The sequence below is a fragment of the Barbus barbus genome (genome assembly GCF_936440315.1).
Source record: "Barbus barbus genome assembly, chromosome: 2".
Classification (NCBI taxonomy): Eukaryota; Metazoa; Chordata; class Actinopteri; order Cypriniformes; family Cyprinidae; genus Barbus; species Barbus barbus.
The window spans coordinates 31,222,444-31,466,442 of record NC_136730.1 but is presented as its reverse complement, the minus strand read 5'-3'; the positions used below and the strand labels follow the sequence as shown (position 1 = coordinate 31,466,442).

Sequence of the window (243,999 nt, the reverse complement as noted above, 5' to 3'; positions counted from 1 at the left end):
CAAATGTTCAAAAAATATTAAGAATTTTACATTTTTACGTATAATGAGGAATCAACATGTCTTACATTTCTGAATTATTATTAATACGCCACAGCCATATCACCCTGCAGCCCAAGACCGGTTGCTCACTGAAGCTAAGCAGAGTTGAGCCTGGTCAGTACCTGGATGGGAGACCTCCTGGGAAAACTAGGTTGCTGTTGGGAGAGGTGTTAGTGAGGCCAGCAGGGGGTGCTCACCCTGTGGTCTGTGTGGGTCCTAACGCCCCGGTATAGTGACGGGGACACTATACTGTCAAAAAGCACCGTCTTTCGGATGAGACGTTAAACCGAGGTCCTGACTCTATGTGGTCATTAAAAATCCCATGGCACTTCTCGTAAAGAGTAGGGGTGTTACCCCGGTGTCCTGGCCAAATTCCCTCTACTGGCCCTTGTCTATCATGGCCTCCTAATAATCCCCATCCACTTGATTGGCTCAGTGACTCTCTCTCCTCTCCACCTGTAGCTGGTGTGTGGTGAGCGCACTGGCGCCATTGTACTGTGGCTGCCGTCGCATCATACAAGTGGATGCTGCTCACTGGTGGTGGTTGAGGAGAGACCCCCCACATGATTGTAAAGCGCTTTGGGTGTACAGCAATACACAATAAAGCGCTATATAAATGCATCATTCATTCATTCATTCATATTGATATTTTTGATGAGGCTTATTAAACAGTCTGCTGTACTGCTCAGTAGTATAGGGTCAGGAGATTTTTTTATTTTTAAGAGATTAATACTTCTTTCAGCAAGGACACAATAAATTAATGCAAACTTTAAATTCTAAGAATACTGAAATTTTGTTTTTTTTTAAATATTATGCAGCACAACCGTTTTTAACACTGATAATAATAATAAATGTTTTTTGAGCAACAAATATATTGCATACTAGAATAATTCTATAAATTAAGGATCATGTGACGCTGAAGACTAGAGTAATTAATGCTAAAAATAAAAGTCTTGACATTTTAAAATAGTATAAATGAAATATGTATTTTAAAATATTAAAATAGAAAACTGTTTAAATTGAAATATTTTACAATATTGCTGTTTTACTGTATTTTTTTATTAAATAAATCCAGCCTTGGAGAGCAGAAGAGACTTCTTCCAAAAACTATGTAATTATTATTTATCTCTAAAACAAGACGTGATAGTTTTGTCAGATTTTTGTTTCTCTTATTTTCACCAAAGCTATTTGATCAAAAGTACAGTGAAACACACATACTGTGAAATATTATTAGAATTTAAAATAACAGTTTTATATATTAAAATGTAATTTATTCCTGTGATAGCAAAGCTGAATTTTCAGAAGAAAAAGAAGGGTGAAGGATACTGTTCCTCCAGCAGTATTCTCTCAATGGCCTGTCTGTTCACGTCGCCTGTTAAGAGAGGAGACAAATAATAAAGACGTTAATTCTATGATAATGTGTTTATGGAAATTAATTTACATAAGACATTTATAGAGTACATGATTACAGAATATTTTATTTACACAAAAATGTGTGTTATTTAAATTGTCCTTTATGTGAGGGACTGCTCCTCTAGGATGAACTTCTGATAATGTAACGTGTATCTATATTTGTAGTTACTGTAGTGGATTTTTTGGTCACACTTTACTTTTCAGTGTCCTTGTTACAAGTGTAACTGTACATTAAAGTACTGAGTAATATTAATTAACGTGTACTTACTATAGGATTAGAGCTAGTTATTAGATTATAGTTGCAAGCAGTTATGCATTATTTACTGTTATTATACTCTAGTAAGTACACGTAACATGTAAAAAGGACAGTTTTCTCTGTAAAGAAACAGTCCGTTTCTAGTATCCACACGTGCCATGTGAAAATTACCGGATTTACATCGTCATCTCAGCAGTTAAAAATTAATATAACGTTACTCATACGGTTAGTAACCATTTGATCATAGTTTTATGTTAACACGTATAATGTATATGTTTTATGGTTATACTTTTCAAAATGTGAATTTTAACTTTTTTTTTTTCAATGCAAAGGCTTGCCCCACACAGACTTCCATTGTAAATTAGACTGCCTACTAAGGATCCTTGACTGAGACATCCTTTGACGGAGCTTGATGATGTGGCCTCACCTCGACTCCATCCAGGGCTCACCTGACATGACCCTCAATGTGTCACGTTTATGAATCCATTGTGTTCTTCATGTCACGTGTACTTGTGTAGGTCTGTGTGTTACATGTCTCCTTGTGTTTCTGGTATTTGTCATTGTTCTGATTTGGTTTCTCCCATTGTCTCCCCCCATCGATCTGTCTGATTTGGGTTAGCCCTCATTATTTTGTATCCCCGTCACCTGTTCTCATTACCCTCTCCAGCTGCTGCTCATCTTCTCTTGGCTACTTAAACTCACTGCAATCTCTCCTGTTTGTCAGATCGTTGTTTGATGTCAGTGGATTGTTTCATCGTGTGTTCGTCCTTGGAAACTCTGGTTTGTCTTGTCTTGGTTATCGTGTCTTTGGATGTTCTACGTTGGATCACTCTTCACCATTCATCACCACGCTGACCATCTAAGTCCCTGCGCCACCTACCCATCCGAGAGACTTCACTCATCCTTTCTGTTCATTTCTGCCATTTCACCGTCTGTCAATAAACTGGTTACTTGCATCTTTGTTTCCATCATCCTTGTGTTTCATAACACAATGTCCCAGGTTACAGCCCCCACCACATGGCCTGAGGGCAAGATGTCATCAGGAGGGAGCGCAATATTTGGGACAGAGAACTGCCATGCCATCTCACCTTTGAGGTTCTCGGCGAGCTCATCCAGAAGTGTGCCACCAGTGCCACCGGATTCCAGCCGAGGGTCAGGCCAGAGAGTAAAACAAGTGACAGATGATAATCAGAGGGCCAGAACTGGAAGACCTTAATAAGAGTCAGGGTGGGCAGTTCATTGACGGTGTGTTCTGGTGAGAAAGAAAAGCACAACAATAACTGGCCAAAGGAGAGGAGTGTGAGCAAAATAACTTGACTGACAGATGAGACTGGAAAACTAGACAAGATTGAGAAACCAGATAGACTGAGATAAGGGCTTGTGTGAGCTCTAAATGAGATGTTTTTTATTAGGTGTCAAGATCAAAGGCACCCTGTGTAATTATATTTATGAACTTTTAATTTTTTAATTATAACATTACATCCATTCTGAATAATAAAACACAATCAGAAAGCATAATTTGCCAATGAAATGAAAACAATATCAACAAAATTCATGTTTGCACTACAGAAGATCTGTTTGCAAAAACCTGCTTAGTCGCAAGGAAGTTCTTTTTTTTTTTGCTTTCTTTTTTGCTTCACTTAATAACAGTAAGCGCATCCCGCGATGATGTTTTAATATGCATGTTTCTTTATCGCTTTAACTTGTCAAAAACTAAGCAATATACACGACACAGACTATTATTATTGTTAATATGAAATATCATTAGATAGGAATTCTATCATTCAAAAAAATTGTCCTTTTTTTGCATTATTAAATTTTCATTCTTGTCAGCAGCTCTTTGCGAGTTTTTATGACGTAATTCATTATGGCAATTAGCAGTATATAAAAGCCTAAAAATCACTTGCTCATTTTGTTGGTTGAAGTTTCGGAGTATCTAATAGTAAAGTCACAAACGGTTTTATCGTGAGACAGCTAAATTTATTACTAAAAGAGCTTGATATGGAGTCTGTACACGAACCCTGTGTACATCTAAAATACGGCAGAGAACCATCCTCATCAGCTTTGATGAGATGCCTGTTGGTCCTGGTGAGACTGATGCTGGGAGAAAAGAGAAAAAAGTGCACAAAGTGCTTCTGGAGGTGGCCTTTTGGGCCTGGTGAGGCTGATGGACAGAGGAGAAAAAGAAGAAAAATAGCTTCTGGTGGTGGCCTGTTGAGCCTGGTGAGAATGATGGACAGAGAAAGGAGGCAAAGATAGAGGAGAAAAAGAAGAATGTCTGGAAGTGGCCCACTCTTCGCTTTCCTCGCCACAGAACTGCAAAACATGACCTGGTTAAGGCCGAGAAAGAGTCCAAGTGTGTGGCGGGAACATATCAGAGACAGAACAACGGTACATTATATAAATGTGTCATGATGATACAAGTGGAAATGAAAATGGCTGATTTCTCAATTGTCGAAACCTGTGTTCTTCTCATTTTTATAAGAAAGAATCACTATCCCAAGTACTGCTGTTATCATCACATCAAGTATTTTAGAGTGACAGTTTAGAGATCAGAAATGTAATTACTTTAAATCACAGCATGATTGGAGAATAGTTTTATTAGGTGTCATTACCAGTATGTGAGAATTCAATTTGAGAAACAAATCTGTTGATTTCCATTGTTTAAAGAGGTTTAATTCAGAAATCAAGCCCAGAGTGGCCAATAAAGAACGGCTCCAATTTGAAGATGCAGTATGTTTTATTGATATTATTTATTTTGAATTGATTCATATTATAGCTCCAACTTCAGAAGTCCCTCCTGCTGAGGAACAGCCAGAGCAGGACGTCCTGGACAAGGGTGAGAATAATAAATTATAAATTATAGAAATAAAATTTGAAATCTAAAACTGTATTTCATACTAACTACAATTGTTTACCTTTTAATAGGCCACATTTTGAGGCATTATAAAATCGGTCCCAAGCTGGTTGTAGGTGGATTTGGCTTGGTGTATGCAGGAACTCACCAGGTGAGATCTTCATTAAACAACAAAGGAGGACCATTTGAGTGCTGTATCTGCTTCAAACAGAGCAGGTGTGAAGTATTAGCTAATAATGAGAAATCGAGCTGATTTGTGATTGTCTGCAGCCTAAGCCAAAGAAGAGGCTCACTCTGGAAAAGATGCATCTCCATGACTGGTTTAAGGTATGGAGACCTTATAAGCTAAATGTTGTTTCAGGTTTAGTTTGGTCATCAGTCACATAGTAATCATAATCTAGGTGCCAAAATGTGCTGTAAATGAAATGTATTTAGACGATATATGTAATGTGTTTTTGTTTCAGGTCATGGTTTAAGACAGGGAGAACATCAGAAAACGACTCCTGTCACAGCCACCCTTGCTTTCTGTTCTCAGTCTGCTTTGCGTCTGCTGGACCGACATGAGTGGCCTTTCCATCCCTTCACTCAGGCCTTAATGTATTGCAGGGCCACCTCGTTCTTGACTTAAAGCAGCAATATTTGCATCTGGAAGTATTGCTTGCTTAGAGATCTATACTTAATAGTTATTTGTATATCATTATTCTATTTATATACTTGTAAGAAACTGTATAAGTATATAAACTGTTTATAATTATTTTGCACTGTTTCCTTGTAGAGTTTCATAGTACTGTACATTGCCTTGAGGCTCCTGGAACAGTCATTTCAGTCATTTCTGAAACTGTTATGACCCCACAGCTTCCTGGCATGAGCTACTGTTATCTGACATCTCTCACACTTTAAAATGAATATAATTAACAAAACAGAGATATTTAAAAACTATACATTTCACACTGTTAAATTAATTTGTTCACCTTTAGATTTGGCATGTTTTCTCGGACTGTCCTGTTGCTCATGTGTACCAAGTTTTGTGATTGGACATTGTATTCACAAGATATAGACAAATTAGTGATTACTGTCAGTTTGATAGTATGTACACACCTGTCAAAGGCATCTCATTAATAAAAGCTGAATAGTTAAAACTGGGAATATTTCCATGAATGTAATTTACTAAATGTAAATGTAAATAAAAAAAATGAATGGATCTCCAGCTGCAACCAGTAATGTATGGTACTGTATGGTTGTGATTGGATTAGAAGCCTGTTTTTGCTCATTCCAGACAGACTGTCTAGTCTGTTAGTGGTAGGGAGTTTCAGTGACTCTTTCAGCAGGTTACATTGATACACCAGTAAGTGGCAACTAGTCTTTATGAACGAGTCACTGAATCATTCACCGAGCATTCATTCAAAAACACTGATTCATTCAGGAATTCCGATTCAGAGTTTCAAAAAAAAAAAAAAAACATCAGTCCCTCCCATTCCATCACTACTGATATAAACCCAAAATTGAGTGCCAAAGCTATCGGTTTATCTTTTAAGTGATTTCGCCAGTCATGTGGTAATAAAGATGAAAAAGATTTACATCACAACAGTAATGCAATCAAAGACAACATTTAAAAGTTTGAATACTTTTATTTGAGAGGTTTCATACATCACTACTCACTGTGAGCATTCAGATCAAACATGTACATCACTATATGAAATACTGGAAAATGTCATCCTCTCATTAAACATATGTTTAATGCTCAGTTATTAACATTTATCGGGTTCTGAAATTATACATCTCTTTTTTTTTGTCTCACAGTAGTAAAAACGTAAAAAAATAGCCCACTTGTGACAGCCAATCTTCACAAATGTACATTGTTTTATTTTAGAAAATAACCAAAAGCAACATAAAGGGGGAAATATTATTATTAAATCTTTCGCTATTATTAAATGTACAATGAATTGAATGTACATCTTTCAACTAAGGGATGAAATGAATACACCATAACCTAACCATTTACAGACACATGATGAAATGTAACACGAACAGAAGTAAATGTATACTCAAGGCTACCAATGAGAGACTGAAAGGCTTAGTGGTCATATAGTGGTTAGATATCAACCAGTCTCTCTAAGAGACTGGCTAACTCAAAATCTGCAAAGCACACAGTAAATTAGACATTTTATAAAAAAGGAAATTAAATTTTGAATATAAAAACATTATACACATTTTTTGTCATGTAATGAATTACTGAGGCTGAAAACCTATACCTTAAAAGACCAAGAGATGATCTGTAAGGTATTATCCATCCTCATGTTTGATGGATGTTTAAATGTTCTCATCAATAAAGAAAATGATATATCATTATGTGAACTGGATGAATTTAGATCAACTGCATGTGGAAGAACTTAAAACATTTTTTTAAGTTCAGTGCAATTCATATAGAATATGTATGGGGTTAGAATAATCATTTCAAGTGACAACCATGAGGACAATCTTATTCATGTAGATTGCAAAGTGCTGGTTTGTCCAAGATTAATGAATGGTATACATGAATGTGAAGAAAGCACCAAAACAGGCTACTGAAGCCAAAACATAAACATGAAATGCAGTAATGATTTCATCGCTGCATGGATTCTTTTGAAAAATCAAGGTGTGATATTTTCTGTGCCACCCACTGGGAGTCTGGGATGCTCTCTCTGAGGTAGCCGTGAATATGACCAACAACTTAAAGAAAAAGCTTTAACACAAAAACACAACGTATTATTTTCAACATAGCACCACTGTTGATAAACAGATAAAGAGTAGAATCTCTTACTCCACTTCTTTTCATTCCAACCCCGATATTTACCATGGGCTCACCTTAGCCCTTTGTATTACCACTGTTGGGCATCAAGGGCATGACATCGATTCATTCAGTTCATGTTTGTTTCCTTTATCTTCCTCTACTCATCTCACCACTCTTCTTCCAATCGTTTCGTTAAAGTCTCCTGCAGAGCATCTACCAGCTACAAGATCTTCATGCAGACTTGACAGCGACTGATGCGTGACCGGTACTCATCTCCCTTCAGTGTCTCCTGGGCAGGACCCTGGACGAACTGTTCGTTCTGCTCTACCGTGGTCAACCAGAAACTGTACTTGTTGGCGAAGTAGTGGCAGGTGCCGCGGGCTCCGTTGCACTCGATGAAGGGGGTGGCGCGGAAATCCTCCAGACAAGAACCAGGAGAAACCAATGACTGACCGCCTCCTTCGGCACCAGCGGCTGTGTGCTGAAGGACAAACATAAACGCCAGTGAGGAGACCTTCCAAATGGATCCAAATCATGAACATTTAAAAGTAAAGTAGCTTGTGTGAATATATTACACAATGTATAAACTGTCAACAAGTGTTTTATTGTATTAACTGTCAAGTGTTTGAACATTATTTTCTACACACGCGTGAGCATGTTCTACACTGTAAGCTCAGTTGATATGAATCTGCGGTTATAGAATGTGCATTGAGGTAGAAGTTAATTTTACCATAAGGAAGGAGTAACCAATCCACAGACTTCTCCAGCCCCGAGGGCAGGTCGGTATGCTGAGGTCTTGGCTATGGACAGCGATCGCATGAGATGGAGCTTCACACACTGAGCAGCGGCTAATGTACTGAGCTATCTGCTGATCTGCCACAGGCATCATGGGAATGGGTGCCGTGGTGGACAGCCAATAGGATTTGTCATTTCGACTAGCGTAGTAGCAGATCTCATCGACTGTGCAGTACAGGAAGGGGATGGTGCTGAAATGCGGGAGGCAGGAGCCGGGCAATCCTGAGAGGAAGAGAACATTTGAATTCAATTATCTTGAGGCAAGTCAACTTATTAGTACATACAAGTAAAATTGTACATTGTACAAACAGAACTATCAAAATGGTATGAAAACTGACAACGCTTATGATAACCATGCTAGTGTCTCACCCAGGTCCTGGTTGTGTGCTTTTTCCTGCCCCTCCACATAGAGCAAACTGTAGCCCTCCCACAGCATGGCCATGCCTTGAGGACACATGGGCACCTGGCTGGACTGACTGTGTTTCACCAAAGTGTAACCGATACCAGTCCTGCGTGCCGGTGGACCAGGAAGACCTTGCATTCCTGTTGGGCCACGGGCTCCTGTAGAAGATATGTGAAAGTGGAAGAATTTGAAAGGCAGTTACAGCAGGGACAAGAGGAAATGGGTGAAAGATGTAACCCGGAAAACCAAAGGGAAATCTTGTGCTACCTTGCACACTTGAAAATATGCTGTTGTTAACAAAATTTCTGCCTTACAAATATAAAGTTAATGAAATGCTTACCTAATTTGATGCTAAAATTCTACCAGTGTATCCTACCTAGTCACAGTAACTGGCTCATATTAAATAATATGATTTGATAGGAAATAATCACATGAATTTAGATGTTACCATATAAAGCACATGAATGTAACACTAGATTAACAGTTCTCATCTGGTTTTGCTTCAGAATCCAAATTTTACACAGGAAAGCAAGTGACGTAAGACAAGGTCAAAAATGTCTATAGGACAATGTATGTTTATGCGTGTTAAATGTTTATTACAAAAGTGTATTACAAAAAATGTATATACATATTTACAGTAGTCAAACATTTGGGGAATGATTTTCTCAAAGTCTCTAATGCTCACCAAGGCTGCATTTATTTGATCAAAAACACAATAAAAATGGTCATATTATGACATTATTACAATTTAAAATAGTTATTTTCTATTTTAATATATTGAGATTTTTTAATTTATTCCTGTCCATTTCCAGAAGCCGTAACTCCAGTCTTCAGCATCACATGGCTAGAAATCATATTAATATGTTGATTTGTTGCTCAAGAAACATTGTTCATTGTTATGCTGAAAACAGTTGCGGCTTAATATTTTTGTGGAAACCATGATGCAGTTTTATTCTGATGAATAGAAAGTTTAAAAGAACAGCATTTATTTGAAATATAAATCCTCTGTATTATTATAAAAGTCTTTACTGTCACTTCTGAGTAATTTAATGCATCCTTGCTGAATAAAAGTTTATTTCTAATAATTTCTTAATAAATAATCAAAATGAAGTTTGATGGCTCATTCAAATGGTTTTTTCTGTGATCCACCATTTGAGAACCAATGCTCCAAAACATTTCTATAAAAGATGTAAAAGGTAGAAGAACACTCTTTGTACCTTGGGTTCCTGTGGGTCCTTGGATTCCTAGAGGTCCGGGGTCACCAAAAGTTCCAGGAGATCCAAATGCACCAACAGGACCAAGTCTACCCACTGGCCCTCTGAGTCCTTTGGGACCTAGAGAATTTTCAAGGGAAATGAAATTGGAGTTAAAAGGTTAAATAATTGATCAGACTTTCAGTTTCATATTTCTTACTTTTTTCTTATCTTCTGCAAAGACCATAAAAAAAAACACCTCACCTGGGAATCCTGGACTACCTGGCATGCCTGGCATTCCTGCCTGACCAAGAAACCCATCAAGACCTGGTGGGCCCCGTTCCCCCAATGGCATACTATCGGTTATGTTCCGTGGGACCAAAGGTCCTGGACGTCCCTTAGAACCGGCAGGACCTGAGCGGACATTACAAGAGCTGATGTTTCAAGAATGCTCATGATTTATTAATGTTAGCAAACTTTTTTTATTTATTTAGTCATTTAGCAGACGCTTTTATCCAAAGCGACTTACAAATGAGGACATAAGAAGCAATGAAATCCAACAAAAGAGCAACAACATGCAAGTGCTATTACAAGTCTTGGTTAGCCTACACTCTTAAAAATAAAGGTGCTTAAAAGGTTCTTCACAGCGATGCCATAGAAAACCATTTTTGGTTCCACAAAGAACCATTCAGTCAAAGGTTCTTTAAAGAACCATCTCTTTCTTAGCTTTTTATAATCTGAAGAACCTTCTTTCACCACAAAGAACCTTTTGTGAAACAGAAAGGTTCTTCAGATGTTAAAGGTTCTTTATGGAACCATTTAGACAAAAAGGTTCTTCTATGGCATCGTGACGCACCTTTATTTTTAAGAGTGTAACGCAGTACAGATAATTATTATAATTTTTTTTAAATAAAAAAACATATAGATAAAATAAAATTATAATAGAGAGTGCTAGAGTTAGAGGGTCAAGTAAAGATGGAACAGATGAGTTTTTAGCCGTTTCTTGAAGATGGGTAAGGATTCGGCTGCTCGGATTGAATTGGGCAGGGCATTCCACCAGATGGGACAGTTAATGAAAAAGTCTGTGAAAGTGTTTTTGTGCGTCTTTGAGATGGCACAATAATGTGTCATTCACTTGAAGAATGCAAGCTTCTAGAGGGCACATAAGTCTGAATTAATGAATTTAGGTAAAGGGGTGCAGAGCCAGTGGTGGTTCTGCAGGAAAACATTAATGCCTTGAATTTAATGCGAGCAGCTATTGGTAGCCAGTGCAAATAGATGAACAGAGGCATGACGTGCGTTCTTTTCGGCTCATTAAAGATTAATCTTGCAGTGGCATTTTGGATTAATTGTAGAGGTTTAATAGAATTGGCTGGAAGACCTGCCATTAGACAAGACAAGACAAGACATTTTTTAAGATTTAAAATGCCTACTGACCCTTTAATCCTTTGGGTCCATTCCTGCCATAATCTCCTGGTTCTCCAGGGAACCCTGGTGGTCCACGTACACCACTAAAGCCAGGGTCACCTCTTTGTCCTTGTAAATACAGACAGCACAAAAATGAATAAATTCCAATTAATAAAATATGGGAGCATGGTTAAAGAGATAGAAAAATATTAAAACAGTAGCAAAAAAATACCTTTAAAACCAGGACTGCCTTGTAATCCAGGCGCTCCAAAACCACCGGGGTCTCCACGTGGTCCTGGTATTCCTGGTCGCCCAGGAAGTCCGGCATCTCCCCTGTCTCCTTGGACTGTTCCAGGGCCTGGTGGACCAGGTAGGCCAGGAGGGCCAAAGGGACCTACAAATGATTCAGTTCAACTGATTTCAGTGCATCACAAGAACTATGGGCAACTGCAAAAGGTTACAAGTTCACGCTCAAAGAGAAACAGACCTAAGAGAACATATAATTGCTAGTCCTCTAGATCAAACACCTTTTTTTTTAGATATATATATATATATATATATATATATATCCCAAGAAAGCATCAGTTCTCAAAATTAATGAGAACAGAGAGTACAGAGATGTCCTGTACCTTCTCGCCCATCTAATCCCGGAAGTCCAGGGTCTCCGGGAGGACCTGGGACATTAGAAGGACTAGGTGGGCCAGGGGGGCCTGGATTACCAGGGAAGCCTGTCAAACCAGAGGCACCTGAAAAAAATATTTCATAATCATTAAATACATACATGCAAATTGAAGGGGAAACTAAGCTGGTCAAACTAAGCAATAGCCCCATGGCTGCTTGGTATTTTTCCCTTTTTTTTTTGGGGGGGGGGGGGGGGGGGGGGGGGGAGGGGGGAGGGGGGAGTTTTGGCAAATTCCCATTTTTTTTCTTTAAAAAATTAGCTAGATGGCTCAGTCTCTTATCCAAGTATATTTACTGCCATGTAAGCTATATATATATATACATATATACATGTATTTAAAAAAAAAAAATTTTTGAAAATGATATTTTCCCTTTATTTTAAGAGTTTCAGATATAGCCAAAGGTCTGGTGAGGTTAACTGCACGTTCAGTGGTCCATCCACATGATTCTCCTCACCAGTGTCTCCTCTGGATCCTTTTTCTCCAGGGCGCCCAGGTGCCCCGGGCTGTGATGAACCTCTCTCCCCCTTCAGGCCATACACACCAGGAGCTCCAGTCCGACCACCTTCAGTCACACCTGAGGACATATGTTAAATAAGTGAGCAGTCACTAGTTTGTTTATTTTTAAAGTATAATGTAGAACCTTCAGAGGTTCATCTGATAATGTACCTGGAACTCCAGACAACCCCTTGGATCCTGGAAGACCATTGAGTCCATCTAAACCAGGTGATCCTGGAAAACCTGAAGTAAGGTTTGAAATAGGATATTTCAGAAATGGCAACATGCTGGGTTCAACTAGTTTGTAGAAAGATGAATGACTACAGCTGAAAAAAAACATGTTTTTAGCAATATTGTACAAGTTCTTGTTTAACCTTTCTCTCCTGGTGAACCTGGAGCTCCAGGACGGCCTGAATCTCCATCACGCCCCTTCTGTCCTGGATAACCAGGGAGACCCCTAATGCCTTGGAGGCCTGGTGAGCCTATAAATAAATACAACAATAAAAATAAAATTAGGGAAGCTGCTGATGAAAAAGCTGAAATCATTTCAACAGCATCAAAAGTATGGATCCAAACTTCCACGTACCACCAAAGCCAGGTGCTCCTGGCTCTCCAGGAAAACCTTTCTGGCCTTGAAATCCCAATATTCCTGGGAAACCAGGATCACCTGGTTCACCAGGAAGTCCAGGACCACCTAGTTATGAAAGGTAAAGGACAAAAATATATTTTAAGAAATCAGACTGGAATTTACATTATTAAAATAAAATATAGTACAAAAAAATAGAAGAGAAAATGTCTTTCTAACCTGGGAATCCAGGATTTCCAATCACACCCTTTGGTCCAGGGGGTCCAGATAATTCATATGAATCACCTTTCTCACCTTAAAGACAATGTTTACAGGCATCAGACTACTATTCAACGACTTGCATTCACCATACGTATTGTAGGTCAGAAATAAGATACATTATTGGGTCATTCTGTGTAAACTCAATCAGAGGTCCCCATCTCAAATTTTTGATTTTGCTAATATTTTTTCTGAAGAAATATAGACATGTATAGTAACGAAAGCCAAAATATTAAATGGTATGGATAAATATTTACTGAGTAGTCCACTATTTTGTAGAGGGGGGTCAAAATGTCAATTTTCACCTGAGATACAGAATCAAATTAAAAAAGGTGTAAAAATGACTTCAGAAAGTTGGCAGCATGCTAATTTAACAGATATTGGTAGGTCTGTTAGTAAAATCTGTTGACTTTAGCAATCATTGTTGCATTATATGCCAATGGTGACCATTAAAAAATGGGGGAAACAGCACTTTTCAAGTTTATTCTCCAAAGTTTGCATGCCTGTAACTCAAGAAGTATTAAAGATATCCGAATGCCCTTTTAGATATTGGGTCTTAAACTTTCCTTTTGCCATCTTTATTTTAAGGCCCTATATGGTTAGAGTCCAGAGATATTGGAATTTTAATATGGCTCAGTCGTGTCCTAATGGATAGAGAGTCGGAGTTGTAACCCGAAGGTTGTGGGTTCGAGTCTCAGGTCTGGCAGGGATTGTAGGTGGGGGGAGTGAATAACCAGCACTCTTTCCACCCTCAATACCACGACTGAGGTGAGACCCTTGAGCAAGGCACCGAACCCCCAACTACTCCCCGGAGCGCCGCAGCATTGGCTGCCCACTGCTCCGGGTGTATATTCATTACCGTGTGTACACTTGGATGGGTTAAATTCCGAGTATGGGTCACCATACTTGGCCACACACCACTTCCCTTTCCCTTCCCTTAAATAAATAAAATGTATACATTTTCAGGGGTCAAAAACCAAATGTGGGTCAATTTGCAAAGATATGATACTTATTTTCTTTTAAAGAGGAATGTCTGAAGAACAAATAATGTTGAAACTAGAGATGTCTCTTTTTTTCCTTTTGTCAGGACAACTGCATTTAACATACCTGTCTGAGTGCCATAAATATTCTCTTTCCAAAGTTTGAGTGCCTATAACTCAAGAAGTATTAAAGATATTACAATATGATTTTAGATTCTAGTTGTTAATAAACTTTTCTTTTGGAATCTTAATTTTCAAGGCGGTATATCATTCAGACCTAGAGATATGAGGACCTCAATGAGGCTCCATGTCCAGATTGTTGAATATTACCCATTTTCAGTGGTTTAAACCCAAATGTTAGTCACTTTGTAATCAGCTTAAATAAAACAAATACTTGTTTTATTTAAAGAACAATGTATAAAGAAGAAATAATGTTTAAATTAGGATTGTATCTTGTTTCCCTGTCAAAGAGTTTCATAGAAAAACCTGTCCTAAAAGTGCACTGATATGGTCAAGTTGAGGCACATTACCTTGGTCTCTGTAGTCTACTTATAAGATTTTATATTTTAATCAGTTATCATTGATATTTGGAAGATTTTGTTCATTTTAACAGCTTCTGCAGCTACCAAGAGTTTAAATATACAGTATTGTTACATGTTTGAAACAAATCCCACGCCTCATAGGGAAGTGTGGTTACTTTCTCCACACATTGTATTTACATCAATAAACCAAGATTTACCTCACCTGGATTATTAGAATTTATTTTTCTTGTTGTCTGGTAATAAAGTATGAATCATAGTCATAGATCTACTGCTAAAGGGCATATTTGGCAGAATCACTGATAATACCTCAAACATTTGAGGTCTCTCACATTTGAAATAATTAACACTGGGTAATTCTGAACCTCAGGTAAATGGGATCCTGGGTAATCTTATTTTACATTTCATATTGTTCATACTATACCTAGAGTTAACAGTTAATCCTGGTCATTCATAATCTGTCGTGTCACACTGTAAAATCCTAATCCTGGGTTAATGTTATTATTTGCATTTTTGCATTGTCAACAGTAATTACTAGATAAACACAAAACCACATTTGGTTTTTGACCTTTGAAAATGGGTAGGATACGTCTCGGGTTACTTGACTGTAACCCTGTTCCCTGAAAAAGCGGGGAACGAGATGCTGCGTATCAAACGCTAATGAGAACATTCTTTGTTCGACCGGTTGTGAAGCACGTGTGTCAAACACGCGAATAATTGGCTGAAATAACCTGTGAGTGACGTAACTGATTGCGTGCACCTGCAGGTTATAAATAGACGTGAAACGGACATACCTTCAGGTTACACTTTGTCTGAAGAGACGCCCTGGCACGTCTACAGTGCGGCATTGAGGCGCAGCATCTCGTTCCCGCTTTTTCAGGGAACAGGGTTACAGTCAAGTAACCCGAGACGTTCCCTATCAAAAGCTACACTCGATGCTGCGTATCAAACTCTAATGGGAACGAGAATACCAATGCCACCGCACTGGAAGTGTCTGGACCCGTCAAGGTTGTGTAGTGTGTGCGCACAAACATTGAAAAAGGTCTCAGACATGCCTATGGGATGTTGACTCAAGGACATGCGAGCCCGGAGTTGCATGGACATCCAAACTATAGAATCTGACAAATGTATGCGGAGAGGACCAGCCTGCCGCATCGCACACTTGCTGCAAGTGGACACCTCTTGCCAAAGCCATAGAAGAAGCAACCCCCCCTGGTTGAATGGACCCTAACTCCTAGAGGCGAAGCTTGACCACGCGCCTCATAGGCTAGGGCAATAGCATCCCTCACCCAATGTATGCTTCGTGGCAGCCGCCCCCCGGTTGCGGCCCCCATAGCATATGAAAAGCTGCTCCGACTTACGCCACTGGCTCGAGAGGTGGACGTAGAGCTGAAGAGCACGTACTGGACACAGTAAGTGAAGTCTTTCTTGCTCCCGTGTCGTGAACGGCGGAGGGCAGAAAGCTTCAAGAACGACTGGATTCATGGTCGAGAATGGAACTTTCGGAAGATAATTTTGGTGAGGATGCAAAATAACTTTGACCAGGCTAGGGGTAAAGTCTAGGCAGGATGGCGAGAAGACAGAGCCTGCAAATCCCCAATTCTTTCTTGCTCCCGTGTCGTGAACGGCGGAGGGCAGAAAGCTTCAAGAACGACCGGATTCATGGTCGAGAATGTAACTTTCGGAAGATAATTTGGGTGAGGATGCAAAATAACTTTGACCAGGCTAGGGGTAAAGTCTAGGCAGGATGGCGAGAACGACAGAGCCTGCAAATCCCCAATTCTCTTAAGAGAAGTTATGGCCATTAAAAAAAACATCTTTAGAGTCAGAAACCTGACAGGCGCTGACTCCAGTCAGTCCCACAAAGGGACTGTCGCTCTAGTGGGCGGCCTTTACCTCTTAGCTCCCCGAATGAAGCGGGCAACAAGAGGGTGTTTTCCCACAGAAACACCATCAATCAGAACATGGCAAGACGAAATAGCGGCCACATAGACTCTGAGAGTACCAGGACATGTGCCTGAGGACAATTACTCTTGCAGGAACTCCAGCACTGAAACAACTTGGCAGTGAACTGGGTCTACATGGTGTGCCATACACCAATTTTCGAAAATGTGCCATTTGAAAGCATAACTCCTTCTAGTGGAGGGAGCCCTAGTGCTTAGAATAGTCTCTACTACATCGGCTGGAAGCCCAGCATCTCTCAATTGGTCCCCCTCAGGGGCCAGACATGTAGGTTCCAGAGCTCGAGCCGGGGATGAAATGCTGTCCCCTGCGCCTGAGATAGGAGATCTCCCCTGACCAGAATCGCCCATGGCGAGCCGTCGAGGAGGGGTATTAGATCTGAGAACCATACTCTGGTCGGCCATCGGGGCGTTATCAGTAAGAGGCGAGACCCCTGTTGACGGACCTTGGCCAGGACTCCCAGGAGCAGAATGCTCCCACATTCATATCCCCGGGGATGTAAATCGCCCTGAGGGACAGGAACTTGTCCTGTGCCCAAAGCAGAACCTGCTGCGCTAGCCTGTTCAGGCGGCGTGAACGCAGTCCACCCTGGTGATTTATGCAAGACAGTACAGCCGTGTTATCCACCCGCGCTAGGACATGGTAGCCTCTCAACTGCTGGAGGAAGTATTTCAGGGCCTAAAATAGAGCCATCATTTCGAGGCGATTTATGTGCCAATCGAAAAGATGGCCTCTCAAGATCCCTTGGGCTGGACGGCCATCCAAGACCGCACCCCAGCCCGTGAGGGAAGCGTCTGTTGTTAGCATCTTGCAACGACAAAACAGACCTAGAGTGGGACCCAAAGTCAGAAACCGGGGTCTGAACCACATAGAAAGGTCTCTGAGCAGTAGAGAGAACGCTTTTCTTGGCCTTGAGTCTCAACCCCAGAGATTCGAGATGAGTTAGGATGACATCCCGATGTCGAAGTGCTAGCTCTTGGGACTGTGCCAGAATCAGCCAGTCGTCTATGTAATTTAAAATGCGGATGCCCACGGTCCTGGGCACTTGACCCTCAGGACGTTTTCCTGAAATAATTCTTGCTTGGCTGCTGAGATCGGGAGCTGCTCCCCAGTCCCTACGAGGGGGCACACGGCTCGCCACACTCTGTGCTTCTGTGACTCTCACCACAGAGAAACCGGATTGGGTTGGGGCTGGGTGGCCGACAGCCCAGACGCCTGAGCACGGCGGGGAAGAAACTTATCGAAAGCCTCCACGTGTCTCTGGGCCTCCCGGAACCTAGTGATGACTGTGTTCATGGAGTCGCTGAATAGACCGGAAGGTGACACTGGGGCATCAAGGAGGAACACATTGTCCCTATCCTTGATGCCCATGAGGTTGAGCCACAGGTGTCTTGACGCTAATGAGGTAAATGGGATCCAACCAACGCACCCATAAAACGTCCAATGGCATGGGCCGTCTGCTTGGTCGCACAAAGAGACAAATCTGTGGCTCGGCGCAGCTCTGAAAACGCCTCCTCACTAATACTCCTGCTCATGCTCAGGTCTTTCAGCAGGTCAGCCTGGTATGCCTGCAGAACTGCCATGGTGTGCAGGGCAGCACCAGCCTGACCCGCTGCTTGAAATGCCTTCCCCACCAGTGAGGATGTTACTCTGCAAGGCTTAGTGGGAAGGGCTGGCTTTTTGTGTGACGACAAACTCCCAGGGGAGAGATAGCCCACGAGCGTCTCTTCCACTTGAGGCATCGTCACACACCCCTGCGCCTTAGCACCCACGATAGTCGAATAAATTGACGTTGTGGATACAAAGATGTGCGAGGAATAAGGCTTAAGGCTCTCGGTCTCCATATTGCTGGAGGCAAGAGAACCCGCGTCCTCGTCTCGCTCTGAAGAAGCGCCGGGGCGCGCTTCATCAGCGGGGGCGGGGACTCCGCGATCTGCGCGAGAGAGAGAGGAGGCCCCACAATCTTAATGAGAATGCAGAGGCTCGCGCCTCTCGAAAGAAAGCAAGCCTCGAGCAGAGCACTCCGATAGGGAATGACTCACAGTGCTCACACTCAGCGTCCTCAAGAGCAGCCATAGCATGCTCTTTCCCGAGGCACTCCAAACAGTAATCATGTGGATCATCGTCAGGGATAACTTGTGCACACGGTGGCAAGCATCTCCTAACTGATGCACTAGACATGATCTACCTTTTTATATATATCTTTCTTTCTCTTTTTTTTCTCAAGACAGAGGAGACAACACACACACAAAGTAGTCTTGAAGACAAAGAAACCTGAAGGTATGTCTGTTTCACGTCTATTTTTAACCTGCAGGTGCACATAATCAGTTTCGTCACTCACCGAGGTTATTTAAGCTAATTCTTGGCGTGTTTGACACATGTGCTTCACAACCGGTCGAACAAAGAATGTTCTCATTAGCGTTTGATACGCAGCATCGAGAGTAGCTTTTGATAGGGAACTAATTCTGACATGGAGCTGCACTGAGATCTTGATATCTCTGGGATTAAACCATTCCAAAAGAAAAGTTTCTTAGGAACCAGGATCTAAAAGCGTATTAGGATAACTTGATACTTCTTGAGTTACAGGCACACAAATTTTGGAAAAAGATTATGACACTCTAACAGCTATGTTCTACGTAATTGTTTTGATAGAGGGAAACAAGATAGATTTCTAATTTTAACATTATTTCTGCTTCAGACATTGTACTTTAAAGAAAATAAGTATCACCTGCACACAAAGCGACCAAATCTGGTTTTCGACCACTGAAAATGGGTAATATTAAACAATCTGGACATGGAGCCTCATTGAGATCTTCATATCTCTGGGTCTGAATGATGTAGGGCCTTGAAAATTAAGATTCCAAAAGAAAAGTTTATTAACAATTAGAATCTAAATTCATATTGCAATATCTTTAATACTTCTTGAGTTATAGGCACGCAAACTTTGGAAAGAGAATATTTATGGCACTCAGACAGGTATGTTAAATGCAGCTGTCCTGACAAAAGGAAAAAAGATACATCTCTAGTTTCAACATTATTTGTTCTTCAGACATTCCTCTTTAAAAGAAAATAAATATCATATCTTTGCAAACTGACCCACATTTGGTTTTTGACCCCTGAAAATTTTAACGATTTACTCCTGGAGCCATATTAAAATTCTAATATCTCTGGAACCGAACCATATAGGGCCTTAAAAATAAAGATGGCAAAAAGAAAGTTTGTTAAGACCCAATATCTAAAGGGGTTTTAATATATCTTTAATACTTATTGAGTTACAGGCATGCAAACTTTGGAGAAAAAACTGCTGAGAAAAGTGCTGTTTCCCCATTTTTGAATGGTCACCATTGGCATTAATGCAACAAAGATTGCTAAAGTCAACGGAATTTACTAACAGACCTACAAATGTCTGTGTAAAAAGTAGCATTATGATGATGCCATCTTTCTGAAGTCATTTTTACCCCCCTGTAATTTGGCTCTGAATCTCAGGTGAAAATTCCCATTTTGACCCCCCTCTACAAAGTGAATTACTCAGTAAATATTCATCCATGCCATGTAATATTTTGGCTCTCATCACTATCTTTCTTGAGAAAAAATATTAGCAAAATCAAAAATTTGAGCCAGGTAAGTTTTTGAAATTTGATTTGACACGGAATGACCCTATTATTATTATTATTATTATAATACTTGGCATTGACAGAATCACAGAGATCTCACCTTTGCCACCAGATTGTCCTGGAGTGCCTGGGAACCCTGGAACCCCAGGTACACCATCATCACCCTGCAATAGAGAACAACACGAAAAGTAAGAGACAATGTATATTTCTGTGCATAACACATTTTGACAAGTGCAAGTATGAGACCACATTAGACCCTTTGCTGATAACTGTATTAGTACTGCTGCATCCATAATGAATTTTATACATACTTATACTGTACTTGTGGCCTGAAAACAGGATACTTACACTCAGGCCTCGTGAGCCAGGGAAGCCCATAACTCCAGGTGAACCTTTGGGACCAGGGAAGCCAAAGGAGCCAGGAATACCTGGGAGTCCAGGCTGGCCAGGAAGACCTTTTGCTTGGTCTGCAACACCAGGTAATCCAGGAAAGCCTTGACGTCCAGGTGACCCTGGAAATCCCTTATCACCTGTCAAAAAAAAAAAAAAACATTTAGATTTTACTGAGATTCTAATGACTGAATGATTGGTTCTTTTATCACAAGCTTAAATGAAAATTATATTAATAACTCCACTGAACTCTACTCTTTACAGAACAGCTCAACATCACAAGTCCATGAACACCTTTATGCCACTAAACAGCATGGATTCATCATTAGAATCTAAGGAACTGAGGTCTAATTGGATGGTCTGTCCACTTTTTGTACCTCTTGGTCCTGGGAAACCAGGCAGTCCACCACCTCCTGGGTCACCTTTTTGACCCTTTTCCAGCTGCTCTACTGGAAGCACTGCAGGGGATCCTGGAAGACCAGGAGCACCACGTTCCCCTTTAAAACACAAACATATATTCATTAATTTAGTACATTAATTTGTGACGAGTCGGCTGCCTCCCCCCTGTCTATCATCACCACCCCGTCCCGTATTCGCCGCCCTTCACCAGGCTCCCGACAGGAGTGGGTGTGTGAGAGAGGAGGGGCGCTGAAACAGCCAGGGCTGGCGGTGTGTGATGAGGCGCACCTGACGTGAATAGAGCCTCATCACCGCCGCCGTTAAATGCCGAACGCGCCTCTCCTCGGGAGACCGGTCTCTCCCCCGTGCATGCACGCTGGTGTCCTCGTGGGTCCAGGAAGGGAGCGTCGAGGAGGACTGCCGCACCCGTTAGGCGGCTGACGGGCCAGGATGCCGGGCCGCCGAATCCCCCAGAAGCGCCGGGATGCCCGAAGATGGACGAAGCCGCGCAAGAGACGCCGCCGCCACTCGCTCCCGGCCCCGAGAGGGGAGCGCGTGCGGCCACCGGACTCCGCCCCTTCCCTGGACCCTTCCCTTCTGAACACTGCCCTCCTGCACAGCCCCGCAGCACGACGAGGACACCAGATCCCCGTTTATTTTGGACACTTTTCCCCCTTTGGACACTTTATTTGGATATATTGTTTAATAAAAACCTCTCCGAGGCTTGACGCCACGCCCACTGTGTCTGTCGTTGGCTCCTCCCGCCACAGTGGTGGAGAATGCGGGCAGGCGGAGCCTAGACAGCGCAGTTGGGCAACATCTGATGACGTCATCCCCTCTCGCTCGCAAAAAGCCGTGGAACCCGCATGGGGACAGAGGAACGACGGGGACAGCCTCCCAGCCACCGAAGGGGTAAGTGACGTTCTTTCTGTTGGTCATTTACCCTGTGGCTGGTTGAGGCTGACAACTAATACCCGGTTTCTCTGTCCCGGTTCCGGCGCGGTGCGAGAGGGAGCGTTGCCCGGAGAGGAATCCCTGCCCCGCCCACTCCGACCGCTGGAGCCTGGTTGAGGAAGGTAGCACTCCTGCGTGGGCGGCGACCCTAGGACGGGGATGTCGCTTGGGGGGGGGGAATGTGACGAGTCGGCTGCCTCCCCCCTGTCTATCATCACCACCCCGTCCCGTATTCGCCGCCCTTCACCAGGCTCCCGACAGGAGTGGGTGTGTGAGAGAGGAGGGGCGCTGAAACAGCCAGGGCTGGCGGTGTGTGATGAGGCGCACCTGACGTGAATAGAGCCTCATCACCGCCGCCGTTAAATGCCGAACGCGCCTCTCCTCGGGAGACCGGTCTCTCCCCCGTGCATGCACGCTGGTGTCCTCGTGGGTCCAGGAAGGGAGCGTCGAGGAGGACTGCCGCACCCGTTAGGCGGCTGACGGGCCAGGATGCCGGGCCGCCGAATCCCCCAGAAGCGCCGGGATGCCCGAAGATGGACGAAGCCGCGCAAGAGACGCCGCCGCCACTCGCTCCCGGCCCCGAGAGGGGAGCGCGTGCGGCCACCGGACTCCGCCCCTTCCCTGGACCCTTCCCTTCTGAACACTGCCCTCCTGCACAGCCCCGCAGCACGACGAGGACACCAGATCCCCGTTTATTTTGGACACTTTTCCCCCTTTGGACACTTTATTTGGATATATTGTTTAATAAAAACCTCTCCGAGGCTTGACGCCACGCCCACTGTGTCTGTCGTTGGCTCCTCCCGCCACAAATTGTATTACTGCATTATATTAAAATATAATTACAATAAACTATTTTATGTCTTGGTTCTTTCTGAAGTTCTGAATTATTGGTTGAGTGCCTTCTATGGTTTCACTTAACTAAAAATCCACAATCAAATGTCCTGCAAGTGCCATCAATATACCTTTGGTTCCTCTTGATCCAGTTCCTCCAGGTAAGCCATCCTGCCCAGAAAAACCAGGTAAACCTTTAACACCTGGGCCACCTGGGACTCCAGGAGAACCAGGTAAACCTGGGAAACCCAACAATCCAAGAGACCCCTTCTCCCCTTGAACACAGACAACACAATATCTACGTTATAATAATTAAAAGTAAAATGCTACTATTTTATGCTATTTCAAAATCTCTGAGATGCTTGTTTCATGTCTTTGTAATAATGCACAGCATAACAAATTTCAATAGTGTGGTTTTAGAGATAGTATAAGCATGTTAAGATGACTGCAGAAGTGAATCTAGTATAGCTTCTATCAGCAATATAACTCAAGAAAGTCAAATCAATTTAATTAATAAGCTCATTCTGCAATATCATACCCTTTATTCCTGGTCTTCCAGGTATGCCTGGACGTGTTCCAATGCCAGGGGGTCCAGGAGGTCCCCTAAATCCCTGTGACCCTGGGGAGCCAGGAAATCCTGGCGTACCCTTTATTCCACCAGGCCCTGGTGGCCCTGGATCTCCTCTCACACCCTTCAGCCCTGGGAAACCTGTGGAGGAAAAAAAAATGTTAAAATATAATATAGGCATTAGCTCTGAAAGTGCATAGAAATTACTTGGATTTCACTGAAATAAATTCCATTATTTTATTTTTTTTAATGAGATGTAAATAAACTCACAATACTGTACAGGTGAACAGACTTACCCACTAAAGAAATACTTTAAAGACAGCATGCAGTGATTTAAATAACAGGTAATTAAAGAAAAAAACAAGCAAATTCTAAATAATTTATATTACTAAAAGATTCAATAAATGTTGACAAAAAAACAAATAAAAAAGTAAAAAACATTTACTGATATTTGCTGTACTGGGTGAACACAACATATTTCACAATTTGTGAAGTCTAATTATAGACTGGATGTACAAGAAGCTGGAACATACTTTCATGACTAACTAAAGTTGACATGACTAACTAAAGATGCTGCTGTTTACCAGTAGGTGGGTTTGTGGTTAAAGGCACACAAGCACATCGGGTTAAAGCAAGTCCTGAGGCTAGATTGTTAGATTAGAGGCTATATTTCTCAAATTCATTGAACCTGAGGATTAGTACTTAAGCACACAAGTTTTAGGCCATCTTTTACATGTGAGTGCACTATGTGCTTCCTGCTTCATGGTACACAAACACACAAAAAGATGGAGGAATACAACCCTTTGGAATACCAATATTTTTTAATAGATGGTCAATCCAAGAAATTTCAAATTAACATTTTGCAGATCCAAATAAACAAATGAATTCTGCATTGTCACTATGAACAAACTACTCTATTGGTTTGAAATAGATGCCTAAAAGGGAGAGTTCACCCAAAAATGAATATTCTGTCATCATTTTGAGTGAAAAATTAATTAGGTGGACTGGAAACACAAGGAAAGACAAGTGCGTTAAAGGATTAGTTCACCCAAAAATGACAATTAGCCTGTGATTTACTCACCCTCAAGGCATCCTAGGTGTATATAACTTTCTTTAAAATGAATCCAATCGGAGTTATATTAAAAATTGTCCTGGCTATTCCAAGTGTTATTATTGCAGTGGGCGGGTGTTTCTGTTTAACAGTCCAAAACATGTCAAAATAAAGCGCGTGCATCCATAATAAAACATTCCTCACACAGCTCCGGGGCACATCTGAGATATGCTAGTCTCGCGAGTTTGTTTACAGGAGCAAAGGAAGCAAAGTTTCCTTACTTTATCAAAGGAAAACCAGTCTCCTCTTGGGTTATATCGAAATCCTCTGACATTTTTCTTTACAAATCCTCTGTTTGTACTTCTAATTCATGACCGACATTTTGTTTTGTTTTGTTCTTTCTTCGCATTTGACACTAAGATTCAAGATTCAAGATTTTTATTTGTCACATACACAATTATACAGAGTATAACCAGCAGTGAAATGTAAGTCAGGTCCGCTCCAAGGACAGTGCAATTATATAGAATACAAATATTAAGAAAAAGAAAAGTAGAAAAAATAAAAGAATAAAATAAAAGATAAAAAATATAGATATAAATATAAATGTGCAGGTCAGTATGTTGTTGACTTAAATAGTAATAAAGAGGAATGTGCAAAAAAGTTGTACAGGGTATGTAAATAGCAGCAATATGAGGTAGAGAAAAATTATGAATAGCTTATTGATATGGTGATATTTACATGGAGTCAAGTGATGTTATGACACAGAGTTAGAGTTTAGGAGCCTGATGGCCTGGGGGAAGAAGCTCCTCCTAAGTCTCTCAGATTTTCCATCAGGCTACGGAAGCGCTTACCAGATGGAAGCAAAGTGAATAGACGGTTACCAGGGTGATTTGAGTCCTTGAAGATTTTAACAGCTCTATTTTTGCAGCGTTTGATGTAGATGTCCTGCATAGAGGGGAGAGCAGACCCTGAGATGCGCTCAGCTAAGCGCACAACTCTCTGTAGTGCTTTGCAGTCCTGATTGGAGCTGTTTCCATACCACACTGAGACGCACTGAATCAATACACTTTCTATGGTCCCTGAATAGAAAGTTTTCAGGATTGCTGGTGAGACCCTGAATTTCCTCAGCTGTCGCAGATGGTATAGTCTTTGCCTGGCTTTCTTAACCTCTGTTTGGATGTGTGTAGTCCAAGTCAGGTTCTCAGAGATGTTTACGCCGAGGTACTTGAAGCTACTCACCCTCTCCACAGGGGTCCCACTGATCATAAGAGGAGTGTAGGGCTGCTGCTGTCTCTTCCTAAAGTCCACGATCAGCTCTTTAGTTTTGCTCACATTCAGAGAGAGACAGTTGTCCTGGCACCATGATGTGAGTCTGTCTACCTCGTCCAAGTATGCGGTCTCATCATTGTTGGAGAAGAGGCCCAGAACCACAGTATCATCAGCGAATTTGATGATAGATGTGGAGCTGTGAGAGGACACGCAGTCATGCGTGTAGAGAGAGAGGACACAGCCCAGTGGGGCTCCTACGTTCAGGTCTGCCGGTGAGGAAGTCTTGAATCCAGTCACAGAGTGAGGAGTTTAGGCCGAGGTCTGTGAGTTTAGAAGCCAGCTTGATGGGGACTATAGTGTTGAAAGCTGAGCTATAGTCAATGAATAGCAGCCTTACATAATTCCCATTGTTGCTGTCTAAGTGTGTGAGGGAAGAGTGCAGGACGTGAGAGATGGAGTGGAGGACGTGAGAGACTAATCACGCAATGCCGACGTCCTACATCATCCACCAGATTGGCTTACGCATACCAAAGTTAAATGAAGTGAGAGAGAAGTGTTTATTACATTTGAAATACGGATATTTTTCTTACAAAAACGCATGGATTCGCTACAGGAGGCCTTTATTCACCCCCCAGAGCCATGTAAGGCGCGTTTTATTATGGATGCGGATGCTTTATTTGACTACTTTTGGACTGTTGTACAACAACACCCACCTACTCCCATTCTAACGCTTGGAAGAGCCAGGATCATTTTTAATATAACTCCGATTGGATTCGTCTGAAAGAAGGAAGTCATATACACCTAGGATGCCTTGAGGTTGTGTAAAACACAGGCTAATTTTAATTTTTGGGTGAACTAACACTTTAATAGGAAGCATTGCAAGAGTGTGAATTGTGTGTTAGAGGAACATCAACACCAAATGGAGGGCATCAGGGAGGACAATATTTCTCACCTTGGCAGCCTAGTGAAGTGACCCAACACCAAAAATAGAAGAGGGTGACACCACAAATGGAAGGATGGGAGGGTGGAAATGATGGTGATGAAAAAAGAGAAGGAGGGGAGGATGACCATAGAGAATAGAATAATGAAAACATATTTTTGTGAGGAAGGTCAGTAAACACAGGCTGACGAAGACTGATGAGAAGAGAAAGAGCCAGTAAAACATTTTACCGCAACTCAAATCTACAGTAGTGAGCAATACTCACATGAAAATTTAAATCAAACCATAACAACCCCGGTTATTAAGATAGATTGAAAAAATTATGCCTCATAAAGTCTTAGAAGTCGAATAGATCTGCCAAAAATGTAAATGTGAAAGGTCTTATTGAAAAAATTGCTTACTGTAGAGCTCAAGGCAGAGTTTACCCTAGTATATTTATCTGAGCAGTTCTTGTTGAACAAATCCTCATATTATTACATAAAATGACAAAATTGATTTGATTTGGTTACCTGGAGGTCCATCAAATCCCTTAGCTCCAGGTGGCCCTCTGGGACCAGAAACACCCCCGGTAGGGATTTCTCCTGGTGGACCTATGGGACCTACAAGACCAGGAATTCCATCCACACCTCGTTCTCCCTTTATGCCAGGAAAACCATTGCGTCCATCATTACCTAAGGAGGAATGCATTAGCTTGATATCCAGCATGACTTATAAATGTCTGACAGGATTGGTGCTAATGATGTTGGTAGTGGCTGTGTGAAAACATCTCATCAAACTTACCAGGCCTCCCTAGTAAACCAGGCACACCAGGTTGACCCTTGTCTCCTGGCTCTCCTGGTCTCCCTGGAGGACCTGGACCTCCAGGACTGGCCCCAAGCACCACACCGGGTTCTCCCTTAGCTCCTGGCAAACCTGGAAAACCATCTCTTCCTGGTGGCCCTGGTAAGCCAGCATTTGTTAGTCCTGGTAAACCTGGATCTCCTCTGGGTCCGGGGAACCCTAATCATAAGATTTCAAATTTAAAAAGGTGCAGTCACATTCATGAAATTGCTCCATTGTCTCTTCTCAACAGTGTAGAGAAGTAAGAAGCACTGCTCACACAGAAGACAATTTCAAACCGAAAGCAGCAAAGGATTTTGTTGCTCAATGAGGTGATTTCATGTTACCAACTTGAAAATGAGTGAAATTTGCCTGGGGAAATTTTTCACGCTTCTGCGAAAATCCCAATCACACAGATTCCTATTGGAATGACTGGATTTTGAATGTAAAATTTCAACAGTAAATGTTACTGTACCTTAATACAATTTATTGCTTAATGCAATTTATTGCAATTTATGCTATTATACTTTTAATTATATGGCTAGCCCAAACAAGCTGACCAATTATATGTAAAATCTGTGGTTAGATGGCAAACCCATTCACATCCGAGGCTATAATCTTACCCTGAGGTCCTGGCTGACCTCCAGAGCCTGGTTCTCCTCTCTCACCCTTTGGCCCATCAAACCCTGGGCGCCCACTTGCTCCTGAGGAACCAGGCTGACCCTTTGGCCCTAATATATTTATATACACACACACATGCAAAACGTTTTAGCATTTTAAATGTTGAATCACTCTTTACAGCCAAATTACTACAATTATCAACTTAATTATACTTTTAGAAATTAAATTACCTGGCACCCCAGGATTTCCGAAGTATCCTGGATCTCCAAGCTCACCAGGAATCCTACAGGGCAGTGGTGTTCCTGTTGACACCCATACTATTGTCAGTAACATATAAAACTGTCTATGATGGTCCATTCCACACACATTCCCTACAACTAACCATAACAAACCAAGTATTAAAAGATGGGTGTTTGTGTAAATTGTTAGTTAAAATGTATCTGAACATCAAAGATAAGTAAATGTTGGCTGATAAGAAAATGGACAGGAGGGAATATATTGTATGCAATTACACTGCAGTCCAGCATTATGGACATTTCATGAACTGTCCTGAAAACCACATTTTAAGATCTGCTGTCAATCTCATCTGCTGTCAATTACCACAGAAAAAAATAAATGTACTATATTTCTATAACACTTTAATTCATGTTTTGAAGCAGCTTAACAGAAAACCTGTACATTATAAAGTCAACAGTAATGTATGCAGTAATGCACATACAATGAAAATGCTTTTCAGAGGGTTTAAAAAATGTGCAGCTTGTATTTTTCTTTTAGAACTTATAATAATTAATGTGCTTATATTAATTATTATATTAATACTTCTGTTGTTGGATTTGTCCATCCATGGGTGTATATTGCAAAAGTGTTTATTGGCTTTACATGGTAATAACATGACATTTTGGAAATAAAATAATGTTAGTAAGTGCCAGAGCTTTATGCATAATTTTATCCATAGGCTCATAATAACATGTAACAGTGTGTATGTTAGTGTTGCAATACATGGCTGCATAGACTTCCATTGTAAGTGCATGCAGCAGAGGCAATTTTTGCTTGTGAAGGATAAGGGTCTCTGCACAGTCCAAAATTTTCGTATGCGTTTTTTCATATTCATTATCCCAAAAATTTGTCACGCACAGAAACCTTGCACACTGAGTCCGATGTGTATGAATTAATCCGTTGCAAAAAAATTCACAAAACAGTAGCTTACTAAATGGAGTCTTCAAGCACTGAGGATGATTTTGTTGATCTCCTCCTTAAAAAAAAGAAAAAGAAAGGAAATACTGGGTCCACCCAATCCTGAGATATAGCCTAGAGAGGACGGAGAGTTCCCCCTCCTTTTATTAAGGAGCAGCGGGATTATCACAGGGGATTCAAAGTTTATTTCAGGATGTCAGTTGCTCAGTTTGATGCTTTGCTAGCGATACTAGAGCCACATATTAAAAAGAAGACCATCAATTTCTGTGAACTCAGTGTGCAAGGATCTAAATATAGTGCTTTGTGCTGCGAGATGAAGTGGATGAACTTGACAATCACCATTCTGGATTTTGGCGTTCGCTTATACAGTGGCTCTGAACTGTCAAAACACCTCTCAAAATGCTTGCTACGAATGCGAAAAACAGAAAAATCGAACCGGATCCTAATTTTTTTATGACGGACTAAAATTTTGGAGGCAGTGTGTAAAAGTGATGGACATAACGTGAGGTCATATTTATTTTTTAACGTGCGAAAATTTCGGACAATAATTTTGGACTCTGTGTGCAGTCAAAATCTTCAGTCAAAATATCTTCTGTGGTAATTGATGGCATGTCATGGGTGTTTGTGACCAAGGTGTACAAGTGTTGGAACTAATACTGTGTCGCTACAAAGGGTATGCAAAGCAAATTTGAGTAATGGGCCTTTGATGGTGTAGCAGAGTTTTCAAAATGTAATAAAAGATTCTTCAAAATGTGATTTATTTTCATACTTCAAAAAAAAGAAAATAACCCATCCTTCCCCAGTAAAGTCAGTATAGAAGGGCTAATAACATGCACAAAGATTGTTAAATGACTGGCAAAAGAGGTCTGTAATATGGCAACTACCACTTTTCCAGAATGGCAAGAGACTAACTGTATTAGACATCTCAAGCTAAAGGGAAGTCATAATGAAGGTAAGGTATGGTCGGGTTTGATGGACACTACAGTTAAGCTGTCTGATACAGTCAGGCCACTGGAAAATGTTGATTTATTTTTTACTGGCTACAGCTCTGGGCTTCACATCTCACCTCCCTCTTCCAAAGAGGCATCATTAAGCCCCGCCTGCCCACAGCTGTCACCTAGTCAGACAACATGCAAGGGCAAGAGAGATTGCAAGAGAAGCTGTCAATCAATCGGTTGAAGTATCAGTTCATTCAGGCAGCATCAATAAGAAATCAAATGCATAAGCATGAAAATGATTGTACCTTTAGTAGAGTATTAAAAAGCTCATTCAAATATTCCAGCACATTCGGTTAAAGCAGTGCAAATAAAGAAATCAAAAGAGGAACATGTGCATGGCTGTGTCAAATCCATTCCATTAATAAGAGAGAGAGACGGAAAGCACGCAGAGAAGTGAAAGGATTTGGTGATTCAGACATGGATGTTAAGACTTGTTATGGATTTAATTGCATCTGCTCAATTTCTCTCTGAATGGAATGGCTTGCAAAGAGGTCAAAAGTTCTGTTAGCACAGGCAAAATGTAAAGATTTATTTGCACACCCATTCACTCTCAGACACGTCCAAAGCTGGACCAAATGAATGTTTGTCGAGATTAGGCATATCAACCTCTAAACTGAAGCTCTTTCAACCAAACTCATCTTATACTGTTTAATCTTAAACTAACAAAACAACTTAATATGCTAAGTGGGCCTCTTGAGGAGATTGAGAAGGATTGTATTGACAAAATACCACCTTCATTTGTGTACATCCAATTAATTCACTGTATATGAATATATAAGTTCATTTAAAAAGTAGGCTAATCACATACATTACATGCCAGCTAATTAATCGGTAATAATAACTTGTAACAATATCACAAAATCTGTATAATTAGTTTTTTTATATAGGCTAATAAAATATTTTAGACTATGTATTTATTATTAAAGTGTTACTGAATTGTTTCTTCTACTTACCTGGAGATCCTTTGGGTCCAGGTGTTCCAGGAAGACCATTGAATCCAGGATCACCTTGTGACCCTTTGAACCCAGCTACACCAGGATAGCCAATACCAGGTTCACCCCTGTCCCCAGGACGACCTTTGAATCCTGGAATACCAGGAAACCCTTTATCTCCAGACACACCAAAACCAGGCTCCCCCTGTAGAGAAAGAACTTGAGAAATTTAGAGCTCTCACTAGTTGAAAGTCAGAATCAGAATTACTACAAGCAATAAGGACCACATGTCTTCTTTAGCAATAATTACAGAGCTGATGAAATGAAATGATAGAACGGAAAAAGAAAATTAGGAAAAGGAAAATCTACTCACAGGCAGACCTGGTCCTCCAGGGAAGCCAGGAGATCCATCCTTTCCGGGGTTGCCGCTTGCTCCAAGTGGTCCAGGAAGACCCTGTTGACCCATATCACCTTTTTGTCCTCTGCCTTCTGGGAAGAAATAATTACCTTTCTCTCCTTTACGCCCTTTAAAGCCTCGGTCACCTGCACGACCCTAAAAAAAAGCAAAGCAAGACCTTTCATTTTAAGCAATTTTGAAAGTTACCTGATGATCCCAATTTTTCTTGATGATCAATAAGACAATATGGTATTAAATGCATTACACCAGACTCCTAAATAAACAACAAAACCTGTAACCTTGGCAGTGAACTTTTGTGATTTATATTGCACCACTCTCACCACCAAGTTACCACCATCATTCAGCACCACCCAAAAAACATCAAGGTATTAGCCCAATTGATCCAAGCTAATGTTTTGATAACTAATATCTTACATCAAGGCCCTGTGGACCACGGGGTCCTGGGAAGCCTAGGTCACCAATTCCTCCCTTCACGCCATTGAGTCCTACAAAACCCGTGGGCCCTGGAGGCCCTTGAAGTCCCTGTGCGCCAATTGTTCCTCCACCCAAACAGTCGCAGTCACCATTTTCTCCTGCAAGAGTCAAGCAGGGAAGAAGGCCAAGTAAATCATTCAACATAATTGCATAAATGACACCTAATACTTGTCATTTCAGTTCCACAACAAAGTGTCTCACCTTTAAACCCTTTAAAGCCTCTGTCTCCAGGAGGTCCTCTTGGACCAGGCTGCCCTGGAAAACCAGGTAGTCCAGAGGAGAACAGGTTTGCTAGATAGAAAGATAAAACAAGAAAAGTGGTAATGCACAACTGCTACCGCAAGGATCTACTTCTATTTGATTTGACCTACAAAAATGTATTTCTTGGTGTGATCTAATTTGTCAAATTCTTAAGTTTCGTGAAATTAAGATGCTATCATCGTCTGCAAAGGCTTACATGTACTGCCCGGTGGTCCAGGGAGACCTGGAGGTCCAGGAAAGCCCTGACTTCCAGGAAGACCTTCAGGACCATAATAATCCCGACCTTGGTTTCCTTTCTGTCCTTTGGGTCCACGGCCACCAGGGAACCCAGAGGTGCCTGGACGACCTGAATAGAAAAACAAAACTCACAGTTATCATCATATTGACAATAGATTCTTGACATTAGGATGTTGTGGATGGCAATGGAGTGGTTATTCACATGCTGCTATGCGGTTGTTTCAATGAATCAAAAATATACAGTGTGACCAAAGTAGTCCAACCAATTCCTGAACCAAAAGCCATTAAAAAGTCTGTGCAAACACCTTGTGCAATTTAGTTTTAAACTTATTATTGAGTTTGTCTTTATTTGACAACGTAACTGCACTTCTTTTTCCCTAAATATTTCTTTCTTAAAAATACTAAAAAGATTATTACATTTCTTTTGATTCATATCCCCATTTGTTTACACAGGTTTTCTGATAACCTGGTCTTTAAATGTTGTATATCCTGTTGCTTTGCACTGTCGTGTGGCGTTGGCGATAGTATCCTGAAACCCATGTTACGTGATTTGTCAAGGTGCCCATTTCTTTGGGGTTATTCTCTTGGTTGTGAGCTCTCCTGTTCCTTTTGGTGTCTGGGCCCTGACAATTCTGTCTAGTTCGGTGTCAGTTCTGGTGTCATGACCCAGATGCTCCATGTTGTGTCTTTCATAGTGGGGATGTGGCTTGGGGTGTTAATTTCCTTTCCGTGTGCTCTTTGGTTAGTTTGGTGTGCTGTAATTTTATCTTTTGAGCACATGTCTTGTGGTATTTCATTTGCTCTTGTTTTGTCATTTTTGGTGGGATTCTGTCATGTTTGTTTCTATGTACCATGTGCTCTCCAGTCTAACGTCTTGATCATGCCCTTGTTACTTTTTCAACAACCATGGTTGGACAAAAACATCCTCAACAAGCTGCATGATCTGAGCCATAAAGCCTTAAAATCCAAAAGTATGTCACTAGTACCTGTGAGAAAAGCAGGTTGTCCCGGAGGACCAGGCTGACCAGGAAACCCTGGAAAACCTGTATCTCCAGTTATCCCTGGATAACCAGGAAAGCCAGGATCACCTGGAGGACCTAGGTACAAGTAAATTTAATAATCACTGAAGACTGTACATCAGCATACATATGAGTATGTACATGAGAGATTAGAAAAATCAATTACCATATATAAGATCACAAAATTGTATAAAAGTTAATAATATTTTATTAAGATAGACGCAACCTCAATGACTACAATAAAGGTGATTCCTGATACCTTTAATTCCATCTACTGGATCCACAATCGGTCCAGGTGGACCTGGGTCTCCTCTTTCACCCTAAAAATATATTTACAATATGATACTATGTAACATATTTCTGTTTATGAAATATATATATATATTTGTGTTTTTCTTTTTCCATGTTCTTACCTTTGTGCCGGTAAAACCTTGTTGTCCTGAAAAACCAGGAGTCCCAGGGAAGCCCTACAGAGGTGAAAGAAAAGATGGTTGGTATCTAATGAAGATATAAGAGGAAGACAGTTTAGAGTAAAGCGTTTCATATCTACCTTAATCCCAGGAAGCCCAGGAGGACCGTTCAGACCAGGTGGACCCTGCCATGTTGAACAATACATAAAAGGAAGTTCAGGTTAATTTGAAACAAACAAAATATCACCCTATTGTAAATCACAAATGTAGCAGTAACATTACCTACCCTTGAGCCTGGCAAGCCCAGGATTCCCTTTTCTCCAGTCTCACCTCTGTACCCAAATGGGCCCTATATATGCACAACAATGTGTGTGTGAGTTTCAAACAGCAGCATATCAAACATGAATTGGGAGAACAATATGGCGTTATTTTACTGCAAAATGTCGAGAGCGCATTTTTGTAGCGCGAAAGTAGATTAATATAATGCGCGAGCACAAATCTCCCCGCTCGCATGCGGATTTCCTTTGCTCTCACACAAAACCGGACACAACAAACAAACAAAAAAAGTATATGATTCTTAAAGTTCATGTGGCAATACATTTATTGTGTACTTGGGATGAATATATATATATATATATATATATATATATATAAAGATTAATTATTTTCGCAATTGAATTAAACGTTGTCAAAAGTTCTTCATTAGGGCCTTTCCTTGATTTTTTTTAATTGTTGCATTTTCGTTTTAACACACTGGTTATTGTAGGCTACTTTGTTTTACTTTATATCTTTTATGTTTGTATTTTGTTCTGTTCTGTGAAATATTTTGACAATCAAAGAAGGATCTTTCATTTCTTTCCAGTTTAATAATATTTAGCAATGTTAATCAAATGTATATTTGAAATGGCTAGAAATTAGGTGCTTGGATGATTTGTACATATAAATAACCTCTGTCCAACTACGGTTGGTCAAACCCTTCATATAAAAGGTCAATGTTATGTCATATTATGTCAGATATCTCATACATTTGATATGACTAAATATTATTAAATTGTAGAGAAATTCCAGGATCAGTTCCCTCTTCACGTAGGCCTAGTATTTTCATTGGGTCAGTGGTAGACAAATCTGATTGGTTGATAACTTTTGACGTTTAATCCAGGTGTGAAAATAATTAATATCTAGCGCAAGAGCATGGAGAGATGTGCGAGTGCACAGGACAAAGTTTGAGCGTGCACACGCACACTTGAGTGAGAGGAGAGACAAGTTTTAAGTGCACGCACTCTCTCTGTGCGAGAGCAGCGTATATCCGAGAGCGCACGTCCGGTTTTGTGCGAGAGCAAAGGAAATCCGCGTGCAAGCGAGGAGATTTGCGCTCGTGCATTATATTAATCTACTTTTGCTCTACAAAAACCATTTGGCAGTAAAATAACGTCATAAACAAGCTCTCTTTGATTACTCACTGGTGGTCCTGGTCTCCCTGGAAAACCAGAAACACCGTCATAGCCTTTATCGCCCTAAAGAAGAGAGAGAGAGAGAGAGAGAGAGAGAGAGAGAAGACTGAGAATTCATTATGTCACTTTGTGTTTTTTAAAAACAATTGACTGGGCTGGGGATTAAAAAGCTTTTTTACACCTGAAAATCAATACATGAGTTCATTTTTAAACTTTATCTCTCCAGATTTGAGTATTTTAGTGTAAAAATGGCATAAAAGGTTTTGCCAATATGAGAACGTGTACTGTGAATGCAGAAAATTTAGCAAGAGAAAACTCTGTGAAAGAAGCTTCAATGATACTGATATTTCTATGGTCAAGAAATATTACATAATATTTAAAATATTATGCAGCAATTTATTGTTGTACACATCTATGCTTGAAATCCACAAATTTCAATTCAGTTGAATGTGGTCTCAGGTTATGTATGTAACCCTGGTTCCCTGAAGGGAACGAGATGCTGCGTCGATGACGCTACGGGAACGCCTTCAGCGTGATCGTGCTTTGAACTAGAGTTTAATCTGTCCAATGAAAGGGCGAGACGCCATAGGCGGGTGACGTCACCGACCGCGAAGCATAAAAGCACGTGCGGCGGAGCCAGCGTTTGCTTCCAGGAATGAAGCAAGCGCCCACAGGGATGCAGGAAGTATGGCCTCGAGACGCAGCGTCTCGTTCCCTTCAGGGAACCAGGGTTACATACGTAGCCTGAGACGTTCCCTTCCAGGAACTCGAGCTGCGTCGACGACGCTACAGGAATGAGATGCCCACGCCACAAGACTTCCAAGTCCCTGCCCTGTGTGTATCCCTCAGGAGCACTATACAAGGGCAAAAGAACAGAAGAGCCTGGAGTGGCCTGCAGATCAAGGCCATAGAAGCGGACGAAAGTAAGGGGAGTGGACCACCCCGCAGCATTGCAGATGTCCTGCACAGGAACACCTGCCAGAAAGGCCTTAGAGGCCGCCATACCCCGGGTGGAGTGAGCCTTAACCCCCATAGGCGAGGGGAGACCGGAGGACTCATAAGCAAGAGAAATAGCATCCACAATCCACCTGCTAAGGGTCTGCTTAGAAGCAGGCAGACCCCGCTTAGGAGGACCGAAGCATACCAGCAATTGGTCAGTTTTTCTCCACAGGGCAGCTCTGTGGACATATGCGTCCAGTACTAGAACTGGACACATACAATTAAGCTTCCGCTGGTCGGGCTCCCGGAAGGGAGGAGGATTGAATGACTGTAGCACGACAGGCCGTGGTATAGAAGAAGGGACTTTAGGGACATAGCTCGCTCGAGGGTAGAGGAACGCTTTGGCCAGACCGGGCGCAAAGTCGAGAAATGACGGGGCCACTGAAAGGGCCTGTAAATCCTCCACTCTCTTAAGAGAAGAAATCGCCAAGAGAAAGGTAGTCTTTAAGGTGAGAAGGCGATCAGAGATCTCTTCTATGGGCTTCTAAAACCACAGCCAGGTCCCAGGTAGGGACACGGGGTCGTACTGGAGGCCTCAGCCTCAGCGCACCGCGGAGGAAACGTGTAACCAGGGGGTGCTTACCCACTGTCTGGCCCCCGAGAGGGGCGTGGTAGGCCGAAAAAGCTGCCACGTAAACCTTCAAGGTGGAGTGGGTTACCCCTGCGGAGAAACGGGCCTGCAGGAACTCCAGCACTGTACCAATCGGGCAGTTAATGGGTCAAAGTGGCGGTCTCCGCACCAGGAAGTGAAAAATTTCCACTTCAAGGCATACAGTTTCCTCGTAGAGGGAGCTCTGGACTGGAGGATGGTCTCAGCAACCTCGGTTGAGAGACCGGAAGCTATGAGCTGCACCCCCTCAGAGGCCACACCTACAGCTTCCACAACTCCGGGAGGGGGTGAAAGATAGTGCCGGGAATCTACCACGGAGAGCCGTCGAGGAGAGAAATCAGGTCCGAGAACCATACTCGGCCTGGCCAGAACGGTGCTACTAGCAGTAGGCTGACCTCGTCCTGGCGCACTCTCGCCAGAACTCCCGGGAGCAGAGCGATCGGGGGAAAAGCGTACAGACGAAGCCTCGGCCAAGCCTGTACCATAGCGTCCAGTCCCAGAGGAGCTGGAGGAACTAGAGAGAACCAGAGGGGACATTGCGCTGTATCCTGAGTCGCAAAAAGGTCCACCTGAGCCTGGCCAAACACTCTCCATATCTGCTTCACAACCTCGGGGTGAAGCATCCATTCCCTGGGCCTCGGCCCCTGCCTCGACAGGATGTCTGCTCCCACATTGAGATACCCAGGGATATAGATGGCTCTCAGCGAGCGAAATTTGCCCTGGGACCACACAAGCATCTGGTGCGCCAGCTTGTATAAGCGGCGCGAACGCAGACCTCCCTGGTGGTTGATGTAAGAGACCACCGCTGTGCTGTCGGTGCGCACCAACACATGGTGATCTCTCAGGTCTGGGAGAAAGTGCTTGAGTGCACGAAACACGGCCAACATTTCCAAACAGTTGATATGCCACGTTAGATGGCGACCGCTCCACAGACCGCGGGCAGGGTGGCCACTCATGACCGCTCCCCAACCGGTGAGGGATGTGTCCGTCGCTAGCATTACGCAGCTACAAGGAGCTCCCAACACCGGGCCCTGAGACAAGAACCAAGCTTGGCTCCACATGTCTAAGGCACGTAGGCATAGCCGCGTGACCTTGATCATGCGAAGCGGGTTTCCCCTCGGGGAGAACCGCTTGCTCTTGAGCCACCACTGTAGGGGTCTCATGTACAGCAGGCCAAAAGGTATCACGTTGGACGCAGCTGCCATGAGCCCCAGCAGTCTCTGAAACTGCTTCACAGTGAGTGTCTGGCCCTCTTTCACTCTCTTGACTGAGGTGAGGATCGACTCGATCCGAGCAGGAGACATACGTGCCTGCATCGTGGTCGAATCCCACACCACGCCTAGATAAGAGGTTCTCTGAACTGGAGAAAGCCCACTTTTCTTGGCGTTCAGCCTCAACCCCAGCGCTTTCATGTGCGCGAGAACGACATCTCGATACCGAACCGCCAGTTGCTCCGATTGAGCTAGGATCAACCAATCGTCTATATAATTGAGTATGCGGATGCCCTGGAGTCGCAAAGGAGCCAGAGCAGCATCCACACACTTTGTGAAAGTGTGGAGTGAGAGTTCCAGGCCGAAAGGAAGGACCCGATATTGGTAAGCTTTGCCCCCAAAAGCAAACATCAGGAACTTCCTGTGAGTGGGAAGGATGGAGACGTGGAAGTATGCGTCTTTTAGATCTATCGTGACAAACCAGTCCTCGGACTTGATCTGAGACACGACCTGTTTGAGTGTAAGCATCCTGAACTTCAGTCGCATGACTGAGTGGTTCAACTGACGCAGATCTAAAATGGGACGGAGCCCTCCATCCTTCTTTGGAATAGTGAAGTACTGGCTGTAGAACCCGGACCACCTCGATGGCCTCCTTCCTCAAGAGAGTGTCTACTTTCTGTTCCATGATCAGAGCCTGCTCGGGAACCACCCGGTTGAAAGGCGGCGGCAGAGCGCCGAACTGAATACGATAGTCTTTCTCTACAGTACGCAGGACCCACTGAGATACATCTGGCAGTAGTTTCCACGCTGCCAGATGGTCTACTAAGGGAACCAGTCTCTCGAGACTGGCCTCTGATGCACTCAGAGCTGCTGGCATGAGGAGCTCTAGAGACACCCGCAGGGGAGGCGAGCTTCTCAGCTCCGCTACACTTCGGGGCGGAAGAGACTGAGAACATTGCTCCCTGGAGCCAGCTGCGCCCTGAAACCCTGGCAGGGTTGGCAGACTGGTCTCCCGAGGGCACTGGGGGGAGACGGACACCCGCTCTGCCCCTGAGGGGTGATGGCACGGGCGGTCTCTTTGGTGGCACGGAGAGACAGATCAACGGTTTTACGGAGCTCAGTGATATCTTCAGGTCTGAGCTCCTCTCCCTCATCTAGCTCTTTGAGCAGGTCAGCTTGGTACGCCTGTAACACCGCCATAGTGTGCAGACACGCACCAGCCTGACCCGCAGCCGCGTACCCCTTGCCCACCAGCGCTGAAGTTGTACGCAGTGGCTTAGTAGGCAAGGACGGAGCCTTTAGAGACGACGACGCGCGAGGGGACAGATAGCTCGCGAGCGTCTGTTCCACTCGGGGCATCGCTCTATAGCCGTGCTCACTCAACCCCGGCACATTACCATAATTACCAGAGGCGGGGATGAAGAGACGTGCCGAGAGAGGATTATACCACGACCTCGACACCTCGGTGTGGAGATCGGGAAAGAACGGCAGGCTCCGAAGTGGAGGTGACGGCCTGACACACAGAAATCTCTCATCTAATTTACTTCTCTGCGGTTCGACCGAGATCTCGGCGGGCCAACTAATATTTAATTTGGCTGCCGCGCGAGTTATCACCTACACTAGCTCCTCATACTGGGGCGACTGAGGGTGCGAAACCTCATCGACGCTCTCCATCTCAACCTCCTCGGAGGAAGAGAGGAGAAGCGTCGAGCCGCGTCCCGGGGGGGAAGAAACCGCGGAGCGGGCTTCTGATGCCGGGAAGCGGCCGCTGGGTCTAATAGGCAGGGAAGGAGATAGGGAGATGCAGGGAGATCCCAAGCAGACCACACACAGATCGTGAGTATCCCCCGCAGTGATGTAACGCCTGCAAGGGGGAACACACGGTCTGAAATGCGATCCGCTGTCGCCCAAGTGCTTTACTTTCTGAGCACTTTTTGCCATAATGAAGTGGAGCTTATAATGTGTTCTTTTGAGACAGACAACACTAAATAAGACTCACAACAGGCAAGGACAATACACATAGACAGAGAGGCACGTGCTTTTATGCTTCCCGGTCAGTGTTGTCACCCGCCTATGACGTCTCGCCCTTTCATTGGACAGATTACCCTCTAGTTCAGAGCGCGATCACGCTAAAGGCGTTCCCGTAGCGTCGTCGACGCAGCTAGAGTTCCTGGAAGGGAACCTTTGTTATGATTTGGGCTCCAAATGAAACAAACAAGAATCTTAAATTGAACACCTATTGATTTGACCAAAAATGCAATAAAAACAGTACTGTTACATATACCAAATAACTGTTTTCTATTTGATTTGGTGCTTAAGAAAGATTTTGCATCGTTAAGAATGCAGAAATCATTTGTGCTGTTTAATATACTGTACTGCTTTGTGGAAACTGATACATTTTTTCAGGATTATTTGATGATTATTTGTCCTAATAATTCCCCCCCCCCCCCGTCATCCAATATGTTCATGTCTTTCTTTCTTCAGATGACAAGAAATTAAGTTTTTTGAGGAAAACATTCCAGAATTTTCCTCAATATAATGGACTTCAATGGTGGCCAATAGGTTCAAAGGGCTCTACATGATCCCAGACGAGGAATACGGGTCTTATCTAGTTAAACGATCAGTCATTTTCTAAAAAAAAAGAAAAGAAAAATTTCTAAACTTGTTAACTACAAATGCTCATCTTGCACTAGCTTGACCTCACACATTACGTAATCACGTCGGAAAGGTCACTTATGATTTTTATCATAAAAAGGTTTACAAAAAAAAAAGCTAAAACGATGTTGGATGATTTTGAAGTTGGATATAATGAGATGGAGTTTTTCACCCTACCCTACCTTTTTGAACCGAAGTACACAGATGAAGAACTAACCACATGTGACATTTCCAACATGACTATGTAATGTGTGAGGTTGAGCTAGTGCAAGATGAGAATTTGTGGTTAAAAAATATATGATTTTAAAATGTTTTTCTTTAGAAAATCGTTTCACTAGATAAGACTCTTATTTCTTGGCTGGGATTGTGTAGAGCCCTTTGAAGCTGCATTAAAACTGCAATTTGGACCCTCAACCTGTTGGCTGCAATTGAAGTCTGCTATACAGAGACAATCCTGGAATGTTTTCCTGAAAAACTTAATTTCTTTGCAACTGAACATCTTGGATGTAAATTATCAGGAATTATACTTTAAATAGAAGCATACAGTTTCATAAAGCTAATTTAACACACTAAAAATGAATTCCATTGTATTAGAACAAAATATTATCTAACATTATCCACATTAGAGAGTGATATTTATACATTTGTAAGTGTGGCTGAAGTGTCCTCTTTAGGGCCGCTGTATATATGGACACATAATTTAAGCATTTCACATCACCACCAAATATGAAGACTTTATGGACACCACCCTCAATATTCACCACAGGGTGAACCACAAAGTGGACGTCACCCTCCTGGATACCAGGTCTGAGGTACAAGGGGACAAAGACACTGTAGAAAAGATTTTGAGGAGGACGGTGTCGATTGACTTCATCCTAGGTCTAGATCCTCACAGCTGCGTTTTCCTCACGAACCTTAGTTCCTTTGTCTCCTTTCGGAAAGCCAACAAGCTCCACCACTCCATTGACCAGTGGGCGGCCTGGGTCACCGGGCGGGCCCACATCTCCCTGGATACGGTAACCAAGGAAGAGAGATTTTTTTTATATGGGACAAGATGACGGTTGATGGGGAGGCTGTTTGGAGACGGTAGCGGCGGAACATGTTGAAGAGGTGGCATGTGATGAGAAATTTGGGGGGTTTTGAAGAAGGACGTTAAGAGGACTGTGACCACTGACAGAGCAGTGGGGAGATCAGGGTGCGGAGGAGATGAATGGACACAGGAAGAATAAAGGAGCTTTGGCAATGACCCACATATTTAACACAATAGATGTGTTTGTATCTCTCCCCATTGTTTCTTTCCCCATTCAATCAGTATGCAACTAACCACCCTCCCTTTATTTACTGTCAATGTCTCAATGATGTGTTTTCAGAAAACATTCCCATAATCAAGATATTGGCAAATGTCAGTCCCAATTGATAAATGATCAGAACGTTCCAGCCCATTTTCCCTGGAGCGATGATGTGGTTCAATGCCCTCTAACGCTCCTCTCTCCCCCACCATCCACACCCTCTCACCCTGGCAGTGCCCCTCCCTGGGTTGGCATCACCGCTCCCCTGTGTGTTACCTTCTCTCCTTTGTTGATAGTGCTTATTGCTGGTGCGTTAAACTGAACGGCTGGACTGCCCCTGAGTCCTGGTAGGCCAACATCCCCCTGAGATCCACAACACAGACATTTGACACATTAGAGCCCAGGATTTTATCAGAGAGAGAAAGAGAGAGAAAACAGGAGAAAGAGTCTTGGTCAGTTAAGAAAAAGATAATGGAAAAAGGGAAAGAGCTAGTGTAAGAAGAAAGAGAGTGTGTGTGTGTGTGTGTGTGAGAGAGAAACAGTAAAACTGCAAATCTTTAGATAAAAGAAGAGGGACAGATGTGAAAGCAAATAGTAGTGAAAGCGTGAGAACAACAGGCAGAAGAAACACTGCAGAAATAAGATTCTTGATCAGGATGTTTGTCTTATTTTCCAGTAAAAATGTCCCAGCATTCTTAAACAATCTATATCCTGTTTATACTCTCAACCCATTAGCAAGTTGTGTTTTGTGTCCTGAGTTTTGTGTAATGAACTTAGTTCAAGACAACTTCTCTTAAGTCTTCATTTTGCTGCAAGTTTGCTAGTAGATTTAGCTTATGAAAAAACACCCCTTTTCTTTGCTTGATGAACATCGTTCTCTGTATTTTCCCATGTTGCAGTTGTTTTTTAATTATTATTATCATTAGTGCAGTGTTTGAAAAAAAGGCTGCAGGTATGTCAGGACCAGCATAATTTGATATTTGCTGGTCCTAAGTCAGTTTTAAAATTTCATTCCAGAAATTATTTTAATTTGATAAAAATTTTGTAGTGTAAAATGAGTCGTCAGCATTTTTTGGTAATTTTTCTCCAAAAGAGAAAGACTGTATATACATACCGTATATCTGATGACCTTTAACTTTACTGTCAATTTTTAGAGTACACTAGTGTATACAGTAGATTGTACCAAAGCTCACACACATGGACTAAAAGCCACAAAACTCTCATTTTGATTTGATGGGGTCTATATTTACTTTTTTATTTACATTTTTACTGGAAAACAAGATAAACAACGTGATTTTTACAGAGAATAAACAGGAAAGAAGTGATAGAGAATGAAAGGTGAAATGAAAAGTGAGAGCAACAGGACTAGGGGCTCCTTTTGAAATATTTACTGCTACAAATGCATGCGTATTATGGCTGCCACAGCTTTATTTTGAATTTACTTCATAGATTTAACTGGAAAGCTCAATAAATTTAATATAGAACTTGCTGGTCCTTGTTTTCTCGAGTTCAGTGGGTTTAGTGTCCCAACCAAAGGAAACAAAGGCACACAGAAGATTGGAGCAGGTGATTCCAGCACCAGCACAAACCACTCAAAAACAGCAAATTGAATAGCAGCTCAGAAACTTCACACTCTCTATGAGTGACTTTACAAGTTCTACAGAACCTTCAAGTACTGTTCTGAAACTTCTGAAATCTGTGAACTGCCATCCAAAAGAAGAGGAAAATTCATTCCAAATGTTGTAGTGTTACCATGCTTATTAGTAAGATACTATAGGTATACATTATTTTACAGGAAAAGGCTTTTATTATGTGTAGTGTGTGTGTTTGAGATGAGTGGAAACATACAGCAGTTGGTTGGGTTAAAACAACATGCTGGGAGTACAAAACTATTTCAGAAGAAAGGGAAGACAAGAGGAAAAATCTAGAGTGAGACGATATAGGGTAAAATGATAAGAATGAAAGAGTGATGTAGTGTTATTGTGCAAGACAAAAGCAGTATTATCTTTTAATATCCAGTCCTTAGCTAGCTTGTTATTAATCAGACCCCTAGCAGACTAAAATACTATTCGAACTGAATGTTACACTATAAACATTCTCTGAGTGTGCCAGTCTCTTTAAAGAGAGTGGAGTCTTGTTTTGTTCAGGTATATTGAAAAAACATTCAGTACTTGAACATATAAATTGTAGGACCCCATGAAATTAAAATGAGAGTTTTGGGGCTTTTAGTCCATGTCTGTTTAGCACAAATAAGCATTTAGATTTACTTCCTCTTCCAGGTAAGAAAGCAAAGATATTGATGATCTGGCACTACACAGACATTTGTCCAATCAAATGCTCTTTGGAATGAGAATGTCTCTTTCCTGCAACCAACCAGCAAGTACAAAATAACAGTTATTGGCTGTGACATAATTAAAGTGAAATTTATGGTGGCCGAGAGAGCTCAACGCGCTGCAACTTCAGAAAACACATGCAAAAAAGCACCAGCAAATCAAGAAAACATCTTCATCAGTTTGACAGCAGGTGCTGCAAATGCTCACAACGCAAACAAGTAAAGAAACGCAAAATTTTATTAGCAGCGTGTTTCTTTGTTCGGTTGTGCTGTGAGAATTTGCAGTGCGTTTTTTTATTTGTTTGTGTTGTCATTTGTAGAGCGTGTGTTGTCAAATTTCTGAAGTTGTTTTCTTAATTTGCAGGGGTTTTTTCTATTTGGAGTGCGTTTCTTTATTTGTTCGTGTTGTGAGCATTTGCAGCACATGTGTTGTCAAATTGATAAAGTTGTTTTCTTAATTTGTAGGTGTTTTTTCTATTTGCAGCGCACTGAGCTCTCTCAGCCACCGTAGAAATGAATGTTTGAAATACAAAGGGACAAGCCATGATATGCCTGCCCAGACTTTCTGTTTCAATAGGAAATATGTCACCATAAGACAGAAAACTTTGGTCATCAAGCCATTTCGTGGGGTTTTTATTGTCAGAGGCACTCAGAGAAGTGTTTGTTTTCTGTGTTAGACTAATTACAATGGCTTCAACCACCAACAAACACATGCAATACACATTTAGTAGAGAAAAAAAAGCTCTCATTAAGACAATCAAACAAACAAGAACAAGCACTCAAGACTCAGCTAGAAATCTATATCTAAAAGGCATCTTAAAGGGATAGTTCACCCAAAAATGAAAATGATGGATAATTACTCACCCTCATGTCATTCCAAACCTTTAAGACCTCAGAAACGTAGCAAGGAAATCGTTAAAATAATCCATGTCACATCAGTTGTTCAACTGTACAGAACAGTATACGTTGTTTACGTATGTGATAATCTCCAAAATGACGCTACAGGGTGACACGCAGGAGACGAATTGTTGAATAAAGTCATTATTTTTGTTTTCTTTGCACACAAAAAGTATTCTTGTAGCTTCATAAAATTATGGTTGAACCAATGATTTCACGTGATTATTTTAACGATCTCGCTACGTTTCTGAGCCTTGATCGTGTTAGGATCCTTGGTGTCTATGCGAGGGTCAGAGAGCTCTCAGATTCCATCAAAAATATCATAATTTGTGTTCTGAAGATGAAAAGGTCTTATGGGTTTGGGACTACATGAGGGTGAGTAATTAATGACAGAATTTTCATTTTTGGGTGAACTAACCCTTTAAGTGTTTTTGGAACAAATATGCAGACAGTATTGAATGAAATGAGGTAATTATCTGAACCTAATGACACTAATGGAGAAAACTAAAAGCAGTTGTGTGTGGAGGCCTTGCTTAGTTGTTTGTAAGCTGATGAAATCCATACCTTTTCGCCTGGCTCTCCTTTGTATCCCTGGCCTGGACTTCCCTGTAGAATAAGCAGAGACATTCAGCAAACCTTTATGTATGGTTATTTCAGCCATTCTGGAGTCAGAGATCACTTTTAAGAGAGGAAATTTATACTTAATAATTGACACTTCAGGAGCTACAGTTTAAAGCAGACAATTATAAGACTTCTTGTAACTGTAATGATTGCACTCTTTACTTTCATTCCAAAGCAAGTGCTCAGATGTACATATTAGGGATGGGCGGATCGATCCTCAAGTATCGATATTTTCGATACTGAGCATCGAAAGGATTGAGCCTCACATAAAAATATTGATTCTAAAGTGCATTTTTTAACCATTAATTATATTTATTTATCAAGAAATCCGGAAATCAGTTTACCACAGTATGGTTTTATTACAGTAAACACAGTTTACCACAGTATTTGTAGTAAAACTGCAGTAAACACAAATTTACCATGATAATAATAATACATTTTAGTACCATGTTTATTTTTCATGAGGTACCCTCAAAGGTGCACCTTTGTAACTTATCTACCCTTAAAGCATGCATAGTATGGTACTAATATGCTCCCTTTTAGGTGTATAGTTGCACCTTTGAGGTTACTGCCCCTGTAAAGGGCTAAAATACAATTATAATATATTTTATTTCTGACAGTGTACACAAAAAAAGGCCTATTAAATGTAAAAAAACATTGTTTTAAAATCTAATATTAAGTGAGTATAATTACATTATTTTAATAATTTAAAACATCAGTTTATTTTAGAGGTATCGGTATCAATATCGACGATACTGGGGTTGAAAATACCGGTATTGGATCAAAAATAAAATTAGAGGTATCGCCCATCCCTCGTACATATATGTTTGCACACTGCCCCCTGTCTGACAGGAGGATGAAGTGTTAAACACGACAGGATTATTTAACAAACTATGTTCCTTAGACAGCTCAACTTACTGGTGGTCCTGGAGGACCAGGTGGACCCGACGGACCCTGCGGAGAGAGAGAACAGTGAAATGTCTTTATACTGTAGACAGATTTGTACGTTTTTTTCTAAACAGTCTAGACAGATGTACAGATATAATACATACAGTAAATCCATCTGGACCTCTAGGCCCCATTGGACCCGAAACTCCCACTGGACCTGAAGGGCCTTCGAGGATTTTCTAAGGATTTTACAAAGAAGATTTAGTTACAAAAAGACAACATTTAGTTTTTAGTACTTAAAGTTGCACAAAAAAGTCAAAATCACGAATAGGACATAAGAGAAGGGAGACCAAAGTAGACTTTTTCCAAACTTTTTAAAATAATGTTTAAACTTTTTGGAATTCCATTTAAAATAACAGTTTACCAATAAATAATATTCTGTCATCCTTTTTTTTTTGGTTGGTTGGAAACATTGTTTGTTTGACATTCTTCTGTGGAACACAAAAGGAGGAGCTTTGAATAATGTACTTAGCATTTTTCATATAATTAAAGTGAAAGGGAACTGAATGTATAAATATAAAAAAACACAAAAAGCACTCAGTACAGCTGTATTCAAACATTTCTGAAGCCATGTAAAGCAGAGCATTTTTTTTTCAGCTCAATTCAGGAGACATCAAAAAGCTAAAAAATATTTACCACTGAATTAAATGGTCACTTATTTATCATATTTTATGGTGTTTTATTTATTCATTCATTTTGAAGTCCAGATGCTTTAGACTTTATTTATTAAACATAACAGTGAGTAAACAAGAAATGCATTTACAGAGAAAACTACATCTCTTTTTAACACAAAAAATGTGTGTAATTAATGTTCAGCCTTTGTTTAGTGTTAAAACAGCAGAAGAGTTATTAAACCCCTTACATGTATGTGTGGCAACATTAAGAACATGGGCTTCTACACATGGCCCACCTGGAAAGATTTAAAACCACAGATAATATAAAAGATGCATGAGGTGTTGAAAATGACCGAGGGCTTTTCCCAGACAGGTCTGCACTCCACACCCAGATTTACTACTACCTCACAACACATATTATTAACAGGGCTGGCAATAAATGCCACATGAGCTGCAGTATTAGCACATGCTGAATGTGGATGTGTGTATAAATATAAAATGTTTGCATGTGTGATTTGCTTGGGTTTAACGAAGAATGGTTGCAACTTACTTGTCCAGAAAGATCTATATAAAATGGTTCTCCTTTTTGACCTTTTTGACCACGGAGTCCCTAAAATCAAGTGAAGAAAAAAAAAGTTTATATATGAAAACTGATCTATATATTTTTTTATATAAATGACATCACTACATTTTCACAGCTATGCTCATGGACAAAATAGTAGGACAAAAAGTATTACACTAATAAGCAACTGAGCATGCAACATCAAGTTTATATCTTAGTGTCTGGTGTGGAGCTTTTTTTAATAATAGGTTATTGATATTGCATTATAATGAAAATGTTTGCATGGCATTATTTAATTATATTTTAAATAAAGAAACATATGTGATCCTCAAAAATAATTCAATTGGCTTTTGATAGGATGATTTGGTCCATTAGAAAGTGAAATGTCTACTGTTATTCAATCTGGTAAATATTATATGATACAATCATCTTGAAATGCAGAAAAAGCCCTCAAACTTACAGGAGCACCAGGAAGACCAGGAAATCCATCACGGGTTTTGTCGCCTGTGTCACCTCGTGTGCCATTACATCCGTCCAAGCCTGGGGGTCCCCTGGGCCCCTCCTGACCAGGGTGTCCCTGCACAGGATGGTAAAATCAGCATTTAGTTAACCGTTTTCAGAGAAGGGGGAAACTATTGTAAGAGACAAGAAGTGTGTACTCACTGGAACACCATCATTACCAGAAAATCCAGGAACACCCATTGGGCCCTGTCAAAAAATAAATGAAGCATTTCCACCATGTACACTACACATTTATTCCTGAATTTAAATCTAATATAAAGATACATATACATTTGTAAACAGTTCATTACATTCACAAAGTATTTCAGAATACTGGTGAATAGAAACTCACATATCTGTATGTCTAACAATTGCCCTCCATTAAAAATCTGACCTTATCTCCATTTGGTCCAGAGGGCCCTTTGCGTCCTACATGGCCCTTTTCTCCTTTGGGCCCATCTGGCCCTGGGGTCCCAATGAAACCCTCAGGACCACTGCTGCCCACCTGTCCAAGTTCCCCTGGTTGCCCCTAGAAGGAGACAAAAATGAGTGTAGGATATATAGAGGCACAGAGGAGTTCAGATGCAAAAGCCTCTAAGTACGTCTGACGTTTTTCTTTAAAATTTGCATTACTTTCTGGCTACTATGTATAGGTTTCTATGTAAGTACTGGTAATTCTGAATGGGTTGAGGCTGGGATTTAGCGCATTTGATGAGAAAGTACTTTATGAACATATACTATGTGTAGAGAGCATTCACTCAGTATCATTATCTCATAACTCCCCCCCCCCCTCTTTATATATATATATATATATATATATATATATATATATATATATATATATTGTATCTTCAGATATTAAAAGCAGGGAATGTGTTGTATCAGTTATATCCATTACTTCTGTATTCTGAATCTTGCATTCGATGATGACACACACAAACGAGGATGAAGATGAGGTAGCTGACTTTGAGAGAAAAGCAAGCAATTTGGATGCTAAAAGAAAAGAGGAAGTCAGTTAGAGCTATAGCAAAAACAAAGGGCATGGAGAAATGAAGAATTTGGAAACCACCAGCGACACCAGCAACCAACAACTACCTGATTGGCTGAGAAAACAACAGTAGTTAATGACAGACAAATCATAAAAGCTGTGAAAATGAACCCTAAAAGACGTGTCTGTAAAATCATCAATAACTTCCAGAAAGCTGGGGTGATGCTCTGACAATTTACTGTCCTCAGGAGACTTTGACACAGAATTATAGATGCTACACAGCAAGATGCAAACCTCTGACCAGCACCAAAAATAGAAAGGCAAGATTAGAATTAGCAAAAAAGCACAAAGGTGAGCCAGAAGAGTTTTGAGAACTGTGTTTATGGACCGATGAGACAAAGAGGAACCTTTATCTAAGTGTTGGGAAAGCAAAAATGTGGAGAAAAAAAGGGAACTGCAAATGATCCCAAGCATAGAGCCTCATCTGTAAAGCATGGTGGAGGTGGTGTCATGGCATGGGCATGCATGGCTGCCTCTGGAACAGGCCCTCTCAACTTTACTGATGACTTAATGTATGATGACAGTAGCAGAATGAATTTGGAAGGGTACAAACCATCTTGCCTACCAATATTCAAGAAAATGCCACCAGATTCATTGGGAAGTGCTTCATATTGCATCAGGACAATGACCCAAAACACCCTGCCAGTTCAGTCAAGGAATTTATAAGGGCAAATAAATGGAAATGCATTTACAGAAAGTAAAATGCATTTAAGGGCAAATCTCATGAACACTCAATAAATAAATGTAAAACACACAACTAATACATTATCCATTCACCACACTCACTTATTTTATTTTCTCATTTCTAATTTGCACATACTTGACCTGTACATACATAGTCGCCTATATTATATATTATATATTGTGTATTTCTTATTTTTTTTTTGCTGCTTGTACATTGGTCATTGGCTATTTCCTGTTATTTTGTTTCATTACCTGTGTCCTGTCCTGTTACTGTCTTTCTGTTGCACTGTGGAGCTTCTGTCACTACAACAAATTCCTTGTATGTGTAAACATACTTGGCCAATAAAGCTCATTCTGATTCTGATTCTGATTCTGAAAGTCTTAGATTGCCCAAGTCAATCTCCAGATTTAAATCCGATTGAACATGAATTTCACCAGCTGAAGAGGAGAGTAAAGGCAGAAACTCCCCAAAACAAGCAACAATTGGAATTGGTTGCATTAAAGGCTGGGAAAAGCATTTCAAAGGATGAGCCCAAGAGTCTGGTGATGTCTTTGGGTCACAGACTCACTGCTGTGATTGTGCGCAAGGGATCTGCAACTAAATAATAGCTTTTAATCTTTTATATCTGCCTTATGTTCAACTGTCCCAATACTTATGCTCACATCAATGAGTGGGATGGACTCTAAAAGTGCTGTTTGTCTTATCTGGTAAAACATGTATGTGTTGAAACGGCTAATAATAAAATGTGACATTCTGTAGTTTTGTCTCATATTCATCTTTTAATCATATTTGCAAATGTCTTGACTCCACAGGCAACAGAGAAATTTTGTCTTTACTGTTCCAATACTTATGTAGGGCACTGTATATATATGTGTGTGTGTGTGCAAAAGGGAATGCCCATAAATACACACAAAACAAGAATGTTTGGTGCTGTAATCATGTATTTTTTTATCCAACTTTGGAAAAAACAATTAAATTATTCGGTTTAAGTGTAATTAGAAAAAAGAGAAAATGTATACAAAAATAAAATAAAATAATATATTATCTGCATAGTAATAATAGCAAAATTACTTGGACCTCACTGTCATAATCACCAGTAATACTCACTGCTGACCAAATGGGGGCGACACAATCCAGTATTTAAACTTAATGCAGCTGGTCTCTGTACATAGAGTATAGAACGATTGATGGGCTTATTCTGGGCCTTGGTTATAAAAGGGCAAGTAAAAAAAAAAAAAAAAAAACTTACTCCTTTGGCAACTTACCAGAAAAACTTAATTTTCCATTTAAGATCTTTTTCTTTCCAGACAAGAGCCTGGAAAGAGCTACAACCACTCAATCAGACCCCATTATGAAGTATTCCCATATAAAACAAAACTGAAGATGAGCATATGCATGACCGCACATACTCCAAGGTACGTTAAAGCTGCTATTACTATATACTATAATTAATTAGCTATTGCTATTATTATAATTATTAGCAGCAATAAGAAATATAGTTAGAGCTGTGGCAAGTTGGTTAGTCAACATAATATGAACTGGACACAGCTGAACACAAGCTTTTTTATTGATGTGAGAGGTGCGATCACTTATTGCGTGTCTCAAAATTCTAAATTATCCAGTGCAATGTTCAAGTCAATATTTCTATATGTCTGCCAGAAAATACAAATAAAATACATTATAGCAATAAAAGAGTGAAGTGTGTTGTCAATCGGCCACTGATGGGCACAGAGATAAGGAAAACTGTGTTTCTTGAAAGCAAAAAGCACTCTGAACAAACCTTACATTCAAAACAGCTTCTAAATAAAATCAATCTGCTTGTGTAGGAAAGGTTTTCAACTTTACTGGAACTAAAGTATTAAAATATTTTGCAGCTCACCACATGGTACAATACTACAAACAAAAACAAGAACAGATCTTAACAGGATTATAGCCACAAAAATCCCATGATCCTTGGGGGTGTATTCACATTTTTGATTGAAGCAATCAGCTACAGGCCCTTTTCAGCATGCATCGGTATGCATCCTTGTGCCATCACTGTGTGGATTCTTTCAAGGCACTTCTACCACAGAAAAGTGTAGAGCGCAAGTTTGGAGGAATACAGAACAATAGAATAGAAACTATAGAAGTTTCAACGCATCAGCTTTCTACAAGGTCTTTTGTAGGAAGTTTCACTTTTAATGTGGTTTCATTTTATCCTTCAAGCTATTCCTCTGACAGTGATGAAGAGGGAAGGAATGTGTCACTTCTTACCCACATCAGCAGTCAGCAGCTGAACATTCAATCTGAGGCTAAACCAGACTTGCAGTCTTGGTTTGAGGTTTAACAGTGGTTGATATTGGGAAACCACCAAGTATTAGACAAGATCTGTGTGCAGTTGAGTAATATACAGTATAATTTTCAAAAGACTCTCACCCGTTATTGAATGCTATCAGTCTGGTGAAGATTTCCGACATATGTTCAGTGGAGAACAGTCAAATGAGCATACAAGGAAATGAGCAAAACTATCACATAAACATATTTTGGGTAATATATAGCAATGGTTCTCAACCATGATGATGGGGGCCACTAGGGGGCCTCAGTAAAGTTTCAAGGGGACCACAGAACTTTATTTAAATTAATAAATTGTTATTAATGTATTAAAATAATCCTTCACACTTTACAATACAGGCCCATTAGTCAGTATTAAATGAGTAATATATTTTTTATAGTTTTTATTAATCTTTGTTAACATTAAAAATACATGTTTATTATTAGTTCATACTGTAGTTCAGGTCCATTAAATATTAATCAACGCCTTTTGATTTTAATTATGTATTAAAGTTTAAATTAACATTAAAGCGATAGTTTACTCAAAAATTTTAATTCTGTCAATTCCTCACCCTCATGTCGTTCCAAACCCACAAAACCTTTGTTCATCTTCAGAACAAAATTTAAGATGTTTCTGATGAAATCTGAGAGCTGCATAGACAGCAACACAACTACCATATTCAAGGCCCAGAAACAGTAAGGATATTGTTAAAATAGTCCATGTGACATTAGTGGTTCAACCGTAATGTTATGAAGCTACGAGAATGCTTTTTGTGTGCGAAGAAAACAAAATAATGACTTTATTTAACAATTTCTTCTCTTCCAGATCAGTCTCCACCACCAATCACAATAGTACTATGACAAACCTCAAGTTAATGTTTTTACTGAAAAACATACACTTCTTGAAAATTCTGGAATCACAAAATGATTTGTGGTGAATAAACTGAATCTGCTCTTTTGGCTTGGGCTTGTCATGTGCTGGTTCTAAGCTGTTCCTAAGCAACTAGCTCCTGCTCAGGACCAGCTTAAACCAGCTCATGACTAACTAAGGACCAGTTGAAACCAGCTGCCATGCTTCAAAACATACCTAACTAGCATATGCTGTTTTTTTAACAGGAGAAGCGGCCCTCTAGGAACAGGAATTGACATGGATTGGTGACTTTAACATGGTCAACATCCATTTTCTCAGAAAACATAGTTGTTTGATTTATACTAAGTGTTGTGACCAGTGAGTAGACTATTCTGATGATGATTTCAATTGCAATGCCCCACAAACAAGCAGACAGCTTTAAAAACCACTATAGCGCTCTTTTCTATCACCACAAGGCATTTCAAGACTGTGATCTGCTCTCATCTGTCTCCTTCACACACCGCTTAATAGGGTTTCAACTTGTATACACCGATATTAACAACATGAAGATGGAAAAAATGACATCCAGTCAAATTAACACGCACTAGACTGCTTCGTTTGTGGCACAAATCTGGCCCCTCACAATGGACACAATAGAACTCATTCTGCCTTTCTAAGCCGCCCAGTCTTACTCGCCTGGCTAGTGAGCATGCACCTCACTTCCTGTCGGAATGGCCAACAGAATCCATGAGCCAACAGATTCCCCCGGCTCAGTCCTGTTGGCTCTGAGGATTTGGTAGGAACCATTGTCTGTGGGCAGCGAGGCTCAGGCGTGATTTTACCTGTCGCGCCGTGTGTTCATCGGGAGCGGTGATGGAAGCAGCATTAGGAAACACATCAAAAAGGGGCAGGGTGCGGACTAAGTGATTCAGCCATGATAACCAAATTTCTCTGAGTGCACCACCCTGCCTGCAGAAGCGAAAGAAGCAGCAGTGCCAGGCAGACAGCAGTGAAAACACACACGCTCTGACTCAGCAGTCTTTCTCTTGTTCAAAACTTAACCCCACAGGCATGCAAATGTAATATATGAATGAGTCATGGTGTGTTTAAGTGTGCGTGCAACCTTTATAAACTGCTGGCCATTTAATACTATAATGGTTCCCTTCCAGGAACTTCGAGCTGCGTCGAAACGCATATGGGAACGCCTTCAGCGTGACCAGGCTCTGAATATGATGTGTAATCAGTCAAACAAGGGCGAGGCTTCACGGGCGGGGTGACGTCACGACCAGGAAGTATAAAAGCACGTGCGGCGGAGCCGGCGTCAGCTTTTTGTCATTCAGCGAAGCGCTCTGTGTGTGTCAGTCTTATTTACTGTTGTTTGTCCTAGTTTTAAGTGGAAAGCATTCAGTATCATGCCAAAGCCAAGGGCAAGCTCAGGGGTGAAGCTTTCAGACCACGTTTTAAGTCGTGTGTGCATCCTTGCCCTCGCTATATCACGAGCGAGGACACACACGATTTGTGCGTGGTCTGCCTGGGTGCGGAGCACACGAATCGGTCTCCGCACCCGGAGGGCTCTCTTCGAGAAGGGAGCCTTCGCGAGCTCCCCACGCGGTGCCGGTCCCGCTGCTGCCGAGGCAGAGCGGCGGCTGCACTCGTGGGGCTCGCAGGCTGATCTGGCTGGCGAGTGTGAGACGGGCATGTCCTTATCTCCTCCCGTATCCGCCAGATCTGGCGCCCCGTCTCTCGGTGTGGAAGCGGTCTCTTCCCCCGAGACGAGGGCTCAATGCTTCGTCTCTCTTCCTCTGAGGAGGTTGATGTGACGAGCGTTCACAAGGTTTCGCCGCCTTTGTCGCCCCAATATGATATAATTATGAGCTTTGTAAGCTGCAGTGTTTGCACAAGCACAAAGCGAAAAACAAGCCGGTCCCGCTTCTGCCGTAAAAAAGAGAGAAAAAGGCTTGCAGAGAAAAAAAAAAGAAAAAGGCTGATCTGGCTGGCGAGAGTCAGACGGGCATGTCCCTATCCCCTCCCGCGCCTGATCTGGCGCCCCGTCTCTCGGTTCGGAAGCGGTCTCTTTCCCCCGAGACGAGGGCTCAACGCTTCGTCTCTCTTCCTCCGAGGAGGTTGATGTGACGAGTGTTGACGAGGTTTCGCCACCTCTCTCGCCCCAGTGTGAGGAGCTACTGCTACACAGGAGCCTTCCGTTTTCCCCGATCTCCTCACCGAGGTGTCGAGATCGCGGGTGAAATCTTTTCGTCCTGGCCATTCGTTCCCGCGGGAACTGAATGAGCGCGGGTATGCGGCGATGCCGCGGGTTGAACAGACGCTTGCGAGCTATCTGTCTCCCTCTACGGCATCGCCTTTGAAGGCTCCTGCTCGGACCCCTACTGGGGTGGAGCGGCTTGCACCGCGGCACACGGTGACCGTCTCCCCTCGGTGCCCTCTGGGGATTTGTCTGTCAACCCTGCAGTTCCAGGGCACAGCAGGTCCCAGCGAGTGTTACTCTCAGGTTCTTCCGCCTGTGATTTCAGCGGGCCTGAGAAACTCGCCTCAGCCGCCAGATTACGTGTCTCATTCCGGTGCGCCGCATCGAGACAGCGGTCTGGCCACTTCTCTGAACCCAGAGGTCAGTCTCGAGAGACTGATTTCCATAGAAGATCATTGGGCAGCGAGCTGCCGAATGTGTCTCTTTGGGTCCTGCCTTGCAGGGTCTGGTTCGTTCAGAGGTCCTGACGGGTGAGCCCCAGGACTACGGAGGACGACCCCTACTGGAGTGGAGCGGCTTACACCGCGGCACACGGTGACCGTCTCCCCTCGGTGCCCTCCGGAGATTTGTCTGTCAACCCTGCAGTTCCAGGGCACAGCAGGTCCCAGCGAGTATTACTCTCAGGTTCTTCCGCCTGTGATTTCAGCGGGCCTGAGAAACTCGCCTCGGCCGCCAGATTACGCGTCTCCTGCCGGTGCGCCGCAGCGAGGCAGCGGTCTGGCCGCTTCTCTAACACCAGAGGTCAGTCTCGAGAGACTGATTCCCTTAGTAGATCGTTTAGCAGCCTGGCAGCGACTGCCGAATGTGTCTCTTTGGGTCCTGCGGACGGTAGAGGCTGGCTATTCCATCCAGTTCGATGGGCCACCTCCGCTGTTCAACGGGGTCTGTGTGACCACGGTCCGCCCCGAGCAGGCTCTGGTCTTGGAACAGGAAGTCGATACTTTGCTGAGGAAGGAAGCCATCGAGTTGGTTCCTCCTCACGAAGTCCACGCCGGCTGCTACAGCCTGTACTTCATTGTTCCAAAGAAGGATGGGGGGCTGAGGCCCATACTGGATTTGAGTCTTCTGAACCGCTCAGCCAGAAAGCTGAAGTTCAAGATGCTCACTGTCAGGCAGATCGTGTCTCAAATCAGGTCCGAGGACTGATTTGTCACGACAGACCTCAAAGATGTCTTTTTCCATGTACCCATCCTTCCCTCTCACAGGGAGTTCCTGAGGTTCGCTTTCGGGGGCAAAGCGTATCAGTATCGGGTTCTTCCCCTCGGCCTAGCACTCTCACCCCGCACTTTCACCAAGTGTGTGGATGCGGCACTGGTCCCGTTGCGACTGCAGGGCATCCGCATACTCAATTATATCGACGATCGGTCGATCCTCGCTCAATTAGAGCGGGCGGCGATTCGGCATCGAGGTGTCGTTCTCGCCCACATGAAAGATTTGGGGGGTTAAGACTAAATGCCAAGGAAAGTGTGCTTTCTCCAGCTCAGAGAACCACTTATCCAGGTGTAGTGTGGGATTCGACCACGATGCAGGCTCGTTTGACCCCTGCTCGGATCGAGTCGATCCTCACGGCAGTTGAGAGAGTGTGAGAAGGCCAGCCATTCACTGTCAAGCAGTTTCAGAGACTGCTTGGGCTCATGGCAGCTGCGTCCAGCGTGATTCCTTCTGGCCTGCTGTACATGAGGCCCCTACAGTGGTGGCTCAAGACCAAGGGGGTGTCCCTGAGGGGAGACTCGCTCCGAGCTGTCAAAGTGTCACGCCGCTGTCCGTGCCTTAGACATGTGGAGGAATCCTTGGTTCTTGTCCCGGGGCCCGGTGCTGGGAGCTCCTTGTCGCCGCGTCTCACTAGCGACGGACGCTTCCCTCACCGGTTGGGGTGCGGTCATGAGTGGCCACCCTGCCCGCGGTCTGTGGAGTGGTCGCCACCTGACGTGGCATATCAACCAGCTAGAGATCCTAGCTGTGTTCCGTGCGCTCAAGCACTTCCTCCCAGACCTAAGAGATCACCACGTGCTGGTGCGCACCGACAGCACGGCAGTGGTCTCTTACATCAACCACCAAGGAGGTCTGCGGTCGCGCCACTTGTATAAGCTGGCACACCAGATCCTTGTGTGGTCCCAGGGCAAGCTCCTATCACTGAGAGCTGTGCACATTCCTGGGCATCTTTATGTGGGAGCAGGCATCCTGTCGAGACAGGGGCCGAGGCCCGGGGTATGGATGCTTCACCCGAGGGGTGAAGCAGATGTGGAAGTTTTTGGCCAGGCACAGGTGGACCTCTTCGCCACTCGAGAGTCAGCGCAATGTCCCCTCTGGTTCCTCCTGGACACTATGGTACAGACGTGGCCGAGGCTCCGTCTGTACGCCTTCCCCCCGATCGCTCTGCTCCCGGGAGTTCTGGCGAGAGTGCGCCGGGACGAGGTCAGCACCGTTCTGGCCGGGCCGAGTATGGTTCTCGGACCTGATATCTCTCCTCGACGGAACTCTGTGTGAAGTGCCCGTCAGGAGGGACCTCCTCTCACAGGCCGGGGGCACCGAGGTGCACCCTCACCCGGAGTTATGGAAGCTGTGGGTGTGGCCCCTGAGGGAGTTCCTACTGGAGTTCCTGCAGGCCCGTTTTTCCGCAGGGGTAACCCATTCCACTGTTAAGGTCTACGTGGCAGCTATTTCGTCATACCACGCCCTTATCGGTGGCCAGTCAGTGGGTAGACACCCCCTAGTTACACGTTTCCTCTGCGGTGCGCTGAGGCTGAGGCCTCCGGTACGATCTCGCGTCCCTACGTGGGACCTGGCTGTGGTTCTGGAGGCTCTGTGCATTGCACCTTTCGAGCCCATTCAGGAGATAACTGAGAGACTCCTCACTATCAAGACCGTTTTCTTATTGGCTATCACCTCTCTGAGGAGGGTGGGTGACCTTCAGGCCCTGACTATTCAGGCCTCTATTCACTTTGCGCCCGGTTCGGCGAAAGTATTCCTCTACCCCCACTTGGGGTATGTTCTGAAGGTCCCATCGGTCGTTCCACAGCCGGTCGTACTGCAGGCCTTCTGTCCTCCTCCCTTCGGGGAGCCAGCCCAGGAGGAGCACGCAAAAAGTCGGTCCAGCTGCCCGTGTGCTATGGTCCGCCTAGGAGGGGTCTTCCTGCTACGAAGCCCTCTCTTAGTAGGTGGATTGTGGGTGCCATGGCTTTGGCATACAAGGCCTCTGAGCTCGCCCTGCCGGTGGGAGTCAGAGCGCACCCAACCCGAGGTGTGGCGGCCTCCAAGGCCTTCTGGGCAGGTGTTCCATGGAGGACATCTGCAACGCAGCTGGGTGGTCCACGCCCCTGACTTTCGTTAGGTTCTATGACCTCGACATCCGAGCCACTCCCGGCTCCTCTGTCCTTTCGTCCTGACACCAGGCAGGAACTTGTCAGTCTGGCGGCGTTGGTATCTCGTTCCCATATGCGTTTCGACGCAGCTCGAAGTTCCTGGAAGGGAACGTCTCAGGTTACGTATGTAACCATGGTTCCCTGAAGGGAACGAGATGCTGCGTCGTGTAGCCACACTTCCCGCATCCCTGACAGCGCTTGCTTCATGACTTGAAGCTGACGCCGGCTCCGCCGCACGTGCTTTTATACTTCCTGGTCGTGACGTCACCCCGCCCGTGACGCCTCGCCCTTGTTTGACTGATTACACATCATATTCAGAGCCTGGTCACGCTGAAGGCGTTCCCATATGCGTTTCGACGCAGCGTCTCGTTCCCTTCAGGGAACCATGGTTACATACTTAACCTGAGACGTTTTATGTGAGACCTTCGTTTGAAAATATCTACTTTAAAGCTTTCTGGAAACATTTACCTGGTTTGTTTATTTTCTCCAGCAGCATAATGTAAATAAATGTGTTTTTTTTTTTTTTTGGCTCAGCATTATATGTGTTTAAACATAAATATAATAGTGCTGTCAAACGATTAATCGCGATTAATCACATCCAAAATAAAGGTTTTAGTTTACATTATATATGTATGTGTACTGTGTATATTTATTATGTATATATAAATACACACACACATACAGTATATATTTTGAAAATATTTACGTTTATACATTTATAAATATATATACATTTATATATATTTTTTTTTCTTAAATATATACATGCATGTGTTTGTATTTATATATAGATAGTAAATATACACAGTATACACACACTTATTACATAAACAAAAACTTTTATTTTGGATGCGCGATTAATCGTTTGACAGCACTAATATATAACTATAGAAAAGAGAGTATACAGGCAAAAGTCTACAAAAATAAAATTTAAAATGTCACCATATTTCAGACTGTAAATACAAATATTCAGAATCATATTCAAAAAAGAGAAAAGCACTTTACAAAATACGATGATGATATTATTAATATTAATAATAATAATAATAACAGATGTGACAATGCCTACTTGTAATTAGAGGTCACATTTTTCCAATAAAAATTTTGGCTACTAAAATGTTATTAGAATCTGGAATTACTGAATAGAGTTGTACACACACACACACACACACACACACACACACACACAGATAGACAGACAGAAAGACACACACACACACACACGCACACACGCACACACACACACACACACACACACACAACAAATAGGATAAAAGGCTGCCAGAAAAAGCTTTCACAAGTTTCAAACATCACTGGCTATATATTTATATTTTCCAAACAAAACACTGTATGTGTCTGTTATCCATGAATAAGACATTTAGACATAAAGACTCCATAAACTATGCGTATGTAATAACAATGCCAGAGGCAAAGAATGAAAAGGATTAAGAAGAGCAATGCATGCATTACACAGTGTTTTGCAATCTACCAGCCTATAGGTAATCAGATTTCATTGTTATAACCTCATATCAGATTATACATCTGAAATCAAGTACCAACAATATTATCATATCTTGTTATATGTACAGTCCTATTGTCCTATTGTATATATGCTGGCATGAATATGATGCATTAAACCCACATCCGCTTCACTATGTAAGTGTTATAAGTTCTATCAATACTGCCCTCGTACTTGCATATGATTTCCAGTAGGGGACAGTCTTATCTCCATAGATCCAACTGACATTCATCATGCAAAGAAAGTATGGTTAATAACTAAGATACTTTATAACAAATTCACCCTGGTAGATCAAGACGTCACCCCAGGAGTCAAAGGTCATGTTGGGGTCTTTATGAAAATGACCTCTCACCTCCTTTCATCTTATTATAAATGACAACACCAAAGACAAGGACACAAAACAAACAAACAGGAACTGTAAATAATTGACATCTGGATGTAACTTTATGAGTCTTTAACCTAATCTTTAAGAGTTAACACTCAAATACACTGGGTCAGTCTAAACAAGTAAGGATTGTTTACACTCTGCTGGTTAATTCCTCTTGATCTGGATAACACGACACCCAGCTGTTTACAGCTAATTGGTTTACATGCATTTTAAATGTTAAATTTCAGTCAGACTAAGACATTAATTCATCATATAAATGACTGCACTCATGCCAATCTTACAATTAATAGCACTAGACAGAGAAAATAGATTGTAGCTCTAGTTTTGCATGTGCATTGGACTACAATTGGCCTCAATTGTGCGCTTGCATTGAAAGACAGTATGATTATAGTATGATTATAACTGTGCATGTAAACACGCTTACTGATGCATGACACAGCTATGAATTGTGTCCCTCATGCACATCTCTGTCTATTCAAGCTGTTTGGGTAAATCATCTGTAGCCTAAACACACGACTCACATTTGTTTGGATTGTGGTTATATTTGAGGCAGCCCCCTCTAAAAGAAGAGCAAGGTATGGGGATGAAACAGATAACAAAAAAGGGGATAAAACAGCACATCTGTGTATTTGTATGTGATTTTTTTTCTCCTCTATGCTGTAAAAGCTGAGAATGTACAGCTGTTACCTTAAAGGGATATTTGTCCCATAAATGAAAATTCCAAATGCATAAGACTTTCATTTATCTTCGGAACACTAATGAAGATATATTTTATGACACCTTTATGTTCCTCCATTGAAGATCCATTCCAGAGATTGTAAAATTATCCATATGAATCAGGTGGTTTAATCCAAGTCTTCTAAAGAGACTTTTGGTGGCGTTTTGGTGAATAATTTTTCAATGGGTGGACAAAATCTCTTAGGTTTCATTAAAAATGTCTTAATTTCTGTTTCAAAAAATGAAAGCCTTATGGGATTGAAACAACATGAGAGTAAGTAAATGAAGACAGAATTTTGTGTGAACTACCCTACTGAGCAAAATATCTGACCCTCATAAATGACTTTTATGTATCCTAATGAAATCAAGCTGTCATATTAAATATTATGTATAATAATAATTGTTTTATTATTACTAAACATTTTACAGTGTACTTCAAAAAGGACTTGGTTAGAATAATATTTATCTTCTGAGACACTGTACTGGTGCAATTTTAAATGACAAAACACTTCATAATCAAGATAATTAAACCCTTTTAAACCCTTCCCTTAAAAACTAGATCGGTCCTTCACTGCCAATCAAACAGTAATCAGTTCTGATCATCTCAGTATGAAATCAAAGAAAGAGAAAAGGAAGGAAACATAAGCATAAACAGACATAATATTTCCACACATTTAACTGATTCACTGTGAGTATTTACGCGTTGAATATTTATTGTCTACTGTGACATCTTGGATAAGTTACTTATGATAAGACTAATGCAGTATGTAATGCCAGGGGGGAAAAAATGGTATATTATATTACAGACTATGTACAACCCTGCTTTCAGACAAAGTGTCTTTTAATAATCCTAATTTATCGAGACAATATCAAGCCTCCCATCACTGTTAAAGGCCAGGCTGGAGTTGTTTCAAGAGTGGACAGATTGAGTCAGGGTAGCTAGAGTGGTCACACATGCTTTGCACACATGAAAGCCAGTGTTGCTTTTCTTTGGCTACCCTTAACCCAACTATTATATCAGCATCCTGCAAACTCTGACCTGTCTGGTAGCGGATGTTATTGGTCCAAACGAGACCAGTATGGGCGCCTGTTTTTGTTGGGTGGCTGACCAAAGAAGAATGCTCTTAAAGATGGCTCGTCATGGCTGATGTTTGTCTTTAAGGAGGACTCTGAGACAGCTGGAAACAGATGCTTCAGGAATGGCCTCATGCAGGCAGGTGTATTTGTCTGAGAACTACAGCGGTAACACTTTCTATGAAGCTGCACTTATTCTTGAAATAAAACAAAATGTGCCTTAAATAACTTTCAAGTTAGTTTTTAAAACCGCAACATCTCCACTTTGAAATTAATCAAAGATGATTGCTAGAATTTTCTTAACACCAATGTACAATTTAATTTAATTTTCTATTTATTTATATCAAAATTACGACATTACATTATCACTTCTATGCATCAACAGAGAGAGCACAATTCAATACTTCAAGCAGATTAATATACACACTACTGTTCAAAAGTCTGGGGTCAGTAAGATTTTGTTAAACAATTTCATACATTTATTCAGCAAGGATGCACTACTAAATTGTTCAAAGGTGACTTTTACATTATGAAAAAATTCTATTTCAAATAAATGCTGTCCTTCTGAACTTTCTAGTCATCAGGGAATCCTGAAAAAAGTAAATGTATCACAAAAATTATTCCACAAGTGTTCCACAAAAATATTAAGCAGCACGACTGTTTTCAACACTGCTAAAAATAAGAAATGTTTATTTGAGGAGCAAATCATCATATTCGAGTGATTTCTGAATGATTATGTGACACTGAAGACTGGAATAATGGCTGCTAAAAATTCAGCTTTGCCTCACAGAGATAAATCATATTTTAAAATGTATTCAAAAAAGAAAAGTCCTTTAAAATTGTAATAATTTTTTCACAAAACGCTGTTTTTATTGCATTTTTGATCAAATAAATGCAGACTTGTTGAGCATAAGAGACTTCTTAAAAACATTAACAATCTTACCGACCCTAAACTTTCGAACATAGTGTATATATTAAACTATTAGCAGTTGCTTACAAAAACAAAACATTTAATGCATGTGACATACAATATATGTTCATATGAAGCAATGTGCCACACTGGTTAGCTTTTTGTACTTTCACATACCTTGCAGCTAGGTTTGCATAGGGTTTCACCTAGCAGGTATGGTAGTCTCTATGTATTAAATTTCAAATTCTTTGTGGTGGTTTGCAATAAAGGAGAAAAAATGTACGGCCCTAATGTATGTGTTGTTAAGTAGTCAAATAAAGGCTGTGTTCTCTATCCTTATCCCTCCAACTGTCTCTGTTTTTTTTTTGTTATTAACAATGATTTAAACTTACATTTAACATTATTCTGCATATTTTGCCCCTAACTGATGGTGCAAATAAATGTATGGTTAACTGGTAAACTCTCCGGTTCGCTCTCTGTCTGTTTTTGTGCTCCTCTGAAGCAGACATTCCCAGTACGGCTGACTGCACTTTTCAGAGCTCACTCACTTTGCATCGCATCACATTGACTCCTGTTGTTTTGGGGGGCCGCAGCTCTATTGGTGGTGGTGAAGTCAGGCTCAAAGATGGTTTACCCACTCTGGCCGTGTCTTTTGTATCGATGGATTAGTGGAATCAAAGGTAATGGCAATGGGCAAATAGGTAGCTAAACAACCACGCCAATTTTTTCTGCCCTGGACACTGACTGCAGCTCAGTTGAGAATTGACACTGTGCCCACTTTGAGTCAGGGCTGGGTGCATTGAGTTGCAAGGGTTCAGACATTGACAGAGCAAGGCCTACTGGGTCACGAGGTCTCTGTCATGGGTACACTGATGTTAAACTACATGTGGTATCCGTTTGCACTAATGCAATGGGTTTATGTTGTATATTAACCATGTTTGACTGCAGCACCAAACATGCATGTCAAACCCTATGTGACTCAAGGCCAAAAGAAAGAAAGCTTTGAGTCTGTTCTTTCAATAACTATGAATATAAACACTACCACAGTATCTTCCTCGACACTTGATACTGAAATTATACTAGCAGACTAAAGCGAGTGGAAACATCCTGTTCTTTCTTTTATGGTTATTTATTGTCGCTCCTGCCCGTGGAAAACCCTGCATTACTTCAAATAAATCATGTTGTAAACATGTGTCAATGTTTATATCAGAAAAGGATGTATCAACTTTTCCCTTTGTTTATCCTCCTGCATGTTTAATTAGAGTTTGTGGTTCCAAACAGCAAAACAACTGCTGATTTCTCAAGATTATGTCTTATCACTGTTATGTAGGAGGCTATGAGTGGCATGTGTGTGCTCATTCTCATAAAAAACATCTCTCGTCTTGGAGGTGTGAATGGAACACAAGTAACCATAAATCTGACCTTGAGAGCAGTTCTGTCTTGTGTGCCAACATCTTGGAATGCTCCAGGGATGATGGAACGGATGTGATATGATGCGCTTCCATTCTGACTATGTGTATGCATGTCTTTGTGTTTGTGAAGCAGCGGTTTACTCTGAATTCTCAACAGGAAAATCAGAGGAAGAAAAAAAATAGTAGGAAAAGGCTAATTAACATGACAAAAAATAAAGCTGCACTACATTATTGCCACATGGTCAGATGACCCAAAAATGGTGGCCACCATCAGGGATGCCATGCTTTTGTATGCAGAAAAACAAAAGCTTTATCTCATATGAATGTATTAATTTCTTTAAAATTGACATCAAAGGGATGTTTAAGATTTGAGACATACAACATACACTAGAACTCACACTGATTTATCTTTTATCAGTCATCTCATACTGTGGTATTAATCTGCACCATATAAAAGTACATCATTATCCACAGTTTGTCTGTGTATTCATAATTTGTGGGCGTTGGCGTGCTGTGGTTTGACAAGCATCACATGTGCCTGATGAATCATTGATCAGTATTTGAGAAAGTCGTTAAAATAAAATTATGTTGTATGCATGTGTTAAAGTGATGATGCTTATTTCAGACCTTGGTGATGGTATCATTTTCATACAACCAACGAAATGTCATAGTCTTCTTAGAAAGGTTTCCATTAAGCATTTCTAGAAAGATACAGTTCTGTGATTGTATGCAAATCCCAGTGTATGATTTTGAAAGACTTTGCTGTAAACTAGGGATGCACCGAATCCAGGATTCGGATTCGGCCGAATCCTGGGCTTTTTGACGGGGTTCGGTTTCGGCCGAACCTTAGATTTATTTTCCACTGAAACCGAACTCTAGACTTGCGCTACGACGTCACACGGCCGTTGATTACGTGAAGGTGTTTACATAGGACCCGTTCGAATGTAGTAGGCTGTAAGAATCTGAAAATGGAACTCGTAAGCAAAAAAAGTTTTGTTTGGCAGTATACTTTCAACCAAAAGAAGGCGATTCAAGTCGAGCTTTATGTTCAATTTGCAATGCCAATTTGTCTCGTGGTGGCAAGTAGAGCCCTGCGCGGGACTGTTTTCTTCATCCCGCTCCCGTCCGCGCCCGCCGAATTTCTGACCATTACCGCCCGCTCCCGCAATATGTATGTCCACTCCCGCCCGCACCCGCAAAACTCTGAGAATTTATTCCCGCACGATAATAGAGATGCATTGATTTTGTGTCTTTTACCGTCCCGCAGGAAAAAAAAACGTATTGTATTGCTATTATTAAAGAGATTCATGTTTGTTTCTTTCCCTGACCTGCATGTATTCTGACGCACTGGTAGGGAAGATGAATATAGCCTGGGCTATCGGGGACATCTAAAACGCTTAGGCTACCGCGCGTTTCTTTAGACTTCAAGTACTTTGATTTTGTTGACAATGACATCATGTCGCTAGGTTAGCCGCCCATTCCCGCCCGCAGCAAAGTTCAAACCGCCCGCTCCCGCGAGATTTGCGTTGGGTCCCGCGGGACCCAGCGGGTCCCAACCCCAATGCAGCCCTCTTGGCAAGGACCCTAAGCAGTACACAACATCGCCGATGTTAAAACTAAGGATGCGAGTAGGATTCGGTATTCGGTTTCGGATTCGGCCGAATCTTAAACAGTGGATTCGGTATTCGGCCGAACCCCAAAAATCTGGATTCGGTGCATCCCTACTGTAAACAAATCAGTAAAATCAACTATCAGTCATGGAACACTGGGTGTGAGTGAGCAGGACTCAACAGTGGCCTGGATAATCTCCAAAGTCATACCATTTCAGGAGACACGTTTTCTTGGCAAACACCCATCTCTCTCACTCCTGCACAATGCCTCACATCCCTGTGATTGGCAACTTTAAGAGAGCTGGAACTCTATATCTACAGGGCATGAATATTTCTATACCTGCTCTTGATTAAAGCATTGTAAAGGCTTGTACTTTACCAAACAAGTTCTCTGGCACTGTATAACTTTTGCCAACAAGTCTCTCGGGCAGAAATAAGTAGCTTAGTATTCGAAGTGTGTAAATAAAGTATTTTCCATAATAGTTTTTAGAATAAAATGTGAACATGACAATGCATTTAATCCTGATTTGTTTTTCAAGTCTAATCTTAAGACTCTACGGTCTACTCCTATTTTGCAAGCACTCAAATCAGATATGTTTGTTCAGTCAGTGTAATATCTGGTTTATGCATTGGTTGCTACAGCAATGCTGTAGGCGTTAACAACTGAGAGTAACAAGCTGTGAGTATGAAAATGGAAATTTTGCCTCATCAGTTCCTCATGTGGTGCATGGGAAAATGTGCCTCGTGATGATCTGGAATAGCTTTGTAAACAATAAAAAGGTCATGTGTTTTTGTGGTTTTCAGGCTAAATAAATTAAACAGATTTGTGTCAATTGTGCCTAAAAATCTGATTCCAGCTATTAGTGAACAAAGCCTAAGTTTTTTTAATAATATAGCAATCACATGATGAGTAATGTGATGTGGGTGTGCCCAACAAGTAAATCTGTTATCTTGTCAAAATACAACATCACCCTATTTCAAATTGTAATATATCTCATATATGATCAGACTGTTGACAAGCTATGATCAGGTAACAACCAACTAACAGTACAGTGACCTTGTGACCTCCAGCGGTATGTGTGAACGGGGCATTTGAGACAGTCTCGTATCAGTTTGGTTTGAACAATGAGCTCTTGACTGTGTGACCTGCTTTGTGTTTGTTCTTGAGCTCTGTTTCTAGTGTGTCAATGAGATTGCAGTAAGAATACAATAGAATAATGTTTGAAATTCGTGATTCAAAAATAAGAAAGAAAGATATGAATGTCTAGATATACGTCCCTCAGTTGATTTTCATTCTTTATTCTTTGTCTTAGCTTAAACATTTTAATTGTACATCACTTTGTAGTATGTATATTTATTTATTTATATTTTTCTATTATGTACCGTGCACCTTATGCAGAAGCTCTGTAATTTCGTTGTATCTTGTGTACAATGACAATAAAGACATTCTAATTCTAATTCTAATTCATGCGTCTACCTGGCGCGCGTGTGTGTGTGTTAGTGTGTGTGTGTGTGAGAGAGAGAGAGTCAGAAGGCACGTGCAGCTCTGAAGGTAAATTTGCAGTTAACAGTGATGTATGATATACTGGATGAGGTCAAGAAAGTGGTATGAACAGTCTCAACATTGGCAAACAGAGTTCCTCATCACTCACCCTGCTACCCTTTAAGGGAAAACACGGGCACGGTCCACTGCAGTCCCGGCCTGCACACGGCTCCTGCAGCTTTGATCCCTGCACACACAAAAACACATAGAGAGACAAGATTACATCCTGTACTACTGTCAAAGTCATACGTCAATACTGTACAAAGAAAACTGTACTCTGACTGATAAGTTATACAGAGATTACATCATTGATCAATGTACATTCTCTTTTCAAAACTGCAATAAAATTTTATGAGTATCGATTAATTCTCAGTATCTGTGGATGTGTGTAAGAGCAACAAGTTGTAGCGTAGTTTGTGAAAGTGAATGTCAGTGTAGGATTGATCTGTTTGTCTCCCTGCAGGCTAGAGAAGATCACCTGGACAGCAGTAAGTGGTATGTGATCTCATAGAGGAACAAAAGACAAAATCCTGCTCTGGATTTTAGCCTCTGGTACAGCATACCGAAAGATCTACTTCACAAAAAATAAAAAAAGGAAGACAGGGACTAGAGGTCATTCCATTCATACTGGCAAAGACGATTAGTTACCCTATATATCCCTAATGCTAAACCTAAACCTTTTTACTATAGAGCACTCACACACACACACACACACAAACACAAAGATACATATGAGCTCTATTGTCCCCTCGCCCCATGCTGAGATCACATTCCAAAGCATTCACCCTTCCCAATCATCTCTCTCTTTTCAATGCTGTTTTTTTCTCTTAAAGACCCCAACGTACTATATTTATACAGTATTTGAACAAACTCTAATATTTCATTGCCAAATGCATGCTACTGTTCAAAAGTTTGGGGTTGTTAAGTTTTATTTAATTTTTTTTAATAAGTCTCTCTTTAAGAATTCACCAGTGCTGCATTTATTTGATTACAATACAATTTATTTGAAAACTATAATTTAATACAATTTTAGATAACTGTTCTATTATAATATATTTTAAAATGCCATTTATCCTTGTGATGGTAATGCTGAATTTTCAGCAGCCATTACTCCATTTTATTTAGATTTTTTTGTATTATACAGTAAGTGCCTTTAATGTAATTTTTGATCAGTTTACCATTTTATCAGCTCACCATTTTAAATAATACCTGTGCATTGGTTGGGTCATTAGCTAACTAGATTCCATAACTCACAAAATATTTATACATAGAGTTATTAATATTACTATTAAGTGTACTTGCTGCTGGTCTGTAGATATGGCTTGGGGTAGTAATGTGATTATTTTGCTCATTATTCATTTAGCACAAGAAACATTATATGCACATAAACAAATTCAGATCTTATGTAACAACATGTCCTGTAGGACAAGCTCTGTGAAACCAATCCCCTTCATTCAGCAGACCTGTGAATAATGTGATCAATGAAAGCTGCACATATAAGGGTCTTTTAAGTGGTCATCCCCTGCTGGAGTTCAGAGGTCACTGGATAGCATTTCACTTTGATTAAAGGATGAAAAGGTGCAGACAAGCAGGGATGAGGGCCCCATGAGGTCTTGGACAGTGGGCACTTACCCAAAGGGTTCGGACTACCATCTAGAAAAAAACCTCAAAGGTCTTAAACCGATAACCAAGATCTTATTTACTAATCACAAAAGGCATGTGCGTCCAGTGTCTGTGTGTGTGTGTGTGTGTGTAGGTGATGTAAGGCCCTCTGTGAAACCTGCCTCCACTCAGAACGTCACATGACTCCACAAAGCCTGAGATTTTTCTTGTGACTGCATTTTTTTGTGAGGTTTTGGCTCAGACAAATAATGGAGGGATATAAAGAGAGTGAAAGCAGGAGTAAGAGAATGAGTACGGATAAAAAAAATGGGGGTACATGAGAGGAAACCAGTAAAAAGTAGGTTAGAAAGCCGGGATTGCCCTGGACAGGCCTTGCCTCTCTGCTTCTGATCTCCTGTTTACCACTAATTGCTCTGACAGAAACAGGCCAGAAAATCTGCAAAGAGGGATTCAGATAGAAGTAGTGACTGAGAGAGAGGGGAAAAAAATCATATACCACGCAAGACAAATCCTGACCAAATATTGACCTAAGTCTGACTGCCAAAAAAGGCAAAAACATACACAAAACAATCCTGGAAACCAAAGAATTAAAGATTTTGTGAAAATGTACAAAACGTAAGAATATCAAAATCCAAAAATATGTTTTCTATTATTATATTTCTATGTGTATTACTATTTTTTATGAAAGTAATTCCTTACATTTTCTAATAATAATTAAAAATAATAATAAAAGATGCAAAGATATTCTTGAAAACAAGCTAAAAAAGCTCATCTCAAATATACATTTGGTAGAAATTTTAACCATGTCCCATTATTTTTCACATAAATTTTCTTCATTTTTTATTTAAATCACTTAAGATAATTCCTTTCTGCATCATTACTAAATACACTTCAGCAATACTGTAAAAGGTAACAATCATGGCAAAAAAAGAATTTATTTCTTGAATAAAATAATCAGAATCAGAAAAGAATGATAAATAACGAATGTCAAGATAAATCCACAGAGGTACTCAAATGATACAAACTCATCTCTAACTGCAGAAGTATCAATTTTACCTCAAAGTCAGGAAGATAGTTCACCCAAAAATGAAAATTCTGTCATTAATTACTCACCCTCATGTAGTTCCAAACCCGTAAGACCTTCGTTCATCTTCGGAGCACAAATTAAGATATTTTTTAATTAAATCTGAGAGCTTTCTGACCCTGCCAGCAATGATATTACTACGATCAACGCACAGAAACATAGCAAGGACATTGGTAAAACAGTCCATGTAACATCAGTGGTTCAACCATAATTTTACAAAGCTACGAGAATACTTTTTGTGCGCAAAGAAAATAAATAATAACAAAATATATTCAGCAACTGACCCTTTAAATGACAAAAAAGCAGCTGACATGTAGACTTATGGGTCTGGGGTGGCACACAAACACATATGGCGCAAAGTTAAGTGTCAAGTAATTACTCTATTCCATAACTACTACCTAACAGATTAGAGCCGACAGCAGGTGGCAATGCAGAAAGGGGAGAAGGATAATCCAACACCCCTCTCTGAATTTTAACCGGCTGATCCTGTCCCGGAGGAGATCCCCCACCTTTGTCATCCTCTTTTCAGGATGCTAAACCCACTTGGTGAGAAATGAAAACATAAGCCATTTATGTGAATTCAGGCCCCTCTCCTGTAAGTTAAGCAAACCTTCCCTACAAGGATCAACAAGCCCCTCTCAATAGCACACCTTGACATTCCTTTGCAGCTTGTTCAGTGGAATGAATTGAGCTATTTGGAGTAGGACAAAGAGTGGAACTTAAGGTGAAATCTTTAAGCACACATATCCAGACATACACACACACTCGGCCCTGCAGGCAAAAGGACAGGATCCATTTCACATTTTGCCAAAGAAATCAATGGGGGTCTTGCCTTCCTCCTTACTGTTTTCCTCCAAAGCAAAGCAGCTTGACATACCTGAAGTGTGTTTGTACATATTATGTATTACACCTCCTTAACTTTAGCCAACTGTTATATGCAAAGCATCATCCATAAACATTCAGTTATTTGCACCCACAGCAATAACATGTGGGTAATGAACTGAACACATATGGGTCAAATCAAGCAATTCAAATAAAGCATATCATGACTGTGAGTCTGTGACTCTGACTTGTGAAATCAGGACTGCTATACTGCCGTCCAAAGCCAAAGCGCACTAACTACACATCTGGTCAAAATTGAGTTACAGGAACACAGGATTCAATGATCTATGCTAAGCTAAGCTAAAAGTGCTACCGCCAGACCTGGAGATCGGCTGAATGGATTCAAAAATGGTAAAACTCAACTGTTTAACTCTTGGGGAGTTGTAAAATGAGCCTATTTCCAAAAAAAGTGGAATGTTCCTTTATGTTCTAAAATGGGCTTTGTATCATCTTGTATCATCAGCGTTGGTGTTTGTTGACTCGGACATCTCTCCACGTTTCAGGCAGCTAATCCAATTTTAGGGGTTATTCCTTCAAAAGTTAGCTGGCTCCGGTAAAGTTATATAATTCAAAGAAAATTTGAAAGTTATACAGAATGCAGTTTGTCCCCTATTCGCTGGCATATGCCATATGACTAACGTTACCAGACCATGCAAATAATAAATTTGTTTTGCACAAATAACCGTTTCATTTGTTAACATAGCCGTTCGAGGAAGGCTTTATGACCAAGCGGAATCCTCTGCCGCCCGCCTGGTCGCTCCCGCTTCCCAGCGAGCGGGACGCGCTGACTGCAGTTCCAGCCGCGTTTTGATTTTGGCAAATAAGTTTGGATGAATACAAACAACGTGATTATCATGAGCACAACATCCAGCTAGGCAAGAAAACATGCAATCTACCTGAGGGATGACTTCTTTCACTATTTCACAGCCTGGATCACAGGCCAGTGGTTTGTATAATGTGTGTGACATTTATTGTATGACATTCAAATTAATTTCAGAATAATTGTACATAAATAGCCTAAGTTAAGCAAACAAATTCGTTTTTGTTTTTTTTTCCCGGAGAGCCTTTTATACACCTTATGTACTTAACCGCGGATGTGGAACAGTACAAATATTTTGAGCATCCCTTATTATGTCCCTTATTTTCCTATAAAGACTCACAATTATCCCTTATTTTCCTTTATGGCATCCCTAGTTATATTGTTAGGCAAAGTTTAAATTGTGTGATTTTTTTAACTACTGTTGTAACTACGTGGTCTGTAATGAATTACTTTTTAAATAAAATGAGCAAAACACTCTTTGTGGTGAAAGGAGCATTGCAATAAGACGATCTTGAAGCTTACTACTGAGCAATTTTAACATGCAAACATCAATAACACTATTAAAGTTATTAAAAACAATCAACATGTAGTAAGAAACACAACAAGAAAGCTGGATGAACACATTTAGTTTGCAGATACTGCACTTTGCTTTTGCAATAGTGTTTTAGTTGTGTAAGGTCATCCAAAGGCAGTGTGCAGTATCTGCATTTTGGTGGTCAAAAGTCACTTCAGCGGTCATGGTTTTTATCTATAAAAAATTTAATCCTAAAAAGGCTTTAAATTAATGCATTGCCACTAATCTACCCACTACATGTTTGACTGGCTGATGTAAAAACTTTGAAGGCATTTTTCTCAGTTTGAGTGTTTGCGTAGTTACTGCACTTTGCCTTTGTAGGGCAGTATAGTTATATTGGGATGTTTGGTTACCCTTGGGCAGCAAAACAGCATGCACAAGCAAACAACTCAAAAGGCTTAAGATGCACTGGCATTTGCATACATGTACACTTGAGAAACCCAGAGGCCACACACAGACTCTTGAGAGAGGTTAACCTCCATGCTTGTCTGCTCACATTCCCTCCATCATCTGCTGTCATCAATCAATCCACCCATATCAGTGTGTGACAGAACTGAAAGCAAGACTGAAAAAAACACAGGAGAAGAAAGGGAAAGGATGTAAGAGAAGGGACGTTTATCTTGCTCTGCTGTGACTGATGAGCTCCTCTGACAAACGGCACAGCCCAGAGAACAGAACAAATAAAAAATAGTGGGACATGAATCTGATGTACAAATACTTCACCTGTCGGTCTTTACAAAAATACACAGTATTTGCATTTTGTTTCTGTTACACTTCCAAGTTCTAACACAATATTTTTTTTTGCCCTTTAATAATAAAGTCAAGATAAAGGTTGAACACACTTATGAATTTAATTTAGTTAAGGGTGTGAGCAAAATTGATTTTACCATGGTTAATGTTTTTTTTTTTTTTTTTTGAAAAACAAGATAGAAGGGTTAGAATAATTATTTTAACAGTATAATTATACATAACTCATCAAGAATGCAAATGCCACAAAACTAAAATGTGAACAAGTTTATATTTACATGTTTGCAGATGAGGTGCCTAAAAAAGAGTGTGTAAACTAGAATGTTTGTCATCATGTTCCCTTTATAACATACTATTTCTGTATAAACATCTAATTAACATCTTGAAACAGCGAGATTTACATCAATAAAACCTACATTTTAAACATCATAAATCCAGCTTCAGAATGTTGTCCCAACATCTGTTAGGAATTGCTTTGCTTTTTGTGTATTTTAACCAGATAAACATGAAGACAGTGCACAGACATCTTGGCATGCACACGTCTTTGAGTTCCTTTATTTTATCCTTTACCTTTTATCCTTGTTTCCGCAGATTTCTAAACAGACCCCCTCCAAAACAGGCTGGCCTCTTACATGCGTATCTTCATGGTCTGCTGGTCATATGTGTCCATTCTCACAGCTGTGTTTAAACTTTCAGTACTTCACAGTTTACCTCAGGCCAAACAACCCCATGTTTCTTTACTATCAACTGCATATACATTCGGTTTTGATGGGCTCTTAAAATCCCAGGCCCCCCACTGACAGACCCTGACCTACACATGTCTGATGTCATCCAAGTAAAACAAAAATCCCAACACACTACATGCTTCAAACGCCAGAATGAACTTGATGACATCACAGAAAATACTGAAGCCTACTTATAATTGCTTGTGTATGTTTCTCAGTGACTTGATGACACCTGGGAAATATATAACGACAAAATGCAAGGGAGAAATTCACCAGGTCACACCATTATTTATTTATGTACTATTCATTTTTTTAATAAATAACCAATACAAACATTTTTAATTACGTTATATTTTTTGCCTTACGGTAATGAGAATAAAATTTCCTGTTGTCTGCAGTATGCACTTACGGTTTATAGTGGACCTCTAATTACCTGGTCAACTACAACAAATCAGCAACAAATCTTGATGGTCTTTAAAAAAAACTTTAGCAAAATGTAATGTTTAACCCTCTGGTGTTGTTTGGTCATTTTAGACTGAAAAAAAAAATGTTTGGAAATTTAAAAAATCGCTACTTCTTCGGAATGGTACGAAACTCAGTGACTTATGGTAGTCGCTATGTGAGCCCCCCAAAAAAATCGTTGATTTGAAAAAGCTAAATCTGAATAAATCTGCCTCAATTCAATGGATTTTAAATACTTTGCTCTGTTTTTAACTTAAATACTGCATTAATTGAAAATTATGATTTGGGAGCGAAATGTGACCCATATATATTATTAAAAGATTACTGTGAGATTTACCCATTTCAGCAAACTGATGCATTTGAATATTCATTTCAAACTGGATTCACCCATTGGGCTATAACGCAACTTTCTGTAAAAGATAACTTAGAGGGATAGTTCACCCAAAAATGAAAAATACCCCTTGATTTACTCACCCACAAGCCATACTAGGTGTGACTTTTTCTTTTAGACGAATTAAGATGAATTTATTCGAGTTATATTAAAAAAATGTCCTGGCTTTTCCAAGCTTTATAATGGCTTTATAATGACACAAATGCACTGGTTCACTTCAGAAGGCCTGTATTCACCCCTGCCAGAGCCATGTGGAGCACTTCTTATGATGGATGGATGCACTTTTTTGGGCTTCAAAATCTCAAACCCCATTCACTGCCATTATAAAGCTTGGAAAAGCCAGGACATTTTTTTAATACAACTCAGATTAATTAATTAGTCTAAAATAAAAAGTCACACCTAGTATGGCTTGAGGGTTACTAAATCATGGTGTACAGCTTGGAAATGCCAGGACATTTTTTAATATAACCCCATTTGTATTTGTCTGAAAGAAAAAGGTGGGTGAGTAAATCATAGGGTAATTCCCAATTTTGGGTGAACTATCCCTTTAAGTTAACTTATTGTTGCTGCAATAGCACTTAGAACAACATGTCTCCATCATTTAAGAAGATAAGTTAGTTTTTCACAACATAAGCATGTGTGTCAGTCAATCAAAATTATCCTTAAGTGAGGTTGTTGTGGATATTACCCAGACACAGAAGCAGGCACATGACAAAATATGGCTTCCATTATTAGAGAGATTTACTATGTCATCAACAGAGTAATTTTGGACTTTTGAAACTGACAAAGCTGCCCACAGGCACATCACATCATACGCGGAAGTCTGGGCACGCTCACTAAAGGCATGCAGGGTTGGAGAGAAGCTCTACACCCTACTCTGGCAAGCCCCAGCACCTGCCTACCTCAGGACACTGCTTTAACAGGTCCCTCAGAGCTTGTGTGTGAAGATCTCACAGAGCTTCTACTGCAAGTGTTGAGCACAGCACAGATCTATGACTTCTATGATCCGACATTAATAAATCAACAGTGGGTGAAGGTAGCTGAGCATGTACTTTGTCAGTACAGAGCGAATTCTTTCCTGCTGATCTCAGAATAGATCCTTCTCACACCTTTACACTACTGCCAGAGTGATGACTACATCCAGACCAGGTTGAGGTTTTTCCTCAGGCAATGTTGACACTGTAAGTTTAGCATGCTTGAAGTTTAGGCTCGTCATTCCTCACCACTCTGAGCATTTACCTTTTGCTGCCTTTTACAAGCTTTCACATTCAGGCTCTTTTACAGCCAGACCAACACAGCCAGCACGCAACTGGACCTATGGGCTACACAATCAGACAATTAATCAGACAGTATTGGGTCACCCCCTTCTAATGAACATGTTTGACTACTTTAGTCATTTCTATGAGTACAAATCTTAATTTTTGTACTCAATTTTTAATTTTTGTTTGGTGACGAGTTTTTGGCTCAAGGTCTGTATTTAAAGTCACACCAGAGGTGTTCAGCTGGGATCAGGACTGGGCTTTCTGCAGACCAGTCAAGTTCTTCCACACTGACTGAATCAATCATGTCTTTTTGAACCGTGCCTTATACACAGAGGCACTGTCATGTTAGAATAGAAAAGGGTCCTGTCCAAACTGTTGCTATAAAATTAGAAGCACACAATTCCCTAGAATATCATTATATGCTTTAACATTAAGATTTGTACTCATAGAAGTGACTAAAGTAGTCAAACATGTTCATTAGAAGGGGGTGACCCAATACTTTTGGCAATATAGTGTGTGTGTGTGTGTGTGTGTGTGTGTATATATATATATATATATATATATATATATATATATATATATATATATATATATATATGTGTGTGTGTATTTTTTTTTTTACCACTGCAACTATTTGTTTTTATCTGAACTCTGGTGTTTAGTGAGAGTCAATCCAGAGCATATGTCAGAGAACCAATGCCACTGCTGCCAGTGTGAACATTACCCACTTATGTGTAATCACACTGATGAAAGGTGAGGCATAGGCCTCGTATCTCCGGGTTGTAATTTCCAAGGCTAAAGGCCATTGCACACTGAGTCCGAATTTTTCGTCCGAAATTTTCGCTCGTTGAAAAATAAATACGACCTCACGTTTTGTCAATCACGTTTGCACACTGCCTCCGAAATTTTCGTCCGTCAAAAAAAAATTCGGATCGGGTTCGATTTTTTGCGTTTTTCGCATCCGTATAAAGCATTTTGAGATGCTTTGAGAAGGTGTTTTGACAATTCAGAGCCACCGTACAAGCGAAAGCCAAAATCCAAAATAGTGTCAGACAAATTAATACACTTCATCTTGCAGCACAGAGCACTTTATGACAAACAAATTGCGGAATACAAAGATACAGAATATAAAGAACTGCTGTAGCCTATTTTTTTTATGCCTGGCGCGCACCTTTCCGATGCATGAGTTTGTTGTGTGTGTGTGTGTGTGTGTCTGTGGGCGTATCCATACCTCAGACAGTCTCTATTCAGGATAAATTGGTTCACGGAAATTGGTGGTCTTCTTTTTAATATGTGGATTCAGTATCGCTAGCAAAGTATCAAACTGAGGCACTGACATCCTGAAATAAACTTTGAATCTCTCGGTATAATCCCGCTGCTCTTTGATAAGGAGGTGGAACTCTCCTTCCTCTCTGCGCAATCTAAGGATTGGATGGACCCAATATTTCCTTTTTCTTTTTTTAAAAAGAGAGAGGACAACAAAATCATCCTCACTGCTTGAAGACATTTTGTATAGTTTTGCGATTTTTTTTCGCAACGGATTAATTAAAACGCATCGGACTCAGTGTGCAAGGTCTCTGTGCGTGACGAATTTGTAAGATTGCGAATGCGAAAAAACGCATGCGAAAATTTCGGACTCAGTGTGCAGAGACCTTAAGTGCTGGGATGCTAATAATGCTATTTGAAGTGGAAGCAGCAAGCAACAAAAAGAGTAGGAGCTCTTCCTTTCTCCATTCAGCAGAGAATTCCACACAGGGTGTCAGGAATGGTTATTAAATTTACAAAATAAATTCATGTTGGGCCACAAAATCATATCACTTGCATGTCAAAACTGCTTGCTAATGCTAAAAGCATAGATCTGCTATAGGATAACATACATAAAACATGTATTTTATAAGGCAGCATCAATTCAAATGCTGCCTCCATAGGCATGTCACTAGGTTTTGAGCAAGCATCTCACACGTCAGCTCTGCTATTTATAGAAAAAAAGGATGTCTTACAGTAGTGGGATCTTTTTTTTGGCAGCTTTACAAGGAAGGATCACCTGAACGGTAAGCTGCCAGGATGAGAGCAAATGAATGAGGGAGAAACGTATGTGTAAGACTAACGTCAGTGTGCCTCAAATACTCTATATTCTACTTGTGTGACTGTAGTGCAAGACCACTTGTGTGTGTGTGTGTCTGCTGTAAACCTTGATTAAAGGTGCCATAGAATGAAAAACTGTCTTTACCTTGGCATAGTTAAATAATAAGAGTTCTATACATGGAAATGACATACAATGCCTCAAACACCATAGTTTCCTCCTTTATATGTAAATCTCGTGATTAAAAAAGACCACTGAAAAATCAGAACATAACACCGACTGTGACGCAACAGTCGGGATCACTACGCCCCCAACATTTGCATAAACCTGCCCATGTTCTAAGCCAGCCGCCAGCTGAACCATCAGAAGTTCTGCAGGTATTGTGAAGAAACAAGTGAGGACAACAGCGAAAATGGCAGACCATGGAAATAAATGTTATGTTCCAAGCTGTGCAGGGATGGGTTGGTGTCTGTATTCAGAAAGGCACAGAGAGCAAATAATGCATTCTACTAAAATAACGCGAGCCACTAAAGGGACATGGTTAGCTCCTTTGCTAGCTGTAGTCTGTTACAGTAGATAAAATTTCACTTAATTACCACATAAACAGAGTAAGGAGAGATGAGGATGATGGCGAATGATTTACAGATCCTGAGCACCACTGACAAGCATCTGATCTTGTGAAATGTGTGGTAAGTACTGTTGCTCCATAATATAAACAGAGTTTGTGTGATCACGTCTCTTGAAAGTGAAACTATAACGCGATCGACCGATCATTCAAAAGCAGTTTCAATGCCTCGCGTATTAATAACGGCTCCCTGATGCCCGCATTTTATATACAGTATAATTACCCAACGATATAACTGTGAGAGAAAGTATTTAAATATATATTTTCCTCTCTGTGTTTCCTTCTTGCTGATGAGCCGTACTGTGAAACAGCCAATCAGAGCAGAGCTCAACATTGAGCAGCACTGTGAAACAGCCAATCAGAGCAGAGCTCAACATTGAGCAGCACTGTGAAACAACCAATCAGAGCAGAGCTCATTATTATTCATGACCCTGCCAAATAAGCCAATAACAATTTAAAATACTGTATCAATGCATTCTATGGCACCTGGTGCCATAGAATGCATTGATACAGTATTTTAAATTGTTCTCTGATATCTACACAGAAGGTATGTGGCTTAGGTAAGGGCAAAAAATCTCCAGAAACGATTTTACATGTCCATTTACAACCCTAGGATTTCTCCCTAGAATGAAACGGTCTGTTATTGGCTTATTTGGCAGGGTCGTGAATAATAATGAGCTCTGCTCTGATTGGCTGTTTCACAGTGCTGCTCAATGTTGAGCTCTGCTCTGATTGGCTGTTCACAGTACGGCTCATCAGCAAGAAGGAAGCACAGGGAGGAAAATATATATTTAAATACTTTCTCTCGCAGTTATATCGTCGGGTAATTATACTGTATATAAAACGCGGGCATCAGGGAGCCGTTATTAATATGCGAGGCATTGAAACTGCTTTTGAACGATCCATCGATCGCGTTATAGATTCACTTTCAAGAGACGTGATTACACAAACTATGTTTACATTATGGAGCAACAGTACTTACCACACATTTCACAAGATCAGATGCTTGTCAGTGGTGCTCAGGATCTGTAAGTCATTCGCCATCATCCTCATCTCTCCTTACTGAGAGTGAAATCTTATGTACTGTAACAGGCTACCGCTAGCAAGGAGCTAACCATGTCCCTTTAGTGGCTGGCGTTATTTGCTTTCTGTGCCTTTCTGAATACAGACACCAACCCATCCCTGCACTTCACACCCCCTGCACGGCCTGGAACATAACATTTATTTTGTTATTTTCTCTGTTGTCCGCGCTTGTTTATTTACAATACCTGCAAAGCTTCTGATGGTTCGGCCGGCTTAGAACAAGGACGGGTTTATGCAAATGTTGGGGGCGTAGTGATCCCGACTGTTGCGTCACAGTCGATGTTATGTTCTGATTCGCCTGTTTTTCAGTGGTCTTTTTTAATCACGAGATTTACATATGAAGGAGAAAACTATGGTGTTTGAGGCTCACTGTATGTCATTTCCATGTACAGAACTGTTATTATTTAAATATGCCAGGGTAAAGACAGTTTTTCATTCTATGGCACCTTTAAGTTATGTAGAGGAATTCCTCATCTCCTAGTTAATGCAAACATTGAGCTGGCATAATACACACCCCCACCAACACCCTGGTTCTCAGTTGTCTTGTTTGAGCTGATTCAGCTGTGCTGGAAAGCTTTGAACTTGCTGTGAATCAAAGAGCTCCATTTGGCTGGAAGGGCACATTGATTCAGACAATACAGGGAGTGATACCAGACGTCAGTGGCTTTCACATACAGGCACGTGAATATGTTTGTGTGCCCTGTGTGTGTCTGTGCATGTCTGAATTAGTAATTCTTGCCTTCGCCTGCCGAGGGTGACAGAGCAACACACACACACACACACACACACACACGCACACAAATTATGTATTTAGGTGTTTACTAATGTAGAAAATTCCAGCCACTGAAACAAATACATTTACTTAGCAATCTAAATGAGAACACTGACAGACCAGACTTGTGAACATATAATTATAGCTTCACCTAATAATATATATATTTAATATATATTAGTGCTGTCAAAGGATTAATCGCAAAGGATTAATCGCATCCAAAATAAGTTTTTGTTTACATAATATGTATGTGTTCTGTGTATATTTGTTATGTATATATAAATACACACACATACAGAATATATTTTGAAAATATTTACATGTATTTACATGTCCATATTTATATTCATATAATTTATATTATAATTAAATATATTTAATATATAAACTCAACATATTTTTCAGAAATATATACATGCATGTGTGTGTATTTATATATACATAATAAATATACACAGCACACATACATATATTATGTAAACAAAAACTTTTATTTTGGATGCGATTAATCACGAATTAATAATTTGACAGCACTAATATATGTATACATGTATACATATGTAATGTATACATACATACATACAGTATGTATACATGTATACATACATACATACATACAGTATGTATACATGTATACATACATACATACATACAGTATGTATACATGTATACATACATACATACATACAGTATGTATACTAGGGGTCGACCGATATGTGTTTTTCAGGGCCGATGCCGATACCGATTATTACAGACCAAGTAGACCGATAACCAATATATTGAACCGATATATATGTCTGGTGTATACATGAAAATGAATGTCAAAATTAAGAATAACAAGGGCTCTGACAAAAACGGCCTTCCATAGTGTTGGTTGCACTTCTTACTCTTGTCTTCCCCCATGCATCCATCTACAATAAGGGTAATATATAAAGAGAGAGGTGGGGCCACTTTATGCTTCATGATTAAGCCTATGAATACTAAATAATAAAGCTAAACAGCTTGGGGAAATGTAAGTATTTGGCTTCAATAATTAACATGTTAGAAATGTATGTGTAATAGCATAACCTCTCATAATTCTTCATTAATAATTTTCAGGTGACTAAATCATAACCTACAAGAGGTGACTATTCAATTCATCATCTAATGCACATCAATTAATTAATTTAAAAAGCGCAATGTATATAATAAGTGTAAATAATTTAATTGTCTTCATAGCTCCATTGTAGAAGTTGTGAAGAAGACCGCAACTATTTTAATGAAACTATAACACTAATAGCCTGTTATAGGCTCACTTGGTTCAATAGCCTATTGAAATGCCCCAATTTCCATCATCCTAATCTTGGCCTATGTAATAGTATCTTAATCTTGGCCTATGTGACAGTACTTTCCATTAGTTTTCATTTACAGTGCACTACAAATGAAGGCATAAAACATTAATTTAATTGATCTTTTAATCAAATGGGTTTACTATTAAAATTAAAACATGGAAGAAATAGCGTATTGTGTGATTGTTCTTTTAAACAAAAGTTGTAATAATTGTAGTAGTATTAGTAAATAAACCAAACTTTTATTTTGACGGGTTGCCAAGAGGACCTCTTAAGTTTCTGTAGCCTACTTATGATATGACGATCGTTTTACTCAAACGAAACAGTCAAATGCTCATGAAGTAACTCTCAGAGCAGTTCTGGGGATGATGTTCATATATTTGTGTCCTCATTTAGTGACATGGCAGATGCGGAAAACACCGCGAGCGTCGCGCACTTCAGTGTGTGTGTGTGTCAAAACCGCGTGTCTGTGCCATTCACATATACAGAGACACGCCGAACATGCAGAATTCATATTTAAATAGTCTTTTTGCAGCTTAATGTTTACAGATAGTCCATATCATGAGTCGATTTAAGTGTACTGACCTACTTTTGATTAATTCATCCAAACTTTGACAAATTCCGTGACTCCGCGTTATACAGTAAATTCCATTTATATGACTGGATTCCGCAAATCCCCCTGCATTTCCCCCATCTCGGACACCATAAATAGATAATATTGAGGTTTTTACAACTTCAGTGTAGTGGATTGTAATTTATTGCAACTTGAGCAACGTCTGCTGCTGCCTTTGATAGAGAACTGATGCGTGATGAAGCAGCACCAGTTAGCAAGCGCTTTCGGTGTGAGAGTGCCTTTAGTTTTCCACATTGATTGGTCGGACTCCTGACTCTCAACAAATCAGATGCGCGGTGGGCGGAGACTGCTCTAGGCCACAGAGTGGTGAGTTCCGACAGGCTGCATCAGAGCCAAATAGCGCATTTCAAAATTAAATAATTTTATCGGCACATCGGTTTTGAAAATGACCGATACCGATTATCATAAAAATGCTTAATATCGGTGCCAATAATCGGCCAGGCCGATAATCGGTCGACCCCTAATGTATACATGTATATACATACATACATACAGTGTGTATACATGTATATACATACATACATACATACATACAGTATATATATATATATATATATATATATATATATATATATATATATATATGTATATATATGGGTCGACTGATAGTGGATATTACCGATACCGATAGCTAGGTTGGACCACACTGGCCAATGCCGATTAATCAACCGATAATTTTCTTAATGGATACTGAAAGAAAACTAGTGCTTTACTATTTTAAAAAAAAGCAGTAAAAGTACTGAACCATACTTTGGAAATGAATAAATATATTAATATTATTTATTATATTGCTCTTTAAAGTTATTTAATATTTTGCTAATGTTAAAAGAAGAAATTTTAAAATTGAAAAATGTATCTTATTAGTAACTAATAGTGAATGTTGAAATGAACACACTCTAACAAGGAACAATACTTCTACAGTTTTCATTAATGCTACGAATGGACTCTTATCGTTAAGTATTACCATTTAATTTCAACAGTCATGCTTAAAGATGGCCATCTTTAAATAGCTAAAAAAGCCATAGCATTAAAATTATATACATATGGATATTGTATGTGTACTCACACACTTTATTTGCTTCTATTTTTAACACTTGATAATTATCTAATAAAAAAAATAATATTAGTCACACACCTTGCAAAAGCACAGCACTGCGTCTGGGAGAACTCAGAGGTATCTCTCTCTCACACACACACACACGCGCGCACACACACACACACACACACACACCAGACACTTTGCATTGAATTCAAGTGGCAGTCTAAAACAGTTTATTTAATGACCAAATGGACATAAGTTTGCTTCAAGAATGAACAATGTGGCATAAATGAGTTTGAAGTTCTGTGTTTAAAAAAACAGAGCAAGCGGAAAGAGAAAGAGCAATCTATTACTGCTCTCTATATGAAGCATACAGACTTTATTAGAGCCATTGAAAGACAAATGTTTTGCTGAAAAATGCACAATACATCATTTAAAGCCTAGGGTGAAGTCATTATGTAGATTCACAACCATTTGGGACAAATATAATGTAATTTAATAGAAAACTATGTGAATGGCGCTCTGTTCCGTGGCAGGATTTTCTGTCGGCTGTATTTAAATGCAAGTCTGGAGTTTCCCCTCTGTGCAGCACGCAGTGTCACGTGTCAAAATAAACAACACGTGCTGTCAGTGATTTCCACCTCTAGAGGCCTCTCTCATACTGTATAATGCCAGCGGACCCTTCTTAGCCACTCCAGCAACCGACGCAAACCGGAAAACTATCGGCATGGTTTTTTGCCGATAACCGATAGTTGCAGCAATCAACTATCGGTGCCGATTAATCAGCAAAACCGAAGAATCGGTCAACCTCTAATATATACATACATATACATATATACATATATATATATTTTTTTTTCATTTAGCTGCCGCTTTTATCCAAAGCGACTTACAATTGCTATATATGTCAGAGGTCGCACGCCTCTGGAGCAACTAGGGGTTAAGTGTCTTGCTCAGGGACACACTGGTGTCTCACAGTGGATTCGAACCCGGGTCTCTCACACCAAAGGCATGCGTCTTATCCACTGCGCCATCACCACCCCATACACACACACACACACACACATATATATGCGTATATATATATATATATATATATATACATATATATATATATATATATATACATATATACATATATATATATATATATATATACATATATACATATATATATATATATATATATACATATATATATATATATATATATACATATATATATATATATATATATATACATATATATATATATATACATATATATATACATATATATATATATATATATATATACATATATATATATATATACATATATATATACATATATATATACATATACATATATATATATATATATATATATACATACATATATATATATATATATATATATATATATATATACATATATATATATATATACATATATATATATATATATATATATATATATATATATATATACATATATATATATATATATATATATATATATATACACAATATACAAAATATATATATTTACTACAAAAGTCAGATTTAGCTTGTATCAGTATAGTCTCCTAAGTACAGTAAACCCACACACATAAAGGGTGCAACTACCTTGACGGGAGGTGCTAAACTAGCAGCCATAATTTTCATTAACTTTTACTACTACTTCTTCTTCAAAAAGAGAAAGTTAGGTGAAAAGAAAAAAAATATCCCTCCCTTCCCCCTTGTCCCTCTGTCTCCTTCAAAACAATGACCCCATTCACAGATTCCTGCAGTGGGGCCATGATCTGGTTAAAATATCTCCCTGTCGGACATGTCCTTTGTTAGGAGACCAACTTCTTTTTTCCTTTTTTGTCATGGGCAGGGTGAATGGCTGACAACAGTCTTACCTACACACCATTAAGCCAGTCCTCCTTTGATGGCAAAAGACGCCCAGGGCTATGAATAGAGAGGGGCGGGTGCTGAAGAAATTAGAGAAAGGAGGGAAGGAGGACGCCGAGAGAAAAAAAGATAAGGATGAAAAGAAGACCAAAGGAGTTTCTGAAGTTCCTCTTCCTCTATTTTTTTTCTTTGCGAAAGATGTTTAAGTTAAAAAACTGTTCATTCAGAAGAATCAGGGCCTAGCAAATATGACAGAGAGAAGCTTAACTTTTCTAAAAGAAGTGAAGAAAGGACTACAAATGGCCACAAATTTCCTGCCGGAATATATAACTAATCCTACTACACTAGGAGAGCGCGAAAGAGTGGAATTGTAAAAGCAAGGAAAAGAGAAAACTTACTGCTACACACAAGACAAGAAAAGAATGAGTGTGGCCTGAGGCAGACAAACAAAAGCTTGAAAAGAAAAGATGAAAGCTATCCCATGACTCTTTTGTATATTACTTTCTACTTGTTTTTTTTTTTTGTCCCACTGCAGACTGCCAAGTGACAGGTGGTTGTTTTCGAAATACTTTAGCACCACTCTAATCACTGTGTCTGTGTGTGTACGGTCACATATCCACATGTCTTGCCTGAGAACAGCACAATTCATATCGCTCAAAGTGCTCATATACACCTGACCAGATGTGCCAGTCTGTCAGAAGTCAGAGGTCAGGAATCAAAGTCTCTTGTAAACAGGTTGATGAAAGTCACAGCGATGGGGGAACGAGAGATGGATGATGGCAATTAGGAAGTGAACCAGGTGTTACCAGGAGCTGTGCGGGCACTGTACTTGTACGTTCTGATTTATATCAAAGATCTTCTCACTGTTGTTTGGAAAAACATCTGGAAGGACTACAGGAAAACTTAGAATTACTTACATTAATGCTCAAATGTGCCACACTGGTATTTACTAACAGCAATGACCAGAAACGAAATAAAAGCATTCTGGTTACTATTAAGGAAAGATATGTTTAGTCATTTCCATTTAAAGAGACAGAGGAAAAGCAAATATCTGACCAAGTTTTAATGACATGAACTAACCACTTCACCTCAGATTGTTACCTTAAGAAACACCAACAAATATCCAAGAAACTGCACGCATATTTAAAATTCTTATCTGCTGAAATGGCATTTAAAAGAAAATAATAAGGGGAGTGGGAGGACAGAGGGAGGTGACAAGGAATAGATGTGACCAAACACGTCGGTTGGTGGTTTGCAGCTGGCAGCCACTGATTGTTATCACTCACTCTAATGTCAGGCTGATTGGCACTGAATAGTGCTTGTTGGTTGCCACAAATCATGGCTTGTCCTAACACTGGTTGGGGTGTGGGGTGGGGGTTTAACTGTGAGACTTGACACACCCGTTGTCAGTGGTGCTTTTTTATAACAAGACTAAGCAGGAGCTGAATGAAGATGCTTAATTGAGCGAATCATCACCCGCTCCATCTCCACAAAATACACCCACTACTTCAAACCACAAACACACAATTAACTCAGCGTGGCTTTCAGCCGAAACATCTGCTTTATGTTAAGGATCAGTAGCGCATTTGAACATACAGCATGATACCGGCTTGCACATCTACACAGGATGCAACTGCTACATAAATCAAATATTGTACATATAAAAGTCTTATGACAAATCACTTTAAATGATTAGTTCAATTCCAGAATAAGAATTTCCTCATCCAAGATGTTCAGGTCTTTCTTTCATCAGTCGAAAAGAACTGAAGGTTTTTGATGAAAACATTCCAGGATTTTCCTCCATATAAACCCCTTTCACACTGCACGTTGGTCCTGGAACCAACGAGCCAGGTTCCAGGACCAATGTCCAGGACCAAATTGCAGGAGTGCCTTCTGTGTGAATGCAAACACGTCCCGGGATTAATTCCAGGATCGATCCCGGGTTGGGGACCTAGTAACATTGCCGGGTTCAGTCCCGGAACGAGCTCTGTGTGAACAAAAGCCAGAACCAATGCTGTAAATGGTGTGTTGTAGTGATGATGCACATTATCAAGATCGACGTTCACGGCAAAAAAATATGTGCAAACTGTAATGAGATCAGGGAGCTCTTCACGTTCCACACTGAAGCGTCACATTACACGTCACATCGTAATTTCACGTGTCCTTGCGGGATCTTTATGGGATGTGCGTGAACGCACATGCAGATTCCGTAAAATCACTGGCAGTGTGAATGAACCACAATAAAACGATCCCGGGACAAATCACAGGACACATTATCCGTGCATTTTCTGGAATTTCTGTGTGAAAAAGGCTATAGTGTATTTCAATGGGGATCAATGGGTTAAAGGTCCAAGTTGCAGTTTCAGTGCTGCTTCAAAGGGCTCTACATAATCCCAGCTAAGGAATAAGTGTCTTATCTAGCGAACGAACAGTCATTTTCTAAAAAAAAACAAATTTAAATTTGAACTTTTTCACCACAAATGGTCAATTTGCACTAGCTCAACATCACACATTGCGTAATCACACACTCGTGACGTGGGCATAAGTATTTAGTATTTACGAAGCGAACGTGCAAAGAAAGTCAAACGCCTTTTACAAAAAAAGTAAAACAACAATGTAGGATGATTTTGTTTTGTTTTGAAGTTGGAGGAGAAATTTTTCGCCCTACCCTACCTTTTTGAACCAAAGTACACAGACGAAGAACTAACCGCACTTGACTTTTCCAACGGGAATATGCAATGCGTGAAGACACACATGCCCATCGCAGAGCTAGTTTAAGATGAGCATTTGTGGTTAAAAAGTGTATAATTTTTTTTTTTTTAAGAGAATGACCAATTGTTTTGCTAGATAAGACCCTTATTCCTCGGCTAGGATTGTGTAGAATCCTTTGAAGCTGCATTGAAACTGCAATTTGGACCTTCAACCCGTTGGCCACCACTGAAGTCCATTGTATGGAGAAAAATCCTGAAATGTTTTCCTCAAAAACCTTAATTTCTTTTTGACTGAATTAAGAAAGACATGAACATCGTGGATGACATGGTGGTGAGTAAATTATCAGGAAATTTTTATTCTGGAAGAGAACAAATTCTTTAAGAGGGAAATGTTAGGTTTATAAATATTGAGCGTGGACGTTGAATAGTACACTCTAAAAAATGCTGGGTTAAATACAACCCAGTGCTGGGTAAATATTGGATAGAACACATGCTGGGTTGTTTTCAACCAACAGTTGGGTTAAATGTTTAACCCAACCTTCTGGGCAGTAACCCAACCGCTGGGTCTAAAAAACCCAATCGCTGGGTTCGTCCACATTTTACCCAGCGCTGGGTTGTATTTAACTCAGTGTAGCACTCACTGCATGACAGATGGAGGCGACGGTGTGGTCATTTGCTCTTAAAATACTATGTTTACATGGACATCAGTTATCTAATTATTTATCTTATTCTGAATAAGACAATATGATGATTAAGGAGTTACATGAGTTGCTTTTAGAATATTCCTTTAATGTTCCTGTTTTACATAGATCGATTAATGGCACATGTCATTACGTCCCCACATCCGACGTCCCCTCCAGAATTTCAAACTTATAGTTGTCTTCATTATGATGCCATATACAGTTTTGGGTGTTTCATTTTTAATTTACTGAAAGCTTCAAGTGCAGTTAATTATTTGTTATGCTGTAGGTGCAAACAGATGACGGCATTGTTGAAGCCATGCTGTTTTGTTTGCCATCAAACGGTTGACCACTGCCGTGTGTATCCTGTCGCAAAATGCAGTTCTACAAGATGGTAATAGTGTGTACAGGTCTAGACTGCACGTTGATAATGCGACTAAAATATGAATACTCCTCCTGTCTTAATTCGATTTGTGTTTACTTCGAACATGACTTTAGTCAGATAAACATAATCAAAAATCTCTGTTTACATGGTAGATTCTTAATCAGAGTATTATCTTAATCGTGTTAAAACTGGAATATTGTTGTCTATGTAAACGTACTCAATGTTGACCTCATCTCTTAAGCTAAAACCAAAGAAAGCACTGGTGTATCAATACATTATTAAAATGTTAATGCAGCCTCCTTACTGTTTTTCCCTGACATATTCATAATCATTACTTCTCTGGTGTACTGTTGCAAGCTTTATGCATGTGCTTGAGCGCTTAGGCTACGAAGGCAATTAAAGACTCATTATAATGATTTAAATGGTTTATTAATAAATGTGCGATTAGTCGACTAATGCTTAAAATGAACAACTACTAGTCGACCACAAAAGTCTTTAGTCGAGGGCAGCCCTAGTCCTTTACGATTGTTTTTTTGTATTTTTTTTGTATTTATGTATTTATTTGATAGGGACAATGCATGTTAATGAAAATTTGTAGTAATACAGAATGTAAACAGGCCGGATTATAGCAGCATTGCTAATTTACATCCACAGTCCCTAGGCAGGTACACACAAAAACACTAACTTAAACACACATACAAGAGTACATAAAAACTAACATCCCAACACATTTTAAAATTTCTAAGTTAAATGTTTAAAGTGAAGTGAGTGAAGTGACATTCAGCCAAGTATGGTGACCCATACTCGGAATTCGTGCTCTGCATTTAACCCATCACGCGTGCACACACACAGCAGTGAACACACACACACCGTGAACACACACCCGGAGCAGTGGGCAGCCATTTTATGCTGCGGCGCCCGGGTTGTTTACACAACTGATTCATCATAAGCCAATTTTTTTAATGATAATTATAACATTGTCTTATTGACTGCGGTAGGCTATTCCAATATTTACTCCCTATTACAGATACTTTCTGTCCAAAAGGCGTTCGCCTATACGGCACCTCACAGTCCCCACAGTTGCTTGTCAGACTGTACGAACATGATGATCATGTGACACTGGAATCTCAGTTGTCATTAATATCAGACTGTATGACAGTTGAGACGAGTTAAAAATGTATGCGCATGAGAAAACTTGTCTGGAGTTTTACATTATCCAGCCATACACATTCAGTGACTGTGAGCTTCATTCCACGTGGGGCTGAAATGTTGGCTATCATGAAAAAGTATATGAATGGCGGTAATACTGGCATATTTAACAAGAATAGTGTAAGTAGCACAAATCCACATGAAAACAGTGGCTCAACCGGTGTTTATCATAGCAGAAGAAGAGCCATAGAAATGGTGGTACAAATAGGTTCTATATTGGTTGGCTAATTTTACTTTCCAAGGTGTCATTGCAAGTCACTTTTTCCACTCTCATTCCTGCCCTCCAGTCTTGGCTGCCCCGCCAGGCAGTTAGGATGGAGAGATAAAGCAAAGACAAAAAAAAGCGAAAAAAGTTTGCATACAGCTGTAAAGATTGCGGCAATGGTCACAAGTGAGAATTCCTGAAAAATACTTTCAAGGGAAAATGGGAAAGGTTGAAGGTCACTGTTTCGCAGCAGAGAAAACAGAGTGCTGTCATCCCAGGCTGTTAATCAAACCCTCTGTGACTTTTATGACTGTCAATAACCTTTACACCTATTTGTCCTATTCCTAAGCTCTGTTACACACCTGCACTTGGTCCTCTTGATATTTGGGTCAATTATTTCCACACAAATATGTTTCCAAATATAATTGTTTTTATGACCCGCCTCCGCACCCATTTTTGTCAGTGTTAAGCATATTAGTGTTAAGTCAGTGTTAAGATAAGCATAAAAACAGGAACCAGTATTTTGTTAATTAGCCTACATTTACCCCAAACATGCTAAACATGCTTTGAACCGAGTTAGAGATTAAGACATTGATAAGATCTATCGGATAAGAGCAGGCGTTTAAAGCGAAGTGGGCAGGTAAGTGACTTGATAGGTGTTGGTGAGAGGTGTTAGATACATTAGCAAGGTAAATTTACCCTGCATGCATGTATTCGATTCACAAAATGATAAGTTCAATTAGATTGTCAACCTGGAGGGTAAAGATTGTCTGCATGCCTTTGTGTGTGTGTGTGTGTGTGTGTGTGTGCATGTTTATGTGATTTATGAGGACACAAATTTGTATAATGACATGGGTATGACAGAGGTATTACAATATGAAGGTGGTTTATGAGGACACTGCCTATGTCCCCGTAATTCAAAAGGCTTAAACATACTAAGTGGTGTTTTTTTTTGAAAATCTAAAATGCACAAAGTCTCCTATGAGGGCTAAGTTTAGGTGTAGGGTTGGTGTAGGGCAATAGCACACACAGTTTGCTCAGTATAAAAACCATTACGCCTATGGAGAGTCCCCATAAACCACAAAAACCAACATGTGTGTGTGTGTATGTGTGAAAGAGAGAGAGAGAGAGAGAGAGAGAGAGTGAGAGAGATTTTCGATACAAATAATTAACACATTATCCAGACAAACAAGTCAAAAAAGGAAAAAAATAAAAATAACAAAAAAATTAAGCCAACATAGGGGCAAAGACCAAGTTGTTTTAAAAAAACCTCACAAATCTCTGCCATAGCACCAAATCAAGTCAAAAGAAAAAAGATCATTCATAGCTTTAAAATAACAAAAATCAATGAGAATTGATTTTACTGAATTGAAAAAAACAGCCAATAAACTATAACTCATGTTTTGTTACATTTTCTTAAAAGGAGCACATAAGTCACCATTAACATTCAAAATACTCTCAACGTGACTGGAACTAAAGTCAAACGCCTCTAAAACATCTGAGAGAGAGAGAGAGAGAGAGAGAGAGAGAGCAAGAAAGAAAGAGATATCTACAGGGATGAAAAATCTCTCGTCTCATTCGAGGACATTAAAGGTTCACAACGGTCTTTAGTAATATGTCTATGATAACAAGACAGAAGAACAAAGATGGAAGAGACAAAAACGTAAGACAGAGAGACAAGAAAGACGTCTTTCTGAAATTCCTCAAGCTCTTCATACACAGACAGCTTTGTGTGAGACAGACGCTGAGATGGAAAACTCCATGGGAATTCCATGCATTTAAGCTGGAAAGCAGGGTCATGAGGACCCGGCCTCCTTGAAGGTCACCATGACATCACTTTGATGTTTCCTTAATATCTATTGACAGGACAAATCAAAGATTTTGAGTGTCGCTCATGATGAGCTCCCACGCAATGCTTTCAAGAGGGAGTTTTAGAGGCCAACACATGGAGTAAATTTAAAACATTTAAATAAAAAACACAGTTTGTTCAAGCGCTTCATAATATTTCTGAGCTTCCAAATTAGATTTGATTTCATTTGCGTAAAGAATGTAAGTCACTAGATGACTAAATGGTTAGGTAATATCTAAAATATTTGGGATTGGATGTTGAATTTGGGGTTGAACTTCCTTTCTTATGTGGAACACAAGAGAGGATGTTTTTATTCATACAATGAAAGTAAAGGGTCACTAAAACTCCAACATTCTTCAAAACGTCTTCTCTTGCGTTCCACCGATGAAAGCCATACATGTTTCACAAGTTCTTGTGCCCATATAATCTTAGCATTAGTGGTAAACGGATTTGGCTTGATGTCTGCAATGGAGGGCTCAGAGAGACTATTCTACTGGAGCTCCAATAGCCCCCCTAAACAGAAGGATAAATTAAATAAATATGCACAAAGGAGGAGATGGGGAGGTGGAGGGATGTCGAAAGAACTAACAACGGAAGTGGTAAGAGGCTGTTTTTATACTCTGATATTAATTGGAAGATTAGATGGGCATACTCCTCCCAAAATTACGTTAATAGGTGCGTTCGACTTCATGCAGCACTTCGCAGACCGATCGGCGGCTGACTTGAAGCAGTGCATGCCGGTTAGAAAATTTGTCCGACTTGAAGCGACGCCGACGCTACGTCACTGTCACGTGTGGCATCAAAGTACCGCGAGAGCGTTTCGAGAGCAGCCGGCTCACTCAGCTGGCGCAGTTTCTCCAGAGCGACTGCAGGAGTGCTGATGACGACACAGCTGTTTCACGATTGGCCAAATTCACCACATGACAACAATGACGTGTGTTTCTAACGTCTTCAAATCCAATACAGCTCACAAATCTGCTTTTAGAGCAGTAAAAGCTTTTTTACTGTAGTCGCAATGTTATATTGAGTCACGTTTATCATAAAACACTGATGAAAGCATACATACCCCCACTTTATTAGTATTTAAATAGTTTACGTTGAACTTTATTCTTGAGCAGATGGCACTGTATTAAGCAGTATATAAAAAGTGTTTCTGTTGCTCATAAAAACGTTTCTGAAACGTCTGTGTATTTGACAAATATTGCATTTTATTCACTTCATCTTTGACAGAGTATGCAAACATCACGGGTTGTGTCACTAACAGGAGCAGAATGTGTCCAGCTTGACACATCCGTTTTCAACTCTGCCCCTGACTGCAAGCGGCTACTCTCGTTGATCGCCGTCTGTAGCCGTGCTTCAAGTCGAACGCACCTATTAACTTCTCTTGGAATCACATGAGAGTGAGTAAGTGATGACAATTAGGGCTGGGTTTTTAGACGATGGCTGACAGACATCACAATGTTGAGCTGGGAATTCTGAAAACGGATTGACGCTTCGGGCAAAACACCCCAATGTCATCGTCTATCATGATGTTTCACTGTAGACATTGTCCAATTCCAATTTGGTAGACCGACATCACCCAACCCTAATGACAATATTGAAATTTTGGGTGAACTGTCCCTTTAATGTAATATAAAATGATTTAATTTATGCGTACACAGAGCACATCACATATGGTAAACACGGAAGCTCATGCATCACACTCTAGAACAAACATCAATAGGTGCGTTCCATTTGACCATAAGTGGGCTGCGAAGTGGACTTCACAGGATATTCCGCCATCTTAAGTGAGATTTCAATCCGAACATCACTTCACAGGAAGTGGAGAGGAGAAAAAAAAATAAAAAAATTCACCCAACTGTCATTGCGCACTGCGCCATCAGTTAGAACTAACCGTTACGGAGCCGACGAGATGTGAGGTGTGCGGATCCATGTGCAGGCTTTTATTAAGAAACAAAGTCAAACACAGGCAGGGTTAAGCATCGATAAACAACTATGCTGAGGGCAAGACACAAGAGTATTCCTAGGACATGCGTGGGTCGTCGATCGGCGAACAATATCCAAAGGGCTTGACAAGAGGGGCAATCCAAGAACCTGAGCAATAATCCAAACGAGGTATAAACAGAGTCCAAACGGCAAGACAAGGGTTAATTCAAGATACACAGGCAGGAATCAGGAAACGAGGCTATAAACAAAATAAACTAAACTTAGAAAACACAGAAGGGCTCCGTAATATAGCCATCACCAGGAGAGTGATAAATGCTAGACAATACTGAAACTAAATTACAGAATGGCTCGATAAAGTAGCTATCACTAGGAGAGTGCTAAACGCAGAACAATACAGGAGACTGAACACAAAAACTAACACGGACAGGCTTGGTAAGTAGCTAACACTAGAAGAGTGCTAAACGCTAGACAATACTCAACAACTAGATCAGGAACTGAATGTGTTTATATGGTGTGTGTGTGTAATAGCTCTCAGGTGAGCATGTGATTGGTGAAAGCTGTGTGATCAGTCTCAGGTTTGAGCGAGGGATTAGTGAAATGGCTGCTGGGAAATGTAGTCCGGGGTAATGTGAAACAGTCTTTGCAATGAGAGAGTCAATATGGTGGAGGAGTGACCTCTGGTGGCGAGCGAATGGAAGTCCATGGACCGGATTTGTGACACTAACGATGGAGCTGAGCCATTGAAAGAGTTTAAAGGCTCTGCAATAGAGGCATTGCAATAAATTATTATACAAACTACAGTATTTATGAATGGTTATGGCGATGAGTTATATTTGCATATTGTATTGTATTAATAGGTGAAACTAAGTAAAGCCGGCGAGAAACAGCTGAGGCTCTGTCAATGTTTATTTTACTTTATTTATCTCAGGAGAGTTAATGAGGCTTCGTATGGGAAAGAAAGAGCATGAGATGAAACCACTACAATCTGTAACAGTCTAAACCCACATACATTTTGACTATATTTATTAGATACATAACTGTATGCATTTTATGTGTTTAAATTGGAAAGTAAAATAGATTATAGTATTTAATATTTATTCATGTTATATCATAATGTTTTTTGTGCACGACACATTTGAGCGTCTGTGTTTAACAGATAAAATATACTCTATATATGCGTTGATCAACACATTAATTTATGTAAAATTAAATCTGCTCATGATATAAAGTGATTGCATCACAAGACTTGAATTAAACCACTCAATTCATATGGATTTATTTTACAATGCCTTTATAACCTTTTAAAATCTTCTACATTTTGAAAAATGATTTCCATTTGTGATTTGAAGATTAACAAAGGTCTCAATGGTTTGGAACAGGATGGAGGACGGAGAGTAAATAATGACAGAAATTTTATTTTTGTGTAAACTGTCCTTTTTAAATCATGATATAAGGTCCTACTGCATCACCACTAGTGCTTATTTAATATGAGACTAAACACTCCCATCTACAAACACAGACATAGACAGAAACGTACTTCCCCCACCTGACAAGAAGGAGAGATAAACATGGGGTCAGAGACAAAGTAGAGGGAGAGAATGCAGGAACTTTAAATAAGGGCTCCTTTTTAGCAATGGGGGTTCACTGGGATGCTAAGCTCGTAAAACCAGAGTGATTTGGCTTTATTTGGCTCCTCTGCTGGCAGATATTCAATTATTGCCTGTCTTTCTCCTTTGTCAAAAAGGTCACGACAGTGTTTTTATATAAGCGTAAATCAAGTAAAATCTTTCTTTCCTCTAGTGTAAACAACAAATAAGATAGATCTGAGAACAGCAAGAGCAGAGGGAGAGGCAGGTTTAAAGTATGAGCTCCCCTGCCATATGGAGGCTGAAGTCCAGTTGGTCCAGCTGAAGTGGACAGTGAAAGGGAACTAGGGTGTTGATGGTCCCACAGCAGGAGCTGAGTGGAGCTCATGAGACAAAGTGAGACCTCCCACACCCCTTTCTGTGGGGTCCTTTACAATGATAATTGGAGGCCTTCCTTGGCCACAGAAAAACATTACAGTTATCCCCGCCACAGCAAGCCCACCCAGGGAATAGAGATAGAGAACCACTACATACAGCCCGCTGTGATTTTATCCTACATCCTGGACAGGTACGTCTCAAGGACGCCACTCCTAAAAACACTAGAAACAGCCATTTCTTCACCACCTGCTGCTCGACACACCCACTACATTTTAACATATATAAAGCAGCCCTTTTGAAACTCATTAGCAACTTCAAAACTATTGTTCCATTAGATCTGCTGAAGCAGGAAAAGTCATCTCACAATTACGCATTTAAATCAGAAAAAAAAAAAGGATGACAACATCCTAACTCTAATGAAACCACATTAGTCTGGGGGTGGATTCATGAAAATCTTCTTAAGATAGAAGTTACGAAATGTCTTAAGATAAATTCTCATATGAATCTTCCTTGGTTAAAATTTAGAAAAATGAATCTCTCAAATAATACAGTTCTTAAATGGCAGGCTTTTGGATTTTATTTAGCAGCTTTATTCTTAAAAATGCTTGAAACGCTCCAAATGGAACTCCACATGGCACACAAATTTAACTAAATAAAACCTTCAACTACACATTGTCATATGGGTAACACTTTTAATAATCATAATGATTTAGGTTTCACAAACTGTAGACAACACAGTTTCTCCTTCATTTTCAAGAAAATCTGTATCACTTCATTTTGCAGTATAATGTTGCCTATTTTTCGACTGTTATATATAACTGTTTATATTGCAGGTGCACTTATAACACCTTAAATTGCTCCAGAGAAGTAACTCACTAGGTCTTGTTGAAGATGTACAGTATATCATGTTAAAGACCTCTTAAGTACCCACAGGTTTCAACTGATTTTGATATGCATGACAAAGTCTAACTCAAATCTATCCAGATATGCCCTTATGTCATTCACTGTGCAAAAAATACAAATGCTAAAGATCAGCCCTGGAAAGAGTCTAGGTTCATTCTTAATACACATATCAACAGACACTTAATCTGAGTGTTATTTCCTGCACTAAGGTATGTGAAATCAATTTTAAATAATGGACTGCACAATATAATAGTAATAAATGATGAAAAAAGACCTTGTAGCTGAGAGAAGTTTCAATCAAACATGGAAAAAGCTATTGTTTATTAATTGAATTAATGTTAGCAGTGCAAATTGACCAAAATATCCATCTGTAGTTAGAATGTTATCTATACTAACATCAATGCATTTGATTTTTATACAAAGCTACAAAAACTGTCTTCAAAATATACAGTTTATCAACTCATGCAATCTCTGGGAATAAAATCCAGTGTACTCAAATGTTTAAGCTACAGGAAAACAGTATTTTTATAGCTTTCCATATATTTCTTATAACTCCACCTACCAGCATTCATATGCCTACAGTTTACCCTGAAAAATGCCTTGTGAACTCAGCACAGACAGTGAACCAGCAGCGGGGTCGTGCTCCACTGATTATCATCAAATGCAGCATGTGGATCCTGAGTTCCCAGGGGGCTGCGGAGGTTAACGCCAGGCCGTTAGGTGCACTTACCCTCTGGGCTTGATGATGCATCCCTAAAATGCTGTACAGGTCGTGAACACATAGGTTTGACTAGGTTGAAGAGTGCTAAAGGTTCTTCATGTGAACAGAAAGCACAATAAGTCAACTATTTTACAAATGTCAAGATTACAAATTAACCACCCATAGTTATTGCCTTCAAACCCTCTCTCGTTTAAAGAAATGAAACGTGAAATGAGACAAAACATTGCATTTCCTTTGTCACCTGGAAACATTCTTTTCATGCTTTCTCTGAACCACTGATTAATTAGAGCACTAAACCTCAACTGAGCTGGTCTGAACTCGACAGACAGCGTTCTTAGCTCATGTCATTTCCAACACATTTGCGTGGTTCACAGTAGCCAGTCGCTCACCTTCTTTGTCATCACTGAGAAATTACATTAATTGACATGAATTCTTTCCGGTGGTGCATAAAAATGTGACAGAGACTGCTTTATTTAACAATGTCAACAAGCTCCTGTTAATTTAGAAAGATTAGGGCTGAATAGGTGAGGTCAGGCCACATCGTGAGGTATTATGTCTAAGATTTACACTAATGCCAGGAAACATTCCACCAGATACAGCAAGACTAAATAAACAAGAACAGGGCACTTTTCAACACTTCACTGCCATTTTTCATTAAATGCGGCTAAACAACTTAACTATGTTGCTCTCCTTCACCCATTCTGGCTTGTGGTAACACGAAACTAAACAAAAGTTTATGCACTGTCCTTTGGTGGTCTCTGCAAGATATGCCCTCTCCTGACCTTTTATGGACTATGGGAACAGCACTGGTCACTATGGTAGCCTGTTTAGCACAACAAGGGGAGGGTGTGTCAGAAAATCTCTAGTGGATAATAAGATGAGAGTGAAGACATTGAGGTTTAAAAGGTTTAACAGAGAGGAATCCAAAGCCAGGTGTAATGCACTTTTGTTGCTTCATAAAGGCTTGATAATATAAAACAACAAGTATAAACATTATATGAAGTATATGGCAAGCAGGCCTGGTCAGTGGACTGCAAAGAGGGGGGTGAGTGAATGGGAATGTATTGGAGCTGGCTGCTCTTAATGAAGAGGTGGGAAAGGCTGTTGAAATATGGTCGCCTACTGTGACACACTGTTGCTTGTTGGCTGCCAGTATTGTCCCCCTGACAACATAGAAAGCACACTTGCAATCGCAGATAAAGACCAAGTATGGGAAGTGTTTCAGTGATTAAAGTCTCTACAGGCTGACAACATTATTATGCTTTTGAATTAACAAAGCTCGCAGGCAATTAGATTAACCTGAAAAAAGGTTGGAATACTTAAGAAATAACAATAGCAAAAATGCATACATAAAGTAGATTCTACAATGTAAATATTGTGCTTGAACACATCAAAATGTTCCACAAATTACCCTGTCAAATATAAGCAGAATAAAATTAACTTTTTTGTTTCCCATGATTTCATATTTGCAGTGAAAATGAAAAACCTTTTTCTCCCTTCCAATCTCTCCTCACCTCCTCTTCTAATCTTCCTCAATTGAGAAGTACTGTATGTAGAGAAAAGCTTGACATGTTTCTGCAAAGGTCAAAATTATCCCATCATTTTAAGCCGACACACTCTCTCTTTATTCACACTTTGTTTACTCTAATTGTGGGATAGGATTTGTGGAAGTCTGAAAAGCTTTCGGCTGAATTCAGGGGAGTGATAATTCCATCCCCAAAGTGACAAAATATGTTATTATTAAGGAAAAAACTACAACACAATACAGTTTGACAGTAAACATTATTCATAGCTGATTAATAAGCACAAATTTCAAAACTGTTAAAAAGATAGTATGAATGTGTATATGAATTAAATCTATACATCATGTGGCTTCATCTTGTGGCTTAAGGCATCAGTTGTGACGCTTCCTAGCCATTCACGACTCCTCTTTTGAGGCCTCATGGGACCGTAGTAGGTCATCCATGTATTTTCCGGGTACTTATAAATTTGATTATTTCACATATTGTTTTTTACTTTCTACTGTATAAATACAAGAAGTAGGCATATTCAGATACAGGGCAGGTTTATAATATATAGAGACTTTAATCAGGCACAAGACTTTTTTTCGGCCACACTTTTTAGTTTGCTGCTTATTAAGAGTTAGTAAGGATGAAGTTGTTAAGTTTAGGTATTGGGTACAGTGTAAAAAAATGCTGTAAATTTACAGCAGAAATTTACAGTATTGAACCATTTTCTAAAATTACAGTTTCTTACCGTAAATTAGCACGTGATCTGTGGGGGAGGGGAGGAACGGCAAGAGTGAGTGAGTGACACGACTTTGGAATCTGCAGTTTTCATCAAGTGTGAAGTTGAAGCTCATTTACAGGTAGCAGATCACTGGTGAATATAAAATAAGTGTGCTCACTTTTAATCTTATTAATTTCATTTATGTTACGTACCCCGTTTTAAAGTGCTCATAGGGAAGGGGTTAAGCAACATAACAAGGACACGTGAGACCACAGATATCGATCAAACTTTTTATTAACAGATCTAGACGGCTCACGTGCCACTTTCGGCAACAATTAACGTGCATTAAATCATTAATTCAAATAAACACAACACGAAACAAACATAGCAAAAACAAACCAATTAACAGCTCAACCAGAAAACACAAACAACAAACACACCGCTCATCCGAGGCTGACTTGCATTAAGACGGGCACGAAGCTCGCTGGAGACAGCGCTTCGTAAAAGGTGGCTGATCCGCGGGAACAAAGAGCTTCCAAACGAGTGCGAGTCTTGCTCTCAACCAAGCCAGGAAATCACTGTCCTGGCCATGCGCTGGAAACAGGGAGACGCCAACACAATCTCGATTCCCCCTCATATCCAATTCAGCGCTCACTAAACAGGCCACAGGTGTAACAGGGCGGAGCTCAACCTCGAGATGACAGAAAATAACCAGATTTATACAAAGGAAAACACAAAAATAAGGACAAAGTAACTTTGACCGTAACACCTCCCCCCTAAAGACAGAAGCAGTTTTTGTTATTTTCCCCTTCAACCTTTTAAAAAGTTTGAGAAACTGGTTCTGAGAAAAACAAAATTAACACCGTGATAAAGCATCCGCCACCACATTTTCAGATCCCTTTTTGTGCCGAATTTCTAAATTGTATGGCTGCACCATTAGTGCCCATCGCATCAAGCGTTGGTTGTGATTGTACATTTTGCCCAAAAAAACTAACGGGTTATGGTCAGTATAGACCGTAACAGGAAACATACTGCCCCCTACATACACATCAAAGTGCCTTAATGCCAATAAAAGTGATAAAGTTTCTTTCTCAATGGTCGAATAGTTTAACTGAGAACGGTTAAACTTAGCAGAGAAATAGGAAACTGGATGGAGTAACCCGTCAGCACCCTCCTGTAGAAGGACAGCTCCCCCTCCAACGGCACTAGCGTCAACCTCCAAGTGAAACGCACGGGACACCTCTGGAGCAGAGAGAACAGGAGCACTACAGAGAAGAGATTTGGCAGAAAAAAATGCCTGGTGACAGTCATTAGTCCAATTAAAATCAACTTTCGGACTACACAGTCTTGTCAATGGTGCAACGACACTGGAGAAATTTTTGCAAAAACAACGGTAGTATCCCACCATACCAAGGAACCTACGTAGCTCTCGCCTCGTTGTAGGGATTGGATATTCGAGTACAGCGGCGATCTTTCCGTCCAACAGTCTTACTTGGCCGTTCCCCACCTGTTTCCCCAGGTAAGTAACCGAAGCTTTAGCAAATTCGCACTTTTTAAGATTTAATGTAAGGGACGCAGCGGATAAACGACGGAACACTTCATATAAAGACAGCAAATGCTCATCCCAAGTGGACGAAAAGATGACTACATCATCTAAATAAATGTTACAATTCGGAACATCACCTAGAACTAAAGACATCAAGCGCTGAAATGTCGCGGGTGCGTTCCGTAAACCGAATGCCATACACGTATATTGAAGAAATGAATCTGGTGTAACAAACGCGGATATCTCCGACGCACGCTCGGTTAACGGCACTTGCCAATAGCCTTTTAAAAGGTCCAATTTCGTAATATACTTTGCGGTACCAAGACTATCAATACAATCGTCGATACGCGGCAGAGGGAAAGCATCTGGTACGGTGACGGAATTAACCTTTCTGAAATCAGTGCAGAAACGAAAAGACCCATCGGCCTTTGGCACTAAAACGCAGGGGGAACTCCAAGCACTACTGCTGGGAACCGCAAAACCATTTTCCAGAAGATACGTCACTTCATGCTTCATTGCTTCCCTTTTATTTACTGGACAACGGTAGGCATGTTGTTTAATAGGCAATGTGCTACCGACATTAATATCATGCGTGATAACAGAAGTACCGGAAGGAATGTCGTTGAACAGGTTAGGAAAACTCTTCAACAATTTCTGTATGTCCTGCTGCTGTTCAGTGGACAAATAAGAAAGTTGTGAGGAGAGTGTTAATAAAGCCTCAGAGTTTTTCAAACAACCGCCACTTAAGATTTCCATCGACACATTTAATCCATCATCGATGTCCTGCATAGGCAAAAGATGAGTAAGCAATGAAACGTGCTCTCTTGCTTCAATTGCTGAGTCACATATGGAAACATTAGTAGTCTCCCCCTCATCCATAACATCACGAGATGCATACCGTTTTAGCATGTTTATGTGACATAAGCGAGTTTTTCTTCGCCGTTCTGGAGTATGGATTATATAACCAGTCTCACCTACTTTACTTTGAATCACGTAGGGACCGGAAAATCGCGCAGTGAATGCAGACCCAGGAGCAGGAATTAATACCAGAACTTTCTCTCCTGGCAGAAAGTTACGCCCAACTGCTTTCTGATCATAACAACGTTTCATTTTCGTTTGAGAAAGAGAAAGAGCTTCTTTAGCAAAAGTGCAAGCTTTACGCAACCGTTCGCGAATACGAGAGACTAGATCAATTACATTAGTCTTCTTGGAAAGGCTTGTACAAAGAAGTTCTTCTTTTAACATTTTCAAAGGACCCCGAACATTATGGCCAAAGACCAATTCTGAAGGGCTAAACCCCAGCGAGTCCTGTCGTGCCTCACGCACAGCAAATAACACAAAAGGAACCCCATCGTCCCATTCGTTCTCGGTCTCGATGCAGTATTTACGGAGTACAGATTTCAAAGTTTGATGCCAGCGTTCCAGTGCCCCTTGGGATTCTGGATGATGTGCACTGGACACAACGTGAGAAACTCCTAGCGCTTTTAAAGAACTGCGAAATACTCGAGACATAAAATTTGAACCCCGATCTGTTTGAACAGTTCTTGGTAATCCAAAGGTTGTGAAGAATTTCGTGAGAGCTTTCGTGACAGACTTAGCAGTTATATTCCTTAAAGGAATCGCTTCTGGAAAACGAGTGGACACACACATAATCGTCAACAAATATTGACACCCAGACTTAGCACGAGGGAGTGGTCCTACGCAATCCACCAAAACACGTTCAAAGGGTTCTCCCACAGCAGGTATCGGACAGAGAGGGGCAGGTGGCACCACCTGATTTGGCTTTCCTCCCATCTGACAGACGTGACAGGTCTTACAATACTTGGCAACATCGGTTCTTAACCCTGGCCAAAAGAAGTGCTGGAGCACCCGATTATAGGTTTTATTAATCCCCAGGTGTCCAGACCAAGGATGATCATGAGCCAAGTTTAATACAGACTGTCGGAATTTTGAAGGAACCACAATTTGATGTACCACATCCCACTCATCTGCCTGCTCGGGGCTCAAGGTTCTACCCCATTTGCGCATTAACATGGAGTCTTGCCAATAAAAATTGTAATTACGCGGCGTCAGTGAACTTTTTTCAGCACTCACACGATATTTCTCCAAAGTCGGGTCATTTTTCTGCGCATCAATCAAGGCTTTGCGTGAGATTGACATGTTAGTGACAAGATTAAAATTAACAGAAGGATGAGGATTCGATGTAGCCGCATCCACAGATTCTGGAAAAGATTCATTTTCTAAAATATCTGAAAAAATGGAATCGTTAACACAATGTTCTTGGGAATCACGTTTTGCTCGAGCTCGGGTTGTAACGGCACTACTTGAGAACACATCTGGCAAAGTTTCAACAAGTGCATCAGGCTGCATTTCAGCAACAGGAAGGTTCGTCACTTGTACAGCAGGCAAGACTTTACCGCCGGCAATATCATTCCCCATGATGAAATCTACTCCCTTCACAGGTAAAGATGGACGAACTGCAACCTCAAAACATCCAGATACCAATTCGGAAGTTACCCATACCCGATGAAGAGGAACGGTTATGTACCCCATTTCAATACCCTGCACAATAGTGCTGGTTTCGCACGCAGAGTCCCCACAAAAATCCAAAGTGCTCGCTAAAATAAAAGACTGCGAGCCTCCAGTGTCACGTAAAATTCGAACAGGTTTTCTACCATTATTTCCATTAGTCAATGAAACACATCCATTGAACACAAAAGGCTGAAAACACGAATCAGGTGCAGAGAGAGTAAAAGGCGAAGGTAATGTTTGTACTAAAACGGAACCTCGAGCCTGAACAGACAATGATTCTTGTCGCTCTTGTTTTCGTTTCAGACAACGACATTCTGCCACCACATGCCCAATTTTATGACAATAGGAACACTCCTTACGCGATTTTAGAGTGGAAGGAACCCATTTGGTTTTACAATCGGAGAAACTCTCATTGTCTAACGGTACATTGTCACTCACACGCTTAAACACAGTCTTGTGCAACAACATATACTCATCTGCTAACACAGCAGCTTGTTGCACCATATTGACTTTTTGTTCGTTTAGGTACAACGCAGTACGTTCAGTGACACAGTTTTTAAATTCTTCAATCAACATAAGCTCTCTCAATGAATTAAAGTCCGTAACCTTACACGCTTTTATCCAGCGATCAAACAATATGCCCTTCTCACGAGCAAACTCGACGTAGGTTTGAGATACTAACTTCTTCGTGTTACGAAAACGTTGCCGGTAATGCTCAGGAACTAATTCATACGCCCGTAAAATGGCAATTTTCACTGCCTCATATTGAACGCTCTCTTCCAGCGAAAGAGACGCACATACTTCTTGTGCCTTACCTGTCAGTTTACATTGCAACATTAAAGCCCAAACCTCATTTGGCCACTTCAAAGCGCTCGCAATACGTTCAAAAGCTTGAAAATACGCTTCAATTTCTTTTTCACGGAAAACTGGAACAAGAGCGATATTTTTGGCCACATCAAAATGAGTTAACGGCACCACTACAGACTCGGTCTCATTACCAGCCGACACAGAATTACTAGAAACAATAGTCGAATTTGACGGTGCAGCAGCGGTCTCGGAGCCACCATTCAAATTAACAGAGGTTTTAGAAATCAATTGTTCAGGTGGATCACGAGCAGTTTGTAACTCCAACTGCCTCAATCGCACTTTTGTTTCAGCATCAATTCGGTATTTTTCGATCTGGTGTTTCAACTCGTCTTGTCTTGCTTGAGCACGGTCTTGAGTCTCTAATTGTAACCGAGCTAACCGGAGCTTTAAACACCAATCGGTACGGAGCTCAGGCGATGCCTCCGAAGAAAGTGAAACAGGCTCAAACTTAGGCATAGAAAAAGGTGGACCTACCTCCCCACCAGGGACAGTAACTGGAGTAACTTGATCACCGACAGATCCTCGTGAAGGTGAACTTCCCGCAAAGTCAACAGCTAGTTCAGCTGCCGGCGTAGAAACAGCATCCATAGCAGAAAATACTCCTTTATCAATCAAAGCAGACATTAAACAAACCTTTATCTCGGCTTTACGTTGTGTTTTAGAAATCGAAATTTCATAGTGTTGAGCAATCAGAACTAAATCATTTTTCCGACATACCTCTAACCCCTCAACACTAGGTTGATCTATAAACTGATTTAAATCAAATGTTGCCATAATAAAACAAAACAAGGAGTAAATAAAAAACGAAAAAGATCCACACACACTCCGGTCCTACCTACCTACCCAGAAAACTAACTACATCTAGCTAGTCTTCAGAGGGTACCGATTGAGAGATTACTCTCTCCCCCGGAATACCTCCAAACACAACAAACTAAAATAATAAACGAAAAGCCGAGATAAAGGTTTGTTTAATGTCTGCTTTGATTGATAAAGGAGTATTTTCTGCTATGGATTTCTGCTGTTTATTTGAATTAATGATTTAATGCACGTTAATTGTTGCCGAAAGTGGCACGTGAGCCGTCTAGATCTGTTAATAAAAAGTTTGATCGATATCTGTGATCCCGGACGAGCCCCCATTTATGTTACGTACCCCGTTTTAAAGTGCTCATAGGGAAGGGGTTAAGCAACATAACAAGGACACGTGAGACCACAGATATCGATCAAACTTTTTATTAACAGATCTAGACGGCTCACGTGCCACTTTCGGCAACAATTAACGTGCATTAAATCATTAATTCAAATAAACACAACACGAAACAACCATAGCAAAAACAAACCAATTAACAGCTCAACCAGAAAACACAAACAACAAACACACCGCTCATCCGAGGCTGACTTGCATTAAGACGGGCACGAAGCTCGCTGGAGACAGCGCTTCGTAAAAGGTGGCTGATCCGCGGGAACAAAGAGCTTCCAAACGAGTGCGAGTCTTGCTCTCAACCAAGCCAGGAAATCACTGTCCTGGCCATGCGCTGGAAACAGGGAGACGCCAACACAATCTCGATTCCCCCTCATATCCAATTCAGCGCTCACTAAACAGGCCACAGGTGTAACAGGGCGGAGCTCAACCTCGAGATGACAGAAAATAACCAGATTTATACAAAGGAAAACACAAAAATAAGGACAAAGTAACTTTGACCGTAACATTTATTTTTTCGCTTTAAAACAGTGGATGTAGCTAAATTTATTGTTCCTCAAAGTTAAGTGTGTGTGTGTGTGTGTGTGCGCGTGCGCCCGTTGGATTATTTTATTAAGTTGGTTTTTGAATTTGCTGCCTTTTGACAGTATGTTTTTACACGGTAAAGTGAGGTTAGCACGAGTGAATATAAAACTAACTCGGTACTTCCACCTACGTCAAGCGTGACTTTTTCAACATAATTACGTATTACATGAAGTCATGAACGCGCATCGCAGAACAGAGCAAGGTGAGCATTTGTGTTTATAAAGCATATATATATATATATTTTTAAATGTATTTAAATGACTGATCGTTTTGCTAGATAAGACCCTTATTCATCGTCTGGTATCGTTTATAGCCCTTTGAAGCTGCACTGAAACTGTAATTTTAACCTTCAAGCGTTCCATTGAAGTAAACTATATGGAGAAAAATTCTGGTATGTTTTAATCAAAAACCTTAATTTTTTTTTTTACTACATCTTGGATTACATGGGGGTGAGTAAATTATCAGGAAATTTTAATTTGAAAGTGAACTAATCCTTTAATGTTACCTTTGTTCATCTTCTAATCACAAATTAAGATCTTTTTGATTAAGTCTGAGAGGTTTCTGTCTCTCCATAGAGATCCAGTGCAACTACCACTCCAAGGTCCAGAAAGGTAGGAAAAAGGCATAATTAAAGTACTCCATGTGACTCCAGTGGCTTAAACTCAATTTTATGAAGCAACGTGACTGCTTATTTTGCGTAAAAAAAACATAATTTACCACTTTATTTACAAAATATTATCCGAAGCGTTCACGCAACAATGCCAGCTCGTGAACACAAAATGCATGCGTCGTGATGCTCTAATCAAAACGCGTACATGTGCATTGAGGTGACGTGCAAGTCTGAACACAACACACATGCGTCGTGAAGCTCTCGTGAACGTGCGTTGCAGATAGGGATGTAACGGTATGAAAATTTCTCATCACGATTATAGTGACCAAAATTATCACGGTTATCAGTATTATCACGGTATTGTTAAAATGTGCTGGAGATGCTCAAAAAGTACCGATACATAAATCACTTCAAGTTTTATACTTAAAAATCAACAAACAGCAAATACAATGACTTTTTGTTTGCATAAATCACTAAAACAATAACATTACCAATGAGGTCTGGATTTTAAATGACAACTTGACTGACACCAGTTTAATAGCATGTTCAAATAAATAATGTAAATGTTCAAATAAAGCTTTGAAAAAGTTTCATATAAAAGGTAAACCTCACATTTCAGCCTTTAAAGTAAAGAGTTAAGTCAAAATGATAATTGATTAATAAGGTGAAGTGGTGTGTGGCCAAGTATGGTGACCCATACTCAGAATTTGTGCTCTGCATTTAACCAGTTGGGGCGAGCAGTTGGGGTTGCTCAAGGGTCTCACCTCAGTCGTGGTATTGAGGGTGGAGAGAGTGTTGGTTATTCACTCCCCCCACCTACAATCAATGCCGGACCTGAGACTCGAACCCACAACCTTCAGGTTACAAGTCCAACTCTCTATCCACTTATCTGCTCCATAAATAATTCTATATAGCTTATCTGAATTGTTTAAATGTGTAGAATCCACATAAGCTTGTTTTTCATCAACCGGTTAAAATTTACAGCAGGTCATGCAAATTTGGTCCGTTTTTTGGCCAGACAGAAACTGCACACAGGCTGAATGTAAATAAGTGTCTGTAAATCCACTCTCTGACAGCAGGTGGCGCTTTATATGGAAAAGCTGAATTACAGCTGATTCCCGTGAACTCCGCGAACAAAGCAGTATTGCGTTTAAGAACACTTTCTTTAGGTATTACATGGAGCTAAGATGAAAACAAAATGCCATCGAATCATTTCTGAAGAGAGTCAGAACCTTCAGAGGTACATTCATATAATTAATTCACTGATATATTCATGTGTATAATTCCCTCAGCACTCTTTTAAAACCTCCCAGCTTTTCCGCCCCGTTTTCACTCAGAATGAAACTACTCTGCTGCCGTGCGCTGGACAGTATTTATTTATCGTGAGTTGTTCAGATCGCGGTAATCGAATACGGTTTTAATGATAATTAAAATATGAAACGGTAATACTAACCGTGGGGAATTTTATCATGATTTATCGTCAAACCGGTAATCGTTACATCCCTAGTTGCAGATCAATATTTTTGTAAATAAAGTGGTAAATAGTTATTTGCACAAACAAAGCAGTCACGTGGCTTCATGAAATTGAGTTTATGCCACTGGAGTCACATGGAGTACTTTAATGATATCTTTTTCCTATCTTTCTGGACTTTGGAGTGCTAGTTGCGTTGGATCTCTATGGAGAGACAGAAACCTCTCAGACGTCATCAAAAATATCTTAATTTGTGTTCAGAAAATGAATGAAGGTCTTACGGATGTGGAACGACACGAGGATGAATAATAAATTACAGAATTTTCATTTCAGTGAACTAACCCCCCCATTTTTGTCTTTCAGACTACACCTGCATCAGTTGGAAGATTCTGGACTATTTTTGGCCTGTTCCTGTTCCAGTTACTTGCCAGGTTTTGACACTTAAACTAAAATTACCTTCAAAAGTTTTCATATTCAATACGGTTTCTTAAAGGCTGTTTTTAGGGGAATGTACACCCCAAGCACGTTCTTGGCCTGTTCTTGTACCAAATCCAGGTTTTGATTTTTAGTAAACTAAAATCAACTTCAAAGGTTTTCACACTGTTTACTATTTCTTAAAGGCTGTTTTTATGGAAACACAAAAAGACTGATTATTCTATTGGTTCAGTTATGATTTGCTTTTTTGTAAAAGTATTCAGATTGTCACTAAAATATTAATAAAAGTTGTGCTGTAAATTGTACCCTCTTGATCCTGTTTTTTTTTTTTTCTTGGGAAAATATTATACATTAAATATTGCAATACCAGTTTATTTGTACAAGTGCATATATAGTTATTAAAGTTAAATAATACGTAACTTAGAATACAGTAATGAAACTGCAGGATTACAAAGGAGTACAACGCTGAAAACCCTGCTGCCAGTATTTTACTGTTAAATTACAGAGAAGTTGTAATTTAGATTACGGTAATGAAAATGTAAAATTACGGGACACAGCTGGAAACCCTGCTGCCAGTATTTTACCGTTAATTTACAGGTAAATTTTTTACAGTGTAGGATTAGAGATGTAGAATATGGTCATGTGCTTTACAAGTAAAAAAACAATATGTTAATAACAGGCATGTTAATAAGCAACAAGTTAATAATGAGAACTGGTCCCTATACTTAAGTGTTACCATTTTTTCTTAGTGATTTACCCTGGGAGAGATTTTGGTGTTGGGCTGACGTGCTTGTCTGAATACTGATATGAGGGTGTAAGTGATCAGCTCTGCTTCAGATTGTGAGTGTAGAATGACAGGAGCTGATGTGCTGTGTCAAAAGGTATGTTGAGTTTTATGCTAGGTTTTCAATACTGAAGGGGCCTTTCTTTGCCCGGTTGACTTTCCGGCATTTGAGGTTAATGACCTCATAAAGTTGGGAGCCCCCATCACATAACTAATCATCACTCATCAACACATGAACCTGTGCTAACGTGCAAACGTACATGTGTTTGTATGTGCCCATGTTCACTTCACAAAAGACATAAATGTGATAAATGTGTGGACTCGCTGTCTTTTGTGTATGCTCATCCGTTCAGGCTTTGGTTTGACGTTTTAAGAAAAGCTGTTTATTGTCATGATTATCTGATTTTTGACAAATGACTGTCACTGGGCATGACCAGATAGACTGTTTCAGACATTCTATGCTATATAAACACACGTTCACACGCCAAATTCAGTTTCTTTCAGACTGGATTAATAATGCACTGTAATGTGTTATTTTGCACTGGCCATTATAGATATAAGGAAAACCGACAATTATCAGTTACAAATGCCACTAAATGCGCTATTTACAGACAGCCATAACTAATTTATTCTGTAAGTGTCATGTAAAATGTAATAGCTTTCATTAAGATGCAGATATTATTGATTTCTTTATCTTTTGTGTGAGTCTAAATGATTTTAAACATTTTTGAGAGTACTATTCATTTCTTTATTTCGCATTGATTTTAAATTTAATACAAAATTATATCCTTCTTAAATAATACTGTGGTGGATGAGTGATTAATAGCAGTGCTGGCCATGTTATGAATCTATAATAATCAGCTCCATTTTTTTAAGAACAAAAATATTTATTTTCACTATATCTATAATATTTTCAGGTTAGCAAAGGCAAATTAAGTTTAACTGGCCTCTGATAGATAACCATCAGTAATAAAGGACTCATTTGCAGGCCCATACAGAGCATGCAGACATGCTCCATTTATTATATTTACCACATGTAGATCTTTTCTGCAGAATTTCCCCAAAAATAGTGCAGAATGTTTCATCTGGTCCAACTCAATGGATCTTTGAAGCCTAATGGAAACTGGAGATTTAATTTATTGTGCTAATTAATCAAAGCTTTGGAAGACTAGTAATTTTTTAAAGTTCATCTCTGAACAACATTTGCAACTTTAAAACCGTGTATTATTATCAAAGTTAAAGCAGGTTTGATGGACAGAGACATCACAATCCTCTGAGATCTGAAAGCATGTTTGATGAATGCGGAAACATGAAGAAGAGCAAGGGTCAAACAAAGTAAAGCACCAAGTGAAACAGTAGCTCAGTAGCTCTATTTCAGGAAAGCCTTCAACACTTCAACAGACCTAAGTGGACACTCGTTGGGCTCTTAACAGAGAACCCGGAGTGAAACGTTCAAAAATAGCCATCTTTCAGATCTATAAATGGCTGTGTATGTGTGTGTTCTCTCCTCTTACATGTTTGTTAATTTTACATCTCAATAAGTTACAATAAAATTACTTCAGGAAAAATCTGTTTGTGTGTTCAGTGTAAGAAAAATATTTACAATCGATCTTGTGCCATCTAATTATGTTTTCACAGGTGTTGAGCAGTTCCCTGGGCTTTCCATTACATTATTATGATTGAGATCTGTTTAGAGGGTAAATTCCAAACATATACCAGCTTGTTGTGTCATAAAAAAGTTTTTCTTTTTCTCCCATTGGCTTTTGGATACACTTCAATGTCAATATTTACAGTCAATAAAACTTCAGAGGTAAACAAGCCTTAATAGATATTAATACCATGGAATGCAGATTGAACGTTTAGAGTCTTCCGGGTATGTCATTCACTTAGCTGGAAAAATGAATACGTGAAGGGATGGACGGATTCAGAGGAATGGGGTGTGGGTGAATAAAGACAACATTCAGAGCTCTGCTAACATGTCTTAGCGTGAGACCCCATGGGGTGCACCTGAAGATCACCCATCCTCACAAAAACAAATACGCTCAGCATTTTATTTGCATTCTTGTTCCAGGACTCTACAGATGTCACCAACCACATCTTTGGTAAATATCAGATCTATCACCCCACTTCTGATTTCAAGCCATTTAAAATCCATTCATGTGATTCTACTTTTGCTCTGCCTGGCACCTCAGGCTGTGTGCAGCCAAACCCCCCCACCGGCCAGTGTGTTACTGAGATGATTAGGGTCTGTAACAAAGCAGATCCTTGGCCCATGGCAACCCCTCAGCAGAGCTTATTTCAGCCCAACAGTCTGTGGAGCCCAGGGCAACACAAGCACAGACACGACCCCCTATCAACAGAGTGATGAGATAATTAATGACATTTGTAAAGCCACACATTCAACTTTTGAGCAGTGCTTATTGGTGCATTCTTAACTGCTTCGCACGTAAGTTTGAAATATTTCGGCTGAGCCCCAAGTGAAGCAAGGCAACTGTTAATTTAGATGACAGCCACAGTAGCACTGTATGAATAATGTTGGATTTGAATAGCCTATAAATTTACGTCATCAAATTATGTTTGAAATTATTATTAATGCGTAGTCCATAGAAATTAGTCTGTATTTTACAAATAAAAAAATATATATAAATAAACCTTTTAAATGTATACTGAACAAAATTATAAATGCAATACTTTTGTTTTTGCCCCCATTTTTCATGAGCTGAACTCAAAGATCTAAGACTTTTTCTATGTACACAAAAGGCCTATTTCTCTCAAATATTGTTAACAAATCTGTCTAAATCAGTGACTACCTTTACATGGACATCAATACTCAGATTTTAATACGATTAAGACAATACTCTGATTAAGAGTCTACCATGTAAACAGAGATTTTTGATTACCTTAATCCGGCTAAAACCATAATCGAAGTAGAAGATGAAGTAGACACAAATCGAATTAAGACGTGGAGTATTCCTATTTTAGTCCAGTACAGACATGTAAATACCTTAATCAAACTATTACCGTCGTGTAGGACTTTTTGCCGCATTTTACAACAGGATACACACACGGAAGTTGGATGTACTGCCAAATTCTCTGAAACGCTTTAGGAGACAGCTTATGGTAGAGAAATTAACATTCAATTCACGGGCAACAGCTCTGGTGGGCATTCCTGCAGTCAGCATGCCAATTGCACGCTCCCTCAAAACTTGCGACATCTGTGGCATTGTGCTGTGTGATAAAACTGCACATTTTAGGGTGGCCTAAGGCACACCTGTGCAATAATCATGCTGTCTAATCAGCATCTTGATATGCCACACCTGTGAGGTGGATGGATTATTTTAGCAAAGGAGAAGTGCGCACTAACACAGATTTAGACAGATTTGTGAACAATATTTGAGAGAAATAGGCCTTTTGTGTACACAGAAAAAGTCTTAGATGTTTGAGTTCAGCTCATGAAAAATTGGGGTAAAAACAAAAATGTTGCGTCTATAATTCTGTTCAGTGTATATACAGTATATATATATATATTTTTTTTTTTTTTTTTTTTTTTTGCTAATACTTGTGAGCAAAAATGTCTGAACCCTAAAAAAATTTATGGTTGAAAACACTGACGAAAACTCAGTGCCAGCCAAAGTGTAAAAGCAGGTTTGAATTTGTCTATTTATCTGTCTATCTAATCCAGTGTTTGATTAGAGTTGAAGCTAAACTTTGCAGGACAGCCGATCGCCAGGAACAGGTTTGGGCACCCCTGATCTAATCTATCCATCCATGCATCCATCCATCCATGCATCCATCCATCCATGCATCCATGCATCCATCCAGTATGATGATCCTGCTTGAAATAGACAGTTAATTTGAGGAAGAGAGGATTGACATTGTTATAGGGTCAAATGTATCAAATAATGTGAACAATATAATGCACTATTGATATAAAATAAAAAATAAAAGCAAAGCAAAGGCTGTGACTGTGAATTTAGCAACAGTAATGACTCCATTTTACAACAATCACTGATTGTACTGATTTTGACATTAAGTTTGGGTTTTAGGGAGGAACGAATGTGTGCCGCTGTAAGGGAAAAGAAGAAGCGCGTATAGTTTTTAATAGTTTTACCTCATATGTTCTTTTTATGATCCTTGGAAGCCAAATCGAAATCAACATTAAAATTACAACCCGAATTCCGGAAATGTTGGGACGTTTTTTTAAATTTGAATAAAATGAAAACTAAAACACTTTCAAATCACATGAGCCAATATTTTATTCACAATAGAACATAGAGAACATAGCATTCATAGTAGAATAGTGTTAAAGACCTGATGTCAATAAACTTAATTAGTTGATATTCTCCCAGCTGAATCTTTTCAAAATTATTTAGCTTTTTCAGCCTTTTGTTGCCCCCCTCCCGACTATTTTGAGATCTGTAGCAGGCATCAAATTTGAAATTAGCTCATTTCGTGCATAAAATTTCTCAGTTTAAACATTTGTTATGTTATCTATGTTCGATTGTGAATAAAATATTGGCCCATGTGATTTGAAATTCTATTAGTTTTCATTTTATTCACATTTAAAAAACGTCCCAACATTTCCGGAATTCGGGATGTATCGTAATATAAAAGCCACAGTTCTTTCCTCTATCATCACAATTAAACAGGGCTTTCATATTGTGCGCTCTGTAGCTCCTCTACATAAGCGCCATCTCTTCTGAATTGCGAATAGCAAAAATGCATCATAGACAAATGTCCTAATATTATTGCATAAAAAAATAGCGACTCTGGCGAAAGAAAATGTCTATATAACTATAATAAATGTATGTGTATTTTCTTCCACTGATCTTTCATAATTTAGCCCCGGGGCCGATTAAATACTGGGTTTCGATACCCATCTCTAGCTGTAACTGACAAATAGGTTCTTAGGGGCAAATATTGTGTTCTCCATACTACATAGGATGATCATGTAGTGAAAGCTTTTTCCCCAGTGTCACAAATGAGACTTCTGTTTCACCTAGATCTTCTAGAGATCTTACATTTATTTCAATAATTTAATTATACATTTGCATGTTCACACTATTTGATGTTAGTGAATGGTCACATTAGGGCTGCAACGATAAGTCGACATTATTGACAATGTTGGCAATAAAAAATTGTCGTCAAATATTTTTGTTGTCGAGTAGTCTGCAATAATGCGGTTTGAGCAGTGTGGCGCTGTAGCTCAAGACTGTAATTCAGCCCCCCTGGATGCAATTCAAGGGAAGAAGACACAGCGCTTCAGAAAAGACGCAGCCAACCTGAAGCTGCTGAGCGGCATTTGAATGAATATGTAAATATATGCTGCGCACTTTCCTCTCAATAACGAAATAAACACAACAAAATATGACAGCGGTGTGAAAGCAGCAGTTAAAAACGCATCAGATTACAGCGATGTGGATGTTTGCACAAGCTCTGCAGTAAAGTCCAGTCACATCACGTTTATTTATTTAGTACTTTATGCAATAGATAACTAATTATAACTAGATAACTAAGGGGAAGTCGTGGCCTAATGGTTAGAGAGTCGGACTCGTAATCCAAAGGTTGCAGGTTCGAGTCTCGGGCCGGCAGGAATTGTAGGTGGGGGGGAGTGAATGTCCAGCGCTCTCTCCACCCTCAATACCACGACTGAGGTGCCCTTGAGCAAGGCACCGAACCCCCAACATAAATGGCTGCCCACTGCTTCGGGTGTGTGTTCACTGCTGTGTGTGTGCACGTTGGATGGGTTAAATGCAGAGCACGAATTCCGAGTATGGGTCACCATACTTGGCAGTATGTCACTTCACTTCACTTCAATTGCAAGAGCTGAATAATTAGTCAATAATCAACGATTAGTCGATTAATCGTTCTAATAATCATTAGATTAATCGATTATAAAAATAATCGTTTGTTGCAGCCCTAGGTCACATGAAATGCAGGAAAATAAAATATTTAATATTTTTTGTGCTTTATTTTGATTATTTTAAAACTATTTATTTTAATTTTAGTTTAATTATTAGCCCCTGTAAATCTCCCGTCTTAACTGGTTTCAGAAGAAAAAAAACAATTCAATAATGTCTTAATTTTTGCCACAATAACAAAGTCCATGATCCATGATACTGAAACCAAAAATCTGCAGTTTGAACATGTTATGAACATGTCTTATCTCATTCTAAATTATTCTACCCACATTCATTTTATAGCTCTATACTTTTGCTATATGACAACAGTCTTATGACAGTCTATGTCAAAAAAAACTTTCCTCTGGGAATCTACTGGCTGCTGAAGTTTTAAGTTAAGTTTATGAAGGAGGTTAAGGGCAGGCATAGGTCTATCCTCCGTATGCTCCCTTTCAGACCAAAGTATATGTATAGGAAAACTTTGCTGGCCGGTGTGAAGCAGAACTTGAAAGCTGGAGTAATGTCACAGGCACATGTCAAGGAAACGATGAGTAGGGGAAGGGGACCATGGACCATTGGTGTGATCTCAGTTTGTAGTGCTCTAAAAGCTGTTAGTTCAGCTTGATTCTTTAAACTCTATTTGGCCTAGCTTTCATCCTTTGGAATATAAGAAAACATTGTTCATTTTAGCAAATCACACTTATGGACTCATATTTCTCCAGTTGAAAAAAATTAAAGAGAAAGCACAATGTGCTAGGAAAACATAACCCAACCATGTGTCAAAGCTCTCCAGCTAGGTATCATAGATGAGCATATATTACAGGGTGATTCATTTATTCCAAGTGGGGACACAATATTTTTTATGTGGTGAGTGAGAGACACTGCTGATTTACAGCTTATACAACCTCTAAGGTTTACATGTATGATTTAAGAAAACAGTGTTAGTTTTTTGTACCTTTTGTGATGGAAGACCCATATGGAGCTTATAAAAACATCCTGGCATGTTATAACACATTTGGGTCCACACAACAGTTTATACACAGCATGTAAATATAATTTTTTGACAAACTGTCCAAACGTGAGACTGTAAATGTAATGTGTATGCATGACACATGTAAGGAATAGAAGGTTCGCTATATGTAAGCCACCTTTTCTAAAGTAATGTCTAATAGAAGAATGCAGAGAAAAACTACTAAAGCAATTCATTTTACAATTTTTACAAGCTGGATAAAGATGCTAACAAAATGGACATGTTAGAAGCAATTATTGTTTGACTCAAGGCTCTGAAAGACAGAAGTAAAGTCCACTGAATTGATTGTAATGTTCAAGTGACAAAACATTTATTTATGTACTCTAGGAAAATAAAAAAAATGTACTGTTTAATATGAAGGGAATTTTGCGAATAGATTTTTCACAGGTGGTTTACCCCTATTTTGAAAAACTTATTTTGAGTTAGAGAAGAGGGCAGCGACTGGCCTTTTGCAAGTCCCAAGAGCACAAAGTGTAAAGAGAAGGAGTCTCTTTTCCATCACCGCCACAGGAAATCAGCACTAGGCTTTGAGCGGTGGTCTGAATCCCCCTGGGAAGCCAATTTATAGCCCAACAAAGTGCTGAAGCTGCAGCTCATGGTTTACACCACACGGGCCTGGTGAGGTTGAAGTCCCATTTGGTCGTGACAACACTGTGATACAGAAGTAATTATTTCAGCCAGGATGGGGGCATATCTCTGAATCAGTTCAATGGATCGTTAAACACAGTTAATCAGCAATGCAAGTATGTTGTTATATATTTCCCATTAACTAAAGGTAATGCCCTCCCACGTTGGCTCAAACAGGGCTAAAAAGGAGAGAGAGACCCAAAAGAAAGTTCTCGACTAAGGAAAAGACCTGATGTGTGGAGATTCCTTCGAAGAAGTGCTGATGTCAAAACATGCTGCTCCTGAACTTCAAACAATGTAGTAAGCCTTGACCCAAACTCATCTTTGTGTCTGTGTCCTACTGAAACCTGCAGTGTTTCTGACCACAGTTTGGTGTAATCCATACTACAAAGCTGGATGTTAATGAATGAACAGAACAGAGATGGATTGTATTCACTTCCTCCCAGACTGCCGGATCCTAAGGCAAACAGAGTTAGTTGATCATTTACAGCAGATGTGTGGACTACGCACATGTTTGTTTGTCATTAATACGGGATAAACATAAAGACATGCATGCACGCATATGCAGGGGCGTAGATTACGCGGGGGACGTCCCCCCCCCCACTTTTTATAAAAAGTAAATTCGTCCCCCGCACTTTTTCATTGGACAGTTGTGTTCTCGACATGTTGAGGTTTTAATGGAGCAATGTATATAAATGCAGAATGATTTAAAATTCAAAGAGACAGAATAATTTATACATGACGTTTACGTTTCCATGGCAATCAGTCACTCAGTTTGTGACGTCACGACATGCCCAGGCTCGCGCCCGCGGTCCTGCGCTGTATCCATCATTCATTAGAGGTCGAGATGAGTTCAAAGCGGCAGGAAACTCTTCACTCCTTTTTTACGAAAAAGTCAAGCAGCGTAAGTTGTCGTGTGGTATCCGAATAGTGTTGCACAATGTTGAGTGACTCTGCCTATTGCTCTTGTTGAATAATTAGCAAGTTTTGATGTTCATTATAATGGAGAAATAAAAAGCTGCCTGGACAAACATGCACTTATTTTCAGTGTATTTTTCCGTAACTCTTTTGTGACGTCTTTTATTTTAACACGTATGTATGTTATCAGAACCCTTCAAATAAGAATAAAGATAATGTTGAACTGAGATTTTACAGCGTTTGCAGCATTGTGACATGTTTAACTCAATTCTACATGATGTATTTCAATCAAGTATGCAACCACTGACGATCTGATACAGGACCGATCTTCATTTAGGGCTGCTCTGTCATTATTGCACTAATTTTACGTTTTTATGTGTTGTCAAGAATGAACAAGAAACAGTCAGCCTAGGTTTGTTAGCAGAAGCAGGACGACACACAAGAAAAACACACTTCACAGGTGAGAAGAACTGATAGAGTGGCTTTTAACACCTGGCTGTTTTTACATTGTATAAAATCTATTAATACACGATCGTTTGTAGGATTATATATGGACCAATCATAGAAAACACATAATTAGTCAAATATAGAAAAATAAAAAATAACATTAGTATGATGAACAACTTCTCAGCTATCATTTTTAACTACAGTAGGTAATTATTAGCTTGCATATTGGTTGTTTATTAGCACTTAAGCACATATTAATTCTGTATTCTTCATGACCATATTCTGCATCCCATAATCCTACCTAATACCTAAACTTAACAACTACAACGACTACCTTACAAGCTATTAATAAGCAGTAAATTAAGAGTTTATTGAGGCAAAAGTAATAGTTAATAGTGAATATGTGTTTATCATTCTAAAGTGTTAAAAATTTATTTAGGATACAAATGATTGGTTATTGTCCAGCAGTGTACTTAATGTGTTATTTTCTTCTGTATGTCACTATTCAGAACAGAACAGAATAAAGGAGTATGTGAATGTGCAAGTATCCATTACTGTGTGCCATGTACTCTACATACAACACACACAAAATACAGTTAGAAATATGTAAACAATAGTACCCTTATAAGGACATCTTTGTAACTTATACTCAAAAAGGTGCATATTAGTACATTAGAATACCAATATGTACCGTAATGTACAACTATGAAACTTTTTGGGGTAAATAAGGTACAAAGATGTGCTTTTAAGGGTACTGTCCCAGTGACAAGCTGTTGTATTTCTTTCTTTTTCTTTTTTCTATCTTTCTTTCCTTCTGTTTTATAATCATATATAACAATATAATCATAAAGCATATTAAGCAAAAAGGTATGATTAAAAATAAAACCTGTCAATTAGACAAGGGTTAACTGAAAAAAAAAAAAACAGGTATAACACTAGACATTCCGTCCCCCTCACTTTTGAAATGATGGCTACGCCCCTGCACGCATGTATATGTATATTGTCCATCCAACCATGTATATTGTCCTCCAATCAGTCCAACCATGTCCTGTTTGACTGATAGGACAGGGAAGGCTCACACAAAATATTTTGAAATATGAAAAGAAGTGTCACAAATCCCTTTATATTTACTTTTTTTATATTTGTTAAATATTTACTTGAAGAACTCATTTATATTTTAAATTAATATTTCAATATTCAGACAGTTAATGTCATATGACATGCAGGTAAACAAAATATTTAAAGGTGCCATAGAATGAAAAACTGTCTTTACCCTGGCATATTTAAATAATAACAGTTCTGTACATGGAAATGACATACAGTGAGCCTCAAACACCATAGTTTTCTCCTTCATATGTAAATCTCGTGATTAAAAAAGACCACTGAAAAACAGGCGAATCAGAACATAACACCGACTGTGACGCAACAGTCGGGATCACTACGCCCCCAACATTTGCATAAACCCGCCCTTGTTCTAAGCCGGCCGAACCATCAGAAGCTCTGCAGGTATTGTAAATAAACAAGCGCGGACAACAGAGAAAATAACAAAATAAATGTTATGTTCCAGGCCGTGCAGGGGGTGTGAAGTGCAGGGATGGGTTGGTGTCTGTATTCAGAAAGGCACAGAAAGCAAATAACGCCAGCCACTAAAGGGACATGGTTAGCTCCTTGCTAGCGGTAGCCTGTTACAGTACATAAGATTTCACTCTCAGTAAGGAGAGATGAGGATGATGGCGAATGACTTACAGATCCTGAGCACCACTGACAAGCATCTGATCTTGTGAAATGTGTGGTAAGTACTGTTGCTCCATAATGTAAACATAGTTTGTGTGATCGCGTCTCTTGAAAGTGAATCTATAACGCGATCGATGGATCGTTCAAAAGCAGTTTCAATGCCTCGCATATTAATAACGGCTCCCTGATGCCCGCGTTTTATATACAGTATAATTACCCGACGATATAACTGCGAGAGAAAGTATTTAAATATATATTTTCCTCCCTGTGCTTCCTTCTTGCTGATGAGCCGTTCTGTGAAACAGCCAATCAGAGCAGAGCTCAACATTGAGCAGCACTGTGAAACAACCAATCAGAGCAGAGCTCATTATTATTCATGACCCTGCCAAATAAGCCAATAACAGACCGTTTCATTCTAGGGAGAAATCCTAGGGTTGTAAATGGACATGTAAAATCGTTTCTGGAGATTTTTTGCCCTTACCTAAGCCACATACCTTCTGTGTAGATATCAGAGAACAATTTAAAATACTGTATCAATGCATTCTATGGCACCTTTAATCTTTTTTTGGCAAGTGTTATATTTTGATGTTTTAATTTTAAGATGATTTTTTTTTTTTTTTTTTTAAATTTTAGATTTTTACCATTTATTTAATTATTAGCCATCTATAAAGTTCATGTCTACTGTAGTTTCAGAAAAAAATCCAATAATGTCTATGTTTATCACAATACTAAAGTCCACAATACTGCAAGTTTTCAATACAAACATTTCTTATCAAATTTTTTCAAGACCAAGTCATCTAAATTATTCTATCCACATTAATATTATAGCTTATAGCAGGGCCGTAACCACCATAGACATTGAGGGACAAGTCCCCCCCAATAATTCGAAATTGCCAAACGTCCCCCCCAATATTTGAAATTCTTGCACTGATCTGCTGTCCTCTTTTACGCAGCGCTCGTTAGGATGATAAAAAAGCTTTAAAAAGTAACATTTTCAGTCTCCTCAGCGGGCTAACAGCACTCATCAATGTCAAAATAATTGAACTGACCAATCAAATCAAAGTAGGCGGGGTTTAGAGTTCACAGACCCTGCAGCTCGCTGCAAAGATTGAAAACATTGAAAGAAAGTGAGGTAAGATGGAAGCTGCAAATCATTTAATGTTAGTCAACTGTTTTACGATAGAAATTTTAAATGAACGACAGTTATATTCAGTGAAGCAAACTACTCAACTTTTTTTCTCAAATATGCTCATTTTGAGAGAGAGAGAGAGAGAGAGAGAGAGAGAGAGAGAGAGAGAGAGATTGAGAGAGAGAGGAAATGTGTGCGTGTTAATTATCTGCATCTGTTTGTCTGTCGCTACAAACAATTAAACTGTGAATTTAGTTCTACTTCAAAAACACGTCGTTGCTGAGAAAAATAATGTAGCAATTCAGTATGGAAACTATTTTATTACAATAAAAGTCATGGGGTAGTGTTGACAAGTTTCTGTGTGCGAGTAATGTGAGCGCATGCGTCAATTAAAGCATATATATATATATATATATATATACTGTATATATACATTATATATATATATATATACACTCACCTAAAGGATTATAAGGAACACCTGTTCAATTTCTCATTAAGTGAAGTGACATTGAAGTGAAGTGAAACTTAATGCAATTATCTAATCAACCAATCACATGGCAGTTGCTTCAATGCATTTAGGGGTGTGGTCCTGGTCAAGACAATCTCCTGAACTCCAAACTGAATGTCAGAATGGGAAAGAAAGGTGATTTAAGCAATTTTGAGCGTGGCATGGTTGTTGGTGCCAGACGGGCCGGTCTGAGTATTTCACAATCTGCTCAGTTACTGGGATTTTCACGCACAACCATGTCTAGGGTTTACAAATGCGGCAGTCCTGTGGGCGAAAATGCCTTGTTGATGCTAGAGGTCAGAGGAGAATGGGTCGACTGATTCAAGCTGATAGAAGAGCAACTTTGACTGAAATAACCACTCGTTACAACCGAGGTATGCAGCAAAGCATTTGTGAAGCCACAACACGCACAACCTTGAGGCGGATGGGCTACAACAGCAGAAGACCCCACCGGGTACCACTCATCTCCACTACAAATAGGAAAAAGAGGCTACAATTTGCACGAGCTCACCAAAATTGGACGGTTGAAGACTGGAAAAATGTTGCCTGGTCTGATGAGTCTCGATTTCTGTTGAGACATTCAGATGGTAGAGTCAGAATTTGGCGTAAACAGAATGAGTTTACAACCACTGTGCAGGCTGGTATAATGTGTGTGTGTGTGTGTGTGTGTGTGTATGTATATATATAAAATTGGTCCCCCCCAATGTTCAAGACATGGTTACGGCCTTGGCTTAGTCTTGCGTCTGTCTATTTTCATTTCTCCTTAAGAATTTTTAGAGAAACATTAGAGACAGAGTTGAGATGACAAAACTACAACAAAAACTAAAAGAGCAACTTCTGAGCAATAAAACTGTCTTCTGGGAGTCTACTGAGTACTGAAGTTTTAAATACAGAAACAAGCAATAAGAAACTGTACAAATATGCCTTACTGAATTAACATAACATGATGTTCTTATTAAAGATAACTGCTTGAAAACGTCCTAAGGGGGTCACGGAAAGAGTTAATGTGGTCCAGTTAGAGACACATTGTGTATCACTGATGAGATCAACCAAGTACTTCCTGTGCTGTGACCTGGTTCTGAACCAACGCAGTAGAGCTTTTCTTCACCAGAGGTACAAATCTCGGCCATTAACAGAAACCACAGACCACATTTGGTTGTAAAACTAAAGACACTCAACCAACCAATGAGCTGACAAAATTTGTGCACAGTAAATAAAAACTGCATAAAAAGAAAAAAACATTTCTGAAACAACTCAAATCCTTAGAATATAAAAATCTTTAAATGTGAAGACCACCACTCCATTTCCTTCTTCATTCTGTCCACTCCCCCATGTGATTACACCACCACATTGATGTAATTAACGACCAGTACACCTTCATTGTCTTTTACAGGCCGAAGGAGTAAAAAGAAAACCTGCAGGATCTGCCTTGGAGCGGTAAAGCAGGAACAGACAGGTGAGACCGACAGGTAAAAGGTCATGGAGAGAGTGATGAAGAACATTCATCTTTCAAGACAGGATAGAGGGGAGACAAGAGGGGGAAGAAGAGAGTAAGTAAATGGTGGTCTCAGGAAAGATATGATAATCTTGGATTAAGCAGGAGGGTAAATGTTTGAGAAGGAGAAAGAAGAAAGCATCAGAGCTGAGGGTAATAATACAGAGAATCAGAGGTGGTGTTTGTGTGTGTGTGTAGTACTTCACTGGGGCGGGTGGTGCAGGTGAGGGGGTTCAGCTGCTTAGCCAACGGTTGGAGACTAAGCTGAGGCCTGCCCCTGTCACAGATTTGGGAATGCCATCATGGGAATGTCTAGCTCCAGGGCCTTAGGTCTGGAGGGGGGCTGACGTATACCATTTTTCAGTCCATCTTAACATCCGTAAGCGATGTAGAGCACTGTAACTCCAAATGATTGCAGCCGTATGTATTACCCCTAAAATGATCTCTAATTTAACAATAATGTGAGATTGCAGCCGTATGTATTACCCCTAAAATGATCTCTAATTTAACAATAATGTGACAAGCATACTTTCAATGCTTTATGCATGATAGTACTTGACTGTGCTGAGCTAAACTATGCTATAGTAGATTACACTGTAATATTACAGATTCACACACTGAGGTTTGAGCTTTAGATGTGTTTGTTAAGGTAAGCATAAGCAGTTTGGATTTGCATATCACATTTCCCACATGACGACAGTTTATAGGGTTGAGAACGTTTGTTTTATTTACTGGTATTTTACATAATATCTGAATAATTATAAAATGTGAGTTATACACCAATGTGACTTATCTTTGTTTTTCCTCTCAACTATGCATTTTTGACCCAGTGCAACTTGCAGAATTATTTTCCTGAAAATAAAGTACTGTTATTTATGGTCAGGGTAATGAATATGATCCTGAGTATGTTGCTCCAAACATGTATGACTTGCTTTCTTCTGTGAAACAAAATATTTGATCCCAAGTCAATGGGATCCAGTGTTATTTGGACCTCTTCAAAATATCTTGTTTCATTGTCCATGGAAGAAAGTGCGTTTGGCATGACATAAGCGAATAAATTTCACTCTCATGTCATTCTTACAATATTTTGCCAGACATACAATACAATAGCAAAAAAACAAAAAACAAAAACAAACAAGCTGAAAAAAAGAAAAAAAAAACCCATTGGTGCTAGTATGGGTAAGCACCAATCACAGTTTCTTAGAACAGTGGGTCCCAACCTGGGGTGGGGGGTGGGGGGGGGGGGGGGTTGCAAGATTAGGCAATTAAATAAAGAATTAAATAAAAGTGTAATTGACAGTAGTCTACCAGGGCTCCAGACTTTGACTAAATGGATATTTTGCAACCTTTTTTTCTGCCGGTGACACTAAATTATGTTAGATAATCTGCCTAACTGATAAGCATTAGCATTCTTATACTTATACTGAATGTCATCAGGTTAGTGTTTTTCATAGCAATTATTATAGAGACCATATAGTCAGGCTACTTTTTTACCATGGTAGTGAGGTGCTGTACCTGTGGTTATCATGATCTACATGATGGTTGGGAACCACTCTCTTAGAAAATGTAAACATTTATTTATTTCTGTTTCTATACTGGTCACTCAGTTAGAGTGCAAGGAGGAAACAGATTTTTTTAAATAATTTAGCAATTTCATAAAAAAACCTTTCAATAGAACTAAAAAGCCTCCTCAGACAGTTCATGCTCAAATAAAGCTTAGAAAAGGGTAAATTTGAGAACTTGGCATCAGCTACTTAAAACCCGAATTCCGGAAATATTGGGACGTTTTTTTAAATTTGAATAACATGAAAACTAAACGAATTTCAAAATCACATGAGCCAATATTTTATTCACAATAGAACATAAATAACATAAATGTTTAAACTGACAAATTTTACAATTTTATGCACAAAATGAGCTCATTTCGAATTTTGATGCCTGCTTCAGGTCTCAAAATAGTTGGGACGGGGGCATGTTTACCATGGTGTAGCATCTCCTCTTCTTTTCAAAACAGTTTGAAGACGTCTGGGCATCGAGGTTATGAGTTTATGGAGTTTTGCTGTTGGAATTTGGTCCCTTTCTTGCATGATATATGTTTCCAGCTGCTAAAGAGTTTGTGGTTGTCTTTGACGTATTTTTCGTTTAATGATGTCCCAAATGTTCTCTATAGGTGAAAGATCTGGACTGCAGGCAGGCCAATTCAGCACCCGTGACTCTTCTACTACGAAGAATAATGTAGTTTATATAAATGTATACATGTTTGTGTTCATGCAGAAACCTTCTAAAAAAGGGAATGGTTGACATTCCCAGGAACACTATGATCAGAGAAAGAGACTTCTGCACTGCACCAGAGAGAGAGAAAGACAGAGAGCGACAAATAGGTGAGGGAAAAACAGTAGAAAAGTCTGACACAAATAAGTGAGTGAATGGGGGAAAAAATGAAGAGAATTAAATTGACATTATGAGTATAGCAATGATGAAAAGGGAGACACCATTCTACCATATAAGTGCTAAACATTGCCGAGTTAGACTATACGACAGATGGCGACTCAGAACTCGGCACATAAATGGTAGAGATCATGTCCTATGCGCTACTGAGGCAGAGAACCATCGGAAACGCTGTATCAAATACGGACAAAATTATACTATAGCCCAAAATAAAAACACAGCCTGCAATACATGTAATTAAAGTGATGAGTTGAAGTTTGAGGAAGGTGCTGTATATATAGAGAAATAAGCAAACACAAATAGTCTATTTATCAGTTTCAAATTTGCAGCAAAAATTTGATGTTTAACTTCTTTTAGATTTAGTGTTGTAGTACAGTTTTATAGTTTTTAGAAGAAAAAAATCAGCAACAGAAGACGACATGCATATTGTTAGTATTTGTGACGGCTCTAGTGATTAGTGCATCTGTGTTTGCAGAGGGTGTGGATTAAATGAAACTGAGAATGTTTGGAATCATTGCCATAACTGACAGCTGAAAACAGAATGCCAATTCTGCTCTTTAGTGATTCAGATACTTTTCATATAAAGATATTTTCTCTCTGATATCTAAGTGTTATTTTTAGTAAATAGTATATTTAAACAACTTTTCGCTTGAGACTCACAATATATAGGAATTGCATTTCCTCTCTTATAAAAAAAGGTTTGTTGGCTCTTTTTTTTTATTTTTCAAAATTAGGTTATATACATCATACTCATAATCACTGCATTCAAACATGATCCCTGAGTGCCCTCAAAACCAATCGTCTAAATTTATTTTTAGGTGTCCTTTAAGCTACAATAACAACAATAACTGAAAAAATATGACCTGTTTATATATGATGCTGTGACAGGTTGGTAAGCTGCATTATTGCAGCATTTTATCTAAAACAAATTGTCAAACAGAAATAAGATCCGCACAGTTACATGCAGGGCTTAACACCTCCTCCAAAAAAAAGTATTTTATGCTTCATCGGAGGCCATAAAAAACAAGTGAAAAGTGCAAAAAGTGTATAAAAGTGCAAAACATTTTCTACTACGAAGCCATGCCGTTGTAATAGCTGCAGTATGTGGTTTTGCATTGTCCTGCTGAAATACACAAGGCCTTCCCCGAAATAGAAGTCGTCTGGAGGGGAGCATATGTTGCTCTAAAACCTTTATATACCTTTCAGCATTCATAGTGCCTTCCAAAATAGGTGGACATATCATAAGTAAAGAATGAAGGAGGAACTAAGGATCCTGTACAATAGATATGTGGGGGGGGGGACAACAGAGGGAAGAAAGGATGATGTAGTCCAGTAGAGAGGGAGGGGAGGCCAAACACAGATGAGTAAACAGAAGCTATTCCAAAAATAGATATTCCTGCAGCACAACACAGAGTAACTGCAGGATGCATTAATTAGACAGATGAAGTATAATTGTGGTATTTACTTGCTTTCTCACTGTTAATACTTACTTATTGCCAGTACAAAATATTAGCATGCTTCTTTTTATGTCTATATTAGACTCTTTCACAACAATGCTGAACATATAGAATCAAAGTGTGCTAGGGGGTTCTACCCTGAGGGTGCCAATTCACGCTGAAGGTTATACAGATGACAGAGAAAGGTGGGGTACATGAAGGAATTGAAAGAATGAGTGAAAGCAAGCCAGCCATCAACAAATGAAAGAAAAACAGAGAGAAAAGCAAACATCCATTTCAAAGCAAAGAGTAAATCCAGCCAGAGACATATAGATTGTGTAAAACAAGGCATGTACAACGAACTAAAACATAAATATAAACCTACCTATAAGTTTCGATAAAAGGGGGGCCCTCTTTGAGCAGAAAAAAACTCTTAAACCCTGAGGGCAATTTGTATTTTCTTCCATCAATCCATCACTCTTTCATCCGTCTATTTTTCCATGCTCTCAGTGTGATAACTGCATTTGCTCATCATTATAAATGCTTATTCTCTGTATGTCTCATTCATTTCCTTCTTGAAAAGAAAGCAAAAATCACTAAGGCTGATGATACATGGGGAAACTTTGGGTAATGTTGCGGTCAACGGGCAACCAGGTTTGACACAGGGCCCATGACCAATCTAAAGTATCCAGATAAAAATTGCTCAAAAGGTTTACCCATGTATCATGAGACTAATACTGCTCTTACGCTGGAGTAGAGGTATAAACAAATATCCACACCCACAAAGCATCTTCTGCATCGTCTATGCATGGAATATGAATGATGTGTCAAATTATTTAACTTGTTGAAGAGAAGTGATCAGACTTATGAATTTTTAGATATTTTTTTGGTTTGTTAGTAATAAACCACATTGCAATGCCCTACCAGTTACCCAGAATGCTGCAATAAATGCACTAAAGTAGTAATTTTCTATTTATTATTCCTATGTCCTTTCCTTTCTCTTTCTTTTTTTTTCTTTTACAGTCCTTCAGAAACCCGTGAGTGAAGGAAAGAATGTTAAGATGCTCTCTCCACACACTCTCACTCTGTTCCGTAGTGTAACCTTCGACCCTTGGTTTGCTTTGAACATGAGTGAACATGGATCTTGGTGAGTTCTATCATACATGTAGAGTTGATGGCAAGACAAAGACAAAAATATCACTGGCATGCCTTTAGTCCTGTCACTCTTAAATCAGCTGTGGACGAGAAATGTGTCATCACCTCAGAGACTTTAATCTCCCAAATCTCTAGAATTTATTACTGACACTTTTGAAGAGCTCCTTGCTGCATGATTTGAAAGGTTCAACGAGAAGGAAATTACAACAGAAAGAGGGAGATCAGGGTAGACGATATAAAGATAAAAAGAGACCATAATTTAAGAAATAACATTTGCCTGAGGAAGGTCTTCTGACCGAAACGTCGTTTTTTAAACATTTAAAATAAAGGGATTAACAGTGTGCAGATCTTTTTTCTAATTTTTCTGATCACTTTTTGATCTTGCACCTGATCGAGATACTCTTGGATGTGCGTACCTTCTTCTTTTTTTCATGTGTACCTCACTATAGGTCATTCCATGGGAACTGTCGCAGGCTAATAGCCATAAAAAAATATCCGACTCTTCGCTATATTGTCACTAAATTTAATTTCTTACTAAACATAATTTAGACCATTAACATGATATTTAACATACGACAAATACAGAAACAGCTATCTTCTCCATCATGCCCTCAATTGTCTAGAGTTGACAACTCATCTATCTCAATCAAATTATCCTACCATCAAATAGAGGGTCATAAACATTACCTACTGGTGTTACAGCTTTTAAATGGATGAAGGGGACATGAGAATTTGTGCCCCAGGGAAGGTTCAAATGGGGAGAAGCACTAACAAATCACAAAGCAATCACAAAGTGTCTCGATCTGACCTGGAGGAATGTTCTAGAAAGCGACACCTGCAGCAAGAAAAAGTGCAGAAAAAACTCTCAACACGTTGTACTAGGTAGCCCAGGAATTTCTCATGGGGGAGGAAGCATGAAGTGTCCTCTGTGATAACACTAAGGCAATATTCACACAAAAATCACAACAGTTCCTTGTGAAACTGTGAGAAGTGAATGATAATAAAGATGAGTCATGCATGTTTTTGTGTCTTTTTTCATTACAATCCACCTCCTTCTCCTTAACACTGACCTAACATTATTCTGTTATCCCATACCTAAAGTAAGCAGTTATTTTATATGAACTTCCCAAACGCAGGTTCAGGAGGAGCATAATCATCCAGTCCTGTCAATTACCGCTACGACCGTATACAAGCAGCAGTCATTGGTCTGTTCCAGCGACAATTCTTCTGGGCATCCCTCCACCACCCCTTCTCCTCCTCTAAATTCCTCTCTTTTTTTCCCCTCCACACCTTCCCATCAGTTCTTACTCAGAGCTTGAGCTGAGCCTCGGGTTCGAGCCTCCTTCGCGGACAACAAGCCAAGTTTGTTTACCATTATCTGGCAGGGCTGAATGGGCAGGCAAACTCGTGAAGTGACAATAAAATGTATATTTTACATTAAATATTCTATACAAGCCCATTTTTATTCCAAGCTTTAGGGAATTTTAAAGGGAAATGATCCCTTACTCTATGCGCCCCTTGTTATTGGAATCCATTGCCTTTGGCTTAGTTAAAATACTGAGAACTATGTAGCTATCTGGAGCTCAAGCACAATACCCCTCAGCTAAAGTACTTTAACACACGTTCATGTTTTCCTAGATCGCATAAACCACTTTATATCTCTTTCTAACTCATTCTCTCTCTCCACTGATATGGTGTGTAGGAGAGGTAATTCTCATCCAAATATTTCTACTGCGGTTTCTTTCACGCTGTGCTACAGAACACATAAAAAGGCTCTACCAGTAATAAGTAGGACAGGATACAAACACTATCAGTCTGTTTTAGAAATGCAACGAGATATAATTGGCTGTTTTGCCAAAATTATTTAGATTATTTGTATTAATCAAGAAAAGCGAATATAATATACAATCATTGCAAGAACAATGCTTTTGAGTGTCTGCAGATAAGAACTGCCAGGAGTGATGGCTTATCTGTGCATATTTATCAAAATAAAGGATGTGGTGTGCATTCCATATGTCCTTATATAAATATTTAAACTGCTACCCTACTCAGTTTATGATATCATATTTATATTGTAGCATTATCAAATACACAAACTCTAGATTTTTCTAAAACATGTTTCCTGGTGTGCTACACAAAGAGTGAGACTTTATTTTAAAAGGGTCCAATAAAATCTTTAATCTGGTGCTTCCAACTAAATACCAGTTTCTTCTTGCCTCATGACAAATTTTTAATGGCATTTGCCTTGAAATATTTGTAAATTAACCTTTTATATTACTATTCTTTAAAAGATCAATTAATAAAATTGATCAACAAAACATTTGCTAAATCACAAATTCTTAAAACTGAGATATTACACTAAAAGCAAATAAACTGAGTTTTTTAAATATAGTTTGACAGTAACACTTAAGTTTAATTTTCTAAAGTCTTCTCTATAGTCTTGAGACATTCTCCTACTTTTATTTCACTAGTTCACTAATACCAGGCTTCTTGTATTTCCCTGCTCATCATAATCCAGTTAAAGAATTTGGGTCAATTAACCCTTTAAAATCCATGTAGAAGCTTAAAATTGCTGTTAAACATCAGCACACTGCAATAAAGCATGATTGTTCTTGCCCGTAGGAAAAAAAAGGAATGGTAAAACCATTCACCTAAGACCCTAACCTTTGTCTTGACCCCATCAAAGACTCCTAAGATCTTTTCTCCTCATTCTTGCTGACATCATCCGAATGATGTTGGAGGTCTGACCCTCTACAAGGTCCATCTACCTCCAAAAAGTTTGAGTTGAAATGATGTCTACATTAGGAGTTGTTTAAAGAAAACTGAGTCACTGTCCAGAAAACGTTCACTTTACTGACTTTTATTTCCCAAGCATCTATTAAACATGGGTGCATGATGTAAATTTTTTTTTAGATCTGAACTCGTTTCTTGGTCTAAGATCTACTCTGATATTGGAAAATAGGTCATGCAAAGTGGTAAAGCCCACTCTCTTAAGTCCCCATCAACAACATTGGTGTCCCACAGGGATCATTGCTTGGCTTCTTACTGTTCTCCATCCACACCAAAAAACTCAATTGTGTCATCTAAATTTTCAGTTTCTCATATACTGTACTGAGTACTGACAACAATCAACTGCACGTCATATACACCAAATGCCTCTGCATTCACAGAGATTACACATGGTATTAACAAGCACTTCCAATGCAGCTCCTGTGACCACGTGATAGGATTCTATCTCTGATTTTATGACTACATACCAGGGATGTGAAAAATTCAGAATTCAGAATTGGCTCCTTATCAGTTCTTTAGTGTGAGATTGAATTGGCCACCCCACACAGGAACTGGAACCTAAAATGGATTTACAGGAAGTAGAATTTACTGAATTAAAATTCAAATTATTTTTACAAGTACTGGCGTTTTGGGAAGTGCTCTTCTACTATGGACAATAAAACTATAAGCAATGTAAATAAAGATTATTCAATTATTTTAGTAAACATAAGCATCTAAAGGCACACATTCTGTTGGTGACTTTTCAAACAGATCTATGTTTAAAGTGAGGTGATAGGTGCAAATGAGGCAAGACCCCCCAATAGTAATTTTTCTCCATCTTCATGCAAAACATCCTAGCTCCTAGCTGACACACTTACCATTGTGGACCATACTGAATCAAAACTGTTTTCCTGCTTCATGCTACACAAGGAACTTGAGGAAAATCCAGCCCTCCATTAATTACTACTCTGCTAAGCTGTTTGTTACTGCAGGCTCTAATTATTTCATGACTAGACTACACTGCTACTACTCACCATCCCACCTGCATTACTCTCACATCAGTTTGAGCCCATCCAAAATGCCACTCGATAAAGTCTTTATTCTCTAATGTCATGCTCTCTACAATTCCTCCCATTAACTGATAGACTTAAATGCAAGACTCTGTTTCTATTTCCCACACCCAGGCAACTCCTTAACTTCTACAGGCATCCAGAACAATCATAACTTACTTTCAAATAAAGCTTCAAGAGATAACTTTTCATAATTCACCTCTATAATGATTCACACTAAAATTATGTGAAACAATTAGGCTAAACATCCAACTTACTACCTCCAAATATTGCACAATTTAACATCTCTACTAATCTTTAAAGATTTGTATCTACAAAAAAGGCAACTAAAAAAAGAAAAAAGGTATACTGCTATAATCACTTCAACATGAGCCAAAGATGATAAATTGTCAGTAATTTATGCATACTAAATATGCAGGCAAATTCTTGTGAAAAAATAAAACAGAGGAAGAGTAAAACATGAGGATATATTTAAACATCCATGAATGACATACGTATTAGAATACTGAGTGTCAGTATGGTAGTAACAGGGTAAATGGGTGTGGCAGAGAAACAGGGTACTTTGCATTTTAATTAGAAGGAGGAGTGTTTTGTCAGTTTGGTCTTGAGAGGACTGAGACACTTCCCAAATCATCAAACAAGAAAATACACTGAAAAACTAATGATGACTAATGAACAGTACCTAACCACTTTAAAGGCACACGAACATTTTAGACAAAACTTCACAGGTTGTAATTTGTGAAGTGATTGTGTCTCATAAAAACATTAAAATGTGTTTGCAAAAGTTTACCCAAACATGATGAGCCAAATGTATATTACTAAGAAAAACTTGGAGTTTCAGTTAAATAACAAATGATCCAACCTATACCTGCGATAAAATCCACAAGGGGAAGTACTGTGTTTTATTAATGATAGAAGACTTACCCCTTGAGCAGACAATGTATACAAGACAACTGGTAACACACAACTCCTGTGAATGGAGACAAACAAAACCATCACATGTGCTCTAAAGAAATAAAGCACTTTATTTAACTCGGTGACTAAAACTGACAGACCACTAGACTATTTAACATCCAAGTGTCTGAATTTTTAACCAAGCATAATAAAATGACATCTCTAGATATAAATGTACTTACCAAAGCTTCATTTTGCAAAGCTTCGAGGAAAACGCAGGTAATGTATCCTCGGCGTCTTCACGGTAAGCCTCTGTTAATGACTTCAAACCTATTCATTTGAGCGGTTCGTCCACTTCGAAGGGCAAGAAGTGAGATAAGGATAAATATAAACAATTAGGGCCTAAACGAGAGATGAAAATATAATTTTGCACATGCAATACGTTTTTTATGAAGATTTGCTCCTGCGTGTCCTCTGAGAATAAGAGAAGTTCACTCACAAGAAAGTTCTGTTGAAACGCTCTCCTCGCGGCAGTCGATCGCGCTCCGCTGCAAGTGCGCTGTGCTCCGAGAAGAGGGCGGGGTTTTCAGCCGTCAATCACCCGCGCCTCACGCTTTTGCCTCTAAACAAACAGCGATAACAACCAAACTTATCAGTAAACACTGTGCCACTCATGTAAGCTGAAACACACGACTGGACGTAATAAAACAATGAAAATTACATAAATAAACTTATCAGAGTTCAAGTAACTCCATACAGATTAATGCATGCCTACCTCAATATTAATAATCAGTAATAGGCTGCAAAATTACTCATTTTAATTTTAAAATAGCAGAAGAGAACAAGTAAACCTTCCTATGAAGTCTATCTCCATTTGTTTCAGCAAATGTCACTGCAACAAATATATCGGGCAAAAAGTGAACTTTAAATTGAGTCTTTTTTTTGGTAGCATATATAGCTACACCCTTCTGTTTGAGAATGGCCTCGAAAAAAATAATGCATATATATATATATATATATTTTTTTTTTATTTTTTTTATTTTTTTTCAATATTTGTGATGCGTCCTCCGCCACGACATCGCTAACATGTCCCCTTATAAAATCAAAAGAAAGTAACAGTGAGTATAATACTTTATATTAATGGTTTATCCAACAAAAAGCCCCAAATGATATTTAAATGTAACTTTTCATCCTCCCATGACTTTAAAGCTTAACGTTTGTGGGGATCTAGAATGGTTTTAGGCGGAGGGATATGAAGTAGTGCGGTGAGCAGGTTAAGGGGATTCAGTAAAGTGAAGGTTACATTTATTGCGAGCGCTGCCAGCAGCCTTGAGACTTTACAAGACTTCCTCTGTAACTTTTGAAAAAACGTGCTGGTTCTGCAGTTAGCTTAACGGAGGAATATGATAAGTTCAATAAGTGTTCATAGTTGTGACTGTCAATGTTAAGAGGGCAGATTCTTTGAAAATCAGTATGAACTTAAAGTGTCTCGGCGCGGTGTTACTGGTGTTGCTCACTATAAGTACAGAGGTGCGCAAATCGGAGTCTGCCGTAAGTACTTATTGCTTTTTACTTCTTTTAGTTATAACTTAAAGAGAAACAACTCTTGCCATTGGTTTGGATCAATCACACACGCTTTAGCTAAAGTTTATAAACACAGGTTACTTTATAACATGAAAGTATCGGTTTCCTTGAGATCGGCAAGAACAAGTGCAAAACTTCAATGTGACTTGAAACATGGGGTATTCATGTGCAGTCGTTAAGATACAACCCGTTATATTTGTTTGCCTCTACTTTATTTAGTGCAAGTGCAGAGATATGCTCACCACATTTTAATAGTCCCAACTGCATGTAGAAACATGTAGGATGTTCTTTTAAAATGTTTTATTAATGTTGGATATAAAACAGCAACTTTAAGGTATCATTTAATAATATTTGTAAACTTTGTTAACTCTTGTCAATATTATAGGCTATCTGTCTGTATTTATTTTTGTTGTTGTTGTGTTTGCTTTTTTTTTTTTTTTTTTTTTTTTGCTTATGTATTTATTATCAGTAGTTTTTTTATTTCATAAATGCTCATAATATTGCATACTGGTTAACCTCACAGTGGTTATGTTAAATATTTTTTCTTAGCAGTGGTTTCTTAGCAGTGGTTACTCAATGTAAAATTCCCATATGAACCTATTAATTGAGCACAATTTTGCTGTCTTGTTAGCCACTACACCAGAGAGTGATCCTGGTCAATCTGACATGCTTTGTATTAATACTAATTATTATTAGATTGGATACATTGTCGCAAATACAAAGATGTGGCATCACTATGTGGCCGATTCATTGTCCCGCTGTCAGAGTAGGCAGTAGCAGGAGGCAGACAGGTGAGGACATGTTTAGGGAGGGACCTGTCCTAGAGGTACAGATACAGCAGGGACAGAAGAGCACATGTGGTGGCCTTACAACAAAACACATCATGTCCCTGCATTTCCCAAAGGGCATTGTTGTGCACCAGTCCCAACTGGGAGTGTAAATGTAGCTTGCACTTCCCTTCCCAATGATTGGCTGTTGAATTGTCTTGATTCTCAATAAGAATTCTGGAGCTCCTTCATTTTACTCCTAAGGTTCCGCCCAATTTCTGTTTCTCAGTTTACAAGGTGAAAGATGGCATCTGTCATTCGTAGAGGGAGGAGTTTGCTAGGCATCAGGATAGGCATGTAGAAATATAGTGCCGCCCATCCCCCGAGACCAAGACTGCACGACCCTCAGGTCTATTCAATAAGTGAGTCTAACCACAGCCTATTGTTCACACAACCTCTTAACCCCTCAAGTCCTTCAAAAATGCCAGTTTATACGTACCACCCCCCAGTCCAGTATGTCTCTATGTTGGCCTGATGTGGATTATCAAGGAGACAGTGTGTGGCACTGATTATAGGCCAATTCCAAAATTGAAACATTTGTTTTATAATGTGACACAAATAGAGCTATCATTGAGGCTAGAGTTCCTTGCTTTGGCTTTTGCTCAGTGATGCTTTTTAAAGATACAGTTAGTGAATCTGACATTGTTCACAATAGAATTAATAATGAGGCAAATTAGTTTTTAGACTTTTTGCCAGAGTCATCACTAGACCCCTTTTACTGGGACATGGGGACAGTAATACCGCTGTGTCCATTGATAAATCCTTGTCTGATAATATTTTAGCATGAATAATGTCATGTGTCTGTTTAGAATCAGAAATAGTGATGCCAGATTTGTGAATGAATAACAATTGATCTAATTGGACAAACTGTTTTGCAAAAAGGTCTGAAATAGATTAATTCATTTAGACAGTTCACTCTGGCATAGAAACGTTTGCAGCTGTTTTAAGTTCTGACTTTATAAGTCATAAAACTAATAAAAGAACACTGGATGAGTTGGATAATTAATCCACTGTAGACAACAAAACTTGCAGATGTCTTCTATTGTTTGTCAACAATGAAGCAATGAAGCTTATTGCAGGTGCAGCTTGTGAAGACAGTTTATATCCATTTATCCATAACATTTATCAAAAAAGTATCAAAATATTGGGAAACTTGGTGTTTGGGGGTGTTGGGGCTATGCACCAGTGCCAATCAAAGGCTAGAAATGATCCTGGTGGATACCGCTCAATCTAACCAAGAGATGTCCTTTTGAGGCGCCAATGTAGTGTTAAAGAACAGATTTTCTCCTATTTTTAAAATGTCAAAGCCTTTTAACTCAAAGCAGAATGGAATTCCTTGCCACAATTCCCACTCCTCTGTCTTTCAGTACTGGCCACCTAGTGGTTAAATCTAGTATCACATGACAAAGTGTTAATAATAATTGAAGACAAAAATGTCCTTAGTCAGTAATCAATATATATATATATATATATATATATATATATTTGTTTTAATTTTTGTTTATATACAAACTAAAATTTTAATTATCTGGAATATTTTAGGTTTTTGTTCTTCTGGAGATGCCAGAACCTGAAGTCACCAGGTCAGAGAGTCTGTTGGTAACTTGAACCATAGGGGTCTGCTTTGAACGTTTCATACTTGAGGGACTCCATACACTGTGCAGATCAAGGTGTATGAACATGTATGGGTGTGTGTGTGGCGTCTGTACGTGTTCTGCTTCAGATATGTGTGTGAGCGCAGATATGAGCACACTTACATACCGGGATGTGTACATATCTGCTTGTATATACAGTACATAATATGGTAATGCACATACATGTTGGTTTGCACATGTCTGTGTGTGTAATATAATCCACCAAAACCCCTTGTCACAAATGATGACGCACCTCAGCTCTCAAAAAAGAAAAAACAACACACGCCATGAAGTCAACCCAAACGTAAGCAATCTGTGTTCGCAGCCATAACATCCATTCAGTACAGAGATATCTACCCTGAGTGCCCAGGTTTTGCAGCAGTCTTATGCCAGGATATGGGGAGCAAGGTGGGGGTTGGCAGCTCATGATAGTTCTTTCTCTCCTAGAGGACAAGCAAATTCCAGTCTTATCTCACCTGCAGGAGAGAGAGAGGGTCACGAGATGTGCACAGGCAGCCATGCAAGAAACTTATTCCAAACCAGGCCCACAAGTGCTTGCAATGCTCACAATGACAGCTCACACTAGAAAATTATTTTATTAAAACTATGTTGCGTTTCTAGAATTGGATTTATAGTTTCACGAGTTAAAGGGATAGTTCACCAAAAAATGAAAAATTGCTCTTAATTTACTCACCCTCAGGCCATCCAAGATGATGGTGACTTTTTTCTTTCAGTAGAACAGTAAAGAAGATTTTTAGCTAAAACTTTCGTGATGCTTAAAATCAAAGTCAGCGTCTGCCCATTTTTTTTATCAAGGTACCTAAAATTAATACCTGTGGCTCCTGACGATATATTGAGGTGAAGTGATTGGTCTATGCAAGAAACTGAACATTATTTACAATATTATTACCTATAATCTATAGCATCAGCCAAACGGTGTAGAGGGATGTATGGTTCACAAACGAATAATTCTTTTGAACGAGATCTTGAGTTAATTAAACAGTACTAAACTACTGAACAGTAGAATTTTCATTTTTGGGTGAATTATCTCTTTAAGAGGCTAGTATCAAGACTGTGAAGAGACATTCTGAGTCATGTTTATGCTGAACTTCATGCCCTCACGGGTCAAAGGCTCTTTAATACTCTTCAATATGTCATTATACAGTTCTGAGTCATTATTTAATTTGACTTCTCAGATGTTTTGAGGAGAAATAGAACAGACAAAAATTAGAAAATGGTTGTTGTATAGTAAGCTTAAGGCTCAGATAATTTAAGTTTGGAAGATACTTTGATATCTTGGCAAATCTGACCAGAGTTTAAAACGTTAAGTAAATTTACATGCATTTTAAAAGTTCAGTTTCACCCAGACTTAATAATTTGTTAAACATTAAAATTATTAAATTGTTTTTTTTATGATATAAATGTTCTAGTCCAACTGAAAACATACCAGTTACTGTTTCAGATATGAAGATACATTACTGAGGTATTTCTCTCAGGAGAAACATCACAGCAGCAGGAGACTTGATCAAAATCTATTGCTGGTTGAAGGCCTAGTGAGGGTTGGTGTGCTTATACTTACAATGTGGTGTGAAAGAGATGCAAATACCATTTAGGATTAGCTGGACAGTGATCCTCTTCTCACACCCAATCTCTGTTTCCCGCACTGCCTCACCCCCCACAGCTGGCATATATCAACTTTTTCAGTGGGTGACTAATTTACACCAAACATACAAACACATGCATGCACTCTGTGTTTGTTTAAGTGATGGAGAGGTCATCAAACTGTGAAAAAACAGTGAGAGAGAAGTTACCTGGACAGTATGAAGACTTTTTGTGCCAAGGTTTGTCTGCTTTAGGTATCTTCTCATCTCAGTCTGAGACTGAGGCATGTTTCATTAGAGTTTGAATGGGAGCAAGAGAACATCTATTGTTGCTCCAGACATCACCTTCTTTATCATTCTCTCTGTTTGATAGGCAGACACGGAGGGATTCTTGGGTTAAGGCTGGAATACACTACACGACTTTTAATATCTGAACAGATTTTTAAAGCACTAGGCATCATACACTTACCATCAAACAGCACTGTTAAACATTTCAAAGGGTTTTTACAGAAACTTAGGTTACTGTAATTAAGATTTACGGTAGCAAACTGTATTTGATTTACAGTTGCAAACTGTACCGTTTTACAATAAATTACTGTAAAAAATCCAATTCATCAGTATACTACTATAATTCATACATTTAAATATAGATTTCATTAGATTTTATAATTTTTTTATAATAGAATTCATTTAATTTTTACTCTACATAGGTACTACTGGCATTCAGTTAAAACCGACACAATAATTACAAAACATCAAATTTAAAACATTGCATGTATAACACTTAAAAATACAGTCTTCTGATGCTGGAACAGTGCATCTTCACCATTTCTCCCGTCGGGCGTTTTGCAGTGCATTATGTTGTATCCTCTGGATTTATCCTCACAAAGAGTCTTTAGGCAACAGAAATGTAATGGGGAAAAAAGACAAACAGCCAAAGAATACATAGCCAGCTGAAAAACCCAGGTGCTGCTCCAAAACGTGGCCACCACCTTTGCTCACCATCCACTTTGTTAGTGACAGAAATGTCTTCTCTGAAAAACAAAAAGTACAAATGTCGCACTTTTAAAAAGCAAACCTCATATAGAAAACACAAATCTCTCAAAACCATAGTTGTTCTCACCATGAATTATCAGTCTCAGGGTGGCTGCATGCTCATGTCTTTCTCGATGCTTCATTGCAGTTGCCTTTAAAACACAAATACAAAAAAATGCAGTAAATCTTAAATTCCTTTAAAAAATTATAACAAACTAATTCTAAAACTAGAAAGGCAGCTAGCCATAAAACTTATTTAACCTAGCTAACATACAATTATATTTTCTCAATAGGCATGGCCAACATTAACTAACACCTGAACAAAATTTCATATTAATTAACCAACCCAAAAATGAAAATTCTGTCATCATTTACTCACCCTCAAGTAGTTCCAAACCTGTATGAATTTTAATTTCTGGGTGAACTATCCTTTTAATGTGAATATAAGATAAGCGTCGCTGGTTAAAAACAATTTTAATAATATTTAATAAGCTAACAAAAGTCGTTTGAAACGACAGCACCGTTTACCATAGTAAAGTTTGCTACCACCATGTTTTTGATGGGTAAATGTTACTAGGTTAAACTGGTGTGCAAAAATCTGACACAAACGTACATATATTTTTACCTTGCTTGCAGGTCTTATTCTCTTGTAAGGTGCATCGATACACAGCGCAGATGTTCTCCGGAACTCTTCCACTCTCGAGGGTTCATCCCCAGGCAAAACCCGCTGCTTCCGTGTCATCCTCAGACACGAGTGGCGGAGAGCGGTGCGGCTCGACTCGACTCGACAAAAGACAATATACTATAGAACCCATTATATAGATATATATATTTTATATCTACAGTGGATGCGAACAGTAAGGGGCTGACATCACAGACAGTTCCCGTGATGCAAATGGTATTACAGTTATTTACTGTAAAGGGAATTGAGAATTGTAAAGGGAATACTGTAAAGTCATTTTTTCTACAAAATAGTGGATTACTTAGTAAATATTCATCCATGACATTTAATATTTTGGCTTTCATCACTATACATGTTTCTTTCTTCAGAAAAAATATTAGCAAAATCAAAAATTTGAGCCGGGGAAATTTCTGAAATGTGGTTGATTTGACACAGAATGACCCTTTGGTGTTCTTTTCATTTTTGGGTAAACTATGCCTTTATTGTAAAAGCTAATGTAAAATGTTGTAAGGAAACCTTCACAGTAATGTTTGGACAGTTTATAGTACGTGAGTGTTTTATTTATTTCAGAGTGTGATGTTATATGCCACGGGCCATATTCACAAACACTCACTGAATTCTCCTTAATAGCAAAAAATATCAGTCACAAAAATGAACTGAATCTCAGCGTAGAGGCTACTTTCCACACAGGCATGAGCAATATGTCTATAGAAAACTAGAAATGTCTACTTTTCAACCAACTAATTCAAACAAAAGGTGCATTTCTCTCTAAAAGTGCGTAACTGTACTGTGGAGATGGCAGCATTGTCAACTTGATCTTCACAGCACACTCACTCAGAAAACACTATTTTATTCATAGATAATTTAAATATCTCCTTGCTATTTTTTTTTTACCAAAACATTCATAGTCATTACTTTTGTTAGTGCTTTTGGCAAGCTTCATGTGTGCACTTGAATGTGGAATAGGTTATAAAGGCTCATTATTGTTTACTTCTTGCCTAACCTGTGCAAGAAAAGAAGTACACAATTTAATTAAAGGGAAATTATTGTGAAATATTTTAAAGTGTTTATGTTCTGAGGCAGATTGCCGGCAACAGTCATTTTAGGATGGTTTGTGATTTGGTCTAAGTGACGTAGAATTCCTCTTGACTACCCATCATTTTAAACCTTAATTTTCAGCGCTAAAATGCTCTACGAGCAAAAATTTAGGAGTCCTAAAATTTTGACTGACACACCCATTATTTGTAAGAGTTTCTCCTAAATAATCAAGTTTGGACCGACTTTTAGCCCTAAGATTTTTGTGAAAATGGCCCCTGATGTATACCTGCCCCATCAGAGTGACATCAGCCATGTTTGAAGTAGAAAACCTGCTCAAGCCCATACCTGTGGTTTGAACCTCTTGAACATGTGCCAAATCCCGTTGCCCAGCATTCAGGGCACTATCCTGCATTCCTCCTTTAGCAGAATAAAGTCCACATTTATATTCTTTTTTTTTGGCAAAAAAATGTGAAGGAATGCATGTGATCTGATGTTCTATGTACTGTATTTGTAGTTTTGTGGTGAATTTGTTTCGGCTTTTTTCCCCCTGCAATTTTAACTCCCTTTACAAAAGTGCTGTGGAGACTTTAGCAAATGTGTATTGGAAGTGTTTGAGGCATGTCTGCTCTGGTGCAGTTGGGCAAGTGGAGTGCACATGAAAGTGATCTAAAATCAGAGACATTAAAAACATAAGTGATGATGGATTCAGTGTTCAGAGAGTAGTAGTGAAGTACAAACAGGAAGCGTGAAGCAGACAGGAGAGGTGGTACAGTGCATTCCTGATAGATTTGATAGCAGTGTTGCTGCCTGCTTGTGTAAAGTACAAATACACATTGGTAGAGTTGCGCTGAATGAGGTGATTACTTAGGTGGGCGATAGGCACATTAATCATATCCGAGTTTAATAACTAGCACGTTTCCAGAAAAATACACAGGGCAGTCTTGATTGGACTTGTCTTTATCTATAGGAATGTCATACTGTATATGTAACAAATGTATCTTAAGAGAAACACAGCCCCATCTTAAGACCAAGAAAACAGGATATCTAAGTGCATATGTGTTTAGGTCAACTATCGCTGATGTTACACTGAATTCTAATGTAGTCAACAGCTCTCCTTCGTCTTCGTTTTATGTTATTTCTTCTTGTTTCGGTCTCTCTGGCACTTTTTATTTTAACAGAATATTTCTTAATGGTTTAATTTATGTCGTTGTGTTGAGAGCAAGATATGAGAGTAGTAATGCAAACATTTTGTTCTAGAACCGTTTTGTTTTGAAAGGGAGGAAATGGATGGAAACTCAAAGATTGACCTTGATCTAGATGTCACGTCTCTCTTTTATCTGTCATCTTATACTGTAAAACTTTGTCTGAACTGCACTATCAGTAGATGAAGTGATTTCTTGTTCTTCAATGCTATGTCTGAAACTTGTGCTTACCCCATACCTTCCATATGACACAAAAATAAATCCATCTATCTATCTGTTGAAAACAAATCAATGTTGACAGTATTTTTTTTAAAAACGGTGATACATTTTTTTTTTCAGGCCTTTTTGATGGATAGAAATTTCAAAAAAATGTCTTAACTGTCATTTGTGATCAAATGAATGCATCCTTGCTGAAAAAATATAAAAGTATAAATTTCTTAATAAAAAGCTTATTGACCCCAGTACAGCAGCAGTGTATATAATTTAAAATTAAAAATAAGTATAGTTTATCAGCACATGTTATTTTACATACAGACTTTGTATTTGAAACAAACGCTCTGCAAACAAACCCTTTGGTATCAAATTAGTTACGTTTAGGGTGTCATGGGTTTTTTACACACCGTACACTCTCAGAAATAAAGGTGCAAAAGCTGTCACTGGGGTGGTACCTTTTCAAAAGGTACACTTTTGTATCAATTAGGTTCAAATATGTACACTTTAAGTACTAATATGTACCTATAAGGTACCAAAATGGACCCTTTTGGTACAAACATGTACCTTTTGAAAAGGTACCGCCCCAGTGACAGCTTTTGTACCTTTATTTCTGAGAGTGTATTGGAATTACAGTATCAAGTCTAAACGTGTAATCACACTAAAGTTGACCTTTTATGTAATCTAAGACCTTAAGGAGTGAGCCATCCGTTCCTCTGACACACTATGAAAATCTATCTAAATTAGCTCCAGTGTTATTATAAAAGTGAAAAAGTATTTCATCCAGGCCATTGAGGTGGGAGTGAGACAGTCTGTGCAAGACAGACATTGTAATATGCTAGTGTCTAACTGTGTCTAGCCTGCATTGAAACGAGGTTGTAATTATACAGCTTTTGTCAGATAGAGATGTGTGTGCATGTTTCTTCAATGTCTTTTTCAACAATGAGCAACAATGGATCTTGTTTCAACATGTATCAGTTTTTCAGCTTTAGAGAGCTAGAGCCATCTGCTTCTGCTATTAGTGGTGAATGGAGGCAGTAGTGGCTCCCCTGTGTAACTCCGGGCAGCCGTGTTTCGCTGCGTGGATGTGCACGTGAAGAGCGGCTAATGTTTGCTCTGTTTCCAGTAAACAGTAAATCAGATAATGCTTTAGATCTCAAAAACATAGCTGTTTAGATTAGCAAAAAGAAATTCAATTTGTCTTCTAGATTGACGTTTAATGGGAATTTTGATCTGTCATTTATTTATTTTATGTATGTGCATATTTGCAAGTAAATAATTCATTTTTTACATAAATATACAAATTTACTGTGATGTGTTGTCTTGTTTTTCTTGGCATAGCAATGCTTTTCCAACAATGCTCTGGCATCCGTGGCATTTTAGCATCTATCCTCCTCTTGCCTTGTGACAACACAGGATTTTTCAATGGGAGAGAAAAAAAAATCATCAAAACAAAATTTTAACAGTATTATAAGTAATGTGTTCAAAATATCATCTAAATAAAAAGGTTAGCCAAAAGTTACAGCTATTGCCGTGCTTAAACTGCTATATGACAAAAGTGCTTCAAGACGTAATTCATTTGAGCCCTGCAGTTTTAGATTCATATGCAAGCTGGGTATGGCATGCAGGTTTGAACACGCTCTGTTAGGGATAGAATTAGATCTCCAGATTATAGTTCAGGTGAGAACTTGTCTTACAGTCATCGGAGTGCCAGTCCACGTCCAGTTGCTTCTCTGCTGTGATCCCCGCTCTGCGAACGTCACTGTAATTTTAGTTTTTCTTTTCACCGTAACTCTGATATTACAAATGAAAGCTGATTCCAAGAGAGGAGTTACTTACATAGCAGTCTATAACTATTGAGGGTGCAGTTATATACAGAAACCCTCTTTGTAGCGTCCTCTATTGGTGAAAGGAGGGACTCTGTGGTTCAAGAGCCCAGCTGCTGTTGCATAAACTGCTCAAAGCTGATCTGCAAATATTTAAAGAGAAGGCCGTTTGTACCACATTCGGTGCACCTGGACATGTTGACGTAGTTGCGTTTTAAACAAGTAGAGATTAGATATATCGTTTATATCGTGCCTTCTCAGACATTTTACTGACAATTTCTCTTTCCCTTGGGAAACTTGTGTGTTTTGGGAATTTGATAAGTGCTTTATCTGTTCAGTCAGTGATGTGGAGACAAATGCCCAGCAATTCATAGAAAGGCAGGCATTGTTAATGTATGATTTCAGTAAAATGTGTTTTAGACACAAACACTGCACTGATGCTTATTAATGTCAAACCTTCTCATTTTGAATTCAGAAACCAAGCTTTATTTGTTTGACACATCCCATATTAGGTGTTGGAGTAATGGCCTTCTGGCCTGCTGTCTGAGAATCTGTGTGAGATCCCAAACCCTACTTACTGTCCCATGGTCTCTCTGTCAGTGTGTGTGGGAGATGTCTTTATCCTCATTATCAGGAGCACTTGTGCATGTACTGTTTTGAAGGGACGCACAATGCAGCTTCCACACATCACTGACCTGATTTCACCATTTTAGCACTCTTTTGTGATGAATTCCACAGCTGGTCTGATTCAGAATCATAATTATCTGTCATAGTGTGCCATTTGCATGCAATGCTAAGATATGAGGTTCTTCCTTGGAGAGATAGCTAGCTAGACTATGCTAGACTGACTACCATAAGAGTTTTTTATGGCACATACCAATACCTTTTAAGTGTGATATGAACAGATATGACTGATTCTCAATTATTGTTTTTTTTTTTATTGTTTGATAATAATAAAACCAGTACTACAGCAGTTAATATTGTTAATAATAATTGGTATATGTTTCTGGAATATATCTAACTCGATTATTTTTTTTATTTTTTTTATTAGTGCTGTGAAATGATTAAACAAAGTGAATCGCATCCAAAATAAAAGTTGTTGTTTACATAATATATGTGTGTGTTCTGTGTATATTTATTATGTATATATAAATACACACACACACACAAAGTATATATTTTGAAAATATTTACATGTATATATTTATGTTCATATAATTTATATTATATATAAATATTTAATATATAAAGATTACATAGTTTTCCTAAACATATACATGCATGATACATAATAAATAGACACAGGACACACATATATTATGTAGGCTAAACTATTATTAAATTATTTTGGATGTGATTAATCGTTTGACAGCACTAAAAAATTTGCCGATCAAAAACATTTCTTATTTTTATCAATGTTCAAAACAGTGATGTATTTGTTTCAGGATGATTAGTAATTTCAAAATAACATTATTTATTTGAAATAGTATTTTTTATAATAATGTAAAACTCTTTACTGTTACTTTTAATCTGTCTTTTCTGAATAAAAGTATTAATAACTTTTCTTAAAAAAAAAAAAAAATAATAATTTTAACTTTTGAACAGTAGTGTATATTAAATAACCAATAATAAATGTAGAAAACAAGAGCATGAAAGTGTGAATACTATACAAACCAGACATTGGCTGATCTGTAACTTTCCCCTTGGAGTTCTGGAAACAGATTGCTGCTAGTGGTTTTTGCATGTGCTTGCATTCAAAAGTCTTCTCATATTAAATCTGAAGTCAGGCTCCTCAATGAGCAAAAGACATACTGAGTTTGTTGTCATTTTCCGAGATCGCCAGTGCAATATGATTATTTTCTGACATTACCTTAGTAAACATTTGACCTCCGTGAATGTTTTTCCCTTCACCTGCCCCCATGTGAGCCACTCAGCCTTAGCTGGTTAAGTGGTAGAGGTCGAATGTCATTCTTTTCTTAGCTACACAGGAATAGGAATAAAAGAATTCCAGGGAAGAACCATTGCGGGACATCAGAAAGAGGTGCTTTCTGGCTCATTAGATTCAAAAGAGTTATAGCCTTGGGATAGCTTTTTTCTGTTTTCTCATCCCATGGACCTTGAAGTCATGAAATCCAGCAGTCACTGTGGAAAAGGAATGCAGTGAAATGTGGTAATCTTACTGTTATTGCTGAATGGTGCCTGGAGAAAAAAAAAGCTTTTCAGTGTGTTTCTGTTCAACTTTATGAGAACTGTGAGCAAAATGAATTTGTCACAATGCAGGACCAGTTCAGTGAAAAAGTGAAAGCTAAAAAGTCATTCAAAATGCTCACAACTTTTAATATTTTATTTTTTTAACCAGCAGTCTTGATGTGTTTGGCTATGAGAGTGAAATGGGTGGGACAATGGGACAGAGAGGAAAAGGTAATAATGTTTAATAAAGGGATTGCACCTTCACCTCAGTAATCAATGCCTGGATGATTCACTTTTCCCTGTACGTCTCCTGTTTTTCGCCATCATTAGGCTGACACTTTGTGCTGCTGCAAGCTGATACAGACTCTATTGTGCACCCCAGCTTAAAAGGTAGTAGTTATTTAAGAAAGCAAATAGCGCCATCTAGTGTTTGTAACAAAAATACCCATGGGCCTTTTATAGCACGAAGAGAAAGCAACTACAATCTATCGTGCCTGTACTGTCAATTTATTTGCTGTCATTTAATTAGCATTTATTTTGACTCAGCAGTTTATATCACGCTGTTGACATGGTTTTCATTCATTTGCCAGGGTTTCCATTTTGTAATAGTATTTGTAAATTGTTTAACTTTTTTCCTTAATTTTCCCTCAAAGAAATACCCAAATGCATTATACTTTTGCTAAATGTTGTCATGTCTTGTTCACTCACAACAAGAGATGAAGACTCCGGTTATATCAGTAGCGTACTAAAAGCTATTCTGTGTAATTCTGTGTCCACACAACTAGGTGTTAGTATGTCATGCAAATATGATTTGTATTAGGTGAAGAAGGACTGTCAGGACTTCACTGTTCCCCTGATGATGATGATGATGAGTGGGGAAACTTCATTTAAATGAACTATGAAGATGCTGTTGTACTTAGGGTTCTTTCATGACATTGACCGAAGGTGCTTTTATGGTTAATAATCATTTTGTGTGCATACACTACTAGTAGCTATTACTCCAGTCTTCAGTGTCACATGATCTTTCAGAAATCATTATAATATGCTCATTTGGTAGTTAATTATTATCAATTGTGGTTATTATTATTATTATTATTATTTATTCAGCATATAAGAATCATTTCTGAAGGATCATATGTTACCCTGGACCACAAAACTAGTCATAAGGGTCAATGTTTTGAAATTGATACATTATCAATTTCATATTACATTATACATTAAGCTGAATAAATAAGCTTTCCATTGATGTATGTATGGTTTGTTAGGATCGAACAATATTTGGCCGAGATACAACTATTTGAAAATCTGGAATCTGAGGGTGCATAAAAATCTAAATATTGATAAAATTGCCTTTAAAGTTGTTCAAATGAAGTCCTCTGCGATGCATATTACTATACAAAAATTAAATTTGGATATATTTACGATTCAAAATATCTTCATGGAACATGATCTTTACTTAATATCCTAATAATTTGGGGGATAAAAGAAAAATTGATAATTTTGACCTATACATTGTATTTTTGGCTATTGCTACAAATATACCCATGCCACTTATGCCTGGTTTTGTGATCCAGGGTCACATATAACACTGAAGACTGGAGAAATGGTTGCTGAAAATCAATCCTTTTCCATCACAGGAATAAATTACATTTTAAACTAGAAAGTAGTTCTTTTAAATTGTTGTAGTATTTAACAATATTATTGTTTTCACTGTATTTTTGATCAAATAAATGTAGCCTTGGTGAACATAACAAACATCTTTTTAAACTAAATTAAAAAATCTTAATTATTCCAAACTTTTTTAATCTCCAAAATCTGTTCTGTGTGCTTATAAATAAATTGTGCTTTGTGTTTTCAGGCGTGTCATGGTTGTGGGACTGGACCAAAGTGTGACTGCAGTGGGGTGAAAGGACAAAAGGTGAGTGTTTATCCACAAACAACCACATACTGTACATAAGCTGCGTTCCAGTCGACAGGGTCCCTGCGCAGTGTTCATTACTTCAGAGAACGGGATATCTGTTGAAATTCACTCCACTTACCCAAGAAAATGCCTTCATTCCAAACACCCTGCAATATCAAACACATCTGAGTTGCACTTATTAGAAGAGTTTGAGGAATGATGACAGAAAATACTTCTTTAAATAAGTATAATATAATTTGCCTTACTTGGTTACACTTTTTTTCAATAGTCCACTTTAGACATTCTACTTACTATAAGTAACATTATAACTACATGTCAACTACATGTCAACTAATTCTCATTAATTTGCAACTACATGTCTGCTAACTCTCAGTAGGGTTGGTTTAGGGTTAGTAGAATAAGTTGACATAAACTTGCAAAGTTTCTCATAGTCAGTATGTTGTATGTTGTGGACCCATCAAAATAAAGAGTTAGAAGATATTAAACAGACAGTCTACTAATACTCTGTTAGTAGAATGTCTAAAGTATCAAAATAAAGTGTTACCCTGTACTTTAATATGCATATGTATGTATTGATGAATTGATGTTCCATTATGCCCTATGCCGTTTATCGTGCCTTTCAAACTGAACGTGTTTGCTCCCTTCAGATTGGAATAGCCTGTGAAATCCACTTTGTAGGGCACTTACGGTTGAATGGAACGCACCTGTAGACTGATGTCTAATATGAATGTATTTGATGCATCCATTGTGTGGTTATTCTAGCCCTTTCACTAGGCAAAACCATAGTCATTTAAAGTTCAAAAGAAGCGAAAATGAACTCAACAAAAGCCTGACTCTTTTCATTTTTACATGTGCTACCAGAAGTGCTTCACTAGGTAATGTATCGCTGTATGCTTAGATGTTTGTGGTTTTGAAATCTTATCTGAGAAGCCAGTCTAATAGGATCACATGAAGTGTTTACATTACTTTGTTTTATTAGTTTTTCTGAATGATGTGATCTTCTGTGTACATCCATAGTGATGATGGCTCTCTATGATGCTGTCTCTCCTTTGGTCTCTTTTATGTCTTTCTTTAAACACTTTCCTAATGGCAGGGTGAGCGAGGGTTTCCAGGTTTAACAGGCCAGTCAGGTGTTCCTGGTTTCCCAGGACCAGAAGGGCCATTTGGACCTCGTGGAGAGAAGGTCAGTGGTCAGGACATCAGTCCACTGCGATATTCATATACACTGTATTTGTATATATAATTACTGATCAACCCAAATCTGTTACTGATCACCTATACTATTGCTTCTATTAAAACTGAACATTGTTTCTCTCACAGGGTGATGATGGACCTACAGGGCCGAATGGGCCTAGAGGAATAAGAGTGAGAGTTTCTTAATAACAGCTCATATGGCTCATAATGGATCTACAGTAATCAACAAATGCTGACGGTTTCTGTTTTTGCAGGGACCTCCTGGATTACCAGGTTTCCCAGGAACACCAGGAATCCCAGTGAGTGAATCAATAAGAGACAAACTTTTTAGAGGACATTTCTTAAGCAGATTACATAATCATGGCTGCAAAAACTGATTGATAAAATCCACATTGAATATTGTTGACAATGAAGTTCACTGTCAGTGTAATATGTGCATCTTGGCTTGGATCAAATCATCAAATTATGCCTCCATCAGACATAATTTGCAGAAAACTTGTTTTCTTTGTTTTTCAGTAGTGATAGTTATAGTTATAAGCATGTACTGTATGCACTGTTTTTGTCTGACAGGGTCTCCCAGGACAGGATGGCCCCCCAGGACCCAAAGGAGTTCCAGGCTGTAACGGAACCAAAGTATGAAACAATTCAAACAAGTATCTCTTGTCTATTCACAAGTAAAACTTTAAAAAGAGCAAACAAACTTAAACTTTTTTTCTTTGCAAGGGTGAAAGAGGATTTTCAGGAAGTCCAGGCCTTCCGGGGATAGTGGGTTCACCAGTAAGTGTTGTCACATTTATGTCACATTTCAAAGTTGCAAGTGTACTGTTATGCACTCACAGAAGTATTTGAAGTCATTATTCTCAAAATAATTTATACTTTCTTGTCTCCACAGGGTCCACCAGGTTCTATAGGACAAAAGGCAATTATTTAATTCCATAATGCACATGCTTATGTTCTGCATTGCAGTGTCACACTTCCTTCAATGCATATTAGGATATGAGTGAAATTATGTTTATAAATACCTTCTCTTTTCTCCTGTAGGGGGAGCCTGGGGATGTCATAGAAATTAATAGCCCTTCAGAAAATGGGTCTCCTGGCTTTAATGGTTTACCAGGCTCCAGGGTGAGCATTTCTAAACCAATTAGCAACACAACCAGATTTTTCCAAAGAGCAGTGAAACTCATGTTCCCATAAATGTTTGGGGTAATATGAAAACATCATTTTGAAATCAAACCATAATTTGACCCAAACTGGGAATATGCTCACAGTGGATTTCACTGTGTACCCTTTCAAACGAGTATCATAACAAGATTCAATTATTTACTATATAAGCCACCTTAAAGTTAAAGCTGCTTTAAAAAGTTTCTTATAATTGCAACTTTATGTGTCACAGTTGTGACTATTTCTGCCTTCTATACTGTACCAGCAAATTAAAAGAAAATATGTGCATTTCTTGAAGTGCCGATAAATATGAAATAATTCTAGTTCATAACACTCTGGTTATGATATATATAGGGTGATCCTGGACCCCCAGGTCTTCCTGGTCCTGTTGGTCCTCCTGGTCCACAAGGGTATGAGGTAAGTTAATTTGTGCAGCTGTAAGCTTTTGTGAATTAGACTCCACCAAGCATATTTTAGATGAAGGGCTGTGAATTTTGCAAATACTATAATTAATGTTATTTTTAAATTCCATTGTTTTTCAGGGGCGTCCAGGCCCACCTGGTCTACCAGGGCCAAAGGTAAGTTTGAATGCTGCAACTGAACAGTGTCAAGTTTTACTTATCTCACTTTTTGTCAAAGTGCTAATGTGTCTCTTTACCTTCAAGGGAAACATGGGATTGAACTTCCAAGGACCCAAAGGAGAGAAGGTATGCAGCTGGTTCTTTGACAAGAACAACATGTTTGTCAGGTTTATTAACAGATGGGTTTTTAATGTGTGTATTTTTGTGTGTGAAGGGTGACCGTGGATTACAAGGACCTCCTGGGCCACCAGGGCAGGTTGGCGAAGTATCAGGTTTACCCGATACAGTCATTCAACAAGGAGAAAAGGTAACATCATTTACTTGCTTCAAACCTTTTACTAAACAGGGCAAATTCAAACCTTTTAGAATCAGATTTACTGAACAGGGCATAGCCAGTCATTTCCATAATCACCCATAATGACCAGTGCAATCTACCAATTAGCGATGATAATCAGGTACATGTAATCTACTAATAACACAAGTGCATATTGTCTTAAGACATGCTTTTTTGGCCGTTAAATAATTGCAGGAGCTCTTAGTAAATCTCGCACTTAAAGTCTTATTAATAAAAAAAAAAATAATAATTATTATTTGTTTGTTTTTTACTCCCAGCCCAAATCCAGTTTTTGCTCATATTCCACTCAATTACTTTTCTGTCATACATAATGATAAACAGTAAAACGTCCCTGAGTTTCATTGCATAATAGCAAGTGTATCAATGTATGTTTCGATTAATGTTTTGCTGTGTTTGTTTTTCAACAGGGTGATCGTGGCAATCCTGGAGATCCTGGTTTTCCAGGTCCCCCTGGACCCCCTGTATGCATTTTTCTTTTTGTTTCCTTTCGTTTCATTCTACATTCATTAAAAACACTGGCATCTTGACCTCTCTCAGTAGTATAGTATTCATCTGATAGATTACATTATATATACATATAAATATGATGTGGATTATGGTTTCTTTATTGTTTTGTTAATTAACAGTCATGTCTTTGTCTGACAGGGTCCACAAGGGGGCCAGAAAGGTGGGAAAGGAGAGCCTGGGGAGCCTGGAAAGAGGGTGAGTTGAAGCCTAATGGAACCCCAACTACTCTACTAGTAGTACTCTACTAGTAACTGCTAGTTATGTTTACAGATTACAAAAGACAGGTTTTTATGACATTTATGTGTTGATATATTTATTTTATAAGGGGAAAAATGGCAAAGATGGTGAACAAGGCCTCCCTGGATATCCAGTAAGCTGTCTATAATAGATTTTCAGTAAGGTTTATCACACAGATGTCTTTAATACTGTTGTGACGTATCTTTTTTAGGGTGATAAAGGAGAACCAGGCCCTCCTGGTCTATCGGGGCGAGATGGTGCCAGAGTAAGTACTGAACTTTCCTTTCGGTGTGATTGCAACATTAGATCCATAGTAAACCTTGTCTAATATTGATCACAGGCACAGAGGTGCAGCTTTAATGTAACTGAGCTGAGCATTCATAAAAAACAGCTCACACACAGGTCATTTTGTTACTTGAATTGAATTTAAATTAGGATTTTGTCATTATTTCGTTAGTTTCCATTTTTGTCTGGTGGATTTGCATACATATTGTGAATAAACATGGACATTATTATAATATAGCATTCATTGTCATACTATTTTTTGTGCCTTCTCAGAGAAAATCCGCTGGTTTGATATATTCTTTTATTATTGCCTTTAGGGTGAGAAAGGTGATCGAGGACCTCCTGGACTTCCATCATACAGGGTATGTTGACTATTTCTCTGTTCTATTCTGCCATTTTACACATGCCTGATATTTATTATTATTTATCATATTTTAAAGGGGTAATATGATGCTTTTTTAAAGATCATTATTTTGTATATTTGGTGTAACAGAATATGCTTTAATGTTCAAAAAACATTATTTTTCAAATACTGTACATTATCTTTAGTTCCTCTATGACCCGCCTCTCTCAAATGTGTCGTTTTCTACAAAGTCCCTCATTCCGACAAGCGCAGTCTGCTCTGATTGGCCAACTGGCACAGTGCATTGTGATTGGCCGAACACCACAAGCACTCGTCGGAAATGTAACGCCCCTTTCCATAATCGCGAGCTTCATCTTTCAAAATAAAAGTAAGGACAGTTAATAATGTCCTTAGTTTTACCATCAGTTCAAGCCCGAGAGGGGAACAGAGTCGCGTGACAGACACCGTGATGAAGCTAGTATGTGTTTGCACACAAGCTGCGATTAAGAAAGCTGACTCCACTGTGATGTGACCCTGTCTCTCTCTCTCACACACAAACACGACGCGCAAAAATCCGCATTTGAACAGTCAATAGCAAATACTTAAACTAATAAGAAAACATACTTGCAGTCGCTGATTCAGAAGCGCCAGATTGTCATAGCAAAGTCAGAATTACCTCCTCTCCTAGGTTCACGAAACGGTCGTCCATAAAATGTGTTGTGATAACATCTGGGTTGTACTGTTCTGTTGTAAGTAATCTTAATGATTCCTAAATGCATCTACTTTCGGATGGCCAAATAAAGTGCTTTTGCTTTGGCATAGAAACACACGGCGTCTACCTGACATGGCTTCATCAACACTACTGCGGTTACTGAAACCAAGCCTTCTTTCTTTGCGTGAACATTTGGACGGCATTAAGCAAATATTTCCACATCATGATGTAGACATGTGGGGGTGTGTTTGAATGAGCCGTTTTAGGGGGGCGTGGCAGAATCCTAACTTTGATAAAGAATATCTCTTTGGTTTTGAGACTTTAGTCTTTGCAACTTCAGGGATCTTATCTATTCATGAACAGCTTGTAACACTCCAAAGAGAAAGGAAAACTTGAAATCGCATCATATGACCCCTTTAACATTGATTCGTTTACTTATGAAACCTTTTCACCCAATAGGATGGGCCATTCACAGGCATAGGTGGAATAGGACCAAAAGGAGACAGTGGCGAGCCAGGATTCCCTGGCCCTAAAGGAGACAGAGGACTCTCAGGTATTTAAGGGGTTATCACGCTCACCATTGGTGGAAGTACCTGCTTTTAGGCATGGCCGCAGGAACTAGGGGTGCTGAGGGTGCTGCAGCACCCCCCGCCACAGGGCCGTGTCTGAGATTTTCCTTGTGCCCCTCGATCATCCCCAAGATACTTAATTTTTGTGATTGTTTTGTGATTAATTATTTATGAAACTGCCCAGAAATATACAGTCAGGTCCATAAATATTGGGACATCGACACAATTCTAACATTTTTGGCTCTATATACCACCACAATCGATTTCAAATGAAACGAACAAGATGTGCTTTAACTGCAGACTGTCAGCTTTAATTTGAGGGTATTTACATCCAAATCAGGTGAATGGTGTAGGAATTACAACAGTTTGCATATGTGCCTCCCACTTGTTAAGGGACCAAAAGTAATGGGACAATTGGCTTCTCAGCTGTTCCATGGCCAGGTGTGTGTTATTCCCTCATTATCCCAATTACAATGAGCAGATAAAAGGTCCACAGTTCATTTCAAGTGTGCTATTTGCATTTGGAATCTGTTGCTGTCAACTGTCAGATGAGATCCAAAGAGCTGTCACTATCAGTGAAGCAAGCCATCATTAGGCTGAAAAAACAAAACAAACCCATCAGAGAGATAGCAAAAACATTAGGCGTGGCCAAAACAACTGTTTGGAACATTCTTAAAAAGAAGGAACGCACCGGTGAGCTCAGCAACACCAAAAGACCCGGAAGACCACGGAAAACAACTGTGGTGGATGACCGAAGAATTCTTTCCCTGGTGAAGAAAACACCCTTCACAACAGTTTTCTTCACCAGATAAATATTCATTTATCTGACGCTTTTATCCAAAGCGACTTACAATTGCTATATATGTCAGAGGTCGCACGCCTCTGGAGCAACTAGGGGTTAAGTGTCTTGCTCAGGGACACATTGGTGTCTCACAGTGGATTCGAACCCGGGTCTCTCACACCAAAGGCATGTGTCTTATCCACTGCGCCATCACCACCCCAGTAAGAACACTCTCCAGGAGGTAGGTGTATGTGTGTCAAAGTCAACAATCAAGAGAAGACTTCACCAGAGTGAATACAGAGGGTTCACCACAAGATGTAAACCATTGGTGAGCCTCAAAAACAGGAAGACCAGATTAGAGTTTGCAAAACGACATCTACAAAAGCCTTCACAGTTCTGGAACAACATCCTATGGACAGATGAGACCAAGATCAACTTGTACCAGAGTGATGGGAAGAGAAGAGTATGAAGAAGGAAAGGAACTGCTCATGATCCTAAGCATACCACCTCATCAGTGAAGCATGGTGGTGGTAGTGTCATGGCGTGGGCATGTATGGCTGCCAGTGGAACTGGTTCTCTTGTATTTATTGATGATGTGACTGCTGACAAAAGCAGCAGGATGAATTCTGAAGTGTTTCGGGCAATATTATCTGCTCATATTCAGCCAAATGCTTCAGAACTCACTGGACGGCGCTTCACAGTGCAGATGGACAATGACCCAAAGCATACTGCAAAAGCAACCAAAGAGTTTTTGAAGGGAAATAAGTGGACTGTTATGCAATGGCCATGTCAATCACCTGACCTGAATCCGATTGAGCATGCATTTCACTTGCTGAAGACAAAACTGAAGGGAAAATGCCCCAAGAACAAGCAGGAACTGAAGACGGTTGCAGTAGAGGCCTGGCAGAGCATCACCAGGGATGAAACCCAGCGTCTGGTGATGTCTATGCGTTCCAGACTTCAGGCTGTAATTGACTGCAAAGGATTTGCAACCAAGTATTAAAAAGTGAAAGTTTGATTTATGATTATTGTTCTGTCCCATTACTTTTGGTCCCTTAACAAGTGGGAGGCACATATGCAAACTGTTGTAATTCCTACACCGTTCACCTGATTTGGATGTAAATGCCCTCAAATTAAAGCTGACAGTCTGCAGTTAAAGCACATCTTGTTCGTTTCATTTGAAATCCATTGTGGTGGTGTATAGAGCCAAAAATGTTAGAATTGTGTCGATGTCCCAATATTTATGGACCTGACTGTATAGCCTAGTGTGGTTGTATTTTTCTTGCGCACCTGGCGGCGCGCGTCCCTACATCTCCAGCTCACACTGACAGAATTTCATGTGAAATGTTCACGTGATATTAGGCTACCATAATTTTACATTCCGACTTGTGAAACCCATTCACGTCCTATCCTTTTTATGAGCCGTTTTCCGAAGCTTTCTCACTCCTCAAGACAGCCACCGTCAATCACATTAGCACAGCTGTTTAATTGCGCTCTAGTCTCTGGTCAAACGCGCTCAAACCACTGTCTGTAGCCTAATGTAATCTATTACACACATCATAACGTTTTAGGCAAGCAGGCTATCCATATTATGGAAAAATATTTTAATAAGCCTGAATTTGTATTTAACCTGATCACGTTTAATAAAAAGACATTTTAAGTTTAATTATAATTATTCGGCGAGCAAAGAACATTTACATTTATCAAATAATATCACTGAATTCGGTCTAGCATGAGTGTAAGCACTCTAATAAAGCCATAAGCTATAATCAGTGAGGTTGTCTGCAGTGTATGATGAATTAATCTCTTACTTCGCACTTTGTTGTTTCTGATGAGAGATTTCGCCTCGTAACTAGGGCTGGTCAATAAATAGATAGCGATAATTAATTTTCCTCAATAAAACGATATGAAGAGTTTGATAAATGTTAGATATAATGTTTATGTGCCAGCAGCATGAGCTTACTAGAGCAGATGCATTTACTTGCTAGTTAAGCTAGTTTAAAGTCAGATGAAACAGCGCTGACAAACAGCAGAAACACTGTGCGCAACGATACAGTCAGAAGGCTTTTCAATCTACAAATCGCAATCATTTACCATGAATATACTGTAGTAACACTAACAGTTGGTATTGTGGCAGAAATGTAGGATATTCATAGCCTATTGAATTTTATTATAAGAGTACTGGAATATAATTACAGTATGTTTTTGTGATTAAGCTATGTGTGCATTTATACTGAATGTTTTTAGGCTACTTTTTTCATAAAAATACCAAAAAAAAAACATGTAGTTATATTTTTACTGTGGTATTGGGGTGTGCTATATGTGTGGTTTTAACTGTATTTATCATGATTTAAATGTATGCTACTATGGGAGACCAATGTTTAATTTAAAAAAATGGTTAAAAAACTTGGTCAGAATAATTCAATTTCAAAGGTTGCTACAATTTTTACAGATGTTACTGATTTTGATAATGAACAAAAATGTACATCTGCATTCTAACTCAAGCTTCTACTACTATCAAATGTGAATTTCTAAGGGACAAAAAATAATAATATTATTAATATTATCAGGCAACACAAACCTGTTTCTTGATTTAAAACAATATCACACATTAGAACATGCAGAAATTAAGAAATTAATTTTTCTATTAAGACATTTATATTGTTAAGGAAAATTGTGTTGAAACATTAATCTGGTTTCTACAACTTTCACTTTGGAACAAAAATCTGGCTTTAAACTTGAAAGAAATAAAGATTTGACATGTATCATGATAATTATCAATTATTATCAACTGATATGAAAAAAATTATTGTGATTATTTTTTGGGCCATATCGTCCAGCCCTATACTCCGATCACAGCATTCTCCATTCACGGGTTGTTGATGTTTGGAAATGCTGCGCATAAAGACATCACTGTCGGCCACTTCAGAGTTCCTGTAATGTAATCAAGAAAACTGTCCAAGGAGGAAATTGGTTCTCTAGGAACCACCATGCTGGCTAGTTCCTAGAAGTTCCTAGACACCACTCAATGTCACGCTTAACTTAGTTTATTCAATTGTGCAAAAAGAATAAAACATTACTCAGGCTTCTCATTATTTTTGCTCATGCATGGTTCCCTGAATGACATGCATGTATTATCAAATAAAGTCCCATTTAACAGTTTGTATTGGCCATTTACTGGCCGTATATCACTTCACTCACTCACTTATGTCATTGTCATGAAACAGAATTTGGCTCCTTCTCAGTGATACAATTATGAGGTCATGTATTTTGACCTGGTCAGACATTGAAGAAAGCAACCAGAAATATAATTTATCTCCTGTTTATGCATAAAAATATGTTGTACGATGTTGTGTGTATAAGTAGTCAATGCATATAAATTTTTTGGTAGGTATTCAGGGGCCACCTGGTCCACCAGGAACTGCAGGTAAGCTGCAAGCTTTTTTTTATTATTATTAAAAAAAATTTAATGTTATTTTGTTATGTCTTTCACATAGCAGTTCTCATTACAGTTATTTTAGTTTTTTATTTGCAGTGAATATCATATGTAATTCATGTTAATATATTATAGCAGTGAATTAAATAAATCTGTCATTATAGGAATTGGAGGTCCAGGTCCTTCCGGTCCACCAGGTTTACCTGGAGAGAGAGGAGAAAAAGGTGATGAGGGACAGCCTGGAAGCTCCCTCCCTGGACTACCTGGGAGAACAGGTTTACCAGGTTCCCAAGGAGTCCCAGGACCTCCTGGTCCCCCAGGAATATTAAACGACAACGCAGAATGTAATAGTGGTCCTCCCGGGCCTCCAGGCCTGCAGGGGGAGCGAGGATTTACAGGAGAAACAGGACAGAAAGGTTTGCCTTTTATTTCATATTAGAAAATAAAAATCTGTATGTACACACATACCTTTGGAAGGTTTAAGGAACTTTGTGTCTAATAATTTATAATACCAACTGTCTTAGGTCAAAAAGGAGAGACATGTGTCAATTGTTTCACTAATGGAAACCCTGTTCAAGGACCCCCAGGGTTTCCAGGTCCTCCTGGAAATCCAGGTAAGATTAAAGTCAAATTAGGGTGTGTTCACACTTGTCATGGTTGGTTCGATTAAAACGAACTTTGGTGCAGTTGCTCAGTGCGGTTCATTTGAGTAAGTGTGAACGCTGCCATCCGAACCCTGGTGTGCACCAAAACAGCAGACCAAGACTACTAAAAAGATGGGACTCGATCCGCTTCCAAGCGAACTCTGGTGCAGTTCAAATGAAATATGAATGCAACATGGACAAAATACTTCTAAATGAACCAAAAACAGGATGTAATGACAAGATGCGACACTATGTTTGCAACATGATTTGACGACGCGGAACAAGTGGTGTACCCAAAACAAAATGGACAGAGGGTAAATGTGGAGTAACAAGGCAGAAAAGTGCCTTTAATGAGCACTTCGTGAGTTTGCAGGTGGTAAAAATAAAATAATATGTACATGCAACAATGAGCACGCTTAGTCCTGCAGACGGCATTTGGTGCATTCGACTTAAAGCTGCACTGTGCAGACCGATCGGTGTATCAAAATACCCATTTACCGATCGGTCTGAGCAGTGCTGCTATAAGTCGAATACACCTATTGTTTGGGGTGTTCGGTAAGTTCCGTCACGAAATATACATAATTTAACCTGAACATTCAGGTTGTGAAAATATGACTATGCCTTTAGGTTTGGTATCTTTAGGTTCACTGTCAAAAATGCCCGTGTGAGCGCTAAGTGGACTTGGACCAAATGAATGATTTTCTTTTTTGGTGCAGACCAAACAAAGCAAGAGAACCGCACTACAAGTGTGAATGCACCCTTAAAATAAGTATCTTCACAGTACATTTTGTGCATGTTCTTCAGGACTAAAGAACAAAACTTTAATCTCACAACAAACGGCTGTTTTATATAAAGCACAGATGTTTTTCAAGCAGCACGTTACACTTTTTTATGTTAGGTGCACCTGGTTTTCCTGGATCTAAAGGAGACAGAGGATTCCCGGGAGGGCCAGGGCTCATGGGCCCACCGGTGAGTTCTTCCTCACACATGCTGGATAAAAGTGACAGATGTGTTTAAAGTGACAGATGATTCAGAGTGATTAAGAGACACATAAGTATCTAACACCTCTACACTTTAGGGAATACCAGGACCTCAGGGTCTCCCTGGAGTCTCTGGAGAGAAGGGTGACCCAGGCGATGCACTCTCTATTCCGGTTGTGAACGGAGAAAAGGGAGACACAGGCTTTCCTGGCTCTCCAGGTCTGCCCGGACTCGACGGAAGACCTGGTCGCGATGGAGTTCCTGGTCCCCCAGGCCTCAGAGGACCACCTGTGAGTGTTTATTTACTTTTCATTAGAAGTGCAACTTCTGGGTCTTTTATACAGTTAAGTACATTGATATATAATAATACGCAGACATAATAATACCAGGCAGGCCAGGCAATAATTGATGATGATAATAATAATTCTCAGACTACTGAATTACCTTTTATCTTAGTCAACCTTTGGAGAACATGTTCAACCTCTATTTAACCCTTAGAATTAAAAATGATGATTTTTTTATTGCTCTGCATTTAAGACTTCTATGTAAACTCACTTTTTGTGTTTCTAACGAGAAACAAGGCTCTGCATGACTTTAACAACAGATTCACAAAACAATTTGTAGTGAAATAAGCCTTTTTCTTACAGGGTTCGGCATTGGTGAAAGGCTCACAAGGTCCAACAGGTGAACCTGGCTTGCCAGGACTTCCAGGAGACAGGGGTCTGTCAGGTCCCCCGGGATTTGGCCCTCAGGGACCGCCTGGAGAGAAAGGTATCCAGGGTGTTTCAGGAAGATCAGGGGCCCCTGGAGCACCAGGTAAAAAGCAATACTTTGTCTTGTTTTTAAGTAAAAAATATTTTAAGATTGTCAGTCAATTCATAATGTGAATCATATGAATTACATATGTGCTATTTTTGCACTAATCAAGATAATTAAGTGTAGTTACCTGTTTATGTGATAACTAGAAGTGCAGCTGACTGCTGTAACTTGTAGCTTGGCATGTTTCAGTGTAGCAGTGATCTTACAATGGACATTACATCAACTCAATGTTTGTCTGAATGGGTAGGTCAGAAAGGTGAACCTGGGTTGGCAGTGTCAGAAAAAGGTGAACGTGGACTCCAAGGACGTAATGGAGATCCAGGTTTGCCAGGAAGTCCAGGTAAAGAAAAACAACTGACTATAGTTTGTCTGCATACATTTAGTGGTCTTAAATGCATATGGAGCAGGTTGGGAATTCAGAGTTCAACAGAGACTGGTTCTATATATGTACAGGTAATCCAGGCCTACCAGGACAGCCAGGGTTCCCTGGCTTACCTGGACCCAAAGGAGATCCTGGTCTTCCTGGTATTGGTTTGCCAGGACCCCCTGGTCCTAAAGGTACAATGTTTTTCTGCAATTGAAACACTAATAGACTCATGTGGATTGTCTGCTGCTATGTGTTTTCCAATTCAATAAAAATTGTTTAAAGGAGAAAATGAGCATTATTCATTGAAAAAAATTTGGCCAAATACCTGCCAGTTAATTTCTCTAGAAACATGTATTGTTCCACAAAGTAATTTTTTTTAAAATTTGGGTAGTGAGAAACCGTTTTGTCCATATGTCCATATTCTTCAGGATTTCCTGGTATTGCTGGTTCTCCTGGTGGACCTGGTATTCCTGGACGACCAGGTTTGGACGGACTGTCTGGTCAGCCTGGATTTCCTGGATCCAAAGTATGAAATATTTAACCTAAACAATACAATATTATTTTATAAACTTCACCAATACATGATCAGGTGATAACTGAATATCTGAATTATAAGTTTAAGAATCATTCTATTGTACATTGCCAAAATACTGTACACTTTCATTCAAAATTTTGGGGTCAGAAGGAGTTAAAAATAATTTAATACTAAGTTAATGCTGAATTTTATTCAACAAGGATGCATGAATTTGATCAAAGGTGATCATGAAGACCTCTGTGTTAAAAAATATATTTCTGTTTAAAATAAATGTTGTTCTTTTTAAATATATGAATTAATCAAAAAATTCTGGAAAAAAATGTCATATTAGAATGGTTTCTGAGGATCATGCGATGTCTGCTAAAAAATTAAGCTTGGCCATTGCAAGAATAAATTACTTTGAATAGAAAACAGTTATTTTAATACTGTTTCACAATATTACTGTTTTACTATATTTTTGTCAAATAATTGCAGCCTTGGTTGAGCATATGACACTTACAGTAAAATGTTAAAAAGCTTACAGAGTTAAAGTTTTGAATGGTAGCGAATATATTTTTGGATTCATTCATTCATTTGGCATTTTAATCAGTTGATTACTGAATATTGAAAGAGGAGTAGGCTACAAGTGCAAACTGAAATTTGCAGGAAGAAATGAATCTGCTATGTGCATCTGTTTTCCTTTTTTATACTTGACTGTCATATCTATATTGAATTATGGGCAATTTGTTTGGGCATTATGTTTACTGGTTGTATACTACAACCAGTATTGTAGTATTTTTAGTAATTTTTAGTAGTAAATTGATTTTTACTAGGGCTGTGCAATTAATCGCATGCGATTTTCATGCGCATCTCGTCAGTAAAGCCGTTTTCAAAAGGAGCGGCATTTAATAAACAGAGCTGTTGTTCACTGACAAGCTACGCGATATCGCGTTCATAATCGAATGCGATTCATCTGCGATAATGAACGCAGTATCACGTAGCTTGTCAGTGAACTACGGCTCTGTGTATTAACTGCCACGCCATTTGAAAACAGGTGATGCGCATGAGAATTGCTACTAAAAATTAGAGGGCATTATGGTTATAATAAATGAGTGGACTGTATTAGGAATCAATAGACGCTTTTTCTGTTAGTAAACATTGGGATGTTTTTCTGTGGGCGGAGCTTAGGTGGTGGCAGAAAGATCCCCCTGACCGCTTCACTAACGCTAGCTATGAAGTCTGTTAGCTTGTTTTTTTTAACAATAACTGGAGAAATTCAGATTTTACCTGCATATGTAAGGTCACTCACTGTCTGGGATTGCGATTGTTATTTGAAAAGGTTAACTTTAATGGATGAACCCAGATTGGCCGACCCACACACACTTTTACTCAAAGTATAAGTATCTGACAGGATTCCCTTCGGTTGAGTGACTCACATCTAACGTGTATAGTAAAGACAAACTCACCGTGTCTATCTAGTCATGAAGATGTATATACAGTCGTGGTCAGAATTATTGGCACCCTTGGTAAAGATGATCAAAGAAGTCTCTGAAAATAAACCTGCATTATTAATCCTTTTGATATTTTCACAAATCACAAATATCTAACCTTTCATTGAACTAAAACAATTGAAAATGGGGGGGGGGGTTGCATTATGAAATAAATGTTTTTCTCAAATATTCATTGGACATAATTATTGGTACCCCTAGAAATTCTTATTAGTAAAATATCTCTGAAGTATATTCCCATTCATATTCAAAATTGAGCACTCCAGGGTGATTATGAACAAGAAATTATCCAGCCATGGCTTCCTGTTTCACAAAAATGTAAATAGGAGGGAAAACAAAGCCCAAATTCCCTTAATCATCCATCACAATGAGAAAAACCAAAGAATATATTTCTGATGTGCAGCAAAAGATAATTGAGCTTCACAAATTAGTGAAGTGGCTTTAAGAAAAGAGCTAGAGCAGTGAAAATGCCCATTTCCACCATCAGGGCAATAATTAAGAATTTCCAATCAACAGAAAATGTTACGAAACTGCCTGGAAGAGGACGTGTTTCTATATCGTCCTAATGCACGGTGAGGAGGAGAGTCTGAAGTGGCTAAAGACTCTCCAAGGACCACAGCTGGAGAATTGCAGAAAATAGTTGAGTCTCGGGGTCAGAAAACCTTAAAAAAATGGTCAAATAGCACCTAAATCACCACATGTTGTTTGGGAGGGTTTCAAGAAAAATTCTCCTAGCTCATCCAAAAACAAACTCCAGCATATTCAGTTATCAGACACGACTGGAACTTCAAATGGGACTGGCTTCTGTGGTCAGATGAAACTAAAAAATTTGCTTTTTAACAGCAAACACTCAAGATAGCTTTGGTGAACACGGGGATAAAAAAGTACCCCATATGTACAATTAAATATACTGCTGTATTTTTTATGTTGTGAGCCTATATTTGTGCTGGAGGTCCTGGACATCTTGTTTAGACACATGACATCATGGATTCATTCAAATACCAACAGATAAAAAATCAACAAGTGACTGACTCTGTTAGAAATCTTATAATGGCCATGTTTGAATCTTCCAACTGGACAATAATCCAAACACAAACCTCAAAAACAACACAAAAATGGGTCACTGAGCACAAAATCCAGCTTCTGCTATGGCCATTTCAGTCCTTTGACCTGAACCCGGTAGAAAATGAGTGAGGTGAACTGAAGAGGAGAAGCACCGTCATGGAGCTGGGAATCTAAAGGGTCTGGAGTGATTCTGGATGAAGGAATAGTCTCTGATCTCTTGACAGGTGTTCTTTAACCTCATCAGGCATTATAGGAGAACATTTAGAGCTGTTAAACTGACAAATGGAGGTTTAAAAAAATATTAACAAATATATGTTAATTGTGGCCAATGGGTATTTGAGAAAAACATTTATTTCATAATGATATTTCCCCCCGTTTTAAATTATTATTATCCAATGAAAGGTTAGATTTTTGTGAACTTTTTAAATAAAAGCCTTCTTTGATCATATTTACCAAGGGTGTCAATAATTCTGACCACGACTGTATATTTCAATTTCAGCAGGCAACTGTTTTTACAGCTTTTTACAGACATTATTATTCCTGCCACAATTACTCATAAAAATGTATACAATTACATATAATGCACATGCACACAGACATTAGTTCATACACGACATAGTAGTGAGATACATAAGAAATCTTTAGACGTGCCCATAACAACAAAAGACAATACTTTATTGAACCTTTTCTGATAAAAAGTGTGCGCTGCAAATGTGAGCATTTTTGAAGATCGTTTCTGTCCAGTACTCTCGGTTTATCTCATTTAACCACAGCTGTCATCGTTTTTTTGGTCTGGCAGTGGCAGCAGCGTTAAAATTTCAATATTCAACTTCAATCTTCTTCAATTTCAACTTGTTATCCTCTCTTTTGAGTTTATATCCCACACTTCTGACGTTTTCCCCTCAGAATGGACAAACTCGCTATTGTTGAGTTAAATTGAGTTATAAAGTCCGAAATACGAAATATAAAGTTGTATTTGCGAGAAAAAAGTAAAAAAAAAAAAAATTGTGATACAAAATAGGTAACATTAAATGTTATAGGTTTAAATAGTATTTCATGCTGTAACTGTAGGGCAAATATAATAAGTTCCCAATGAACTGCATATGTGAATATTATGTAGACCAATTGTTTAAATCAAATTTATGATTTTAAAAGTAGAGTAATCATAGCGGGTTTCATTCATTAGTCTGTCCGTTTAAACGTCTGTGCTTAGCTTCAAATGGGGTTTTTGACGTCAGTATTCTATAAAAATGATTTGCATTCCGATTCTGACATCCAAAGGCACAACAATACATTTTATCTCTTATTTCTGTGGATTTTTCCCATTTCACTCCGCTTGTTACCATGTGTTTCTGCCACCACAATACGCGCGCAGCTACGAGTGACGTAACTGTGACAACTACACAAAATTGGTCTATAGCTTTAAGTTTAAAGTGCTCAAATGAGTGTCTTTGTCCCCAAAGGGAGAGCCTGGTTTTGGTCTACCTGGACCTCTAGGTCCTACAGGATTACCAGGCAGTAAAGGTGCTTCCGGCCCTAAAGGTGATTCTGGTTTCCCTGGAAGCCCTGGTGCACCAGGTCGTTCAGGTCTTGACGGTGCTCCTGGATCTAAAGGTAGAAATTAAATAGTAATGTTGGACTGTAAACAAATTAGATGCCTTTCAATTTTTCTAACATGATTTTTTTTTTTTTTTTTTTTCAAATGATCTTTGCGTTTTCATTTTGCACTTAGGTGAACCTGGTTTTTCTGGTGGCCCTGGTCCTCGTGGTCCCCCAGGGCCCCCTGCCTTTGGCCTTCAGGGCCCCCCTGGTCCTCCTGGATCTCCTGGCTTTATGGGGTCTCCTGGTATGTCTGCAATTAATTTGTAGAAAAAATGTGTCCAAACATAAACAGAGAAGCTCTTCCTGTGGACTATTCAAGCATTTAATGATCTGTGAGAACAGAAAGAATCTTGAATTAAAGATATATTTTTTCTTTGTCTAATAAAAGGATTATAAACCTTGTATGTGTAAAACTTGCCAATAACTTATTGGAAGTATAAAAAATGTGCATTCCATAAAGTGTATCTCGTAAGCGTTATCAAACACTGATGTTAGGACCCCTGTTATGGTTCTTAGTAAAACAAGTCTGTAGTGTTTTACTATATTACACCATTGTCATCTTCTCTTCATCAGGAGTCCCTGGTGCGAATGGAGAGAAAGGAGACCGTGGCCCCCCAGGTTCGAGTTTTCCAGGGTTGCCAGGTGACAAAGGAAACCCTGGATTTCCTGGGACTCCTGGTCCTGCTGGTCCACCTGGGGGTCCAGGACTACCTGGTCAAGATGGCCTATCAGGACTACCTGGTAATATGATAATATGTAATATGTGACGCTGGACCACAAAACCAGTCTTAAGTGTCAATTTTTCAAAATTGAGATTTATACATCATCTGAAAGCTGAATAAATAAGCTTTCCATTGATGTATGGTTTGTTATGATGGGCCAATATTTGGAAAATCTGGAATCTGAGGGTGCAAAAAAATCTAAATATTGATGAATAAATATCTTCATGGAACATGATCTTTACTTTATATCCTAATGATTTTTGGCATAAAAGAAAAATGGATCATTTTGACCCACACAATGTATTTTTGGCTATTGCTACAAATATACCCCAAATACAAATAAGACTGGTTTTGTGGTCCAGGGTCGCATATGAGAGCAATATCCCCTGATGTTAGCACATTTGACTGTATTTATTTAATATATACAATGTATGTCTTGTTTCTCTATGGTCTTTCTCTACTAATCCTATATCATTATTACAGGGCCTAAAGGAGACATTGGTGGGATGGGTGCTCCAGGACCTGCAGGTGCCCCTGGCAACCCTGGCAGACAAGGCTTTCCAGGACCAAAAGGTCTGATACCATTTTTGGCTTCAGCTCAAATTTCTGAAACAATTTCATAAAGTCCCTTGTCAGTGGCAGACTGGCCATCTGGAGCACTAGGAGTTTTCCCGGTGGGCCGCTGTACAATGTGGGCCGGCCCTTTGCGTAATGTATGTAAAAAAAGGATTGTAGTAATTGAACGTATATCCTTCCATCGGCCCAGACGAATGGCCCGGGCCACACGGCCCGCTTCATTAAAAAATTCTAACTAATTTAGCGTGCTCTTGCTCAGTACAGTGGCTCAAAAGTGCTCGTCAATGTCAAAATGTTTGAAATAGCCAATCAAAGTGTAGAAGGCGAGATTTAACATTCACAGACACTGAGCTGCGCGTGAATGCGAGGTAAGATGAGGTAAGATGTAAGCCGCTAAACATGATGAGACAATTCAGCAATATTTGCCAACCGTTTAGTTAAACGACAAACATTAATTTTCAGGAATGCAAACTACTACTGGCCTTTTCAAATTTCTCAGATTTTAATGCCATTATTCGAATCGTCACAATGTAGGCTACATAATGCAGTTTTCATCAGACATGAGATTAGTGTTAATGTAAATCTGCTTTCCTCCGTGATTTCACATGTCTAAGAAAATGTTTAAGAATCTATAAAAACCATTCTCAATCTTACTCTAGAACATTGTAAATCTGAAGACTTTTGCTTTTGAGTGCTGTGCATAGGAAAGTGATTTATATTATAGGCCTAATAAAAATATAATTTGCTTATTAATTCACATGCTTTAGCCTATTTTATATACACACTGGTGGTTAAAAGATTGAAATAATTAAGGCTTTTTATTTATTTAGTTATTTGAAAGAAGATTTAATTTATTTGATAAAAAAATACAGTAAAACAATAGCCTAAAATTATGAAATATTGCACTTAAAATAGTTGTTTTCTATTTAGGATGTTTTAAAATGTAATTTATTTTTGTGATCAAAGCTGAATTTTCAGCATCATTACTCCAGTCTTCAGTGTCCCTTCAGAAATCATTCTAATGCTGCCTAATTTTCAGCTTAATTATCAGTTATTGTTTGTGATCAATTATTAATAATGGTTTTATTATTGGTATAATGGTTCTCAGTTAAAGAACAGCATTTTTTTTAATTAGAAGTACTTTGTAATAAGTGTAAATGTCTTTACTGTCACTTAAATCAATTTAATAAAAGTCCTTTAATGGGGACAGTCGTGGCCTAACGATTAGAGAGTCGGACTTGTAACCCGAAGGTCACGGGTTCGAGTCTCCGGTCCGGCAGGTATTGTTGGTGGGGGAGGGAATAATCAGCGCTCTCTCCACCCTCAATACCATGACTGAGGTGAGACCCTTGAGCAAGGCACCAAACCCCCAACTGCTCCCCGGGCACCGCAGCATTGGCTGTTCACTGCTGTGTGTGTGCACTTGGATGGGTTAAATGCAGAGCACAAATTCCGAGTATGGGTCACCATACTTGGCCACATGTCACTTCACTTCATAATCTTTGATTTAATGCAACATTGTTGAAGAAAAATATTAATTTACATTTTTAAAATCTTACCCAAGACTGAATTTTATAACATTTTCCACAAAAATATGAAGCAGCACAACAGTTTTCAACATTCATAATAATCAGAAATGTTTCTTGAGCAGCAAATCAGCATATTAGAATTTCTGAAGGATCATGTGACACTGAAGACTTGAGAAATGATGCTGAAAATTCAGCTTTCGTCACAGCAATCAATTATATTTTACTATATATTCGCATAGAAGACAGCTGTTTTAAATTGTAACATTATATATTTCACAGTACTATTTACTGTATTTTTCATCATCAAAATAATTTGTATACTCTTTTCCACAATTGGAGCTCTGTTCCTTAAAATGATAGATGTCAAGCTCTTCTATTGTATGACCAATAGAAAGGCACCACAACAGTCCGCATTCTGCACTATTCAAGTCCTCTAGACGATACCAGATCATTGTGTCATATGGACTGATAATATTGGTATTTAACTTTAGTAATATTAAACTGTCCCTCGTAAAAATTCTTTAAAATTATTTACCATTTGCCATATACACCAGAAAAGACTAATTATAATGTCAAGAATATGCCACTCATTTATGGTGTGGTGCAGTGTGTTGCGGACCGGGTTTGGTGGGCCGCTGTGTGCCAAAAAGTCCAGGGCCACTTTTTGGCCCCAGTCCGCCCCTGTCCCTTGTAGAACGAAATATTATTGTGCTCTGTCCCCCTGCAGGAGATGACGGTGTTCCAGGACGATCAGGAAGCCCAGGTTTCTCAGGATCAAAGGGAGACAAAGGTGAAGCAGGCATTCCAGGCCCACCTGGCCTTGGCCCACTTACAAATGTACTTAAGGGACAAAAAGGAGAAGCCGGAGTTCCAGGTGAGTCAAAAATGTTGGCTACTACCTTCATGTAGAATGAACTATTTATGCTGTGTATGAGGGAAATATGTTATCATTATGAAGTCAACATGTTGTTTGCTAAATTAGATAATTGTTTTTATATTGTTACTTTTGATGAAGCCAAGCCAAACTTTTGAGTGTCTCAAAGGAGTTTATTATGTATCCGCTTGTTAAGTGGTGACGTAAGAAGCGCTGTTTCCGGGTCCAAGCCTCAACTCGCTTCACTTGAGAATACTACCTCAGCAGCCGTTTATGAGCATTGTTTATTCATATTAAACATTTAATCTAAACGTTTTCAAACTTACAGCGTCCTAAACATAAATAATTTTTATATTTATTTATTTATATTTATATTTTCATTGTCTGGCTATCTAGGATTTTGGTATGGAGTTAAAGGTTAGGATTATCTTTTTTTTGGTAGTATTTATTCACATTTTGAGTGTATATTACTGTATATCACTGCTCGAGCATTACCAGTCTTAATTTATTACCTCCTAGTAGTATAAGATTAGAACTGTTCCTTTATTCCAAATAAATAGAGTATGACCCACAAATAAATATAATCACATTAGAACAAATTAAACACATTCACAACTAAATAGAATGAGATCCACAATATGTGTGTGTGTGTGTGTGTGCATGTTTATGTGGTTTATCAGGACACAAATTTGTATAATGACATGGGTATGACAGAGGTATTACAATATGAAGGTGGTTTATGAGGACACTGCCTATGTCCCCGTAATTCAAAAGGCTTAAAAAACATACTAAATGGTGTTTTTTTGAAAATCTAAAAATGCACAAAGTCTCCTGTGAGGGCTAAGTTTAGGTGTAGGGTTGGTGTAGGGCAATAGCACACACAGTTTGTTCAGTATAAAAACCATTACGCCTATGGACAGTCCCCATAAACCACAAAAACCAACGTGTGTGTGTGTGTGCGTGTGTTTGTGTGTGTGTGTGTGTGTGTGTGTGTGTGTGTGTGTGTGTGTGTGTGTTAGAAGGTTCACAAAAATGAACTAAATTCACAAATAAATAGAATGGGATTTGCAAATAAAAAACACGTTCACAAATGTTTTTATGTCACAAACACATCTATGCCTGGCATTCATTTGTGAATTCACTGCACACATGGATTTTAAAACATCTCTTCCATCAAGATGCACAGACAAATTCACAAATAGGTGGACTCCACCTACAGAATACTCAAGCCAATCAGATAACGGCCACATTTCGCTGGCCAATCGTAGCATGTTCTTGCTGCAACCAGTCACATTTTGCTTTACAGCCAGGGCCGTCAATTCTAAACCCATATACTAGTATGTCGCCAACTATTAAATTTATATTTATTCAGCATATTTTTTTAGTCAAATAATTACAAATTATTTAAAAATGAGTACATTTTTGATGTACTAAAATCTGTTAAATAAATATATGCTTAATGCTGAAGTCCGTAAACCTCTTTGTTGCCATCTCAGTTTGAAATCCTGGAATTGCAGCTTTTTGCAGAATTATCTTTCTTGTGGGGTTGTGAGTGAGCACGGCTCCAGCGTGGATGCATCTAATGTTTTGAGGTGAATGTGTAGTTGTCAGTCACCGCACCGGTGTGGATGTTTACTGTACTTCGCAATAACAGATTCTAGCCTACGTCTTGAAATATATGACCCAAATAAGAATTTTCACGGCACATTGCAATCTGAACGAGTAAGTAACAAGTCTGCTACGTTTGTTCTGACCAACTGAGGAAAAAAGCAATACCATAAATCGTGCTACCAATGGTTATTTAATCTAAAGATCAGTTAGCTCATATCACATCAAACAGTGCAAAGTATTATTATTGTTATACTTTATTCTCAAATTATTCATGTTAACAACATCAGGATTGCATGACTATGAGTATATTGTGTATTAGCATGTAGATTTCAATTTCCGTACTGCCTAATCTAGTTGTCATGCCATTCGAGTTTCACATTAAGAAATTCTTTTAACCCAAAAAGCAAACTATGCTCCCTTCGAACTGGTTTTCTTTAAAATACAAATCTTGTGTAATCCCAGGCTATCTGTAATCAGAAGCATATTTAAAACTGGAATATAATTTAATTTCATTCACATGTGTTTCATAAACACATAATCCTTTCTGGATCACAATCCACCATCAAAATGATACATTTAATTATTCTAGCTGCTGGGAGAAAAGGCTATAAACAATCCTCCACCTGCAGGATCCTCACATGCGATAGCCTACTAGTCGGGACAACTTCTTTATGTTTACAGATGTGATGTAATGACGCAGTGCCATGCTCGAATTTCCCGCGAAAACCTACCCATACCAGTTAAATTAGAAAAAATAATTATAAGCTAAACGTTGTGAATCTACATTGTGGGCTAAAGTAAGGCGATAGTTTTGAACACTGGCTGGTTATGTACTTCCTCAAATATTGATTTCTGATTATTTTTAACCAAAAAAAGTTACAGACTGCAGATTTAAGATAACTAAATGGTATTATGGTATTTTCAAAAATAAAGAAATACACAATATAACCAACAATTTACTCAGTAATCCGAAAAGTCTGTGTGCACTGGGGGTTATACTTTCTCAAATAAAGACCATGTAATGCTCAAAAAAAGTCCTGTGTCCAAAATGTGTCCAGTGTCAGCTGGTGTCTCAGCCTTGGCAAAATGTTGGCCAACCACTACTTTCTTCATAATTACCTTTTCTCATACCTTTTCTTTGTGATCGGTATATCAGTGGGACCATCTTTTATATAAAGTAATCTGGGTCCCTCCTTGACCTGTGTTTTTTTCCAAATTCAGAATTAAAAGAATGGATCCTTTTAATCCCCTCATATATTTTGGTCACGCCACGACTCTCGTTATTTGTTTTGTAGGATTTAGCGGATCACCAGGAGCAAAGGGTATTCCCGGTATCCCTGGAGATCCTGGTCTCCCTGGGCAAGATGGAAGGCCAGGTCTACCGGGACCTCCAGGTAAAGCAGACAAGTGCACAAATTTGAGCCATCAAAAAAAGCATCTTCAATCAACTAGTCTGCTGTATGTGCATATGTATTATTCGGTGGGTTTTGGTTGACAAGTTTGATGGATTATGTATTCATGTTTAGGCCCCAAAGGTGATCTTGGTATTCCAGGAACCTCAGGGTCTCCAGGAGCTCAAGGACTGAAGGGTAGCATGGGGGAAATGGGATTACCAGGTCAGCTCTTCATTCTCGTACAACTCTAAAACAAAACCCATTGACCGTTGTCTCTGAGGCTTTGAAATCTTGAAGCTGGACTGAGCCATTTTTTTTTTTTTTTTTTTTTGTTATAGGAGTTTCTGGAGTAAAAGGAAACTCCGGCCAACCAGGCCGACCTGGCCAGTCTGGTTCCCCAGGAACACCAGGGTTCCCGGGACCCAAAGGTGATCCTGGCTTACCAGGATTTGGATCACCGGGATCTCCTGGGCCAAAGGTAAAAACATCATGTTTTCTGCTTAAACATTGAGAATATTTACCTTAATATTTAATGCTATTAAATTCTATTAAATTCCCAGGGTGAACCAGGCACTCCAGGATTTCCTGGAACCCCTGGTCTGAAAGGCCAGCCTGGCTTTTCAGGATCTCCAGGCTTGCCTGGTAGCCCTGGACCAAAGGGTGATCCAGGACTCCCAGGATTCCAAGGTGCACCTGGCATTCCTGGCCCTAAAGGTTTGGATGGTGCTCCAGGCACTACTGGTCCAAGTGGAGCATCTGGTAGGCCAGGAGATCCTGGACGACCTGGATTACCTGGCCTCCCTGGTGATAAAGGTCTTGCTGGTCGTGATGGTATTCCAGGACCTCCAGGACAAAAGGGTGAACTAGGTTAGTCTGAATTCAAAGGGAATCAAAGCTACGTTGGATGTGCTCAATATTTGTATCTAGAATAATTTATTTTAAAAATTTTACCTAGGCGCTCCAGGCCTTGGTGGCCCAGGCCCACCCGGTTTCCCTGGTTCACCAGGTAAAGTACTGAAGGATTTGTTCAAGTACTTTGTTCAAGACTTGTAACAAATTCCTCATCATAATGTTCATAGCAAATTTTCAATAATTGACTGTTTTTATAGGGCCTAAAGGAGACCCTGGATTTCCGGGTCCTGCCGGTAGTCCTGGATTTCCTGGTCCAAAGGGTGATGTAGGATTTTCTGGGTTGCCTGGTCCAGTTGGTCGTGAAGGACCACCTGGGCCTCCAGGCCTGCCTGTGCAGGGACCTAAAGGTATCCAAGGTCCACCTGGTGCTCCTGGAAGAGCTGGTAAGTTAAACATCTTATCCTTTTGGCCAGCTCTGCCCTCTGGGTTTCACAGTGTCAAAATGATCATATCAAGCTGACATTTGCCTTTATTTTGGTTTAGTTTTAATAAAGAGTAGCCTGGAGTAGAGTGTTTAAAAAAGAAGAAACTCTTAAAACAAGTTTACTCTCCAAAATAAGTATCCAAAGAATTGTTTTAATCAGAACTCCTAAATTGTCAGACGAAAACACAATTTTGTAATCCCAAAAAATACTGCCTTCACCACATACTTCTAATATTTAATACTGTGCTTTACCAGAGTGGTGGTTGTTTTTCTTATGTATGCCTACACCTACCAGAAACAAACAATTGATTTGGTTGATTGATATCATGGTTTTGGTGTAGTGGCTTGTAACTCTTATGGAAACATATACCAGAGAAGATGTGATATTTGTCTGGTAATTCATACAATTTACACGCTGTTTAGTTTAAAAAGGAACTGAATGCAATAACAACATTAATTTTTATCTGCTGTCAGCCCCAATACTAAGTCATAAATCTGTTTTATAAATTTAACAAAAAAGTCGGGTATAAGTACCCCTTGTTGGGAATCACTTCATCAGCACAAATAATAATTGTCAATAATTATATAATAATAATAAATCAATAATTGTGAACCAGAGGGCAAACTGTCTTTGTTTTTGTTTGACTGATTTGCATGGGATATTGCACAAGCAATCATGATTATGCCATATCCATGTCCAATGAGCACAAATACACTCACTCTCAGATGACAGAGCACAAGACACACTGTTTGCATTACCTTCACTGCAAGTGATCTTCTGTTCTCATCACTCCCTTCCTTTGTTGTGTACCGGTTTGTCATGTGTTGGAGAGAAGTGAAGGATATGCATGCATGAAGAGGTTTTGTGCAGTCATTGTTTCACAGTTGTCCAGTCAGGGTTCTATGAGTATTACACACAGTGTCTGCTTTCACTTTATGTTCACCCATCCATTCATTTATCATCATTCACCTTTGTGTTTCTTCACTTTCACCCGTCCTTTCTTTTCAGCAGTAAAAGCTGCAGTGTTCTCCACAGGATGCTGTTTATGTCTGTCAGTCACCAAATGAAATGAGGGTGCATCTGTCATTTTTGCATGGGACTGTGCTGATTTGTAAGAAATGAAAAGCCATTGCAGGACTATCTAAAATGGGCTCCACCTTGGAAAAAAAGAGCAAAAATATTTATGAATTCTGCTGCACTTCATATAAAATAGATATAAAGCTTTTGAATTTGATGAAGGAGGCCATTTTGGCTAGTGTCTGTCGGGCTTATTTTTACCCAGGCATATTCTGGGTATCATATGCATTTCCTGTTTTACTTAACTTTTCGTGGGAATGGCTCTGCTCCTCCTGATGACATTGGATCTTTCCAGGCCCGGCAGGTCAGCTTCTTCATGTTATAGAGCGCTTTTTTCATTTTTAAATTTTAATTTCATCTGCCTATTAATGATTTGTGGTTCATCTGTATTAAGTGTCTACACACGTAGTTCTACCTTGGTTGTACAAGTATATACAAAATAATATAAAAAGTAGTATTACCACTTTGTAAGCATGTAGTGTAAGTGTAGGTGACCATATGCTAGTAGTATTTGAGTATATTATCAGATTTTTCACATGCACAAGAATATTACTATATTGGAATTTGCCTATAGTATGATTATGAATGTCTCCTGTAAATGTCTCAACCCAACTGCAACAACTCAATGAGGACAGAATTCCAAGAGCAAGTATTTTCTGAAGAGAATAGCAGAAAAGAATGTGCATGTCTTGATTAAATGGAATATCATGACTATACTATGTACAGCTTTATTCAGTTATGTGTTGAACATGTGAACCTTTTTTATTAAAGGGTTAGTTCACCCAAAAATGAAAAATTCTGTCATTGATTACTCACCCTCATCTCGTTTCAAACCCGTAAGACCTTTGTTCATCTTCGGAACACAAATTAAGATATTTTTTTATCAAATCTGAGAGCTCTCTGACTGTCCGTAGACAGCAATGCAATTGCAAAGTTCCCAGGTCCAGAAATGTAGCAAGGACATCTGTACAATAGTCCATGTGACATCAGTGGTTCAACCATAATTTTTACAAAGCTACGAGAATACTTTTTTTGCTTTCTACTAAACGTAAACAACTGGGGAACATTCTGGGGTACTCTCGAAAATGGCGGAAGATGGTGAGTAATTGATGACAGAATTTTCATTTTTGGGTGAACTAACCCTTTAAGTTTAACTCAACCAGAATAATGATGAGCATGTAAACTAACATTCTAAAGTTTGGGGTCTATAAGTCTAAGTCTCTTTTCCTTGCCAAAGCTGTATATAGTTGATCAAAAACACAGCAGAACAGAATATTGTGAATTATTAAAATAAATAAAAAATCTGTTTTCTAATAATATTTCAATTTCTATTTAATATATTTTAAAATGTCATTTATTCCAGTAAGTTCTCAGCAGCGGAGCAGCCATTACTCCAGTATTCAGTGGCACATGATCCTTCAGAACTCATGTTCCTTTTGATCAATTGAATGCAACCTTGCTAAATAAAAGTATTAATTTCCTTTTTGAAAAAAAACAAAAAACAAACTTTTGAGTGGTTATGTAAATGCCATGTCTAATATGCTTATCTGTTTCTTCAGTAATGCCACTGAGTTGAATTACTGAGTTTTAAACATTTTGAAATTTGACAAAACTTATCTGTTCTTCAACACATCACATGACTTATGTTGCTTTACCTTGTTCTTTGCTTCTCCTCTTGTTGGACTTTTGGGAACCCGTTGGCCTTTGTCCCCTCTATAGGTCCTGCAGGTTAGAACTTGGTTTGATACTCACCTGTGTCATGCTGTGCACTTCCATTTGTTATTAGATGATTTACCTCTGCATAAGAGGTTGAGTGGGACTGAGATTTGTTTAATTTTTGATGTTTAACTTCCTTATCCCCATCCAATTATAGGAATATAGTTTAGTTGATCTCTCTTTGTACCTTCTCCAAGAATATCCCTAAACCATTCAGTACACCACATACAACAATACACATGATAAACATGCACACAAATCTGGACATCAATGCTTAAATGTTTAAATGATGTTAACAATGATTTCATGTTTTACGATGAATCCTGTTTGTTAAACAGGTACCAGTGAAACAGGTAGAAACTGATTTTTTTTCTGTGAATGTGAAGGTCGTCCTGGCCCCGAGGGTACCCGTGGACCTCCAGGTAGTGGAGGAGTAAAAGGTGAGAAGGGCATGCCTGGACTCCCTGGGACACCTGGTGCAGCAGGACTGAAAGGAGATTACGGTCCCTCTGGCTTTCCAGTAAGCATTATACTGCAGATGTGGTTTAAAAAGTTTTAGTTATTGTTAGCAAAGGGTTTCACGCAATTTGCATTTGTAGAAACATTGTAGACTGCATTTGTTTAATGTGGGGTTTCTGACACTTTGATGAAAAGAGGCAATATTTAGTTATGTTAAAGGGTTACTCCACCCCAAAATGAAAATTTTGTCATTAATCACTTACCCCTATGTTGTTCCAAACCACGTAAAAGCTTAATTCGTCTTTGGAATACAATTTATTTTAGATGAAAACCGGGAGGCTTGTGACTGTCCCATTGACTGCCAAGTAAATAACACTGTTGAGGCACAGAATCGTCAGAATAGTCCATCTGCCATCAGTGGTTCAACCGTAACGTTATGAAGCTACGAGAATACTTTTTGTATGCAAAGAAAAAAAAAACTATTCAACAATTCGTCTCCTCTGTGTCAGTGTAGTGCCATTTTGGAGAATATCCGCTGGACGCAAACTGCGTACGCTGTCCTGTGTCAGCCGCACCTCACGGATATGTCTTCTACATTTGTTTACAAATTGATTTGAACGAAAACAGCTTATCCATGTGCCGTCAGGTGCGGCTGATATTCTCCACAGGGGACACAGAGGAGACGAATTGTTGAATAAAGTCGTTTTTTTGTGTGTGTGTGTATAAAATGTATTCTCGTAGCTTCATAACGTTACGGTTGAACCACTGATGGCAGATGGACTATTCTGACGATGTTTTTATACTTTTCTATGCCTCAACAGTGTTAACTGTTTGGCAGTCAATGGGACAGTCACAAGCCTCCTGGTTTTCATCCAAAATATCTTAAATTGTGTTTCGAGGACGAACGAAGCTTTTACGGGTTTGGAACGACATGGTGGTAAGTGATTAATGACAAAATTTTCATTTTGGGGTGGAGTAACCCTTTAATGGCTCTCTGGAATATTTGATTCTGACTGGTCATTTCAAATATACTATGGTCATATATTTCTTGATAATGACTGCTAAATGCTATGATTGGCAACCAATTTCCTGTACAGTTGTTCTAGAATGTCTTTGGTATCTCTGTTGCCTCACATGATAAAATAATTTCAAATAATATAGAGAGTTGTCCATTTATTTATAAATTTCCATTTATAATATTAATTTAGTCGGATAATGATGTTTGTCATTTGTTTTTTAAAAGGGTACTCCAGGAAATCCAGGATCTAGCGGCCTAAAAGGAGATATTGGACCTCAAGGTGTTCCTGGATTCCCAGGTCGGTTTTCCTTCTATAATCTTTAAGGATTTGTTTACCAAAATAATAAATGTCTGTAAATATTTATACACCCTAATGTTTTTCAGTCCCATTTGCTGTTATTTCAAGGAACACAAAAGGAGAATTTGTTTAATATTCTAAAAAAGGCACATGAAGCACAGTGACAGATTATTTTCAAAATTATTTTTTGAAATGCAATATATTAAAACAGAAAATGATCATTTGAATTTTTACTGTTTTTGCTATATTTTTAATCAAATAAATTGATCATATGTATGATTGTTCTACACAAAAACATAACAGCGTACATGTCTGCAACAACATCAAAGTGAATCTGTAATAAAATGTGTACAAGTTAATGTTTGTTGTGAAGCTATATTTATGAATGAGTCTTATCCACGTAACCTCTGCATGTTATAGGACCTACAGGACAACCTGGCCGTCCTGGATCTAATGGCAACCCAGGGGAACTTGGTGACCCTGGAACACCAGGTGTGTCATTTTAAAACCTGGATATTTTTCCCCTTACAATTCCAATGAAAATGTACCGTCTAATACTCATCTCCCCTCTGTTGACCACAGGTCCTCCTGGTGAGCCAGGCTTTGCTCCAGAGCCAATTCTTTTGAAGGGGGAGCGTGGTCCACCTGGACCACCTGGTATCCCAGGCAGCAGAGGCTCAACAGGTCCCTTGGGATTGCAGGGTCTTCCAGGTTAGTGGATATATTTAAACTGTACACAGTACAGTTAAAAAAAAATATTATAGCTGACACCTGATCTGGGCTGCGCTTCTCAAAATGTGATCTAAGCTGATCATAGAGACCATTGGTGGCAATGGTTTTGGTTTATGATGCTGGTCTTTTTCCTCATGATGTCTGATTTCACTTCTACCTTCAGGTTCACCTGGTGACCCTGGAGACCCAGGTCCAATGGGACCTCCAGGATTTACTGGCTCACCAGGACGGAAGGGAGATACAGGACCAGCTGGACAACCAGGTAATGTTAACGTCCAAAACGTGGCTTGGTGGGTAGACATGTTGCACAGGGTCTATCCAATTTCAAATCCAGTTTGGGTCAGTTTGCATCTCCGTTGTCTTGTCCAATAAAGCCTTTAAATATTCAAGTAAAAAAAAAATATAAAGGAGTAATTCACCTGAAAATGAAAATTCTGTCATCATTTACTCACCCTTATGTCTTACCAAACCCCTAAGACTTTACAATTTAAATGGTAACACTTTAGAATAGGGAACACTTATTCACGATTAACTACGACTTTTCCCTCAATAAGTTCCTCATTTGCTGCTTATTAATAGTTAGTAAGGTAGTTGTTAAGTTTAGGTATTGGGTACGATTAGGGATGTAGAATAAGGTCATGTAGAATAAGGCATTAATATGTGCTTAATTAGTACTAATAAATGGCTAATATTCTAGTAATATGTAGTGGTATTCACTGAAGCGTATGTGTACATCACGTGTGTCACACACTAGAACAAACCTCATGGTTCTTGTGCATTACGCACATGCTCAAGCTTCCATATTTACCATATTTGATGTTCTCTATGTATGTGTGTCAGTCATTGATTAGAAGCCTGAATTAAAGTGGTCATGAACTGCCTTTTTTATTTTGTACTGTTCTCTGAGGTCCCCTTATAATGTTATCAAGATTTTTATATCAAAAAACGTAATTTAGAATTAATAAGCTATTTTCTGTCCTGTTTTGACTCCCCTCATCAGAAAGCTCTGTTTGAATAGGCGTGGTGGATTGTAGGCTAGGAAGTAAACGCCCACTGCTATGATTGGCTAAGAGTTGTGTATGTTTGACAGCCTACATCCTTCATAGATGGGCGCTGCTGTGATTTAGGTCAAAAATGCATAAACACTCAATACATATCAAACGGTCTGTAATAACAGAAAATGCAGTAGTGACAAGGTAATAGTTACATACACTTGTGTGGTGCAACATTACTGTCGGATCCATTATAGTCGGCACAGCATCATCTTTTAATTTCAATCTTTCTGAAAATCCTGCATCGAATTGTGCCTTTTTTGTAAACGAATCTGCGGTAAAAAGAAGTGAACAAAGAACCAAGTTCTTACTGATGCAGTCTGGAACTTCATTAAAAATAAAGTTCATCCACTCTTTCCTAATGTTGGGATCAGAAGGAAGTCAATGCAAAGAATGTTTTACCACAACTTAGCACTGCACAGCGTCTTGGTGTATTCTCTGCTATCTTTATCATTTGGTTTCTGCGTAGACCTGCATTTGCCTCTCATTATTTACACTACATGCATGAATCGGTGGGCGGGGCTAAACAGGCAGCGATGTAGAAGCAGGTGTTGATGGCATAGAGTGGCACATTCAAAAGCTGTCATTTTGGCAGACTGGCTTCACTGTAAGCTGATTTTAGATTAACAACAAAGTTTTTAGTGCTGAAATTTACAGGATATTTTACAGCACAATGACCGCATTTATGTCAAAAGATCAAGGGAATTTTTGTTTCTCAGTTCATGAGCCCTTTAAATCTGTTCATATAAAGTCATCATACCTATTCACAAGACTTGGATTAAACTGCTTGTTTATGGATAACTTTTCCATTTCTGATATGAGGGTGAGAAACAATACCTGACATCATTGCTGATATGAAGGTGAGCAAATGGTGACAGAATTTTCATTTTTGAGATGACTATTCCTTTAACACTAGAACCGCCAGAGGTCGCTGTATACCTAAAAGCGCCAGCGGGTAAATTTTACCCACACGCATGGCAACTGTTTTTATATGGCTAAAGAACATATTATTTAATTGTATTATGCCACTGTCTTCACAAAGTGTCTAGAGTCATGAGATGATTATGTCTAGTCGTCAACTATATTTTTACCCTGTTGTTTTATGTTCAAGACTTTTTAATGCAGCCTACACCAATCCGTTATGGTCAGTAAGCTAAAAAAACTAAAAAAAAAAGCCTGCTCTGACAACGAAAATTAGAAGGTAGTAAATATTTGGGTGGTGTAATATTATAATACAATGTCATTAATCAATATATTATATGTTATTACGTATTATTATTTATTCATATGATTTACTTATTAATAGACAATAATGAGCAATAATAATTCACCACGCTATCTATATAGGATGATGCTATGACAAATTAAAGCGCACAGCTTCACCTAGGCCCAATTATTAATTTGTTTAGTTATATCATTTATAATTTGAATAAGAGAACAACACCAATAAACTTAGGGTAATCAAAAAATGTTTTATTCATTACATCATCGGAGTTTGTTTGTTTTTTATTCAGGAAACGGACAGACTTGAATAAATAGCAACACAGTAGCGAACAAACGAGATGGCAAGACAAAAATGAAACAATAAAACCAAAGTTTGACCAATTATGAGTAACCTTAGGCTAAAACATCTAAATATGATGTCTGGATCACTGTCAGATGAGCCGTCAGATGCTAAGCCGACCCAGACACATTACATCAGACTCTCCATCACTCATGGCATTTAGTGTTTCTAATACCTACCTTCCATAAACCGCCTTCTTTTAGTCATTTTTACTTTATTTATGAAACTGGTAACCGCTACGATGTTAAAACATAAGCGGCATGCATATGACAGTGTGAAAATACATGCATTATATAGTGGGTAAATTTGACCCGCCCGCGCTTATATACGCTTATAGGTATAAATACTCCGCTTTTTGATCTGGTTTTATCTAATTAATTTTTAACAACATTGGATTGTAAATTACATATTTTTAGTAAAAGTCAATGACAGGGAGACTTGAATGTTTTGTTGAAAATCTGTTTGAAAAACAGCTACGGGTGGTTCTAGTGATCATCTTTCAAATTGGTGGCTCCATTAGTCTTTTTCATATTTTTGGAAACAGCAGGAACAGGAAGTTTATTAACAGTGCCTGAATCTTCTCCACTTCCATGTATCATCCTCACAATAACCATGACATAATTATTTACAGGTTCGCGTGGTTACCCCGGCCCTCCAGGTCCAGAAGGGATTCAGGGCCCTCCAGGTATTGCAGGATCATCGTCTGCCGCACACGGGTTTCTGATCACACGCCACAGTCAGACCACAGAGGTGCCATCGTGTCCTGGAGATACAAGTCTCATCTATGATGGCTACTCTTTACTCTATGTGCAAGGCAACGAGAGGGCGCATGGACAGGACCTGGGTGAGTGTCCCCAAAACACATAGAGCACACGCATATAGTATTTTCTTTCTCACATCACATGCATCATGACTAATATGTTTTTCTTCATTCAAATTAACATCAGGTACGGCTGGTAGTTGTCTACGTCGATTCAGCACGATGCCTTTCATGTTCTGCAACATCAACAATGTCTGTAACTTCGCTTCCCGCAATGACTACTCCTATTGGCTGTCCACACCACAGCCCATGCCAATGAGCATGGCGCCTATCACTGGAGAGAGCATCAAACCTTTCATCAGTCGGTAAGAGACGGTCACTCTGACACAGATGATGACTAGGAGTGGAATCTGTGGTTTGACAAATTTACCTGAATCCATTGAATTACCTGAATAATTGTGTGTGTGTGTGTGTGTGTGTGTGTGTGTGTGTGTGTGTGTGTCCACGCAGGTGCTCTGTGTGCGAAGCTCCAGCCATGGTGATTGCTATACACAGCCAGACCATTCAGGTGCCATCCTGCCCGAATGATTGGGGCGTGCTCTGGATCGGTTACTCCTTCATGATGGTATGCACCATATGCACATATGGGGGGAATTTATTTAGAAAGAATTGAATATTAGTAATATTGTTAAACTTTTAACTGCCAAATCAAAGTCTAACCAACATATAACAAGCCATTTTATCATGTGACAAGAGACCCATAAAACTGCTGACCCAATTGGACCAGAAGTTCTCAACCTTTTTGACTCCAAGGCCCCCAGGTTTTGAAGGCCCCATTATATGCTTTCTTTGGTACATCTACTTTAATGATATGACAAAACATTCTCTTTTATTTATAGAAACTAGTATAAACACTTTTTTTTAACCAATTTTTTTTAAAAATCTATATGACTTTTCATAGGATTAAAGATAAGAATTTTTAAAACATATTTTACTTATAATTTATAATTATATAATTTTAATTATAATACTTATAATTAAAACATTTAACTAAAACTTAAACGCCTATGGTGTACTAAGATTTTAATGATTTTCATTATTCTTTTCAAGATTTTGGTGTATTAAGAATTCATTTACATGATTTTTACAAACTTTTAGGATGAGGTTGTCTTGTATCTCCCTGACATGACTGCCTGCATCAACACTACTGCGGTTACTGAAACCACGCCATCTTTCTTTGCGTGAACATTTGGGTGACATTATGCAAATATTTCCACATCTTGACATAGACATGTGGGGGTGTGTTTGAATGAACCATTTTAGGGGGGCATGGCAGAGTCTTAACTTTGATAAAGAATATCTCTTTGGTTTTTAGACTTTAGTCTTTGCAACTTCAGGGATCTTATCTATACATGAACAGCTTGTAACACTCCAAAGAGAAAGGAAAACTTGAAATCACATCATATAATCCCTTTAAAGAAAAAAGAAAGTTGTAGAGGGGGTGAATAAATATAAGAAATATCTTAATTTTTAATTGTTCTGGCTTATTTTATACATTGTTTCATTTTGAAAACAATAATGAAATAACAACAATCATTTTTGGCAACGCTTTCTTTTAAGGTGTCCTTGTTACACGTTACATCTATTTACTGTTATAATAACAATAAATTATGCATAATTACATGCAAGTAACCCTAAACCAAACCAAACTAATCCTAACCCTAACCATATAGTAAGTACATGTAGTTAATTAATATTATTCATTACTTAAATGTATAATTACACTGCAACAAGGACACCTTAAAAGAAAGTGTAAGCTATTTTTTATACTGGTTTGCATCACATTTATAAACTCTTCAAGTCCAAGTTGAAATGTTGTTCAAATAAAAACAGCATGAATATAAAGATTGTGTTTTTAAAAACTGGCATATTTTTAAAAGATCTCATACATCCTTGTTGGTTTTTGCCTCACATTCACTGCTGTATCTCGCTCTGTGTAACAGCACACCAGTGCAGGTGCTGAGGGCTCAGGTCAGGCTCTTGCTTCTCCCGGTTCCTGTCTGGAGGAGTTCCGCTCGTCTCCGTTCATCGAGTGCCACGGGCGAGGCACCTGCAATTATTACAGCAACTCGTACAGCTTCTGGCTGGCCACTGTGGATGTGAATGAAATGTTCAGGTAACTTTTCATTCCAAACTATGACAACAGTTCTTATCCACAGCCATATCACCCTGCAGCCCAAAACTGGTTGCCCACTGAAGCTAAGCAGGGTTGAGCCTGGTCAGTACCTGGATGGGAGACCTCTGGTGAAAACTAGGTTGCTGTTGGAAGAGGTGTTAGTGAGGCCAGCAGGGGGTGCTCACCCTGTGGTCTGTGTGGGTCCTAATGCCCCGGTATAGTGATGGGGACATTATACTGTAAAAAGCACCGTCTTTCGGGTGAGACGTTAAACCGAGGTCCTGACTCTCTGTGGTCATTAAAAATCCCATGGCACTTCTCGTAAAGAGTAGGGATGTAACCCCGGTGTCCTGGCCAAATTCCCTCTACTGGCCTTTGTCTTTCATGGCCTCCTAATAATCCCCATACACTTGATTGGCTCTATGACTCTCTCTCCTCTCCACCTGTAGCTGGTGTGTGGTGAGCGCACTGGCGCCGTTGTGCTGTGGCTGCCGTCGCATCATCCAAGTGGATGCTGCACACTGGTGGTGGTTGAGGAGAGACCCCCATGATTGTAAAGCACTTTGGGTGTACAGCAATACACAATAAAGCGCTATATAAATGCATCATTCATTCATTCATTCATTCATTCTTCTTGGCAATTTTCCTTGAAAAACTGTGCAAACTCTCTTTTTTCTAATCATTTTTTTCCTCTCTGCCCAAACAGAAAGCCGCAGTCAGAGACACTGAAAGCTGGAAACTTGCAGACCCGTGTGAGCCGCTGTATTGTGTGTATGAAGAGGACGTAACGTAGTGACTTTTTTGCAGTCTGTTGTTGTTGTTGAGGATCAGCCATGACTTCCAACGACTGCGGCCATCATGCTGATTACCAGTGAAGTTTCATTGGTGCAGTATCTTCACATTTAACTCTATGGTGCTACTGTGCGACACAGCAAAAGAAACTGAACAAAAGAAATGAATTTATTAGTCTTTTTTTATTTTAAAGAAGTACCTCAAAAGAAAAATGCAAATCCAGCAAGGTGCCATGGCAGTTGTGAGACAATGTGCATTAGATTTTTTTTTCTCTCTAGAGATTCTTTTCATGTAATATTTTCCTACAAGAATTTTGATGATGGTGCACAAATGGTACATTTTTTGGGAGAAGCGCTCTCTCGCTTTTTTCTTTCGAGTGGAATTGTCTCCATGTTACCAAATCGGCACTTTGTACATCAAAGAGACGAAATGCACTGAAGCGTTACATTAATGGGACTGCTTTTTTAAGGCTATAATTTTTCCCAATCACTTTTTCTTCTTTATTGGTGGTACTAACACTGCTGTATCAGGAAGAAACATTTTTAGCAATGTGTCATATATCTCTTTTTGTAAGTAATAAAATGTGTATATTATGTAAAACTCCTTTTTACCGTAAAAACAAAACATCTTTTTAATGAATTTCTGGGTTCTTTTTGCTCATCACTCACTCTTTTATTCACATATTAGTTCCACATTCATTTACACTGACATTTGTACAAAGAACTTTCTTTAAATGAAACAGTATTTTATAAATATATATATTAAAAAGAAAGTATATATCCAGAAACTTGATTTGGCTGTAGGAGGTTTTTTTTTTTATTCAGTAGCTCTTCATAGCACACAAGCATAACTGTAATTGTTTTTACAGACCTCTCCTTTATTCAGATTTCATTTAACCACCAAGGACATTTCTGTGAAAACCCATTAAAATACTAGTGTTATGAATTTGTAAACTTTTCATTGGTTCTTATGTGTTATATTACGCCACAGTGTGGCCTGTCACTGTTTCAGTTTAGATGAACCACTGTCTGTCAGAAAATGTGAACATAAACTACACTGTGCCATACTATGTTACAGTTATATAATATATAAATAGTTTTGTGTCTGCATAGTTGTACACAGTACATACATACAATTTGCTTATAGTGGTGATTCATCTAAGCTAAAACAGTGAAGATCTTTTCACATGTCATCATGGGGTGCAAAAATGTGTACTTTAAAATCATTCCCCCCTTTATGTCTAGTATCCAGAAGTTGTTATAAACTTAAATGACTGAAATAAAAGAAACAAACTGTCTGTGCATGGTGAACTTTTTTTTTAGAGTGGGATTCTGGTTGTTTTGCTCTGGTTAGTTACGACAGTATTAGTATGGTACATTAGAACAGTGTTATTTTTTTTTGCGGTCTAAAGCATCAAGTCTTTCTGCATGGAAACCAAAAATACAGTTTTATGGTGGTGGACCACTAGAGGGAAAACTGAGTCACAAGGACTGTAGAGCTGCACCAAACAGCTGTCTTTATCCTGTCAGACATCTATGCCAGTATACAGTTATGGAGTTCAGCAAAACTTTGCAGATTTCCAGACACTCTTATGTTGTGTAGTAACACATGATGAGTCAATCACAACATAAGAGGATATAAAATTCATTCAAATAAATCTGTGTTGTATTTATCTCTGCTCTCATTCCCTCCTTCCAGCGTGTTCTGATTCTAACAATGTGCTTGTTATCCAGGACAGATTGGTTAATGACTAAGCTTTGAGCTTAGGAGAGGTTATTAGGACCTAAATAGTCCATATAAGATCCAGTTGACAAACTTGAGTGTTGATATTTGGCAAAGAGATCAGTGAGTAGATGACAGTGACCCCAGTGCCACTGGGATAATGGTATTTGTTTCAGCCAACAACAAGACCAAGGGGCAACGACTAAGCTCTTTACAAAAATTACTTAAGTGGTCTTATTCCTAGAACGAACCAAAACAAGGGTCAACATTGGTTCTGAATGAATTAAGCTTGGCCCGAAAATTCATTGTTCCCTTGTACAACTGAATCATTCAGTCGAGCTCTGAACGTCAGGTTCTTTATTATGAAAAGATTTTACTTTCCTTTGTTTTTAAACACTGATGGACAATAATAGACAGATAGCAACTTTTATAGACATATGGCAATGGTTAACTGCCATATAAAATATACAGTAGGCATACAGTGGGTACGGAAAGTATTCAGACCCCCTTAAATTTTTCACTCTTTGTTATATTGCAGCCATTTGCTAAAATCACATAAGTTCATTTTTGTTCCTCATTAATGTACACACAGCACCCCATATTGACAGAAAAACACAGAATTGTTGACATTTTTGAAGATTTATTAAAAAAGAAAAACTGAAATATCACATGGTCCTAAGTATTCAGACCCTTTGCTGTGACACTCATATATTTAACTCAGGGGCTGTCCATTTCTTTCGGATCATCCTTGAGATGGTTCTACACCTTCATTTGAGTCCAGTTGTGTTTGATTATACTGACTGGACTTGATTAGGAAAGCCACACACCTGTCTATATAAGACCTTACAGCTCACAGTGCATGTCAGAGCAAATGAGAATCATGAGGTCAAAGGAACTGCCTGAAGAGCTCAGAGACAGAATTGTGGCAAGGCACAGATCTGGCCAAGGTTACAAAAAAAATTCTGCTGTACTTAAGGTTCCTAAGAGCACAGTGGCATCCATAATCCTTAAATGGATGACGTTTGGGATGACCAGAACCCTTCTTAGAGCTGGCCGTCCGGCCAAACTGAGCTATCGGGGGAGAAGAGCCTTGGTGAGAGAGGTAAAGAAGAACCCAAAGATCACTGTGGCTGACCTCCAGAGATGCAGTCGGGAGATGGGAGAAAGTTGTAGAAAGTCAACCATCACTGCAGCCCTCCACGTCGGGGCTTTACGGCAGAGTGGCCCGACGGAAGCCTCTCCTCAGTGCAAGACACAAAAAAACACCTGAAGGACCACAAGATGGTGAGAAATAAGATTCTCTGGTCTGATGAGACCAAGATAGAACTTTTTGGCCTTAATTCTAAGCGGTATGTGTGGAGAAAAGAAGGCACTGCTCATCACCTGTCCAATACAGTCCCAACAGTGAAGCATGGTGGTGGCAGCATCATGCTGTGGGGGTGTTTTTCAGCTGCAGGGACAGGACGACTGGTTGCAATCGAAGGAAAGATGAATGCGGCCAAGTACAGGGATATCCTGGACGAAAACCTTCTCCAGAGTGCTCAGGACCTCAGACTGGGCCGAAGGTTTACCTTCCAACAAGACAATGACCCTAAGCACACAGCTAAAATAATGAAGGAGTGGCTTCACAACAGCTCTGTGACTGTTCTTGAATGGCCCAGCCAGAGCCCTGACTTAAACCCAATTGAGCATCTCCGGAGACCTAAAAATGGCTGTCCACCAACGTTTACCATCCAACCTGACAGAACTGGAGAGGATCTGCAAGGAGGAATGGCAGAGGATCCCCAAATCCAGGTGTGAAAAACTTGTTGCATCTTTCCCAAAAAGACTCCTGGCTGTATTAGATCAAAAGGGTGCTTCTACTAAATACTGAGCAAAGGGTCTGAATACTTAGGACCATGTGATATTTCAGTTTTTCTTTTTTAATAAATCTCCAAAAATGTCAACAATTCTGTGTTTTTCTGTCAATATGGGGTGCTGTGTGTACATTAATGAGGAGAAAAAAAAAATTAACAAATGATTTTAGCAAATGGCTGCAATAGAACAAAGAGTGAAAAATTTAAGGGCGTCTGAATACTTTCCGTACCCACTGTATACAACCTGCATATTCATACCTTAAGTTAGGCCATTCAAGTTGAAGATAACCGTACAGTCTGATTTTGGATTAACTTTGAGTTCAAGGAATGAGACACGTTAGGGGCATATCGGATGACCTTGCATGATTTAGGGAATAACCTAATAATGACCTTTAAAAAGGAATCACTGCTCATGTCTGTTTTGAAGCATGAGCAAAATACTACATCCCCTGAGAGCTGGAATTTGGCGTAAATGTTCACATGTTGCCTCTGAGCTCATGATCCACATGCAACCTAAGCCCTAATAGAACCTTCATTTGTGCACATGCTGTACAAGCTACTGAAATCAAATGAGCTGCAGGGAGAAACCTCAGCTCCTAATGAGGCTGCTGTCCGAATTAGTCAGTGTATTTTTTCCATCATGAATCATTGTGTGATCAAAATATTTTATTGTACTTTTCTTTTGGTAATATTTCATTCACTTTATTTATAAAAGCCTTAACTAGTCATTTACATAATTCTACAACATTAAATTGCTTAAAAATAACTTTTTTTCTTATAAAAATGTGTGTACAGTGGCCGAGAGAGCTCAACGCGCTGCAACTTCAGAAAACACATGCAAATAGAAAAACCTCCAGCAAATCAAGAAAACATCTTCATCGGTTTGACAGCAGGTGGTGAAAACGCTCACAACACAACCAAATAAATTTTATTTGCAGTGCGTTTCTTTGTTTGGTTGTGTTGTGAGCATTTGCAGAGTGTGCGTTGTAAAATTGAGGAAGCTGTTTTCTTTATTTGCAGGTGTTTTATCTATTTGCAGCACATTGAGCTCTCTCGGCCCCCGTATTGTGTGTCCATAAATAGTGCGTCAACTCTGTTACCGTACCATACTTTACCTTTAAATTGGAAATTATGTCACTTTCCCTCACTGATAAGATCTGAAGCACTGAAAAGTCTATGTGCTCTCACTAAGAAAATATTTTAATCTAAAAAGTTCTTATACCAAGAGTTATTTTGCAGAATGTCAACACTGTTACCTCAATATCAAAAACAAAACAGAATTTATTACTGATCACACATTGGGTTATTTAAAAGTCTTTTAATCATGTTTTCATAAGTGCCATGTGCTCTTAGCATTTATGCTAGCAAGTGGATTTTTTGGTAAAAATAAAATAAAATTGTCAATTCTATTACCGTCAAACTCTGTTACCAAGCTAGAGAAACAATGCTGACAACAGTGTAACAGATTTGACAGTCCACTGGACAATTCTGTCAATTTTCAATTCTGTTACTTAAAGGGTCAACTCTGTTTATTCAACTATTTTCAGTTTATGGACTATTTTCGCACACACAAAAAAAACAATAGAATTGTTTAAAATCTCATAAATATAATTGAGATATTTTTGCACCCTTATAATATTTCAACAATATTTCTCTTTTTTTATTGGATATTGTACATATTCAGATGAAAAATATTTGCTCCAAGTGGGCAGTTCTGTGAAGACAGGTATTTTTTAAATTTTTAAGATATGAATAGGTGAAATATTATCTCACTTTCAAGTGTTGTAATGTATGGACTGTTTGTCTAATGAAGCAAGAATGATTTTTCTGTTATGATTTATTGTTATTTCTACACATTGCCTAATTTGTCCGTAACAGAGTGGACAAACAATACCCTAAGGACATCTGTTTTTTTCATTAAAAGTAAAAAAAGGATATAACTGAATATTGGCAAGCACTGAATATTTCAAATTTAATATGTTTTCAATAAGATGCTGGAAAGAATTTCTGTTAGTGAACAGATTTTTTTCTTAACTTTCTGAAATGCCAAATGTACCTGCAATTATAGAATCACCCATATAAATGTGATTCTATATACATATATTTGTAATGTTGTCATTGTCAACAAATTGAAATCAAAATTGAAGTCAAAAACTTGACATGATGTAAATTGAACGTCAAACATATTGGCCTACATTAAACCGATCTCAGTGTGGGATTAATTTACTATTTTCACCCAATTACCACTGGAAGAAATTGCCATCCAAACTGAATTTAAAATGATGTCACACCATCTTGATAAAGTTTTGACTAATATTTGACATCAAATTGACATCAGGGGTGCTGGGTTACAGTGTCAGTTGAGTCACTTCACTGCCATTCACAACTCCTCTCCAGTGGCCTCATGGGATAGTAAAGTGTCCATTGAAGGCGCATTGATTCTGTACATTAGCAAGCAGTGCCAAAATGCTTACATTCAAATACTAAAAATGCAATTAAGGGTGTCATTATAGAGGAACAACAACAGTTCATGACTTGGTCACTGTGTGATGAAGGACGGTATCACTCTGTAGATATTATTATGCGAGTAGATTTCTGTAGTGGTTTAAGGCTCCTAAGGAGATAATAGTTTCCTGGTTTAAGTGTCTTACTACATGCTCATGGGAAAGTAAGCTCTGAGATTCTGGGAAAGAAGTCGACCCCCTGGAAAAGTTCACTTGCAATGGTCAGTTATCCGCTTTGATTTCCCCAAGCTACTTACTGACACTGCTTACTGGCATGAGCATGCTGGGGGAAGGTGCGGGTTAGGGGTGTTATGGTGTGTGCACCCAGTGACGCTTACATGTGTGTGCTTGTCTTTTTTTTATCAGATGCAGGCTGAAGTCCATGAAGTTAAACTAAAGTTCAGAAAATGTAGAAAAACGTGCAAATCTTCATGCAACAGTTACCATTTTCACAATAGACTTTTATTGTCCTTCCGTTTATTTGTCTGAGTTTCTATAACTGATCAGGTTTTGGTTTTAATATTCACGTGCAATGGTTTCCCTTCATTTTTCAAAAGTCATTTGGCCTGCTGGAAATATTACAGTATCGAATGTTGTGATTCTGAGAAAAAGTATACACAAGTCTGGTGAGAAGTCTTTGCAATGGCAAGAAAACGCAGCACTCTTTGGTGTTTTTTTGTATATGCCATGCTATTCGACATGTTCTTCCATTATTTAATCTCAGTGTTTGTGGTCTCTATCAGGGCTTCTCAACCAAGGGGCCAGAAACCACTGGAGGGTCTCAGCATGCTTCTAAGGGGGCCACAGGATGACTTGTCTATTTGCTAAAAACAAAAACTATCAAGATGTAACTGAGGTCTATATATTTCTTTTATATCCACACTAACCAATGTTTTTATTGAAGAACATACAGAATTAGAACCTTAAACATTCTGGAAAAAAGTTTAAATATCAGCAGTGTCTCATAATTACAGCAGAAATAGCAGAGGAACATAGGGGAGCCTTTAAATATTGTGTTGGACAACAGAGTCTTGGAATTTGATATTATTGTGTCATCTTGTTATAGTAAATCATTACAAACACTGGCAACATCTCCTTCTGTCTCTGCTAGTAATCTTGCCAAATATGTCCAAGTCATGTTTGCACTGAAGTTGTAGTGAGAAAGAAGGGTCACTGGATGTTACTACCCTGAATCTGTTTTCTGAAGCAAACAAAGTTCAATAATGCTGGACATAAAAAGACATTAATCTGCTCTTTTTCATTCACAGACGTATAATGAAAACACATGATACTGAAGCATGTTACAGGAACTTTTTTTATTGCAATAGCTCTATTGAAAAAAAGAAAAACAAACAATAAGCAATGCTCAAATGATTTGCCTGCCATCACTCACTTTTTCCCACCAGAGGAAAAAGGAAATGCCAATCAACTCCAGAAAAAAAAAAGAAAAAAGCAAAGCATCAGTATGTACACAACCATAAAAAGTTTTTCCTTTTTATATTTCCTCTCAGACTTCATCTGAAGAACTGACCTCCACACCTGAACTTTGCTGTATGTCAAGCTCAGACAAAAACAATAGCGAACAGAAAAGTGTACCAAAACATACTGAGGTGTGACAAAAACTGGCAAGAGGATGCACAAACTTCCCATCTTTGAGATTCTGAAAGGATTCCAAATAAAAGAATTGCCTTTCAAAAAACATTCCAAAAGAAAAACAATCTGAGCTATTAAAAACAAGGGTAAGAAAAACATATTAATGCTGTACCACTTTACATCTGTACTCTATGCAATCACTTGAATCAAGTTCAATTCAATGAAAATCATGGCAAAAAGCAGTCAGCTCGATCATATACATTAGCAAAAGGCTGATATCAAATACATGTATGTGGAGTTCAACAATTTGGCTGATTTAAAGCTTTTATGTATGACAGAATTTGTAATTTGTAATTCTTAGAGGTCAGTCTCACAGCTACAAATACTATGTTAATATTAGCCAAAAAAATATTCTGTACCTTTCTTTTATATCACATTGAGGCAATCTGGGTCTTAGATACAGTTTTAGGTAAAACCTTTTCACAAAACCACAGCTGGGCTGTAATGGCCAATCTGTGCTAGTTAAGACTTGCTTTGGTAATTCCATGAGGAATGGATCCTTTTACCAGACAACAAAGTTCACTTTCGTACCATTGACAGCACAACAATGAAGACCGTACCATACAGTATTTTTGCATTTTTTTCCTGTCACAACGTTTCACATTTGATTTTGTCTGTTAATACAATGCACAGTAAAAGGGAAATATAAAAACTAAATAAAAATGAAGGCTGTTTATGTAACCAAGACAAATGAACCTGAAGCTACCGAGTTGTGTGCATATTACTCCTTTGGAAAAAAAAAAAAAAACTACTACAGAACAAATGCAGAACAGAGTTATGGACCATGGACCTCCACTTCCTGAAAAAACAGCCTGATTGAAGCAGGACATACCGCAATACTGATAGACGTTAGTCATGGAACAAAAGAGCAGCTGATTGGTAATACTAAAATATTAAATAGAATGAATTATAAATAAAATATTAATTAAATGTTGTGACTTATGTTGTCGATTGAAGGATACCTTGCCAACAGCATGCATAATGATTTATACAGACAGAACTGGGCTTTTGTAACTTCGTATTGTGCTGTTTGTTCCCACTAAGTTGCAGAAGGGCTCCACTTTATTTATTGTGGGTACCAAAACGTAACCGGAGAACTCATTTAGATTTATTTAGATGATATAAATCACCAACACTGTGCTAATCCTAGTGGCATTTTAGCAACTGCAGCAGATTTCATCTGGGGAGTCCCAGAATAGGCCCTTCCTCTTTTCCTTCCACCCTCGCTCACTCTCTGCAGCTCTCTTGGCAAAGCGAAGGAGATGCTGGTCAAAAATTAGTAAGGGAAAAGATACGAAAAGCCTATGTTTGGGCTGCGCCACATGCAGAGAAGGCACCGCGAGAAACACCTGGGGCCCTGCACGGGGTAAAGCAGACTGAAACACCATGACTAGCCTGACACACACAGATACTGTAGAACAGTGTTGATAGTACAAAGGAGGAGGTTTCTACGGTCCAAAATTGAATTCTTGTTTGATGTGTGTGGAACATTAAGTGAGGACCTAACAGAGACAGACATTTGTAAAAAAGACACTACTGCTGTACAGGTCACATACCATCTGCAGTCTGCACCGTACCAATATATGCTCCTCTCTGTTAAGCAAACGGTAAACAAACACTAAAATCTGTAATTGCACCTGAAATCTTTCTGGCAAATAAATACAATTTGTACATACGTGTGATGCTTGTAAACAGCATGCACCCGCCCAAACCAGACTTTTGGATTATGGTGTCTTCAGAAGATGAACTTCCCTTTTTATGCAGCGAATAAAGTCACAATAAAGCACTGAACTCATACAAGACAGAACGCATGGATCCGCTCTGGAGACAGCACATGAACAAATAAAAACAACCATAGAAGTCCATTAAAACAAAACTCAGGATCCTTTTGTTGTGCCACAGGGTTGTGTGCTAGGGCTCTCATGTTTTCCAGCATCGCTGCAGGAGCTTCATGGGACAGTCCTTAGTCTGTGATGAGAAAAAAGAGAGAGGCAAGATTAACCTACGAACCAATTGAAGGTAAGATACCATCATTCCCTTTCAATTCGTCTTACCACTCAGTGTTTAACGATGGTGCCATGTATAGAAGGTATAAATGTTAGCTCACCCAAAAATGAAAATTGTGAAAATCACTTCATGTCATTCCATTCAAACCCATAAGACATTTGCTCATTTTGGGAACACAATTAAAGATATTAATGAAACCTGAGAGATTTGACTGAAAGTCCTTTTCAGCAAAAGAGGTTTATTCTTGCAAAATAAAGTAGTGTTTTGAGTTTCCATTTACCATATTTGATGTGCTCTATGTTTGTACACTAATGAAAGTTTATATGTGAATATTAGCCTATATGGATTTCTTTCACAAAGTTCTGGTATAATGGACTTTGTGTTTTTTAAACAAAATTCTATTTAAAAGGAATTTGGCAAGATCATCCTGACTATCATGATATATGACCATCTTGACTTTCCTCGACCAGTCTTTCCTTGTCCTACCTGTCCTGTCTAAGGATAACATCACGTGCCCTTCACCTGCATTGACCCTCTCTATGCCCTTAAAGCTCTGCCGGGCAGTGGGGTTGTACGGTGGCCAGTTTTGACCCTGGTGCACAGAAGCAGTGCCTTTGATAAAAGGCTTTGTCTGACCTAACAATGGTGGTGGGGGCACAATGCCGCCGCTTTCAGAGCTCTCCGCACAGCGGTGTCTGGAGCGGCAGGAATGCTGCTAGTTCATCGTTCAACTGAAGGGCAGGTCTGATGGGGTACCAAAGGTCCCAGAGTTCCTCCCGGCCTTGGTGCCACATCATTACCCCACAGCAACAACCACACCCTCACTTTACCAGGAGAGATGCCATTAACAACCCCATGTACTAAAGTCAGCATGGGCATCATCTTCAAGTTTGGCTCAAGACAGAAAAAAGTTGCAATCACTCCTCCTGCTCACACACAAAGCAATCCAAAAATCAAGGTAACCAGTTTAAGAAGTTTAACAACGTCCAGTTTAGGTTGGCCTGATGTAACATATTAACCACCTTCACAGAATCCAATATCTGATCCCAGCCAAGTTGCTTTTACTTGCCTTGCCAACATTTGCACTAGCCTGGCCACGAAAGAATGCTAAATGTTAAAAATATCAGTGTATTCTAATATTTGCTAATGTATACCGTTTATAAGACTTTTAATGTTTTGAAACAAGTCTGATACCCATCAAGGTTATATTTATGAAAATACAGTAGAAACAGTAAAAATGTGAATTATTACAATTTAAAATAACAGTTTTATATTTTAGTATCTCTTAAAAAATAAAATATGCATTTTAATATATGTAATTTATTCCTGCGATGCAAAGCTGAATTTTCAGCATCATTACTTTTCACTGTCACGTGATCCTTCAGAAATCATTCTGATTGGGTGCTTATTTCTCTATCATTAAAGTATAAAATAGTGCTGCTTTTTTTTGGTAAAACGTGATGCTTTTTTTTTCAGGATTCTTTTATGAACATCTCAATGTATTATATTATTAGTAGTAGTAGTATTAAATGTTAAGTCCTTACAAAATGATCAGTTTGTGGCTTTCAAAACATTCTAACTGGTACTTTCAAGACTAATACCAGTGTTAGAAAGCTAGATAGACTTCGAGTGAGAAAAGTAGTACTCAAAGATAAAACAAAAAAAATCTCTCCAAACTAAGACAAAACAGGAAACCGACAAGTAGTTAGCCCCACACCTGTGCACATACACGCAAACAAAGATGACCATTTTTAGTATGAGCACAATCAGTTTGAGTCGGTGATGTGTTATATATTAACCACCTTCATGGAATCATAGAGATCTGATCCAGCAATCCTCTGCCCTAAAAAGCGAACGGCAGCACAAGACCATCTGCGTCACTGCATGGACACCAAACTCCATGTGCGTCACCACATACTCCGCTCACACATCGTAAGCATGTCATAGTGCCATGCCACAGCAGGCCACTGCTATAAGTGGGACAATGACCAAACAACTGCTGCCTCCCTTTCATTCCCGGCCTATTTTAGGAGCTGTTCTGCCAGCCTACGACAGTCGGATTGCCCCTGACCCCACGGGAGTCTCTTCTTTCCCTAGTAGATGAACTTATGGAGGATAGCACCAGCTCGTACAGACGTCATTGGTCCAGTAGAATGGTGTTGGCACAGGGGGCTGATTCGTGTCATTAAGATCACCTTTGGTGCAGCAGGGTGCTCAGTTTCATCATGTCGAAAGAAGAATCCACAAAGACGACAATTTGCTCATCAGGCGAGGTCCAGGGATGCTAAATAAGGTCACATAAGGCTACTTATGTGCATGTTTTGGACGAAACAGAGTGCTTAGCAGACGTTTCAAAAGTCTGCACTCAAGGCTGATTTGGAGAAATTTAAAAAGGCATCTAGAATAAGAGTCCCAACTACTTCTGTATTGTCTCCTTACTATCTTTTACTGCTGTATTTATTTGTTTCTCTTTCTCCTCATCTTTCTAACATACCCTCTCTTTCGCCATATGATCCAGGTGGAGCATCTCATCATTACCAAGCAATACTACACAAAGATTAAAAGGTATACAACAAGACAATGTTAAAGTACAAGAGATGTATACTATTTGAATAAAATCATTTCTGCAGTAATTGTGGGTAGTTGTAATTGTGTTCATGTGAGTCAGGACCACTACTGGGTGTAGTCTTCACCAAATCACCACTGTCTCTCAGGACAAAACAAACAGTAAATCTATTAGAAATTGAAACCGATCACTAAGGTGGGTTGGGGGTTGGTCAACAGTTTTTAAAATAAATATATTGCATGTTTAAAAAGATTCCCTTCATGTGACAAGGCAGAACAAAGTGTAGAAAATGATTGAAATCTAAATAATTAGAAATATCTTTGAAGTAAAATGAAGACTCATTCAGCAAGGACGCATTAAATTGACAGTAAAGACGTTCAGATTTTTACTCAAAAAAAAAAAATCAAATATAAATATATATATATATATATATAAGAAAAGAAAGTTGTTTTAGAAATGCAAATAATATACAGCAAAATAACACCAAGTTTAAATTGTATTGTAAGTGAGTGGTTTATTTCATCTTTACATTCATCCTCGACCCAGTCTTTCCTTGTCCTACCTGTCCTGTCTAACGATAACATCACGTGCCCTTCACCTGCATTGACCCTCTCTATGCCCTTAAAGCTCTGCCGGGCAGTGGGGGTGTACGGTGGCCTGCTTTGACCCTGGTGCACAGAAGCAGTGCCTTTGATAAAAGGCTTTGTCTGACCTAACAATGGTGGTGGGGGCACAATGCCGCCGCTTTCAGAGCTCTCCGCACAGTGGTGTCTGGAGCGACAGGAATGCTGCTAGTTCATTGTTCAACTGAAGGGCAGGTCTGATGGGGTACCAAAGGTCCCAGAGTTCCTCCTGGCTTGTGTCATCATTACCCCACAGCAACAACCACACCCTTAAAAAATTTCCCACCCTCTCAAAAGATCAAGGTGAACATTTCAAGTCCGAGCAAGTCCAGTTTGGGTTGATCAGGTGTTATATATTAACAGCTGTCCTGGAATCAAAGAGATCTGAGCCAGCCGTCTCCAGCCTGTCCTAAAAAGCAAATGGCATCAGCATCCCTGCGCAGGTGCGAAACTCCGTAACACCACTCACACATTATAAGCATGTCATAGTGCGATGCCACCAGACTGGTACCATAGGAGGAACAACAACCAAACCACTGCTCCCTTTAGCCTATTTTTGGAGCTGTTCTGCTAGCCTATGAGATTGTGGGATTGCCCCTGACCCCCTGGGAGTCTCTTCTTTCACTAGTAGATGAACCTAAGTAACAGCAGATGTCAATCGTCCAGTAAGACTGCATTGGCACAGAGAGCGGATTCATGCGGTCAAGACACTGAAGAACTTCCACTTGATAACAGGTGACCCACAAACACCAATCATGGCAATCTTGGATGTGCCAAATACACACACACACACACACTACATCACCTTCTGTGGAAAGGAAAGTTCTAAACAAAAACTGCTAACCTGTTGCAGGGCGCCGTTTCACCATGACGTATGCCCACATAATTCATGATACGAGAGGACAATAGGTAGGACTTAAGCTTGTCTAAGCCACCTATGCGGGGAAACACAGTCATAAAATATGAGACAAGCAGATAAATTAACTAAGCTGCAAGGATGGTTTTATCTTTGCCTTGAGTAACTCTTCATGTAATGTGCTAACTTATTACTGTATTAAATGTACAATATCATTTAAAAGTTTAGGGGTCTGTAATATTTTTAAAACATTTTTATTTCATATGCTCACCGAGCCTGCATTAATTTGATCAAAAATACAGTAAAAACAGCAATATTGAGAAATATTCATTTGAAGTGTTTTCTATTTTAATATATTTTAAAATGTAATTTACTCCTATGATGCAAAGCTGAATGTTCAGCAGCCATTACTCCAGTCTTCCGTATTATTATTCATGAATCCCTATTAAGTTACCAAATAAGATTTAAGTTCAGCTTGTCTTTTGCTATACTGATGCTGGATGGAGCCATGCACTGACTAAAGCTGAATCTATGTGAAACGAGTGAGTGAGTGAGTGAGTGAGTGAGTGAGTGATATGGAGGACCAAGAGTGCCACTTAAAAATAAAATGAAGAATTTTGATTTAATCATTCAAACATAAAAATGTATATAAATCACTTATAAATGGACAAATTAATAGGCATAAAGATATTTATTTAATTAAAGTTTTTAAATCGAGTTTAATAAAACAATAAAACAACTTTTAAAAGTCACTTTTTAAATGTATAAATAAATAGACAAATTTAAAACTGTTTAATTCATGTTTTAAAACATAGATTCATAAAACAATAAAAAGTGCATTAATAAATCTTTTTAAATGCACATTTTAAAACGATTTTTAAAAATGCATTTGCCATGCTTTTCTCTCTCTATTTGCCAATTGGTTTTCTTTGTCCTTTTGCCAAATGCTTTTCTTTATCGGTTTGTCAATCGAGTTAAAAAATGCCATTGGACAGTACACACGTGAGCAACCAATCAACTTTCGCCTCGATTTGAAGAGCCAACCCCTCTCTCGCTTATAAATGTAGCATGCACTGTCTTTGGACAGTGAGAAAAGCTATACGTCATTGCAGCGGGAGTAAGAAGAGCGATTCAAGCGACGTAAAATGTCAGGGGAATCTGAACGCGTTTGGAGAGAGATTGTGGATGATTTGTTAGTTTTAGCTGATTTCTGTGATAGAAAGTCTCCTCTCAGTTATCAGGGGCTGGCGCAAAATGTGGCATTGGCATCTCGCAGCGGCGCTTCCGGATGCATCTCCAGCAGCACAGACTTTCTTCGCTGGCCAATTACATAATTCGATGTAATACTTTTTTATTTTAAAAACTACATTTCAACAAAATAACATTATATACCACAGGACTGTCATTTGCATTATTATTTAATGTGTAAACAATGCTTTGTACTTAACGTGCTTTCCGAAGAAAAAATTAAATAAATAAATCTTCCTCTTGACATGAGCAAATGCTTGGCCCGAGTTCAAGCTGAAGGGCACAGATTGTAAGATACTACTGACTATTTAAATTAACCAGTGTATCTATATGTTTGTTTGGTTATATGTTTGGTCCTGTCAAGCAGTTTGTTTCCTTTCGTTCTGTTAATTTGTTAATTAAAGTCAAATAGGCTATATGTCACGTATTCATTCCTTATAGCCTATATAGACTATGATTTAATGAAAACAGATTTAGCATGTGATTTACTCATTTCGTCAACACTGAAAAATAACTGTGATATTGACACTTATTGCTGAAGATATGTTTGTGGATGTGGGTTTGGGTGTACTGGTTTAACTGTGAGGATATAGTCACTTGTATAGTGAAAGATCATGATAACCCACTAGTGAGGACACAAACGAGAGAGGGGTTGGCTCTTCAAATCGAGGCGAAAGTTGATTGGTTGCTCACGTGTGTACTGTCCAATGGCATTTTTTAACTGGATTGACAAACAGATAAAGAAAAGCATTTGGCAAAAGGACAAAGAAAACCAATTGGCAAATAAAGAGAGAAAAGCGTTTGTCAAATGCATTTTTAAAAATCTTTTTAAAATGTACATTTAAAAAGATTTATTAATGCACTTTTTATTGTTTTATGAATCTACGTTTTAAAACATGAATTAAATAAACATCTTTAAATATGTCTATTAATTTGTCCATTTAAAAGGGATTTATTTTTATACATTTTTATGTTTGAATTATTAATTCAATAAATTGATTCTTCATTTTATTTTTAAGTGGCACTCTTGGTCCTCCGTAGAGAAAGAGACAGGACAGATAATAACAGGGTTTTATGATGTGGTTGCTAGGCAGGCACTGATTCGCCTTTGATGTAAACAGAACACAGGATATTACTATACAATAAACACTGGTCGAGTAACTCACAAATACAATAATTAAACAGGAAAAATCGGTGTGACTGTGTGCCCGCATACGTGCATAAGACTCTCACGCTCAGCACTACATGTTCTGGACCGAAACATTCCTGTCATCTCTCAACCCTAATTTGGGTCCATAGGTTTTTAAAAAGCTCATGTGATAGCTTCCATAGTACTCGACAGAACACCTCAACATGTGCTAAACGCCATCACACGCTCATGCGCTGCAATCCACCGCTGCGCCTTATGCCTCCTAATTTGCCTGAACACATAAAAATCATTGGCAAATTGTTTGAAAGGTCAACATGCGAGGCTTAGATGTGTTTATGCATGCGTGTAGTTAAAGGAAATTGTCATGATCTACTAATCACGGTGCACACAAACATGGGGTGAAGGTCTCTCTAGGGAGGGGAAACTTGTTTGCTTGTGTATAGGGTCAAAGTTTCAGTCTCTCTCAACGTAGATCAGTAACCCAGTATACCAGTAAACTAGTGGGGGTTGAACTCTAAAGGCTGATACAGACAGACTACAATCACTGACAAACACTAATGGCCCACAGCAATACATCACCTCAAAATGTAATCACAAAGATAAATTAGCATCTTATGTAATCATCCGATCATGGTCAGGTGAACCCAAAACCAGCCTAATTATACAGGACCTCAAGACCGAACAAGTGTCTAGATATTCACATGACTCGCTAATACAATTTACAATGTATTTAAATCAAATGAAAAAGAGTCTATATCATTCAAATGTTTGGGGTTGGTAAAAAATTTAGTTTTTGAAAGAAGTCTCTAATGCTCACCAAGGCTGCATTTATTTGTCCAAAATACAACACAAACATTATTATTGTGAAATATTATTACAGTAAGTTTATTCTATATTAACATTCTTTGAAATGTCATTTATTCCTGTGATGCAAAGCTGAATTTTCAGCAGCCAATACTTCAATCTTCAGTGTCACATGAAATCATTCTCATATACAGATTTGGTGCTTAAGTAACATTTCATATCTTCTAAATTAAAACCAGCTGTGCCGTTTAATATTTTTGTGGAAGCCCAGATACATTCTTCAGGAGTCTTTGATAGGGATGCACCAATCCGATACTCGGTATCGGCTCTGATATGGTCATTTTCTGTTGGATCAGGTATCGGTCAGTCAAGACCGATCCAAATCCGATATTGTGCGTATAGTATTCTGTTATTGTTAAGCCCCACGAAAAGGCGCAAAAACATTATAAAAGCACCATAAAAAGTTTCCGTGCACTATATTCCAAGTGTTCTGAAGCCGTTACAATGTTTAATGTGAAGTAGAAATGAATATTTAAGTCAAGTTCACGTAAACTCTTCTCTCCCCTGCGGCTGTCTGTCATCCTCCATTTGGCATTCAAACTGCGTGTTGTGTTCGGTTACGACGGTCAAGACGATGAAACTCTCTTCAAGAGCGCAGTAACTGAAATTTAAAACTGTTAAAAGAAAAGGCTCAAACTATCGCACAGATTTAATACACTACGCATCAATATATTTATACAGACTGCCTCATTCTGATTCTCTCGTGTGCTTTGTAAAGCAATGAAAGAGACATGAGTGTGTGTTGAACAATTTTTACACAGGAAAAGGATCCCGTTACCTGCGGTCCTCATTTCCTGCAATAAGAGCAATAGTTCAGCACATACCATGGTCGTAAATAAGGTGTGCTCTCAAAATAACGCTGTATATATAGGCATGTGATGTACAGAAGAGCATGATGCCTCTTGAGCAGGACTTTAGCTCAGCACAGCTCATCTGAAACAGAACTCCGATCTCCCTACATAAAGCTAAACTTAATGCTTAACTCTAATAGACATCCTCATTAATTTTGTCCTAATTAAAACTTTGTAACCAATGAAACGTATAGAGCTTTTGAATAAAATTGTGTTCACTCTGATGAGAAAAACTTGTCATAGTGGATAAAATAAAAGATAAAACAAAGCTTTGAGTTCACGCGACCAGTAGAACATTATTCTCTAGATAAGAGGATTCCTGGTATCTTCACTTACATGGACAATTTCGCTCATAGGATAAAATAATCAGGGCCACCTGTTAATAGCACATTTTGATAATGATACAACAATAATAAAATACTGAATGTACCTGTAATTAAGTTCTACAGCCAAGCATATGTTTTTTTTTTATATTATGAAGTATAAAAATCTACCACTAAATCTAAATGCAATGTCATTCAAATGTGATTCATTCAGCTCACTGCAGCAATACATGTCTTTCTAGTAAAGACTAAAATATAACCGCTAAAGTAAGTGTTGTATAGGGCTGGGTATCGTTCAAAAAAACGATACCTTGAGTTCGATACCGGTTCCTGAACGATACTTTTTTCGATACTAATTTTATGAAAACAGTTTTAACAAGATTACATTCTCAAAAAACTTTGGTTTTATTTTTTTCAGCCCGTTGACATGTATACAGACTCAAAGCCTCATCTCCTGAGCCACTGCACAAAGGAACAAAATATATCCAACAATAAATTAGTGCAAATAATTTTAATAAAGCTCAAATAGTTTTCAGTTTACACTAGTGCATGCTTGTTTTAAAACGCATAGCTCAGAATCATCATTTCTATTCATTTATTCTAGGTTGTTAAAGACTTCAAGAGATTTTTAATCTTTATCCACTTTCATAAGTGGATGTTTTATTTTCTTTCACAATACGTTTTATTGTTATTAAATTCTATGTTGTAGTATGTCAAATTTATTCTTAAAACAGCCTTATGAAATGTTTTCTTTTTCCTCAGAAATTCTGTGTTCTGTATCTGGTTTTCAAATGAAGGCATAAAACATTAATTTCATTTTTCTTTTAAATTATTGAAAATAAAACTTTATTTTGGCAAACAAAATTTTACTATTAAAATTAAAACATGGAAATGTTGTGTGATCATTAATTAAAAAAATAAGAGTTTTAATCATTTTAATAGTAGCAGTATGTACTGTCTGCTGAACAATATTCATTTATTTCTGCCACAGTGTCTTCCAAGTTAAACCGAACTTTTATTTTGACGGATTTCCGGGAATACCTTTACAGTTTTGTGTGTATATGATATTATTTCCTTTATTTTACCAGGATAGTCCCATTGAAATATAAAATCTCTTCTTCCAGGGAGTCCTGGCCAAAATGGCAGCACAAAAAGTTTCACACAAAACAGTTTACATATACATTAAAACTCGTACACACACAAAAAAAAAAAACATTTCTTAATTAAAACATTTACACGTTTCATTATGATATGACGCTAGTTTTACTCAAATCAAATGGTAAAATCCTCATGAAGTGACTCTCAGAGCAGTTCTAGAGCTGTTTTTCATGTGTTTATGTCCTCATTTAGTGAGACGGCAGACGCTGAAATGTCACGTGAGCTTCAGTCTGTGTCATGTAGTGTTGTCACGATACAGGAATTTCTAACTTCGATACGATACCTTGAAAAATATCGATATTCGATACCATTTTCGATACCACGGAGAAAAAAACTGCCACAATATTAAGGGGGTAATTTTTTTAAATTTAAAGATAAATGTAACAAGTCGAGAACACGCGGTATATTTTACATGAACAAAAAAATGTCTTGAGGTACTGCATTTGTTGATTTATTTATTAATCTTTTATTAATCTTAGTTAAATGTTAATTGAAACTAACGTTTACTAATACATGCACTAATTAAAATCCAAAGTTCTATTTGTTGATATTCTCATTTGCTTCATAACCAAAATATTTCCAGATATAGGGTCCTATGAAATCCGTTTTATTTTTCCCCAAATTCCGTTTAATTTTTTTCTACATTCAATTTTTTCCATTTAAATTTTTCTGGATTCCGTTTTTTTCTGTTTGAATTTTTCTGGACTTTTTTTTTTTTTTCAATGGTCAAATTAAATGCTAATCTAAAAGCATGTCTAATTCATTAAAATCATGAAAATTATACAATTTAACATTTAATTGATTAAAAGTGTAACAAAAATGACACGTTTAGGGCCGTATGAAATGTTTTATTTTTTTCTCACCTTATGTTTTATTGTTACCAAATTCTGTGTTTTAGCATGTCTATTATTTGAATGCATACAAACAATTTTTATTTATTCTTACAGTAGCCTTATGAAATGTGTTTTCCCCCTCAGAAATTCTGTGTTGTGTATTTAAATTTTACTGGATCTCAGATGAAGGCATAAAACAATTTTAATTAATTTATATTTGAATTAATGAAAATTAAACATTTACATTTTTGGCAAATGAAGGGGATTTACTATTAAAATTAAAATATTTTGTGATTATTTCTTTTGAAAAAATTAACAGTAGTAGTAAGTAGTAGTATTATGTACATTCTACTAAATAATAGTAATATAGCCTATTTCTGGCACACGGTCTTTAATAGGCCAAGTTAAACCGAACTTTTATTTTGACGGGTTGCCGTGAATACTTCTAAAGTTCTGTGTGTGTATGATATGACGCTAGTTTTACTCAAATTAAATGTTAAAATGCTCGTAAAGTGCCTTTCAGATCAGTTCTGGAGATATTGTTGATGTATTTATGTCCTCATTGAGACGGCAGACGCTGAAATCACCGCGAGCGCCACATTAGTAAACACAACCGCACGTGCAGCACATTCACACAGAGACGCGCAGAACATGCAGGATTCATATTTAAATCGACTTTTGCAGCTTAATATTTACAGATACTAGTCCATATCGCGATTTGATTTAAGTGTAATGACCTACTTTTGATTAATTCATCCAAACTTTGACAAATTCCGTGACATTCCGCGTTAAACTGTAAATTCCGTGTTTATGACTGGATTCCGTGGCGTTCTCTGCATCGCGGAGATCATAGATCCTACAGATAGCGCTCCTGCTGTGTTCTTTAACAACCAGAGCAGTCATCTTTCTATTCACTTCACTTTTGCTATTTAACCAGAGCGAAGGAGACGAGTGCGGTCACATGTGGTGCTTATCCACGCGCCTTTGGAGAGAAGTGAAAGTGACAGCTCGGCTAGTATCTGTGTATCGATACTTCGGGAAATTAATATTGGTACCGTTCAGATATTTCAGTATCGATATTAGCGAAATATCGATTTTTTGACAACACTAGTGTCAAGTAAGCGAAACTGCACGATATAGAGAGCAGACTGCTCCGTACGCTTTCGAATTGCTCTCGCGGATGTCAAACACTGATCAATCAGCACCGCATCGCTTCTAGTCAAACACACCTAGTGCTGCAGCATTATTGGCTCACTGACGGTGATGAGATTAACCCCTTAGGTATAGAAATTTGGTACCGAACGACAAGACGTTTTTCGATACTCTGTGGTATCGAGGCAATTCGGTCGGTGCCTAAAAAGTATCGAACTCGATACCCAGCCCTAGTGTTGTAACTATTACTTATTAATCAGACATGAATATTAGGAAATGGGGCAGATATTAATGCAGTGGAAGCCAGCAGCAAACAAACACCAACAACAAAGTATTATGAGATTTCCATGTTTTTAGAAAAAGAATCATGGCATTATTATATCATATAAATAACATCCACAACATAATAGAATTCTAAAATTCCATGATATTAACATCTAATAGCCTCACTGTAACATGGAACATCACAGAACATTTTTGTACAGAAAGGTGTGGACAAAGGCTTCACAATAAAACAGCCTAGTATCAGACAAAACTACATTAGGTATGCAGTGGAGACCAAAATAACCATTTCAAACATTTCTCTGCTCATTTGGACGATTTGTGACAATTCAGTACAGAACAAACTGTCCTGTTCTACGCTACCTTGGCTGTTTACCTCGTGATGTGTGATAGCGCCTTTCAGAGCTCACTCTGGGACTGTGTGTTGTGATTAAAATGCATTCCTGGGTAGTTATGCACTCGCTAATTTACATTCCAACACCTCAAAGAGAGCACATACCCCATATTCAGACAGGCCAGTGTACCAACGTAGCCAAAACGTTGCCTTATTAACATCCCGGTGTCACACACAGTTGACCTGCCCACAACGTCAGAATAAAATATATTTAGACTAAACTTTGCTTGAGGTTCTATAAGCAATTTTAGCCATACTGCTAACTTGCACCATTTTACTTGCACTAACTTCAACCAAATGTCTTGCTTCCAAAACCTCTCCTGCAATGACGTCTCAGTAAACCTTAATTTGCAAAATGTTTCTTATTGGCAAAAAAGCACATACCACTCACTTGACACTCCTTTTGCTGTTTGCCCAGTAAAGAGCTGTCACAGTATACAGGTACGATTTCCTATTTCAGAGATAATTGTCAGGTGGTTTGGACATTTTTAACAAACCACTTTATTATAAACCACCAGTTATAACAACGGAGGCTAAGGTATTTGATTTGGTCAGAGGCTGACTGAACAGGACGTAGCTGCTTGTGCTGTTGATGGTTGAGTATTCATCAACATTAGTTGAGTGCCCTTACTTTATGAAAGAGATTCAGAAACTGGGTAAGAGAGACTAAAAGAGAGAGAGAGAGTCTAGAGTACTGAAGTACCATGGCCAGGGCTCTACAAAATAAGCACTTCACTCACATTTGCAAGTAAAAGTTCCCATGTGAATTATTTGGGTGAATTGGTGCAAATGAAGAACTCTGCATATTCCTCTCACAAACTGAAATGGGAAGTGGTACTGTGGCAGTGTTTTTAAACAGATTCAGTTTCAACTTTAAAGCTTCTTAACCTCAGCTTAGAGTACTCTACACAGTACAGTACATTCAGGACTTTTCCAATGAAGAGGCAAAGCAGGCAATGCCTCCTAAAAAAATTGAATGAGAAAGTAAAAATTACAAGATTTAAAAACTTTAACATTATCAAAAAATAACCTTAAAGTATACAAATCACAGCAGTTAAAGCTACAGTGGGAGGCAAGAGAGACTAGATGCAGGGAGGTTTGACAGTCCCCTTAATGCATCTCATGGGTTTGGCAGGAGTAATTAAGAATGAATGGGGAAAAGTCACATGAGAGGAGGCAATGACTTTTGCATTTTTATTGGCCTATTTGATTGTTTAAGCAATAAAATCTGTAACTTATTTTCGTGCGTGTTCCGAATCCACAGAGTGATCTGACTGAATAGCTAAACAATGGTGTTAATGGGAAGGCTAAATGAACACAACTCACCCACTGAGATTTCACTGCATGGTCATGACACTGTCAAATCAAACTTTAAATGACTTGAATATATGATCTGTACATTTTTAGTTGGCAATCTGCTTAGTCAAATTAAAAGTACATTGCAAAATTTTAAAATGCTTATAAACCATTAACTTTTGCCCTTATTTTGATTTATCGTTACTGTAAAAATACAAAATTGTATTGTTTTTTTTTTTTAATAGTGCAAGTAATGTTTATTTTTGTCAAATGTGTCACCATTAAGTGTAACTGGAACATGAATTTACATTCAACTTCACAGCCCGACAGGACCTCGCCCCTATTTTGATATCTCTGCCCCACACGTATGTACAAAACCGTGGCCACAACGATCGCGGAAAGAAGCAAAGATGGCACACAAGCATAGTCAAATAAAAGCCAACATGGATAAGTTGTGTGAAACAAAGCAAAATCAATGTTTCTCATCGATCAAGAAGAAACAACACAACCTCGGCATTCGATTCGAGCCCTTCCCGCTCCTCGAGTTCTGCTCCAATATTTACGCAAGTCCTATCTCTTGCCTGGTCGTAACCCTTCTTTTTAATGTTTTGTTCCTCTGATATTTTCCTCTTTTTTTTAATCTTCCATATCTCTCTATCTACAGTATAATCGACCTACTAATATCTGTCTTGTGCACTCAAATGTAACGCTCTCTTCTCTCCATCAAAACAAGACACGCCACTTACTGCTGATTGGCTGCAAGTGTGTTTTGGGACATGGTCCGACACTGTAGTCAAAAGCAGACACTGTTTTCAAAAATTGCTTCGTGCACCTTTAAGGACTTTGCCTCATTTCAGAATACCACTGCATGCCAATGAGTTGGTACTGAATGATTACCACATTCACATACTTCTGTACTGAAGGTCTTTCAAAGAATAACATGGCACTACTATTGTACAATTAAGTTAAGAAAAGAAAATGCTGAGACTATTAGACCACATCAAAGAAACCAGTGGATGAGCCAAGCTTGAGACAAGAAACTGTACAACATGTTTGGATCCAACACCTGGTACCAATAGAACAAACTGAGCTCTGCAGACCATTGTAGTCCTAAAGCATTCCACACAAAAAAAAATATGAGAGACTAATTCAACCTACATGCTACTAAAGTTTATAAATATTTGCAAGAATTTTCTGTATTATAAGCATAATACACTATTATAAATATAATACAGATAACTGTTTTTCTCATTTTCAAAAATCATATTTTTATTGTATTAGTTAGCTGTATTTTTTAGTTATTTTTTAACCTAATCAGAATAACCCAACCGCAGTTTGATTGAGATTAACTGGAATGCACATTGAATAAACATGATTTTTGAGTGAGTGAGTGAGTGAGTGAGTGAGTGAGTGAGTGAGTGAGTGAGTGAGTGAGTGAGAGAGTGAGTGAAAATCAAACCGTACAACAAGTTGGCAGGCAAATCCAGCCGATATCACACCAAGTGTTATTAGTCATTATACTAAAACCCAATAGTTCAGTGACCATCCAGACCAACATTTTGCATAGACAGGTTAAAAAGTTTGGAATCATGTAGCTGATGTTACTAGTCTTGTGCAAACCTGCACTGCCAGGCATGTACAGACAGAGTAAGTGTGCAGGCCACACAGAGATGATGCAATCCATACATGAATCTGAGGTTCGCTTTTGAGATTATTTGCTGACTGCCACTCTAAAGACATGTAGAGCATGTACACTACTGTGTAAAAGTCTGTAGCCACTAGTATTTTCACCAACAACAAATGGTTTTAAGTCAGTTATTTCTATTTGTTGCTGTAGTGTGTCAGTAGGAAATATCAGTTTACATTTTCAAACATTCATTTTGCCATTAATTGTAATAATCCAGTGAGATATTGTATGCACAAGGAGAGAGACAGCCAGTGCTCTACACAGAGATCTGATCTCACCATCATCCAGTCTGGAATGACATGAAGAAACAGAAAAAAACTAATCCAGAAGAAATGTGACAACATCTCCATACTGCAAAACTACCTGAAAAACTATGCCCACTGATAAATAAAATCTATTTATGACATTATTTTTGAAAGCATCCTCACTGTAAAGCATTTTTACACAAGTGTTTAAAACTTTTCACAGTACTGTAGTTTTGCAGGTAGGTTTCTTGAAGCATCTCGGAGACGTTGCCACAGTTGTTCTGGATTTAGTCTGCCTCAGTTTGTTTCTTCATGTGATTCCAGACAGACTGGATGATGATGATGATGATGAGATCTCTGTGTGGAGCTATGGAGCTGTGTGGCAAAATGAGTGTTTGGAAATATAAACTGATATTTCCTACTGACACACTACAGCAAAAGATAGTACAGTAGTGTATATAAAAATAGTAATAATAAATAAAAATAAATTGCAAGTAAAATATATGGTTCACTATGTAAATAAAACATCTGCAGGCTGAACTCCCTGTATAACATTTAACGGTTTTGTCTGAGCATTAGTCAACACTGACATTGATATCAAACACACACCTGTTTGGCATTTGTGCGATGACAGTAATGGCACAGAAATTACCCTGCCTGCAGCTTTAATAAACTAGTGAAGACTACTGGAATAGTAGCTCACACGCAGCGCCCCCCAAAAGCATGGCAGTGTATTTCGGATCCTTTAGCCAATGACATATCATGCAAAAAAATTTACAGCTAAACCCTGCAGTCTATATCTGTAGCTAGTTGGCGGCAATGGTGCCTGAAAATAAGCTTTCCTGTGTATCATCACCTGGTTCATACATCTACAACAGTTCTGTTTGCCAAAGGAAAAGAAGGGTATGAGAGAAAGAGAGGGTGAGAGAGATGCTAGAGTTATCACATGCTTTAAACCAACCTTTTTTCTTTCTCTCTCTCTCTCACACATCCATCTCTGCTTCAAATATGATAAACAAATTAGTCATCTAGGGCTTGCTGAGAACACTGACTCACTAACACTTCATTCTCTCACTCCCCCTACAGCAACACACACTCAGCCGAGCACACAGCAACTCCTAAACAAAGTGGATATAAAGGAGTTAGAGAATGCAACAGGAAGGAGATGACAAGAGGAGAGGGTCCATTACAATAAAGATGCGTTTTGTACACACTTAAAGGGATAGTTCACCCAAAACTGTAAAATTCTGTCATCGTTTACTCATGTCGTGTCATTCCAAACCTCTAAGAATTACTTTCTTCTAGCTATATAAAACAAGATTTTTGGAAAATTGAAACTTTTTTTGCCAATACAATTAAAGTCAATGGTGTGCAAACAGTGTTGGACTTTTATTGCATAGACATAAATAAATAAATAAAAACATTGCGACATTTCATTTTATTGTAACTATATTTTGTTACACAGAAGAAAGTCAGTCATACAGGTTTGGAATGACAAGTGAGTAAATGAATAAAGCAGCTAATCATTTTAACTAGTCTGAACTATTATTTAGAAGATTAAAATGATTCTTCCAGTTTTTAAATACTTGAAACTAAGACCAAGGCTGACATACTCAAGTGTCTTTTATATCAACATATTAAACAAAGACACATTAAACAAACATTTAAAACAAAGACACACTACCTCCCAGAAAGGAAAGTCTGTTTAGGAAAAAATAACATGATTTTAAGAGAAACGATCAAGAAAAGCAATCAGATTTAAGATTGCTCACCTTTAGACGCCGATGTAAGCCCCTCAGATTTCATTAAATCTATGCTGGCATAGGAACCTTTCTCTGAGGGAGGAGCGCTGGAGAATGGCAAGGGAAGCGCATCATGACTGTTCCCAGGCCGGAGATCATCTCTCAGGTCTAGGGCGATGTAGTTTAGGCCATTCTGGTGTTCCACAGGTAGAGTCCTTGCAGACCTCACAGAGGGGGAATTGTCTGTATCTGAGCAGTTTCCATGTGTTGCCACACATGTCACGCCGTCAGTCCAAACACAGTCAAAGTTCTGACCCTTGCTGCGGCCCACCTGCTGAGCCCCACTGTTGTCAGGAACGGTACCATTAGCGTCCGGGCCACTTTGACCTGATGCTCCTGATGATGTGACAAAGGTCTCCGAGCTGTGTCTCCGCCTGCCCTGGGGGTCAGCACGGACAACCTTAGGCTCAGTCGGGGGGCTGAAGGGAAAAAAGTGTTGCTCCAGAACACACAGGTGCTCAAGCATGGCTGTAGGGCTCTTGGACTCCTCCTCGGGATCAAAAGACATTTCCGTGTAGTCGTCAGGCTTACCCACCGTGATCCCACTGCAGTGGGAGGATGAGGAGGGCCGGATATATGAAGGAGGATTCCAGGGGGCCACCAGAGAGGGCCGTGGGGACCGACTCTTTGGTGGAAGACCATCCATATCGACAGTCATGCAATCCCGTGGCAGCGGAGACTTACGCTGCTCTCGGTTAATGCTACGGGTTGAGGGGGAGCCTTCAGCAGACAACGAACAGGCAGAATATGCGGGCCGATCCCCAAATTCAATATTAATGTATTCTCCTGGGCTGGAAGGACGCACTGGCACTTCTACTGCTCGCAGAGAGCCGTGCAAACTCCGCCTTCCCAGGGGCAGGCGGTTCGGCCGAATGGCACGGCGGTCTGTGAAGCCATTATGTTGAGAGGACTCAGGAGGTGGGCACCTGCTACTATGATCTGGGGTGGCTGAACTGTAGACTGGTTTTGCTGGGGAACTCATTGGGACGTAATCGTCATGCTCAGCCTGGTCTCTGGATGGAGCTTTGTATGAGCGAGGGAGGGAGAAATATGGACTGTAAGACTTGGGGACACCAGGAGTGGTCAAGGCATAATAATTCTCAGCAGAAACCTTTTGAGCATTAGCTGTGGTGCTGCTCTGAGACATATCCATGTATTCTGCATTCTCATGGCGGTCTGAGGCTCTTCGTCCCTCTGCTCGTCTGCTAATGTCAGGGCTGGATGGGACGGGAGAGTCAGTAGCCCCACTTCTACCTGGGAGCATCATCATATAGCCTCGAGAGTCCATGTGCTGGGGAACATGTAAAGCAGCACTTGGGACTTGTGGAGAGGCAGAGAGGAGGATATTTGGTTGCATAGGCATGTAGTCTGCATCACTAGTGGAGGGCAGGACACCTGCCATCATGGGCATGTACCCATCATCCTTAGGCGCGTCTGCAGGCCGTAGGCTAGGGGGCCGGTCCTGGCTGTGTTCAGAACTGGAACTGTAGTCAGAGCAGAGGGAGGAGGAGGTAGAGACAGTCTGGACACTGCCACCCCAAGAGCTACTCTCAGCCACAGCCTCGTCCAGCGAGAAGGTGGTCTGGGTCATCTTCTGATAAACAGCAACTCCAGCAGCACTAGCGGCCCCAACCTGCCTGGAGAAGGAGGGAGTCCGCCTCCTTAAAGACCCCTGTCGTGAATCTTCATCCGCACTCTCATCTTTGATGGCCTCAGCTGCACTCGTTCCAAAGACGTCGCGATTCCAGCCCATAGCCATGTAGTCATTGAGGCAGTGCTCCTCACGGATCGGAGGTGTGTTTCCCAGGGAGTCAGGGGTGTTGCTGCGTACTCTGAAGTACCGGAAGTCTCCGGGGCTGGAGCCGTACTCATCAGATGAGTTAAAACCTCCATCGCTCGGGGATCCACAAATGGACGCGCTGGAGGGGCGAGTGATGGTGTCAGACACAGAGCCATGGCCGCTGCTGCTAGACATGCTGATCGGACTGGTGGTAGAAGGAAAGTGTGACACTGGCAGCGAGGCAGAACGGGCATGATAAGTGGATCCTGGCGGGGCACGAATATAGCGGGCCCCTGCCCCACTGCTACTTTCCTGTCGGCTCAGGTTAGCGCGGGCTGTGTTGAGATGAATAAGGCTACCTGTCACAGAACGAAAGGGGCGGTTCATTGTGCTTTCTCCCTCGCTGGAGGTGCGGAATCGGTAGCCACTTGCTCCACTGCTCTTCCTGCTGGGTGGGGTGCCCACCACTGATTCGGTCCGAGACCGCCGCTGGAGCCCTGTCTGACTGGGTGGGAGGTTGCCCAAGTGTCGCCGCGTGGTGATGAAACCCATCGGGTTGGTGCCAGAAGACTGGCTTTTACTTCTGGGCCTGAACTCGGCAAACGCCTTCAGTGCCTTCATGGTCTCTAGAATGGTCTCATGCATGTTCTGAGCCACCACAGAATCATCCACCTGCATCCAAACCTCCCCAGGTCCTATAGACGAAGACCGGCCGACCTCAATGAAGAAGAAGCTCTCTGAATGGCCGCAGCGTCTGATGTTCATAAGCTGCAAGTTCACGCAAGGTGTCTCAGAGTTCAGCTTCACCAGATGAATGCTCTTGGCAGACAGACAGAGCCTATACACGCCGGTTAGATTCTTCGTCTGGCCCAAGCCCTTCGGTTTAACATTTACCTGCCACACTTCCTTAAAGTCAGTCCCAGGGGTCACAGTACCGTATCCATCATCAATCTCATCCGCGTCCAGGTGGCCTTTCTTGCCCTCACTCATGAGCTCACTGAGCGCCTGGTACCACTCCTCCTGCTCCTGCTCATTCTCAGCGACGATCGCAAAGTATTCATCCTTAGTATACAGAGCAATGAGATGCTTATTCTTAGAATCCGCCCTTTTATTCACAGTGAAACACTGGTAGAGATAGATCACTCTTTTGGGGGGAGAGGCGCCAGCTGAGGCGGCGGCAGCAGCGGCGTTTGAGCGCAGAGTGTTTCGAAATTTCTTCTCACTGTCATAGTACTCCAGTCTGCTCGGCCCCAGATGACTCGACGCCCGCAAGACGAAAAACCTCTTATGGCCGTGTTTCTGCTTCCTCAGATAGCCACACTTCCTAATGTCGTCTAACACGGTGTTCACAGCAGGGGAAGCTGAGGTAGTAGTGTGTGTGTTACTCGCTGCAGAGTCCTCAAGCGCCCGGTTAAGAGAGGACGCGGATGCTTTCCTCGCCGGCGATTCCAGGTGCTGTCGCTGCTGTGGATGTTGTTCACTCGGTTGATGAAACGCCGCGCAGCCGACATCAAGTACGGAAGGGGGTTCCCCGACAGAAGTGTCGCCGTTCGCCGTTGCAGCTGCAGGTTTAGTCCCGATAGCCCGCTGTTGCGTTTCCAGCATCAACATAGCGGCTTTGCCTTCTTGGTAGTTCTCGAAATTTGCCATCAGATAGGAGATTTAAGGTCACTTTACCTCAGGCTTATAGACTGAGACCCCATGTTTGTTTGGGGGGAACCGTGTCTCAGGCGGCGCACTTAAGTCTTTTCAGTGTTGAGCTTCTGTCGGCCGCCACATGAAAAGCAGGTATCCCAGCCAATGCTCCTCGAACTCAATGCCAGCAACTGCAACATGACCACATTTACCAGATCTATTATCGGTAGATCCTCCTAGCGGGCTACCAATCTGCTGCTCGCGCCCTGTGTACACTACGGAGCGCAGCACAAACAACACTTGACTCATGCGTCATTCGCCTGGGGGAGGGAGGAGGCTTCCGATTGAGCGAGACGTGTGAGTGAAAGCTGCTTTGACCAATCACGACGACAATTTTGGACTACGTCAATGTCACTGACCAATGGTTTCGCACGGAGTTTCATTGAACTGGCAAGGTGACGTCTGATGATTGATAGGCTCTTGTCCAATAAAATTCTGTAAGTAGTTTGCGTCATAGAAAATCGAGCGTTCATTGGCTGTAGCGTTTGACTGAAGAGTCATCCGTCCAATCACAGACGTTTTTAAGGTTCCCTGTGTTGTAGTTTGTGCCTTTTGGGATGCGAATCGCTTGCAAGTGTTGTTTACAGAAAGCGATTGTGCTTAATTACATTTGTTACATGTTGGCCAAACAAGTGAATGCGTCCTTTTCCCCCCCGCATTGATCCCATTATTATTGCAGTTTGCCGGTGATTGATACTGTTATTTGAACAAAAGTTGTCCGGATTTGTAATGTACTATCTTGTTACTGTAGCAAAGTACTGGCAACTGAGTTGGTGTTTTTTTAAGTGTGTTGAGAGCATTCTTGTACATGTTTATTGCTTATATCTTGCATATCAAAAATCAGAAACAGAGAGATTAATAACAAAAGTCCCATAAATTAATATTACTCCCTAATCATGAAGATTTTTATTAGAATGAATTTTCCTTTTATTAAAGAAAAAAAAAAAAAACTTTATTAACTGAAAAATGAAATAAAATGTTACTAATAATATATTTCTGCCTCATCATTTGACCAAAATCCACATTGGATTGCAGGCACAATTTATTACAAACACTCAGTGGTGATTAATAGTAAAGTTTAAGTAAAAGTGATATATTAATCTCAATAATTGTCCTGTGTAGCTTGAAGCTAATTGATTATATTTATATTTTTATATGTATGTATGTCTGTAGGTTTAGAATTTCTCTGCTGTACCCATATACAATTATATTCCATGATGTATTTTATCAAAAGAAATCATATAAGTTCATAAGAAAATGGTTAATTATCTAAAATGATTTGATTCAATTTATATCAGGATCAAAAAAAGAAAAGTTTTGGGTTTTTTTGGTCTCAGTGTGTAGTTTGTGCCACTTGTTCCCCTACAGAGACACTAATGCCTCAAATGCTCCCTCATGGCGTGATTATTCTGAAATATAAACATGTATTATACAATTTTTAAATGAAATAGACTAACATAGAAAACAGCCAACCAAAGTGAACCTTTTTTTTAGCAGATTCACAACCTTTAAACACCTAGAGACATGACAGTTACACTGAGAAGGAGCAGAAATGCCTAGTTCATAATTATTAAAAAACACTGTAAGTATTGGTGGGTAATCTTGCTGTGAGTTGATGAACAGGTTTTGGGAGATGGTAAGCTTGTTAGGGGTGACCTGGTGGCTCTGCAGTCTTATATAATCAGTACTGGATAATCCACATAGGGCATGATAATGTAGGTCGCCATCTGCTGTGTTTACTGACACAATAAGAGGGCACTGTTATACAGTATTTCAGTGCTTCTGAACTTCTATTACATCTCAGGATGTATGCCTTTAACTATGATATATCACAGTCATTTCAAAACTCATAACACATACACAATAGCCCTTTCACTATTAAACAATATAGCTTGTCCTTAGAAACAACACACGCTATTTCCAACTTTTATTTGAATAATTTACAGTACAAATGGAATTTCAGTAATTCAGTATTTTAACATGAATTAGTAGGCTATTTGTCTACAAATATATATACTAACGTTCAAAAGTTTGCTGTCAGTAAGATTTATTTAGCAAATATGCATTAAACTGATCACAAATCAAATCTGTTCTTTTGAACTTTTTATTTACCAAAAAAATACTGTAAAAATAAATCATGGTTTCCACAAAATTGTAAGCAGCACAACTGTTTTCAACATTGATAATAAAAAATGTTTCTGAATTTCTGAAGGATTACGTGACACTGAAGACTGGAGTAATGACTGCTGAAAGTTTTGCCATCACAGGAATAAATTAACTGTAATAATATTTCCTGTTATTTTACTGTATTTTTGATAAATAAATGCAGCCTTAGTGAGGATAAAAATCTTATTTTGAAAACATTAAAAACCTTACTGACCCCAAACTTTTGAACTGTAGTATGTACATACACATCATAGTTTACTTCTTTACCAAAACTAAAACTGGTTCTACCCTCTGTTTTGCTTCAACCCTAATCAAACACACCTGAACAAGTTAATCAAGGTCTGAAGGGTTACTAGAAAGCTACAGGCAGGTGAGTTTTAATTAGGGTTGAAGCTGAGCTCTGCAGGGCTGCGGCTCTCCAGGACCTGAGTTCGCCACCTCTGGTTTATGCTAATTGATCATCTATGATGAAACAGTTTTTTCACAAAAAAGAAAAAAATCAACTAAAATCTCATGGTAAAACTGAACTCTAAATCTAAATATAAAATGATAGATAATCATAGAACCATATTACCATATTAACCTCCACTTTAATGCTGGTTGCACAATAGGTTATCGCAATACTAAATTTACTATTTTCTTTAGTCACAAACATGTTTACTAAAAGGGATAATCTGCAAGTGAATGATGTGAATGCACTGTATGTGTTGAGTCTTTGAGCCAGACCTGACGCCCCTCATGCTGAGTAATGGATTCCCACGGGGTAAATTTAGCTCCTTGTGAGACTTTGGTTCATTTTATAAAGGTGCTTCGTGTAGAGAATAGAGATATGCGGCTTCTCAGACAGGTGTAAACTGTACACTCAAGCTTGCCCGTTCAGGTGCTTTTAAAAGTAAAACAGGCTGTTTTTCTCTGTTTCTCCACGTTCCATTTCATTCTGCGCGCAGGTGTGGGATCAAAAAGGCAAAGGTTAAAGGTCATCAGTGATGGTGGATCATGACATTGCCCTCATCGGCTAGGGTGATCTGAGCCACCTGACGCACGGTGGAGATCTTCCTCACTGCCTTTTTAAGCATCACCTTAAAATCTTTTGATTCGTGTCTGTAAGACAGAAAAACAAAGAAGGAACACCAGCCTTAGTTGATCTAATACATCTAATACATACATAATGCATGTTTAGCCAAAAAACTCAACTGTTCAATATCTGTATTCAACTGTTATATCTAATCTGTTTTGGATAAAATAAAACATTTACATTATGTCACTTGTGAATATATATATATAGTTTGTTTTGGTCTATCTAGACATGATACATGAAACACTGAGAACAAACAAGACATTCAGAGCATGACAGAACACACAAACAGAAACATAACAGCATGCCAAACATAGCTGACAGTCCATTTTGAAAAGCCGGCTATCCATATCTGAGGAGTGCCATCCGATCTGAAAGGAGAGAGCTTTTATAACCACTATCTTATGCAAGTCACACATCTTCAAGACCAAAAATATCTATGAGGTTTTACAAAGTTACCATAAATTATGACATCAAATCATGCACAAACACACATTTCGTTTGAACGGTTACTCTGGTAAATAAAAAAAAATCTATTTCATGTGCAAATGTATAAACTTACAATTGCAGAAATGAACAGAAATAAAATAAAATTCCTAGAAAGATAAAACAGTAGGATAATGTAGTATCATCTGAGAAACATTACTTGAAAGTAGAAGAACCGAGTCTTGTTTATGGTTGGAGAATGAAACCCAACCAAAATGGGGAAAAATTGGCACCAGCTTCCCACACAGATTCTTTAACTCCGTCCTCCCCACCTCCCCTGACTCTCTGTGCCACATTGAGTAATGTTATACATTCTCCATGCATAACATTACCTCAGTTTTTCTTCTTTGCAAGCTGTGCTTCTGCTTTCCGCTTCTTGTATGCGGCTATCTCCTCCATCTGCAAGCCATGAGCCATTTGCCTGAAAAATACATTGGAGAAGATAAACACACACACACACTGCAGGACACAGGCCGCGGAAAGGCCTCCCCTTACCCTGACTTGAGTACGGGCGGCACGGGGAGCGGTTTGGTGAAGCCATCTCTCCCGGTGAGCCAGTAGGTTTCTTCTACACCTTTGCCCTGTGGAGACGAGAGGATGAGAGAACAGACAAAATAGAGTTCTTTCAGATGACTTGTCTACCTAAACCCATGAACTTTGTCATTCAAGAATTATTTTGCATTGTTGATCTTGCCACTCATTGGATATTTTACTTACTCATTGGTAAGTAAAATAGCTTGATTTGGAAAACAAGTGGTATTAGTATATTTTACTGCATTTGGCGGAAAACCTTACTATCACGATTAGTTACTGGCACATTTTACCCCCAAATGTCTCACACATTATACCCTACAGCTGCAGTTTTGGGGAAAATACATATTTTAATTCAAGACTTATCTTGAACTACATTATTTACATGATTTTACCACCACTAGACCAACATATACAGTACAGCAAATAATGCACCATAACATACACTACCATTACCATTTTTTGCCTCTTATGCTCCCCTAGGCCACATTTAATTGATTACGAGAACAGTAAAAACGGTAAGATTGTTAAATATTAGTACAATTTAAAACAACAGTTTTCTGAGTATTTAATGTAATTTATTCTTGTAATGACAAAGCTGAATTTTTAGCAGCCATTGCTGCTGTCTTCAGTGTTACATGATCCTTCAGAAATCAGTCTAATATGACGATTTGGTGTTCAAGAAATGTTTATTATTATTTATGTTGAAAAGAGCTGCACTGTTTTTATGGAAACTTTGATCAATAGAGAGTTCAAAAGAACAGAATTTATGTTAAAAAATAAATCTTTTTAATACTGTATATGTTGTTCCAATCAGTTTTGATTAGTTAATGTGGCTTTGTAAAATTAAAAGTATCAAATATTTCAAAACATGAACAGATAAATGTGTGAGATAAATGATATGAAATCTTTGATTTGTCCTACAGATGATCTCAGACAAGCTCACCTTGAGTTCTGTTCTGGCTCTCAGCTCTACTTTGTACCCCAATTTCAGCTCCATCAGGACCTTCACTGTACTGGAATGGACATGGATTCTGTACGCTGCAAACACACACATAGATTAAGAGCAATTTCCTTGCCTGGCATGGCCAACTGTGCAATTAATGACAGTCACTGAATTTCATTGATTACAGATGTTAATTATTTGTATAACTGTAATTTAATGAGACATGCATTTTCCATATTCATCTGTGAAATATAGAAACAGAGCTGTATATGGTGAAACTGTCACATGCTTACGCAATCCTGTAGACTCCATCCTGGACGCAGTGGTGACCGTGTCCCCAAACAGACAGTAACGAGGCATGGTCAAACCCACTACACCGGCCACACAGGGACCTAATAAGAAAGCATACGTAAGTAAAGAAAACTTTTTCAATTTTTTTACATTTAATTAATCAAATGGGATAGATCAGCCTGACCTGTGTGAAGTCCTATTCGGATGCGGACTGGTACATCAGGCATATGTCTCATTTTGAAGGTGCCAACAGCACTCAGGATGTCCAGGGCCATGTTTGCAATCTCGGCTGCATGTCGGTTCCCATTGGGCATGGGCACACCTGATGCCACCATGTAAGCGTCACCAATGGTCTCCACCTGCAGGCAATGAAGACAAGAGACATGCATTAGTAAACTGAAAGCGTACATTATCTTCAATTAAATTTAAAAAATCTCTATGAAAGCAAACAAATTTGCTTATACAGTGATTGCATATAGTAAAATACACAGGTAATAAATGCTAACATCGCTTTTATAGTGTCACCTTATAGACGTCATGATTGCCAATTACAGCATCAAATGTTGTGTAAAGATCATTGAGGAGGTCGACCACTTCTATGGGCTCACTGTTGGCTGAGATTGTGGTGAAGCCAACAATATCACTGAAATAAAGACTGACACTGTCAAAATGCTCTGGTTCAACTGTAGTGCCCAGTTTCAGAGCCTCTGCCACTGACCTAGAGAGGATGAACAAAAACAAAAGACACTTCAAAAATGTTGTAATTACTAAAAAACGTTACTTATATGAGTGATTAAAAGCTATTCCCTGTTTATTTGTCTACATATCACATCTGTGCATAGTGTGGTGGTAAAGTCATTGCTGTAACTTACGGGGGCAACATCTGCGTGAGGAGTTTCTCAGTCTTTTGTTTCTCTATTTCCAGCTCCTCTGTCCTTTCCCTGATCAGTTCCTCCAGGTTGGAGGAATATTGCTCCAGCATTCGCAACATTGAGTCTATGATGTTGGTCTTTTTCCCTTTATTAACATTCTTGAACTGTAGAGAGAATAAGGAGGAGATGGAGAACAGCAGAGAATATAAGAATAGAATCTCTAAAATCAGACTGATCTCATGCAGTTTGCCTCCATTGCTTGGTTATTCAGAGATCTATACATTATCAATCTCTGTTTGAATTTCAGTCTTACAACATTAACTAGTTTGTAAAAAAAATAGCTTCAGCAAATGAATGAATGAATAGATAAATAAATGAATAAACAAACAAACTTAATTGCTTAACCTTGAGTTACCTACCAATACATGGTGAAAACTGCAAATGGTTTAATAATATGGTTTAATATATATTTAATATTATGTAACTTTACGGTTTTGGAAACCATACCAAGTATGAATTGCTATATAATTTACAGTGAAATACAGTAAAAGGACTTTCCCAGAAGTCCCTGCAAGACATTGCATACAAATAATTGTTTCTTTTCATTTTTTGTTAACAGTAATGCACAATCGTTATGTAATGTTTTGTGTTATGTGTTATTTAGTGTATGTTTATTGCATTTGTTTAGCATTATGTGTGCTACCCTGATGTTGTGAGTATTAGCCATGTTTTAAGAATTACTTGAACTGTGATTCATCTTGCGGCTTATTGTTTTACTACCTGTATTATTATGGTTGTTATGAGTACATTTTACAGTAAAAAGCAGATTTTGGTACATCTGCATATTATTTCACTTAATGAAATTAATGGCGTATAATACTAGAAAAAATATCACAGTATTTTTTACACTGAATTTCTGTGAAAACCACAGAAATCTGACATTATGGTGATGGTTTGGCAGTGCTGTCAATGTTCACCTGGTCAAAGATTTCATCAAATGTGGGTCTCTTCTCTGGCTGTTCGTTCCAGCACTGCTTCATAAGATGAATACACTCCATGGGAGCATGATCCGGGGACACAATGGGCCGGCACATTGGAGGAGGCTTCCGGATCTTCTGGACAATTTCTATATGATCCAGATGTATTAAAGACATAGACACTGTAAAATTACTGTAATGACATGTCTACACAACAATCTACCAATATAGACAGTACAATATAGATACAGTATAGATCAGGGGTCCACAGAAATGTTCAGAGAAAACCAATGTGAAACAAAAATGTCTGTTTGAAAAGCCCTTGGTAAAGATGGTGGGGACATGTGACTTACCATCAAAAGAGTTCTCTAGCATGCAGAATGGAGGCCCTCGCATGACCACTTCTTGCATGATGATTGAGAAACTGTACACATCACCAGGGTGACTGCCAAACAGACCAGGATAGGGCCCTCTCAGTATCTCAGGGGCGGTCCACAGAAGGGCTGTGGGGGTTCAAATACTTTAACATCCTATGCGAGAGATCAATAACAAGAAAAGTCTCCCAATAAAACCTTACTTTCAGCTGGAGGTTCAACATAAGGAAATCTCTGAGCTTCCAACACCTCGTTGTAGCCATAGTCTGTGATTTTGAGCACGAAACGCCCATCGACCACACAGTTCCTGGATTTAAGCCTTCCATGACAGATGCTCCTGTGGTGAAGATATTTCATACCCTACATGCCAATCAGAAACACGCATAAGCTTACATGTGATGTAACTTCAAATGCATTTATGTGACAATAAACGTACATACTAGAGAACTAATGTATAAAGCCACACAAAACAATGAATAAGAATCGTGTTTTTAATGACTTTAATGTTCATAAAGTCTCTTTTTGGGGCATATGATTTTGGTATAAATTGAGAAGTCATTATCAACATGTGCTTGCTATATTTCAATGCTTTTAAATGTGCTTTTAAATTCAACCAATCCCATTCCTAAAAAAGCACCTTGATGAGGTCTAGAATGAGAGAGGACTTGAACATCCAGTCCAGTTTGACGTCATCATTGAGCAACAGATCTTCCAAGCTGCCGCGCGAACAATACTCTGTTACTATGGCAAACACTCCACAGTCATGGAAGAAGCCGAGAAAGGGGTTAACATTCTCGTGCCTCATATCTTTCATCTGGAATATCGAGAGCAATTGTATGATAAAACAAATAATCACCAACAAAGAAGAAACAAACAGAATGTCCTACAAAGTGAATGAGCACTACTCTTAAATTTTTACTCTGTAAAAATCAGTGGCAAAACTAACCAGTTCAAACACATCACTGGTATGAGGAGTGATGCTCCGGAAATTTCCATACGGCAGCCTTTTGAGCCATGCCCAATCACCCTGCAAACATTTGAGGAAATTTTCAGTCGCTTACATTAAATATGTATCTAAATAGTTTAGTATCTAAATATAACATAACATTTTTTTTCATGATGTTTACATATAATGTTAAGATTAAGGTTTCTTGCACTCATAATCTAGTTCTAAATGACCATTTTCCACCATCTTTTTGGCCCTTAGAATAAACAAACAAAAAATTGGTTTTGATAATATACCATTAAAATTTTTATGTTTCATAAGCTCACCAAGGCTGAATTTGTTGGATCAAAAATATAGCAAAACAGTAATATTATAAAATATTATTGAAAATAATTTTCAATAGCCTTTACTTCAGTCTTCAGTGTCACATGAACCTTCAGAAATCAATCTAATATGATGATTTGCTGCTCAAGAAACATTTCTTATTATTATCAATGATGAAAACAGTTGTGCTGCTTACTATTTTTGTGGAAACAGTGATACATTGTTTTTGGGATTCTTTGATTAATATCAAGTTCAAAGGAATAGCAATGATTTGAAATCTAAATGTTTTGTAACAATGTAAAAGCCTTTACTGTCACTTTTGATCAATTTACTGCATCCTTACTGAATGAAATGATTCATTTCTTAATTACTTATTAAAATGATCAATTACTTCCTCACTGGACCCCAATCGTTTGAATGATAGTGTAGTTTACACTGTTGTTTATCAAGGTGGGTCAATGCTAAAATTGCATTGATATGTAAATGTGGGATGCATTTGAAGATTTCTAATCGTGACAAATCATATTTGCAACTTCATTTTCATTAATGGTTTAAGTGGACTGTGGAGGGATGTGAATATGTTTGGTTGTGAATGTTAAATCTATAGTTTATTTTGAAGAACAAAATTGATTTTTCATAATATGAGCCTTTCAATTCAATCAGTCATTATACATAACCTATTGAGAGTTTTTCTTTTACCTCATAAATGACAACATTAGAATTTTCATGGGTGGCTGGCGACTGAATAGACGAAGGAGACTTGAGGCTTCGCTCTGAAACGCTCATTCTTGAGTCATCCAAGCTCAGCTTCTGTTTTTCAGATACAAGTATTAATAATTAGAGTATGTGAATGTTTATTTGTGTGCACATGTGCTTGTGCTACTGACCTTATTGCTCAGGGATGGGTTGATGAATGTGACATCATTTAAAGTCAGTAAAATCTTATTCGGACCCCGCACCATTCGCATCTTACTAATTTTACGCCTATACAAAACATTTAGAAACATTTAAAGAAACTTTCTGTAGTAGTCTACACACTTTGAACAACATTAAATGTTACGATAAATTTAGGTTATAATCTGATGAATACCTGATGCAGTAAGAACAGCCAATTGAGAAGAAGATGAACAGAAAACCAGACAGGAAGATTGAAACCATATGTAAAAGATTCACACCTGTAACACAGAGGGTGATTGATACATATGATACATAAGATGCATGCAAGTCGATGTGAAAAAACACAAAAAAAAACCCTGTACATACACACTAACCTCCACGGCAGATGATCCCATGCGTAAACCAGCAGCTGGAATCAGTTTTTGGTGGTCCAGCTGGGGGGAAATGAATCGGCCATCCCAGAAAACGTACAATATCTGTTTGCATCTCAATATGGTATGTAGGTTTCAACTCCCAAGAAAAGCCATCTGTGTCCAGCACCACATAGTCCAGTGTGCCAAAGTCAGAGAAGTTTGCTTGTAGGCTAAAACCTTTGAATAGCAGGTTTCGGGCATTCTGGGCGATGTTCCCCCCAGACATCCACTGACCTGAAGCCCTGACACTTTGCACGGCATGAGCCATGAACACGATGGAAGAGTAGATGGTGCCAAACAATGGGGACACCTGTAAGAGATGTGAAGGTTTTACATTAGCTACTGTATATTAGCTTAGTGTTAAAGCCCCAATTTAAACTATCGCTGTACCTGCTGTGGTTTAAGGTTCCTGGGAAGCTCTCCTTGCTCCTGGGCCTTTTCAAAAGCTTGGTAGAAAGACTGTTCCTGTGGAGACTCTATAGTGATGGTGAGCACGGCATCGTAGGCTCGTAGCAGCTTGCTGTTGTGGCGCAGGGCAGGCTGGGCTACATGATGGTAGGGCAGACTGTAAAAGAGTGTATCGTAAGATAAAAACACCAGCGAGCCGTCTGTCATCCGCATGTCATAAGCTGTCTCCAACAGCAACTTCTGGGTTCCTCCACCGATCAACACCGAATGCATAACGAGGATGACCACTGCAAACAGAAGTATTGAAAATATGAGAGGACAGGTAGAAAGAACAGTATATTGTATATTATTTTAAATCATTATTTTTAATACAGTAAAAACTTTTGTTATTTAAATCATATATATATATTTTTAAATAAGTTATTTAAAAAAAGAAACATTTTATATAGAGAAAAAGAAATATAAATTTTTTTAGTGTACTAATCAAAATACGAGCAATTTTTTCCAGCCACACTGCTGACAAAATTGCTAATAATATAATTTTTAATGAAAAGTTTTGTATTCAATTGTATTTTACAAATTAATGAATTAATTATGGTTCAAAGTTTTGAAGTCAGTAAGATTTTGTTTTAAGAAATAATACTTTTATTTCTGCAAAGATGGATTAAATTTCTATTAAAAATGAACTTTTTTGAACTTTTGATTCGTTAAAGAATCCTGAACAACAGCATATTAGAATGATTTCTGAAGAATTATGAGACATTTAACACTGGAGCAATGTGTGCTGAACATTCAGCTTTGCCATCGCAGGAATAAATGACCTTTTTATTACTAAATTTATACTACCACTAATTATTCATTTTAAAATATATTGTACAGTTACAATACAATGTTAATATTACAATATTACAATTTTCCAGTATTTTTAATAAAATGCAGCTTTGGTGAGCATAAGAGGTTTCTTTCAAAATATTTTTTTTTTTAACAGTAATGTAAATACTGGGAAGTATCATTATCAAAATAAACTATTTATTAAAAGTAAATTATGGAATAGCATGGAACTAATATGTCGCAATAGTAAATGTTACAGTTTAAAATGTGAGCAGATCACTTATCACTACATCATATCATTCAATATTAGCAATGTTTTAAACTCACAGCGGAGATCTGCCACTTTCTTGACTTTGGCCAGGGTCTTGCGCACGCTGGTGTGGTCATTACGAACAGATGCCACAATGCTAACAGGCATCCCATGACTCCGCAGAGCATTGGCCAGCTTTATACCAGCCTCAAACCAGGCATCCTCTGCTGATGTAATGATGCCCACATGTGCCCAGCGAAAGTGGTGCATGAAGCGTAGCAGGACGAGGGAGGGTAGGGGCATGGTGCGGGCAAACGTAGGGTGACTACGGGCATCATCCAACTCATGTCCAATACAAGACCAGGAAAACACTGCCTTATTCCAACTCTTTCCTAGCAGAGAGGCAGCTTCACAGTAACCTGGGTTCACTGGACCAATAAACCCAGACGCCCGTGTGTAGAAACCAAGGAAACGGGCAAAAGCCTGGGACGTCTCACAGTCCTCCTCCAGGATGACATAATCAAACCTGATGCCCTGTGAGAGGTAAGGGTCCCTGTTGATGTGATCCACAGCTAACTGCGCAGCCACGCTGGGCTGGGCTTTAGTAAAGAGGGGGTCACATGACCAAGGACCCACCACCCCAACCCTAACGGTGGCAGCAGAGGTGGCAGGGAAAAGGCACAGGAAGCTTACAGTAGACAACAGTAGCCAGAGACACAAATAGGTAAGTTTATGAGTGCTTAGGTCAGGGATCTGGAGTCCTCTGGTGGCCCATGCTGGACGTAAGCTGTAAAAGGCACTGGATGGCCGTCGCATTGCAGGGTAACAGGTCAGCCACACAGCTGGTGGGTTGGCACGCAGTGGAGCTTCTTCACTGTCACATGAGAGATGCCCTTAATGTCAATCAGGTCACCAGCCACAGCAAACTACGACAAAATAAACATAGTTAAACTGATAGTACTGATAGATCTATTTGTTAAAATTATTAGCAGTTCATATTTAGCATGTTATGCCATACAAATGCTTTCAGAACAGCAAAAACACAGAAATCAAGAAGGATTTAATCTATAAATTTGTGCTGGTTATTAATGGTATAAGATTGGGATTGAGAGGATTGCTGAAATCCTGTTAAGAGTACATCATAATGCTTAGGCTACTCACTTCAACTTTATCAAAATAAACAATGTAATACATTTAGGCTATTGTATTGTTAAACCCCAAAACTGATCAATCTGCAAAACAACCATCACCAATCACCACAGCCAAAAGATAGAAATAAGTATCTTTAAGTAAACTAATTCAATTAGTTTTATAGTAACCTGTCAGCAGCAGTACAAACTATAATCAGCAATTACACTTATTGACTTTGTATTGACTTTGTATAGAGTTACTGTTGTCAGTTTTTAAAACTGCAGTCTAACATTACCAATTAGTGACACCATTTAATTAACTAACTGTTTAACCATTGTATTTGACTTACCGACTCTAACTGCCAAAGTAATACCTGGTTGTTCATTTCCAAAACATGTTGTCTTCATCTGTGCAAATCCTCTCCATGGAAACACTGTGACCAAAAGCAAAAATCAATTATTTCCTATTATTTGCAAATATGTTGTGAAATAAATCCAAATACGAGCAGCAAGTTCGATCACGGCCTATCCAGAACTGAGTTACAGTTATAATCTTCTCTTGTGCTGTGCACCATGCCACTGCTGACCTCAATGAATGACCTGAAGATTATATCAATCCAATTTTCAGTCTGTGTGACTGACACATTATAGTGTTGTATATGTTCTTCCAAAAATGACAGCTGCTGGGAATTGCTGCTAAAATACAAACATGCTATCATTTAAGTGTTGACATAATGAATACTTGTTTTTAAAAAAATAGCATAGAAATAGCAAGAATAGCGAGAACTGCACCAGCACTTACTATAGGGGGCAGTAGAATCCAATAAAGTTCCCTCTCAGTTGTGTCTGCCTGGCTGATATCATTTTTGTGCTGCGGTCTGTTATCATCCCCCCAAAACACCTCATTCTGGTAAAGCTAGCTAAGTTTCAGGAACAAAAGTGACAAAGGTTTGCGGTTCACTTTCATAATCAGCTCCATCTGTCCCCACCACCCTCTCTCTTTCCTCCCTGCATCCTACACAAATACTTTCCCAAATACTTTCAAATATAATTCCTTTCTTATGCAGTGAGTGACCAGAATTAAATCCTTGACCAATCAGAATGTTTTAGTAAAGCCTTGTCTGAAATTTTTTTCCATATGCCATATCTCCATGTTTTATGAGCTCAGTGAAAGCTCATGGTAGATTTTCTCATCCATAATTCTCATAATTCCCCCTCCAGACTTGACCTGCCGTCACTGCGGTCATCTCTAGAGGACATTTCACTGGGGGAGAGGCGCTGAGAAGTGTGTCACTCACATATCAAAGGTAATGAATATGGAAAGATTACTGTGGCAGATATTAGTGCCTCACAACATTCCCTCGCTGCCAAATCCAAATCTTCTGTCATCTGTCATTCACGGCCTATCCAAAATTGAGTTACAGTTATAATCTTCTCTTGTGCTGTGCACCATGCCACTGCTGACCTTGACCGTGGGGAGCAGGCTTCCCACCATCATAGACCTTTACACAGCACAATGTTTTTTTGTTTTTTTTTTCATTTGGCAGACGCTTTTATCCAAAGCGACTTACAATTGGGGTCGCTTTGGATAAAAAATGTAGGGGGAGGGCCCTCCACATCATGAAGGACTCCACTCACCCTGCACACGGACTCTTTGAAGTCCTTCCCTCAGGCAGACGGCTGAGGACCACCAGGCTCAGAAACAGCTTCTTTCCTGAAGCTGTTCGACTGTTGAACTCTAGCCATGTTCTGTAGGCACTCCCTCTCCCCTTCCGACATGCGCATACACGCATACACACATACACATACACACTGACTTGCACAACAAAAAACACTTCTTAAGTGCAATACTTCACTTATTATAGGTGCAATATTATGGATTACCTCCCTTGGACAACTTCCTCTTGCTTTTAAACCGGGACCTGAGTTCTAATTTCGTATCATAACATGAAAATGTGAGCTGGTATGACAATAAAAGATCCTTGAATCCTTGAATTCAGAAAGATGAGCGTTCTTGCGTATTGTTTACTTACTCAAAGAACTGGAAATCTAGAATATAAAAAATAAGAGACAATTAGCAAAAAGCACACACTGAGTGCTTGAATTCTGAATACTTTCAAAGTTATAAGATAAGTCAAGAAAGTATTGATACACTCAAAGGTAACGTAAACCAGTCATGATGACTATGATTAATAATATTGTGGAAAGGATGACTTCTGGTGACAAACTGGAGAAGCTGCAGATCAAGGCTTGGTATTTAGATCTACATGCTCAAAATTCAAGTTATTTTAATTCAGACTAAAATGCCTTCCAGAATAGCAAATAAAACCCACACAACTATTTATATCATAGATTAATAAGGAATGGAAACTTTCAAAATCATTTCAGACGTTTTGTTGACTGGTTATGATGGGGCTTATGTAATACTTTAATGCCACATATAGTCTAGAAGAAAAACAGATGGAATTCAATGATTTGCTTGCAATCTTTTCTGTTGTAGTAACCAGGAGACAGCTCTAAATCACTGCCCAGTGACCCAGTTCGGTTCTTTTTGTGTGTGAATGTGTTTATAGGCTAAACGTGCATAAACACACATTTATAATATTATGTATTTATATGTGAAATTGAAGAATATGTGTATAAGAAAGTATTTGCATATATTTGTCAGTATATGGGCAGTTGCACAGTAGCTGGACTACTGAGAAATAAACATCGAATCACAATTAGATCATTATATCACATTATGTCACAATTACAAATGTGTCTGTAAATGTCAGTAAGGTAAGTCTTTGTCAAAGAGCAGATAAGGTCAGATAAGTGCAGATAAGCTCTACTCATCCAGAATGAGCAAAAGGGCTAGTAAAATCACTCTGGACCCCTCACATCCAGCACACTCCCTCTTTGAACTGTTACCGTCTGGTCGATGCTACAGAGCCCTGAGCACCAGAACGACCAGACACAGAAACAGTTTCTTCTCTCAGGCAATACATCTCATGAACTCTATTATACATTATTGATTCACCACACTTACTTATTTTTTATTAATTGATTTTTTCATTTCAAATTTGCACATATCAGACCTGTACACACATAACTGTGTCTATTATATATTGTGTTTTTGCTGTTTTGTACATTGCCTATTTGGATATTTCTCTTATATATTATTACTTCTCGGCTGGCCCTATAGAAAATAAAATTGTGTGAAAAATGTAGGTATCATTTTCATTTGTGTAATGTCCACTAAACTGCCTATGATTAGTTTAGTTGAGGTTGAACTGGAATATCCTACATAAAAAAAGTCCGAGGCCAGCACTACAGATAGTGCTACCCATTTGTTGAAAGACGTCGCATCTGATTTGTTACAAGCATTAGTGACAGAATCATTAGCCAATCACATTTTGACTTTCAATGACAGCCCGCCCTCTGGTTATTAGACAGCTTAATATCACGTCAGTTTATGCTTTCAGAATCGGCGAATCTGCTGCGGTCGTCCCATCACATCTGGACCGAAGGACCACCAGATAACACGGAAACCAGTTAAACCGGAACACCGGTACTGTTTACAGTGCGTGGAATGCTGCGCTGTGATTGGTTGAGCGGATATATCGCATTCTGCAGAGAAAGGAAACTGGCGTTTGTCGCGGTTTGGGGAAAAAAGAGAGAAAACATGACAGAATAACACGACAAATATCGCATTTTGCATAAAATTAAAAATAGACTTTTCAATACCGACCAGATACAATACTGATTTTGGTGGAAACTCGTTTTTGTTTTAATGGTGTTTATCTCGTTTTGGAACCAAACTCTTCACAGAACATTATTCAAAGTTCTGACAACGTTCTTGGATGCCACTGCATCAGAGGACAGCTACTAAATACCAGACAAAAATGAGTAGCCTACAAACTGAATCTGCAACTCTCTGACCAAGGCTGATTTTTGGAGACTATTATTATTCAAAGCCAACATGCTGTGAAGCATAACCTATAACCTATAAAGTAAACTGCTTTGCATCCAGATGGTTCAAGTTTGAACAAAGCCAGCTGTTAGACATGGTGGGTGATCCGTAATCATATGGACAGCCATCTCGCGGGAGCCATTAGATCCAATGACCGCTCTGTATGATGGTATATAGGAATATGAGGCCATTTTATTTGACCAGGTGCATCCTGTTCTTCACTTTTCTCTCAGAATGTTATGTTTATTATAATGGTAATTTCTCCAGACTTTTGAGAGCTTTTAGTGAATCTTGAGAGTACCGTGCAAAATCTGAAAGAGATTCTCACCTCTTTTATCTTTGAAAGAGCTAGAACATCAAGAAAATGCCAGATAAGGACAGAAACATGTTGAACACAAAATGTTTAGAGATATTGTTCATTGACTAAACCACACATTACTAGGGTGAATCTTGAAGAGTAGTTCAGCTGCACATGAATCACTCCCTTGGTGTTCTTTCCAAAACTGAACAGATGTGAATGTACATCCCTGTATTCAAAGTTCAGTGTAAATGATGGAAGTGATTTGATGTGTTAATACTGCAGTCAGTCTTCACAGAGGTTCTCCTGACAGAAACTAGCAGGTCTCAAACCTCACTGGTGTTTGTCACTATGAAAGGATCGGTTGGATGATTCCTTCTCTCTGTCTTTTTCTATTCTCAATAATAGCTCTCTTTCTTTCTCTCCCTCTAGCTTCCTGCCTTTTTTCCTTTCTCTTTCTATTTTTTTCCCTCTTTCCACCCCCAGTCGTCCTTTGGGAATGGTTTTGGTCATGCTTCCTGTGGCTGTGATAACGTAATGAGGTCAGATGGGGAAAAAAATGTCTCTAACCATTTCACGTCACAGCTGTTTCTCCTCTAATAACACTCTGCTGAGAATTCAAACTTCATTGACCAGCTTTCCCAAATTAACCATAATTAGGACAAACACTAGCTCATACTCCTCATGAGTCAGAGGACAGCATAAGTCCCATCTTTCTCAGTTTTTGCAGGCCATAGTAGCAACAGGAAGCCATTCATAATTGTAATGTCAGAGAGATGGTTTATTAAATCTGTCTTGTGCAAAGCAGAGGCGCCACTGATTCAGGCTTGTGGTCAAATCCAGCACCAGATCCCTCTGATTTTTGTAATTAGCCCTACTTAAATGTTAAGGTCAGGCCAGGTAACATTCATTAACTGTCTTAAAATGGTGTGGCAAGCACTTATTCAAATGTATGTTATTTTCTAAGTAAGTTTATTTACCAAACAAATACTGAAATACGTACATGAAATTTGAGTTTAAATATTGTAGAATTTTAACTATTTACCTGTATACCTCTTCCATGAAGAAAACAAACATTATGTACAAAACAATCAACCATCTACACTCGATAGTTAAGAGCAAGATGGCACCAGTTGCTTTCTCTATGAAACAAGAGAAAGCACAAGTCTCGCAGTGATACAAGAGACATGAAAGTAGATGGATTCATTTCCTCAAATAAGTGGAATAATACGACGTCTTCATGAATAACATCGAATTTTAAGTAATAGCTTATCGCTGAATGGCGCAACAGGACTGATCAATCAGAATCTGGTATTTTAGAGCTGCGTAATAATTGTGTACACAACATTGTCTTATGCTTGATGAGGAAATCTCTTTTTTTACAGTGAACTATCTACATCTGTTGGATATTTTCTGTCAGAAGTCTCAGTGTATGTCAGTGTAATTATTGAATTATTGTGTTGTTGTATCAAGTAACTGACCAAGCGTAATCTAGTTCTATTTTATGGCACAAATGTCTATACATATTTAAGTTCTTTTAAAGGAACACTCCACTTTTTTGAAAATAGGCTAATTTTCTAACTCCCCAAGAGTTAAACTGTTGAGTTTTACCGTTTTTGAATCCATTCTGCCGATCTCTGGGTCTGGCGATAGCACTTTTAGCTTAGCTTAGCATAGATCATTGAATCTGATTAGACCGTTAGCATCTCGCTCAAAAATGAGCAAAGAGTTTCGATAATTTTCCTGTTTAAAACTTGACTCTTCTGTAGTTACATCATGTACTAAGACTGACGGGATTGCATTCTGAATGGATTTGAAAACGGTAAAACTCAACTGTTTTACTCTTGGGGAGTTGGAAAATGAGCCTATTTTCAAAAAAGTGGAGTGTTCCTTTAAAGCCTTTCTTTCTTTCTTTTTTTTTTTATTAAAAATTATTTGAAAAGGAACCATGTACAATTTTAACATAAATGTTTCCATTTCATGCATTGTACCGAATTTAGCCAATGGCTAGTTTTCATCCGCGGTCCCTTGGCAGGTATCATAATCACAATTAAACATAAAAACAAAACAACAAAAACACACACAGTACAATAATATTTATACACATCATATCAGAGCCACACCATAACAGTGTCAATGTTTACAGAAATAATGTTCTTGATCAGAAATACTTGTGAAACTACTATTATTCTGGAACATTTCGATACCCACAGCTGAATTAGATTTGCACATTTACAATGACAAAGGAGTTTTAAAAAATCCTAATGTTTAACAACAGCTTAAAAATCTGGTAATAGTTTAGTGGACTTGTAACACAATGAACCAGCAAGTTCTGAGAGTTCTCTAGTTTGCAACGATTTTAGAATATGAGAAAAATTCAGTTGAAATGAAATTGACATGTTGACACAAGAAAGTCTTTGAAAATATTGTGGGTTCATGTAAAAGATAGAGAAGGCAAAGGCTTGTTGAGAAATAAATCAAACCACCACAGCATATATTGTATATTTTACCAGTCTTTTACTTTGTCAAAATATAAGGAAATGGACATGCTCTCACTTTCTTGAGAGCTGAGAATTCAAGGCTAGTCACATACTGAATCTGCTTTTCATTTAGGACATTGGGTGAAGAGAGGAAAATGGTAGGCTATATCAGAGGTGATAGGTTAGAGGTCAATGACTAACTGGGTGCATGCCCAATAGTTTAGTCCAGGAATCTCTAGACCTGCTTCAGAGGAATGCTACTTCATCTGTGCAGCAAGATAAACAAATGTCCATTTGAGTGGGCGAGTGGGACATCTGGAAGGAAAAGCGAAGGAGACCCTTTATGAACCTCCACAGAACACTCGAATCCTTGACACAGTGTAAGTAGGTCAAATGTCATGGGAACCACCAGTCAACAACCTCTTCCTCCCACGATTATAAACAACATAGCTGGATTATGTCTCTCACTGTCAGGAAAAGTTGGGATAATCCTAGAACAGCATTTTGTAAAACTGCTCCAGTCACATGAGAATTTTAGGAATAGACTGCAATCATCTTATGTGTCCAATAAATGGCCCTTAAGTATGTTTGTTTTACTTTGTTACTTTCAATATACGTAATAAATGGCCTTGGTCAAAAATAATATTTTTATCCTTGCTTCACATTAAAACAGATTAAGGAAATTAATTTATAATCCTCATTTATAAATGAAAGAAATTCACTATTAAACCATTGAATTTGAGAAATTAATCATAATCCTGGAAAACCAGGAAACATTTGCATAATAGCAGCTAAAGAATTAAAGAAAAACAAGACTTTTTGGCCTTAAAACCATTAGAAGTTCAGTGCCAGGAGTCCCATGTTACAGTTCATCCAGAGCACAGTGATCTCACTGCTCATCTTCTATACTTGCAAAATCAGCTGGCAAGTTTCATTGTTTTTTTGATTGTGTTTTCATTTCACAATCACTTACGCAACAGCATTTTGTTAACACTTTCTGAATCCTATACAGTCACATTCGTCAATCGTATCAAGTTGCTGACTTGACCTTGGAAGACAAGACTTGCCGGAACCTTCTCTTCAACTCTTGCATGTTTGGGCTCTTTGGTCTGGCAAGGTGTAGTCCACCTTTTCTCTTCTCCCCATTTCCTCCTGCCAGTACTCGGCTTACCTCCTGACATAAGTACAGAAAACCAGCCTGGACGCTCTCATGGTTCTCCCTGGCCGAAGCCTCAAAGTAGGGTCCTCCCAATTCATCAGCCAGCGCCTTGCCCTCGTGATCCGGGACCTGCCGGGCGCGGAGCAGGTCGCTCTTGTTTCCCACGATGATAACAGGGATGTTGCCGCTGGGATGGATTCGCCGCACATGTTGGTAGAGAGGCTGGATGGTACGATAGCTGTTGAGGTCAGTGATGGAGAAGACGAGCACATAACCATCTGCCCAGTAAATGGAGCGGTTGATCTGCTCTTGACAGTAAAGGCCCTCTGCATCATCCTGGAATGAGAAAACTGCTGTTTTTATTCTATTTTATATAACATTGTTTATGAAATTTACAAGCAATTTCTGGGTGAAAATTGCATTGCACTTTCTTTTAAGGTGTCATTGTTACAGTGTTACAGTGTTACAGGAGCACTGGGTAACTAACCCACCAAACACCCCACCCCCCTGCCACATATTCTTTTACCGCAGAGAACGCGGAACGCGATTTCTATCAAGATTTCTGCCGAGAGGGGGGACCACATACACCCACCCCTCCCCCGGGACACAGGGGCCTGAGTAAATATGCTGTTCAGGGAGCCCACAAACCATAGTGGCGCCCCTGCTGAATAATATTACTTAACAACACGTAGGCTACTATATGGTTAGTGTTAGTATTAGGGTTTGGCTTAGGGTTACTTGCATGTAATTATACATAATTAATTGTTATTATAATAGTAAGTACATGTAACTCGTGTTACAAAGACACCTTAAAATAAAGTGTTACCAAAAATGGTTTCTACACCAAATTTTGTAAGAAATAACTAATAAGCAACAAACATTTTATTATCAATACTGAAAATGATTGTTGCTGCTTAATATTTTGTGGAACTGCGATGAACTGTTTTTTCAAGATTCTTTGACAAATAGAAAGTTCAAATTGAAATCTTTTATAAAATGTATTTACTGTCACTTTTGATCCGTTTAATGTGTCCTTGCTGAATAAACATATTTATATTTGAATAACAGTGTATCAAGGTTTCCACAAAAAATTAAGTAGCAAAAACTGTATTCAACACTGATAAGAATAAGAAGAAATGTTTCTTGAGTACCAAATCATTTCTGAGCACCGATTTCTGAAGAATCGTGTGACAATGAAGACTGGAGTAATGGCTGCTAAAAAATCAGCTTTGCCAACATAGGAATAAATTGCATTTTAAAATATAGTCAAATAAAAAAATTGTTATTTTAAATAGTAATAATATTTCACAATATCACAGTTTTTTCTGTATTTTTAACCAAATAAAATCAGCCTTGGTGAGCATAAGAGTCTTCTTTAAAAAAATAATATATATATATATATATATATATATATATATATAAAATCATAATGACTCCAAATGTTTGACCAGTAGTGTGTGTGTGTATAAATAAATAAATGACATTATTTTGTAAATGAACTGATAATTTTACTGTAAAGGAAAAAAGACTATAATATGAAATATAATATTTTAATGACTGCTGATATAATATATATATATTTTTTAACAATAATAGGGGTGACTACCAATAAGTTAGTACTAACATAACAACTAAGAAGTAAATTCTCAATCATTATAACACCTATACACTGCACTTGAGCCAGGATCAGATTCATTCAGTTGAAGAGAGCCCTTCAGTACACATGAGTCAGACTAATGAGCTTATGGCTGAACACACCCTCTTTATCTCCCCTGCGCTGCATACTTTGTTTACTGGCCAAATGTTTGAACTAATATTCCCCACAGTTCATCTGAAGCAAGCAGGAATCCCACAGGCGATGACTGAGTGATCTAAATGACTGTGATAATACGCCATGGGCACACTATTTTTGATGAAGGTTTAGCTGAACGACAGAAGGAAGTGTTAGGAATGTGATTTGGCGATACCTGCAGTGAAACACATGGAGTGTCCTGCACTTGTAAAGAAACTTGCTCCCCATCCAAATTAATCTTCCTTGAATACAAGGCTCCTAGAAATGTTGAAAAAGAGAACAAAAATCCACTTACTAAAATGATAAGAGTCAGTGTATTTTCAGTGTAAAATGCTGAAAATCTGATAAAGTTTATTACGAATAACAGAAATGATTGTAACCAGTAAAACGGGCTGAAAATGTCATAATGAAGAAAACATTTTTACAGTTCATAGGATCATAGTAGCATATTTTCATTACAATGTTTACCTGTGTTGGCTTCATAGTCTCCTATGAATCTCTTAGTAAGAAATCGTACAATCAGAGCTGAAAATTAAAACCAAATGGAAACTTTGTATCAGCATAATAGGCATAAGCAGTGTCACACAGCTCGTGCACAATTCTGCAGTGTTCAGTGCATGTCGCACCCTGGCCTTAAACTATCTTAAATATCTCCAACATCATCGTTTTTTTCGATGATGTTGGAGATGTGGATTAGAAACATGCGTCTTTATTAACGACTTTCAACAGAATAAACTGTATAAACATTAAATCACCAAAGTGCCATTAGAATAATATAATAAAAAATATATTATGGCATAAAGTAAAATTAGTTAGATTACTTATACATATTAAAAGCCACATTGTTTGATATATTTACCTGTTTTTCCGACATTGCTTGCACCAAGAACAACTATTTTGACGTTTTTGTTTGGCACGCAGTCTAGTACAGGATACTCCGGTATAGGAACTAGCAGAAAGTTGCTAGAGCCACTGCTCATTGTTCTTGGCTGTTCGATGAGGAGACGCATTTAGAAAGCTGTAATTATCATTCGGCTGCCTAGAAATGCATCTCTTTTCCTCCGCGTTCTCGCGCTATATGAGCCCGCTGCACACATTAGGTGTCCTCCTCATAACGCCTTCTCGTTTGGCAGACAGAGGTCTTCATAGACTGTTGTAAATAAATGCAATCCAGTGCACCCCAAACGCTGGCTCCACTTCTGCACGACATGAATGTTAATTCTGCATACCGGCCCTCTAATGAAGTAACTAATATAGCCTAACAAAGCAGAATTGAACCGTTCACAACTCGCAGTTCCTGACTGCAAGATCTCTTTCCAAAGACCGCAACTGCGCCTTCAGCAAAAAAAAAAAAAAAAGAAAAAAAGCGGACAAGCTGGAGAGGGGCGTGAATAAACCAGCTCACTCAGACCCAAATTCATTTGATAAGATTTGAATGTGATATGTTAAACGTGTGTATTATATTTATATTAATAAAACGGTTGACAATGTTTATGCATTAAAAGTGCATATAGGCCTATATATTAATAAGCGTGCATATCGAAAAGAACATGCGTATTTGTTGAATAACTTTTTAATTATGCTGCTATTAACTATTTAATGACTTTTTTCGAAGCACTATAGTGTCGATAAGCGCTAGAGCTGTTACCTCCTAACGCAAATACTGCTAGCTGATTTAACATTGCTGCATTTGTGGTAACTGAAAGCATTGCGTGGAAAATAATATATAAACCCACGTCAAAATTTCCATTTACACCAAGAATGATAGCTATTATAATAAGCTAAATTAACTAGTCTATTTAGTTGTTTAGTAATCCTTCTGATTCTATTAATAATTAACAGAATGTTTTTACTAGGCTATTTATTTCATCAATTGTCAATTGCACAAAGAATTAAAATCACACATTTTGCCTAAACTGTAGAACTTTATAGCAAGAGATAACATTCCTCCAAACAGCTGTGCACCAGAGTTAATATTTGTGGTGAGATTTGTGTGTGTGTGTGTGTGTGTGTGTGCATGTTTATGTGGTTTATGAGGACACAAAGTTGTATAATGACATGGGTATGACAGAGGTATTACAATATGAAGGTGGTTTATGAGGACACTGCCTATGTCCCCGTAATTCAAAAGGCTTAAAAAACATACTAAATGGTGTTTTTTTGAAAATCTAAAAATGCACAAAGTCTCCTGTGAGGGCTAAGTTTAGGTGTAGGGTTGGTGTAGGGCAATAGCACACATGTTCAGTATAAAAACCATTATATGGACAGTCCCCATAAACCACAAAAACCAACATGTGTGTGTGTGTGTGTGTGTGTGTGTGTGTTTGTAGATGGAAAGACAGCACGGAAATAGCCGAGAGCCAGAGTGACCTCTAAGGTCGTCTCATTGTCGTCTTCTCCTCCTTGTCCAAGTTCCCGCTAATCTATAAAACATACATCGGTCAAAAGCAACAGCTCGTCCGGGGTGTACAGATGACTCTGCGGTCGTTAGAGGAACCAGAGAAGGAGAAGGATGGGTTCATACGAATCTTACTATGAAGAAGATTGGACTCATGAATATTAAATAGACCACGTGATAGGAAGGTTACCAAGTAGCGTCAGCATTACCTAATTAATATTCATACGGTAAGCCTTCGCCATAAAACATGAAAACATAAAAATGTGATAATGTAACTCGGGGGTATTCCTTTTTACAAATAGTATCCATAATTCACCTTTGTTACAATATGCGTGAAATACAAGTATTAATTTATATCCTTATTTAAAATGTCACTTATTTTTTGAATGGTTACTGACAAAATGTATTAGTTTTCAAAACAAAACAAAAAGATCTTCACGTTTCTTTCTTTCTTTCTTTCTTTATAGATATTTAGAAATGATGATAAAATGTTTCACGCTTATTTTCGTTTTGCCAATTCGCACTAATATT

General features: G+C 38.9%; 5 protein-coding genes across 6 annotated transcripts; 1 reads left to right on the top strand and 4 right to left on the bottom strand.

Annotated features, from left to right (window-relative positions):
* Window positions 1-6,176: 6,176 nt before the first annotated feature.
* On the bottom strand, window positions 6,177-135,449 carry LOC306879180 (uncharacterized protein). Its single transcript, XM_079431981.1, has 46 exons — window positions 135,325-135,449; window positions 135,068-135,179; window positions 134,856-134,901; window positions 68,529-68,606; window positions 49,120-49,254; window positions 48,888-48,932; window positions 48,685-48,801; window positions 48,213-48,272; window positions 47,153-47,227; window positions 47,019-47,054; window positions 46,044-46,085; window positions 42,527-42,613; window positions 35,496-35,549; window positions 34,322-34,384; window positions 34,176-34,220; window positions 34,039-34,092; window positions 33,885-33,945; window positions 33,593-33,703; window positions 32,566-32,715; window positions 32,310-32,399; window positions 32,049-32,206; window positions 31,590-31,769; window positions 31,238-31,421; window positions 30,353-30,403; window positions 28,323-28,394; window positions 28,095-28,202; window positions 27,433-27,651; window positions 27,162-27,323; window positions 23,363-23,533; window positions 22,956-23,099; window positions 21,018-21,137; window positions 20,599-20,780; window positions 20,351-20,414; window positions 13,117-13,191; window positions 12,898-13,005; window positions 12,686-12,793; window positions 12,483-12,554; window positions 12,271-12,390; window positions 11,763-11,879; window positions 11,366-11,527; window positions 11,164-11,262; window positions 9,991-10,140; window positions 9,751-9,867; window positions 8,500-8,691; window positions 8,066-8,352; window positions 6,177-7,816 (listed from the first exon to the last, which is right to left on the bottom strand). The coding sequence occupies exons 2-46, from the start codon at window positions 135,076-135,078 to the stop codon at window positions 7,556-7,558; spliced, it is 5,043 nt and encodes a 1,680-aa protein (XP_079288107.1). The 5' UTR covers window positions 135,079-135,179; window positions 135,325-135,449; the 3' UTR covers window positions 6,177-7,555.
* A 662-nt stretch (window positions 135,450-136,111) lies between these two features.
* On the top strand, window positions 136,112-189,223 carry LOC306844061 (uncharacterized protein). The gene is made up of 49 exons (XM_079375911.1): window positions 136,112-136,376; window positions 150,513-150,572; window positions 151,669-151,758; window positions 151,896-151,940; window positions 152,024-152,068; window positions 152,340-152,402; window positions 152,493-152,546; window positions 152,662-152,688; window positions 152,811-152,891; window positions 153,285-153,347; window positions 153,473-153,508; window positions 153,596-153,637; window positions 153,726-153,818; window positions 154,274-154,327; window positions 154,512-154,568; window positions 154,699-154,743; window positions 154,822-154,875; window positions 155,213-155,257; window positions 156,410-156,503; window positions 160,692-160,727; window positions 160,901-161,152; window positions 161,261-161,350; window positions 162,279-162,349; window positions 162,459-162,650; window positions 163,008-163,176; window positions 163,427-163,519; window positions 163,633-163,737; window positions 163,975-164,072; window positions 168,097-168,247; window positions 168,366-168,479; window positions 168,809-168,976; window positions 169,441-169,530; window positions 171,790-171,936; window positions 174,843-174,941; window positions 175,074-175,163; window positions 175,280-175,419; window positions 175,502-175,808; window positions 175,897-175,947; window positions 176,051-176,236; window positions 179,458-179,591; window positions 180,774-180,846; window positions 181,267-181,338; window positions 181,429-181,557; window positions 181,742-181,840; window positions 184,826-185,038; window positions 185,142-185,319; window positions 185,465-185,579; window positions 186,958-187,130; window positions 187,837-189,223. The coding sequence occupies exons 1-49, from the start codon at window positions 136,299-136,301 to the stop codon at window positions 187,916-187,918; spliced, it is 5,043 nt and encodes a 1,680-aa protein (XP_079232037.1). The 5' UTR covers window positions 136,112-136,298; the 3' UTR covers window positions 187,919-189,223.
* Window positions 189,224-195,301: 6,078 nt separating this feature from the next.
* LOC306887177 (insulin receptor substrate 2-B-like) lies at window positions 195,302-218,662 on the bottom strand. The gene is made up of 2 exons (XM_079444738.1): window positions 214,965-218,662; window positions 195,302-197,625 (listed from the first exon to the last, which is right to left on the bottom strand). The coding sequence occupies exons 1-2, from the start codon at window positions 218,422-218,424 to the stop codon at window positions 197,621-197,623; spliced, it is 3,465 nt and encodes a 1,154-aa protein (XP_079300864.1). The 5' UTR covers window positions 218,425-218,662; the 3' UTR covers window positions 195,302-197,620.
* Window positions 218,663-220,342: 1,680 nt separating this feature from the next.
* On the bottom strand, window positions 220,343-231,956 carry LOC306887988 (retinal guanylyl cyclase 2-like). 2 transcript variants are annotated; one of them, XM_079446071.1, is made up of 20 exons: window positions 231,737-231,956; window positions 230,334-231,182; window positions 229,158-229,462; window positions 228,729-229,077; window positions 228,548-228,632; window positions 228,345-228,441; window positions 228,157-228,267; window positions 227,134-227,214; window positions 226,825-227,001; window positions 226,391-226,547; window positions 226,167-226,316; window positions 225,814-225,962; window positions 224,837-225,000; window positions 224,490-224,682; window positions 224,149-224,323; window positions 223,967-224,065; window positions 223,674-223,768; window positions 222,692-222,777; window positions 222,529-222,617; window positions 220,380-221,736 (listed from the first exon to the last, which is right to left on the bottom strand). In XM_079446071.1, exons 2-19 carry the CDS (start codon window positions 231,070-231,072, stop codon window positions 222,530-222,532), a joined length of 3,300 nt encoding a protein of 1,099 aa, XP_079302197.1. In that variant the 5' UTR covers window positions 231,073-231,182; window positions 231,737-231,956; the 3' UTR covers window positions 220,380-221,736; window position 222,529. The 2 variants fall into 2 exon arrangements, with proteins under 2 accessions (XP_079302196.1, XP_079302197.1); XM_079446070.1 differs by lacking the exon at window positions 222,529-222,617 and having other exon boundaries at window positions 220,343-221,736.
* Window positions 231,957-237,720: 5,764 nt separating this feature from the next.
* Window positions 237,721-242,412, bottom strand: LOC306878913 (ras-like protein family member 11A-like). Its single transcript, XM_079431510.1, has 4 exons — window positions 241,930-242,412; window positions 241,539-241,595; window positions 241,246-241,328; window positions 237,721-239,614 (listed from the first exon to the last, which is right to left on the bottom strand). The coding sequence occupies exons 1-4, from the start codon at window positions 242,078-242,080 to the stop codon at window positions 239,150-239,152; spliced, it is 756 nt and encodes a 251-aa protein (XP_079287636.1). The 5' UTR covers window positions 242,081-242,412; the 3' UTR covers window positions 237,721-239,149.
* Between the last annotated feature and the right edge of the window lie 1,587 nt (window positions 242,413-243,999).

Bases quoted from the DNA above. Each gene is read 5' to 3' on its own strand.
- LOC306844061 (XM_079375911.1), top strand. From the start codon at position 136,299: ATGAACTTAAAGTGTCTCGGCGCGGTGTTACTGGTGTTGCTCACTATA. The intron at 181,558-181,741 runs GTTAGTGGATAT...TTCTACCTTCAG, and splicing joins GGGATTGCAGGGTCTTCCAG to GTTCACCTGGTGACCCTGGA. The intron at 181,841-184,825 runs GTAATGTTAACG...AATTATTTACAG, and splicing joins AGGACCAGCTGGACAACCAG to GTTCGCGTGGTTACCCCGGC.
- LOC306878913 (XM_079431510.1), bottom strand. From the start codon at position 242,080: ATGCGTCTCCTCATCGAACAGCCAAGAACAATGAGCAGTGGCTCTAGC. The intron at 241,596-241,929 runs GTAAATATATCA...TTTAATTTTCAG, and splicing joins AAGCAATGTCGGAAAAACAG to CTCTGATTGTACGATTTCTT. The intron at 241,329-241,538 runs GTAAACATTGTA...CAACATTTCTAG, and splicing joins AGACTATGAAGCCAACACAG to GAGCCTTGTATTCAAGGAAG.
- LOC306879180 (XM_079431981.1), bottom strand. The intron at 33,704-33,884 runs GTATCAGGAATC...ACTTGTACCTAG, and splicing joins TCCAGTAGATGGAATTAAAG to GTCCTCCAGGTGATCCTGGC. The intron at 8,353-8,499 runs GTGAGACACTAG...TCTTCCTCTCAG, and splicing joins AGCACACAACCAGGACCTGG to GATTGCCCGGCTCCTGCCTC.
- LOC306887988 (XM_079446070.1), bottom strand. From the start codon at position 231,072: ATGCGACGGCCATCCAGTGCCTTTTACAGCTTACGTCCAGCATGGGCC. The intron at 226,548-226,824 runs GTGCTTTTTTAG...ATTGGCATGTAG, and splicing joins TCATTCTAGACCTCATCAAG to GGTATGAAATATCTTCACCA. The intron at 225,001-225,813 runs GTGAACATTGAC...TTCTCTCTACAG, and splicing joins TTGATGAAATCTTTGACCAG to TTCAAGAATGTTAATAAAGG.
- LOC306887177 (XM_079444738.1), bottom strand. From the start codon at position 218,424: ATGGCAAATTTCGAGAACTACCAAGAAGGCAAAGCCGCTATGTTGATG.